General features: G+C 39.4%; 3 protein-coding genes across 5 annotated transcripts in view; 1 reads left to right on the forward strand and 2 right to left on the reverse strand.

Moving 5' to 3' along the window:
• Positions 1–11,270: 11,270 nt before the first annotated feature.
• Positions 11,271–46,362, reverse strand: dclk3 (doublecortin-like kinase 3). The gene is made up of 5 exons (XM_051935695.1): positions 46,033–46,362; positions 42,210–43,711; positions 41,047–41,179; positions 40,769–40,936; positions 11,271–11,739 (listed from the first exon to the last, which is right to left on the reverse strand). The coding sequence occupies exons 1-5, from the start codon at positions 46,088–46,090 to the stop codon at positions 11,498–11,500; spliced, it is 2,103 nt and encodes a 700-aa protein (XP_051791655.1). The 5' UTR covers positions 46,091–46,362; the 3' UTR covers positions 11,271–11,497.
• Positions 46,363–73,607: 27,245 nt separating this feature from the next.
• LOC114663651 (TPR and ankyrin repeat-containing protein 1-like) lies at positions 73,608–221,321 on the reverse strand. Of its 2 annotated transcripts, none has more exons than XM_028817542.2 (24): positions 221,075–221,321; positions 211,459–211,598; positions 209,402–209,525; positions 209,151–209,310; positions 205,562–205,665; positions 205,156–205,242; positions 204,671–204,806; positions 204,388–204,540; positions 203,736–203,900; positions 203,388–203,558; positions 193,811–194,068; positions 193,449–193,625; positions 190,366–193,179; positions 190,027–190,226; positions 172,042–172,179; positions 131,815–131,958; positions 116,363–116,519; positions 115,535–115,623; positions 115,331–115,434; positions 114,128–114,260; positions 89,225–89,370; positions 86,136–89,089; positions 85,226–85,330; positions 73,608–74,056 (listed from the first exon to the last, which is right to left on the reverse strand). In XM_028817542.2, exons 2-24 carry the CDS (start codon positions 211,590–211,592, stop codon positions 73,935–73,937), a joined length of 8,775 nt encoding a protein of 2,924 aa, XP_028673375.2. In that variant the 5' UTR covers positions 211,593–211,598; positions 221,075–221,321; the 3' UTR covers positions 73,608–73,934. The 2 variants fall into 2 exon arrangements, with proteins under 2 accessions (XP_028673375.2, XP_051792007.1); XM_051936047.1 differs by lacking the exon at positions 221,075–221,321 and adding an exon at positions 214,032–214,128.
• Positions 221,322–254,243: 32,922 nt separating this feature from the next.
• The window catches only part of mlh1 (mutL homolog 1, colon cancer, nonpolyposis type 2 (E. coli)), an 84,836-nt gene continuing 50,721 nt past the window's right edge, over positions 254,244–288,358 (forward strand). The window contains exons 1-7 of one of the 2 annotated variants that reach the window (XM_051936087.1): positions 254,244–254,489; positions 267,422–267,512; positions 267,590–267,688; positions 267,881–267,954; positions 279,819–279,891; positions 283,568–283,659; positions 284,173–284,215. In XM_051936087.1, coding sequence (XP_051792047.1) covers positions 254,383–254,489; positions 267,422–267,512; positions 267,590–267,688; positions 267,881–267,954; positions 279,819–279,891; positions 283,568–283,659; positions 284,173–284,215 — 579 coding nt within the window. In that variant the 5' untranslated portion in view covers positions 254,244–254,382. The remainder of the gene's footprint in view (positions 254,490–267,421; positions 267,513–267,589; positions 267,689–267,880; positions 267,955–279,818; positions 279,892–283,567; positions 283,660–284,172; positions 284,216–288,358) is intronic. The other variant, XM_051936088.1, reaches the window with a different exon arrangement.

Raw genomic sequence — 288,358 nt, forward strand, 5'->3', positions numbered from 1 at the left:
GGAACAGGCAGTTGCCTGATCCCGGAATAGAGATGACGTTGTACAAAAACCCGTCGACAGAGAAGATACTGTTGTTCATTTTATAACAAAGGCTTAGGAAATAACCGTCGCAGTATAACAAAAATAGCAAGGTGTATGGGAGGCTGCAGGCAACGTGGGGAAGGGTTTGGAAGAGGATGAATAGGAATCGAGAAATGACGTGTCGTCTGCATGTGGGTGGGACCGGTTTTGAAGTGGAAGCAGGATGAACCAGAAGAGAAATATATATAAGAGATAGTGGTTCCTAGGGTGCAAATTCATGTCTAAATTTTTCAATTGGGCTAAATTTAATTATGCAGGTGGTGCAGTGGTATTGCTGCTGCCTTTCAGCAAGAAAATCATGGGTTCATTACCTCTTAATTTCAACTGAAGAGGGCCTAATTTATTCTTCATTATGCTATTCCATTAAGAGTCTATGAGAATTCCTTAAATCCCCAATGTTGGAGACCTTCCTGTCATCCTGGTTCAATTTGAAGGATTTACCAACAAGGTAATGAGGGAATAGTAGTCACTCATAAATACATTAAGCAGCCCTTTGCATCATTCCCTTAAATAGACAGATAGATATTTATTGTCATTGTCACTTTTACAAAGGAACGATGAAATTGAAGGTGCAGTCGACTCAGTGTGAGGCATAAGAATTAAAAAGACAAGAAGAGAGAAAATAATAACAAACTGAATAGCAATAAAAGTACTTTACAAAATATACAAATTGCACTTGTTATATATACAAATTGCACTGGTTGACTTAAGGTCTATATTGCACATTGGGATAATGATATGGAGCAGTTTTATTCTGAGTTCTGGGCCATGATTGCTTTTGGATAAAAACAGTTTTTAAGGCGGTTTGTCCTGGTTTTCATTGCTCTGTATCTCTTGCCCGATGGCAAAAGATGGAAGAGGCAATGACCGGGATGTGATGAATCCTGTGAAATGTCTATTGCTTTTTTGAGGCATCGGGAGATGTAGATTTGTTCCAGAGTGGGGAGGGTACAACTAATTGTTCTCTCTGCTGTCCTGACGACCCTATGGAGCGCTTTCCTTTTTGAGGAAGTGCAGCTGCCGTACCACACACACAGTCTGTACGTGAGCACACTCTCGATGGAAAATAAGGGGATCAGCCACTGAATGACTTCTCCATTAGTGGAGTACTTCAGGTCATCCTGTCTCAATGGACAGATGAACATATATATTCATGTCACACCATCACAACTGCATAACTTCATTTTAATGCAAAGTCATGACTAGTATTATATATGTATAATGGAAGGTAGACAGAAAAGCTGTATTACTCTGTCAATGTTTGGAGAGAGGACCCTAGAACCAAATCTGCTGTGGTGCAATCCATCCTGTCTGTAGAAGTGGTTTCTCCCAGAAGAGGACCCAGTTTTTGATAAAGCCAATATGTACCTCACAGAAGGACCTCTGCTGGTTGTTTAGAGATAGAAGTCTGCTGTAACCCTCATTGTATCTTCTCAGCAGCAGTCCTGAGATGAATGCTTTAGTGGTTGAGGTCCTGAAAAGCTTAAACTAGTGACACAAAGTCCTTCCTCAGCACTTTTGACCAATGATACTGGAAGTAATTATTTATTATTATCTAGTTTAATGATTCTCACAAACTGATGAGGCTTTCCTTGCAATGTCCATAACATCTCTGGAAGGCAAGCAGGTTGCAATCAGGATACAAGACGATTTGCAATTTCAAGTTGAAGGCTCAAGCTTCTGACAATAGAGTTGCTATTAACATGTACATCTTGACAGCTGGCAAAAGATGATAGGAGAGCTGGGTGGATCAGACTGGAAAAATGCAGGTGAACTGCTAGTGGTTCCTTTGTGCCTGACAATGCTGCAGTTGTTCTGCTTTGTGGTTCAGAGCTGGGGTAAAACAAACAAGACCAAAATGACATGCTGCCACTGGCTCAGAAAAAGCAATAGAAACTTGTGCAATAGAAGCATATTGAACAATTTGCAAAATGCTTTCTCATCTTCAAGCTTCTTTTTGCATGCAAGGGTCTGTTGAAGCTTCTTCTCTACCGCTTGAAATTCTTTGCACTCAGACTGAAGCTTGGAATGACTTTTCTTCTGTTGTGCACTCCCTGCCATTTGAAACTAAAATCAGGAATCTGGCATCAAACCCTTAGATTTTCACTTCTGGAATCCTTTATCTCATTGTACCACCTTAAGTGGGGTCATCTGAATGATTTCATTACACCACTACATCTGCATGATGGAACAGAGGAAAGCTACAATTCATAAATTCATTTGGGGCCCCGGGGCGGCATGGTGGCGCAGTGGTAGCGCTGCTGCCTCGCAGTTAGGAGACCCGGGTTCGCTTCCCGGGTCCTCCCTGCGTGGAGTTTGCATGTTCTCCCCATGTCTGCGTGGGTTTCCTCCGGGCGCTCCGGTTTCCTCCCACAGTCCAAAGACATGCAGGTTAGGTGGATTGGCGATTCTAAATTGGCCCTAGTGTGTGCTTGGTGTGTGGGTGTGTTTGTGTGTGTCCTGCGGTGGGTTGGCACCCTGCCCAGGATTGTTTCCTGCCTTGTGCCCTGTGTTGGCTGGGATTGGCTCCAGCAGACCCCCGTGACCCTGTGTTTGGATTCAGCGGGTTAGAAAATGGATGGATGGATGGATTTGGGGCCCCTCATATCATCATCCTTTCATTTAAGGGGGATTTTCCTTATCATGGTATGTGTAGTAAGCTCCATTGAAGGCTTTATGTTCCCATTATTGGAGTTCCTTGAGTCTCAATTCAGCTCTTTGATGGAGCCGAGTTGAGCAGCTCCAGAAATATCTAGTCCTTCTGTGCCAAACAAACAGTCAACCACCTAATTGAGTCTTTGGTGGGGGGGGGGGGTGAGAAATGCATTTCCCCACATTTCCATTTCTATTTTGTCCATTTGAAATCAATCACATCATTACTTTAATGTTTGTGTGAGAATTCCCTCAACTCACCCTCTAATTCAGTGGCATCATTATGTGAACTTATGGCCCTTGATCTTTTGAAACTGAGCCCAGATTTTGTTTTGTTTCTTGTCAGCTGTAGGATTTATGTGACAGGCAGACAATTGGCAGCAAATTCTCATTTATGGTAACTGTCTCTCTGTTTACATTGTTGTAGCTTCATGTAGATTATTAAGAATAAAATATTCTATTTTTGCTTTGATTAGACTTACCTGGCTGAACTACATTTTGGCTTTTCAATGTTTTCAGGGTTCCTGGTGATTTCTGGGCTCCACAGTTCAGCCAGTTCTGGCTGAAATCTGGGAGAGGTGACTTTACTAAACATTTCCTCTTACCTTTCACTATGACTATACTCTTAACCTTCAGTGGGAAGTTGACTGATTGGTCGTAGGCTGGAGCCAATCAATTCTTCATTCATTTCTAGATGGGCTGCTGGAGAGACAACCTGAATGTTTATAGAACAGATGAAATTCATTTCACGACCAGTACATTTGTCTTTGCTGCTAAATGCAGAAATGCTTCTTGTCGGCAATCTGTACAGAAAGATTGCTCTCAGAGGGGACATTTTGAAGAATTTATTACTTTACTAATCTCATTTGCTTTTTTAATGAGCCTGTTCACAATATTCCCTGTGAAAGCACGTAGAAATCTGCTGAGCTTCTCTTCGCATATAGAGAGGCTCCCATGAAATGTAAATGAGGTGGCACCCTGTGTCAAACTAGCTAAAACTGCTACTGACCTCAGACCAGAATATGACTAACCCACCAAATTGTTCCACTTATGTAGCCACAATTCTGCAGTGCTGCCTTTCTGCCAGAACAGGGCAGGATCCAGAGACACTGAGTCCCAGCAGTCTTGGTATAAAGCAGGTTTGGTGAAGTACAAGAAGAGGTGCACTGGAAACAGCAGCTCTGTCATTTGTCAGATTCCCCAGGCCCTGCTCAGAGTGATCCTCAGCTTGGGATCAGCGGCTATTTTTATGGCCTCCTGTAAAACACACTTGGGGTGTTATAGATGTCTGGGTTATGATGAAACAACCAAGTCTCTTTATTTTTTTTGCACAGTCTTGAAAGTCTTCTTCAATGTGCGTGTTTGCCCAGACATACAGTGCTGAAGCAATGTGTGCAGAGTGTTGCCCTGATTAATGTTGGTATAAATAATTCATAACTCAGCGGCTTTATCAAGAATATGATGAACAGACTTGAGTTAACAGCCAACCCGCTGAAGGCCACACTGACGTGCAGTCTGTCATCCCATGCATTTTTTAAAATGCCTTTACCTGGTCAGGGTCACATGAAGCCACAGTTTATCCTGACAGTAATTGGTGTAAGGCAGGAACTCGTAAGGCTCGTGGTGCAAGGGGCATCACTCCATATAAGGTAGAATCATGCTGGGGTAACTTAAAGCTCCCACTTTATTGAACTACTCTGGACTGCAGGAGAACCCTACATGAACACGGAGAACACAGTGCCACTCCACATAGAAGGAATGCCAGGAGGGGGTACTGCTCACTCTAAAGCACTAGCTGACCCAGGGGTTAGTCAGTCTGCATTTTATACAGCATCCTTCTTGAACTGAAAGTGGCAACTAATAAGGCTAATTAGATTGGTCTAATTGATTCTGTGTGTAAAAATACTACTCCAGCACAGTCAAGTTGGCAGCAAGGCACCTCAGAGAGAAGTTTATGGACTCTGCACATACATGACTTCTCAACTGCTACAAGGACTTCTAAATATTTTCATGCTCAGATAGGAAAACAAAGCCATTAGTTGGTGGTGACGCAATGCTGTGTAACAAGCCGAGAAAGTTTCAGAAATACTGCAAGACAGTAGATACCAGCCTCTACTTTATAAGGCCCAGTCCCTCCAGTGCTGACATTGGGAGGGTCTCTGCTCCCTAACAGAAGTTTATTCTTTTGCAAATGTCATTAAGGCGTCAGTCTTCTTGTAGAAATTATATTGTATTAGCAGCTGGAGGACCCCAGACAATTAATAAGATTATCCAGGGACTCCTTCCCATAACATTTTCGATGGAGTGTTTCTTTCTCTTAAGAGAAGTGCATCTTAAACAAGTGTTAAGAAAATGGCATTTTCATAGAACTGCTGCTGTATGAAAAGTGGGGAGGTCTCAGGCTTTAGAAAGCTTCTTCAGGGTCTTTTATTACAGTCAGTGGCGTCAATGGGGTTGGTATCACTTAGTGCAGCAACCAAGGCCCCTGGGTGACTTGATGAATAGAGCTCCTTAACGAAAAGCTGATCATACTTTAAGCTGTGTAATGAAACTTGGTAATTCCCACTATTCATGTTGTGCCGGCATTCAATTGTTTCACCCCTTAGCAGGGGTGTCGAACTCAAGGCCTGGAGGGCCGCAGTGGCTACAGGTTTTCATTCTAACCCTTTTCCTAATCAGTGAGCAGTTTTCACTGCTAATTAACTCCTTTTCCCTTCATTTCAATAACCCGGTTTTTAAGGATTCAGTCCTCTGAATTGATTTGTTTCTTAATTAAATGGCAGCCAAACAGAAATGAGACATTAAACAAGCCAACAGATGACCAGCTAAACTAGGATTTCAAACTCCAACCAATTTCACTTCAAACAGTTTCTTAATGAGAAGCTGCTTCTTGCTGTTAATTAAGCCCGTTATTTAATTCAATGGCTTGTTGCTGCTCCCATTCTGCCACAGCAGATACTTCCAAATTTGTCGATTTTTCTGTTTTTTTCTAAGAACACCGTCAAAATGTTTTGGTGACCTGAGAGATCAACCTTACTGAGACCTTCACCTTTCTTTATTTTCAGATATTGTGTGATGGGCACAGGTGAGCTGGTCATATGGTGGCTTGTTTGATGTCTCATTATTGTTTGGCTACTAATTAAGGAAAAAAAGACAATTAAGGGGCCTGAGCCAAGTTAATTAAAACTAAAGCAAAAGAAGTTAATTAGCAGTAAAAACAGCTCACTAATGAAGAATATGGTTAGAATGAAAACATGCAGCCACTGCAGCCCTCGAGGACCGGAGTCCGACACCTGTGCCTTAGAGAATTCAGCCTGTGGTCACTGGACCATTCTCACCAAGCTGGGCTTCCTCCTTTGATTTCAGCACAAAACACTGTACAAACATTTTATAGATAGTCACCCCATCTTTTGGTGTCACCTGATGCAAGCTTGTGATGCTGCTGAATGCTCTATATATGGCAGCAAGAGAGACAATTGAAAGAATACAGAAGAATTACTGCTCAGCCACAGAGAGCCATGAATGAAAGTACCATGAACAAAGGAGGAAATATGTCATCTCATAAATGACTGTCCCAAATGGCCATCTCCTATTAAAGTAGAAAACACTGTGCCCATGAGCAATCAGAAGTAAAGGCAATTTTTGGTAGCAGCCAGTGAAGTCATTCAAGAATTGAATATTCAGGCAAATCACACCTCATTTCCACAGACAAGAAATGAAAGATGGAGCCAGTCATGACCCGTATCTCTACTAAGAACTGAAGGATTTAATTATAACACATACTGTAGCCAAGAATTGAAAGTCTGGGCCAGTAACAGCCCATAATCTCTATCAAGATTTGAATGATCAAGTCAATCACAGTGTGTATAACTGCAAATAACTGAAAGACTGGGCCAAACACATCTCGTATCTCTACCAATAACTAACTCACAAATCCCATGTTGCTGGTTGTGGTCACACATTACTTCTGTCAGTTTTAAGCTTAGTGTTGTCCTTTATGTATTTCTATATTTAGGCCTACCACTTCCATGATGTTTGTTCAATGTTGTCATACTGCTTACTCTTGTTATTTATTTGCTTGTTTGTAAACTTAAATTAAAAAAAAAAAAACTTAAAAAAAAAACTTAAAATCATTACCCCATACTGAATGCAGTTATTTTTTATAGGCTTATAAGGTCATTATTGTCATGGAGTGCAGTGAAATTCTTAGACGTTACCATGTCACCATCCCATAGTCCCACAATTAGTGACTCATCACGATTAGTGAGTTTCACTACTTTACCTCAAAACCTCTGTCTTCCTTACTTGAGAAACCTCAGAACAGCATCAGCATTACTGTACCCTGGAGAACTCTAAGACGGCTTGTGTGTGGATGCAATAACACATTGGACTGTGCTGACCAGGCCTCCCTGACCATCCACAGCTCCCTCTCGCCCACACTTTTTAAATTAAATGTTTATAATTGTATACAAAACAGAACATCCATCCATCCATTTTCTAACCCGCTGAATCCGAACACAGGGTCACGGGGGTCTGCTGGAGCCAATCCCAGCCAACACAGGGCACAAGGCAGGAAACAATCCTGGGCAGGGTGCCAACCCACCGCAGCAAAACAGAACAGCATATAAACAAATTGGGCATGATAAAGGATCACTGAAATATTAAATTTATGATTAAACATATGATTATAAACTTATTTTATACAGTGAATGTGTATATTCAGTAAATATGCTAACTATAGCATATACATTTTTAAATTTAGTTTATTTACAAATATTTATGTTCTGTATGTACAGTTTATCTTAATTTGATTTATTTTTGCAAGTAGCATTTGTTATAAATTATAACATTTTTCCTAATTTAATCCAATTATTTCACAGAATTTGTATATATTCATTTATTATTATTTTAAATTATACATATTATTATACCATATTTGTATATACTACCTATAAATATGATATGACAGTAAACATTTCTAATACATAACATAGTCACATTTATTATATACAAAGTACATAAACTCATCTATCCACCCATTTTCCAAGCCCACCTTATCTTGCATTGGGTTGCATTTTCATTGAGCTTCAAGACAACTGGAATATATAAACCTTTCCAAATGTTTATAGATATATTCTAACACTGGCTTATTCAGGACTATGTTTTCATTATTATTATTCTTTTACTCTTATTGGACCCTTCTGAATATTTATGAATTGCTCTGAAAGGTGCTTCATTATTAAAATGCATTATTATTTCTTATAATTTCTGCCTAGTCCACTGGCATGGGCCATTTGTTTAAGTGTGATGCTTAATTGTGCCTTATGCTTATTTGCTCCTTTCAAAAAAATGCAATTAAAGTTCTTTATTTAACCAAAAAATAATATGAAGAAAATGTCTTTATTCATATCCATTCAGGAAATGCACAATATGACATAACATTACTCTAACGTTTAGGATAACAAATCAGTGAAGCACGCAGTCTGCCAGTTCAGAATTGAAGAAATGGGCAGTACGACACTTTTAATTGAAATGAATATATTATATATACATATTTTTAACCCTTCCATTACTGTACATATAAACTGTTTATTACAATTAATAGCTTAGCTACATTGTCTTAAATAGACATAGACGTTTTTTTTTTATTTAACAATTTTTTGTTGAATAAGCCAGTATGGTTGAAGTGCAATTCAAACCCAGGTCCTTCATTGAATGCTGTGTTAATCTGTTTGCTATTTATCCGCTACTCTACTGCCTTTCATTGTTTCAGACTTAGATAGAGTATATATACTAGTGATATTTTCTTAAAGGCAGCAGTATGGTTGGTGGAATTTAAACTCTGGTATAACTGCTTACCAACAATCACAGCTACACAGCTAGGAATGCAGACCTCAGAGGATAGGGCAACTGGGCAGACTCACCATAGGGCTCTTTAGTTTCCCCTAGAGTATGCACTCTCAGCATTGAGAAACACTTGTTTTCATGGACATGTCAGTAAACCCAAGCTCATTGCCTTCTGCTTTGGATCTTGAGAGGGATACCATGACAGCACAATCTTGAGGTGGTTAAGAAGGGTTTCTCTCTACTTGAACCACTTGCCTGATGGACCACGTCTGTGCCTCCTGCCTGTGTTACATGTCCAAAGGTACTGAAGATGAAGAAGAAAAGGAAATGAGAAAAGGTAAGGATAGATATGTAGTCATGGAGGCCTTTAAACTGCATTTCAGCATAGTGTAGCACCACAGGATTGTCATGATACACTGTATTAAGTCAGTGCATGCTAGTAGTTCATAGCCGGATGGCACTCAAGGTGCTCCAAAACACAAATAAAGCAAAAAGTATTTTGAAATCAAAGTCACCAGTATTTATTGCAGGGAAAATCCTATTTCAGTATTTGTTGGTGAGATAAAGAAAAAAAATCCGTAAGAGAAAAAAAAGAAAAAAAGGTGTCTTGAAGAAGTGAGCAATCCATAAAAATAATACGCAACAATCAAGCAAAATAGGCAAGGGCTCATAAAATGTACACAGTCCAAAGCAATCCAAGGGCTTTGTAGTAGCCAAAATCTCTCACCCTAGTGCTGAAGCTCTCCCAAAATCTTGACGACCCCCTTGCTTAAAATGATTGAAAAAATAACTTTAAGACAGCCAACGGCATGGGTTGGGGTTTTGGGTGGCTAGGGAGAGAATCTTTGCAATACGCACAATAGCGACACCTATCCTCCTCACTGACCTTCTTGAACTAGTAGTATGGAGGCCTTTTAAACATTTTAGACCAATTACCTTAGGGCAATGGGCTCATACCATTCTGATAGAGGACAGATCCAACCCCTTATCCTCACTTTGTTCCTACATTTTAATTATCTTCCATCCATTTCACATATCCCCAAGGATTATTTCTAAACTCTTACCAAACACTAAAACATAAACTCCACAAACAAATAAGATAAAACTACTACCATCCCCGCACTGCAACTGCTTTCCCCCTTTCCTGTTTCATTACTCATGACTGTGGCGAAATCAGCTGCTTGCCAGCTTTTAGCAGCATAAAGGGAATACAACGCACGCACGTGCACGCACGTGCAGAATAACAACTGCCCATCAACTGACCACTAACGTGGCTAGTAAGGGACAGGACCTCTCAACTAGCCTCCAAACTGTCTGTTTTAGAGTGATGGACCATTACCAGCTCCTCCTCTTTCTCCTATTCAGGGATGGTTCCATATAATCACTTACAGAAAAAGTACAGATCTCCTGCCAATCATTAAAAGAGGACTCCACCAAGCCAGTAAGTGAAGGCATTACATAAAATCTAAAAATCTAATATTTACCGGAATGATGCACTAATATTAAGTGTCTTATGGGAATTCTTTTAACGTTACGAATCTTTTAGCACTGCACCTGTCAGCTCTATACTGTGTTATATGTGGCTAAATACCGGACGTTGCTGGTTCCTCAAAAGATCAGTTCTACTACCATCACAAGGATGCCCCCATCTTGAGCAAGGATCTACCAAGATTGCCTGGGATCATGGTCTGTATGTCATGTTCCTTTCTGAAAGTCGATGTTATAATATGATAGGTCACTGATAACCAGTAAGATGTGGGTTCAAATTCTACAAAAACTTTAATCAGCATAAAATGCCCCCTACCAACCCAAGCCCTTATCAGACCTACTTAATCCAGTTAAGGCTTATGGTGGCCAGAGGTTGAGCACAAGACAGAAACCTGCCCTGGACATGGTGCCAGAGCATAAGCGAGCACACTTAGTCTTGGTTGTACAGATATAATTTAGAGTCACCAGATAACTTAACAAGAAAATCTTTGGCATTTTGGTGGAAAATCAGAGTAAAACCCTGAAATACACAAGGAGAACATGAAAACTACACACAGGTCAAGACTGGAGTTTGAACCTAGAACCAAAATAATGTACAGTAAGTCAAATGAATATAAGGGAGATATAAAGAATAAAACAAGCTCCTTTAAATATTAAGCCTAACTGGATTGGCAAAGCATGCAGCACAAAAGCAAACACAATTACTGTACTAATCATTAAATAATTTTTCCAGCTGTATGACTGAAGTATGTATAAAATATAATGCTGATAAGTGACCCAGTGTTTTAATAGAGCTGGTAAGATGGCACCTATGTGCTATCTCCCCAGAGAGAATATAACAAATCCTGTACTTGTACACTCAGTCTCATTCTCAGTATTTCCCAGAATCTATTGCCAGTTCCATCTTAAGCCAGTGTCTAACACCTATACTGCTGTCTAAATGGGTTTAAAGACAAGAAGATAATATACAGCACGATTTAAACTCGTTAATATGCACAGCACTACTTAAACACACAGAAATATGACATTATTTCATAAAGAACTCCAATAGAAGGTCACTTTTCATACTACACATTTAATTCTTGCCCAAAGTTCACAGCATTCACTCACATCTGTTTCTTCTGTCAGAATTCTGTGCAGTCAGGCGAGAAGAGTTAAAGTGCAAGTGAACTGAAGGTAATGTAGACTAGAATCTGTAAGGCTCAGCAGGAAAGCATTGGCTCTTTATTCACAGAGAAGAGAGCAGCAGCCGCCACACATCCCACAACTACTGTATTTGTGTTCACCAAGAATTTTCAGAGAAAAGCGAGGGACAAAGCATTTTAATAGACATCACTGCACAATGGCTTCTGAACTCTCTGGAAGTCAAGGCAAATACATTTTTGAAACCTGCACTAGGCAGAGTATAATTTAAATCATAAAGTTGAGGTCAACTCTTGATCTCCCCTGTGCCTATCTCTTCCAACTGCTCATTAGTGTTAGCACTTAGGTCTCCAAGGCGTCTCCGCCGTGTCCCAAAATGTCTCTCAATATTTGTAGTTACTTCTCTCTGTAGGTTGCGCTCATTCACTTTGCCTATCATCTGCACCCATGGGTGCTGCAGAACTTGCTGGGCAGTGTGGCGCTCCTGTGGGTTGACCACCAGTAGTTTGCTGATCAGATTTTTGGCACCTACAGCAGAAAAGAAAGGCAAACTAATTAGTACATGCAAGATGCAACAAAACACAGACTCCACTTCTGAAAACCTTAAGGCTTTAAAAAATATTGCAGAAAAACATTAAATCTTAGCAACTGTAGACAAAATTCATTTTCAGACAGTAAAATATAAGCATTAGTAGCTGACATAAGTAAACAGCCTAGCCTGGTCATATGCAAATCTTGGTGACAAGATTATTGTATGAACCTAAGCTCACCAGACAAAAAATTAATCACTGTGTAAGAGATGAGACATACTTCAGACATCAACAGAGGACACCCCAGTATGAGAACTGTACTGCTAATAGCTGTGCTAAGAAGTTCACAGAGTAACATTGAGTAATGGTGTGCCATGTGTGTTTAGTTCAAAATGGGATGCACAATAGGCATGAATGGTTGGAACCACCACTGTGACAGCAAACTGCTATGCCACAACTCAAGAGTTGTTGCAGATAGTCAATGCGGGCAACGAGCCATTTTCAAATTAGTCCTCAGAAGGGAGTTGCTTACCATGGATATCTGGAGCAGAGTACCATGAAAGAGGCCTTTGCTAAAAGCTATTCACAAAACTGCATGGTTACAGTAGACATGGAACTACAAACACTGGACTGCTGACATCTGGAAATGTGTTATCTGGTCTGATGTGCTTGTACTCAAATGATGCGAGGTGACGGGTACATCGTAAACCTTATACAGCCTTCCATAAGGACTGTGTGCAAGGTGCTGTTCGAGTGAAGAGTGGCTCTTTGATGATCTGGGGGTATTTCAATTATGAGAAAATCAGTCTTTTGATTGAAATGACAATGCACTTGAACCAGAATGTCTATATTGGGTTTCTGGACAACTAAGTGTTCATGTGTTACCTTTTGTGTTTCATCTCCAGAGTAAACACAGAATGGCTACCCCTATCTTCCAAGATGGCAACTATCATGAAGAACATTCTGAAGCATTCCTGTATTTTAACTGGCCCACAAAATCCCCAGTTTTAAATCCAATAGAAAATCTCCTAAACTATTTGGAGCATCAAGTAAAATGCCATTGGTGCCATCTGACCAGTCTGCCCTAACTGTGGGATTTGGTGCTGAAAGAAGAGGAGAAGAAGGAGGAGAAGGTTGGGAGCATGTGCTGATACTCACATTGCTGCACCCACCACATGGCCACCCACCTCAGGATCTGCAGATCCTCAAACTTGCAGGGAAAATTTGAAGCTTGGTGTCAGGATTGGCACTCCAGCCATAATAAAAAATCTTACACTGTTCTATTCCATTCAAACTAGTGTTGTGCTGAGGTGTCACCCATTGCACAGCTGAAAGAGAGGATGAAAATTGATGCTGCTTACATACACAAACTGGTATCATCCATGCCAGACTAAATTGCAGCTGCTCTTTGTTCTCATGGAAGAGATATGCGCTACTATATAAGATTTAGCCTGGGGTGACTCATTTTTTGTTCTGTGACCCAGATCTTTGTAAGTTGATTATAGTATAACCTAACGTGAATTTACATTCTCAAACCACTTAATCCAATTCAAGTAAACACAAAAGGGGATCAGCATCACAAAAGAATAAGATCTGCCCTCTTTCCTAGTCTGGGCCTACTGAAAAGGCTTCACCACAAGACAACCTAACACCAGCTCAGATAGCAGGCTTTCTGCATGAACAGGTCCAAAAATGGAGCTAAAGCTTCTAAATATCAATAAGTAACCTTAAAAGAGGAGTGGAAGTAACCAAGAAACCACTGGTCCGAAAGGATAAAAAAGTTTCTTAGTTAAAAGAGCACACAGATATGTTTTGGCCAAAGAACAGACACCTAAATCAAATGAATCCAGTCCAAAGTCCACAAAAATAGTACCTGAAAATGAAGTAGTTATCCAAAGCCAGAAAATCCATACAGAAAGTACAAAAATGCACAGAAGCAGAAAACTAGTGAGAACAAAATTCTGAAGCTTCAGAGTGACTGGGACTCTTGTTTAAATTAAAACTTGGACTGCTACCCCAAATTGCATAATCAGTTGGCCCTACCTCCTGTGGTTCAACATAGAGGAGACAGGGAAATGACATAAAAAGCTAACATCTTGATATTTAATATAATAGAAAATGACAATTACTGTACTAAACAACATAACTGAAAATCATATTAAGCAAAATATAACATAGACAAAACAAAAACTTAATTCATAACATAATATACAGAATGGGAGGCACGGTGGTGCAGTGGGTAGCGCTGCTGCCTCGCAGTTAGGAGACCCGGGTTCACTTCCCGGGTCCTCCCTGCGTGGAGTTTGCATGTTCTCCCCTTGTCTGCGTGGGTTTCCTCCGGGTACTCCAGTTTCCTCCTACAGTCCAAAGACTAGGTGAACTGGCGATCCTAAATTGTCCCTAGTGTGTGCTTATGGTGTGTGTGTGTGTGCCCTGCGGTGGTTTGTTTCCTGCCTTGCGCCCTGTGTTGGCTGGGATTGGCAGACCCCCGTGACCCTGTAGTTAGGATATAGAAATAGATATATCCATCCATCCATTTTCCAACCCGCTGAATCCGAACACAGGGTCACGGGGGTCTGCTGGAGCCAATCCCAGCCAACACAGGGCACAAGGCAGGGAACCAATCCTGGGCAGGGTGCCAACCCACCGCAGGAAATAGATATATACAGAATTGTATTTAAAAAACAACAAAATAATAAAATTAACAAACAATAAACTTAAGCCAATGCAACAATCAAGTCAAATCAAGTTGGGGAGCATGCACTGGTACAGTGCATTGCCGCACCCACTACACAACAAAACAACTCGGGATCCTGGTTTGCAACCCCCCAGGCAGACACGTGGTCCAGTCCCACCCTCCGGAAATGACCCTCTATCTGCTGCAGCCAGGTGTTACGTAGGCGACCCCTTGGTCTGGTCCAGCCGCTCGGGTCCCCAACAATGAGGATCTTACGAGCTGGATCACCCTCTGAGAAACGCGCCACATGGTCGTAGTACCGTAATTGATGCTCCCTCACAATGCAGGTAATGTGCCTCACTCGGGACTCCATGAGCAACCGCTCATTCGACACAAAGTCAAACCAACAGTACCCAAGAATTTTCCGGAGAGACACAGTACCAAAGGAGTCCAGTCTTCATCTCAGGTCACTGGATAGCATCCATGTCTCGTAACCATATAGCAAGGCAGGAAGCACCAGGACTATAAAGACTTGGACCTTCGTTCTTTTGCATAAATATTGAGAGCACCACACACCTCTTTCCAGCGACCTCATGACCCCCCAAACTCTCCCAATCTGTCTACTGACTTCATAGGAAGAGTCACCAGAGACATGAATGCCACTGCCAAGGTAAGTAAACCTCTCAACAAGGCCAACACTCTCCGCAAACAGACACACTTCTGATAGCTGTGCCTAAGAGGTCATTAAAGGCCTGGATCTTGGTTTTTATCCAGTACACTCGCAAGCCCAGATTCCTTGCTCAGTCTCTCGAGCGCCCCAATCAGAGCCTCCATTGACTCCACGACGATCACAGCATCGTCAGCAAAATCAAGATCCGTGAACCTTTCTTCACCAACAAATGCCCCACAGCCGCTGGACCCCACGACCTTGCCCAACACCCAGTCTATACAAGCATTGAACAGAGTAGGAGCAAGAACACACCCCTAACAAACCCCAAAATTAACTGGGAAAAATGCAGAGGTCCTGCCTCCACTCTGCACAGCAGTCCCCCTCAAGGGGATTCTGCGAATCCTCAGGATGTCCCACAGGGCAGCTCGATAAACTGAGTCGAACGCTTTGCGAAAATCAACAAAGGCTGCAAAGTAACTTTGCAGATATTCGTGTTTGTGCACCATGAGAACCCTCAGTGCCAGGATGCGGTCGATGGTAGACTTCTTAGGCATAAAACTAGGGTGTTCCGGTCGCTGGTAGGTGAGCAAGTGATCACGGATCCTATTGAGGACGACTGTAGCAAGGACCTTACGCGGCACCGAGAGCAGTGTTATCTCCCTGTAGTTGCTGCAGTCCAGGCGATCATCCTTCCCTTTCCAGATAGGGACGAAAAGTTCCGTTTTCCAGTCAGTTGGGATGATGCCAGTCTCCCAAATGGAAGCAAAGAATCCTTGCAATGCCAGGAGGACAGCCTTACCACCAGCCTGGAGTTCACACCGGATACTACAGATCCCTGCAGCCTTTCCCCCCCTCAGATGGTTCACCACCTGTGCAATCTCAGTGAGATTGGGGGGTTCACAGCTGATTGGAGGATCAGCCTCAAGCACCGTGGACCCAGAGAAATCCAACATCCTAGCCGGAGGGTCAGCTTTGAACAACTGCTCAAAGTAGCCAGCTCAGCGGGTCACAACTGCAGTGTTATCCGTAAGGACCGTTCCATCAGTTGCCCTGCAGCAATCCTGGTTACAAAATGTTGGTTACATTTTATAAAGTATAGGGGCTCTCTTGTAACATATCTGAATCTAGGAGAATGCGATGAAAGTAAAAATATTAAAAGAGGTTATTTATTAAGCCCAAATAAACTCAAGGGATAGGTAAATACAGCATTCAAAAACATTAAATAAATAAATGATAACAATAGACCAGCTAGAACTTTTGGGCCAATATTTACCAGGTGGGATGGCCTCCAATTACCCACCTAAAACAAAACAACAAGGTCTCTCTATTGCTGATCTAGCCTCTCTTCTTCCCACCCACTGAGAAATTGTCCTAACTCACCTCCTGTCTTCAAACACACTAGACCCCTAGCTGTGAGGTGGCTTTATGCTCCATCAGAAACAGATTCTGGAATCCCTTTGGACTAGAACTCCATTTTGGTAACCTCAGGTAAACTAAGGCAATGTCTCAAACTGGCTCAATCTGGCATCTTTGAGCCCCTTCCCATAGTCACTTCCAACAGCTGGAAATGTTACTGGGACAGGCACTGGCCCTCTGGTTCAGAATATAGTCCAATGGATAGACACATATATAAACATCTAATAAGTCTAAATCCCTAATTGCAAGTAATATTTATATATTTATGTGGCAATGTCTAAAAGTTGTATGAAAATGAATACTGTAATAGCCATTTTTGAATCTTTTAAAAACATTGCATTTGGCCTTCATGAATTCAAAATGCAATCAAATTAAAACAGCAGGATTACAAGTGCTCATCAGGTTTATATTTTAATTTAGAAGTTTCAACCCTAACTTATAAATATTTGCTTATTCTTTAAGATGTGTCATATATTTTATATTTTTTGGAAAGTACTTTTTCCAGTGCATTGCTGTGTTCTTTCTGGCAGCAGTAGGCAGAAGAAGTTACCAGACCACTGGAAATGTGGCACACAAATGTATTCAAGTGCATTTAAATTCACCACTCTAGTTTAGTGTCGCCAATCAGACTAGGAGAAAAAAAATCAAAGTCTTCAGAGGACACTCACACAAACCTGGCATCGATCCCAGGTTCAGCGGTAGTGCTGCTGCTTTGCAGTAAGGAGACTGTGGACGATTGTGGGTTCGCTTCCCGGTTCCTCCCTGTGTGGATAGCGCTTTGAGTACTGAGAAAAGCGCTATATAAATGTAATGAATTATTAGTACTATTATTAAACATTGACATTAAATGTTTTATTTTTGCCTTTGAAGTTTGAAAGCAGAAGAGGTGATTGTCTTGTGTTACAATGTATAGTATTTTATTGTTTCCCAATTGGGAAATCACCATTTTGAGTATTTGCATAGAACAACATAGAACATGATAGAACAGCTTTGTTATAAAGCAATGAATAACTTTTTTATTTCATTTGGAAAAGTTGCTTGATGGTTTAGGGGTCTTGGCTACAGTCTATTTGCATTAGTCATTTATTCAATTATGTTTTTGCAGTGTGAAACAGAGATGTTAGTTCAAAAAAGGTGCATGTTTTTGCACAGATGACTGTTCTACCAAAGTGGAAAATTAAATGGCAGGTCACAAGAGCATATAAAGGACCAGAAGATGAAATATAAAATACTCAAAAAACAGAGGCAACTGAAAGTCATTACAAAAAGACCATTTTGCTGTTAGACAAAACCCAATATAAAATGTGCAAAAGAATCCAGTAAAGTACAAGGTACTTGCAATACACCCATTAACTCATGATAAGAATTGTTTTTACTATTCAGAAGTTGGACATGGAAAGAACCACAGTGGCATCTTAAATACAGGCACTATTAATGATGTCACTTGCCATGACCTCCGGTAACAAGACTGTTGTCAGCAACAAAACTCGACAAAATGGCTGCAACCACGAAGAACATAGAATATGAGAATAGTGACATTATAAATTATTTAAAGGAGCAGATCCAAAATAAAGGGAGGTCCAAAAGTCTGTTTAAAATGGGCTTTCATGTTGCTGGATTGTGTTCTTACTTTTGTGGCATGTACAGTACTTCAGTGGTTCAATGAGCAGTTCAAAACATTTCATCCACAGAGAAAGTCATTGTGATGAGAAAACAACATGTGAGTAGAGGTGATCCACGATCCAAAGTGAAGTTTTATGAAGAGCAAAAACGTGTCATCACGTTTGCTGTCGACGAAACAGAAATGGCCCTGTGTGGAGTTTAACAAAATGATTCCTCGTGGATTTTGAGCAGAAACATTCAGTAAAGCTCACGTCAATCATCACTGGTGACAAAGCTTGGTTTTACAAAATTTACCCTGAAACCAAGCAACAAACCATGGTTTGGTCCAGGAAAGGACAGATGCCACCGGTGAAAACACAGCATCTCAAATCTCACATCAAGGTGATGTTTGCAATTTTCTTCTCAATGAATGGAATTGTGGCAGTCATCCCACTTGAAAAAGGACAGCGATTTAGAAGAAGTGCCTAAAAGAATTTTTGAAAGTCTCAGCACAGTTCAACGCAATTGCCCACTGAAGATGCTCAGGTCATTCTTCCTCCACCAAGACAATGCACCACCATACTGGGCAATGAAGAGCATCCTTTTCATCAGCACTTCTGAAATCAGGCTCATAGCGTCCCCACCTTATTCCATGGATCTAGCCCCTTATGACTTTTGGCTTTTCTCTAAAATTAAACAGTGGAACTGAGGGTAGGAAATTTGAATGTTGGCAGTATGACTGGTAAGGGGAGAGAGTTAGCAGATATGATGGAGAGAAGGAAGACTGATACAGTATATTGTGCATGCAAGAGACTAAATGGAACGGGAGTAAGGCCAGGTGGATTGGAGGTGGATTCAAATTCTTCTATCATGGTGTGGATAGGAGGAGAAATGGGGAAGGGATTATTCTGAAGGAACAGTATGTCAAGAGTGTTTTGGAGGTGAAAAGAGTGTCAGACAGAGTAATAATTATGAAGCTGGAAATTGGAGGTGTGATGATGAATGTTGTTAGTGCATATGCCCCACAAGTTGGGTGTACAATGGATAAGAAAGAAGATTTTTGGAGTGAGTTGGATGAAGTGATGAACAGTGTACCCAAGGGACAGAAAGTGGTGATTGGAGCAGCTTTTAATGGACATGTTGGTGAAGAGAACAGAGGAGACGAGGAGGTGATGGGTAGATATGGTGTCAAGGAGAGGAATGAAAAAGGTCAGAGGATAGTGCATTTTGCCAAAAGGATGGACATGGCTGTGTTGAATACATATTTTAAGAAGAGGGAGGAACATAGGGTGACGTACAAGAGTGGAGGAAGATGGACACAGGTAGATTACATCCTATGCAGAAGAGTCAATCTGAAGGAGATTGAAGATTGCAAAGTGATGGCAGGGGAAAGTGTAGTTAAGCAGCATAGGATGGATGATGTTGGAGATCAAGAAGAGGAAAAGAGTGAGGGCAGAGCTAAGGATCAAATGGTGGAAATTGAAACAGGAAGACTGCAAGGTTGAGTTTAGGGAGAAGGTGAGACAGGCACTGGGTGGTAGTGAAGACTTACCAGACAGTTGGAAAACTACAGCAGATGTAGTAAGGGTGACAGCAAGAAGGGTGCTTGGCATGACATCTGGACAGAGGAAGGAGGAAAAGGAAACCTGGTGGTAGAATGGGGAAGTACAGGAGAGTACACAGAGGAAGAGGATGACAAAGAAGAAGTGGGATAGTCAGAGAGATGCAGAAAGTAGATAAGAGTACAAGGAGATAAGTCGCAAGGTGAAGACAGAGGTGGTGAAGGCTAAAGAAAAGGCGTATGATGAGTTGTATGAGAGGTTGGACACTAAGGAGGGAGAAAAGGACCTGTACCGATTGGCTAGACAGAGGGACCGAGCTGGGAAAGATGTGCAGCAGGTTAGGGTGATAAAGGATAAAGATGGAAGCATACTCACAAGTGAGGAGAGTTTGTTGAGCAGATGGAAAGAGTACTTTGAGAGGCTTTTGAATGAAGAAAATGAGGTAGAGAGAAGGTTGGATGATGAGGAGATAGTGAATCAGGAATTGCAACGGATTAGCAAGGAGGAAGTAAGGAAAACTATGAAGAGGATAAAGAATGGGAAGGTCCAGATGACATACTTGTGGAAGCATGTAGGTGTTTAGGAGAGATGGCAGTGGAGTTTTTAACCAGATTGTTTAATGGAATCTTGGAAAGTGAGAGGATGCCTGAGGAGTGGAGAAGAAGTGTACTGGTGCCAATATTTAAGAATAAGGGGGATGTGCAGGACTGTAGTAACTACAGGGGGATAAAATTGATGAGCCACAGCATGAAGTTATGGGAAAGAGTAGTGGAAGCTAGGTTAAGAAGTGAGGTGATGATAACTGAGCAGCAGTATGGTTTCCTGCCAAGAAAGAGCACCACCGATGCGATGTTTACTCTGTGGGTGTTGATGGAGAAGTATAGAGAAGGCCAGAAGGAGTTGCATTGTGTCTTTGTGGCCCTGGAGAAAGCATATGACAGGGTGCCTCGAGAGGAGTTGTGGTATTGTATGAGGAAGTCGGGAGTGGCAGAGAAGTATGTAAGACTTGTTCAGGATATGTACAAGGGAAGTGTGACTGGTGAGATCTGCATTAGGAGTGACAGATGCATTCAAGGTGGAGGTGCGATTACATCAGGGATCGGCTCTGAGCCCTTTCTTATTTGCAATGGTGATGGACAGGTTGACAGATGAGATTAGACAGGAGTCCCCATGAACTATGATGTTTGCTGATGACATTGTGATCTGTAGTGTGAGTAGGGAGCAGGTTGAGGAGACCCTGGAGAGGTGGAGATATGCTCTAGAGAGGAGAGGAATGAAGGTCAGTAAGAACAAAACAGAATACATGTGTGTAAATGAGGGGGAGGTCAGTGGAATGGTGGGGATGCAAGAAGTAGAGCTGGAAAAGGTGGATGAGTTTAAATACTTGGAATCAACAGTACAAAGTAATGGCGATTGTGGAAGAGAGATGAAAAAGAGAGTGCAGGCAGGGTGGAATGGGCAGAGAAGAGTGTCAGGAGTAATCTGTGACAGACGGGTATCAGCAAGAGTGAAAGGGAGGGTCTACAGGACGGTAGTGAGACCAGCTATGTTATATGGGTTGGAGACGGTGGCACTGACCAGAAAACAGGAGACAGAGCTGGAGGTAGCAGAGTTAAAGATGTTGAGATTTGCACTGGGTGTGACGAGGATGGATAGGATTAGAAATGAGTACATTAGAGGGTCAGCTCAGATTGGACGGTTGGGAGACAAAGTCAGAGAGGCAAGATTGCGTTGGTTTGGACATGTGCAGAGGAGAGATGCTGGGTATACTGGGAGAAGGATGCTAAGGATAGAGCTGCCAGGGAAGAGGAAAAGAGGAAGGCCTAAGTGAAGGTTTATGGATGTGGTGAGAGAGGACATGCAGGTGATGGGTGTAACAGAACAAGATGCAGAGATGATCCGCTGTGGCAACTCCTAACGGGAGCAGCCGAAAGAAGAAGAAGAAGTAAAGTTAACATTATAATATTGAACTGGTTTTCAAATAATTGCACAATTCTTGATTTCACCTGAATTTTTATGAAAGCATTTTATTTATATATTTGTGTTAAACTCTTGCTTTCTCCAATACAGGGATGAAAATAACTATATTGGGCAGCAAAACAGCTAGTACCTAGAACACAAATAAGTTGTTAATTTTTAATGAATATATTCAAACACATAAAGGTATTGTACTTTGAAGAAAATCTTTGTAATCAAAAGTGCTAATGGTATTTGTTATGCATAATGTGCCTGATATTCAAGACAATTATTAAGCATTAAAAAAAATGTGGCTATGATTAATTATTTATTTGATTAGGTCTTCCTATGAAAGAGTGTTTTATCAATAATACATGTGCTGGGATTACGATGGAGGAAAGGTTCTCTCACCCATTTTAACATTTCTTGCATACTGGAAACTTGTTGTCCAGAGCAGTCATCCAACTGTTCAGAGTTTACAACAATTTTATGTATGAAATGAAAATCATGAAAATACATATTCCCATAGAAATATTTGTTTGTTAATGTATTATTTATACATACATTTATGAAGCACATGAATGAAGTGAATGGATTATAACATGCAACAAAAAAAAAGACATAAGCTGGAGCATGGCCACCAAACAGACAAAGGTTACTGACAAATGGAAAAATGAAAGCAAGAAACAGCAAATTTGAAGACACTGTCATAAAACAAAGAACAGCAACAAAAAGCATGACTTGAGAAAGTCCATAACAGAGAATTGAATGAGTGCCCAAGGCTGCAGATGATAGTAAACTAACAGTAAAAAGGACACGGACAGAGTTAAGCTACAGTATATGAACAACTAAACAGCCATGTTTGGATTCTTACAAATTGTTGACACTTCAGTTAGGAATTTAATTTTTGAAATGGTTTAAAATTGGGCAGCACTTTTTTAACAGTTATTTATGTCAAAAGGGATAGAGGCTTAATACTTATTACAAATGACTGCATATCATGGAAGTTAACTTTTTTTTTAAAGACACACAGAACAATCAATTACATTTTTTTCTCTTTGCTTTTCAAGGGAAAATATAATAGGAATACATTAGTTTAGGCTTTCAAGACAAACAAAACTTGCACAAATAAGTCTGTGACTGCAGAGAATCCTGGAGACACAGCCAAATTAGCTGGGTAGTTCTTGTTAAAGTCATTGATAAAACTTTTGTAGCCTTACACTTATTTTGGAAGTACACACATACATACACATATACAGTTTATATGTGGGGATCCTGCCCAGCCGGGACACCTGGAAGGACCAGGAGAGGGACAATACCTCCCCTGGACCACGAGAGGGCAGCCACCCTGGTCTGCATTGAGACTACGGGATTGCAGCTTAAAAGCTCAACCCTGTTGGGGCCCGTGGCCACAACCTGGGGGCACCTGGAGAACTGTGGAGCCCTGGATTGCAGCACTTCCGCCACACTCAGAAGTGCTGCTGGAAGATCGTCATGAAGCACCTGGAGCACATCCGGGGCATTATCAAAGGGGCTGCCTCATTCTACTAGTCGAGCCAGAGTTGGGTGGGAGAGGGCGGAGCTTGTGTGTAGAGGAGTGAAGGTGGCAGAAGATTTGAGAGAAAAGAAGGGACTGAGTAATTGTGGCTGTTTAAGGCATTGTGTGGTGCTATAAAAGCAAGGGAACAAATAAACGTGTGTTTTTGGACATTTGGTGTCTGCCTGTCTTTATTCTCCACTACATATATATATATATATATATATATATTCTCAAGCCCAAATAATATTTAAAATTCCAGGAGTGTAGAGCCTCTCTCAGCAGCACTTAGCACAAAATGAAAACACCCTGCACAAGGCACAATACTGTAGTAACCAGTGGAGGTGAGAAATGATGGAACAGACTTTGCATTCTGTGTAACTGTGGTGTTAGCTAGCCACTATAATGATTGTTAGTGTCTCTGTGGTTAGACCTGCTACCATCTTTCCTGGCAACTCCTCAATGTTGCTAAAGTCTTCTGAAGCTCCATGTGCTTCCAGTTGCTGTCTCTGTTCCCGCAAATACACATCAGCAGCCCTTCCTAACACCGCTCAGAGACAGTGGCACCCATCTATCACCCCTACCCCCAGCTCCTTGTGCCATCTAAGGCTAGGGTCCAAATGTGAGATTTACACACACACAGAATAATGGACTTTTGCAGCATGAGACATGTCTGACGTGATTTTTAAAGTGCTGTTTTTGGGCTCCTTCTCTCCACTCTCTTGGAAGCGGCCTCACTCCTTCTGACAGTGCTCAACCAAATGAGGTGCATGCCCTTTTTAGGTTCATTCTAAGAATTCTACACTGTCCTTTCAAAACCCTCGTCCTTAAGGGTAACACAATGGCTATCCTCTAGGATAGCCATGGAATGCGAGGCAATTTGTTCTCCCCAACCTGAAGTGAGTCTTCATAAGTGTAATCAAGAGGTACACCAGCATTTGTGTTAATTCGTGTCATTAATCGGTTCTTATCATACCTTTGTCACCAATGTAATGATCTGGGTTTTGTGAGATGGAGGAATGGTCTTATCACTCTGTGCAACACTGGTTTCTTCTGCAGTTGAACTCACTAACTCCTTCATCAGCTGCTCCTCAACACTGCTCAGGTCTTCTGTGGATCCTTGTGCTACTGGCTGCTTCATCACTATATCTTTAGATACACACTTCCAGTCCCACTTCACACCACTCATCTGGGGACAGGGGCAACCCATCTGGCAAACTCAGAGCTCACTGACAACCACACATCCAGGCACATGGACAGGGAATCATGTATCAGGGAACGCTTTGAAGTGCTTCTCAGATTGCTGTATCTGTGACCCCCTCCTTCCACACTTTCAGGAGCTGCTTTTACGGCCAACTTCTCCAAGCAGTTCTACCCCTTCTGACAGTTCCTAGCCACCTGAGAACCATGTTCCTTTCAGGTCCAGACCCTGGGTGCAACACTTCTATTGCAGAATACACATCTATGCAAGGACCAGTATAGAGTCAACAATTATGCATAATGCATGTTTTTGGGGAAGTGGGAGGAAATCCTGAAAACCAGAGGAATAGCCATTCAGACATAGGAAGAATATGCAAACTCCACATAGATAACAAGTAGTATGGAGGATGGAACCCAGGATCCATGAGGCAGCAGAGTTACTTGCTGTGCCACTATGCTGCCCTTAATCTGGGAATATTTATTTGATAATGCTTTTCTCTGGGTGGCACACCAATGCAGGGCTTACAGTGGCTGCAGGTTTTTGTTTAAAGCACGTTCTTTTTTCTGTTACTACAAATGTAAAAGACATGTTTTGTCTTAATTGTAAAGAACTTGCTCTTTAATATTCACAGCCACTAATTGTTCTTTTTTTCTTAGAACACCATCAAAATGTTTTTGGACGAGAATAGATCAATACTGGTCAGTCCTTCACATTTTTTTAAACAAAAGGGATAATTCAGGGTTTTGAATCTTAAAACTCAAGTCAATTAAACTTAAGGCAAAAGAATAAGGCTGCAGTGGGCTGGCGCCTTACCCAGGGTTTGTTCCTGCCTTGCGCCCTGTGCTGGCTGGGATTGGCTCCAGAAGACCCCCATGATACTGTGTTAGGATATAGCGGGTTGGAGAATGACTGACTGATAAAAGAATAAGGTTCCATTAGCAGCCATAACTAGTTACTAATTAAGAAAGTGTCTGAAACAGAAACCTGCAGTCTGACACAACTGTCTTAAATGCAGTTTTTGTAAGGAGAGCAAGGTAGAAAGTTTGATTCAAGAGAAGAGCAGAGTGTTACGACATTTTAACTTCAGCTAGCCATTTGGAAGGCAGTGAATTTGACTTGGAGGTAACCCTGTTGTGGCAAGTGTTGTTTAAGTGTCAAATTTAGTTGAAAAAGCTGCATTATGAACCTTTGTTGCCAGTTACTTCTGGCAGGCAAACAAAAAAGGGTTTCAAAGAATCTACAGGAAAGGATCTTCTTCTCTTAAGCTGAGGTTTGTTATAATGCTGGCCATGTCATGGCAATAAAGAAAATAATTTTATAGATTATAGATTACTTGTAGTAAGACTTTTCATTTGGATTATTAAGAAAACAGGAGTTTTATAAAGCATTTATTTTAATATTTTAATTGTTTAGGTGGGTTTATTAAGGATACATATTTAAATGTTAATAGTTTACAATTGCCATTTGTTAGTGAAGTACAAAAAGGAGGGTACGCTAGAAACAAGGTACAACAGCACATGAACTCCTCCTTTACCTAACCATAGTCTTCATATTTGTGACTTTTGATTTAAAAAAAGGCTTTTTGTTAAATTTGAGAATATTAATATTATTAATAAAGGTATACAGTGGAACCTTGGTTCACGACCATAATTTGTTCCAAAACTCTGGTCGTAAACCGAGTTGGTCGTGAACCGAAGCAATTTCTCCCATAGGATTGTATGTAAATACAATTAATCCGTTCCAGACTGTACGAACTGTATGTATATATATATATATATATATATATATATATATATATATATATATATATATATATATATATATATATATATATTAGTTTTTAAGCACAAATATAGTTAATTATACCATAGAATGCACAGCGTAATGGTAAACTAAATGTAAAAACATTGAATAACACTGAGAAAACCTTGAACAACAGAGAAAACTAACACTGCAATAGTTTGCGCTATAGTGATAGGAACCGCTAGCTAAAAACACTTTTTTTAATGAGTTTTAAGCACAGGGGAAAAAATGAACATTTGAAAAATCCGTAATTTAATAAACCACCAAGAAAAGTAACATTGCATCAATGCAGGCTACGAACCGATCACTGTAAATAGAACTGAAAACAAAAACAAGCCTTCTCTACCTTATTCGTCCCTTGCTCGCTCTCGCTCTCTCTCTCTCTAGCGCCTGTGTGTGTGTCTCTCCAGCGCGCTCCTGTGTGTGTGCGTGCGCCTCTCTCTCCCGCACCCGTGTGTGCGTGCATGCATCTCTCTTTTGCGAGCCTGGAGCGCTCCTGTGTGTGTGCGCGCCTCTCTCGCGCGTGGTCCTGTGTGTGTGCGCGGCTGTCTCTGTCTGGCGCTGCCTGTGTGTGTGCCTCTGTCTCTGTGCTGCCTCTCTCTCGCGCTGCCTCTGTGTGTGCGTGTGTGTGTGTGTGTATCGTGCTCTCTCTCTTGCTCGCTGCACAGGAAATGCACAGGGAGAGACTGAACATGTACAAACCGAAAGGGAACCTGGCTTGTTCGTATACCGAGTGTGTGGTCGTGAACCGAGGCAAAAGTTTGGCGAACTTTTTGGTCATAAACCGAGTTGTACGTGTACCGAGACGTTCGTGAACTGAGGTTCCACTGTACTTTGATAATCTGTTGTCCTTGCCTCATGTGTATTCATGTTTAGAAAAATGACATATTGCTGTAGCAATACAGAACTGTATATTATGATTTTATAAGAATCAAGATTAAAATGTCTCTTTATAAGCTTGAACAACTTTAACGGCTTGTTGAGGCAATTAAAAATTTTAATTATGTAGAACAAAGTGCTCAGAAATTGAGAGAGAGAGAGAGAGGGAGAGAGAGGTTAGGAGCAGCTGCTGATACAGCGCATTACTGCACCCACCACATGACAAACTAACTCAGGATCCCAGATTAGGACCTGAGTGCAGTCATGCAATGGGTGACACCTCAGCACCACACTAAGTTCAGACAGAAATTAAGCTAACTTGAAAAGTGTGACAAAATCAGCTACTGAATGTTTTTTATTTGGGCACACTTTTTTTAAAACAGTGTGGATTATCTCCCTTATACAAAATTATTTTTCTATTAACAATAATTATTGCATCCCTGTTTTTCTTGAAAAATAAGCCTGACTTTTATTGCTTCTCTTGCATGCAAAACTTAAGCTTATAATGCATTGTACTGTAGTATAATACAATTGTGATACACTAGGGGGCAGTGTATATTAATATTTCATTTGTTGCAGGCCTGAAATTCAAGAATGAATGTACAGTATATTAACAAATGAAATCAAGTTGACCAGACAAAACATGAAATATCTTGGGTTTGTACTGCCTGCCTGTTTTTATTTTGCATTTTCCATACCATCCCAACTTTTTCTGATTTATAGTTGTAGATCTATTGCTTGACCAAACACCATTTCATTCTGGGATGGGTTCTTTGCATAAGAAGATGGTTCTTTGTGCTTTGAAAACCTTCCTAATATGGAGAAAAAAATCAAAATATTTAATGTATGGTGGGCTGAAGGACACTAACAGATAAAGAAAACCTAGACTTAGTCTATGTTATTGGACATATGCAGCAGCAGTCCTTTTAAACTCAAGACCCATTGGTATTTCACAAATCGGTTACAATCTAGTCATGAGTATTTACTGTATGCAGCCTGTTACAGATCAAAATAAATAAAGATTCTTTCTGAAACCTTCAAGTGCATGGGTCTATTGGGAACCAAAATGGTTCTCCTATGGCATCACTCTAAAGGACCACTGTGGCATCTTTATTTTTAAGAGTGGTCTGTATACTGTATAGCAGGCTATCAAAGGCAAATACACATAACAGACATTATCATGTTTAACTTATCAAAAGACATTTATCAGAAATGACCAACACCTAGAATAGGATATAAGTCATCCCCTATCACAATTATTTTTCAGACTTTTTCTCCAAACAATGAACATAAAATTAAATGTATATGAAACAAGTGGAGCTTTATGTAATCGCAACAGATTTGTGCTTGAGTAGAACTATGGAAACATGCAGGAGAATAACAGTTAATTATATTAGTGAGGAATTTATTTTAGAAAGTGCATGCTTACAAAAAACAGGCTTTCCTTGACAATGGCAGTACATTTACACTATTACAGATAACAGGGCGAACACCACTGCTGTAAGTACTTGGACCAGACTTGAGAGCTTTGATCACATTGGCTGCATTGAGCATTTCATGACATGTCTGTGCTGTTCCTATACTGCATAATACACAGTTAAAAATAAAAGTACTAGAGTGGCTCTTCAAAGCAATGCCATACAGAAGCCTATTTGATTCCTTCCATATGAAGGTTCCAAAAAGAACTTTTATTTATTTAGATCTGTAACAGGCTCTGTGAGCAGATTACAGATTTGTGCAATACCAATTAGTTCCTGATTTTAAAAGGACTCTTGCTGCATACAGACTAAGTTCAAGGTTTCTTGATTTGTTAGCATCCTGCTTAGGTAACTTACTATACATTAAATATTTCAGTTTTGTCAACATATTAGGAACATTTTCAAAGCCCAAAGAACCAATTCCATATTCTAAGAACCCTTCACAGGAATTAAATGGTTCTTTGTCAAGCAATGGATCGATGAGGAACCACACAACCGATATAAGTTCCATTACAGAAATATTATTTTTAGAGTGTACATAGATAGCAGTTCATTGCCTGATAATGATGAAATACAGTGTATGCATGTTGTGAACTTGACAAGTATTTAGATAGTGATGCACATTTTTATTTGATTTAAAACATTTTTATGTCATATTACAATTTTTAAGTGGTTCATTAGAAAACTGCTAAATTGAGGTTCTACTGTACAGTATGTGTACAGTACATGCAGTAGAGAACTCAAAACATATATGCTATTGTAGTTCTACTAATCAAAATTAATCACTGCTATCACAATGTCAATGGCAATAACTGCCAATTGTTAATTTTATGGTAATCGTACACCCATAATTCATAGTACCTACCTAACTATGCAGATGTGACCAGTAAAAATTGGTCAGCTGTGAATGGTATTATTTCTTTGATGAATTAGGAACCAACAAACTGTCATAGATTACCTGCCGCAAAATGTGAATCCTGGAAATGTGTCATTAGGCGCATTCCCACTGCAGGAACAAAGGACTTCTTAGAAACTCAGGAACTTATGTAACATTCCCACTGCAACAACTCAGACCATTTGTAGTTCCTGCTATTTTCTGATAATTTTTTATCTCCTACTCCATCATATATATTTTTCATTCAACTGGGAACTTTCGTGGGTAGGACCCAGTTTATGAATTGTGCTGATTGGTTGACCACAAGCACTGGTGTCATCTTACAAATCTTTTAGTAATTTGGACTTTGGAGAGATATCTGTGAAGATGGAGTGCTGCACCATGCGCCACATCAAAGCAATAATCTTCCCCATGAACTCCCAATTGCACTGTACTTCACACTCTTTGTATGTCACATATTTTGCATAAAGGTTGCAGTTCCTGTTGTGTCATGGCAACACAAGATGCAAAAAAAGTCCATGGACCACAAGTGGCCCAGAGCCTGCATTGCACAAGAACTCATTGGTTCCTGAAAACAAAGCTCCTGTGATGGGAAAATGTGCATGTCTATTCTATCCAACCTATCCATTTTCTAGTCTGCTTTATCCTGATCAGGGTCGTGGGAAAGCAGGAGCCTAATCCAGCAAGAATAGGGCAGAAAGTAGGTACAAACCCTGGAGAGGGTGCCAGAGACACCACACACATATACACACACATACATACTAACACACATACACTAGAGCCAATATAGCATTGCCAATTGACCTAACTTGCATGTCTTTGGACTGTGGGGGAAAGCCGGGGCACCTGGAGGAAACCTAAATGAACACGGGGAAAACATGCAAACTGGATGGAGGGAGTACCTGGGACATGAACCCTATTCTCCTTGTTATAAGGCAGCAGTGCTACCACTGTGCCACTGAACCACCCATTTAAGATAATATTTGATAATATTATTAAAACTAAATGTCAATCATGCTTTAAAAATACCCTCTGGTTGCTAGTGGTGCTTAACCTGTTAGTATGACTGAACATAGGGAGAACATGCAAAGTGCACAAAAACAGTGTTTAGGCTGCACATTTCTGGAAGTGTAAAGCAGCAACACTAAACACAGCACCACTCATATTGTAAGCAATGGCCACTTAATGGGCTTTTTATTTTTGTTGGTGTGTTTATGTATGTGTAACACATTGTATTATATATTCATACTTAGAATATTAAAATAATTTTAACAAGAATATGCCATTCTGCTCAACAAAGCTCACCAATTCTATTCACCCAAGTTCTCCAAAATATCTTCAAGTCTAGTTCTGAAAGTCATGATAGTCTAGCGCTATTTATTCCATATACCTATGGTTTTCTGTATGAAACTATAGATAGATAGATAGATAGATAGATAGATAGATAGATAGATAGATAGATAGATAGATAGATAGATAGATAGATAGATAGATAGATAGATAGATAGATAGATAGATAGATAGATAGATAGATAGATAGATAGATAGATAGATAGATAGATAGATACTTTATTAATCCCAAGGGGAAATTCACATATTCCAGCAGCAGCATACTGATACAAAAAACAATATTAAATTAAAGATTGATAACAATGCAGGTAAAAACAGGCAATAACTTTGTATAATGTTAACGTTTACCTTCCCGGGTGGAATTGAAGAGTCGCATAGTTTGGGGGAGGAACGATCTTCTCAGTCTGTCAGTGGAGCAGGACAGTGACAGCAGTCTGTCGCTGAAGCTGCTCTTCTGTAGACGACACTGTTTAGTGGATGCAGTGGATTCTCCATAACTGATAGGAGCCTCCTAAGCGTCCGTTGCTCTACCACAGATTTCAAGCTGTCCAGCTCCATGCCAACAATAGAGCCTGCCTTCCTCACCAGTTTGTCCAGGCGTGAGGCGTCCTTCTTCTTAATGCTGCCTCCCCAGCACACCACCGTGTAGAAGAGGGCGCTCGCCACAACTGTCTGATAGAACATCTGCAGCATCTTATTGCAGATGTTGAAGGACGCCAGCCTTCTAAGGAAGTATAACCGGCTCTGTCCTTTCTTGCACAGCGCATCAGTATTGGCAGTCCAGTCCAATTTATCATCCAGCTGCACTCCCAGGAATTTATAGGTCTGAACCATCTGCACACAGTCACCTCTGATGATCATGGGGTCCATGAGAGGTCTGGGCCTCCTAAAATCCACCACCAGTTCCTTGGTTTTGCTGGTGTTCAGGTGTAGGTGGTTTGAGTCGCACCATTTAACAAAGTCATTGATTAGGTCCCTATACTCCTCCTCCTGCCCACTCCTGATGCAGCCCATGATAGCAGTGTCGTCAGCGAACTTTTGCACGTGACAGGACTCTGAGTTGTATTGGAAGTCCGATGTATATAGGCTGAACAGGACCGGAGAAAGTACAGTCCCCTGTGGCGCTCCTGTGTTGCTGACCACAATGTCAGACGTGCAGTTCCCGAGACGCACATACTGCGGTCTGTCTTTAAGATAGTCCACGATCCATGCCACCAGGTATGAATCTACTCCCATCTCTGTCAGCTTGTCCCTAAGGAGCAGAGGATGGATTGTTTTGAAGGTGCTAGAGAAGTCTAGAAACATAATTCTTACTGCACCACTGCCTCTGTCCAAGTGGGAGAGGGATTGGTGTAGCATATAGATGATGGCATCCTCCGCTCCCACCTTCTCCTAATATGCAAACTGCAGAGGGTCGAGGGCGTGTTGAACCTGTGGCCTCAGGTGGTGAAGCAGCAGCCTCTCCATGGTCTTATTAAATAACTTGTGCCCACTCCATGCATGTTTCTACCTTTCACCTAATACTGCTAGTAATCTTGAACTGGATAAGTGAGTTGGAAGTTGGCTGGAATAAAAACCATCAAGTATTGTAATGAAATAGCTCCAGAAAATAAGGAATTGGGTGCTGCTGCCTACATCTCCAAGAGAACCTTGTTGTCCCACTCTAGAGTGAGTCCGCCTATGCTCCACTTTGTCCAGTTCTTACTTCTTATGTCAGTTGACTCAATCAGCTGATTGTTTTATTGTTTAATGATGTCCAGGGTTTTCATACTTCCCTCTTGTTTATTTTGCAAATTGTTATATTTATTCTTGTTATTTGCTGATGTTCCATCCATCTATCCATTTTTCAACCCGCTGAATCCGAACACAGGGTCACGGGGGTCTGCTGGAGCCAATCCCAGTCAACACAGGGCACAAGGCAGGAACCAATCCCGGGCAGGGTGCCAGCCCACCGCAGGACACACACAAACACACCCACACACCAAGCACACACTAGGGCCAATTTAGAATCACCAATCCACCTAACCTGCATGTCTTTGGACTGTGGGAGGAAACCGGAGCGCCCGGAGGAAACCCACGCATGCAAACTCCACGCAGGGAGGACCCGGGAAGTGAACCCAGGTCCCCAGGTCTCCCAACTGCAAGGCAGCAGTGCTACCCACTACGCCACCGTGCCGCCCTTGCTGATGTTCATAATGTTTTATTCTACCAATTTTCTAAAAATTGAAAGTGTATTGTTTCAGTGAGTTCTTACTTTAGGTATTTTGTTAAAATACTACAGAAGTCATTACTTAAACTAAAACAGAACTGCAGGAGATACTATTCCCAAATATTCAGTGAACGTCTACTACTACAGCAAGGCTGCTAGAATAATCACTGGCTCCTACGAATAAAAATTGGATGTTCACAGCACTTGTAGGAATAAACATATTTTGGTATATGAAAAGGGTATAACATATGTCCAGTCGTGGTCTGCTGAAGCTGGGCACGTTTTTTTCCCCATTAATGTATGTATTCTGGAGGCCATAGGACCTGCTATAGATGCAACCCTGGACAGACTGCCTGTCCATGCCAGGGCAAATTAACAGGAACACCAACATTCAATGAAATTGGGAGAACTTTATGAGTCAGACTAACCAGCATGCTAAATTAAAAAATCAAACTCCAAATAAAAGCTTCTACCCCATATAGAATCTAACAAATTCTAAAATAATTTAGCTGTCATAAATACATGACATTTGGTTGTTTCTGTTTTACAGTTTATGCACAAACATTACTGCACTTGGCAATAACATACAACAATCATGTTCCACTTTCAAATACTGAATAGGGCACTCAAGCCCAGGTTGCTTCTTTGCTTGCTGCATTAATAGGCACCACCACAGACCTTTAAAAATATGTTATGTTTTGAATCTTCCTCAGTCTTGCTTGACTATTTCTAATGTAATGTCGCTTGGTGAGATGTACCACAGAATGGATCACTGGATGCAACAGTGGCAGCAAACTGGCAAAAAAAACATAATTCCATTAAATTCCGATTTGCCTCATGTATAAACAGTGCGTAGATACAAAAATGTATTGTATGCTTGTTTCTACATTCATTTTGAGATGTATAAAAACTAAACTTGGCACAAAGCCACGCACATTTCCACAGCTGACTCATACTTTCTGCTTGGTTTTGCCAACTGATGGCACCCAGAGTCAAAGCAGTGCTACTGTTTCTGTGTCGTTGCACTTTCTTTTTCATATTTGCATCCATGACACAGGAGTTATCAAATACACCAAAATTAATTGAATATCATTTATAAATTTAATTCACTTGATTGTAATCATTCTGTAACAATATAATAGTGCCCGGAATGGCCAAATTATTCCAACTACAATGGCTGTTTTAGCATTGTTAGAAGACATTGCAAATGGAAGAATTAGAAGAAAGCGTGTATTTATAGATGATGATGACTGTCTTCTAAGTTGATTTTGATTTCTAAGAGCTATCCTCTTGGAGCTGCATGCTGAATTGATTCTAGCTTTACAAAAGTACCCTTCGAGGAATTGTGTTCTACCTGCTCCTTTGCAATTTCTGTCCACTCAAGGGTTTTTAGCCACAGAAGCTTTTCAAAGTGAACATGCTTACCAATCGGGTATTTCACAAACATCACTGAGTCACGTCATGCCAGCTGTACAAGATGGCATTATCCACTTGTCGTCCGGATAGATAGGATTTCCTTTCACTGTGGTTGAACTGAGAAATAATAAAGGGCAATTCAAAGTAACATCTGGTTTTCCAAATGTAATCGGAGCGGTCAACTGCACACACATTGCTATTGCAACGATTCTGGACAGGTTACATCAGCCAGGAATAAATCACCAAAAGAGTGAGCAGGCATTACATCATCTATAGCAGGAGAGCCTATAAAATGGCCACTCCACACAGCTACAGGTGCTTTTTCTTACTTGTGCAGCAAAAGGCAAGCAGTCCTTTTAAAGATAGTGAGTTACCTAAAGAGCTGACGCTACACTCTGAAGGCACCTTCAGAGAATAAATTTGCTTACAGTACTGAAAGTGTGTTTTATTATGCAAGCATGTAGCGTGTTGCATAATGTGGCACACAATATTGGCTTGCTTGTACCTGAAGAGCTGTGGTATGATGAACCTGCCCCTGATCCAGAAAATGATCAGCCAGATCGGACAGAGTTACAACTTCATTTGAATGTAATGAGCAGAATGTAAAAACAGGTAATCAGATATAGCATTTATTTTTTAACCACTTCATTTAATTTGTGGTCAGTGTCACATAGTACAGCTCTTATATTCCACAGTTCATTGTCTGCATCTCTTACAGCATCCACTATTACATTTTGTGACTCCAGAACAGCATCCGTCAGCATCATAGACATCACGTGTCTGGGTCCTGCTGTGCGCCACACTAGACAGGAACAACATGACCTGAATGAAAATGATACAGATTTCATATTTATGTTGGTTGGTTTTCTTAACGGTCATCTTTATTTAAGTCAGATAACTAATCTTAACCACAGTGTAGTTAGGTATTTCGCATTTGCAGTTGCTAACAACTGTCGCTACCAGCATGAAGAATGGGTTGCAAGCTGCAGCAAGAGATACTTGCATCAGCATAATCCCTTAAATACTGGCGTGATGATTAATTCATATCCATTATTTAGATAAAAAGCTCAAACTAACATAATGTGAATTTCTCAGATTTCTAGTTTTTGAACATTCTGTTTTCCCTCTGACTTTGATTTTTGATTTGCAAGTAAGCTTTGGAGTAAGAGGTTTTGTTTTCTTGGTTTCACCTTGCTTCTGGTTTTGATTATGTATGATCTGGTGCTATTCCAGCTTTCTGGCACAATAAAAATCAGCACTTCCTATATGATATTCCTGTAGGCTTTTTAGTTCAAAATCAAGTATGGTCCACATGAAGCTGGCATAAAATACACAGAATCCTGTTGATCAAAACCGGAGATGGATATACAGCAAAAACAGCTTGATGCCATTACATACAACATAGATAAATGCAATGATGGTCATTACCAAGTGGAGGGAGTGTGGCACCGGGACATTGCAAAGATCAGAATGTCCCCCCATAACTGATGACTGGCAAGGAAAAAGCACACAAGAAGTCAATATATAGGTGTGGGAAGATATTTTAAAGAGTCAGTGTTACTGACAGAAAGTAAATTTGAGACTTCATTACATGCTTTAATTATAATGAGCATTTCTGCAAAATACATTTAGGCATTGTTTAGATAAATTGTATAGGTATGGAAAACAAGATGCTGAGGGTGTTCTGGCATCCTCTACTGGAAGACACAACACCCAAAGGTTATGACTGGTAATGTTAATAACAACGAGCTAAAACAGCAGGCTCTTAATTCATGCAAAGAAGTTTGAAATACTGGACATGAACACAACGCTTATAGCTGAAAAGCTCAAAAGAAAGATGACAAAATGGATATATAACTGGTCTGCATACATGCTTTTATGTATACAAGTAAATTGTATCCTCAAAGGCTTTTTGTATTTATACTTGCACACTTATGTAACTCCTTATTGAAATAAATAACATATTGTAACAGTACTGACAACTTGCAATAGACAGGGATGACTCACCCATAGTATGAGCTGGCATTCCATCATGTAAATGAGCAGCTTCAGAGCAAGCAGCAGGGATGCCCATAAAAATGGCAAGCCTGTAATGTTGCAAACAGAATTCCATCTACTGCAGCAATGTTGACCTGCCCTTTTAAAGATAGCAAACCACCTGAAAGAGCCATGTAAAGAGGAAAGGATCCATTCTGGCACTCTACGCCAGCGGTACATTAGTGTCAGAAGAAAAGAAGACCTACCACCTGATTTTAGCAAATGTAGAGTGCCTCAGCAGCATAATGGGCCTGCTTAGCATTGTGAGGAGTTAATGGAGTTTCATAGGGCTGAGATCCAAGATGTCAGAGTGCCATTTGATTCATTAGTATGGGAGGAAGACAGCTGAGAGGCTACTATATCTGCAACTTCACCAACACTTCCCTATCTGCTAATGTACATCTAGGTGGACAAACAACAATGGAGCTTCTGGTTTATTTAGCTTTGAAAAGTAAGGTAGATCAAGTTGTTACTGAGCCCAGGTGAGCCATATGAGGCAGGGTTGGTGGTAAAACTGTGAGGGCAAAGGATGAGGCAGATCACAGAGGTATTACAGAGCAGCAATTGACAAAGAGTTTCAAAGCTGAGATCTGGACCTGTAAAAGCATTTCCAGCGTCAGTTCAGTGAAGCAAGATGCCCAAGAAGACACTTATGCATTTACAGATCCACACAAGTAGAACTGCATGCTCACTTACAATCAACAGACAACTGCACAGTGTTTAACACCTCTGCTGCACTGCATGAGAGCATAGTTCTCAGCACAGTGTAAAAATAAATATGAATAGTAACATAAATTCTTACCTAAAGTTTAAGTGCAAAAATAAAATAAAACCAAAGATAATCTACAGTCAGGTGAATCATTACAGAGGGACTTGGACAGCTTACGGTTTTAGGCAGATTTGTGGCTGATGAAATTTAATATTAATAAATGTAAAGTATTATGTGTAGGAAGTAGAAATGTTAAGTTTGAATACACAATGGGAGGTCTGAAAATTAAAAGGATTTAGGAGTATTAGGTGACTCAACACTTTTAACTGCCAGGCAGAGTTCAGAGACCATTAAAAAGGCTAACAAAATATTTTGTTATATAGCATGATGTGTGGAGAACAAGACCAAGGAGGATATGCTCAAGCTTTATAATGCACTGGTGAAGCCTCATTTAGAGTACTCTGTGCAGGTTTGGTCTCCAGGCTACAAAAAGGACACAGCAGCCCATTCCAGGGCTACAGTGAACGAATTATAAGGAAAAATTACAAGAGCTAAGCCTTTTCAGTTTAAGCAAAAGGAGATTAAGAGGTGACATAACTGAAGTGTTTAAAATTATGTAAAGAATTAGTACAGTGGATCGATATTGTGTTTATTATCACAAAGAGAACCACAGACACAAGGAATAAGTTACCAGGTAGTATGGTAGAGAGTACGACTTTTAGGGAGCTTCAAAACTGGACTCAATGTTATATTAGAAGAATTAAGTGGATAGGACTGTTGAGCTTTGTTGGGCGAAGTGGCCTGTTCTCTTCTAAATCTTTCTAATGTTCTAATGTGTTGTGCCAAAGAGGTGTGACAAAATGCAATATGTTATATTTCATTAGATTTTTACGATTTGTTATCATATGCACAGACTAAGAAAATGGTAGAAACCACAAATGAAAGTATGTCTAGACTAAAACCAGTACCTAATTTCTTAACATACTACTCCAAATTTCACATCCGGGAACATCAGGGAAGAGTCAAATATTAAGAATAGCACTGAATAGACCGTACCCAGATTTTGATGCTAATATCGATAATAAATAATCAAAATAAACTGATCAGAGAAGGTGAAATTTGTAAGATTCCATTGCAAGACCTTGTTCATATCTGTAGATTAGATATAGGTGTGGTCACCCCTTGAACCCAACAAGCTGCAGCCCACAGAGAATTAGGAGTTTATAGGGACAAAGTTCCAGCCCCAGTCAACTTCAGACTGTTGTGATGAATCGGTAAAAGATTATTTGGACAGTTTAGAGACATCTGGCAAATCTAAACCCCCTATGTGCCCACAGTGTGCTGCCCAGGGTCCAATATAAAAAAGTTTCAATGATTGTTGAACATTTCATCTATCCCGTGTATCACTGTGGATAAAGGACTATGTAGACTAGAGAGAATGTGTGTAGTATACTATACTTATACTTAATGTTTTTGTTGTTGTTGTACAAAGGGGTTTCTCTGCTCCTTACTAGAGTTAATAAAATGGAAAGTGGGAAAATTATGGAGGTTGCTACTTGTTTTACATTCTTGACAACAGTAAAGAAATCAGTTTCCTCAACATGTGGTGGTTTCTTAAGTGTATGAAGATACAGTAGATTTATACTACTGTTTTATATAGATGTATACTGATTTGCATTGCTTTTCGTGTATTCTCCTGGAATGGGGAAGAAGGTTGTGTGCTTTGTTTTCAGCCTGAAACATTTTTTTTTTGTGTGTGTGTGTGTGTTTTTTTCTTTCTTTTAGAAAACAAAGAGTATGTCTTTGACAAAGTTATGTGTTGCTGTATGTGTTTTGTTCTCTTAAATAACATATTTAAAAAGTCCTTCTGGAATCTGTCAGTGGAGCTATTATTAGCAATGAATAAAATAACGACTGGTTGATTTTTGATTTTCATTTGCTTGATCTGTCTTTGGATTTTAATAATTTATATACATTACTAGGGGGTTTGCCCCCTGCTTGCTTCACTTGCCAATGCCGCCAGCCTGCACTACGCGCCAGCCACTTTGCATCTCTGCCTTTCGCGTTGTGATGTGGTCACTCCTCCGAAACCCCCTCTTAAACGGTGATACAATGGGAAACAAATACAGTTTTTTTTTTACCTCCTCTTTGCTCGACCAGCTGCTGGCTTGTTGCTGCTGCCGTGCCGCGTGATCTGCATCTCACGCAGCACTTCGAACATTTAAAAGCCTGTTCAGCAGCTGTCCTACTCTTTGTCTTTTATTTCCGGCTCTGGGTGTGGTTAAATCTATTGGCACAAAGTCTAATCTTGTGGGATGTGAGTTCTTGATATTTTTTAGTTTATAATTTAAAAATGGAATAAGAATCTGAAAATCTAACAATATGACATTAAAGTTCAATAAATTCTGAAAAGAATGACACCAAACATATATATGTAGGGGGGCGGCACGGTGGCGCAGTGGTAGCGCTGCTGCCTCGCAGTTAGGAGACCCGAGTTTGCATGTTCTCCCTGTGTCTGCGTGGGTTTCCTCCGGGCGCTCCGGTTTCCTCCCACAGTCCAAGAACATGCAGGTTAGGTGGATTGGCGATTCTAGATTGTCCCTAGTGTGTGCTTGGTGTGTGGGTGTGTTTGTGTGTGTCCTGCGGTGGGTTGGCACCTTGCCCAGGATTGTTTCCTGCCTTGTGCCCTGTGTTGGCTGGGATTGGCTCCAGCAGACCCCGTGACCCTGTGTTCGGATTCTGCGGGTTAGAAAATGGATGGATGGATATATATGTAGGTTTTAAAATGAGCCCGATTTAAAGCGTGACAAAAAACATGACATAAAATTGTCGCACAAAATCATTACACTTTTAGGCTTAGGATTTTATATATAGAGAGTAGATTTTTTTCTCTATTTAGAAGGTAAATTAAATAATCATTATTTGATCAGGAAAGGTTCATTTCGTAATGTATTTGTTATGAGAACAGCCCTCTTTCTAGTGCAATGTTGTAAAAGTCAACTTCTTACGTTAGTCTAACAGATTGCATTGGTGATTCCAGTGGTATTTTCATTCTGGTCCTCAAGTCAGTTCACCTCACTTTAATGCATGCCATTTTACTGTTTTGTGGGTCTGATATTCACTTTTTCATTCACATTCAAACAGCTGAATTAACGAAAGATAGGTAGAAAAATTCCAGCTGCTCTTATCAGCTTGGGGTTATTTCCCATGATACCATTCTCTCTCACTAGAGAGAAGCATAAACAAGCTGCCACTAGAAATTCTTGATCCCATAATTTGCAAATGATATGCACTTCTGTTTTTCAAGAAGAGTACTATACAAGAATAAAGTTAACTGAATTTTGCTTTGTCACTAAACAACATTTGATTTCAAATACTGAGGCTGAATACACATGTTTCAGCCATGTCTGTAACTAAAGCTGAGCCAATTCTGAGTGGTGTTCATGGGTTAGATTCAGCATGAATAATATTATATTGGACTGAGTCCATACTGTCATGACACCACCTCTACATTGATAAAAATGTGACTACTTTCTGTCTGGTTCCCTAAAGTTATGCAAGTTTGCACAGAACGCATATAATGGCCCATTCCATAATGAAGTGCAAAAGCAGCAACTGAAGCTCACTTACTGTCAGAGATGTTGTCCCAGTATGGAGACAGGAACTCATACTCTCCAAGTTGAATGATCTGAAATAGCTCCTCTTGATTCCTCTGTGGGCTGCGGAAGGGTGGAAAGCCACACAGCAGAATATACAGGATGACTCCCGTAGCCCAAATGTCCACTTCTAATCCATATCCTGCAGATGCAACATAATGGCACCAAATAATAAAGTGTTCATGGAGAACACAAGTTCCAACTACACACAATGTAATAGGGAAACTTAATTAGTGTTTAGTCTAACTTTACCTCGTTCTGAGAGAATTTCAGGCGCTACATAGGTGGGGGTTCCACAGACAGTAAAGATCGGCCTTGTCACCTGCATTGCCAGACCAAAGTCTGCCAGTTTCAGAGTGGTGGTGCCATCTTTATTGGGCTGAACCTATAATTGAAAGAAAAAGGACATGTGCCATACTAGTGGCAGTCATTAACAACAAAAAGTTTGATTTATATATTGTTGAAAACACTAAACAATCTTCTTAGATGTATAATAAATTGGGGTTACAAGGCCATCTCATTTTGTATGTTTAATTTTTTAAAATAAATTAATAAGTGTGTAGAAAAATTGTCAGATATTTTATAAAATGTGGGCACTGGTAGGTGAAGTAACCTACTCAGGATCATTTAGACACTGAATTAAACAAGAAGACTTACAGGATGGAATCTTAGCCAGCTGGCCAAAATGGTCACCAGCATCAGTAAGTCAACTAGACTTTAACTGGAGCACTCTGGGCTTTTGGCGTCCAGCAGACCCAGTAAATAAGAAGTGACTGCTAGGTCCAACTGTGCAGACTATTGAAGTCTTGGCATCACATATTCAATGGGTTAGGAAAGAGGAAACAGTTGCTTGTGTGCTCACTTATGAATTTCAATGATTTCCAATGTTTTAAAAAAGGATTGGTCGCTGGACTAATAGTGCCCACAGGTTATAATGTACCAAGAAAGCCCCCAACATAAACTGCCTGAAAGTGGCACTCATTGACTCAGCCATATGACTATAAAGGGACAAATGAAATATGAAACAATGTGAGAGAAATTAAGTCAAAAAAGTAATGAGACTCAGCAGTATTTTGGGAGATAATTTTAGGGGTCTTCAAAAATCAATCAGCACACTGTGTTTGTGCTTATCCTTTGGGTTGATTTTGAATTACCTAAAGAGAAAGAAAGCAGGCCTCTGTGCTTGTTACACTGATGGTATCTGAGCCAGCACTAGCCTATTTCAGGAGATGGCTGCATTTATTTAAGTAAATTATTAGCTACATATGGTCTAAGGGATAACTGCTACCACTGTGACAGTCACTTGACAGGTATGCTTCTCCATGGAAATGACATACACAATGGCAGCGGCAGAAGCACTTCTGCTATGATACAAACCCCCCAAAGCTCTACCAACATGCAGCACTTTGACTTACCAGAAGATTCTCAGGTTTCAGGTCCCGGTGCACAATGTTTTTGCTATGGATGTAGGCCAGTGCCTGACAGAGGTCTGTAATAATCAAAGCTGCATTGTGTTCTGTAAACTTCACACTTTCTGTGATAGCGTCGAAAAGATCTCCTCCTTGAATGTACTCCATGATGAGAAAGATCTGCTGCTCTGATTCATACTCCTCCAGTAGTCGCACAATATTGGGATGTGAGAGACTCTTGATGATAGAAATCTCATTTTCAATCATGTGTTCCTTCCCCTTCAATTTAGCCTTATCGATGATTTTCATGGCATAGCTAGTGTCACCATTATGAGGCTTGCACTCCTTGACCACAGCAAAGTTGCCATCTCCAATGACACGACCGATCTCGTATAGGCTCTCTACAAAATCTTGAGTTGCCATGTGTCGGCTTCGACTCTGCTGTGTGTCTGAGCTCTCCTGCACTCTAGAAGCCGTTCTCACAGGTGTTGTACTCCGAGTTAAGTCCACCTGCACTTCCTTGTCAGAGGACGTCTTCTCCAGCAACACCTCTTGATGCAGCTCAGCACCTTTGAAAGAGTCTTTAATTTCCTGAGCAGGGACTTCAAAACATGGTCTGTTGTTCCTCCAGCAAGTGTGACATCCTCTTCGTCTGCTTTTCAGGACAACTTCAGGTTCCTCTCCATGAAAACACTTCTGCTTCCGTCTGACCTCATACAGTTGATCCTGGGGCCTACTGTTTGTCTCATCTGACATGGCCTGCGCTGCTTTCCTGCATTTGTCACAGAGGATTTCTGGCTGTAACTTATTCTCTACCATTTCAATTCTTCTGTGCTGTTTATCCAGTCGCTCCTGTTCCCACCGCCGAGCTCTCTCTCTTTCCTCCTGCTTTGCTTTGGCTCGGACTCTTTCTAGGTTAAGGGCTGCTTTGCTCGGGACATTGCTTCTCAGGGGCTGTTTGGTGACCTCTGATCCTCTGTGGGGGCTGCAATTCAGCTGGCATGAACGTTCCCAGTCTTGCTGCAATGCATTCTGGGAGTAGGGACTGTCAGGATAGATATCCTGCAAGACCTGCTGCACATCTGTCAGTGTGAGTGTCTTCCTACCTGCAGCAATAAAGATGTCATCACCACGGAAGAAATCTGAAATACTCCTGATTTCTCGACCTTTGAGGCTGAATAGCTGTTTTATTCCATTATTCTTCCAGTACTGCAAACCGAGAGCTTCTGAAATGTCAGCCACAAGCTGCTCAAAGGTTTGCACAGAATGTCGATTAAGAAGAATACTTATCTTTCTCAGCTGCTTTCGGCCACTAGGCTTCACAACAGTCACAATGCGCGGTTTAGCTGGATTGTTCTCTAAGGGGACATTCTGGAAGGGTTTGTTAAAGCTGCTGGGACCAGAAAAGGACTTCACCAAAACCTTGCTGTCCTGGCTGCTGGGCAATACTCCTAAACTCTTTCTTTGAATTATATTCTTCATGGATGAGTGAACAGGAGATGGTGGACCTGCAGAAAAGCAATGAAAAGGAAATAGTGAATTTCCCATTGGGATTAATAAAGTATCTATCTATCTATCTATCTATCTATCTATCTATCTATCTATCTATCTATCTATCTATCTATCTATCTATCTATCTATCTATCTATCTATCTATCTATCTATCTATCTATCTATCTATCTATCTAGTGCTCACTAAAGCTTTAAGGTACTATATTGAGGTTCCAGAGAAGATGGTAGTACTGAAATTCAATTTGTTTACCTTCAGAATTTCATGGGATCAAAATTCAAATATCAAAGGCAGCAATGGAGCAGCTCCCACCTACTGTATGTACACAAATTTACTTTTAGTTGTTATGTGGAACTTCAGCAAAACAAGCTTCAGCAGAAGGATATGTTTAAAAATTCAAAAGGGAGAATGAGAATTTGTGGAACCAGGAAAAGAAAGTGGATATATGCCTGTAAGGATTTCTTTGGGTACAAACAAGAGAACAAAAACTCTTTGTCAAGCATAATGCCACAAAGTCGTGAATGTAGACCTAAATGTCAAGCAGATGTTGTTGAGAACACACCCATATGAACACATGGATACCCTTCAGTTATGAAGGCTGTGTCAGCTGAGTACATACTGTATAAGATGCAATGAGTCTCTCCAGCATCTTTCATTGTCTCATACATACACAGACTAAATCAATGGTACAAAATGGGATAGCACAATTTAGTTCAGATACACATATACTCACAAAGTTAATAATACCCGGAAATATACACTTGTGGATACACAAAGACACCCAAATGATTACTCCATACTCACACACACTCAGTCTTGATCAAACTATCAGCTGCACCTTTACAAGATGATGTTAAGTGCTGTGTGAAAACAGTGCACGCCACACACTAATTGAGGGAAACAAATGTAACTGCACAGTTGTCAATGCACATACTTAAGTCACACACATGCACATGGTCACAGAGTGAAACACACTTTCACAGGCAGATGATACCTTCACAAAGAAATTAGTGACTCCAGCAACTTACAGAGGAGACTAAGAAAGCACTACATACAATGCACAGTGCTGTGACAAATCTTGCTTTGTGAGGGGGAGAAGCCGGATGTAGTGTTTGATTAAGTTGAGACACATCCGCTTACTGGGCTCTGGTTTCCACGGTAACTGCAGACACAATGGGAGGCCTTTAACTTGTGTACACAAGTTGTGAAGCTAACTTGGAGGAGGAAGCACCATCCTGGATCTCCTCTTCATTCATAAATAACCATGTTTATACTGGCAAGCAAACGATCATGAGCCACTGACAAAACTGGGAAACTCTGGAAACTCTTTGAAAATGTTGGCTTGGAAAAGTGATTAGCGGAATTTGAATGCCTGTCTGCATCTTGAGTGAGAAAAGGAAGGAAGGATACGCAAAAGTTGGAAGGAGGAGCAGGCACCACTACTGGGTATTCCAGTGGACAAGGCCACTACCCACAGGTGACAAATGGTGTTATTAAAGTGTAAGGTATGTGAGTGATAGCAATAAAATGCATTTGACAAGCATCAGAACACATTGAGCAATACAGAAGGACACAGAACCTGTAATCTACTCTATCTAATACCAACCAATGCAGAGATCAGTATTCTTTTACAGATCTGACACCCACAAAGCAAACACATATGTCAGTACCCTTTCACTCTGCCCTTGTATTCTTCTCTCCTGCTGAGCAGCTTTCGGTACCCCTTTGCCCAGCAAGGATCCTGCCAGTATCATGCCAGCTACTCAGTGAATAATTCAGCAGAGAAGGCCATGGTTGGAGGGCCACTGTATCTTAAGGTGCCACTTGAGCAGAGAGCCAGTGAAATGGAAACGGACAAATCTGATCAGCAGTGTTAGTTTACAGCTTCAAAATTTGCGATGCCCACACCAAATTAAAAAAGTTTGCCTAACAGCTTGTACCAAGGATGGCATCCAAGTGCAGCAGCTTCTGTCTCTCCTGTACCATTCTGACTGAGAGAGCTAATCAGTGACCAGGCACCCCCAGCGTTTACCGTGTTTTGCCTGCTCAATTACCCACTAATGCAAATGGGGATAGAGGAGCCCCACAAGAGTATTTAAGATCAGCATGCTGGTTTTGTTTTTTTCCCAACACCACTCCTCCCTACAATAGCCCAGAGACTGATATAGCTGTTTGCTCCTCTTCCTCTATATCCTCTGGGGCATCATTTGCCAACAAATGGGGAGCCAGCTGGCAGAAAATGTGCTGTCACCTGTAGGAGAGTCTCAGTTGCAATTTCATCCCAGCTATAAACTGCTTCCTCAAAACTTGGTTACTCACCTGTTGTCCTCCAACTAGGATCTGTGGTGGCAGGACAGCCTTCTTGCAAAGCTGGCATGGTCCTTCCTGTCCAGAACGAAGCTCAAAGTCCAATCCTTGCAAGAATCTAGCAATGAAATGAGGAGTAGAAGGAGGCATGAGGATAGAAAGATAGAGAGAGAGAGAGAGAGAGAAACAGTGAGTGAGAGGGCGGGTACGCTGTCCCCGGAGAGGGTGGCTCTCAGCTGCCTGGCAACCAGGAGAGCGGAATGAGGGCTTGCTAATCTCAAGTGACTCCCCAGGATCCTCAGTGAAAGTTCTGAGAGAAACCACGCTTCACAGAGATTGTCTCCTCGTTCCAGGATGGCTGAGCCCCTGACAAGAAAGAGTTAGATGAATCTGTTCAGCCTGCAGAGAATCATTCGGCACAGAGCAGAGGCACAACTGTCCAGAACGTGCAAGTCTGCGAAGTCTCACAGCCAGGGCATAGTAGCATGAACAAGGACTGAAGAATCCAAGCTGCAGAAAGTTGCATTTACTGGGTGGCAATCACTCAGCAGTGAACCTCCAGTGCACACTGGTGATTTTCTGCCAGCTTCATAGATAATTTTACAGGCAATCATGTAGATGCGCCACAGAGACTCAAGTTTCTTTGAATGCCCGTCAGCCAAGGAGGTAGAGAGCTGGCTAGGATTTCTCAAGTACTAAGAAGATTAATTATTCAATTATTTTTAGAAGCCGATACGGGCCATGTGGTCTGATGTAAGGAGCAGGTTTACTGAACTGCTGGATGATTTTTTTGTTTCTGTCTGTACTCCCTAAAATGGTTTGCAGCAAGAAATGTTTTATTTAAAAGCGACCTGGCAAATCTGCCTGTTTACGACTCAGAATAAGAAAAACGTAGGAACTTAAGATGCCCTGACTAGCATTTCAGGCCAACCCTCCCATTGTTATGGAGAGTAAATTGGGCCTCATGCTGAGTATTGCCCAGATCTAGTGGAACCCCTCCCAAGGAAGCGATTGGTGGGTGGACTGCAACCCCCACAACTGACTTGCAGGCTGCTACCTAGGAGATGTTCTAAGTAATATTGTTCTTTAAATACTGATCACCTCCCGAAACAAAAGGGAAGCTGCAGCAAGCATTTTATTTTCTTTAATTCTCTCTTGTTTCCAAACCATTCAAGTGACCCAGCCATATGAAAACTAGAACTTTATAACAAGCTATAAAAATAGCAGGTGCAGCATATGTCTACCATGCTGCCCTGAGCACACCTTTCAGTATTTTGAACCTCTCATTCTTTTGATCATCACCCTGTAGGGAACACAGTTTTATGAACAACAGGAAGTAAAACTGGCACTCCCATCTGCCACTAAGGTGCATCGGTTTGCTCTCATTGAACAGTTCATTTCAGCTGTACTAGTATAAGCCTCTATTTAATAATGCCCTTGGCACCACAACATGCCACCTTCAAGACAATCAGACACTGTGACTTGTTATTATGGCACTGGACTGCACACTACAAAATTTCTGATTCAATTTAATTATTAAAATATTATGTAATCCTTAACAAGTCACTTAATATGTCCTTCCTGAAACACCAAAAATGTGTAAATATTCATATGATCTGATCACTCTGTATATGTAAAATTCCTAGGGTTGGTGATCTTCATAGAAATGAATTACATAAAATAAACTGTGATCAAAATGTCAGTAGACAAACCATGACAGAAGTGGGAAATCCAAATAATTAGTTTGGTGGATCTGATGAACTAGTTAAGTTTGTACTGTGATAGAAACACAGACCAGACATCGTGAAAAGATTTGGGGCAGCCACCAGTATAATATCACTGGCTGAAAAAGGCTTTTTGAAAAGAAAAGAGTTCTTCACAAGACTGAGTCCAAAACAGAACTGATGCATTGGTTGTAAGATAGCAGCATTAATGGCCCGTATAGGAAGTGATGTCATCGAAGGCCCCGTAACCAGAAGTGAGGTCTTCAGAGGCGCCGGAACCTGGGAGGATTTCTCAGGAAAGGTCTTCAGGGAACTGAGAAAGACAGTCAGTGCACCCTACCGCCCCCTGGTTGGATGTGGTATTACCATTACTTCAGCCCTTTAGCTGCCTCCTACTCGCACGTGTGTGACAGTACATGGTGAGTGCTGTGCTGGAACCTTTCACAGCTGGGATGCCGTAATAGAAGGACAGTATGGAAGGAGGTATAACCTCACTGGGATGGAACCAAACCAACATCCCATACAAGGGGATAACTTAATGGATAATATGGGGGAGTTGGGCATTCAGGGCAGTTCCTTCTACACTATAATAAATGGCAGTGCTCAGCTGGCGTAGATCTAGTGGGGGGGGGGGTATGAAAATTAAACAAGCTGTTGGCTACACAACATGTGAAAGCTATAAAGAGATATCAAAGCACTTTGAGCTATCAAATGTCATTAAGAAATAGAAGTTAAAGAGGACCATGGAGGTCAAGAAAAAATCTGGAACACCAAGAAAATTAATGGATAGTACAACTCATATATTGTACCTGAAGGCAAAGCAAAACCCTCTTATGGTCTGCCAGAAGGTTTAGCTAAGAAAGGAATAGTGTGCACTTCTCTACTGCAAGAGTTACTTAGACAGGCATGGCCAAAATTGAAGAGCCATCAAAAGAAAACCTAACATATGGTGTCATCACAAAAAACTACCATAACCAAAAAAACACTCATTGGGAGTAAAAAGGAGGAGCATTTGAAGAAAACAACACTTTGAAAAATAAAAACGCAAAACAATTACTTTTTTCCTTTGTTCTTTCACACATCTGAAAAGAAAAATGCAAGAAACGAGAATGAGAAAACACCCTTTATCTATTTTGTCTGAACTGGAAGTTTTTGTAGGTCAAGAACCTGGTCAGGTAATGCGCCACTTGCAGCAAACACTGGTCACTGGTGTGTAGACTGGTTTGCAAAGGGTCCGTGTACTTTTTGGTATTTGAAATTTCATTTTAGATGCAAAAACGAAAATACGAAAAATGAAAGGAATTTTCAGATTTTAATTTTTGATTAAAGAATAAAATAAGGGAAAATAAGGTATTTTTGTAATTCAGTGGTAACAAATAGCAGTCATAAACTTAAAATTACACATAATTTTCTGGATTTATTTGTGATTCAAATAATGAAAGTGTTATAGCTCAAAAACAATAAAACAGACACATTTTCGTTGTCTGAAACCTGAGGTACTTCTTCTTCTGCACGATTTTTGACAACACGTGCGAACAGTCCTCCTCCTCACAACACATCAACCAACGGCCTTGAACTTACACTGCATGGCATCAGCAGAGGATGGACCGTTAAGTTGTTTTTCAGAACAGTAAAAGAGTGACACTCCGGGACGAGGACATGACTGCAGAAAAACTGAGTCGCATCTTTCAGGTAAAAATACAATCTTTGCAAACTTTGCTTCATTGATGTAGCAGTTCTTTTAAGAAAGTTATTGTTATTACTTACTGCGAAACAGCTAACATTTGGTGATTTCATTTACTAACACTAAGTCTGGCAATTTTTATAGTGCTAGCATTTTGAATGTGTGTAAATGTGTGAATGGTTGAAGGCACAAGCGTCACCGCCATATTGTGAGTGGCACTACTGCGGAGTGAAGTTAGGAATAATGTGCTGCTTGGGATTGTACAAACCGCTGAATGCTTTACACCAAATTCAAACACAATACAGCTCAACGATACAAACACGAGCCCACCTGGATAAGATCAATGTACGCAGGTGCCTACAACGCGCGTCTGAGACTGCGGAAGCAAAGCAGGCACGGGTTCAAAACGAACGCGGAAGCAAAGCAGGCACGGGTTCAAAACGAACGAGCTCGACTGATGGATATACAAACACGAGCCCGCCTGGATAAAATCAATGAACGCAGGCGCCTACAACGCGCGTCTGAAATGCTGCGGGCAAAGTGGGCATGGCTCCAAAACGAACAAGCTCGACTAATGTACTTCCGGATACCCAACGAGCGAAGCGAGCAGGGGGCGGAGCCCCCTTATGTTGATCTGTTGTGAGTAGAACTGTTTGCACGTCGTCAAAAATCGTGCAGAAGAAGAAGTACCTCCAGTTTCAGACAACGAAAATGCATCAATTTTGTTTGTTTTTTTTGACCTATAACACTTTCATTATTTGAATCACAAATAAATCCAGAAAAGTATGTGTAATTTTAAGTTTATGACTGCTATTTGTTACCACAGAATTAAAAAATACCTTATTTTCCCTTATTTTATTATATAATCAAAAATCAAAATCTGAAAATTCCTTTCATTTTCATTTTTTTGTTTTTGCTTCTAAAATGAAATTTCAAATACCAAAACGTACACGGACCACCGCTTTTACATATTCAATTTGTTTTTGCATTTTCCAATTTGTTTTTGTGTTTTCAGATTTTTTTTTTTTTGCATTATTTAATTTGCTGCGGTGGGTTGGCACCCTGCCCGGGATTGTTTCCTGCCTTGTGCCCTGTGTTGGCTGGGATTGGCTCCAGCAGACCCCCGTAACCCTGTGTTCGGATTCAGCGGGTTGGAAAATGGATGGATGGATGGATGGATTATTTAATTTGTTTTTGCGCATTGCACTTCAGGGCCACCATAGCCTACTTTCTTTCCATTGCACTGGCACCCTTGCGCTCCTCCTGTATTTCAACCTCTGCTCTTTTCTTTTTTTTCTTTCAGATCTTTTTTTCTCAGTCACTCCATTTCTCCCCCTTCTATCCCATGCAGGCTCCTTTATTCTCTGCTGCCTAATTGTGTATGAATGCAAGGAGGCGCTCCTTCTGTGGCATCATTGAGGTGCCTGACTGAGCCGCCCACATCCACACTTGTATGCGGCGGGGTCACCCAGTTCCCCAATTAGCCTGCACCTTCTCAGGGCGCGATTATTTATTTAAAATTGGCCACAAACTGGACCCACTTTTCCACGATGCCACATTTTTTAATTCATTAAATACACTCACCGGCCACTATATTAGGTACAACTGTTTTACTATTTTTAAAGCAAATATTTAATCAGCCAATCACATGGCAGCAACTCAATGCATATAGGCATGTGGACATTGTCAAGACATCATGCTGAAGTTCAAACAGAGCATCAGAATGGGGAAGAAAGGTGATTCAAGTAACTTTGAACTTGGCATGGTTATTGGTGCCAGAGAGGCTGGTCTGAGTTTTTCAGGAACTGCTGATCTACAGCCATCTATAGGGTTAACAGAGAATGGTCTAAAAAGGGAACATATCATGTGAGTTGCAGTTCTCTGGGGGAAAATGCTTTGTTGATTCCAAGAGAATGACCAGACTGGTTCAAGCTGATAGAATAGCAACAAAAACTTAAAACATAATCACTTGTTACAATTGAGGTATGCAGAAGAACATCTCTGAATGCAAAACATGTCAAACCTTGTAGCAGATGGGCTACAGCAGCAATAGACCACATCAGGTACCACTCCTGTCAGTTAAGAACAGGCAACTTAGGCTACAATTCACACAGGCTCACCAAAATTTGACAACAGAAGATTAGAAAAACGTTGCCTGGTCTGGTGAGTCTCAATTTCTGCTGCAACATTTGAATGGTAGGGTCATAATTTGGTATCCACAACATGAAAGGTAGGATCCATCCTGCCTTGTTTCAACGATTCAGGCTGATGGTGGTGGTGTAATGGTGTGGGGGATATTTTCATGGCACAATTTGGGCCCCTTAGTACCAATTTATTTAAATACCATAGCCTACCTGAGTATTGTTGCTGACTATTGTCCATCCTTTTGATCACAGTGTACCCGTCTTGTGATGGCTACTTCCAGCAGGATAACGCACTATGGCACAAAGCTCAAATCATCTTGAACAAGTTCACAAAGTTGTACAGTGCCCGAAATAAAAAAGAAGTTGTCACATATCAAAGTCGCCGTGAAAAGGTGAGTTGTAGCCCACCATCTAAGTGTCATATGAAAGCTTATTAGTGTACAGAAAAAAAAAAGGTACACAGTGGGAAAGAAGCACGAAATGTCAACTTTAATCTCGAAATTTTCACTTTAATCACGTAGTTTAATTTGTCATTAAAGTAGAACATTATAAACTTCATCTTAAAATTGTTTAATGTTTAGTTTCCCAAATCCCATTGTAACTAAAGTAGCACGTTAAATGCTTTGTTTTGTATTTGATCGTCTATGTGTTCTATGTGTGTGAATCACTATGTGCTTCCGGGCTTTCTTTTCCTCAGACGGGACACAGAATCCATTACATTCGTAATATTACAGCTCTCTGAATAATTAAAATACTGAGATGTATACGTGATATCATTTTCATGATGATAGGAGATAAAGCATGTTATTAAACATGGGAACACAGTGGTGCAGTGATTGTTCATGTCTCACGCAAGATGCTTGCTGCACCATGCGTGACCTTCGATGAAATACTTTATTGTAGCAGTACTGTCTCTTTCAAACGTACTAATCCCCAATTCCTGTCCTTACTTTTCTTTCTCCAAATACCCAATCGCCACACAATCAGCTCTGTAATACACGTTAAGCCACCTGTAAGCTTAGAACGCAGATTCTTCAAAACTTTTAGGGAACATTGAAATATCTTTGTAGTATGTGTTTAATTATTCTATCCATCTATCCTTCCAGTGTCGCACCAGCAAGAATACAGCGTGAGGCAGGAACAATCTGTAAACGGAGCGCCAGCTCTTCACTAGTGCTGCAGCACTGTGTTCTCACATGTTTAATTATTAACAATATGGATTGTTTAAATGAAGTTAAAGATTTATCTGTATAATATAATAAACATATTGGGCTGCATTTCATCTTAAAAATGATATCGTCATCATATGTAAATACACACTTTATAAAGTGGCTCAGGTTGTACAATATTATAACTATAGTGCAAGTTTACAGTGAGGTAATTGTAATTATAAGTACAAACAGTTCTACAAGGAACACTTGATGGACTGATTGAGTGCGTTTATAGTTCTTGGGATGAAACTGTTTCTGAACCACGAGGTCCATACAGGAAAGGCTTTGAAGCTTTTGCCGTGTGAGAGCAGTTCAATAGACAGCATGGCTGAAGCAGCGTGTGCTTGATATTGTATACCAATAATTCTCTTTCCGATCAGCTGCTGTAGATCTGTGATTCCCCATTCAAATATAGTGATATAAATACTCCGAATGGTGCAGTGAGAGTAATATGGAAAAAGATGATCCGCTGTGGCAACCCCTAACGGGAGCAGCTGAAAGAAGAAAAAGAAGGTGCAGTGAGAGTAACAACGTTAAAGCAGCTATGGTATTTGGAATACTTTGGCCATTCCCTGGACCATTATATTGTTACAGGTTAATTACGATCAGATGCATTAAACTAATAAACAATATGCAGTTAGTTTCAGTGTATATGATAAAGCCATGTCAGGGATGTGGATCTAAAAAAGAAAGGGTAACCACACAGGAACAGTAGCACTGCTTTGACGCTGGGTGCCGGCAGTTTACAAAACTGAGCGGAGAACTTGCATACACCAGGGTTGGAGCTACCGTGAAAATGTGCATGGCTTTACATCAAGTTTAGGTTTTATACATCACAATTTGAGTGTGGAAACGTTTGTACACAACATTTTTGTGCGTACGCACCGTTTATAAATGAGGCCCCTGGTCAGTTGTATGTGTCATTTGTTCAAGTATTTCACCTTTATCTGTAGGCACTGTTTGCATGAAGATCTAGTGTTTGCCTGTTGAAATATATTGGAAAAGTCAACATTTTCTATAATGTGTAATTAGATTTTCACATGACTGAATATATAACAGAAACAAAAACAAAACAATTAATTTGGCAAACAGTTAAAAAGGGTTAAAATGGTTATTTTGAACATTAATCAATACATAAAGATAATACTGTACTACATAAACAGAATGAGAGGTGGGGACTCCTACACAGCTAGCTAGCTCTACCCCAGCTTATCTATTGACAACAATCTTACAAAACAGACATAAAAAGAAAGAACAGAGACCCCATTAATACTTAGTGCCTTTCCAACTCCAATGGCAATATGCACAAAAGCTGAGCCACCTGTTCCTATACACCCAATTCACCACTTCCTATATGTACATCATGCACTGCATGAGGGGCCTGTGATTCAGGAGTGGGCTGACTGTTGGGGCTATACCTGTTTTTGCATGATGAGTCATACTAATGCCAGAATGTCTGTCTGGAAGCTGCATTTGGACTATTTTTGAACCATCTAGAAACTTTTGTCAAATGCAGCTACAATTTCAGTCATCATTGACAGTAACCTGTTGAGATCTTTTTACATTAACAAGCAGAGAGATGGCTTCAAATCAATACCAGTCAGGTGAAGAGAAACAAAAACATAAAGAAGCAGATTGTGTTGCATTTGCAGCTATGTTTGAGAAACATAGCTGTTTCTCATAGCATACTGAATTCAACATTCAGTATGCAAGCTAATGTTACATCAATTGCCACTACACTAAAGCTAGCACTTTATTGAAGTAACAATGGAATAATAATAGAATTATTATTACAGTTATTACAGTTTTGTCACATGGTACAAGTAGGTATTTAACAGACATTATCTGATGTTACAGTATCTTTCTGACGTATACTTGAATATTATTTATTACCGCTATATAAACCTCAGGATCTAGACACATTGTTAAAGGCTGTTAATGTTAGTCGACATATGAAGTCCTCTGAGTGTTATTGCATTGAGGACACATTACCACCTTTCACCAGCACACAGGCTATCTTGCTTACTTGTAAAAGCTCCATGAAAGAAAGATTGGTATGCAAAAAGAGTAAGAGAGATTAACTTCAATTGTTGGTTAATTTTATTGATTGATAACATTACTGATTTAGCTTGTGTTTTGTGGCTATCTGCTGTCATTGGAAAGACAAAACTAAGTTCAGATCAATTCTTAAGCATAGGTGATATATTCACATGTTTATTTTTTAAATATCTAGAGAGAGTTAGCTGATGTGATGGACAGAAGGAATGTTAATATATTGTGCATGCAAGAGACTAAATGGAAGGGGAGTAAGGCCAGGTGGATCGGAGGTGAATTCAAATTGTTCAATCATGGTGTGGATGGGAGGGAACAGAGGAGATGAGGAGGTGATGGGTAGGTATGGTGTCAAGGAGAGGAATGAAGAAGGCCAGAGGATAGTGGATTTTGCAGAAAGGGTGGGCATGGCTGTGGTGAATACATATTTTAAGAAGAGGGAGGAATATAGGGTGATGTACACAAGTGGAGGAAGATGCACACAGGTGGATTACATCCTATGCAGAAGAGTCAATCTAAAGTTTGCATGTTCTCCCCATGTCTGCGTGGGTTTCCTCCGGGCGCTCCGGTTTCCTCCCACAGTCCAAAGACATGCAGGTTAGGTGGATTGGTGATTCTAAATTGGCCTTAATGTGTGCTTGGTGTGTGGGTGTGTTTGTGTGAGTCCTGCGGTGGGTTGGCACTCTGCCCGGGACTGGTTCCTGCCTTGTGCCCTGTGTTGGCTGGGTTTGGCTCCAGCAGACCCCCGTGACTCTGTGTTCGGATTCAGCGGGTTGGATAATAGATGGATGGATGTTTCTCGCTAACCAATCTCTCTCTCTCTCTCATTCTTCCTAGGGCACTAAGCAGAAGCAGAAGCAGAAGCAGACAATGGCCGACAGTGAGATGAATCGCGTTGCCGTTGTCACAGAAGAACTCCAGGCACTCGACGAACAGATTCAGAGACTCCTGTCCAGACGAAGATACCTTAGGGATCTGAATGGCTGCTGGATAAACCGTCCTCGCCATCTGTAATCGGCGTAACAACAACCTCGCGTTGTGCCGCTCAAGTGAACTTCACCCCCGTGCCTCATAGAAGTGACACCGATGATGACCTCGGCGTATTTCAGCTATGCAGGCGGGGGTTCAAGGACAGAGCACCTCCATCGGCACAGGTGAGCATCTTGACTCAGAACCGGTTCGACCCTCTCCGCGTCCCCAGTTTGCCTTCAGCCCCTGGTGATGTAATGGTGGTAGGTGATTCTATTGTTAGAAACATCAATATCGCATGCCCTAATCGAAAATCTTTTGTTTCTTGTTTTCCCGGTGCTCGTGTCCGAGATGTGATGAGACGTGCAGCGGCAGCCTAAGAGAAGCACAAGAATAGGGCAGTTGGAGCGATTGTTTTGCATACCGGCATAAACGACATAAGGCACTGACAGTCGGAAATCCTCAAGGCTGACTTCGCAGCACTAATTAAAGACACGAAAGAGAGGACCCCATCAGCAAAGATCTTCATTTCGGGTCCACTCCCTCTCGTCAGACGATCAAACAAGTACTACAGTCGTCTGCTAGGATTAAACAACTGGCTGCAGGGCTTCTGCAAGAATCAAGACATCGGATTCATCAACAACTGGGACCTCTTTTGGGAAAGACCGCGTTTCTTCAAGCGAGATGGCCTGCATCCGAACAGTTTTGGTGCCCGGGTCCTCTCCGAAAACATATCTAAGGTAATTCGTTTATCTTGACTATATATCTCTACTCTTAACCCCTTCCGAAATGCTACTGCTGTACCAGAACATAATTGTTTAATAAAATCTTCCGTAAAAGTGCGCAACATTAATACTGTAATAACCAATCTCAATGCATGTAGAAAATCCAGGCAATACGGCATCAACACCAATAATTTAATTAAAATTACTACTTTAGATGAACAATGTATTAAAACTATAAAAACAGACTATAGATTAAACAAAAAATACACACAGAGCGGCGCTAATAAAAATAACTTAGTTCCTGTTCCAAATATCAATAACGCACATAGTATTCATCTCTGCCCCTCCAAAACATTAAATATGGCTCTATTAAATGTTAGAGCTTTAACTAACAGGACGTTTTTTATCAACGATCTTATTAGTGATAGAAAAATAGATTTTATTGCACTAAGTGAAACGTGGCTTAGCTCAGATGGTGCAGCTGTTTTAATCGAATCTGCGCCTCCGGGTTACAGTTTTACTCGTGCAGATCACCAAGGAAAGAGAGGCGGCGGACTAGCAAACATTTACTCAAGCCGGTTAAAATGTAAAGATGTCAGTTTTGGTAAATTCAAGTCCTTTGAGTATCTAGCCGTTGTTATCCATGGAGATTCTCACGTTCTAGTATTATCCGTGTATAGACCTCCTAAATTCAACGCGTCTTTCTTTGAGGAATTCTCTGACATAATGTCAATTTTAATTACGAACTATGACACACTCTTAATAGTCGGCAACTTTAATTTTCATATAGATAATCAGTGTGACCAAAAAATAAAAGAATTCATGAACCTCCTGGACTCTTTTGATTTGAGACAGCTCGTTAATCAGCCTACACATAAAGCAGGTCATACGTTAGACTTAGTGATTACTAAAGGACTAAAAGTTGATATAAAGCAGGTCATTGATACGGGTCTATCAGACCATTTTCTTCTACTTTTTAATATAGAAATAATGATAGAAAACACTCATGAGAAGCATATTGTTAAAAAACGCTTCTTTGACTCATCAGCAGCTTTAAAACTTACAAACATTCTAAGCAATCAGTCCGTTTATAGTGCCAACTATAATAGCGAGGATAATGTAAATAGTAAGGTGGAAAGATTTAATACTAAAGTGAGGGCTGCTGTTGACATAGTTGCACCTGAAAAGACAGTTAAAAAATCTTCTAGCATTGTTATACCATGGAAGACCCAAAGAGTGTCTGATTTAAAGAGAACATGCCGTAGAGCTGAGCGTAAATGGAGGAAGACTAAACTAACTATCTACTATGAAATATTAAAAGTTAAAATAACAGAATACAATAACACAGTTCATCTTGAGAGGCGCTGCTATTTCTCTAAGATTATAAATAACAATGCTAGTAATCCCAGAGTCTTATTCTCGACGATTGATCGTCTGTTAAACCCAGGTAACTCAAAGGAATGCCTCCTAAGTACTTCCAGTAAAACCTGTGAGGCTATTGCTGTATTTTTCAATCAAAAAATTAATGATATTAGAAATAACATAGTATATCTCCCCAACATTAAGGATCCTCCTAAACCCCAGCATTCCGTTATAAACAAATTAAACTCTTTCACTAGGATAGATTTACCTGATTTACATAAAATAATTTCTCAACTGAAACCCTCCACCTGCGTCCTTGACCCAATACCAACAAATTTTTTCAAAGAAGTATCGGGCGTGCTAATTGATAATGTTCTTGACATAGTAAATTTGTCATTAGATACGGGGGTCTTCCCAGACTGTCTTAAGACTGCTCTTGAAAATTTTAGACCCATCTCTAACCTGCCTTTCTTAAGTAAAATTCTGGAGAAGGTAGTCATTATGCAATTACTGTAAATGAGCATCTCAATAAACATGCTATTCTTGATAAATTTCAGTCAGGTTTTAGAACAAATCACAGCACAGAAACTGCACTCGTTAAAGCAGTAAATGACTTGAGGGTAAATGCAGACAGAGGCCATTTATCTGTTCTCATCCTCTTAGATCTTGTAGCGGGGCCACATAGTTAGTGTTGTAAATGTCAGTTCTGAGTGCGTCTCGTTTCATTGTCCCGTTTGCTGTTTGTATGGGTATCAGTTAATGCCGTCCCCGAAAAGGGGGATGGATGATGGAAGGAGACCACAGCCACAAACCTGGAAAACACCTGTTCACAATTAATCAATTACTGCCGTCACAGGACTATTTAAGCCAGCAGGCGGAGAAGGAAGGGGAGAGGAGAGAAAGGAGACCATTTTGTTTCAACCACGTTTCAACTTACTTGCTGTTTTTTCACATCACGCCTTTTCACCCGTTTGCTTTTCATTTTGCTGGACTGTCTTTCAACCTCCATCTGCTGAGACCCCGGGGTCGATTCGCCATCCACCATTCGCCGAGGAATCACGGTGAGGTTGCTTCAATCGCCGGGAAAGTCAAACAACGCATTTACCGCTAGTTCAGTCATCCGTATTCAGGACAGTTTGTATAACTGGACTCAAGTTCACAATCATTCAGTTTATCAGTCATTTTTGTTATTCGTGTTGTGTGTTTATATGTTACAGGGGCAAGGGAGGGTTTTTTGTTGTATTTATATTTGGTGGTGTCTTGTTGTTGCTGGGGTGGAGGGATATTTATATGTTTTCTATTTTTTGCATGTCTTGTTTCATTTAATACATTTAATCCGTTTAAATTTTACATCCTGTTTTTGTGTACTTATATTTTCAATTGTGGGGAAAAGTTTAATTGGTTAGAAGTACGGCTTGATAGTTAGATTATTTCTCAGTAAATCATCCAGGCCACAGGTCTTGGAGGTGTAGCTGCCGGCTGGGTAAAGGGGTCGGCCGTTACAATCTGAGTGCCACATTTGACACCATTGATCATAATATTCTTACAAATCGCCTTAGTCAATGGGTGGGCCTCTCTGGCAGTGTCTTAAATTGGTTTGAATCCTACCTGGCAGTGAGAAAATTCTTTGTTAGTTGTGGTAATTACAACTCAAAGACACATGATATCCTATATGGTGTTCCACAAGGCTCTATCCTGGGTCCGCTGCTCTTCTCAATCTACATGCTTCCGTTAGGTCAGATTATCTCAGGGCACAACGTGAGCTACCACAGCTATGCTGATGACACACAGCTGTATTTACCAATAGCATCTGATGACCCCAATTCTCTTGATTCACTAACACAATGTCTGACTTGTATTTCTGAATGGATGAATAGTAACTTTCTCAAGCTAAATAAAGAGAAAACTGAAATCTTAGTGATTGGCAATAATGGATACAATGAGGCTATTAGAAATAAACTGGATGCATTAGGATTAAAAATCAAGACGGAGGTAAAAAGCTTAGGGGTAACTGTTGACTGTAATCTGAATTTTAAATCGCATATTAATCAGATCACTAGGACAGCATTTTTTCACTTAAGAAACATAGCAAAAGTTAGACCTCTTATATCATTGAAAGATGCTGAAAAATTAGTTCACGCGTTTGTTTTCAGTCGGCTAGATTACTGTAATGCAATCCTCTCAGGAATACCCAAAAAAGACTTTTTTCATTTGCAACTAGTGCAGAATGCAGCTGCTAGAATCCTAACCAGGAAAAGAAAGTCCGAGCACATTTCTCCAGTTTTGATGTCACTATACTGGTTACCTGTGTCATTCAGGATTGACTTTAAAATTCTGCTTATGGTTTATAAAGCCTTAAATAATCTTATATATCGGAATGTCTGACATCTTATATTCCAAATCGTAACCTCAGATCCTCAAATGAGTGTCTCCTTAGAATTCCAAGAGCAAAACTTAAAAAAGAAGTGGTGAGGCGGCCTTCTGCTGTTATGCACCTAAAATCTGGAATAGCCTGCCAATAGGAATTTGCCAGGCTAATACAATACAATACAATACAGTTTATTTTTGTATAGCCCAAAATCACACAGGAAGTGCCGCAATGGGCTTTAACAAGCCCTGCCTCTTGATAGCCCCCCAGCCTTGACTCTCTAAGAAGACAAGGAAACACTCCCAAAAAAAACCTAGTAGGGAAAAATGGAAGAAACCTTGGGAAAGGCAGTTCAAAGAGAGACCCCTTTCCAGGTAGGTTGTGCGTGCAGTGGGTGTCAAAAGAAGGGGGTCAATACAATACAATACACAGAACAGAACAAATCCTCAAAAAAAAATTAAAATTTAACAGTAGATGATATCACATAATAAGATTTGGATAATTTTAGACTCCTGGAGACCACCTCCATCAAGCTGCCTCCCCCATATGGCCATTCCATGGCTGAAACAGTGTTGGGCCAGCCAATCCGATGAAAGGACCCCACTTTCTCACGATTCTTGCAATCCTCCATCAGGGATGACTTTAACTTAGGCAGGCAAAACAACTTGGCAGGTGGGCCGTGGCACCAAGTGCCACATTTGAGTACCGAGAAGAAAAACAGAATAGGTGAGGGTTAGTATCCAATTCTAACTATCATGTTAATTGTTTTAGTGCGAATGACTAACAGAGATGCAATCTGTACAGTTAATCAGCAGCTCTAGTCAGGATATGCTAAACTGAAGTAGTGAGTCTTCAGCCGGGATTTAAAAGCTGAGACTGAAGGGGCATCTCTTATAGTAGCAGGCAGACCATTCCACAGTTTAGGGGCCCTGTAACTAAAAGCTCGAACTCCCATTGTTATTTTATTAATCCTTGGAACCATAAGCAGACCAGCATCTTGAGATCTTAATGTGCGCTCAGGTTTGTAAGTCATGATAAGTTCAGACAAGTAAGCCAGACCTCGGCCATTTAATGCTTTATATGTTAAAAGAAGGATTTTGAAATCTGCCCTAAACTTAACCGGGAGCCAGTGTAAGGATTTAAGAACTGGAGTTATGTGTTCATATTTTTTTGTTCTTGTAATAATTCTTGCAGCCGCATTTTGTATTAACTGGAGGCTGTATAAAGAACAGTTTGAACACCCAGTGAACACCGCATTGCAGTAGTCAGTCCTACTAGAGATAAGTGCATGAATTAATTTCTCAGAATCCTGCTTATTTAGAAAGCGCCTTAATTTCCTAACATTTTTAAGATGGAAGAAGCATGTTTTGGACAACTTTGTAATATGTGCTTTAAATGACATGCTAGAGTCAAAGATAACTCCTAGATTGCGGGCTGATTCAATAAAATTAATTGGGATTCCAACTGAGTTAAATGATGACAAAATATTGTTGTGATCAGTGTCATTCCCTCCAACAATTAACATTTCTGTTTTATCTGTATTTAAAGACAAGTAGTTCTCATTCATCCAGTCCTTTAATTCGCTAACACAACTAATTAAAGACAACATCGGAGAAACTTCATCTGATTTAAATGAAAGGTATAACTGGGTGTCATCTGCATACGAGTGAAAATTAACATTATGTTTCCTAATGATAGATCCCAGTGGAAGCATGTAAAGTGAAAACAGTAAAGGTCCCAGTACTGAGCCCTGCGGGACACCATATTGAACTTCTGTGTATAATGATGGAGTACTGTCAGCACATTTCTGTACATATTGGAATCGATTTGATAAATAAGAACTAAACCAAGCGAGCATGGTGCCTGTAAGCCCAACATCATTTTCTAGCCTGTGCAGTAAAATAGAATGGTCGATGGTGTCAAATGCTGCACTTAAGTCCAACAACATAATTACAGTGGACTTTCCTTCATCAGAGGATATCAGAATGTCGTTTACAACCCATGTTAGTGCCGTTTCTGTACTATGACCAGTGCAAAAACCAGACTGGAATTTCTCAAATAAATTGTAAAGCGTAAGGTGTGACTGAAGCTGATTGGCGACTACTTTTTCTAGTATTTTAGAGAGAAATGGTAGATTTGAAATAGGCCTATAATTTTTTAGTATGTGTGGGTCTAGGTCTGACTTTTTAAGTAATGGTTTAATGACTGACACTTTTAGTGTATCAGGTACTGTGCCATGCAATAATGAACTACTGATAATGTTTAGAATAGGTGCTGCAAGAACATTCATTGCACTTTTTACTAGTTTTGTTGGCATTGGATCTAGGGAACAAGTAGTGGGCTTCATTTTAGAAATTAAAGTTAAGACTTCCTGCTCAGTTACAGGATTAAAATTGCTAAAGTGATGAAAGCAATGTGAGACAGGGTCTGCTCAGCTAGTATTTGGTTTGTAGTGTGATGCAGAGATCTGGGATCTTATATTTTTAATTTTCTCATTGAAGAAATTCATAAAGTCTGTACTGCTAATATCTGTTGGTATTTTGCACTGTTGATCTGAATTTCCATTTGTTAATTTAGCCACTGTTCTAAACAGTACCCGAGGGTTTTTATTATTGTTATCTATTAATGTAGAATAGTATTCTGAGCGAGCTTTAAAGAGGGCTTTTTTATATTTATTAACACTCTCTGTCCATGCAATTTGAAAGACAAGTAGCTTTGTTGTTCTCCATCTGCGCTCCAGTTTTTGACACTCTAATTTAAGAGCTCGAGTGTTTTCATTAAACCAGGGAGAGTTTCTATGTGCTTTGATCACTTTTGTTTTAAGGGGAGCCACTGTGTCCAGAGCATCTCCCAAGGTCACATTATAATGTGATGTTAGCTGATCTAAATTGTTTTCCGTGTTTACATTTGATGTTAAGTGATCTAAATGGTTTTCCACAATTACACTCGACTTACTCAAAGTATCTATAAATTTTGAAGCAGAGTTACAATCTAGATGTCGCACTGTCTTTGTTTTAATCTGGGAGTGTGTTGGCAAGGGCAGGACTAAATCAAATGTAATTAAGTAGTGATCGGAAATAACTTCATTTAATGGAGTGATATTTAAATTTTGAATTTCAACTTTGTAAGTTATAATTAAATCTAATGTGTGGTTATGATTATGAGTTGAACCTTTGACAATCTGACAAAATCCTACTGAATTTAACAAATAAGTAAAATATTTGCTAAAAGTGTCAGTTTCCACATCAATGTGTACATTAAAATCCCCCATCAGTACTACATGATCATAATTTATAGCCAAATCAGATAGAAGGTTGCTAAATTCAGTCATGAACAATGAATACGGCCCTGGTGGTCTGTAGACTAGTACTATAATTGTGTTGGAATCTGTTTTAATATTTAAAATGAATCCCTCAAAGGATGTAAAGTTGCCTAAATTTTTAGAAGTGATTTGCATTTTGTTGCAATGAATTATTCCAAGGCCTCCTCCTCGACCAAAATCTCTAGACTTATGAAGGAACGAGTAGCCATCTGGTGACACCTCAGCTAGGGGGACAGTGTCACATTTACTAAGCCAGGTTTCAGTGAGAAGACACAGATCAGATTTTGTACTTAATATAATATCATTTACCAAAACAGCTTTAGTGCCAAGAGAGCGAATGTTCAATAAGCAACATTTAAAACTGCATGCTTCTTTCTGAACTGCTGATATATTTTTTGTTTTAATTTGAAGTAAATTTCTATTACAGATGCCCCTGGTGGAGGGTCTGGTTTTATCCCTTGGTCTAGTTATACACCTTATTTTTTGGTTATCTATTAATTTAAGGTTTAAATCAAGACTAAATTTACTGGATGCCCCATGACAAGGATTATGGGTAACAGCTTCAAGAAAGTAACAGGTGGGATAAACAACAGCCTGTGATTTAAGATCACATGACTGTGGCCTGGATGGTGCTCTAATCAGTCAACCAGGCAGTTTTGCTGCCATATTTTGGGATAATACATAAGATCCCCTCCAGTTAGGATGAAGACCATCTCTTCTGAAAAATCCAGGCCTTTCCCAAAAATCATCCCAATTGTTCACAAACACTATGCTTTTGTTTGCACACCAGGTTTCTAGCCAGCAGTGAAGGGAATGCAATCTGCTATAAATCACATCCCCTCTATATAATCTTGGTAAGGGGCCAGATACAACTAAATTCCGACATTTACTTTTGGCTTTGATGCATAGAGAGATGAAGTTCCTCTTTAATACCTCAGATTGCTGTGAATAAATATCATTAGTGCCGACATGCAGCAATAAGGTAGATACTTCATCGTCGGCGACACGGTCCAATGCGGCCTCTATGCCAGAAATCTTGGCCCCTGAGAGGCACTTAACATTAACTGCTGGTTTAACATAGTTTGGAATTCTAACATTCCGCACTATGAAATCGCCAATTATGAGCACTTTCTTATTCTCAGTTTCCACAGGCGCGCTGCGGAGTGCTGAGAATCTGTTCTGGGTCTGAATTGGTGACCTGGGTGCCGGGGGACTACATTTTGGATTCTTAGACCCCCGTCTTACTGTTACCCACTCGCCTTGTGGCTGAATTGGTGCTGCTGACTTTGGCTGCGCACTGACTACAGTGGGACCAGGAGAGACTGAAGCCAAATCAGAAGTAGCCGAATTGTCTAAACAAACCGAGTCGATCCAATTTTTGGTTTGCCTAATCACTATCAGATTCCTAACGCGGTCCTCCAATTCGCGTATTTTCCCGACCAACTCTAAATTAACTAAACACTTTTGGCAGGTAAAGCTGTCTACACTGTCGGCCGTAAAACCTGAACTGTATATACTGCAGGACACACAACATATAAATGTGCCCTCAACGGGCAGAGAGCAGATAGAACTTACGTTAAGTAACTACAGAAAACGGAGAAGATGACATCAACACTAAAGTGCTTTCTGCTTCAGAGACCGTCGACTTTAGGTTTCCACCACCCGCTGAGCAATCGACTTTAGTTTCTCACTGCCGGTTATTTCTACTGGTCAGCTGCCGGCTTTACTTTAGATGAACTTGCTCAGGTGTTTGCGAAGGGCTACGTGCCTGTGGGAGACACCGCTGCTCTGTGGAGCACTTTAAAAAAACTGCTGAAAACACATTATTTTAAAATGGCCTTCTCTTAACTTCACTGTAATTTTAAATCCTGATACTCTGTATATCCAATTCATTATAATAACTATTCATGGTGGCTCTAAAATCTGTACTAACCCCTACTCTCTCTTCTGTTTCCTTTTCCGGTGTCCTTTTAGTGGTGGCGCAATCTACTCAAACCACCTTGATGTTCCAACAGTGATGGATTAAAAGCCAGAAGTCTGTATAACCATCATCATCAAGTCCTTCCGTGAGAACCCTAATTACAAAGAGGACTATTTCATTTATGTTAGGTAGAATGCCCAGAGGGGACTGGGTGGTCTCATGGCCTGGAACCCCTGCAGATTTTATTTTTTTTCTCCAGCTGTCTGGAGTTTTTTTTTTTTGTTTTTTCTGTCCACCCTGGCCATCGGACCTTACTCTTTTTTTATGTTAACTAATGTTGTCTTATTTTAATTTCTTATTTTGTCTTTTATTTTTCTTTTCTTCATGATGTAAAGCACTTTGAGCTACTTTTTGTATGAAAATGTGCTATATAAATAAATGTTCTTGTTGTTGTTGTTGTTTCAGCATTTGCCAGCGTTGGGTTGACGCAGCAAATAATCTGTATATCTGATGCAAAATCCCGAAGAGCATAATTGCGACTGTCGAGGACTTCATCATGTCGCTTAGAACGAAATTCAGGCTGTGACAGTCACATGGAACGTAAAATGCTTTGGGATTCAGCTCAAGGATGCGTTTCTGCACTCCGCTGTTACGTCCCTTCATATTAGCTCCGTTAATGTAACCCTGCCCTCTGCAGTTTTGCAATTCCAGGTGCAGTTCTTCCAGTTTCTTCAGACATGTTTCCGTGAGACCCATTCCTGTGCTACTTTCTACTGGCAAAAAGCCCACAAAGTGTTCATAAATTTCGACTGGTCTCACTTCAGTGTTAACAATTCGTATTATCATAGTCATCTGCTCCTGATGACTGGTATCAGGAGTACAATCCAGCATGATTGAATAGTATTTGGCCACCTGCGTGTCCACAATGATCTTCTTCAGAATCGCCTCGCCTATTAGATGTATCAACTCATTTTGGATATGATTGCCCAGATAGTGATCTTGTATTTCTTAATTTTTTATACGTCGTAGGTGTTCCTGTACGCATGGGTCATATTTAGCTAAAAGTTCAATGAGTCCCAAAAAATTGTCATTATTAGAGTCCCAGAGACGGCTACTGGTACTACGAAAAGCCAAGTTTCTTTGTCCAAGGAACTGCACAACGCACATTATTCTTTTTATAGACCTTGTTCCCGTGATCACATTCTCGCTGCATTAACTTCTGATATTCACTGTCAATCGTTTTCCCCTGTTTCAGCCTCACTGCCAGTTCATGCCATGCTCTAACAGCGTTCATGTGCTTTGGTAAAGACTCATGTTCTCTTAAAATCCGACTCATGTTTATCCAGTCGCTATTTCCGTCACTGGTGAGATTTATTTTCAAGTCAGAAAAAAGCTTACAGCAGAAACAGAATACTGCATTTTTGTGTTTTGAATAAATAAGCCAGGTACGATTCACTATCTCGTTTTGTAGCTTGCGTGAGAAAAAATTGACAGAAAAGCCATGTCTCCATGTTCGTCATCCTTTAGGAAACCTGACTGTTGTGACTCTGAGTGATCAGTCTGGAGTTTGGAATTCTCCTCATCGACCTCAACATCATCTTGTGCTTACAGGGTTTTTGATTGTTCTCCAAGGCGCCACCAGAATCACTTTCTATCTCTACCAAAGCTTCATTTTGGGAAACACCAGCTATGTGCAGCCACTGCCAGAGCTGATGCTAGCTGCATCGTTTGCATTTTGGGATGGCGCATTTCTACTGGCAGTTGTACTAGACCTCTCGACAAAGTTCAACAAAGCTCCTTTTTGTGAAGCAATAAAAGCTTCTTGAGCTGCTCTTTTCTTCCTTTTAGTACACCCGAAGTCATAGTTTTGTTTCATTCCTGACATTATTCCTACACAGTACCGATCGAGTAACTCAGTAAGTAAATGTACACTTTATTTCAGTTCATCCATGTGGACTACTTCAACCAGAATAGACGCATACGGAACGGATAAGTAAACTGTAAGCGGTAAACTGTTCCTGTAAACAGAAAATCAAAATAGCCTACCAGTACCAAGTATGTACAGGAATCGACGACCAAAGACCAAACCAAGTTTGGTAGGGATTAGCTAATAGCCCTGGAGGAACGAGGATTAGGATGTAGGGCCTGTGTGATATATTAGCTTTACGTTTAACTAATAATCCAAATAATAATATATGATAGTCTCAAAACGCACCATCCACCACTGATCCACGTTGTGCAATAGTTTATTCAGACTGAGCGATCGCTATTTATACATTCCCAGTCCCACGGCCACGCCCCGATTCCCTGCCTGCTGCCCCCTGCTCCTACCCTTCCCCTCTGAATTCGACTCAGAACGATAAAATTTAGGATGAGGAGGGTATCGTGACACATAACATGAAGGACTGGCACAGACGGCTGCAGTGCCAGGGGCATGACAGGGGCCCCAGGCCCACAGCCCGACAAAAAAAAAAAAAAATTGTAAGTCGGGGTCGGGTTGGGTCCCTACACGGATGCGCAGTTCGCGTATGCCAAAGAACGTCCCTGCCAGTGACATGGTCAAGATTGTCAGCTCCTGCAGCAGGAAAACATCCCCACATCATCAATGACTCACCTCTATGGTTGACTGTGGGGATGGTATTTTTTGGTCATTAGCCTGGCAGTTCTCATGCCAGACATACCATTGGTTCATGTGTCAAAACAGTTCCAACTTTTGATGTTCTTTGTGGTCAAGAATGGAATGCATCTTGGAGTGCAGCCATGAAGTCTCTGCGTATGCCCTTGATGCACTTGTCCCAGCCTTCATCAAGTCATCATGAAGGTGTTTTGTAGAAACGGGGGATTTTGTTAGTTGTCCTGACTAAGTGGTTAAGGGCCCTTGATGAAATGTTGGGTTTTCTCTTCTTGCCAGGCAGGTTTGCAGATGTGCCATAAGTTTTAAACATCCTTATAATGCTCCCAATGGTGCCTCTTGAAATGTTCTGTTTTTGGGAGATCCTCTTATACCTGAGGCTCTTCAGGTGCAATAAAATAATTTCCTCTCTCAGCTTTTGTGAAAGCTCTTTAGTTTTACCCATGATTGCAATTCACCTTCAACACCTTCATGGGTGGGGTTTATATATGCATCACAGTTGAAGCCAATTAAGGATTATTATTGAATTCCCAAAGGCTTAATCTCGTTTTTAATCAACTTTAGGCCATAAAATTTATTAGGTTTTAAAAACAGCAATATTATATAGGGGTTGAATAATTTTGACATGGCTATATTAATAAAATATCCAGTTACTCATGAATACTACATCATATACTGTATTTTCTTTGTCGATTTTATGTACAGCTCAACTGATAAAGAAGTCATCCAAAGAAAAATGTAGCTCTTTGAAAAAACTTTCATTGGTTAATCCTTACAATACTTGAGGGATTTCAATATTTCTGATTGCGACTGTAATTCTGAGATGTGTGAAATCTTTTTTGAAGCATTAAAGTTCATTGATGGTACAGTACATCCATTTCCTAAAACATTTGTGTGTCTTAAACATACAATTTTTTCTAATTACTGTGGCCAGAATAATTAAACTAATTCTTATATACTTATTCATACTTTGAAACTGTCCATAGCTTTGTTTGAAGAGAAGCAGTTAAAAGCAGGCTTCCTCTATCGTGGATGGTCAGATACGGCTAACTTGGAGGCTGGCTATGCATGTTTGATAGGTGTTTGTCTTATCTTTCTTCTCTTTGCCAAGGCAAACTACATCACTAAATAAGCCTGTAATAGACACTGCTCTCCCTTCTGCCAAGGCTTGACTGTCGGATTGCTTGGGGACAGCTTTGTCAGAACATTGGCTCCACTTTCACTCTTCTTGATAAAAGACTGCTGATGGTACGGATGCATTTCTCACTGGAGCACCAAAAGTATTCACTCTGACAAGTTGTTTTATCATGTAATGTTTCATGCAAATTAATATCTACATTTACATTTTCACTAGTCAAATTGGACTGAGATATATTTTAAAAATTACATTCTGTCTGGTCAATAGAGAGCCAGAACCCCTCCATGCAGAACACAGAATAAGGCAAGAAACACTCTGTATAGGAAGCAACTCCGATGCTGGGCATACACACACCAAACATTTGTCTAGTTAACCTACCACTGAGTTCTTTGGGGTTATAGACACAAAAATTAAGTAACAACGCATGCACAGGGAGAACTTACAAACTGCACATATACAAAATCCATTAACTGCATTAGATAGACTTGAGAATATACAAAGTATGCATTTACACATTATCATTCCATTTTGTCTAGTAAAGACTAGGAACATTTAAGAAATTCTGTTTTAACATTTAATGCCATAATTTAATATTTACATTAAAATAAGTGAAAGTTATTTTTTAGATATCTAAAATAAAATTTTAATTGGCCAGTGCAGAAAACATACAAAACGTATTACAGGCCAGTTCTGAGCTGCCAGTTCACTTACTGTGGCATGTGTGGAAGAAAAAGGAACACTCAAATTAAAATCAAAACAGATACAGAGACAAATATATTTTAATGACCAGATGTAATTAAATAGTAGTGAAAATGTGAATTCAGATAACTAATATGACTATTTCAGTTCGTTTCCAAATAATGCATGCAGCACCTATTGTGAAAGCCATGTCTGTCCTTCCGTCCACATGAAACAATTCCCCCTCCACTGTGGACCAATTTTGTTAAAATGTGGTTCACTTATTTTTGTCGAGACAGTTCAACTTTTGTTGCAATATCTCCAACAGATGCTATACAAAATTTAGAAGTTTCAAAATCTCCCATTGAAAAGCTTTGACAAAGCTGCAAACTTGTCTATCTTAAAACAGAAAAACATTCTGTGCAACTTTATCTATTAATTAGTTTACTGTTTCAATTTTACCTTGACGGCAATTATATCAACTTGTATTTTTTCCTCTTTTTCATCTTCAATAAATGCTACTGAAGACAAACAGATCCTGAATATGAATTAATACAACACCAGCAGGGAGGTAGGAAGTTGATCGCTATCATGAGCTGTTGGTGCGAGATGGCAATCTTCTATCTGCAAGTCCAGCTTGGAGTACACAGAAACATCTGTATCAGTAAATTGTTTCGGCTTTATGAAGCCTTTTCAGCTGCATGAGCGCAAAAAGAAGACAATTTCAGTCCTCCTGATGCTTTAAGGTGTAACAGATAAATTAAATGATCCTCCTTACCATAAAAGTATAAAATTCTAGCAAGCAAAACATAAGGTTATCTAGACAGGAATAAAGTAGTCTGAGACATGTAAGCTGTTATGCACAAAGTAAATAAACATTTAATCAGTGTTAACCTGACACTAAACCAATGTCACAGCTTCATTATCAACAGATTATAAAGATTCACAATTTGATTGATGCTATACTTCACTGGAGTGACCAGACGTCCCAGTGACAGGTACAGTCCTGATTTCAGGCAATGTGTCCCAATAAGTAACTGAAGAATATCAAACTACCAGTTTGAAGAGTCTAATCTTTTAATAAAAAGTTTTTCAGTGCTGCAAATATTGTATACAAAGAGCATCACAATATTTTTACAACAGCGTGCATGAAACTCCAAGAATCCCATTTGATTAAGGAAAGGAGAAGCAAGAAGTACACAAAAAATGAAGAGTATTGGCATTTATTTGTTTACATGTCAAACACTATATTGTAGCATTTGTCTTCATTTGTGAAAGTGCTTTTTTCCTTGCCCTGATCCCTCTCTGATGATGAAATAAAGCAAGCATAAAACAAATGAGGATGGGGTTTATGGGTGGGCATATATCCTACACAAGTGTCCCGATGTGGGACTTTGAAAATCTGGTCACCCTATACTTAACCAATTAAGTGCCACATTTATGTGGTATCTGTAATGGTAAGTAGCTGTAATACAGTATGCTTTTCACTTCTGTTATTCCCTAATATTTATCATAACTGAATAGCTTTGCAAATCTCATTTCATGAAAATTACATTGACTAGACATGCACAAGCCAAGAAGGAATCAATTGCAAAAGTTTTTTTTTTGTTTTTTTTTAACGGTAATTTTAATTGTAACTGTCTCTCTGTCTGCATAAGAGGCAGTCCCTGTGATAGACTTGAGTCTTGTTCAAGTATGTTTTCAGCCTTTTGCCCAATCCTGCCGAGAAAGTTTTTGTCCCCAACAACCCTGAAATAGATTGAGAAGGTTCTAGAACCAACCTACTGAACTCAGTCCATTAAGGACTACAGTACCTCCATGGCACACAAATGCACATTAATGTTATGCCATGTGTACATTTTCTAATTTGTTTAACAATTGAGCTTAGAATTACAGAGATTCTAAATGTTTGAATTAAAAATGTAACATAACATTCTCAAATTTTCCTAATCCGATTTAGGGTCAATGGGTAGTGGGCCAGTAGCATCTAGTGCACTGCAGGAAGCAACCCTAGACAGGGACTCAGTTCCATTGATGCACATACTATACTGCACCAGAGTAGGGTCACGTATTAACTGAGCATGCATGTCTTTGGTATGGGGGATGAAAAATGGGGTACATGAAGAAACTCCCATGCTGGTATGAAGCGGACATGCAGACTCTACATGGACAGTTCCTCCAGTTCATAGGGATATTGGATTAATAATATTAATCATTGCACCATCACACCACCCATTTGAATATGTTGCAAAATGCAGTTTTGGACATCTAAAATGCAATTTTAACAGGGCAAAATGTTAGGGTATACATTTCCAATTCTAAGCAGCCAAAATGTAACAAAAATAAAAGAAATTCCCAACTCCATATTCCCCCTAGGGACAACTAAAAATCAAATTGCAGATATCTGTATTTCTCATTTTGATTTGCCATATGTATTGTAGAGATCTAAAATATGAATTCTGACTAATCTAAAGTATATTTTAGAAATGTGACTGTTCCATCAAAGGCAAATTATGACTAGTTAAGCCAAGGCAGTAGATGTTAAAATGCTTTATCTTACAAAGGTCTCAACCTGCCATTGGACACAAGCAGCACATGCTCGTTTGGCACCTGAGGAATGAGGGTGGAGGTAAAGATGCCATTTTAAGACTACATTAAGACCACAGCTTCACACAATTGGTAACACAGTCTCGGATGGTTCAGGTAATTTTAAATAATGTCAATCCATCCATCCATCCATTATCCAACCCGCTATATCCTAACTACAGGGTCACGGGGGTCTGCTGGAGCCAATCCTAGCCAGCATGGGGTGCAAGGCAGGAAACAAATCCCGGGCAGGGCACCAGCCCACACCCACACACCAAGCACACACTAAGGACAATTTTGGATCGCCAATGCACCTAACCTGCATGTCTTTGGACTGTGGGAGGAAACCAGACCAACCGGAGGAAACCCACGCAGACACAGGGAGAACATGCAAACTCCACGCAGGGAGAACCCAGGAAGTGAACCCGGGTCCCCTGTGAGGCAGCAGTGCTACCACTGTGCCACCGTGCTGCCCAACTTGAAATGTGCATATAATTAATCATTTTAAATAAAAATAGCAATTCATCACACAAACAATAATGAAATCAATATAATACATTGCTGCCCTGCAGGAGACGTTAGATATAATACTGTACTCATTTAATACAATTCAAAGATGGATGCAAATGTCACCTGTAAAAAGAAAGTTTATTTTAAAGCACTCCAACTATTAGAAATTCTGGGTCTAATGACATATTATTAGAAAGATACCTGTGATATGTTACATCTTCCACAAAGCAGTTGTGTACATACTGTATATAGTAGGCCCCTTATGTGTAAGCTACTTTGTACCTTTCTAACCTCTCCTTTTTAGCAGAGGCTATTTTACCCATCTACAATCTGTCACACTGATACTACATTGACTCTATAAATGAGATATTACAAAAAGAAATTGAATAGTAGGATAATTTAAGTGTCAACAACTCAAAATGATCCTTCTATACTCTGCTTCACCTTTCTTGTTATTGCAGGTCTTGACAAACAGGTCAATGTCAATACTTTGCTTACCATTGCTGCTAATGATACCCGTAATATCCGGTCTTCTTTACAAAGATACGGCATGCTGATGAATGACTGAGTAGATTATAAAAATGTTTTATTATTGTATAATTGAGCTGTACAGAATAAAATTCACAACAACATGAACACAAACAAGGTACAGCTACAAAACATAAAAAGTGTCAAATTAGCTGGCAATGGATTTTCAGAAAAACAACTGTGCTTTGGATTTTAGGCAAAAGTCTAAATAAGGAAGCAAAATTACAATAAATGTAACAAGGAAAATGGAAAAAGCAGTACATATAGAACAATCAAAATTGTGAGACAATAGCAGTTGAAATAAACTGAGCATTTTTCTTCTTCTGACTGCGTTGTGCATGCCCACTTCACACAACACCTTTAGCGTTTCCCTTTCCTTCCCTTTTTGGTTTTCTTTCTGCTTTTCCTGGATAATTCATCGAAGTCCTCATGTTCCTGTGCTAGCTCCTCTTCTATGTCTCCACTCTGCAAGCTCTTCTTTTCTAAAATGAAAAGCAGACAATGATGATCATCATCATCAGTGCAACAAATAGCAGGTCAGGAACATCTTGTATCACGCGTAATCTCTCAAAGCAGAGAGAACTCTCACATGGCTCCCAGCTGACCTCTTTTCTCAAGCATTTTTTTACCTGCTGACAATTCATAAAGAAAAATAGTTTAAATTTACCATCAGACTTTTCCTCCTTATTATGCCTGACTCCTCATCACTGCACCAACAGCTCCCCAAAAGGAAGTCCAGTAAATATTTGGACAGCATGTGACAGCATATGACAACATACTTTTTAATCTCAGCTAGCACTGTGTTAAGTCTGTGGACCCTGCAGTGGATTTTACACTAACTGGCAATATCCCCAAAAACAGAAATGTCTGGCACAACAGTGGCTATATGTGCTATGCCTTTGATGATGATAGCATCATTACACAGTACTTCAGAATGCAGAAAATAATACAAATTAAGACAAGCAGTCCATCCACTGAAGAAACCTCCTTTTGAACATTTCCACTTGCTAAGAAATTGTGTTTCATTTTCTCTTCTGGCTATACTGCACTGTGACTGTTTGTTTTCAAAAACATTTTACTCATAGCTTTGCAGAATGTCTTGTAAGTGAGAAAGGCATCATCTGTATCAGTGGAGGGGATCTGAACCTTTATTCTTTGCAAACCACAGGAATTAAAATGTTTTAAAGTGCAATGTTTTTGGACTTAAATTTATTAACTACTGAAATCTTATTAGGTAAGACTAAAGATGACATTTCTTTAACTATATGAAAAATACCATATAATGGGGAGTAAAATGGGTGTATCTTAATTTTTCTTATATACATCTAATTTTTTTATTTCTTTTTTAAAGTGTAAACAATAGTATGGTTTAATGTGAAATAAAAGTTACAAAATCTATACTTTTAGTTTTACAAAAAATATACAGTTAAAGGATATGTTTAGTATTTTTCAAGTCAAGGTTATTGGTTCTTGATCATGGTATACATTAATATGCTATATAAAATTGGACTCTAAAGTGAAGTGTTTTTTATAAATTTTAAAAAATGTATATATGCAGTATTTAAAATTTAAAACTAAAATTTGTCTGTTCTTGTGGATTACTACGAGGCTAAAGGGTACTATAAGAGCCAATCTTAGAAAGTTAATGCTTTAAGTTAAATTCATTTTAGTGTTTGCTTAGTCATAGCCATAGACAATGGTATAGCCTTTTACCCCCTGTAATAAGAGATAAAACTTTCTTGCTATAACTAAGATACAGTGTGTTAATTGAGTCAGTTATTGTTTACAACATGTCCCAGTGCTACCAGGGACTGAAAGACCCATTTACAGCATGAAAATGGGACAGACATACAGTTTTCTGACCGTTTAGAAATGGTTTAACTGTATAAGCAACCTTAAAGAAATTAAACTAGATTTTAAGCTTTAAACAGAACTTTTCTTAAACAAGAACTTTTCTTTTCTTTGCTGTATCAATTTTTTTCTATTCTGTGTGAACTATTTTACTTTGAATTTTTACTAAAGTTTTTAAACGACACATCAAGCTATTGCTGAATCCCATTTTGCAAACTGAAGCTACTGAACTTTGGTAATTTTTGGTAAATGCAGCTAGAGGTGCATAAGTCCAAATATGAAAAAAGGCTTAAACTTACCAAATACTTATCAGAATCAGATACTAATTGTTTCTTCAGATTGCACAAATATTGCAAAACAGTATATCAACCTCACTTTGGAAAGGAATAAAAAAATAAATAAATATAACTATTTGTGAGATTTGGCCATTTAAAAAAAAAACTGACTCTTCATATCATCTCGCCAATTTTCTCTGCCTCCTCTCAACCTCCCCAAAGGATGGAGTTTTCTCTAGGTCATTTTGCGAATGCTGTACATGCCATTTTCACTTTATCGACTCCTTACAAGGATAATTTATTTCACTATTTAGATAAGCAAGTTGTAATTTTAAATCGGCAATGCCCAACTATATCTGACAGTACATGTAGCATAATTTCTATATTTATGAGTCAGAAAATACTGATGAGGAGCTCCAACAGACTGTACAGGAAAGAAAAGGGAGGAGAGAAGAATTGGAGAGACATAAAAAGCAAAATATACAAATGAAAGGTATGAAGATGCAACAAACAAGTGGAAAGTATGAAATAATAGCCACTGAGGAGGAGTGCCTCTGTTGCAGGCAGTAGGACACGCTACTTTCATTGCCAGAAAATTCAGTTGTGTCGGCAGATGAGCCCACTTTGTTATGCAGTATGTGTTACTGATGAAGATGAATTTTCAGCTATCAAAACCTGGAAGACCAAATGGGCAGCTTTCATTAGAGTAAGTTTACTTATTGATATTATTTTTTTCAATGTTAAATGCTCACTTGGCATTGATGCATTGAGAGATCCATGTGACTGCATGGAGGTTATTATTCTTTACATGAACAAAGACCAGGCACACGGTTGAAACCCCCGATGCTAGATCCATGAAGCAGCACTACTAGCGATTATTCTACCTTGCCACGTAAGAGCTATACATTTATACAGTATTCAGCCAACAACATTGCCATTGTTATTATTCAATGGCTCCACATTTCATTCCTCTGAAGTTGCAGTGAATTGATTCTCCTGAAATATGTTTGGACCTACAGATAGCTTCAATAATAAGTGATTAGGAGCACATTTTCTTTTCCTCTTCAGCTGCCCCACTGAGTCATGAATGTTACAAACTTGCAGATCCACTTTCAGTAGTTCTTTCATAGAATTCACAACCAACCTAACAGCTACAAGTCATAATTTTAAGGTATCCTCGTTATCATAAAGAGGTCAAAGGAAACTGTAAACGCTTTGTTTTTTAAGTTTATGTTTACATCATGGATATGTGCATTTTCAAACTATCTACTCAAAAGGCAAAATTGCTCTAAACAATTTCTGACAAGTTTGTTTTCATGTTGATCAACTTCCTTATTTATATCTAAACTCCACCCACAATTTTGTTTGAGCACACAAGTAAACAAGAAATGTATTCTTATCTCAAAAAATAGTTCTAAGAATCTGTGATAAAAGAATTATTTCTAATTTCCTTCCATTATCACAAAAATGCCTCATAAATGCATGTTTTCCTAAATTGAAACCTGCTGTTTCAAAGTGGACATATTAGGAAAGTTTTAACGCTTTGTCTCACCTATGGACTTGTGTAACCTTTATACCATACCATACCATTTTTATTTGTTAAGCGCTTAAAAACACAGCATTACAACTGACCGAAGCGCTGTACAGTTAAAACAAGCAAGACTAAAAGCAAAATATTAAAAACAAACATTAAGAGAGAATTAAAACAGAGACACTAAAAACAGGTCAGGGGACCCAATAAAACAGAGAAATAGCAAAAAGCAAGTGGAAATAAGACAGGTTAAGAATTAAAAGCCAATGTGAAGAAGTGCGTTTTTAGGTGTGATTTGAATGTGGCGACTGAAGTGGCTTGCCTAACCACTAAAGGTAAGGAGTTCCAGAGCCTAGGTGCACAGACGGAAAAAGCCCTTTCACCACAAACTTTAAAATGTGCCTTGGGAACGGTTAGGAGCAGCTGATCTGCTACAAGCTACAAGAACGGAGAAAGTATTTTTAAAATTGATAAAAAACACCTCTCTTTAGAGCACAATTTTATCTTGCAAATGAAGATTATGAAGAAATAACTTTGACTTGAACTTATCCAACTTATCCTTCAAGAGCTTATACTTTCATGTATGGCTTGAGGGAATGGATTTCATTCCAGGATAAATACAAATGAGATTTTATTGGCTTTGGGGAATTCAGTGTAGAGTTTATAAACAAGGATATAATCAATGTGGACTACAGAATTAATCTTAACACGTGCATTTATTAAATTTATTCACTTACACAGAAAGTCTTTTGCAATGTAGAAAGTAACAGCATATGTGATGTTTCTGTGCCTTTTAGTGTTTTTTTTTTGTTTTCTTTTTGTAGGGCATAACACTAGAAAACTGTAGAGTTTGTTGCTGGATTATTTTAGTGATTTGCTGGCTGCTAGTTCCTGTGGATGGGTTTGACATTCCCTGTATTTTTGACTGTAATCACTTGAATTCTATATGTTTTATTGGATGGCAATGTTTAAAGTGGTAAAATCCATCCATCCATCCATTTTCCGACCCGCTGAATCCAAACACAGGGTCACGGGGGTCTGCTGGAGCCAATCCCAGCCAACACAGGGCACAAGGCAGGAAACAATCCTGGGTAGGGTGCCAACCCACCGCAGAAAGTGGTAAAATAAGTTTGTAATATTTCCAGTTTTACAGACATTTTCAGCAAAGTTTACAATACACTGCACCAGTTTAGTGAGTGTCAGACTTTAAGTAGCCAAAGTACCGCCACACCACAGATGTCTTTTTACACTGTTTATCTACAATATTTTCTTTATTAAAATATTTTGTGAATGTTCAGCTGTTACTTACTTTACTGACATTCTGACATTGAAAGATTCCAGTGAATGATTCATCCCTTTCATGACTCTTGTATATCCAAAACAGTAGCATGTGGCATGATTCGCAATCTCATCCAACCTTGCAGTGAACTTTTTTTTTTTTGTGCACAGGCTGTAACTTAAAAGAGTAATATATGACTGGTTGGAACTGGTGTAGATCCTGTGGTATGATAGGTTGATGCATGTGATCAACAACAATAAACGTACATATTTATATCACCCAACCCTAGTATGTTTTATGAGCATTTAATTTCACTGTATCACTGCTTCAATATTATATATAGCCTAATAATAATGGTAACAATAAAATATAACAGAAAAAAATAACTTGAAATAGTATGGGTGAAATCGAAACAAAGTATTCTGTTGTAGCTATTAGCAACACAGGGCCATCTCATAGGTACTCAATGCTGACAAGAAGACCCAACACTTAGTTCCAACCTGGCAGATTCTGGATGTACTTGTGTCCATGAATGTTACCCTGACTTCCCTGTTTCACTTCACAGATAAAATCATAGGTAAATCAAATGTAATTGTGTCCTACCTAAAATCAGTGCTCTATTTTTTTAGAATACAGATTTTGAAAATCTCAGAGAATAGTGCAAAGGAAATCAAGGCAACAGTGATGACATATCTTGATTAAAAATATGCAGATCCTACAACTGATGGCCTTCTTGACATTGCCACATGGTCCAAGACTCAGCATATCAACACAGGAAAGACTATCAAAATGAGCGAAGCCACTGAAATGCTGGACGGAGAGCAAAGAATGTCCACTTCACAGTGTGCAGTTAAGAGGTGAAGAGAGAGAAAAGAGGGAAGTACAGACGCATCACCAGCTGCTCTATCTACACTGAAGAAGCAGCGGAAGAAATTTGAGTTTCTTTAAGAAGGCACAGCCCAGCAGCTCAGGACTCTGTGACATGGAGACAACTCAGAAAGAGCTTCATAACTATTCACTAGTGCCAGAAGTGGACAGTGAAACTGACCACCTAGAGTGATGGAAGATACAAGAGGTCAACATCCCAAGAGAAAGCCTAGTTGCAATGTGGCACTTGTGCATTCCTGCAACCAGCTCACCCTCTGAAAGAGTGTTTAGCACAGGAGGTATATTGTAACCTGTTACAGAGCAGCTTTGAAACTTGAAACAGCAGACAGCCTTGACTTTCTTGCCTTGAATTTGTGGAAAAATGCCCATTTAAATGGTGTGTACTGACATTATTAGACAAGAGCAAATTATAGTGTTTTGTTTCTGTTTAGAAATGCAAACAGATTCTGGTTATTTTTGTTTGTACTTTAAAGTATGTTTTTCTAGAACCTACTTTTATTTACTTGACTGTTCCTCAATTTGGGATGAGCAAAAATTCTTCTTTTAATTTGAATTTGCGTATCTGGGATGAATTCTGATCATATTCTAAGTTTAATTTTTAGTCATTTAGTAAACAACAGAAAAGTCACAATGTCTGTAAAGGTTTTTGTCAGTTTGTTCATTGATATTTAACTGACACATAAGTTTGAAAAAAGCTTGAAAAACCATGTGTATTGACTAAACTAAGGCTTTAGATCCAAGTATGTGTAAGTTAACATTTTGATATCCTGTAAAACTTGAACACTGTTAGTATTTATGTTAACAAGATTTAAGACAGTAATTTTTTGCATAATTTATTAAATAAAATTTGGTTCACATTTGCAGTCCCATTAATTAGTGGTAATTTTTTTTTTAAGTTCACATTCTAATCAGCAATAAGAGCTTTGAAGTGAATAAATAATGGCTTGAGTTATATCATGATAACTATCAGTATCAACTGAAATTAAAACATTCATTTTGATAACAGTTCTGCTATGTCACCCAGCCCTTTCTTTTACCATGTAATTCAATCATAATTTGCAACCCAACAGCTGCAACTTACAACCCATAATCCTCTGCTCTAATGTCATGGGTTGAACCAAGCCACTTTGCATCATCATCATGGATAATACTATAATAAGCACTGAGATGGAAAGACCAATAAACACACCAAATATGGGTTAAGCCTGATAATGACCATGTTTAGTTAACAATAAATAATTCACAGTCATACTTCAAGAAGAATTACCTTCCCACCGTTTAGGCCACAGAAAAAGCCTTGCAAAATTACAAATACATTAATACAAGTGATTGCCTGCCTATCGCGGAAGTTATGTTCCAGACCCATCAGCAACAGGAGAAAATCCACGATATAGAAAGACCATATAAATAAACATTTTTATAGTTTAAGCCTTAAAATACCCATCCCACATGCTTTAAACACATGTAAACTTATAAAACACACTTTGTTAACACATATGATATGTGGATGTCGGGCTAAGGATATGAGTAACATCTCACTATTATAAAACATTTTAACTTCACGCAAGACAAGACAGTGAGACAGGAAAATTGGTGATGTACAGGCTTTTAAATTATTGACAAGCAGCACAAAGCCAGCACAAAGTCCACTTCTCCTTAGCATTCATTCAGCTCCCCACCCCCTTGACAATGCGAAGTGGCAGGAGCGTACCGCGCCTCCGGGGAGGGGGGTTTGAGCGAACGTGCGTTTAGCCCTCACAGACCCCCACTCCTCCTCCTCCTTCTGAACGCGCAGAGCGACAAGCAGGCATTTTGGCAGAAGCAGCACAAAGTCCATTTCTGCTCAGCGTGAGTTCAGCTGCCCCCTTCACAAACCGAATACAGACACATCGACATCTGATCGCTGCGTGCAGTGTGCAGTGTTGGTCTGCGGTGTTTAAGAATGTAGAAAGTGTTTAAGAGCATAGGAAGTGTTTATAAGAGTGTGGGAAAGGTTAACAAGAGAGTGAGAAAGGTTTATAAGAGTGTGGGAAGGGTTTATAAAGCCTTAAAATATGTATAAATAATAAAATAAATATAGGTTGCTACTTCGCGGATTTTCACCTATCGCGGGGGGCTCTGAAACGTAACCTCCGCGATAGGTGAGGGATGACTGTACCGAAACTGCTATTCTTGCATAGTTTCTGAAGCTGTGTTCACTCTCTCAGTGTCCCCAATCGTCTTTCAAAGTCACATGCTGTGTCTAACTCCGTGATCCTTCCTTATCTTCTGTAAGGTTCTTCTTATCCAATGCCCCACGAATCTCCACTTGCCTTTTTGAATTTTCCCAGGCTTGTGAAGTATAGTGCAAATATTCCATGGATTCATGGAATGCAAAACTCAGCATATCTATGTGACATTTCACTGTCAATCACCCATCCAACCCCACCTATCTTCAGTAATATGATGGCTACCACAATACGGTTTGCATCCATAAGTACCTATGTGCTGATAACTGGTATTGCTCGTGATTCACATATGCGTGCTCTTCCACAGTGACCTTTATTTCAATCACACCAACAACTCCAGGAAAACAAGCAATATGCATTAATGCAGCTAGTTTTAACTATACCTCACATGGAGTGGTAGGGAAATCTACAAATCTGCATATTACCTCACACATTGTAAGGGCATTCAATGTTTGGTGGAAAATAACAGAAATTGTTGATTGTGACATACCCAAATAATTGCTATTTTCCCCCCAAGGCCAAAAAACACAATGTTACCACATTTATTTAGGCTGACAGTGCATGGCTTCTTCGCCTAAATTTAGCAACTGTATGTCATTCAAGGTTTACTTCTAAAATTATCAGAACTCCGTCAAAGTGAGATCTTATATAATTTCATTATTGTCGAGTGTTTTTTAAACATTCTGCCTTTCTCAGAATGTGAACACCATCTTCAGACAGCTCCTAGACAGTGAGAATAACTCACAAACTCTCCTAAATCCTGGAGAAGCTAGGAGTAGTTTCCTAAATTAGGAAAACTGACAAATTTCCATTACTCCAACTCCTAAAAATTGGGCCAAATTTGTACCACTCTGAGATTTTTTGGGCCAGTTAGGACCATTTTCCTACACTGAGAGGCGTGATGAATATGGCACTGGAATCTGATTTGGCCACAGCAGGACATGGACATTGTTGTTATCCATTCTTGAATAGCTTTGGTTTTACACTTTGAATAATTTATTTTGGCAGAAAACAAATCTTCTACCAATGCATAGGTTTCTTACAGACCACATCATCACATTTTCATCCATGATTTCATTGTATCTTTCTACATTAATTTTACCTTCTGCACTCAAATCCCTTCCTGGGTCTGCTGCAGAGAGGCATTCCCACAACATGATGCAGCAACCACCATGCTTCACTGTAGGAATAGTGTGTTTTTGAGAATGTGCAGTATTTCATATAATTTTGGTCTCATACAGGACAAAGAACCTTCTTCCAACCGATCTCAGAGGCTCCCGTGTGCATTTCATGTGTGTGCTTTTCAACGATGGCATTCTATTTGCTACTTTCTCATATAGCTGCAACTGGCAAACACACTATAGAAAACCGTGTTGCATTGCACATTCTCTCCAATCTCAGCCATCCTTGCTTGCAACTCCTTCAGAGTTATCATATAGGTCTCCTATTGGCCTTTCTCAATAGTCTTCTTGCATGATCACTCAGTTTTTGAGGACAGCCTGCTCTAGGTAAATTTACAGCTGTGCCATACTCTTTGCATTTCTCAATGATTCATTTAACTGTACACCAAGGATTATTCATCGATTTGAATATTTTGTTGTATCCATCTCCTGACTTGTGCTTTTCAATCATCATTTCATTGATTTGCTTGGAGTGATCTTTCTGATACATGTGCATTTATACATCAGTTAAAACCCCTTGACTACAGACATGTTATTTAACTAACTAATTAACTAATTTTATGACTTATAAAATCAATTGGCTGCACCATTTATGATTTAAATCAGTCATATTAAAAGGATTGAATACTTATGCAATTATTCTGTGTTATATATTTGACATTACTTTACACCACATGCAAAGATATGTTTTCACTTGGACATTAAAGACTTTTTCGGTTGAACACTGTCAAAAAAGCTAAATTAAATTCACTGTGATTCAATGTTGTAGAACAATAAAATGTAAAAACTTACAAGAGAGTGAATACTTTTCATAGTCACTGTATTTCAGAATTCCTGTAAAATAGCCTTTATTTTGTTGTTTTCAAGCTATCTCACATAACTAATCAGACAATTCCACTAATTATGCCTGTTTATTAATCCAGTATTTGTCAATGACTTGGAAAGCAATTACCGTATATACTTGCGGATAAGTTCTCCCACGGATAAGTCAGGACTTGATTTTACCGCATAATTTCTGGCATTTTATAATGTTGGTCGTATAAGTCGAATGCGGAAAACTCACGCTATTGGTCTAAGAGATTATGATATGCTAACGCCCACCTGAGAGAGTAACCATGGAGCACACTGCCTTTTTTTTCTATGTGTTGTGCCTATGTGACCACACGGTAATATACCCGAACTATTCAGAAGCAACATTTGCACTGATTTGTGTTTTTTGTATCTCACACCCTCATGCACCTTTCTTGTAAGAGTATCCCTTATCTACAATGGAGCGTTCGATCAGAAGAAAATATGAAGCTGGTTTTAAATTAAACGTCATTGAAGTACCAAAAGAAATTGGTAACTTCGCTGCTGCAACAAAATTTGATGCATCTGAGAATTGGAGATTGGAGGAGGCAAGAAGATGAAAAAAAAAAAAAGTGTCGCATTTTTGAATGGGCGTATAAGTCGGGGTCTGATTTTATTATCGATTTTTTGGATTTCAGGACCTGACTTATATGTGAGTATATGTACGGTACTCATACCTGAAGGTTGCATTCTATTTGCTTTTGTACCATCCAGATGTGTCTTGGTTGTGCTTTCATCACTTTTAGCACATATTAGTTGTTATATTAATGAAAATTAGCTTGATTTCAAAAGCACAACATAAAGGTTGTCTTTGATGATTCAGTCTCAGCAATAAAGTATTCTATTTTAGCAGTCCGTCTAACTGCATGTTTACAAGAATATGTTCTTCCATTAATACAGAACAGATCAATCTGAACTGGATAGGTTGGCTATGAAATTGAGATGTGGTTGGAAATACAACTGTATTCGTGCTCATTACAATTAGAGGATGAATACAAAACTTTCGTTCATTTATCTGGGTTATGTATTATGCTGTTTTAAAAGGCAATTAATCTGAACATCATTTCAACTTCCCCATTTAAATGTGACACACTACAAGTTAAAATGGCTGCAACCGTCAGCTGATTAGGCATATCATCAAGCTTTCAATTCAAACACCAACTGAGCATGTTTTTATTTTTATTTTTAAACCAATTCCGTAAATGGATAAACTTGTTAATGAAAACTTTTTCTTGCTTTGATAATGTAACAGATATTTTATGCTTCATGAAATGCAACATATATCTGGCACACTCACATCTGTCTCTCTGTATAAAATAGTAAAAAGTGGGACTGTTTAATTCACCCCATAACAGTTTTTTTCTGTTTATACAAAATTGCAAGCGGCAGATATTCTAGTCTTATATTATGCATGCAAGCGAACCAATTCTGTTCTGTCCAGGCCTGACTACTAAAGGTGCCAGAAAGGTTTTGCTCCACAGTGTACTAGTTCTTCACATTTCCTTCAGAGACCTCAGTACCCAGTTAGAAAGACATCACATACTCCATTCTACTTACAAACTAACATACCTTCACAATAGTTGTATGTTTCACCCTTTGACATGTCCAAAATCTTTTGTGCCCCATCTACACTCTTCCGCAAATCATCAGCAGCTTTCTTTACCTCAGAAATGCCTATGAGAAAAACAAATAGAAGCAAACAATGATTCTTGTATAGATGAAGCATCTCTGACACAGAAAAATTTCTGCACCTATCCAAAAGAAATCTTAAGAGCTCCAGAATCATTACAAGCATCTGCTGTGTCCAATAGCAGTAACTATATTACCTCAATCTGGTAGACCGTGTCATGGTTTTAGTCATGACCCAAGTCAATGTCAATAGACTTTTATGAGACACTGCACAGCCTAATGTTACTACAACAAAGCGATCTTCACCAAGAAGACATAGCCTTAAATAGTAGATATATCAGCACAGCACAACTGGCAACCCATTCCAATGTATGGAAAGCATTTTAACTAAGAGTTTTTTCAAGTGGTCGTTCACCACATTAAGTTATAGCCTAGAAAATATTTATTCGTTCTTATCCCTCTATTTCTAGAATATTCTCAACGTGGATGAGTCCAGGGCAAAGCCATGCCTCTTGTCGCTGGAGGCCACTACCCTCTTAGGCAGCACTTAAATATTTGCTGTTTTCATTGCTGGAAAGCATAGGACCAAACTTCAACTACTCATTCAATATGCATCAGATGTAGGGTGAAACTCCAGAGGAAGAAAACATCACAAAGAAAGTAAAAAAAGAAGACACTCAAGCAATTTTTTTTCTCATTATTATTTACATAAACACTGCATGTTAAAAAGGATCTCTCTCCCTCTCTCTGGAGCGATTAATGCCAGGCAAAGGACAGCCACCAGTACAAATTTACTAAAACAAAGCTCTGTACTTTCCACTTAAAGATAACATATAACATACTGTCTTACCTGAAGCCCAATCTTTTCTTTTGTGTATATCCTTAACAACAGATGTAATTTTTTGAATACAGTCCTCCAACTTTCCTTCAGTCTGCTCTTTGCTTGGAAGATGTAAGACCTTACAGTCCTTCAGTTCCTGGATAATCTTTTTGGAACTGGTAATCAGTGAATCAAAATGCTCTGAAAAATAGAGTTCATAATTCTCATAGTCTTGGAACTTATGTTTATGTTCTTGGCTCAACACATGGCTTCGATAATCCTTTTTGTCACAAACACCTTTTTGTCCTGCAGGCTCCCCTTCTTCCCACAAATCATCAGAATCATGCATTACTGAAGTTCCTTCATCAGGTAGTACATCCCTTAACTGTCCTTCAGATGTGTGGGTCCAGAATTTCACACCACACAGGTCACACTGGGTTCTGTCAATGTTTGCTTCAGGAAAGTTGCTAGAGACAAACCGGGCACTTTCCCTAGACTGGGGCTTAGGCTGCACTAATGCCATCCATCGAACCAACAAAATGCACTTCCAAATAGCCTTTCTCCACTTGTTCTGGATACACAGCTGATTTTTCAAAGACTGAATGTTGGGGTCAACCTCCTCTTCCAAATCCTCCTTGTCTAAAGTATCGTCATAAGCCTCCAGAGCCAAAGAGATTGACTGAATTGGCTCCAGTATATATTGGCATCTAGACAAATTGGCATTTCTGAAGAATATTTGTCTTTTAGAATCATCCCAAGTGCAGTCTAATAGATACTCTTCATCTCTTTGGATCAACAAAACTTGAAGGCTTTCAATAACATCACACATACTTTTAGCATTGTTTACCTCATCAATGGTGGCCACTAGCCTTGTAGGAACTTGGCATTTCTCTTTTTTTAGAACTTTCTTCAGTGTGTCTGCCACATTAATGAGGTTGCTTCGTATGAAGAATGCAAACCTGGGACTGGTGATCTGGATACAATTGATAAGCATCACCAAGCACAAGACCACTGTCCTTTCAGTTTCTCCTGAAATTATGAAGCTAGAATTACTGGAGGCATCAACCAAAACATTGAAGTCTGAGTTTACATGACCACACATTACTCCAATGAGGTACTCAAGGTGGCGCCTCAGTTTGTACAGCTCCTTTGGTTTGTACCAGTTAGATATGACTAAAGAACTAGATCCCTTTAACAGGAAATCCCAGAGGTTTAGTAGTGTTAGGTAGCTCTTTGGCAAGCTCATGGATAGATTCCCACATATGCGCATGAGAAGAAAGCAGGTCAAAACAAACTGAAATTCAATCAGCATGACTGTGTTGCCAATGTCTGGAATCATGTTGCGTCTGTTCTTCTTTACAATAACATTCATGAACCGATAAAAACTGTGAACACATTTCAGGGGATCTTTATTTTGATAGAGATCTCTCATGGAAACCAGGAAGAGCCTGAAGAAGCTAATGCATTCCTTGCTGCCCTTTTCAATTGGCAACATGCCATGAAAGCCTGCAACTGTTTTAGTGTTTGTACTTGCCACCTTACTTACATCATTTTGGTATTGTTGTTCTACCCTTATAAGCAAATTATCCAAATCTCTAGGATAACCTGAAGTGAGAAGGAGAACTTGAAAAATCTCCAACCAGAGATCAGTGGATTCTCTCTGAAAAACAGCCTTTTCCTCTTGAATGCGCTGGTTAACATAATCCTTAATAGTACTTGCATAGCACCTAAAGGGTATTTTTCTTACTATACAAAGGATTTCCTCTGTAGCTCTATTACTGTCTGAAAGAGTTCTGAGGTGAAAATGCTTTGGGAAGACTGTCCTGAAAAGAGACTGAACCATGGCAAATGCATCTTTGGTGACGTTGTTCTCAATGTTATCTACTTCGCTAAATATCTGTCTATCAAATAGCTCCCTGGCAGCTAATAGCATTCCATTTAAGGCTACAAGATATACCTTTGCATGAATGGAGGATTTTAGCTCATGCCTTTGGGGGGCTTTATGAAAATCAACGCATTTTTCATACTGACAATCAAAGCCACATATGTACTTGGTGCAAACTTGTGGAATGTCTTCACAAAGAGATTTGATTGTCTCTGCAAAATCAGATAGTTTCCCTAAAAGATGCCTCATGATCACTACTTTTAAGTCTCTATTCTGCACTCTATAGGCAGTATCATCAGCAATTAAATTTTTCTGAAGACCTGGGCCATAGTCAAACATGAAATTAAGGACCCTTCCAGCCTCCTTTTTGGGTATGAGACATTGAGTGTCGTCCATCTGCATAATTCCATAAAATTCATAACAAGACTTGACAATTTCTTTGTCCCCATTGGTTCGAGGGTTCTCCACAGCTTTAGCCAACTGAATCAACATCTCAAAACATTTCAGATATTCCAGTAAATTAGAGACACAGTCAAGAGGATAGCAGAGCAGCATATGAAGAGCTTCTACTGCTCCTGCATTGTGGCCTTCCTTTACAAAGTGTATGCATGCTTTTCTGATGTCATTTGCATCTTTATTTATTAACCCTCTCAGGAGCAGGACCTCAGCAGAACCAATAACCTGCTTCATTTCCTTGAAGAGCTGGTTGGCCTGTTTTAAAACCTGCATTATATGCTTCACCTCCAAGTCATTAGTATTAGTACTCTTCTGCAAAACAGAATAGCCCCTTCGAGCTTCAGCTAGCAAACATTCAGCTCTAAAGTCTTGCCTGGCAGTTAATTCAGCTGCTGTAATTAGATCACCATGTTCACGCATTAATTCTGCCGCCTCTTCCCCTCGTCCTTGGCTCTTAAGAACATTTGCAGCCTCTTTAACATAGCCATATCTTTTAAAGAATATCAGTTGTTCTTCTGAAGGGAGGTTAGACAATGACTTCTGCATTTCCACATGCCTTCTCTCCTTGTGATATTTAGCTGCAGCTTGCAGAAAGAAATTGTCTTTTTCATATGGCAGCTTAGTTTGAAGTTTCTGGTTGTATCTAGAAAGAATAAATAATCAAGAAATCCATTCACTGGTACTTTATATTGGACATTTCACATTACAGTCAACATTACAATAAACTTTACAAAAAAAACTGTACAGAAATAAATACGAGTTTAGTAAAGATACATACCTTTCCAATGCCTCTGCTGCTTCTTCAAATAGCTCAGCACTGCAATACGCCTTCAAGGCCAAGTCATATTCATTGTCTAGTTCATAACATTTCACAGCATATTTGTGCTTCCGTGCTTTTATGTAGCTAGCTGCTGCATCCTTGAACTGTAAAGAAATTCAGCCTATTCAGACACTCAAAATCAGAAGACAAGGTCAAACTTTCAGAGGGATTTATTCTAACCTGGACAGGGAGCTTTCAGTTACTCAAAGACAAGAGCATAAGGGATAACAGAAACCCAATAAGTTAAAACAGGATACAAACAAGACTAAGGGGATCAAGTGGAATGAATCAACTACAATTAAGGGAAAGAGGATGAGGGATAAAACGTAATCAATTGAAGTAATAGGGGAAGTAGGACTACAACAAGAGTAAAATCGTAAAACGGGATACACCAGGGAAATTGAAGGTGAAGAAAAATCATTAAACTTACAAGTTTTAGATTGTTTTATTCTCTGAACAGACAAAGTGACATGCCTCAATCTGCAAATATAAATTAATTTGGCTATATATTCCCTTAGTTTTTACCATGTTTGTTTTTAACATCACTTTTTGATTTAGTTTTAACTTTACTTTTTAGTCTAATATATATTTGATTATTAGTCATGCCCAGAGTTGGTTCTAGGATTTTTGCTGCCCTAGACAAAGTTGTAAATGGAGGAATCATCACTGCCAGACCTGCACATTGACACCTCTCGGAGACAGGACTGGGGACAGCGATAACTCTGGAAATCTGAATTCACAATTTAAGAATGTTGAGCTATAGCAACATCTGTTTACAAGACTGTCTCAGAAAAATATGCTCTTGAGGGGTTCCATTTCAGAAAATAAGTAGGAATTGGGCTGTATTAGTAGTCTTTTATTTATTGCTTTTAACATTTCTTAAAAGACAATTAAGAAAGAAACATTTAAGTTATTGCTAAACCTATGGTGAAGTTTCTATAGTTATCTATTTAAACCAGCAGATAAATGTGTGTCTTTTGATGATGGTGTCATTCTACATATAATTTTGTTTTTTAACGAAGACATTACTGTAACATACAAGGTGCGATCCAAAAGTTCCCGGAATGCATTTATTCTGCAGCCAGAAGGGTTTGGTTATATCAATCACCGCTAGATAGCAGTTCAAGTTGTCCTTGAGAGCTGTTATCACACGTTATAACATCAGTGCAGTTGTTTTTCAAGTCGCAGTTCTCATGTAAACTTCGGTTGTGTCTGTGAAGGGTTGTTCGTGAAAATGAGTGATTTGAAAGAGCAAAGAGTGTGTGTTAAATTCTGTTTTAAACTGGGAAAAACAGCAAAAGAAAGCCATGAAATGTTGCAACAAGCATTCCACAGGGATGTTCTAAGGCATTTGCAAAATTGAATTTGCCGAACACATCCTCAGACGTGGGCTGACAAGTCATTTCTTCTGCATCACGACAATGCACCAGCTCACACATCTCTGATTGTGCGCAAATTTTTGGCTTCTACAAAGTTTACTGCCATTCCCCACCCTCCGTGCTCCCCTGATTTAGCGCCGTCTGATTTTTTTTTTATTTCCTAAGATGAAGATGAGGCTCAAGGGACGCAGATTTGAGACGGTGGAGGAGATCCAAGCGGTAACAACTGACATCTTGAACACACTGACAAAAAACGACTTCCAGAGGTGCTTTGAAAGGTTGAAATCTCGCTGGGATTGGTGTATCAACTCAGCGGGTGACTATTTTGAAGAAACTGTTCACCATTAATAGTTATTTGGTGTGTATGCTTTTAAATAAATGCATTCCGGGAACTTTGGATCGCACCTCGTATACACGTCATTTAAATTAATAAAATAACTTGAAAACTTAGCATAATGACAACATTCATTTAAATTCAGAATATGATTATCTTTAAATAGGAATCTGTACCCACAATTCCTATTTACCCTATGCTTGTGTATGCAAATAATGCAATCTACCTATCCAAAAAAAAAACACACAACTGCTTTAACATGCCCAGAGTGAATCTCACAAATAGTGGTGAGCAACAGACGACGATATTTTCTGAGTTTTAACACAAGTTTTAATGAATGTCCATTTGGGAGACAATCATAATTTGGATTAAATCAGCTTTTAGAAATTCACTCAAGAGCTACAGTCCTGTTGCTGTTTTGATTGTTTAATGTTATTTTGCCATATCTGTCTCTTCTCTGATACAGTCTGAGGATTATTATTATTTGCATCATCGTTGTTGTTGTTCGTGTTATTGTTGGACTGTGTAGGTCGTCAGACGTTAAGACCAAACATCACTAGTATGCAAAAATAATATAAAACAATATTTGAGTCTGACTGTTTTTAGGTCTGTATTGTTTAAAAAATATTGTGTTGCCCAGAGCGGTTTCTTTGACCACTAGAGGGTGCCCTAGACTCTTGCCTAGACAACCTATTCCCAGAAACAGCCTTAGTCATACCATATGCTTCAATTTTAGTCAAAATAAATTAGCTCCAACAGGTTACATACATTGCCAATCCTAAATTGGCCCTGGTGTATGTGTGTGTATGTGTGGTTGCCCTGTGATGGACTGGCGTCCTGTCCAGGGTTTGTTCCTGCCTTTCTCCCTATTCTAGCTGAGAGAGGTTTCAGAAGACCCCACAACCCTGTTCTGGACTAAGCGGGTTAGAAAATGACTGACGGACCATCTTATACTGAATTATTATTATCTACAGTGGATTCTGTTTACTCTCTGCAAACAACATTGTGTTGTAGATTTAATTTTAAGTGGATAAATTTGCCTTTTTGCCCATCAATCTACACTCAACCATTATCACAAGTGAAAACATGTTTTCAGAAAGGTTTTCAAATTAACTAAAAAGTAAAATTAAAATCTGTTCCGTTTGCTTTAATTATCTAAGAGAAGTGTATAGAACTTGACTGGAGGCCACTTGTGGAAAATGGAATTGATTGGACGTAGTTTAGAAAGATGCACAACTGTGTATATATGGTCCCACAATTCACACTGCACGTCAGGGCAAAAAGCAAGCCATAAAGACCAAAGATCTCTTGGAAGACCTCTGAAATAAAATTGTGGTGAGGCACAGATCAGGGTAAAGTTATAAAACCATTTCTAAAGCTTTGAGTGCTCCCAGGAACGCACTGACCTCAATAATTCTGAAATGAAGTAAGTCTCTTTCTGGAGTTGACCCAAACTGAGCAAATTGCTAAGAAGGATCTTTGCCAGGGAGGTGACCAAGAAACCGACAGATACTCTAACAGAGTTTCAGAGATCCTCTGCTGAGATGGGGGAAAATGTCAGAAACACAACCATTTCAGCAGCACTCCATTCATCAGGCATTTATAGTGGAGTGGGTAGACAAAAGCTACTCTTGTGTAAAAGGCATGTCACAGCCAGCCTGGAGTTTGCCAGACATCATTTAAAGGACTCTGAAAGCATGAGAAAAAGATGAGAAAAATTATTCAAAAAGTGAACTTTTTGGTCCGAGCTCCAAGCACTATACCTGATGAAGACTGCTCATCACCTGCCTAATATTATTCCTATTCCTATGGTTAAGCATGGTGGTGCTTCTCAGAGGCAGGGACAGGGAGACTGGTTAGTTGTGAGGGAAGGTTGCATGCAGCCAAATACAGAGAGGTCCCTGAAGAAAAGCCTGAGTGCAAGCAACCTCAGACTGGGGTGACGTTTCATCTTTCCAAATGACGATGACCTGATACATACAACCAAGACAACGCTACACTGGGCTTCAAGACGAGTCTCAGACTGTTCTTGAGTGGCTCAGCCAAAGCTCAGATTACAATCCATAGGACTTCTGTGGAGAGACCTGAATATGACAGTTTACAGTAACTTCTCATCCAATTTAACAAAGCTTAAAAGCAATGTACACAAGAAGACCTGAAGCTGTATTTAATGCAGGGGCCTTTACAAAGTACTGAATTAAGGGTATGACAACTTACATGAATGTGAGACTTTAGTTTTTGATTTGTAACACATTTGCAAACCTTTCTGAAAACAGTTTTTCACTTTGTCATTATGGGTCATTGAGTGTAGACTGATACACAAAAATGGCAAATTTATCAATTTAAAATTTAATCTACAACACAATAAATCTGCAGTAATTGAATGGGTCTGAATACTTACTGAATCCACTGTATCTAAGTTTGGCAAGCACAAGATAAAACTAGGACATACTGCAGCTATGTGTAAGAATCTTTTATGTGATAAATTTTAATTAATACAATCAAGATTACATAGCCCTTAACTGTAGTAAATGACATAATAAGCATAAAACTAATATTCAGAAAGGCACACCATACCATGCATAAGTTTGGAGTCTCATGCAGTGCCAACACAAAAGATGATGCCATTAACCTGCCACACAATCTTGGGTAAAGAAAAGAAAGGTTAAAGAACAGCTAGAAATATGTGAGGGAAAATATCATCGAGGTGCTATTGTATTGGAGGTTTCCGGCAATTAAAGTTTTAACTACAACAGAAGCAAACAGTATTATTGGATTGATGCTCTAGATGCTTTAATTAATATAAGAGGCAGACTGCTGTAAATGTATCAGATTATACAATAAGGACAGAAAATTACTCACAGAGATTTAATTAGGGCTCTTCCAGTGGAAAATAAGCAAAGTTCAGTAGTTGGCCCATAAAGATGAACATTCCATAATGCACAAAGAGGGACAGAATACAGAGGTCAAGGAGAATAAGTATTTGCACTAAAGGGAGAATTGAGACAGACAGCATCACAGAAAATGGGCTGGAAACTAAAAACCAAAAAGTCAAAAGATGGAGGCAATGTATGCATGAACATACCAGGCACACCAAAACGGCACAGATGGCAAAAAGGATCAAGATGAATTGATGGTCTAGGTTCTTCAACATATTTCTTATTTTTGAAGATGGTGTCCCAGCAGGATCTGGTCACTGAAATCACTGACTAATTAGATAGAGAGGATTATAGAAAGCCTTATGCAACAAACACCACTTTAGAATAATGTTTCCTGAGAGAAGAAAAAGAGCTTGTAAGGGAGAATGAAGTGTGGATGGACTTAGAACAAGGCTATTGAGACTCTGCATGTTCTTAAAGCTGGAGGAAGTTTCAGACAGAAGAAAAGGAAGAGGATGGAAGGCCATAGCTAGGTTTAAGTTTTTGGTATACTTGAAGTCCAAAACTACCAAATACACTTTACGTCAAAAAGCTACGCAAGCTGTGTACTGTTTATACTTACACGCAAACTTTATGTAAATCTGGAGGATTCCACCAGGTGGCAGAGATATCATCACGGTCAGAAAACAATGTTTGGCTTTGCTGTGTTGTGAATTGCAGGAAACATCCATTATTTTCCCAAGATACCTTGCCACAATATCTCTGAAAAGGATGGATGTTTAATGATTATATCTATCAATCCAGGGATGTGCCCATTCCAGCTAGCGTCGGGCATGAGGCAGAAACGATCCCTTGATGGGGCAACAGCACCGCAAGGTGAATGCAAATACACACACACACGAGTGAGTGTAATTTTAGCATCACAAAATCCCTAAACCTGCATGTCTTTGGAAGGAAACCTGAGCACACTGTGGAAACCCACCAGGAAAACATACAAACTTAAGGCAGGGAAAACCATGGACATGAGTCCCTACTGCGAGGCAGCAGCTCTACTGCCTCCGCCACCATGTTGCTTCCACATGTATAATTATTAACAGTATTAACTATTTAAATGAAGTTAATTATTTACATGTAAAATGTAATATACATGCTTTAACACATTTCATCACGAGAATGATATCAAGTATAAATCTAAGAATTAATAAATGTGCATAGAGCTAGAATATTATAAATTTTAATGTGTTCTCTGTGGAAATGACTGCCTTGCCGCTGTTTTCAGTGCAGGAGGAAGCCCCAGAAGCATGTAGCAATTAACAAGTGTGTCAGTTTTAAGATGACGTTTATGATGTTCTACTTTAATGGCAAAATAAACTACAAGATTAAAGTCAATTAAGGTCACAAAATAGACCTTTTTTAATTCACTGTGTCCCAATTTTTTTTCTCTGTGGCTCAAAAATACTTAAATACGTTTTAATGCTGTTGCAAAGGTGCCAAAAAAATAAGATGGTACAGAAGATGGTATGTGAGACCTTTAAAATGTATCGAGTGATTATGATAGGGAAGATGCAATACTTGCATTGCCTATGCAAGAAATAGATGAAGAAAAGCACCATTAACACATTTGTATGTCAGCATTTAAGTTTGATGATTTGCTTCACCACATCAAATATTAAAACATGTACATTGATCCTGTAGGAAATGCAAAGTAGCTTGCTGTCACATGTTGATAGTAAACAAAGACTCACGTTCCAACCTGAACACACTATGCCCCCTGATTTTTTGCTGGTACTGCAACTTGTCGCACATGTTGCGTTCATTTCTGAGGAGGTGCTCAGAGGATGCATCAAAGGAACACAGAGAATACGTTGCAGCCATGATACGTGCGTGTATGCGTTCTGAGCGTGAAGTATAAACTGAACCTTATAGGTCAGTAAGATAAAAGGGGGCTAAAGCATTCACGGACTTTAAAACAGTTAAATTTTAAACTCAATCCTGTAATGAACAGGAAGCCAGTGAAGAGAAACTTAGACTGGTGTTATGTGATTTCTGCTTTCGTGTGTTTATTAGAAGCCTGGCAGCAGCATTCTAGACTAGCTGAAGATGAGCAAGGGATGAGTGATCCAATGTATAATGAGTTGCAATAGTCAAGCCAAGGAGACACAAACGTACGAATTAATATTTGAAAATCATGTACAGAAAGAAAGGGCTTGACCTTAGCTAATACCCTGAGTTGATAGAAACAAGCTTTCACAATGGAGTTAATTTGTTTATCAAATTTGAGGGCATTATCAAAAATCACACCAAGATTTTCTGCGCAGGGTTTACAGTAGGTTGTCAAGATTAATTGCAGGAGAACAGTACGATCAGAAGTTCTAAAACACATAATTTCTATTTTTTTGTCTTTTAGACTAAGAAAACATAGTGATATCCATATTTTAATGCCTTCCAGACATTCCAATAAAGGTTTAAAAGAATTTGTATTGATCTGTTTCAGTGGAAAATATATCTGTGCATTATCTGTGTAGCAATGGAAAGAAAGAGGAACAAGAAATATATCACCAGTTCAGAAAGAACTATGCAGTTTTAAATGCTCCTTGTTAAACATTGGCTCTCTTGGAAGAAAAGCTGTTTTGGTAAATAATATTATATTAAGCACAAAATCTGATCTGTGTTTTCTCACTGAAACCTGGCTTTGTAAATCTGACACTGTTCCCCTAGCTGAGGCGTCACCAGATGGATACACAATTCTTCATAAATCTAGAGATTCTGGTCGAGGAGGAGGCCTTGGAATAATTCATTGTGACAAAATGCAAATCACTTCTAAAAATGAGGCAACTTCACATCCTTTGAGGAATTTATTTAAAATATTAAAATAGATTCAAGCAAATTGTAGTGCTAGTCCACAGACCACCACGGTCATATTCATTGTTCATGAATGAATTTGGCAACCTTTTATCTGATCTGGCAATAAATTATGATCACATAGTGTTGATGGGAGATTTTAATGTACAGATTGATGTGGAAACTGACACTTTTAGCAAATGTTTTAGTTATTTGTTAAATTCTGTAGGATTTTGTCAGATTGCTAAAGGTTCAACTCATGATCATAAGCACACATTTGATGTAATTATAACTTAGTGAGTTGAAATTCAGAATTTAAATACTACTCTATTAAGTTATTTATGACCACTGTTAATTACATTTCCTTTGGCTCTGTCCTTACCAATGCACTCACATATTAAAACAAGGACAGTACGACATCTTGAATGTAATTCTGCTTTAAAATGTATGGATACTTTGAGTACGTCAAGTGTAATTGTGAAAAACCATTTAGATCAATTATAATCAAATGTAACCATGGAAAACAATTTAGATCAGCTAACATCAAATTATAATATGACCTTGAGAGATGCTCTGGATGCAGTGGCTCCCCTTAAAACAAAAGTGATCAAAGCACATAGAAACTCTCCCTGATTTAATGAGAACACTTGAACTCTTAAATTAGACTGTCAAAATCTGAAGCATAAATGGAGAACAACAAAGCTGCAGGTCTTTCATACTGCATGGACAGAGAGTGTTAAAAATATAAAAAGCTCTCTTTAAAGCCCGTTCGGACTATTATTCTAAACTAATAGAAAATAACAATAATAATCCTCGTGTACTGTTCAGAACAGTGGCTAATTTAACAAATGGGAGTTCAGTTCTACAGTGCAAAACACCAACAGACAATAGCAGTTCAGATTTTATGAACTTCTTTAATGAGAAAATTAAAAACATAATATTCCAGATCTCAGCATCACAGTGCAAACCACATAATAGCATGGCAAACCTTGTCACACCTTGCATTCAACACTTTAGAAATTTTAACCCTGTAACAGAACAGGAAGTCTTAACTTTAATTTCTGAAATGAAACCTACCACATTTTCCCTAGGTCCAGTGCCAACAATACTAGTAATAAACCCAATTGATGTTCTTGCAGCACATATTCTTAGCATTATCAATATTTCATTATTGCATGGCACAGTACCAGATGCACTAAAAGTGTCAGTCATCAAACAGTTACTTAAAAAGTCAGACCTAGATTCACTTATATGTAATAATTATAGACCCAAACTAAATGTACCCTTCCTCTCTAAAATACCTGAAAAAGTAGTTGCCAATCAGTTTCAGTCACACCTTACGCATCACAATTTGAGAAATCCCAGTCTGGCTTCTGTACTGGTCATAGTACAGAAACAGTTCTAGTGTGTGTTGTAAATGACATTCTGATATCCTGATTATATTGTTAGACTTGAGCGCAGCGTTTGACACCATTAACCATTCTATTATACTACACAGGCTGGAAAATGACTTTGGGCTCACATGCAATATCCTTGCATGGTTTAGTTCTTATTTATCAAATCGATTCCAAAATGTACAGAAATGTGCTGACAGTATTCCATCATTATACACATAAGTGAGATATGGTGTCCCGTAAGGCTCAGTACTTGGACCTTTACTGTTTTCACTTTACATGCTTGCACTGGGGTCAATCATTAGAAAACATAATGTTAACTTTCACTAAATTGCAGACGACACCCAGTTATACCTTTCTTTAATACCAAATTAAATTTCACCAATGTTATCTTTAGTTGGATGTGTTAATGAATTAAAGGAATGGATGTAACAGAACTACAGAGATGTTATTATTGGAGGGAACGATGCTGATTGCAACAATATTTTGTCATCAATTAACTCAGTTGGAATCACCATTAGTATTACTGAATTAGCCCACAATCTAGGAGTTATCTTTGACTCTAGCATGTCATTAAAAGTGTACATTATAAAATTGTCCAAAACATGTTTCTTCCATCTTAAAAATGCCAGGAAATTAAGCTTTTTCTAAGTATGTGGGATACTGAGAAATTAATTCATGCATTTTTTCTAGTAGGATTGACAACTGCAATGTGGTGTTCACTGGATGTTCAAATTGTACTTTATACAAGTTCCAGTTAATCAAAAATGCAGCAGCAAGAATCATTATAGGAAAAAGAAAATACGAACACATAACTCCAGTTCTTAAATCCTTACATTGGCTCCCGGTTAAGTTTATGGCATACTTCAAAATCCTAATTTTAGCACATAAGGCATTTAAGACCCAAGGTCCAGCTTACTTATCTGAACTTATCAACTTATCATTACCTACAAACCAGAGTGCACATTAAGATCTTAAGATTCTGGTCTGTTTATGATTCCAAGGATTAATAAAATAACAGTGGGAGGTTGAGCTTTTAGTTACAGGGGCCTAAAGTGTGGAATAGTCTGCCTGCTACTATAAGAGATGCCCCTTCAGTCTCAGCTTTCAAATCCCATCTGAAGACTCGCTACTTCAGTTTAGCATACCCAGACTGAAGCTGCTGATTAACTGAAATACTGCATCTCTGTTGTTAGTCATTAGCACTACAACATAATTCATTTGTTACTAACCCTCACCTATTCTGTTTCTCTTCTCGGTACTCACATGTGCCACTGCTCTAATGCCAAGTTGTTTGCCTGCCTAAGGAAAAGTCATCTCTGACAGAAGAGCACTGGAATCATCAGGTGGAAGTGCCCTTACATCAGATTGGCTGGCCAAACACTGACTCAGTTGTGGAATGACCAGTAGTGTGGAGGCACCTTGATGGCTGTGGTCTCTATGACTCTGAACAAATTGGAATCTTATTATGTGATATAATCTACTCTTGCATTTTGCTCTGTTCTTGTACTATTACTATTGTACTATTGTATTGAGAATTACTTGTGTTCTGTTCCGTGTATATTATTGTATTTATCCTGTTTTTTGACACCCACTGCACGCCCAACCTACCTGGAAAGGGGTCTCTCTCTGAATTGCCTTTCCCAAGATTTCTTACATTTTTTTTCCCTCCAAGGGTGGTTTGGGAGTTTTCTCGTTTTCTTAGAGAGTCAAGGCTGGGGGCTGTCAAAAAAGGGCTTGTTAAAGCCATATGCAGCACTCCTTGTGTGATTTTTAAATTGCAATGTACTGTAAATATTGCGTTTTTTAAAAATGGATCCTAAGGGCAACATATACAGTGAAAAAAGAGTAGGCCCCTAATTGATCTTTGTGGGAACATACAAGTGATGAACAGAGAATGAGGAGAGATCACCCAGGCAGACTGAATAGCTTCTGCCTATGGGGTATGACCTGAACCATTTCAAAGCAGTGCCTTGTATACCCATATACTGCTCAAGAAAGGCAATAAGGATGTTGTGGTCAACTGTACTAAATGCTGCAGTAGACAGCAGTATCCCCAGAATCACTTATTAATAAGAAAACATTTAGTACCCCAGAATTTGCAGACTCTGTGCTGTGGTGTATTCTTAAACTAAAATGAAATACTTCAAAAATGCCATTTTCATTTAAAAAGGTGTGCAGCTATAGAAAGACAACCTTCCTCAGAATTTTAGAAAAAAAGGGAGATGGGTCTGAATATTGAAAAGTCTATAAAATCCAGATTTGTATTTTTAATTAAAGGCTGCACCACAGCATGTTTAAAAAAGGCTGGGACAACTATATGACAACTATTTATAATGTCCAAAATACTAGTCCCAACCACTTCAAAAACATGTTTAAGAAGATGAGCAGGAACAATATCTAGCAGACAAGTTGTGGGTTTAAGGTGACTAATTACTTCTGCCATAAAAGGGAGAGATACAATCTCAAACTAATGAGAAAACAGCTGTAAACACAGAAGGGACAGATGGGTCATCAAGAAAGGGTGTAAGAAGAGATCTAATGTTAGCAATTTTAGTTTTAATTAGTAATTAAATATCTATTTGGAGAAACTACTGACAGTTGTTTAACACCTGCTATTCCCTTAATCTCCTGTAACACTCTCATCTTTTGACTGCTTGCTGTGCATCTTTGTTTGAAATTACTAAACTTTAGATTTCCTCTACTTGCTTCCTTAGTTAACTGTTATCCTAATGCTGAACCTCTCTTATTACTCTATTACTTACAAGCGCAGTGCTACTGCCTACACCATCTGTACTTACATTAACTGTGTTCCTTCCATTTAATGTACAATTATACGCTGGCTCTCCTACTAGCCATTTAATGTACAATTATACACTGGCTCTCCTACTAGCCATGATGCTCCATGATAAAAGCACTATGTACTGCTTTAATAAGTAATTCTCACTAGGGAAAAATGCTTACTTAATACTGTTCACAGCTACGACACAGGTTATATATTTAGTATTCTGTCCGCTGTTTGCCCTGATATCCACCTCCACTTTTCAGCGTCTGTGGCCTTTACTACCGGACATTTAACTAATGCTAAACCTCACCTTACTTTCAAGCCTAGCCCTTTGTCTACACTGTACTTAAAATAAATGCTTCACAATTAATATATAAACCATTTATACCCTTGCTCTCAAGTATAAGCGCTATGTACTGATTAATGTAGTTATTATACTTTTTATGATTTAACAACTCCCCACTAAGGAGCCGTGCTTACTTTCCACTATTTGCTGCTACATCTCCAGTTATTTACTTGCTGTTCTGCTGGCTTCTACCACTACCTGCACTGTTCCCTGCCCATGCTGCACAGTGCTCCAAACACCTCACAACCTACAAAATTATAAACAAAAGTCCCTTTCCAGCAATTTAAACACAGTTTCTTTTGGTTATGTGCATGCAGGTCAAAAATGCAAAAAAGAACCTTCTAAACCAAAAAATGCCTGTTGCACAGTGCTCTGCTCCTGGCACTCCCTGGAAAGTTTAAAAAGTAAAGTCCCTTTTCAGCTGTACTCAAAAATTTGGATAAAGTAAGAGTTCAGTTTTTGATTTTTTAGTACTAGGGTGTTGTACCGTGTTAGCCATTGTGAATGTAGAGAAAAGCCAAGCAAAATGACACCTTTTATTGGCTAACTAAAAAGATTACAATATGCAAGTTTCGAGGCAAATCAGGCCCCTTCTTCAGGCAAGATGTAAATTTGCAAACCTTTCTAAAAACATTTTCACTTTGTCATCATTGGTTACTGAGTATAGAATGATGTGCAAAAATGGCAAACTTTCTCATTTAAAATTAAATCTACAATATAATAAAGTCTACAGGAAGGAAAGAGGTCTGAATGCTTTTTTAAGAGCTAATGTTATATTATAATTAAAGAAGTAGCGATGCTCAGTAGCAGTCAGCAAGCACTTCATCCACTTCACCAAGCAAGAAATATATCAGCGTGTCATATTTGACTCCAGGAATGAAAAACTACTGTTAGATCCTGTCTAGTTGCAAATACAGTGCATCCGGAAAGTATTCACAGCGCATCACTTTTTCCACATTTTGTTATGTTACAGCCTTATTCCAAAATGGATTAAATTCATTTTTTTCCTCAGAATTCTACACACAACACCCCATAATGACAACGTGAAAAAACTTTACTAGAGATTTTTGCAAATTTATTAAAAATAAAAACATTTAGAAAGCACGTTTACATAAGTATTCATAGCCTTTGCCATGAAGCTCAAAATTGAGCTCAGGTGCATCCTGTTTCCCCTGATCATCCTTGAGATGTTTCTGCAGCTTAATTGGAGTCCACCTGTGGTAAATTCAGTTCACTGGACATGATTTGGAAAGGCACACACCTGTCTATATAAGGTCCCACAGTTGACAGTTCATGTCAGAGCACAAACCAAGCATGAAGTCAAAGGAATTGTCTGTAGACCTCCGAGACAGGATTGTCTCGAGGCACAAATCTGGGGAAGGTTACAGAAAAATTTCTGGTGCTTTGAAGGTCCCAATGAGCACAGTGGCCTCCATCATCCATAAGTGGAAGAAGTTCGAAACCACGAGGATTCTTCCTAAAGCTGGTCGGCCATCTAAACTGAGCGATCAGGGGAGAAGGGCCTTAGTCAGGGAGGTGACCAAGAACCCGATGGTCACTCTGTCAGAGCTCCAGAGGTCCTCTGTGGAGAGAGGAGAACCTTCCAGAAGGACAACCATCTCTGCAGCAATCCACCAATCAGGCCTGTATGGTAGAGTGGCCAGACGGAAGCCACTCCTTAGTAAAAGGCACATGGCAGCCCGCCTGGTGTTTGCCAAAAGGCACCTGAAGGACTCTCAGACCATGAGAAAGAAAATTCTCTGGTCTGATGAGACAAAGATTAAACTCTTTGGTGTGAATGCCAGGCGTCACGTTTGGAGGAAACAGGCACTGCTCATCACCAGGCCAATACCATCCCTACAGTGAAGCATGGTGGTGGCAGCATCATGCTGTGGGGATGTTTTTCAGCGGCAGGGACTGAGAGACTAGTCAGGATAAAGGGAAAGATGACTGCAGCAATGTACAGAGACATCCTGGAAGAAAACCTGCTCCAGAGCGCTCTTGACCTCAGACTGAGGCGACAGTTCATTTTTCAGCAGGACAATGACCCTAAGCACACAGCCAAGGTATCAAAGGAGTGGCTTCAGGACAACTCTGTGAATGTCCTTGAGTGTCCCAGCCAGAGCCCAGACTTGAATCCGATTGAACATCTCTGGAGAGATCTTAAAATGGCTGTGCACCGACGCTTCCCATCCCACCTGATGGAGCTTGAGAGGTGCTGCGAAGAGGAATGGGCGAAACTGGCCAAGGATAGGTGTGCCAAGCTTGTGGCATCATATTTAAAAAGACTTGAGGCTGTAATTGCTGCCAAAGGTGCATCGACAAAGTATTGAGCAAAGGCTGTGAATACTTATGTACATGTGATTTCTCAGTTTTTTTATTTTTAATAAATTTGCAAAAACTTCAAGTAAACTTTTTTCACATTGTCATTATGGGGTGTTGTGTGTAGAATTCTGAGGGAAAAAATGAATTTAATTCATTTTGGAATAATGCTGTAACATAACCAAATGTGGAAAAAGTGATGCGCTGTGAATACTTTCCAGATGCACTGTATAATGACAAATCACTTTCCTTCACAAAAGTACAAAGGTTTATGGCTTGGTCATGGTTCAACTTATCAAAACAATATTCTGTTTTCTCATGATGTTATTTATAACCTTGACCTCATTTTAAACAAACACACTCTAGCACATATCTGTATTGTCGCACATGTTAGAATTCAAAATACCATAGAACCCAATCATGAAGCTTAAGGATTATCCATTTATTTTGTAAACTCTGTTAAATTTAAATTGTTATAAGTTTTGCGTCTTGTCACACACATGCACATAGGAGACAGCTAAAGGGCTCAAAAGAAGGTTAATTCACGGACACCAGAGGGTGGCAGAGTGCATTGATCCTTTCTCTTATCTCCCTGCAGACCAAATTCCATCTGGCTCCCATGATATCACTTCCGGTCTCACTCCATGAGATGACACTTCCAGCTGGCTGTTACAGACTCAAATCAAATATATGTTTTTATTCTATAATAGTGATAATAATAGCAGATCAATACTCAAAACGGTAAATGCAGGAAGGACCCAGGATCAAACCCGCAACCTTTTGGCTATGAGACAGCAGTTCTTACCCTTGCACCAGCCAAGCTGACATGTCTACATTGTACCATAACCCAATTTCTTTTTCTTCAGTTAAAAGACGCTGATGAGGAGGTGCAAAGGAATTTAATGTGGCCAAGCATTACGACTTTTTTAGTGTTAATCGGCTGTTATTCAGAGCTGAAATCTTTATACATGTAATCTCTGTGTAATTTCTCCTCCAAATATTTTATTTATCTTTCCATAACCCAAAGACATGAATTTTAGTCTAACTGGCAACTCTCCAAACTGTATCTGTATAAGTGACTCTAAGTATAAGCCTAGATTGACTCTGTGATGGACTGGTGCCTGATCTGAGATTGGTTCCTGATTTGCACCTGATGGCTGGGCTAAACTGTTTGGTTCAGCTCATGACTGTATTTAGATGGGTTCGATAACTAATGGATGGATATATATGAATCAAAATAATAACATATGTTTCTTTATTTTTTCCAAAAGTAGAAAACTAAACATGTTAATAAAAAACATTTTTTAGATTAGATAAAATATATCTCATTGTTATGTCTTTAGGCTTCCACATCAACTCTAAAACTAACAAGATGATTCAGAATACCTAGCATCTGAAGACAAACACTGTATATTCTGTGAATAAATCATAAATAACACACATATTTGTAAATATTTAATACAGGGAAGCAAGCCTTGTTCATCCAATTAGAAAGCTGCACAATGCTCTTTGAGTAATTCAGATATCACATAAATATATAGTGTCAAACACGTGTGCATGGGAGGCAGCTAAAGGGCTTGAGTAAGGGCAATTCCAAATCAGACCAGGATGTGACAGAGTGCACTGACTCTTTTTCTCCCTTTCCTGCAGACCATTCACGAGAGATCCCACCTGGTCCTCTTGACGTCACTTCCGGGACCGAGCCTATGGAAGAAGACCTTGCCGGCTCCGGCCTCTGTGATGTCACATCCGGGCTCGAGCTTATAGTTGAAGACCTTCATGAGCTCGACCCCTTTGACCTCACTTCCTGTCTTCCCCTTTAAAAGCCTCCACCTTTTCCCTATTCCCTCAGTTCTGTTTTGGACTCAGTTTTGTGCACATCAGTGCTGTATTCATTTTTCGACTTTGAAGCCAGGATACCAATTATTGGTATCCAAAAAAACAAAAAAGTTTTGATGATTTGTTCACCTTTGGAATATGGTACAACAGGAGATTAATACCAACCAAAATTGCTTGAATTCCATGGCCTTCTTGAGTATTGTTTCTGAGCATGTTTGTCACTTCATAGCATAATATAACCATCTTCTAATGGCTACTTCCAGCATGATAATGCACCATTTCACAAAGCAAAACTCATTTTAAACCTGTCAACTCACCTGATCTGAATCCAAAAGAACACCTTTTAGATGTGGTGGAACAGGACATTCACAGCTGACAAATATGCAGAAATTACATGATCCAGTCATGTCAACATGGACCAAAATCTCAAAGGAATGTTTTCTACATCTTCTGGCATCCAAGCTAAAAAGAATTAATGTTGTTTTGAGGGCAAAAGGAGGACATACCTAGTTTTAGTGTGGTGTTCCTAATAATTTGCCCAGTGAGTGTATATTAAGCAATAATTGCCCAGTGTACCACAACTACAGAGCATCACCAAAACGGGTTGTACACATTTATCAATTGGCTCAATCAAGGTAACAGTCTTATTATTGACTATTCTAAACAAATGATTAAACTGATACTGAATTACTGTGTAATTAAATAATAAATTAATAGCTAAAAAATATAAATGGCTAAAATCAAGATTAACTGACATCACATTCTCCCTGTTCTGCTATTTGATTTTGTGATGGACTGTATAGTACAATGCATCTAATCCTGAATCCAGACTGAGAAGCATGGCAGGACATGCCACAAACTCAAATTACTAAAATTTAGAATATTTGATAAGAAAAGATATTGCCTTTGGTATGTAATGCAGAAGAATCTATGTGGCTGGAGGAAAGTGAGCATGCTAGAGGAACGTCTGGAGTACCAAATGAAAGACAGCAGGCTGAAGAAGAATGAGCATGATCATTTTTCTTGAATTTAAATGAGGCAAGCCCAAGAGTGCCATAACTTATGCTGTGTGTTTTTGTAATTTTTGAAGGAGGTAGGAGGTTCTCATGGCCCAGACCACAGTGGTGTTTGTTTAGGTGTGTTAGTGCCGAAGACTTACCTATTTTAAGTTAAAACAAAAAATACACACATGCAATAGAGCTGAACTTTAAATACTTTTATGTTTTTGTTTCTCTCATCTCATCTCTCATCTGCTTCTGTAAATGTGACAGAGAGAATAAAAGACTCATAATGCTGACATACTAACATAGAGTGGTATCCCCGTCTGTCTCAACTTTGCTGTTTGTTATTGTGGACTATGGCCGGCAGCTTATCCCGGCCAATACCCCCAGGCCGCCAGGTGGAGCACTCCCTGCAGCGTGGAGATGCCCCGGGTTCCAGCAGGGCATCATGGACCTTGGAGTTTCCCTTCACAGCCCTGCTGGATACCATGGGGACCGCCAGGGGATGCTGCAGGGAGGCCCAGGGACTTCTATTTGCCTTATAACCCAGAAGTACTTCCCAGTTGAGATGACAGAAGCAATGACATACTTCCGGGTGGAAGAAAAGGAGTTTTCACCTGACCCGGAAGTGTTAAGAGTCACATGGACTGAGGGACAGAAACACTTCCGGGTCAAGAAGTATAAAGGGACTATGGGTAACCCCAGCAGCCCGAGCCGGAGTTGGGAGGGAGTGCGACAGAGCTGCTGGGAGGAGTGGAGGATTGATTGTTTATTGAATATTGTTATTGTTTATTGGAGTAGTGTGGAGTAGTGGTGCTTTGTGCACAGTATTATTATAATAAATTCAAAATATTGAACTTGTATCAGGTGTCTGATGTGTTGTCTGAGGATTCAAGGGGACGAGAGCGCCCTTATTTGCCACAGTGGCGTAGTCGGCAGGATTCTCTGGCCATCGGTTTGGCAGAGGACATGAGTAAAGAAATAATTCTGTGTACAGAACCCAAAGACATTGTCACGACATACGGGGAAACCGTTGAAATCCACACTGACGCAAGCCCAACAGACAGCGCTGCAACACCGGAAAGCCTCACTAAACATCGGTCCGAGATGGGAAAGAAATCCAGGAAAAAGAATGGGGGTGCCCAAAGGAGCAGACTACCAATGACGGTGCACGTCTATGGACATACCTAGTGGGAAGCGAAGAAGACAGGGCAATGATCGACGCCAAGAGGAACCGAGCGTTACGGCAGCGGGATGGCTGTCGGACATCGGACACAAATGACAACCTCTTTGTACACCGGGAACACCATCGGAGTCCGGAGGTATGTGCCACAAAAACGTCCGATTTGCCGGGACCTTATTTTAGTTGTTTTGCAGGAGCCTGTCTTCTTGCATCTGATGGGGAGTCGAAAACATACTTCCCACCTGAGCAAGATGGCCGTGATGATGAAGGGTCTGGCCGATTTAGGAGTCTGAACTGTGGGATGCTATTTGACATGAATAGTCATGTGGACTATCCCGGGGCAGGCTGGGGAAACCAAAAGAACTACAAACGGTCACCTGACCAGGATGGGGTCCTTTCATTCGCCGAAAGAGGACACGTGATCGCTCCCACAGGATTGTGGGAAGGAGAAGGTCAGCGTCGGTCCATAGGTGAGGTCGTTGTTTCCCCGACGAAACCGAGCTCCTTGAAGGGGAAAGGGGAGGCAAGCGAAGCAACGCTAGCCACGAATGACGGTAAAGAGGAACAGGATATGACTGAACGGTCCGCCGCTAAATTTGAAAAGGTGGATTGCAGTCAGCCGGTGGCGGCGACCCGTACCTCTACGGTGCAAAACTCCAATTCCCAGGAGCCTGTTCGAGTCCCAACAGAGCACGTGCCAGGACCGGGCATGCTCATTGGCTCCCAGCCGGAAGGTAAGACTAGTGATTGCTTTAGCCTGCCTCTGACTGAGTTAAAAAACATTATGGATGTACGGGAGCTGGAGAAATTGCTCGAGCTCGTAAATAGCTTTTTACAGACTCTGGAAAGGATCAAGAAGGACATCGGAGAACTGGGAGCAACGACCGAAGTGCCCTTGAGAAAGGTAGAAGAATACCTACGGCGGTTTGGTCGGGAGTCTCTATTAGTTGATTTGGCGGTACAGGTGAGTATTACCGGTACCGTGCATAATACAGGGACGCAGAGCGATTCGGGCCCGTGATTAATAAGTAGCGGTTGCCAAGTAGCTGCGGGCCCTACAAAGGAGTGTTGTGTAATGACCGAGCCTTCCGTTGGAAGGATCGATTGGACCGGAGCAGCTGAATAGTGCTGTCTCCCGGAACGATGAGATCCTAAAGACAGCGGGGCCGGTTATTTACAGTTCGAAGAGGGTGCAGACAGTAAAAGGGCTCTCTCTTTCCCATAGAGAGATCCAAACTGTGGACAAATCCCAGATTAAACAGGGGATCCTAAAAGAGAAACGAGGGTCTCCTGACAAAGTTGAAAAGGGTGCGGAGAGTACAAGGGCGGCTATGGAACCCTCCTCAGCGAGAAAAGGGGCGGAACCCGAGTTTCCGGACTGTTTCCAGTTCCGCAGAAGGAAAATAGCAGGAGAACAAAGGCTGCCGGCTGGGCCATATTTGCTGAAACTGTCCTTGGAGAACGGGGGATACAGTGTCTCACTATATGATGTTCCCCCTAGGTTCTCCAGGGATTACTTTAAACGGAATGATCAAGGTCCAACCGGAATTCCCTCCTGGAGGAAGACATCCCTCGCGGGGCTGGATGCTTTGAACCATAGTTCTTCGCTGAGGGGAGAATATTGTGGACTATGGCTGGCAGCTTATCCCGGCCAATACCCCCAAGCTGCCAGGTGGAGCCCTCCCTGCAGCGTGGAGATGCCCCGGGTTCCAGCAGGGCATCATGGACCATGGAGTTTCCCTTCACAGCCCTGCTGGATACCATGGGGACCGCCAGGGGACGCTGCAGGGAGGCCCAAGGACTTCTATTTGCCTTATAACCCAGAAGTACTTTCCAGTCGAGGGGAGAGAAGCAATGACGTACTTCTGGGCTGAAGAAAAGGAGTTTTCACCTGACCCGGAAGTGTTAAGAGTCACATGGACTGAGGGACAGAAACACTTCTGGGTCAAGAAGTATAAAGGGACCATGGGTAACCCCAGCAGCCAGAGCCAGAGTTGGGAGGAAGTGCGACAGAGCTGCTGGGAGGAGTGGAGGATTGATTGTTATTGTTTATTGGAGTAGTGGTGCTATGTGCACAGTATTATTATAATAAATTCAAAATATTGGACTTGTATCAGGTGTCTGATGTGTCGTCTGAGGGTTCAAGGGGACGAGAGCGCCCTTATTTGCCACAGTTATATATAAAACTTGCTGTAAGATTAGAAGAATTAAATTTGATATTTTAACAGACTAGTTCACTATAGAAATAAGCACAGCTGTTTTGCAAAAGTTCAGGTATTAACTGAACATAAGAAAGGTGCAAGTACTTGTATAATCTAGTATTCTAGAAAATAAAGACATCAAAGTCTAACATTTCCACCAACAGCCAGATAAACAGTATTGAGAAAAAAGAACAGAAAAGCAAAATCTGGTAACTGTCTGATGGTAACAATATCAAAATCGGAGTGAGGAAGAAAATGAGAGTTAACTGCATGATTTTCCATCTTTGGTAACACAACAAATTTATGTGCAACAGAGATCTTGAGTCGACAACAGTATGCCATCTATGAGGAAGTTAAGTTTGTCTCCTCACACAGAGTAGACACACTTTGACAAATGACACTCAAACACCTTCTGCGCAGAATTTATAGTAGGCCAAAAGATATTGAAAGCACAAAGTACTGGAAACACTCCTCCCAAAACACATAATTTACCTATGAGAGAGACTATCTACTGCATAAAAATGGCAAATATTCTAGAAAACTTGATCTACAGGGAATTGCATAAACATTTCAACTAGAATATAAAAAGGGAATCTAGAAGAAAAATGCATAGAAAAGACCAAATTATTACATGGCAATTTTTGAACATAATATGTAGTACATCTTGCCTGAAGAAGGGGCCTGAGTTGCCTCGAAAGCTTGCATATTGTAATCTTTCTAGTTAGCCAATAAAAGGTGTCATTTTGCTTGGCTTTTCTCTATGAACATAATATGATAATTTTTATGCAAAAGAACTTACAAAAAATAAACTAGAAATAACGGCATTAGTCTGGAATCATGATATTATTGAAAATACAGAATGAAGTCTAATGGAACCCAGGGAAAGAAAATATACTGTAATTTAGTTTAAGAAGTGGGAAAGAATGATGTATACATATCAATAATAATAATTTAGACAAAAAAAAAAGAACTAAAGACACTACTATCAATGGAAAAAATTAGTAAAGATGATATTTACAGACTGGAGTTTATAACAGGCCTTAGAAATTTTGTAACAAACAAAAACATAATGCACAAGTCAATTAAGATATACATGAAGCACATAAGACATGGTTATCTTAAGTGATTTCAACATTTTACACATTGACCAAAAAGAACCAGTGAAAAGGGAAAACTGGAAAAATGCCTGCTTCATCTCTGTAATACTCTCAACTTCAACATAGGGTAGTGCCTGTATAGACCATGCCTTTTCTAACAACAAAAGCAAAGTATGAGAAAAAGATGTGATTTATTTTTTAAGGAAAAGCAATCAAAGCAAGATTAAATTTGAAACAGTACTTGAAAATACATCAATGCACATAAAAACAAAGACATATAATTTGTAAACATTAGAGTTTTCAAAACAAAAAAACAGCAAGAAAACACAGAAAAAAATACAAAAACCAGTATGAATACAGGAAATTACAACTAAAAACTAAAAGTATCTGAAAGATTAAGAAAAAAAACATGCAATTAAAATTTAGACAAAGTACCAAAAAAATTACTGCTCCTGCAAGCTGTATCCTTCAAGAAATCAATTTTTTTGATCACAGTCACTGGCACCAGAGCCTGTACAAGTAAAATTGATCACAAGGCAGTAAGTAAACCTGGATATAGGGAAGGGAATGCTCACACTTAAACTTAACTAGCCAATTTAGAACCAGCATTTAACCTAACATTTATCATTTTGCATGGTGTGAGGCAGCAGCGTTAACTGCCACACCATGATACAGCCCAGCAAAACGCAGAAAAAGGTACATTTCAAAGCCCGAAAAGTTAACAAGAGGAAAAATCACTGAAAATAAACAGGAAACAGCCAAGAAAATATTTACAAAGCAACAAAAAATGGAATGGCTCATGAAGACATAAAACAAGAAGTCTGATATATTTCAGCCACTAGTTACAACGGATCCCTGGATCGGTGCAAAAAACAATGAAAGGTGTTAATTATTAAACAACAAGTAAACAAATTCCAGCTATTAATTCTGATAAAACAAAACAACTGTTATCTGAGGAAACACAAGAAGTGGGATAAAATGTGTCAAAGAACATATAGATCCCAAGGTCTTACATCTATGCCATCTAAGATTAAAACTAAGAAATAAACTAAAAAACTGCTTGTATGCAAATAGGGTATTACAAATCAAATTCAGTACAGATTATGAGTGGATGATTCTGATTAAGGCAACTGGCAAAGCCTGTTTAAATTGACAACTTAGTGAGAAGATGTAGGCAGAGCAAATGTAACTATTTCGATATAGTTGCAAAAAGCATTTGATAGGTTTTTGTAACAAAGCCACTGGTGTCCACAGTCAGTTAGAAATTGGATTTCAAAACAATTAAAGGGCAAATGAGCAAGCGAGCAGAAAAGAGTAAATGTATCAAATGGTGAGGAAAGTTGAGCTTTATTTTATGTAAAGTAGCATGGATTACAACATAGTAAGAAAATGTATAAATTTGCAGTGGACACTGTGGTGGATTGCCGGCATTTTACTCCGGCCCTCGCCGCCAGGAGGAGCTCTCCCGACAGCATGATCGTGCCCCGAGTTCCAGCAGGGCCTCATGGACTATGTAGTTTTTATACACAGCCCTGCTGGATACCTTGGGGGCCACCGGGAGTCGCTGTAGGGGGGCTTGTGGACTCTTATGCGCCCTATAACCCGGGAGTACGTCACGGTCACATGACAGGAAGACACGACGTGGTCCCGGGTTGAAGAAAAGGACTGTTTACCCTGACCCGGAAGGGAAAAGGAACTATGGACTGATTGGGCAGGAACACCTCCGGGTCAGGGTGTATAAAAGGATTGTGGGAAAGCCCAGACATGGAGCTGAGCTGGGAGGTAGGGTGGCAAGTGTCTGGGCGAGGAGGAGAGAGAATTGTGTTTATTTTTGAGAGTTTGTTGTTTATGAGTGTGGAGTGGAGGGTGCTTTGTGCACGGGAGTACAAAATAAAGAAGTATTGTACTTTTATCCAGTGTCTGGAGTGGTACCTAAGGGTTCAAGAGGTGGCTCCACGCCTCAACTGCGACAACACCAAAACTGGAAAAATACTGAACCATTCTTAGGACTTGAACAGTTCTTCAAAAACATACAAATATACTCTTACATGTTAATGTAAGGTATTTACATTAGTAGAACTATCCCTATATGAAAATTGCATGTTAATGATTAAAATGTGAATGGAACTGTACAGCACTGTACAGTAAAATTAACAACGTTAACAAAAAAATTTAAAACAGACCAGACAAATCTACTTGCCTCATAGCAAAGCTTCACAGAAAGTGTCTGAAGTTTTTAAATGAAGAGACAATGCCAACAATGATAATTTTGCTTTTTGCTCCCCCTTTTCTTGCAACTGAACCACAGTACAATATACAGGACAAAAGATATCTTGGCCAAAGATATGGTTTCATGTAGACTGATGATCAAGCCAACTTGAACTGCTTTATGACTAGTCAAATTGGTCATTAACTGCAGCAATTCACCAAAGTACACCAGTAAAGCAGAGAGTTTTAAAAAAATTTCAATAATAGGTGTTGCTAACAGTAAAGATGATATTAATTTAATAAATATCAATGCAATCATTTTCATTAATTTCTGAGTAACAGTAAAGTATCAGATTCTACAGTTGTTTCATGGTGTTTTGTGATTTACATCACTTATTTTCTTAGTTTTTCCATTTGTATTGTTTGGCAAGCAATCTGACATTGTTGCAGGGATCCAAGATAGCAACAATGTCAAGATGTTAAGAGGGTTTGGTCTCATATTGATGTCTTTTAGGCAAGGTCAAACAAATTGATATTTGATATCATGTCAGTCACATTACAGCAATATAACAGTCGGCTTGGAACAAGTCTCTTCATATCCTTTTTTTCATTCCTTGTGGCAATTTTCAGTTTATTACAGTTTACTTTTTATCTTTGAACATATTTATTTTGTCCTTTTTTCTAGGGGGTTAGTTAATGGAGAAAGGGGCTAATGCTGACCGTGAGAGCCAACTTGGCTGGATAAGCTCCTCTAAGCTCATGAAACAATTACAAATTGATTATGTTTTCAGAATAATGAAAGGGCTTGTAAGTGCTTTGCAAAATCATGTGTATTAATTGTCTGTCTCACTGTTGCTGCTCAGATTTTTGGCAAATCAAAAGCATATTTTATATAAATTAATAATTTTTATTTAACATACTTGTTGGTCGTAACAGCATGAAGCTAAGAAGAAGGTGTGTTCCATGTCAGGAGGATAAATATTAGTAGGACAAGAAGCTCAGTACTGGTTTAAACAAAATATAAAAATATAAAAAGCAATAATATGTTGTACCTTTCCTAATCTCTCACACAGTTGGCCACACAGATCATACTCCTTTGCATTTTTCAGGCATTTCATTGACAACTTTGGGGCATTACACTCAAGGTATATTTTGGAAAGCTGCAGGTATTCCAGTTGCAACTCCCTGCAAAAAGGAAAAAAAATCATCCCAACAAGTAGCATAGCATGGCATTTTATTCTCAACTGGAGCTGACTCCAGACTTCCCTAACTTTTACAAAATAAAGTGTTTTGCGCTGTATATGCCAACGGACATATGTTTGTGACACAATTAACAAGACACTAAACCTTGAGAGTGGAAACTGTAAGAGCCATTTGTTAGTTATGTTAAATTGTGTCACACACATGCAATTAGGAGGCAGCTCTGATGACATCACTTCCGGTTTCGGCATAGATGACATAATTTCCTCCACCAGCCCTTAAAACCACCATCTTACCTCCACATATTCTGTTCTGTTTTGGACTCAGTCTTATAAACTACTCAATCATTTTTCAACCTTTTGCAGCCAGGATCATAATATACGGGTGGCTGTCCCAAACCTTTTTAACTGTCTGGAGTCTTTTTGTGACAATTGATAGAAGTATTTTCTTAGTTATGTTTACCTAAATATAAAACAGCATAGATAATGGGAGGTTCTAATATAACCCCCACAAGCTAAACTTTAAATGGAATATTCTAATTATTTCTTGTCCCTCTGACTACAGATTAGTACCAGTTTATGATCTGCCTTACAATTTGTAAGGCATGGAGGGCAGCAAACAGTTTCAAATCCTATTGAAAGTGCTATACATATAGAACGTCCTGAATGTATTATGTAAAGAATATGTAAGTTTGCCATAGAGAAATAACTCAAACTTTAAGGATAGAAAGTAAATGAAGCCTTACAAGAAAAAACTAACTTTGTACAACAAACTTTTTTTCCCTTTTTCCCTTTTATTCTGTGTGTGTAATAACTTTTTTTCTGAATTTTCATGATTTGTATCTTTTTAGATTTTCACTAAACCTTTTTAAAACAAAGTTTATTGGACAGAAATGTCTTTTGTCATGTGTTTGACTCATGCTGTATCGATTTAGGGAACCGGGAAGAGACACAGCTATAGAAACACTACATGCATAAGTAAAGATGTTCATGGATGAGAAGGCCATAACTCAAGGCTAATCACTAGGACAGCTAGTCATTTTTGGCAAGACTCACCTTGGAGTTACTTTTTTGGATCTCAAATTGAGAACAGAATCATTGGCCAATGCTAGCTTCTCCTTGTTCTTGTCACCTCCTTTCTGATAACATTTTGCAGCAACCTTCATTGAAAAAGAATACCACAAAAGTAATGTTTAACAAAAATAAATATGTAAAAATTTAAACTATGCTTTTATAAAATGTTTTACAAGCGACACTTACTTTCCAACAGTGGTGTTTTGCAAAATAGTCACCTCTACCAATCCACTCCTGCTGTGTGGAGGATTTAATAAACATGCTGTCATCAAGCTCTGTAGGAAGAGGCACACATTTTTGAATAAATGATAGTTATACCTTTTGAATCTGCATTGCAAATAGAAACTGTAGAGAACAGCATTCTCACATAGTTTCAATTGGTTTGATATAAACTCTGCATCCCAGAATGATGAAGAGAAATAATTGGTGGTCAAAACAATCAATACATGTTCTTTTAAAAAAACATGAATTGCAAAAACTAGGAGTGTAATTTCCACTTTGATAGCATCAGGTGGAAATCCATGCTTCTTTGTTTAGAAACCCAAAAACACCCCTCTAAACAACCTCTTTTCTTTAAGATTCAGCTTTTTTCTGCAGAATGAAATCCTAACAGACTTTATGTCAACACTTGTTTCACCCAAAATTCCACTACAGAGGAGTCTAGCCCTACCCACCACCAACAGGACTGCTGACTCTTATTTTCTCTCTCTTCCAGAAACTCCTAAAATTATGTTATACACCGTTCCAAAAAACTTTTACTGACCCAAAGTATAATGATATTTTATTACATTATATGAGAATGCAGATCATTTTTGCAGAATTAAATTTTTTTTTTTTTTTGTTCTTATATTTCGCCTTATACAATTAATTAAAGTGAGGAAGTACTATGGCATGGGTTAAAAAATTCTTGTTCTTTAGCACAACTGAGATTTCACTTAACTACTTACAACATCAGAGTTGAACAAATTGTATTCAAAACACTCAACTATACAAAAGTATGCATGGAAGTCATACCCAAGTTTTCATCTGTCGTGACAACTTGTACATATCCTTCATTAACAAAGAATTCAAATGCAGGGCCTCGTTTTTCAAGATTTTCATCAAACAACCACAAGTTCACTCGGGCTCTGGTGATAGCCGTGTAGAGTTGCTTCAACTCCCCATTCAGCATCTTTAAAAAGCAAAAATTCAAGTGAGCCAAAAAAGTGCAGGGGTATTTATATGCAAATGTCACAGCTTTTGTTCCTATCAGGTCTTGTTTCTCACTGTAAGGTGTTCTTCATATACAATCAGATTCATAAGTCATGGAAAATATTCAGCAGAGGCACCAATCCTTACTTCAGCAGTATCAATAAAACTTGCAGAAAAGTGTCAAAGACAGGCAGGTGTACAGAGAAAAATTCAAAGCAGTAGTCGGCAAACAGAAACACTAAGAAAATATTGAAATTTATAACCCTAAAAACAGAAAACATAACATCAAAAATGAATAGATGACAGCACAGCAATAAAAATAAGCAATGCTATTTAAAACCGTTTAAGAAGTATTTTCAGAACAGAAAATTATATCTCTTAGCCATGGAAAAACAACCCTTACTAAATACTGTAAAACAGAATATGAGGCAAGCAAAAGCGCTACACAATATGGGAGATTACAGACTACAAAAGAAGTATAGTGTGTACTACCAATTATAAACTAGATCAGCTGCTCAATATAAAAGTGAAATTTATAAAGTAGAAATGCTGCACACTATAAACAGGCAGGGTACATACTGTGTATATGTGTATATATATATATATATATATATATATATACAGCCTTAGCCTTATTAAATAATTCAAGAACCCTCAAATATGAAACAGAACAGCTCTCCGAGTACACAGTAGAACACTATACTGGGGACCTCTTTCAAGTAATTAACAGGATTGTTTTTTCTTGATATTAAAAGGTTGATTAGAAAGTGTTCTGTTATATGCTGATAGAATTATCTAATATAAAAAAGGAGATTAAAAATTGGAAGATCCTGCCAATACACACTAAGGAAATACAAAGTTGAACAACTACTGCAAATTAACTCTGAAAGCTGATCAATGCAAATTGGAAGAGCCTGTCAATATGAATTAGAATAGCTCATTAATATAGACTGTAAATCTTTCCCAAACAATCTGATATTATTAACTGGAAGAACCCCCAGCCTTAAAAGATAATGGTTCAGCAAAGGACACCAGTGTCCAACATAAAAGCAAAAGCCTTTAACATCCACTTTGAAGCTTCAAGGGTTTTGATTTAACAACACAAATTTTTTTTTGAATAGCCCAAAATCACACAAGGAGCACCACAATGTGACCACAATGTGACCTTTGCATTTCTGAGGCATGATTGTGACAACCAAAGTAAACCGTAAATAATACATGTTACCGTAGGTTCTTGGTACTGTTTTTTGCAGTAATGATACGTTTCTAGCTTGTTTGACTGCTTGCAGCAGGCATTACAGGCGGAGTTCTGGCTACCCACATCACACCATAATGTAACCCCAACCAACAAATTCAGAAGCTTAAGAGTGCGTATTACAGTTTTTCTCAATTGCTAAAACACATTTCTTGAAACCTCCACCCATTTTCTCAAAACCTTAAACACAAATCCGAAAATTCAAACTACATGCACAAAACCCCAGACTTTCCTATCAAAACCAAACTATCACCTCAAAACCAGTTATCCTGTGTTCAAAACCAAACAATGTGTTCAGATCATGCACACAGCAAGTATAAATATATTCACCACAGAGCATTTGTTACACACAACATAAAACAATGTAAAACACAGCATCTCGGGCATGTAGGTAACAGAGAATGTTTATTGTAAATGCATTTAGCAAAAAATGATCGTAAGCAAAGTGATATCTACATTCAGCATTTTCATAACAAAAAACAGAAAAAACAAAAACTAAATGACAAGCACATTACTGCACAATCACTGTCACTGAGATTCATTCTCCAATATCATGTCTTTGTGTGGGGTCCGGCCAGAGGACTTCATCCACATCACAGGCAATATTTTCCCTTGCCAGGCAACAAGGGAAAAACCCTTTGATGTGCTGAATCCAGTCTTGGCAAGACTCCACAGTTATATCATCACAGGCATGTTCCATTGCCTTCAATAAAGTTTCCCTGTTGTAGGGCTGTCGGTCATAGACCTTTCACCGTCACACAGAGAAGAACTCCTCTGTTGGATTCAGGAAGGGGCTATAAGGTGAAAGGAAGACCTTTATGAAGCGCTGGTTGTCGGTGAACAACTCATTTATCATGACAGCACGGTGAAAACTCATATTATCCCAGACTATGACATATACAAGATGCACTGCTTGCTGATCCAGCTGCTCACTCTCATACATAATATCCTGTAGACCACCAAGAAATGTAAGAAGATATTCAGTGTTATATGGCCCCAGGTTTGCATGTCGATGGAAAACCCCCCAGTTACTTATGGCTGCACAAAGCGTGACATTGCCACCACGCCAGCCAGGGATTTCCACAATGACACATTGGCCAATTATGTTCCTGCCTCTCTGCCTCCTTTTCACCAAATTGAACCCTGCTTCTCCTATGAAAATGTATTCATGGGGCCTTTCCATGGACTCCAGTGCAAATACTCTCTATAGAAATAGATAAGTAATTTAGTACAGTAAGTGATACAAAAAGACAGATCTCTGCAATAGTGTATTTACAGTATATGCACTCCAGCAACTCTAACTACTAGCCTACAGTAACAGTAGGCCTATGAGCAAGAATTGTAATCAATGCTGAAAGTGTGTGTAGGTTATGTGAAAGAAAAATTAACTGCATGCAAGCTACTTAAGAATTCATAGCTGACAAAGCCGTTTTGCTATAATGGCAGGTTATTTATACAGGCGTCTGTCATAAGACGCTGCAGTAAGCTGACCCAGGAAAATTTCCAATTTCTTAAGGAATGTGTCTATTTGACACAGGAAAGATAACCTTTCTTTCTTTAGGGTCTATCTGACAAGTGAAAAAAATAAGAACAGATGGCCCATTAGCATAATAAAATAAAATGCTTAAGTAAACGGTATTATGCTTTTTGATTAAGTAAGGGGAAAGGTGAGGAAGAAGAAATTATAAAAAGCCAATCAAAAAATGTAACGTTGCTCTTCTGCCTTACAATGCAGAATCCAGGTACTCATCTGTGACGGAATAAAAATCTAATTGATTGAACTTGTCCTGTCTTCCTCGGGGGGGTTTTCTTCCGCTGTTACACTTACTTGCACATACTGATATCTTAGATCTTCGACTCTTGCAGAGTTGCGCTCAAACAATACTCTGTACACCTGTTTCATGCTAAGTCTGTTGCATTGCAGGACATGGTCTATAGTTGACAGAGACACACTGTTGATTCCATCAAAGTTGACAATGCCTTCAATCACTCTCTTTTGGATTTCACAGAGTCGGATAGCATTATTTTGAAGCACCATGTCAACAATGAGTGCTTCTTGTTTTTGGGAGAAAAGAGCAGTCCTTCCACCCTCATTTGGCCGTGCTTCAATTCTACAGAGGTGACAATGCACTTACAAATGTATACAGCCAGTAAAAACGGTATCGTAATGAACATTCTAATACTTACAGTATAGTATACTGTATGTCAAATGTTCTACAGTAAGGAACAATTACCTATACTCTTCTCTAAATGTCCTGATGATGCCGGCCACAGAGAACCTGCTTAAATTGGGTTGGACTCTTTGCCCAGCTTCCCTCATTGTTATCCCATGAACAAGGACATGGTGTACAACAGTTGCCCAAATTTCATCAGTAATGATTGTTCTTGGTCTTTCTTGTCCCCTTCCTCCTCGTCCACCACCTCTCACACAAACTCCTCCTCCTCTGCCTCTCTGTATGTTTCTGTCCATTGTAGATGGATGCACATGTGCCACCAGTGCACTCTAAACTGACTTTTATCCTGCCTAATTGGTCATTAGAAACATGTGTGTTCAATTTTGAGTTATTGTGTGTAAGAGATGACAGCTGTGTTGGATTTGTGTTCACATTTTGCTGCCAGTGTTTACAATTTTGCAGCACAATTGTATCACAGTGTGGAATGTGTTTAGTGACTGGGAATGTGTTTAAGGTTTAGCAAAAAAAAAAGTGGAAGAGCAAATTGTGTCTAAGTACCTGAACAGAGTTTAAGGTTTGGCCAAAAGAGTGTTTGATTCAAAAAATTAGTTCAGGCCATGGAGAATTTGGTTCAGAGAATGGGGTTTAAGTATTTTAGCAACTGAGAAAAACTGTAATCTAATTGTGTCTCTGTAATTCTGTTTGTTCAACAGTTATATTCTGTCATGGCTCGTAACAACAAATAGATGCATGCTCAAATCATACAGTATAATGTTAAGCACAAACATCATTAAAAATAAGTGAGAAAATGAATAAGGCAGAATGTGCAATACAGTAAAACCACAATGAAACAAACTGAGGCATCACAAACCAGTTTTAAAATTGAATAGCATATGCTGCGTTGCTCTTCCTAAAGGATATGGAAATAAAAGAACTGTTTTTGAGTGTATACACTCACTGACACTCACTGATACCAATTGTAATCAGAATAATAAGTTTAATGTCACTGTGCTCTGTACAAAAATTATTTTATAAATCCATTCACATGTACAGGCCAGATTTAGCACACAGAGGGGCTCTCAGCTGTTAGAACTGCTAGGCAAGCATTTGAAGAGAGAAGGGGACAACTACGAAAATGGACATTGTACTATTTCTTTATGTTAGAGATGAAATTGAATGCTCTCCTTGCCTTGTTTGGAACCTAAGTAAGGGCCTGCACGTGGAGAAAACAGTATAAAAGACTTGGACAGCAGACATAAACCTTGAAGCCGATGGACGGATTGAAGATTACGTCATCCGTCCTGAAAATCCTTTCAACGCAGCAATGACAAACTCTACACAAAGTGTTGTCATGACTTCCTCGTCTGTTATGCCACGTAAATCGTCATTAAAGAAAGCTAAGTTATTTTCTCTTATGTGAGTTTTACCGCCGTATCACTATGGGAGGGATATCACCTTTTAATATTATATCTATATAGTTTTAGGTTACTTAAAAGGCTGCAATTTGAAAGAACTTATTCCGAGCAGGGAGTTAGCCACCAGTGGAGGAAACACCAATCAATCCATAAACACACAAGGGAGAATGTACATACTCCATGCAGATCTTGGTGCTGTGAGGCAATAATGACAACTCTTCACTATCATGTTATCTAAGCTAAACCAACTGTACTAAACATATTCAATTTCAACCTGATTACATCTCAATGCATGCCTATCAGTACTTATCACTTCATTGCATGCTATGCACTTGCTCAACCTTTCTCTCACTAGACTACCAAATCATATGCATGTATAATGGTAGTAGCAGCAGTAGGCAATCTGTGAAATAAGGCAATACAATTTTTTAATGGTGGAAAAAAACTTCAGCATTGTGAAAGACTGTGAGTAAAGGTGTCACTTTTCCCGTGCTTATTGTCTACTTCTCTACAGAACAGAGACAGCAATTCATAACCAGAAATCAAAACTTAACAATGCCGATTAGAAATTACTTTTCCAGATGAAACCAAACCCCTGCCACTAAAGATGTGCTTTGGAGTGAAAGAAGCTGCAAAGTAAAGGGCACAGCTAATCTTCTAACAATGATGGATGGATTAAAAGCCAGAAGTCTGTATGACCATCAGCATCAAGTGACTCCGTGAAAAACCCGAACTACAAAGAGGACTATTTCATTTATGTTAGGTAGAATGCCCAAAGGGGACTGGGCGATCTCGTGGCCTGGAACCCCTACAGATTTTATTTTTTTCTCCAGCCTTCTGGAGTTTTTTTTTGTTTTTTCTGTCCACCCTGGCCATCGGACCTTACTCCTTTCTATGTTAATTAATGTTGTCTTATTTTAATTTCTTATTTTGTCTTTTATTTTTCTTCTCTTCATTATGTAAAGCACTTTGAGCTACTTTTTGTATGAAAATGTGCTATATAAATAAATGTTGTTGTTGTTCTTTAAAAATGGCACTTCTTCTAAAATGGCTAAATCTTACTGTAGAGGACTGATTTGTAGAATACAAGTTGATAAATATTTTGTATGTCTTTATTTGTAAGCTATACAAAGCACATGTCATATCAGTGTTTCAGGAGGCATGTTTTACTTCATTGATGAGAACAGCACTGCTTTGATGATTGCCTAACAAACCCCCCAACCCCCCATCTTTAGGACTGAATCATGGTGAAGGAGATGAAGCTTGTATCAGACCATCAAAGGCAATTGCTGCTGTGTTTGAGCTTAGAGACTAAAAGTCATTCACCGCATGAAGGCCATAAACTGACAAAACAAAGCAACTGGGGGATGAGTTGTACCTGAGCACTTTCATTGGTAACCTGTTAGGGCAAGACTGGAAAATTTATTCTATTGGTCTAAAGTATGGCTGTTTATGATTGGTTTTGAATCAGAAGCCATTCTGTACTACAACGCCATATTGGTTTAAGAATGGTATACAGCTGGTCACCTTGCCTTACTTCTCTTTCTCATCATCTGGCCATGAAGAGAAGACCATGATGAAGACAACTCTATTACGGCAGCCATACTGAGACAGGTATGTAGCCTTTTTCAAAATTCTATTCAATGGCCATGTGGAAGCAGAGCAATCTAGACTGAAGATAAGCCGAGAGCCACCTGTGGACGCAAGACACACTACTGCTTAGGCTGTAAGGATACGGTTTGCCTATGTACATATAGTATTCTGTTTCCTTATTATTTTAGGGATTTTTTCAGTAATGCATAATTAAATGTGTAACTCCTACCAGTTTCTTTACTCTATTTAATTGCCTAAGATTACAAATGTAGAACAGAAGTGGGGGTGGGGGCGTAGGACTAAAGTACCTGATCACAGACTGATAAGTGTATTGGATTTTAGACAAAAGGTCTACACAATAAAGATCAGACCTGGGCATTTTACGGCCCGCTGACTACCTTTGACCGGCCCGCTTGAGTTTGTAGTAAAAGTGTAGCGACTTTGTGATAGGTGCACGAAATACAATTACACAGCTTTTATTTTGAAGGCCACTATTGTTTTTCTTAATTATCAGTGCGCTTATGCATGTCAGTGAATGTGATAGATAGATAGATAGATAGATAGATAGATAGATAGATAGATAGATAGATAGATAGATAGATAGATAGATAGATAGATAGATAGATAGATAGATAGATAGATAGATAGATAGATAGATAGATAGATAGATAGATAGATACTTTATTAATCCCAAGGGGAAATTCACATTCTCCAGCAGCAGCATATTGATACAAAAAACAATATTAAATTAAAGAGTAATAAAAATGCAGGTAAAAACAGACAATAACTTTGAATAATGTTAACATTTACCCCCGGGGTGGAATTGAAGAGTCGCATAGTTTGGGGGAGAAACGATCTTCTCAGTGGAGCAGGACAGTGACAGCAGTCTGTCGCTGAAGCTGCTCTACTGTCTGGAGATGACACTGTTTAGTGGATGCAGTGGATTTTCCATAATTGATAGGAGCCTGCTGAGCGCCCGTCGCTCTGCCACAGATGTCAAGCTGTCCAACTCCATGCCAACAATAGAGCCTGCCTTCCTCACCAGTTTGTCCAGGCGTGAGGCGTCCTTCTTCTTAATGCTGCCTCCCCAGCACACCACCGCGTAAAAGAGGGCGCTCGCCACAACCGTCAGATAGAACATCTGCAGCATCTTATTGCAGATGTTGAAGGATGCCAGCCTTCTAAGGAAGTATAACCGGCTCTGTCCTTTCTTACACAGAGCATCAGTATTGGCAGTCCAGTCTAATTTATCATCCAGCTGCACTCCCAGGTATTTATAGGTCTGCACCCTCTGCACACAGTCACCTCTGATGATCACGGGGTCCATGAGGGGTCTGGGCCTCCTAAAATCCACCACCAGCTCCTTAGTTTTGCTGGTGTTCAGGTGTAGGTGGTTTGAGTCGCACCATTTAACAAAGTCCTTGATTAGGTCCCTATACTCCTCCTCCTGCCCACTCCTGATGCAGCCCACAATAGCAGTGTCATCAGCGAACTTTTGCACGTGGCAGGACTCCGAGTTGTATTGGAAGTCCGATGTATATAGGCTGAACAGGACTGGAGAAAGTACAGTCCCCTGTGGTGCTCCTGTGTTGCTGACCACAATGTCAGACATGCAGTTCCCGAGATGCACATACTGAGGTCTGTCTTTAAGATAGTCCATGATCCATGCCACCAGGTATGAATCTACTCCCACCTCTGTCAGCTTGTCCCTAAGGAGCAGAGGTTGGATTGTGTTGAAGGCACTAGAGAAGTCTAGAAACATAATTCTTACAGGACCACTGCCTCTGTCCAAGTGGGAGAGGGATCGGTGTAGCATATAGATGATGGCATCCTCCGCTCCCACCTTCTCCTGATATGCAAACTGCAGAGGGTCGAGGGCTTGCTGAACCTGTGGCCTCAGGTGGTGAAGCAGCAGCCTCTCCATGGTCTTCATCACATGTGACGTCACAGCAACAGGCCGGAAGTCATTCAGCTCACTCGGACGTGATACCTTTGGGACTGGGGTGATGTAAGATGTTTTCCAAAGCCTCGGGACTCTCCCCTGTTCCAGGCTCAGGTTGAAGATGCGCTGTAGAGGACCCCCCAGCTCCGATGCACAGACCTTCAGCAGTCGTGGCGATACTCCATCTGGACCCGCTGCTTTGCTGGCACGAAGTCTCCTCAGCTCTCTGCTCACCTGCGCTGTTGCAATTGTGGGTGGGGATGTTGAACAGCTTCAAACAAATTAGCTCTTAGCCATTAAATATGTCAGCTAACGTTAAAAAAAGAAAAACTGATGCAGAATGTAGAGTTTTTAACAAGGCATGGACTTCTAAATATTTATTTGCTGAAATCAAAGGTAAAACTGTGTGCTTAGTGTGTGCAGCACATGTAGCGGTGTTTAAGGAATACAATTTGAATCACCATTATAAGAGTAAACACAGAGAAAAATACAAGAATTTCACTGATGCAGAGCGGGCACAAGCATCTGAAGATTTCCTAGCTAAACTGCAAAAGCAACAAGGATTTTTTACAAAGCTCCACTCATCCAGGAATGCAGCAGTCAGGACCAGCTTTGTTATATCCCACAAAATTGCAAGATACAGTAAGACATTCTCTAATTGGGAATTTTTCAAAGACTGTTTGGTAGAGTCTTCATCGCTAATATGCCCTGAGAAAAAAGCCATATCTGCAAATGTGTCTCTCTCAAGGAGCACCGTAACAAGGCGGGTCAAGAACATCGTGGGGAATTTGGCGCTTCAAATGCAAAAGAAAATGGACAATTTTGTCTTGTTTTCCTTGGCTCTGGATGAGAGCTGTGACGTCCGTGATACAGCCCAGTTACTTATCTTTGTACGTGGATTAATGAAAGACTCTGAGATGACTGAGGAGCTGGCAGCTAAGCGGCCAATGAAAAGGACTACAACGGGGAGTGATTTATTCACAGAGGTAAATGCATCCATGGACACGCTGGGACTGAAATGGGACAAACTGTTAGGTGTTACAACCAATGGCTGTTCAAATCTGGGGAAAAATGTTGGACTTTTGAGGCAGATGCAAGATAAAGTGACTGAAATTTACCCAGAACAGAAATTGATATTTTTGCTTTGTATCATTCATCAAGAGATGTTGTGCAAGTCAGTGCTAAAAATTAGCCTTGTCGTTGATGTTGTAACTAAAATAGTTATTTTCATCAGGGCAAGAGCACTGAATCACAGGCAGTTTGTTTCGCTGTTAGAGGAGCATGAAAGTGAACATAGTGACATAGGCTACCAGGCAGCTGTGAGATGGCTCAGCCTTGGCAAGGTGCTTAAAAGAGTATGGGACATGACAGCAGAGATTCAGGAGTTTTGTGAAAAGAAAGACAAGGACATTCCAGAGCTCTCAGATACACACTGGATTGCAGATCTGGCCTTTGCTGTTGATGTGACTGCACTAATCAATGAACTAAATACGAAGCTGCAAGGCAAGGGCCTCTTTGCACACAAAATGTACAGCTTGGTGACAGCTTTCATGAGAAAGTTGAAGTTTATTTCAAGTCAATTAGAGGGCAACATTCTCACTCACATGCCAACACTGAAAGAAGTCGCACTATCAGCTGATCACCTCCACAACTAGTTAATAAAGTAATGATGCTATTTTTTAAATGCTGCAAAAAATGCACATTTTCTAAATTGTTTTTATAAATGTTCCTTAAATAGTGCTCCACACTTGTTTAACTGACTGTTTGACATGTTTGGTTTACTGTGCTTTATCAATGTAAGTTGATGCTGTTATTTTATGTTGTTATGATGCTAGTTTTTTTAAACATTGCAAAAGTTGAAATTTTCTAAACTGTTTTTGTGATTGTTCATTAAACAGAATTATATTTATATATATATATATATATATATATATATATATATATATATATATATATATATATATATATATATATATTGTCACGCACGCGCGATTAGGGAGCCGCGGAATGATCCAAAATGTAACGCGACAACATATGCCAGACGGGAATGGCGGGGTACTAACCTCTCTCTCTTTATTTCTACAGAAAGAAAGACGCAACACTGCCATGAATCCTCCTGAACACGGTATAACAACACACCACTTCCGCCTTCCCTCTGTCTCACCTCGATGACGTCAGCAGTCCCAGCATCCATCTCGGTTCTTCCCATCAGCCCATTCATCTATTTCCGGTCCCCCTACATAAATGTTCCCCCATCCGCCATGATGGCGGAGAGTGTTATGAAACTATTGTACTTTGCAATTATTTTCTGCACTTTCTACAGTATACGGGGCCGGAAAACCCCAAACCTTTATGTGCGTTTTGTGCTTTCTTTACAATATATAAAAATATTATATATATATATATATATATATATATATATATATATATATATATATATATACATACACACAGTGAGGCAAAAAAGTATTTAGTCAGCCACCAATTGTGCAAGTTCTCCCACTTAAAAAGATGAGAGAGGCCTGTAATTTTCATCATAGGTATACCTCAACTATGAGAGACAAAATGAGAAAAAACAAATCCAGAAAATCACATTGTCTGTTTTTTGAAGAATTTATTTGCAAATTATGATGGAAAAAAAGTATTTGGTCAATAACAAAAGTTCATCTCAATACTTTGTTGGCAATGACAGAGGTCAAACGTTTTCTGTAAGTCTTCACAAGGTTTTCACACACTGTTGCTGGTATTTTGACCCATTCCTCCATGCAGATCTCCTCTAGAGCAGTGATGTTTTGGGGCTGTCGCTGGGCAATACGGACTTTCAACTCTCTCCAAAGATTTTCTTGGGGTTGAGATCTGGAGACTGGCTAGGCCACTCCAGGACCTTGAAATGCTTCTTACGAAGCCACTTCTTCGTTACCCGGGCGGTGTGTTTGGGATCATTGTCATGCTGAAAGACCCAGCCATGTTTCATCTTCAATGCCCTTGCTGATGGAAGGAGGCTTTCACTCAAAATCTGACGATACATGGCCCCATTCATTCTTTCCTTTACACGGATCAGTCGTCCTGGTCCCTTTGCAGAAAAACAGCCCCAAAGTATGATGTTTCCACCCCCATGCTTTACAGTAGGTATGGTGTTCTTTGGATGCAAGTCAGCATTCTTTCTCCTCCAAACAAGACGAGTAGAGTTTTTTTCATCTGACCATATGACATTCTCCAAATTCTCTTCTGGATCACCCAAATGCTCTCTAGCAAACTTCAGACGGGCTTGCACATGTACTGGCTTAAGCAGGGGGACACGTCTGGCACTGCAGGATTTGAGTCCCTGGCAGCATAGTGTGTCACTGATGGTAGCGTTTGTTACTTTGGTCCCAGCTCTCTGCAGGTCATTCACTAGGTCCCCCCATGTGGTTCTGGGATTTTTGCTCACCGTTCTTGTGATCATTTTGACCCCACGGGGTGAGATCTTGCGTGGAGCCCCAGATCGAGGGAGATTATCAGTGGTCTTGTATGTCTTCCATTTTCTAATAATTGCTCCCACAGTTGATTTCTTCACACCAAGCTGCTTACCTATTGCAGATTCAGTCTTCCCAGCCTGGTGCAGGTCTACAATTCTGTTTCTGGTGTAACTTTGACAGCTCTTTGGTCTTGGCCATAGTGGAGTTTGGAGTGTGACTGTTTGAGGTTGTGGACAGGTGTCTTTTATATTGATAACGAATTCAAACAGGTGCCATTAATACAGGTAATGAGTGGAGGACAGAGGAGCCTCTTACAGAAGAAGTTACAGGTCTGTGAGAGCCAGAAATCTTGCTTGTTTGTAGGTGACCAAATACTTATTTTCCACCACAATTTGCAAATAAATTCTTCAAAAATCAGACAATGTGATTTTCTAGATTTTTTTTTCTCATTTTGTCTCTGATAGTTGACGTATACCAATGATGAAAATTATAGGCCTCTCTCATCTTTTTAAGTGGGAGAACGTGCACAATTGGTGGCTGACTAAATACTTTTTTGCCCCACTGTGTGTGTGTATATATATATATATATATATATATATATATATATATATATATATATATATATATATATATAATCTTCCACATTTTCTCATTGTAATGTTTCATTTACTGTTTCTTATAGTGGGATATCATATATATTGAAAATTTATTAAGAATATTATAGGTACTGTATTAAGTATATATTAAGTATATTATATATATTCTGGCCCTCTAAAACCATTCCAATTTCTCATGTGGCCCCTTTGGAAAATTAATTGCCCACCCCTAAAAGAGGAAAATATGGTCACCATAGGACCTTACATGACAAAACACTCACAAAATTATTTTGCTGTTTTTTCATCCTAAAATGACATGATAATGCAGTTTTGAAATATTTATGTAATCTAAAGATGCAGATCAATACTGAATAACACTTTTGGCTTAAAAAGGTAAGTTTTTAAGCTTTTGTTTTCATGTTAAACTTAGTCTCCTTTACCTTCATCATAAAGCACAAGAGCAGCCTTTTTAAAATGTACAAAAAATGCTTTACTCTTGAACACAATTTCACGTGACAAAATAATATATACTATGAATGTGAAGAAGTAACTTTGACTTGAAAAATAATGAACTACTAATGAATAACTTCACTCAACAGAACAAGAGCAGCTCCCAAATCTAATCTGAAAAAGAACTCATTAAACTCACTTACACATGTTAACTGAAGAATTTTGTTAAAATGAGATTATAGCACTGTTTATTATGTTGTTACTTATGTTACTTTGTTACATATTTTAGATTAATCATATCAATGGAACTCATCAAAACATAATACATGAAGTATATATTCAAATTATGATATCAAACTAAGGATACTGGACTATGTAGTCTCATAATATTTTTATAAACAGACAAATACAGAGAAATAAATACAATATCATTTAGTGTCTTGAGAAACAGGTAATATAGTTAGATAGCATCAGACCCTTTAGGTTCTGCACCTGTTCTTACTTCAGATTCTACCTTGTGGCTTTAGTCAGATGCTGCAGAATAAAAGAAGATTGAAGCCATTCCTGCACCACAATCCACATCTAAGGAAACGCATGAAGAAACAGTAGAACATTAGAACAATCTAAACAAGAACAAGCCATTCAGCCCAACCAAGTTCACCAGTCCTATTCACTTAATTCTTCTAAAAAACATCAAGTCTAGTTTTGAAAGTCTCAAGTGTCTAGAGTTCTCTATGTAAAGAAGAACTTCCTAATGATTGTGCAAAATGTACCCTTAACAAGTTTTCAACTGTGCCCTTGTGTTCTTGATGAACTCATTTTAAAATAACAGTCTCGATCCACTGTACTAATTCCCTTCATAATTTTAAGTACTTCAATCATGTTCTCCTCTTAATCTTCTTTTGCTTAAACTGAAACGGTTCAGTTCTTTTAATCTTTCTCCATAACTCACCCCCTGTAGCCCTGGAATCAGCCTAGTCACTCTTCTCTGGACCTTTTCTAGCTCTGCTATGTCCTTTTTGTAGTCTGGAGACTAAAACTGCATGCAATACTCCAGATGCGGTCTTACCAGCATGTTATAAATCTTAAGCATAACCTCCTTGGATTTGTACTCTACACATTGTGCCATACAACTTAACATTCTGTTAGCCTTCTTAACAGCTTCAGAATACTGTCTGGAAGTTGATAGTATAGAGTCCCACTACAACCCCTAAATGGTTCTCATAAGGTGTACTTTCAATTTTCAGTCTTCCCATTGTGAATTCAAACCTAACATTTTTACTCCCTACATGTAATACATTCCATTTACTGACATTAAATTTCATCTGCCACAAATCTGTCCAAGCCTGTATGCTGTCCACATCCTTCTGTAATGATTCAACATATGACAGATTATCTGCCAATCCACCTATCTTGGTATCACCTGTAAACTTAACAAGCTTGTTACTTAAATTCCTATCAAAATCATTCATATGTATTAAAAATAACAGTGGCCCTAGCACTGACCCCTATGGAACATCAACCAATTCTGATAAGGTTCCTCACCATAACCCTCCTCTTCCTGTGTCTGAGCCAATTTTACTCCCATCTGCAAACATCATCCTGAACTCCCACTTCATTTAGTTTGATGGACAACCTCTCATGGGACATGTCAAGATAAATAATATCATATATTCTTCGATTATACTTTTGTTGCTTCCTCATAGAATTCCAGCATTTCAGTAAAATATGACCTCCCTCTTCTGAACCCATGCTGACTGTTTAGAAAATCTCCTGTTCTTATCATGTGTTGCTCAATCTTATCCTTAATAAATCCTTCCACTCTTTTTAAATATTGGGATATTTGTCATTTTCCAGTCATTCCAAATTTCCACAGTGCACAGTGACTTCCTAAAATATGTGTCAAGGGTTTATGCATGTACTACTGTGGCCACTGTAGCCCTTAAAAACTCAGTTTAAGAACTCTGTTTTATACTATAAATAACTTGACTGAGGTGTATAAGCATTATCCAATGATTAATGTTTGTTAAAGTTAATATAAAGCAGCAAAATAGAAATCTCATATGACAAAACTGTCAAAAGAAACTGGAGGTAAAAGAAAAAAGGCACAAAGGAAAAAGTAGAGGAAATAACAAAAATTAAAACATTTGAGTAATAAAATTGAGAAAAGGACTGTCTAGTTGAAAGACTTTTTAGGAGGTAAACCTCATCCGGTGGTAGAACATTTTCTGGAGTGATATGGTACTGTCTGCCAACAGCTTAGCAAGAGCATGTTATGGCACAGATGAACAGCCTAAAAAAATAACACACTTCCTGTCAAATTTAAACTTATTAATTGCAGGTGATATTTACCAGCCAGACTCAAAATAGTGTGCAGCAAACATTTACTCACCTTCTGCAGATCAGGATTGAAATCTATAGGCCTATTGTGTGAAACACTCAGTCCCTCCATGGGAAGTTCACCAAGGCAGGAAGCCTGTGTATCTGGTGGCCTTGAAGGACTGAAGGTTGAGATGACTCTCCATTCTTTTCCTGCCTAAAGAGACAGCAATAAATTAAAGGCTTTATTGTTTATTGACCAAATATTTTTCTCTGTATTTTGGTTTTGATATTTGTTAGTTTTCTCTTTTTTGGCGAAAAAACCTTTATCTATCCTTTTTGACTCTGATCATACCTACTTACATGGTTAGCTACATACATGGTTACATTTCTTTTGTTTTTTGTCTCCAGGGATTTTTCTGAAAAGGGAATGACAGAAACACAGTGAGGGATACACAAAAATCAAAACCTGAAAGATCGTCATGAACTAGCAATCAAAGCACAAAAGAAAATCATATGGGTAGAAGTGGAAACTCCATCCCAAGTGGAAATATTGAAAAGAACTAATTATATCCAGTGTACTCTGACAAATTAGACACCTTTATAATAAAGATAGAAATGATTTACAGGTTGAAACTCCTATGATACAAAACAATGTGTTACAAGGAGAGGAAAATAATGTGATACACACCTCAGTGCTACCTGATCTGATAAATGTACAATGGGTTTGCAAGTTGAAGACCTACTGGATGTTAACGGAAGTATTTATTATGTGTATCCTACTACTGAAAAGTGGAAAAATGAGGACAAGAAGACAACCACATTGCAACCAGAGCTACTCAGTTTCAGCATAATGCTAGTTAGGATCCAGGTGAGGAAACCACTGTACTGCATAGGATCCTGAAAATGAAAAACACACTGAAACAAAAAAGAAGTTGATGATGCAAACTCCACCTGACAACTAGACAAACTACCGACAGAGGCACAGCTCAAAGTAAAAACTGGAACACTAGAAGATGCTCAACAGAAGAAAAAGAATTACAACAAGATATAATACAGGACTGTTTTCAGGTTTGTCTTAATTGGACTATTAGCTGGATCATTTTGGTGTCAACAGTAATTTTAATGGTAAGTACTGAAGTTTGGGGAATGTGAAATATACAAAGAAGCATTTGGAGAAAAACTTACAACAATTATCATTACAACATTTTCAAAGTTGGAGGAGTCACGTGACGCTTCACCAGGACGGCTGCCTAGGGCTTGAGCTTCGACTACTAATGCCAACAAAACCCACTTTTCCTCCCACCTCACTCTTACTATTACATCGACAGACTGTACCATATTTCTCACTGTCACCGAGAACAGATGTCTTCTTCAGGCTGGATACCCCATTCCTCACCTCCTAACTCACCAAAGAAGCTGAAACATCCTCCAATGGAATCCAGTGCCAATATGGACACCTACAGGGACTTGATGAAAAATCTCCTCCTTGAACACACCACTACACCGAATAATGCAATGCTGACCAACTTCACTGAAGTATGTGGCAACCTGAAAGCTATTAAAGAGGAGCAGGAGAAACTGAGCAACCCTACAATCCACCGTATCCCGTCACGATATGGAATTGAAGGCACTCCATAAAGAAGTTGGTGACTTGAAAGACAAACTGATCGATCAAGAAGACAGGGCTTGAAGACATTTTAAGAATTGTTGGACTTAAAGAAGGGGCTGAGAAAGACAATTTGATTTACTTCCTCTCCCAAACCTCTCAAACTTTGACTGGAGATCATGCAGGCTCATCATGTGTACACTGGCCATGCTGATGCTGCCAACCCACGGCCTCTTATAATAAAATTTCTGTGGTTTTCCAACCACAAACACTTTCTGTCGGAGGCACACCGTGTTCAAAGCATCTATTTTGAAGGATCATGGATCCTCTTATTCGCAGATTTCAGTTCAGTCACTGCGCAGTGAAGGAAAGCCATGGCCCTATTTGCCCAGAAAGCTTGTGCTGCCGGTCCTCAACCATATTTGCTCTATCCTGCAAAGTTAAAAGTAAGTCTCAGTTCAGCACATCACCTATCACAAGCACTTGCAGTGACTGAGAACTTTGTTTCAACAGGCACTTCACGCCGTGAAGATATCTCCATTGACTTACACCATTGCATTTTACACATTGTTGATCAAGTTCAAGTTCAGGCCATGTTGCGGCCATTCAGGTTCCTGTCTTGCCTAATATTTTTTATTATTGACTGGAATCACTTTTTGAACTGTCCTTCATATTGTTCATATGATGTTGATGTTACACTTATTTTGCAACTGGGTACTTTCTGTGTAGTTATCTGCTCGATGGGTTTGCGGCGAGAGGGGTGTTCGGGCCTAATGGAATCTTCAACATCATAGTGGGCTGCCAGGTGACGCAGTTGACCCTCTCCCTCCATTATTTTGTCCTGTGTGTTCTCTTTGTTCTTTGCACCGCGCATACTATTTCAAGACATAATTCATTCCTTTTCATTAATTATGTGGCTGAGGATAAGGATCGGGTGCGTGGGTGGTTTATGGCCTCTCTTCTTGCTCTCATTTTATGGTAGTTCTTTTTTGTTACACTCCTGGGAGGCCTGAGTCCAGGGGGTGGTTTGAAAATCGGTCAGGGATGAGATATGTGGGTACTGAGTCCAGGGGGTGGTTTGAAAATCGGTCAGGGATGAGATATGTGGGTACTGGGGGTGGTTTGGGGCATCTCTGCTTGCTTCTGCTTTAATGTGTTTTCTTATTATGGGTCTCTAACACTGGGGGTAGACTGTGAGGCAGTCGGGTGGGTTTGGGAGGGAACCTGAGCTTGGGAGACTTTTGGTTTTTATGTTTGTGATATTACCAATTGCCGCAAAACAGCACACTATTACTTCCATTTCTTGTTGTTCCATTCTATCTTCTGCCAGTCTCTTTTCTCAGGCTAATTATGGCAAAGCTTAACATTATATCGTGGAACATCAGAACCCTGAATTCAGATCAGCAGCATGCTTGCCTCCTCGATCTCCTCCACTGTTGCCACATGGACATGGCTTTAATTCAGGAAACACACCTGTTGGCCACGGACGACTTCCAGTGTAATAATAAGCTCTACAGGGCTGCGGCGTCCTCCTCCGTTCGCTCTAAGAGATGTGGTGTTCTTATTCTGCTGCGCCACTCCTTACAAATTAAGGCTGTGTTATCAGGTAGCGACGACGCAAGTCGATTTTGTTACTTGAAGTCTGAGCTAGGAGGTTGTTAATTACTCTTCATTTTTGCGTATGGCTATACCCGGTATCACCCCTCCTTTTTCCCCTTCTTCTTAAGTTCTCTGACTGTGATCTTCTAGTCAGCATTGACGCAAACACTACCTTAAACCCATTGCCAGACAGATCACCACTACCGGTAGGCAAGTGTACACCTCACTCTACATATTCTTTATGTAATTTTACTACCAATCTTACTTTAATAAATTCATTTTGATTACTTAATCTTTCAGTAAGAGAATTCTCTTTTATCTCTTCCTGTCACAATTCACAATCTCGAAACTGATTACATTTTCATATCACGCAACCTGGCCTCGTTAATTTTAGATGCTTCATTGGTCTCATCTGTTATAGCTGACCACACATTTAATAATTTACAGTTGATCCTTCAGTTTTTAACATCCCGTGCCCGGAGGTGGAAATTCAGCACGTCCCTTTCATCCTTAGAAAGAGCATGCCCCCTCCTTATGGTTAATAAAGAACATGAATTACTGAGTGTTAAAACCAGATCCAAACTTAATAGCCATTTAATCCAAAGATCTAAATTCTTAATCCACCGTACTAGGGCTCGCTATTATGTCTCTGGGGTCTGGCCAAGCAGACTTCTTGTGGCTAGGATTAAGAAAAATTCCTTGTTCACCTCCATACCATCTATCCATACTAAATCTGGCTTGATTTCTAATGATCTCCAATGATTTCTCATGGCCTGAATAAATAATGAATTTGTAGATTACTACTCTAAACTATTTACTGATAACTTTGGTACCACTCCCTCAATATATCAAATCATTTGTTAACATACTTCCATTTCCCTGTCTCACTAAGGAAGAGGCTTCTCTTCTAGATGCTCCCAACTCTTTGCCTGAACTTAAAGTGGTGTTTGACTCAATGAGCACAAGCAAGGCCCCAGGGATGGACATGGCTTCCGCCTGAGAAAACCTCCGCATTTTGGAAACACTTTTCCCTTTCCCTTTTTGAGATGATCAGTGCAGCTGCCTCCTCTGGCCACTTAAACACTAGTATTAATATTGCAATTATTACATTACTTTTGAAGCAAGGTAAAGACTGTGTCAGAGTTACAGACACCTTTTTCTCATTAATAAGGATACAAATCTGCTAGCTAAAGTTTTGGCCCTCCGCTTTCAGAAAGTCATTAGCAAATTAATCCACCCTGACCAGTCTGGTTTCATACATTCACAGTTAGCCTCAAATAACATGAGACGACTTCTGCATGTCATTTATTCAGCTCCCTCCTTTCCTAGCCCAGCTGCACTCCTTTCCCTGGATGCCCAAAAGGCTTTTGATCGCATGAATTGGCAATTTTTATAGCAAGTCATGGACAGAATGAGCTTTGGTCCAATTTTTATCCATCTGGTGAAAACTCTTTACCCCTCCCCCTCTGTAGTTCTCTTGACTATTTCAAATATCTCACGTCCTTTCTCCATTAGTAGGGGAGCTAGGCAAGACTGTCCTTTGTTTCCTTTACTCTTCAACTTATCTCTCGAACTGCTTGCAAATCCCTTGCGTGCTAGAACTGTTCAAGTGTTTCAGACCCTGTCCAGTTACAAAATTAATTGGCGTAAATCGTCTCTCTTGCCCTTAATGATATGTCCTGTCAATTCTCCCTACTGTCTGTCAGCCCTGTATCTAAAAATACTGTATATACTCGCATTTAAGTTGTCCCGCGGATAAGTCGAGGACTTGATTTTACCAAATAATTTCTGATATTTTTATTATGTCAGTCATATAAGTCAAATGCAGAAAACTCACGCTATTGATCCAAGAGATTATGATATGCTAATGCCCACCTGAGAGAGTAACCATGGAGCATACTGCCTTTTTTTTTCTATGTATTGTCCCTACGTGAACACACGGTAATACCCGAACTATTCCAAAGCAACGTTTGCACTGTTTTGTGCTTTTTGTATCTCACACCTTCATACACCTTTATCATAAGAGCATCCCTTATCTACGATGGAGTGTTCAATCAGAAGAAAATATGAAGCTGGTTTTAAATTAAAAGTCGTTGAAGTGACAAATGAAATTGGTAACTGCGCTGCTGCAACAAAATTTGATGTGTCTGAGAAACTGGTGTAGGACTGGAGGAAGCAAGATGTTAAAAAAAAAAAAAATGAAGTCGCATTTTTGAGCGGTCATATTAGTCGGGATCTGATTTTATGATCGATTTTTCGGGTTTTAAGACCCAACTTATACAAGAGTATATATGTGTAATTTCCCTGACTATATATATATTTTTTTAAATAATCTCTTGGCTCAGGCTGGGTGTGAGAGGATGGGTTGGGTTACTTTGTATGTTATGTCCATTTATTCCTGTCAATTTGTTTTTGCTCAATAAAAAGTTGATCACAAAAAAAAAACATTTTCAAAGATAAATAGTTGTCACAGAATCAGCTAATAAAATACTACAATGAAAGTGAACAATACGGTTATCAAGATAACTTCAGATCACCCCAATACAACAGATGAAAGGGTAGAGGGTACTGACATTGTCAGGTACCTCAAATAATCCATCCATCCATTTTCTTAACTTGCTTTTGCAGGGCAGGGTCACAGAGATGTGAAAATAATGTCAGAGGAATATCAGACAGGATATAATGATCGACAGAACAATTTAGTTTTCTATGGCACAATGGGAAGCCAGGAAATAGTTTTAAAAGTATTTATGCTGGGAAGAAAATGTACTAAATAAAAAGGAGAAAAAAATAGTTCTCTTTAAAAATATGACCAAACTATGTTTTGGGCATATATTATTAGTGTTGAAGCAGTTGTCTTGTCAGAAGGGACTCAATTTACTCAATATGGGTTAGCATTATGGTTAAAGGCAGTAGAAGATTGTTCTCATTTCCAACATGTAAAAAGCCTAAATAAAATTGCCATTTGATAGCAATTGTTATTATAACTCAAACTCAAGAAATAGCACAGCTTAGGGAACCAAAATACAGCATGAAAATCGATTATAAGCATACAGAAATATTAGACGCAGATCATTACCATACAGATGGAATCATTTTCTGCAGGAGTCCAAGTTGGGAGCATGCCAGATGAGTACTGCCACCTGGAATATTGGGTTATATCCAGTAGTGAATGGCAGTCTCCCTATCTCTGTCTATTATTCCTATCTCGCACTTGAGGTAGGGTGAGACACCCATCCTGGCCAGGATGCCCATCCATCCCAGCTGTCCACCTATAACCATTGCCTTCCATCCCTGCGGAAGTGCCAGTCCATCTGTGTCTATCACAATGTGTTTGTTGGTTTGCTGCATGGGTGCAGCAGCCTTTGTGAGTGGAATTTTGACATTTTCCCTGGTAAATTACTAAAACTGGCATACATGCTGAATACTGTATTATTTTGCAAAGATACAACCAGCTGCTGGTATCATCGTACACACACACACTTCAGTAGTCTAATGACGGACATTGAGGGAGAGGTAAAGCATGCACAAGGTGTGCAATCAAGTGGAAACAACAGGCACTCATTTTGCCTTAATCAGGTTGACTTTAGTACAGATGTTTTTACATAACCTGAAAGGTAGCACAGACTCGTTATTTTTGCCTCACAGTGCTAAAGTCTGCATGGAGTTTGAATGTTCTCATCATTTATTTACAGACTGATCGATATCAGTCAGTGTATTTAACTACTGAAGATTTCCTGTTTTAACACTTTATAACTATAAAAGTATCAGTAATTTTTGTCAATTACCAAAAACATTTAGTCCTTCATGTGCTATAAAATAAATTACATACATTTCCTTTTTTTGGGGGTACAGAGCTTGTTATGTATAGAATCATAAAGACTATGTGTGATCATGTGATATTTTTTCAGTGATTATTATCCAATTGTCTACAGAACAGAGACAGACGTTCACATCTTGAGATCAACATTTTTGGTGGAAACTGAGGAAAACTGCTTTCCTTGGAACTGAAAGATTGCCATGGAAGTAGACGATCAGAGCATTGAAGCTCATAGCAGGTCTCCTTTTAAAATTGGTTAATCTCATAAAAATGTTTTGCGTTTTAATTTTTCTCCTCCTAAAATATGGATATGCTTTTCTGCAATATGTGTGTAATCTGAAGATACAGATCAGTACTTGACAACACTCTTGCAAAATGGGCGTAATTTTAAGACTTTGGTTTCCTTGTTTGGACCCCTGTACCCTTCACTTACAACTTAAAGTGCAAGAGCTGGTTGCATATTTTTAAAATGTTTATAAAATGCTACACTTAAAACACAATTTTATGATGGCAAATTAATGCTATACTAGGACTGTGAAGAAATAACTTTGACTTGAAAAATAACTTATAATCTTTAAGAGAAGAGAAAGCATATTATCTGATATTAAGATAACAAAAAAGTAAAGAAAAGTTGATAAACAGATCAACATATACAGTACTGTGATCTGTATTGGAGAAAATGTGTTTATGAGCATATAATTTTTTTTAAAGTTACTGATATAATATATATAAGGAAAAATGGCAATGGCTAAAATGAACATAAGGTAGGAACAGTGGTTCAGTTTTGCAGTCTTTAACATGTGACAATGTGTGGACAATATTAATTATGCATATGCTTATAAAGTTTGGAAATTATCTCTAGAATTTAGATAGGAAAAATGAACAATCAGTTTATCACAGATACTGAGAATAAATGTAAGGTATTTTAAAATTAAATGTATAATATTAACATTGATAAAAATAGGATTAGAAATTGTAAACGACAGCTAAATTATTCTGTAGGTAGGGGATGTAACGATTTTGGATGCCATAAGTTTGGAGGTACTTGTAGTAATGTTTACTTTTATGTTCTTTTTCCTTCATTGCTACTGTTACATTTATGTTTGATTAAGTTATTGAACTCTAAAGTCTGCATTTTCGCCTCCGAAGTGCACTTGCTATTTTCAGTTTGTGTACGAGTTACACAAAAGAACCCAAAATGACAAGTATCAACTGAAAGTGAGGAGATAACTGCAGGTAAACGCTGATCTATGAATCAGACAAATCATTAAAATTGTTGTACCCCTTGATAAGTGGAGCAAGATTAAAAATGCTTTATATTTTCTTTTGTTTATAGTTTTCACTGTGCTTGTGACAGTGTAACATTAATAAACAGATCTGAAGTTTGAGAAGTAAATAAAGTAAAAGCACCATTCATAGACTCTCTGCATCCTGATTTTAGAACGCCAAGAGCTGCAACAGTGAAAACTTGACTGCACATCTGAAACATCCTTCACGTTTCGTGTTGCTTTTCACCTCAAGAGCACCAGATGTCCAGCTGATAATCTGCATCCAGCCAAGTTCAGAGTCTGATGGCACATCATACATGTGGATGCTACAGATACAGTGACAAATCCTTGTCGATAAGGGACATTAAAGTTTGATCATTCTCACATATAAAGTAATACCCTACATGGACTACATTATAATGATGTTATAGTAAGAATTCTTAAACCCTTTAAGGTAAAACTGTTCAGCAAATGCATGGATACTTTTTGAAATATTTAATATGTACAATATTTAATAAGTATTACATTTATTTTAGAATAATAAGTCAAAATTTAAAAGATATTGTATTTAATAATTTAAAACTTTAGGGTAAATGACTATAAATTTTGAGGTAAAAGTTTACAATTAAAATGTTTATGGCAAAGTAGAGAGATATAATTGTACAGGTATATTAAAGTTCAACGTAACCTTATGAAGTAATAACATGTCCCACACTGAAAACACTTATTTTGTTTAAGGTTGAAAGGGTTATTTGAGTATGCATAGTGCATTTGTCTTTGACTTTCACCTTATTCTAGTTTAGTTAGAATCCTTGGGGGTCCAAAGGTTACAGGTGTCTGGTAGGAGTGGTGTCACTCAGGGCTGAGATCACTTAGTGCTGTTTCATTGCCCACTGAAGTCACAAAGAACACAACACTTATTCAAACAGCTTCTCTGACAGATACAACACCAGTTACATTCATCCATACATCCATTATCCAACCTGCTATATCCTAACTACAGGGTCACGGGTGTCTGCTGGAGCCAATCCCAGCCAACAGAGGGCGAAGGCAGGAAACAAACCCCAGGCAGGACACCACTTACATTCAGCTCCCATGAAAGAAGCTTCACAGAGAACATAATGATCAGAAAGCCAAGAAATATGAGAAGGCATTCAGTAAGGCTTATGACTCCTAGAGGCAAATCCATATTACTAACCGAGAATGGTAAACCAGATATGGACGCAGGTACATGGCATGCCCATGGACGCAGGAGACATAGTTCGCAGGCGCCGACAGCGAGCGAAGTCTGATCCACCGAGAACGAAGGAGTCACAGCTCAAAAACGAAGGAGCTCAACTAACATAAATAAGAAATGAGGCAACGCGCCCATAGGTAACGACACAGCCACACAACAAAGAGGATTCCGCGCTGCACCCCAGAGTCAAACGGAAGAGGCTACGGAGGCCCCACAGGTCCACAAAGATAGTACGGAAGGCGCGTGAAAGTACGAAAGGCGCATGCACCTACAACACGCTTCTGAACTAAACGGCCACACTACACAGCATGGCCCACGCGCTTCTAACACACCTACGGAGGCCCCACAGGTCCACAAAGATGCGAGCCCGCATGGATAAAAACAATAGACGTGGGCACCTACAACGCGCGTCTGAAACCGCGGAAGCAAAACTGTCTCGGCTCCAAAACCAAACAGCTCGACTAACGGAGCTACAATAATATACATAGACGCCTACAACGCGCGTCTGAAACTGCGGAAGCAAAGCAGGCACGGGATCAAAACGAACAACCACAACTGATGGAGATACATACAGAAGCGAGCCCGCTTGAATACAATTAATGAACGTAGGCGCCTACAACGCGCCTATCAAACAGCAGAGCGAATAGATAAACGGCAAAGAAAGTAACGTCAGACAGCCGATAAACAATTCCGCCAATTAGCTGACAACGCATTCTGTAATGAGTCCACTATTAGTGGACATTCATTAGGATTAATGAATATACTTCCTTTGTTACACTCCAATATATCTCATACATTCATCAATGTATTTCGGGTTACCCAACACCGGGGGTAGGCGAGCGAAGCGAGCAGGGGGCAGAGCCCCCTTGTAGCAAAAGAAACTAGAACAAAACTGAAAACATTCTGTTCACTAGAGTCACACAAACAAGACATGAAAGGGTGTGCCAACCTTACAAGACCATTCAACAAAAGCACATTTCTACTCTGGAAATTGTTAAGGGAATTGATGCCTGTGTCACCTTCACTGAGAAAATCTGTGAGCTTTTAAGTAAAAGAATTCATACTGTTGATGAGGCCTTTAATGACCAACTACAGAAAGAAAGAGAAGATAACACTAAATTAGAATGATTATGGATATACAAAAACAGAAACTGAAGTCAGGGTTATCACGATGATCAGACTTCTCAAAAGCCAGCTCCAAAGTCTATGGCCAACGAGCAAATACAGAAGCTGATTTTGCAACCAAATAAGAGCAGGCCAAAGCTATGCAAAACATTCATGTTCAGGAAGCAAGATTTCACAAACTAGAGAGTGAAAGGAAACTCAGTGAGATGAAAATGTTTACAGTAATAAACCAGAAAGAAACAGACATGCATCTAAAGCTGGAAGCTCAAAAAAGCTCAAGTAGCAGCACACAGAAAGGGAAGTTAGTTAGATAGATAGATAGATAGATAGATAGATAGATAGATAGATAGATAGATAGATAGATAGATAGATAGATAGATAGATAGATAGATAGATAGATAGATAGATAGATAGATAGATAGATAGATAGATAGATAGATAGATAGATAGATAGATAGATAGATAGATAGATAGATAGATAGATAGATAGATAGATAGATAGATAGATAGATACTTTATTAATCCCGATGGGAGAGTAGCAGTAGTCCAGGTAAGAGTTTATAATAATGTGAAAGGTGACCTGGAGAGTTAAGAGGAAGAAGATGAACACTGAACCTACTCTGTCTGCCAAAACACTGAATCTAGAGATCAACTAAATCCATAAGCTATGACTTTCTAGTCTCAATATTTAACTCCTGAAGTGCATCTCAAGAATCAGTTAGTCTTGCCCAAGCAATCACAAGTTCATTAACCGTAAATCGGCACTCTGTCCCTGATTCAACCACATTTACTGGCAATCCCTTAAAGTTTATTGATTGGAGGACATCCTTCATGGCACTTATTGATCGAAAGCCCATTCCAAAATGTGAGAAAATGCTATATTTGAAAAGGTATCTTACTGGAGAGGCGCACAAGGCCATGCAGGGACTTTTCTACATAAACTAAGAGGATACATACAAGAATGCCTGGACTGTCTTTAATGAGAGATGTGGAAACATGATTATTGTACAAAGGTCCTTTTGGGACAAGCTTATGAAGTGGCCTAAAATTGGTGCAAATGATCCTCTAGCACTTTGAGGGTTTGCAAACTTCCTGCAAGGCGGCGTTGAGGCTATTCCCCATGTTAAAAGACTGGGTATTCTAAATGATTCTAAATTCTAAATTCTATTTCATTGAGGAAAATCACAAGCTGCTTAAAAATAATCTGAGATGTTATAAAGTAAATGTCTCTTGATTCACTAACACAATGTCTGACTTGTATTTCAGAATGGATGAATAGTAACTTTCTCAAGTTAAATAAAGAGAAAACTGAAATCTTGGTAATTGGCAATAATGGATACAATGAGGATATTAGAAATAAACTGGAAGCATTAGGATTAAAAGTCAAAACAGAGGTAAAAAGCTTAGGGGTAACTGTTGACTGTAATCTAAATTTTAAATCGCATATTAATCAGATCACTAGGACAGCATTTTTTCACTTATTTAACATAGCAAAAGTTAGACCTCTTATATCATTGAAAGATGCTGAGAAATTAGTTCATGCATTTGTTTTCAGTCGACTAGATTACTGTAACGCACTCCTCTCAAGACTACCCAAAAAAGACATAAATTGTTTGCAACTAGTGCAGAATGCAGCTGCTAGAATCCTTACCAGGAAAAGAAAATCCGAGCACATCTCTCCAGTTTTGATGTCACTACACTGGTTACCTGTGTCATTCAGGATTGACTTTAAAATTTTGCTTATGCTTTATAAAGCCTTAAATAATCTTGCCCCATCCTATATATCAGAATGTCTATCGTCTTATATTCCAAATCGCAACCTCAGATCCTCAAATGAGTGTCTCCTTAGAATTCCAAGAGCAAAACTTAAAAGAAGTGGTGAGGCGGCCTTCTGCTATTATGCACCTAAAATCTGGAATAGATTACCAGTAGGAATTCGCCAGGCTAATACAGTGGAGCACTTTAAAAAACTGCTGAAAACACATTACTTTAACATGGCCTTCTCATAACTTCACTGAAATTTAATCCTGATACTCTTTATATACAATTCATTATAATAACCATTCATGGTGGCTCTAAAATCTGTACTAACCACTATTCTCTCTTCCGTTTCCTTTTCCGGTGTCCTTTTGGTGTTTTTTTTTAGTATTTTTTAATATTTTAATAATTTTTTTAATTTGATGTACGTGCTGCAGCAAAGAAACCAAAATGACAAGTATCGACTAACAGTGACAAGATAACAGTGGGCAAACACTGATCTGTGAAACAGACAAATCTTTAAAATTGTTGCACCCTTTGATAAGCGGAGCGAGGTAAGGAAAATAGATTATATGTGTTTAATTTATTGTGTACTCAGTGAAATGTGTGTGTAAAATGCTAATAATGTATGTTTATATTTTCTTTTGTTTATAGTTTTCATGTTGCTCGTAATGGTGTAACATTAATAAAACAGATATAAAGTTTGAGAAGTAAATAAAGTAAAAGCACCAGTTGGAGACTCTATGTGTCTTGATTTTAGAAAGCCAGGGGCTGCTACATACATATTTGAAAGTCTAATTATTTATAAAATGCTAAAGAATACAAAGAAAAGTAGGCTAATTATTAGAGTTGCTGATTAATCACTGTTAATGTGTCTGATTAACATGTTTCAGATTTCTGCAATCACATTTTTTAATGTAACAACTAAATGCATTAATTCAGTCCAATCAATTTGACTGTGCTTTACACTTAATGAAACAGCGACAAGTGAATCCTGGTCATTTAACTCATGTAATGTGGATGATGGGGTTAATATGGTATTGTTTGTCCAACTCTCTCTGGGGTGGGATTCTGGATCTACCACCTACATTATACATGGTTGTGGGAGGGGGGCACAGGGTAAACATGTTCAGCACTTGTTAATGTGTTTCTTTTACATTTCCCTTTTGCTGCTATCCTTTCCTTTTCCTCTCGATTGGCTAATCTTACTGTCTTTTCCTGGAATATATGGTCACTCTCTTCTGCTTGCAAGCATTCGAGTGCTTTTGAATTACTATCTCACAATAAGGTTGATAAAGTCTGTTTGTAAGAATCACATCTTTTGGCTGAAGATGTTCACCAAGCTGTCTCCAAGCACTACTGTGTGGCTACATCCTCTTCTACCACAAGTAAAAATACACAGTTTTAGTTCTACTTCACAGTGCTTTGCACCCAAACTTTATTGGTTCCGGAGATAATCTGAAAGGTAGGTTTTGTTATGCTTTGAAGGAGATCAGTGCTAGGAAACTCACCTGTGTTTCTGTCTACGCTACAACTCCATATAATACATTTTTCGCTAACATGACTAAACGCATCCTTTCTTTTTCTGAATTCCAAGTATTTATTGGCATGGATGCAAATGCATTTATGCTTTGATTAAAAGGTGCATTCTTCCATATTATATAAAATCCTATTAGAGTCCCTACCTTTCAAAGATCCAAGAGGACATTGGGAAGAAGATCTCTTAATCAATATATCAGAAAAGGAGTGGAAGGTAGCAAAGCAGAGAATTCACTCGAGCTCCATATGCTCAAAGCATAGAATTATTCAACTAAAAATTATATTTCGAGCTCATCTGTCTCGCTTAAAACTGTCCAAAATGTTTCCAGGGCAAGATCCAACCTGCGAACGCTGCAACCAAGCTCCTGTCTCACTGGGTCACATGTTCTGGGCCTGCACCAAATTAACATCATTTTGGACCAAAATTTTTAAGTGCCTCTCAGACAGCCTTGGTATCACAATCCCTCCTAACCCATTAACAGCTGTGTTCGGTGTTCTTCCAGACAGACTTGAAGTGGAGAAGGACAAGCAAACGGTGATTGCATTCACTACACTTTTGGCACGCAGACTTATTCTGTTAAATTGGAAGAATCCTAACTCTCCTCTGATAAGTCAGTGGGAAACTGATGTTTTATATTATTTGAAATTGGAAAAAATCTAATTCTCAGTTAGAGGATCGGTACAAAATTTTTTCAAAACCTGGCAGGATCTAATCAATATTATTTTAGAATAAGAGAAACAACTATTACCGCATTTAATTCCCTTCTCCATTTCTTATTTACCTATATATATTTCTCCCTTTCTTTTGTTTATTGTTGCCTTATTAAAAAGCCCTAAGCAATTCTCCTTTGGCTAAACTCTCCTTCTCAGGGGTGGGGTCTGATTTGTCTTCAATTTTGTTTTGTTAAAAATTGATCTCTTTGTATGGAATGATTACAATAAAAATTAATAAATAAACAAATACATTTTTTAAAAAAAGGTGCATTCTGCCCTCTTGAAGCATGCTTGCCAAATTTATTATGGATCTAAACCTTGCAGACTTATTTAGGTTATTAAATCCTTCTGCAAAAATTTTTTTTTCTCCTCATTTCAGGTCTTTTTCCACAGCAGGTTATATCCTAAATTCAAAATATCTTGCCCCCTGCACAATTAATGCATTTTATCCTCATCCTCTTTGTCTGACCACCAGTGTGTTATTCTTCAGCTTTTTCTTTCCCTTCTGTCTTCCAAATCCACTCTTTGGCATATTAACACTTCTCTTTTGCAAAATGCAGATTTTATCCCACAAATCTCTGCAAAAACTGAGGAATTTATAGCTTTGAACTAAGACTCTGCTCAGGATCCAATTTATGTTTGACTGGCTATTAAGGGGCATATTTGAGACCTAACCATTTGCATCCAGTATAGCTTGCATGGTACATAAAAATACTGACGATCTTGAGAAATGTAAGAATAATCTTGAAAATATGCGCCAGCATATTTCTAACCCAGTACACATGAAATTCTGCAAACCAGAGCCAAAATGATGCTACCCAGTTAGAGGCCACGGTTTCATCTGAAGAAATTAAATCTGCCTTAAATCAATTTTCAAAAAACACAGCTGCTGGTCCAAATGGTATTCAGCAAGAAATATATTTTGCATATCCGTCACACGTATCCAGGTTGCTATTTCAAATGATCAAGACAGTTCTCTCATCCTCTAATTTATATTCTAATATAAACCCCTCCATTATATTTCTACTTCTCAAGCAGGGTAAAGATCCCACACTTTATTCCAGTAACAGTTTGTTATCATTATTAGTAGAGATGCAATGATACCAATACTGGTATTGAGTTTTGGTCTGATACGGTGCACATGTACTTATACTTGTACTCGTAAAAATGCCCTGTTGCCTATAACTAATATTATTAACATGAACAAGTGATCATGTGAACATTAAGGAGCAAAACAAAATAAATAAATAAACTGGAGAAAGCCATAGCGGACTGTAAACTGTGTTCTACTAAAATATCAGGTGGGGGTACAAAAAAAGGCTAATCCACACAAATAACATAATTAAATATCTTAAAAGTAAATATAAGAATGAGCACAGTGAAACTGTCTCAGACAGCTGTACACAGCATCAACTAATGTTGCGGCAGACTTTAGCAAGAAAAGAAACAAATGTCAAAAGATAACCCAATTGCAGTGAAAATTATGGAAGCTCTTGCCCAGTACATTGATCTTGATGATCAACCACCATTGTTGATAACATAGGATTTCAGCACCGCCTAAATGTGTTGGAACCAAGTACAAGACTCAGTTATACCCACATCACAGAGGTTGTCTTACCAAGGATTCACAAGTTTGTAAAAAAGAATTTTGGCTGCTTACTACATGACATAACAGCTGTCAGCTTCAAAACTGCCATTTGGACCAATGGTGTTTGTCCAATGTGTGTCATCAGCTTAACTGTCCTGTGGATAGATGAGAATTTTGCACTCCAGCAGGTTTTGTTGCATGTAAACCAGTTCCAAGACTCACATACTGGCCAAGCGATAGGAAATGCATTTCAGGAAATGCTTAGCACTTGGGCTATTCCAAAAAGTTATGTGCACATTGCGGTCCGCGACAATGCCAAAAATATGGTAAAACACATTGATAACAAAGGAGTCCCAAGCTTTCCCTGTGTTGTTCGTATATTCTGGCTGCAAATGGCAGAGGGCAGTGTACTTGCATTTAAACTGAATATTTAACTATAGAAATGCTATTGCTGCATTTGTCTAGGAAAGATCATACATTTCCATCCCAAATCATTATTTTAATTTTCCATATATTTACTATTAAAAATGTGTTCAGCAGAATATATCTTATTCTCACCTGTAAATAAATAGACATATATTCTTTTGAAACTGCATGTGTAAGAAATAGATTTTCACAAATGTCTGTCCCAATTCCTTACCATGGTAATGTATAAATATATTTGAAGAATTTATTATAAATTACTTCTCTAGGGAGGCTAATTAAGAAAATCCATAATTGCCAAAATTCTTTAAAACAAATATGTAGCATTTTGGAACAATCTCTTCAATTACACAAAATGTCTTTAAGTGTCAAAAATTATCTATTGATTGAACATAAAACTGGCATGCATATCATCAGAAAAAAATATTTCCTGTTATAGATATAAAAATTGGTTCTTTTCAAACATCAATACAGCCAAGGAGGCCAAAAAGATGGTTTTGCTGGAGCTGCAGGAATCAAGTGGCCTAGAGACAGCTGGACAGGATTATATGGCTCCACCTGCCAAAAATCCCTGGAAGGACCAGCCAAGTTGTAGTTTAGAGTGTATGTTTAGTAATATTGTAGATGAACATGCAGCAGCATCAATGAGCTTTGTTCCAGTAGCTGCTGCCATACAGATAGAAACATACCTGGAAGAGACAGCAGTTTCTTATTCAGACAAACTACTTAAGTACTTATCAGTTAACAAAGTCTGGTTCCTCACTTTGTCTCAGATGTCAAGAAAATACCTTTCAGCCCCATGCAGTAGTGTAGAGAGTGAAAAATTATTTAGTGTACTGTCACATACATTAATGAAACCAGAAACAACCTTACAGCTGAACATACAGAGATGCTTCTGTTTATCAAAAGGAATCTGCCACTTTTAAAAACGGTGTTGTAATCTATTCTATGCAGTGTCACCTATTTTAAGGTATTTGTTCAATTTTTAATTATTTTATTATAAATTACAAGTTTTATATTTGCTGTTAACAGCAAAGTTGACAGCTGATGGACATAATAAACAAATACTACATTACAGCCTTCAGTTTCATTACAAAGGTATTGGTATCGGTAGTCGCAATTAGTCTAAGAAAAATGGTATTAACGCATCCCTAGTTATTTGCTAAAATTTTGGCACTCCAGCTCAAATCTGTAATTCCAAAAGTGATTCACTCTGACCAGACCAGCTCTGTGGTGTCTCGTTAAGCAGCTGATGGCGCATGCTGGCTTTGCACATTTTAAACACAGCTCCTTCGCTCTCAGCCCCGGTAGCGAACTTCTTACTTGATGAAGAAAAGGGTTTTGAAAGGATGGAATGGAAGTTTTTGTGGACAGTTATGACTGAAATTGGGTTAAATATTACATTTGTTAACATAATCAAATTGTAGCATGCTTGTTCTTCTGCTTCAGTTTTAACAAATTTAGATTTGTCACATCTCTTTCATGTGTTCAGGGGCGTGAGGCAGGGATGTCTGTTATCTCCACTACTTCTTTATTATTTCTCTCGAACCTCTAGCTGTTGCTCTACATGCATTACATACCATTATGCCTATTTGGGTTCATAATATAGCCCATAAGGCATTTTTATATGCTGATGACATTCTTCTGTTTTTAGGAAACGCTCCTTATGACATACCCCACATATTAACATTATTTTCACACATACGAATCCTTATTGGGCTATATAATTAATTGGAGCAGATCTGCACCGCTACTTAAAAAATGGGCTTGTTAACCTCTCTCTTTCCTTCCTTTATTTATGTTAATTCTCTTAACTATTTAGGAATGATCATTTCACACTCCATTACTGATACTGTGCTGCCACATTTCCACACCTTGTTTAAAGAGGTGAAACAGTCAGTGCTGTCCTGGAATAACCTCTCTCTTTATCAGACACTTTGTTTTGATTCAAGCCAGAACGGGCAGTGGCATTTCTCTTCCTAATTTTTAACTGTACCATTGGGCATACAGTGGTGTGAAAAACTATTTGCCCCCTTCCTGATTTCTTATTCTTTTGCATGTTTGTCACACAAAATGTTTCTGATCATCAAACACATTTAACCATTAGTCAAATATAACACAAGTAAACACAAAATGCAGTTTTTAAATGATGGTTTTTATTATTTAGGGAGAAAACAAAATCCAAACCTACATGGCCCTGTGTGAAAAAGTAATTGCCCCCTTGTTAAAAAATAACCTAACTGTGGTGTATCACACCTGAGTTCAATTTCCGTAGCCACCCCCAGGCCTGATTACTGCCACACCTGTTTCAATCAAGAAATCACTTAAATAGGAGCTGCCTGACACAGAGAAGTAGACCAAAAGCACCTCAAAAGCTAGACATCATGCCAAGATCCAAAGAAATTCAGGAACAAATGAGAACAGAAGTAATTGAGATCTATCAGTCTGGTAAAGGTTATAAAGCCATTTCTAAAGCTTTGGGACTCCAGCGAACCACAGTGAGAGCCATTATCCACAAATGGCAAAAACATGGAACAGTGGTGAACCTTCCCAGGAGTGGCCGGCCGACCAAAATTACCCCAAGAGCGCAGAGACGACTCATCCGAGAGGTCACAAAAGACCCCAGGACAACGTCTAAAGAACTGCAGGCCTCACTTGCCTCAATTAAGGTCAGTGTTCACGACTCCACCATAAGAAAGAGACTGGGCAAAAACGGCCTGCATGGCAGATGTCCAAGACGTAAACCACTGTTAAGCAAAAAGAACATTAGGGCTCGTCTCAATTTTGCTAAGAAACATCTCAATGATTGCCAAGACTTTTGGGAAAATACCTTGTGGACTGATGAGACAAAAGTTGAACTTTTTGGAAGGCAAGTGTCCCATTACATCTGGCGTAAAAGGAACACAGCATTTCAGAAAAAGAACATCATACCAACAGTAAAATATGGTGGTGGTAGTGTGATGGTCTGAGGTTGTTTTGCTGCTTCAGGACCTGGAAGGCTTGCTGTGATAGATGGAACCATGAATTCTACTGTCTACCAAAAAATCCTGAAGGAGAATGTCCGGCCATCTGTTCGTCAACTCAAGCTGAAGCGATCTTGGGTGCTGCAACAGGACAATGACCCAAAACACACCAGCAAATCCACCTCTGAATGGCTGAAGAAAAACAAAATGAAGACTTTGGAGTGGCCTAGTCAAAGTCCTGACCTGAATCCAATTGAGATGCTATGGCATGACCTTAAAAAGGCGGTTCATGCTAGAAAACCCTCAAATAAAGCTGAATTACAACAATTTTGCAAAGATGAGTGGGCCAAAATTCCTCCACAGCGCTGTAATAGACTCATTGCAAGTTATCGCAAACACTTGATTGCAGTTATTGCTGCTAAGGGTGGCCCAACCAGTTATTAGGTTCAGGGGGCAATTACTTTTTCACACAGGGCCATGTAGGTTTGGATTTTTTTTTCTCCCTAAATAATAAAAACCACCATTTACAAACTGCATTTTGTGTTTACTTGTGTTATATTTGACTAATGGTTAAATGTGTTTGATGATCAGAAACATTTTGTGTGACAAACATGCAAAAGAATAAGAAATCAGGAAGGGGGCAAATAGTTTTTCACACCACTGTATGTCCTATGTCCAATCTGCCTATGGTTAAGCCCTCCACTTTCTCCTCCACCCTGGCTACTTATAGAAACAAACCTTGTCTCCCTTCACATTTTGCAGCAGTTACCATTTATCAAGTTTAAAACAAAAACGGGGTAATGAATATAATCCTTGTATAAATTATTTCTGCATGCTTGGCACAAGGAGAAAAGCACCTTGGCTCCATTCCATTTTGGCACTCCCTTACACCCTTGGTTCTCAGGACATGTGGAATAAGTTTTCCTGCCGTTCTTTGCAACTATCCATTATTTGACTTTTTTTGTCACTAAAAACATTTCCTTTTTGTACACCTACCTTTGTGATTCCATAATTATCTGCCCCAGTCACTCAGAAATGGATCACTGAACTATCCCTGTCAACTCCATTGTGTTGGAACACAATTTTTAAAAATATTAGAATTTCTAGAGGAATGTTTTGTTTTATCATCAACACATTCAATATAATATTGTCCATAGAGTTTAGCATTACTCTAGAAAGAGCTTCCTGATGAGTTTAGCTCCTGATCCATTTTGTCACATGTGCTTCCTTAATGTGCAAGGCACTTTTCTCCACACATTCTGGGGCTGTCCCTCCCTTACAGTTCTTTGGGCTTCAGTTGCTTTTGCGCTCTCATCCATTTTACCTGTCTCTATTCCTTGCTCTCCTATTTTTACTTCTTTTAGATTTCTCTACTCTTTCTCTCTTTGTTCATTAATAGTACATTATTTTAATAGCTATTAATTTAATTATTCACAATTTTTTTTTTTTTAATTAACAGCAGCCCTACTATTTATGAATGCAGTAATGCTAAGTACAATATTCTTTGGCACAAAAAAATAAATTATTTTCTTATCTTCTAATAACTGATAGACCCTTATCACACAAAACTAAAATATTTACAGTCATTATATTATTAGACTATTTTCTTTTGTTGGACTTACATGAAAACAAGCCTGACATGCGTATTTAGTAATGCATTATAGGGCCATTATAATTTGGAATACAGGAAGAAATTTTTGAAAAAGATAAGTTATAAAGGTACATAAAAAGTCTATAATAGACAGTCATATGAAAAAGTTTGGGAACCCCTCTTAATTCTTTGGATTTTTGTTTATTATTGGCTGAGCTTTCAAAGTAGAAACTTTCATAGATTTTTGATGATATTCAAGTCAGGGGACTGTGATGGCCATTCCAGAACATTGTACTTCTCCCTCTGCATGAATGTCTTTGTAGATTTCAAACTGTGTTTTGTGTCATTGTCTTGTTGGAATATCCAACCCCTGTGTAACTTCAACTTTGTGACTGATGCTTGAACATTATCCTAATGAATTTGTTGATATTGGGATGAATTCATCCGACCTTCGATTTTAACAAGGGCCCCAGTCCCTGAACTAGCCACACAGCCCCACAGCATGATGGAACCTCCACCAAATTTGACAGTAGGTAGCTGGTGCTTTTCTTGGAATGCGGTGTTCTTCTTCCGCCATGCAAAGCCCTTTTTGTTATGACCAAATAACTCAATTTTTGTCTCATCAGTCCAGAACACTTTGTTCCAAAATGAATCTGGCTTGTCTAAATGAGCATTTGCATACAACAAGTGACTCTGTTTATGGTGTGAGTGCATCACCCTGCCATACAGATGTTCTTTGTGCAAATTGTGTTGAATTGTAGAACGATGTACAAATACACCATCCGCAGCAAGATGTTCTTTGGAGGTGATCTGTGGGTTGTCTGTAACCATTCTCACAATCCTGCGCATATGCAGCTCCTGTATTTTTCTTGGCCTTCCAGACCTGGGTTTAATAGCAACTGTGCCTGTGGCCTTCCATTTCCTGATTACATTCCTTACAGTTGAAACTGACAGTTTAAACCTCTGAGATAGCTTTTTGTAGCCTTCCCCTAAACCATGATACTGAACAATCTTTGTTTTCAGATCTTTTGAGAGTTGCTTTGAGGATCCCATGCTGTCACTCTTCAGAGGAGAGTCAAAGGGAAACACAACTTGCAATTGACCACCTTAAATACCTTTTCTCATGATTGGACACACCTGTCTATGAAGTTCAAGGCTTAACAAGCTAATCCAACAAATTTGGTGTTGCAAGTAATCCATATTGAGCAGTTACATGCATTCAAATCAACAAAATTACAAGGGTACCCAAGTTTTTGCACATCCAGTTTTTCACATTTGATTTAATTTCATACAACTAAATATTGCTTCACTAAAAATCTTTGTTAGGAAAACACCCCAGTACTCAGATGTTCCTAGAAAATGAAAGACATACCACTATTATCTTTTTTGATAAAAGTTGAGTAAATTATTATGAGGGCTGAGAAGGGTTCACAAACTTTTTCATATGAATGTAGATATGTGAGGGGAAATACTTAAGCCCATTGTCATTGCAACATAGTACATAAAATGAATATATAATATTTAGAATACAAACTACTAAATACATTTAAATGTCACTCCTTAAACAGTGTTTAATTTGTAAATAGCCCGCATAAGATTTTATTTAAGTGAGCGCACCAGAATTAGGATTCACCATAAGCAAATTTAAGTTTAACATAATAACACGGAAAGGGCAGAAAACATTATCTAACTGGGTGTAGGAAGAGACAGTAGTTATAGTGCGGCCAGAAATAGGAGGTGGTATTTTTTTTTTCATGAATGTTTATTTTTTCAGTGTGACCATATGGAAAAGCCATATCTTACTGTTTTATAATGGAACATATGAAAAGGTGCATGTCATACTTAAATGAAGATTGACGAATGAGAATTAAAGAACTCCATATTGGCCAAAAGGAAGTTACGTCTTGTAACATGGAAAGAAATTTTAAAACTAAATACAAAACATTTAAAAATTATATTGAAATTATCATATACACAGTAAAGTAGAAAAGTACAGAGAACTGATGTTTCTCACTTTACACTTTGGTGGAAATTCTCATGTTCAGATCTGGCCATAATAGGTATAATGTGGCAAAAAATGAACACCCTATATGAGCAGGCTGTTGGCCAAGATGTAGATGAGTGCCTGTATTTACCAAGCATCTCAGAGCAGGGAAACTGTTCTAACTGGCTCAAAAATCTCAAACAAAAATAAAAAAACAAAATTCTCAAAAAAATCTCAGAATGGGCGGCACGGTGGCACAGTGGGTAGCGCTGCTGCCTCGCAGTTTTTGAGACCCGGGTTCGCTTCCCGTATCCTCCCTGCGTGGAGTTTGCATATTCTCCCCGTGTCTGCGTGGGTTTCCTCCGGGTGCTCCGGTTTCCTCCCACAGTCCAAAAACATGCAGGTTAGGTGCATTGGCAATTCTAAATTGTCCCTAGTGTGTGTGCATGTGTGTGCATGTGTGTGCGCCCTGCGGTGGGCTGACACCCTGCCTGGGATTTGTTTCCTGCCTTGCGCTGAGATTGGCTCCAGCAGACCCCCCTTGACCCTGTAGTTAGGATATAGCGGGTTGGATAATGGATGGATGGAAATCTCAGAATGACACAAATTTGCTCCTCCTCTTCTTAGCACTCATCAGATTCTTAGAACTCCACAAGGATAACTTTCTCTGAAGTTTAAGTGACTTCCTAGGAGGAGTAAAAGCATCTTTCAATTTTCCTAATTTAGCGAACTACTCCTAATTTCACCAGGAATTAGGAGAGTTTGTGAGCTGTCCTAGCTTGCTAGGAGCTCCCAGAAGATTGTGCTTAGGCAGTGATCGCACATAGCAGAAATGGCTGACTGTTTTGGAATCACTAGACATGCAATGAACTTGTAAAAAGATATTGATTTGACAGAGAGGTATTAATATTTGTAACAAATCTTGTAGGCACGGAGCTGGACAGTTTGACATCCGTGGCAGAGCGACGGGCACTGGGCAGGCTCCTGTCAATCATGGAGAATAGACTGCATCCACTGAACAGTATCATTTCCAGACAGAGGAGCAGCTTCAGCGATAGACTGCTGTCACTGTCCTGCTCCACTGACAGACTGAGGAGATCGTTTCTCCCCCACACTATGTGACTCCTCAGTTCCACCCGGGGGGAGGGGGGGCTGGGGGGGTGGGGTAAACGTTAACGTTAATATTATACATAGTTACTGTCTGTTATACCTGCACTTTTATCACTCTTTAATTTAATATCGTTTTTATCAGCATGGTGCTGGAGTATGTGAATTTCCCCTTGGGATTAATAAAGTATCTACAGTAATCCCTCGCTATATCGCGCTTCGCCTTTCGCGGCTTCACTCCATCGCGGATTTTATATGTAAGCATATTTAAATATATATCGCTGATTTTTTGCTGGTTCGCGGATTTCTGCGGACAATGGGTCTTTTAATTTCTGGTACATGCTTCCTCAGTTGGTTTGCCCAGTTGATTTCATACAAGGGACGCTATTGGCAGATGGCTGAGAAGCTACCCAACTTACTTTTCTCTCTCTCTTGCGCTGACTTTCTCTGATCCTGACGTAGGGGGATTGAGCAGGGGGGCTGTTTGCACACCTAGACGATACGGACGCTCGTCTAAAAATGCTGAAAGATTATCTTCACGTTGCTACCTTCTGTGCAGCTGATTCCTGAAGCGACATGCTGCACGGTGCTTCACATACTTAAAAGCTCGAAGGGCACATATTGATTTTTGATTGAAAAACAAACTCTGTCTCTCTCTATCTCTCTCTCTTTCTCTGCTCCTGACGGAGGGGGTGTGAGCTGCCGCCTTCAACAGCTTTGTGCCGCGGTGCTTCGCATACTTAAAAGCCAAACAGCCCTATTGATTTGTTTGCTTTTCTCTATATCTCTGACAGTCACTGCTCCTGACGTGCACTCCTTTGAAGAGGAAGATATGTTTGCATTCTTTTAATTGTGAGACGGAACTGTCATCTCTGTCTTGTCATGGAGCACAGTTTAAACTTTTGAAAAAGAGACAAATGTTTGTTTGCAGTGTTTGAATAACGTTCCTGTCTCTCTACAACCTCCTGTGTTTCTGCGCAAATCTGTGACCCAAGCATGACAATATAAAAATAACCATATAAACATATGGTTTCTACTTCGCGGATTTTCTTATTTTGCGGGTGGCTCTGGAACGCAACCCCCGCGATGGAGGAGGGATTACTGTATCTATCTGATCGATCCATCTGTATGGAGAAGTGTTATGTGTAAAATACAGCTTTGCAATAATGATGATATGGAAATGTCACAACCAACTATTTCTCGAATTTTGCACTAAACGTTGAACACCCTTGCAAAGTGAAAGGTAATAAACAGATTAATACATTTCATAATTTCATAACTTCATTAACACATTACAGCCACACAGAGAGGGGCACAGCACACCACAGTACACTGGAGCCATGTTACTTTATGAGGTAATTCCCATGGCCATAACAGCATGAAAGTGATTCTTCAGAAAGTATGGCTGTGAATCATTCATTGTTAAAAAAACACACCCATTATTGATCTTAACTTTCATTCAGTGTGTGTGTGTGTCTTGGTCTTTCCAGCTCCGGGCTCTTTTCAATATTATTTAAGATGTTGATGTAAAATGGCAACCATATACATGCAGCTTAGCACAATATCCTACTTCATTATGTTTTCCTTCTTCTTGTAACATTACTATCCTTATCATTATTATCATCATCATCTTTGTGACTAAGTCATAGCATTAGTATCATAAAACTACAAAGCGTCATCTTGATTTCCATAGAAACTGCAAAAGGTCATTATGAACACCATTTTATGTTTCAGGCTGCTGTAGAATCATAAAGTCAAATGCAAACTCTTGCTGGGAGTAAGAGAAACGTGTTTGATAAATATTGCTCCAGGTGTGCCAAAAAATACTTTAAGTTCCCCACTACCAGAGTTGGGTAGAGTAGCCAAAAATTGTACTCAAGTAAGAGTAGCATTACTTCAAAATAATATTACTCAAGTATAAGTAAAAAGTAGTCATACAAAAAATTACTCAAGTAAGAGTAAAAAAAGTATTTGGTCTGCGGTGGGCTGGCGCCCTGCCCAGGGTTTGTTTCCTGTCTTGCGCCCTGTGTTGGCTGGGATTGGCTCCAGCAGACCTCCGTGACCCTGTAGTTAGGATATAGCGGGTTGGATAATGGATGGATGGAGATGCACAAATAACACAAAGTTTCAAATCTCAGTTTTTCACAACAAAGCTTTTGAAGCCAATACCTACAGTAGGTAACATGTACAGTGGGGCAAAAAGTATTTAGTCAGCCACCAATTGTGCAAGTTCTCCCACTTAAAAAGATGAGAGAGGCCTGTAATTTTCATCATAGGTATACCTCAACTATGAGAGACAAAATGAGAAAAAAAAATCCAGAAAATCACACTGTCTGATTTTTAAAGAATTTGTTTGCAAATTATGGTGGAAAATAAGTATTTGGTCACCTACAAACAAGCAAGATTTCTGGCTCTCACAGACCTGTAACTTCTTCTGTAAGAGGCTCCTCTGTCCTCCACTCGTTACCTGTATTAATGGCACCTGTTTGAACTCGTTATCAATATAAAAGACACCTGTCCACAACCTCAAACAGTCACACTCCAAACTCCACTATGGCCAAGACCAAAGAGCTGTCAAAGGACACCAGAAACAAAATTGTAGACCTGCACCAGGCTGGGAAGACTGAATCTGCAATAGGTAAGCAGCTTGGTGTGAAGAAATCAACTGTGGGAGCAATTATTAGAAAATGGAAGACATACAAGACCACTGATAATCTCCCTCGATCTGGAGCTCCACGGAAGATCTCACCCCGTGGGGTCAAAATGATCACAAGAACGGTGAGCAAAAATCCCAGAACCACACGGGGGTCCTAGTGAATGACCTGCAGACAGATGGGACCAAAGTAACAAAGGCTACCATCAGTAACACACTACGCCACCAGGGACTCAAATCCTGCAGTGCCAGACGTGTCCCCCTGCTTAAGCCAGTACATGTGCAGGCCCGTCTGAAGTTTGCTAGAGAGCATTTGGATGATCCAGAAGAGGAATGAAACCAAAATAGAACTTTTTGGTAAAAACTCTACTCGTTGCGTTTGGAGGAGAAAGAATGCTGAGTTGCATCCAAAGAACAGCATACCTACTGTAAAGCATGGGGGTGGAAACATCATGCTTTGGGGCTGTTTTTCTGCAAAGGGACCAGGACGACTGATCCATGTAAAGGAAAGAATGAATGGGGCCATGTATCGTCAGATTTTGAGTGAAAGCCTCCTTCCATCAGCAAGGGCATTGAAGATGAAACATGGCTGGGTCTTTCAGCATGACAATGATCCCAAACACACCGCCCAGGTAATGAAGATGTGGCTTCGTAAGAAGCATTTCAAGGTCCTGGAGTGGCCTAGCCGGTCTCCAGATCTCAACCCCATAGAAAATCTTTGGAGGGAGTTGAAAGTCCGTGTTGCCCAGCGACAGCCCCAAAACATCACTGCTCTAGAGGAGATCTGCATGGAGGAATGGGCCAAAATATCAGCAACAGTGTGTGAAAACCTTGTGAAGACTTACAGAAAACGTTTGACCTCTGTCATTGCCAACAAAGGGTACATAACAAAGTATTGAGATGAACATTTGTTATTGACCAAATACTTTTTTTCCACCATAATTTGCAAATAAATTCTTCAAAAATCAGACAATGTCATTTTCTGGATTTTTTTTCTCATTTTGTCTCTCATAGTTGAGGTATACCTATGATGAAAATTACAGGCCTCTCTCATCTTTTTAAATGGGAGAACTGGCACAATTGGTGGCTGACTAAATTCTTTTTTTCCCCACTGTATGTTTGAACAGTGCAAACTACTTACAGTGACAAGATATACTGTACACTGACAGTATAATACTGTATATTCACTATGTGGTGTAGCGGGTCCGCAGCTTCAAAAAAAAAAAAAAAAAAAGGCCAGTTTCAAATCCATAAAGCCGTGTCACTCTCTGTAGGCGCAATTGCATGACCGCGGGGAGTTAATGAGGTAGTTGGAGCGGGTGCGATCGTTCTCAATTGCTTCATTGGCTTTCTGCGGCGTGTGATTAAGGCCCATGGTGACGGGAGTGTATATATACGGGTCAGCACAAAAAAAGAAGGGGAAATCAAAGAAAAGGAAAAAAGAAAAGAGTCTGAAGGGGATTGGCATCGTCACACACTTGCCCTGCAAATAGCACAGCTGATAGAAAATAACATTAGAACAAGGCAGCTTGTGCACATACAAGAAATCTCACTTTACCATGGCTGTCTGTGTCGGTGCATGTTTGGTTAAAATGTGCTTGTTCTTCACTCAGTGAAGTGATGGTTAAGCTTCAGTAGTAGTTGGCTCTCAAGGTTCTTGCAGTGAAGCTGTGACCTTTTAGCAGTGAACAGGAGTCCTGCATGACTAAAAGTCTCTCACAGGCCTGCAGACGCAGGAAGTTTGTGTGTAGTCATGTGACTGTATGGCTACATCTGATTGGTGAAACGGAGTCATGTGATTATTGTTGCTACGTGTGATTGGTGAAATGTAGTCATGTGATTATTGTTGCTACATCTTATTGGTGAAACAGTCCTGCAGTAGATCCACTGGTGACTTCTCTCTGGCAAAAATACAGCGTATCTAGTGTGTAAATGGAAAATAGTAACAAGTCGAGTGTTGCCCAATGTAGTGGAGTAAGAGTAGCGCTTCTTCTTCACAAATGTACTCAAGCACAAGTAACGGAGTAAATGTAACTCGTTACTACCCACCTCTGCCCACTACATGGTGGGGATGCTAAGAAAACAACACTTTATGGTATTACTAAAAACCCAGCCTAAGAACCAATTTGGATCAGAAATGTTCTAGTGATACAAAATGTCTAAAAACAAAAAAATGAACATATTAATTTTTACCAAGACAATTTATAACTCAACCTGGCATGAAAAAAATGAAAAAAGTTATGGCTGGTCTGAATAAATCAATAAAGACAACTTCCTCTTTTGAGGGCTGTAGTACTAGGGTGTTGTACCATGTTAACCATTATAGATGTAGTGAAAAGTCAAGCAAAATTACACCTTTTATTGGCTAACTAAAATGATTTTGAGGGCTTAAGTTTAAGAGACCTCTTGAACTAAGATTTGACATAAATAAAGCCCTCCACTTTGAAATATTTAATAAAATAATAAATACGTGTTTTTTCAGAGCAATTAAATAGCAAGATTAAGCCTTTGTTTAATTGTAACTAAAATTGGGATTGAAAAAATGGAAATGCAATTTAAAAAGTTTTCCAGGAAATTCCTAGACAAAAGGCCATGGCTATAGTTGTACTGGTTAATTGGATGTATCAGAAGTACTATGTAACTAATTAAGTACTTTTCTGTATACAATATTTCTTCTTGTTCTTTTTTAACCCAGGGGCTAACATTATTAGTTTACTGGAACTTCTTACTGTGAAATATGCTAGATACAACTGACCATGAGTAAAACATTACTGCTGTAGATAGATAGATAGCCACAGGTAATTTGTAAAAATATTAGGAATTTTGGGTAAAATTTCAGTTTTAATTTGTAACACACATATAAAAATGGCAGCTTTTCTCTGATTTGAATGTAACAATTTAATGTACAGTTACAAAGTTTTGGAAGGTTTAGATCAAAAGCAATATACATTGAACTATAGTTTATTTTAACATGTTACATACAGCATTGACATTTATAGGCTGCACATTTACATAGCGCATGCAATGAACTGAATATTTTATGAAGTGTACATAAAAGAACAAATAATATGATGAATTAAGTATAATGCCCTCCTCCTCTATGTTCTTTGTGTGGGAGACCCCCTTTAAAAAACTGAAGGCTTTTTTCAATTTTATTTAATAATCTCTTTCAAGAAAGTAACATACTATACAATCAAGCAAATAAAATACAAAAGAACTTTTACAACAAATAACCTCAAAGCCTAACTAAGCAAGAATTCACCCCCACCTGAGACTAAGAGATGGGAGCCAAGAGCATATTAAAAAATAAATAATAAAAATTAAAAAAACAAAAAACATCCTTTCCTCTCTAAATGAATGCTATTTCTATTTTATTTTAATTAAGCCTTACCATTTGTTAAAAATAGTTATGGACAGATCCTCTAAGTTAGAATATGTCTTTTTCCAATTTCATATAATACTAGCCAGCCCCCGCGGCTCCATCCATGTAGTAGTGAAACAGGACAAACTTTAAAAATCAATTAACAAAAAGGTTTCGCTAGCTAAGCAGAGGTAAGGTACACTCCAAAACGCAGGGCTATACGAACTCCCCAATCCTTATGTCAATGCTTCCCCCTTCCCTCGGCCTGCAGCCTCTGTCTCGGATTAGCGCAAATATATCAGAGTAGAGACACTGCTCCTCCACATCGAGAGGAGTCAGATGAGGTGGCTCGGGCATCTGATCAGGATGCCTCCTGGACGCCTCCCTGGTGAGGTGTTCCGGGCACGTCCAACCAGGAGGAGGCCCCGGGGAAGACCCAGGACACGCTGGAGGGACTATGTCTCTCGACTGGCCTGGGAACGCCTTGGGATTCTCCCGGAAGAGCTAGAAGAAGTGGCCGGGGAGAGGGAAGTCTGGGCATCTCTGCTCAAGCTGCTGCCCCCGTGACCCGACCTCGGATAAGCGGGAGACAATGGATGGATGGATGGATATCACTCCTGTAAGCGAACTATGATTCTTAGTGCGATGAGAGAAATCGCAAAATCAACCAGAATGTTCAAACAAATTATAGAAAAAAACCCAATCCGCTAAGTAGTTCTCTTGTTCGTTAGCTAAGCGGAGGTAGGGTACACACCCGAGGCTTGCGCGTGAGTGAGTGCCCCATCCCCTCACCCTGCTGCATCTCTTCCGGATTTGCGCAAATAAATCAGTACCGCAAGCGAACTGTCATACTTAGAGCGATTTGAGAAGTCGCAAAATCAACCAGAATGTTCAAGCAAATTATAGAAAAAACTCAACCTAAATCCGTTAAGTAGTTCTCTCATGAAAACCGGGCGGACAGACAGACAGACATTGGATTTTTATAGAGATAGTTAGTATTCTTCCAGTTAAGCAGGATAACTCCACATGCTAGTTGTGTGGTATAGGCAATTACTATCAATTTGTTCTTGTCCACTTTAAGCCCAAATGGAAGTACAATACCAAATGCAACTATTAATGGCTTGTGAGTGATTGTGACACCAAGGCTTTCTGATGAGTATTTAAAGATTTTTGTCCAAAATTATGTTAATTTGGTGCACTCTCAAAACATGTAGCCTAGTGAAGCTGGAGCTAGATGGCAATGCTCGCAGGTTGGATCTTGCCCTGGATACATTTTGGACAATGTTAAATGAGAATAGTGTGATGAATGAAAGACTCAAGTAAGCGAAAGAGTGAAGTAAGCAAACCAGCCGCCATGGTGCAATGCCTCAGACACTGATGTCCTAGGTTTGATCCCCGTAAGGGGATGCAAAAGTGCTTATACCTGTCAAGCCCCAATTAGGGCAAAACACATGTTGTGTACCCTTTGTGTACTGTTTATGTTATTTAGCAGGTACTGTATAACTTATCTATGATCTGTTTCTCTGAGAGAATGATGTTTCCCAGGTGTGATTTTACTTGCATGTAAATGGTAGTTTGGTAATGGGATAAAAACTGTTCAATCCTTTTTAGTTCAGATTCTGACAATTTATGAAGTTCAAAATGAAAAGTTAATTTTAGGATGGCATCTGTGGAAAATCAACATTGATTTTCATGCTTTACAAATTACAATTTCCATTGTAAAATTATGGGTTTTTCTCATTCTGTAGAGTTCCTGGATGACAACACTTCAGCAAAGATAGAATATTTTACAAGTAGTTTATGAGATATGGGCCCTGGACACCAAGATCTTTGTACAATGATAACTTAAAAAAAAAAAATGTGCCCGTCTTCTTCATTCAAGTTGCATCATGTTTGCCTTGTTATAGGCTCTAGGCTTATTGTTTTTGGTTAATTTGGTCCAGCACTTATCCCCATATCCTTCAAAAAACCTCTGGCCTAAAGCCAGTGATAACTGCCATTAAACTGTTCAATTTAACCATGATTTTTGCAGTCTGATCCATTTAGTAATGGGAACAGGCCTATTGATTGGCAAAATGGTTGCAGCTTTTGAGATGCACAATTTATTTAAATATGCAAGTTGTGATGTATGGAGCGCATACACCAGTATCCTGGCAGGGATGGAGCAAAGACCTTTACCTAGCCAGGAGGCCAATATGACGTAGGGATGGGGGGAAATAACCTGTCGTGACTACATTCCATCCTGACATGCTAGATGGCAGCATCCCTGGGTTTTGGTTCTAGTAGGACACCTGCAGAATATGCTGGTAACTCTAGTCCCATTGGGCAGTCCCACTGGGTTCCGTGGGTGCCACCAGGGGGAACTGCTGGGATTCGTGATCTTTACTTCCTGGGATTTCCACTTCACTTGGACATGCTTCCTGTGGGCTATGCCCTAGCTCTGAAAATACTCCCATGTTCTGTGAAATATAGAGAAAGCTCACCTGGGAGGAGTGGAGAGAGGAAGAGAATAAACAAAATTGTTTATTCTCTTCCTCTCTCTGTTTTCCTAAATAAGGATTGGCATTGCACATGTACGTTGTCAGCATGCCGTGTCAATTAAACACTGGAAGCTCTGCAGACTACTTATGACTTTACGCTGTAGGAAGATAAGTAAATAAATCAAGATAAATAGGTAAATAACATTCAATCTGGCTTTTATATAATGTCACAAACGTGTGACTAGGTGGGAGCTCAGTGAACCAAGTGGAACTAATTACCCGCCAGGCCAGGGGGTGGCGGGGTGCACTAAACCTACCTTTGTTATCTCTACAGGCTAAATATGGGAAAACCTTCCTGATTCAATATCACTTCTGGTTCCAGTCAAAGTACATCTTTTATTAACCTCATCAGTTCTGTTCAGGACTCAATACAATGCACATGAGTGCTCTTTCAAAACCCTTTTGCAGCCAGAGAAAATATATGGGTGGCTGCCCCAAACCTTTCGCTGTGTGTCGAGGCTGTTCATTTCACAGTAAGTAACATATAATTTTTTTTTTATATAAAGACCTTTCCAAAACAAAATTACAAACAGGACTTTGCACGATACCTTGACAAGCACTGTAAGCCCTGCTGTTTCGTTGAAGGACATGCGTGTGTCAGATTCACTGGCAAAATGATGCCCTACCTGTTGCTCTATCCTAATGATGCAATCATTTGCCTTTATGCCTGGTGCAGCTGCATTGTTTTTATGTGTGACTGGACTTTTCTTGCAGGGACAGCTTCTGTTCTCTTTCTCCAATGTAGAACCCTCATCCTCATCTGAGTTCACCTCGGTTATAGCACATCTTTATTTTAAAACTAGCAGTGTCAGATCAGGGAGTGCATGAGCGTGACTGAAAGAATAAAACTGAATTAAAAAAAATAAAAACTAACTTTTAGAAGAAGTTCCATCCATGAGATTGGGTAGTTTCCTTGAAGACTGCATCTTGGACATTCCAGACGAATCTGAAGGAGATGCAGCATTTGCGTTGGTACAATTCACACTGGGGTTGGAACAGCTGCCAAAGAGATCACCCAGAAAACTACACTCTTGCCTTGTGATTGGAAAGTCTATGTCTTGTCATGTCCTGAATTCATGCAACCATAGGCAAGATGGACGCAATAAACAGACAGGCAAAATTAGATCCTATGTCAGGAACACTCCATTGTTGGAGATGAAACAAAACGAGGCACCATGGGAAACACGTAATTGGGAACCAGAAACAGAGCCACATATCCCATTGCACTGCACTGTAGGAATATACACGAGAAAGAACTGGTGAGTGAAGCATCCTCATCTTTCTTGAATAACAAATGCTGCCGGAAATCATGTCTGGAATCTGATACAACAATGATGCAGCAGACGAGACTGGTTGTTACAGAGACCATCCAAACTACATACCCCAGGAGACTCCATGAGACTCAACTGGGCATACATAAAGGAAGTTCATGCTGACCACTCCAAAGGAGTAGAGGAGTCTGAAGCCCATTGTTTCAGGAAATAAAAATTCATCAGGACTCCTGCAGCCAAAAACACTATAACCAAGAGTTCTGGGGACCAAAAACCTCAAAAAGATTTGGAAGTGATGCTACAACATATACAGATATTCTTACAGGTAACTGATATTATTAGACAATGGTGCACGTTTTAGAGGCTACTGCCAAATCACTTCTGAAAGCAGTAGAAGCTTATCTGAAACAGTTAGACAGAAGACTTCTGCCCAAAGCAGATTTGCTTGTACAGGTGAGTGCAAATGGGTCCTGGACTTATGTGAAGGGAACGGAGTAGCCACATGTCCTACTGTTAACTCATTTGTTGTGGCTAAATGTTCAGTGCTTAGACTCCAGTTGGAGAAGTGGCAATTCAGACTGAGGAGTTCAAGTCAGGTACAGGGAACAGAGATCAGAGTAAAAAGGGCCGATATACTGATACTGATGCTAGCATTCAACTCAGCCTCCTATAAAGCTAACAGGTGTCTCCTGTAAAAATAAAAAAAAGATGTACAGACAGTGAGTGGCCTCTCGTTCATTAGTAAAGAGTTCTAGACTGTTAAAGTACCACAGATTAAAAAGGAGAACCATGCTAAGAAGCCAGGTTCACCTAACAGCCAAGCGCAATAACCTCTGTGGTCACGTGTCCATGGAGCTCTTGTTATTGTGGACACAGAATTTAATGGCCAAACAACAAGAGAAAGAGAAACAAAAGAACAGAAGGCCGAGTCAATGTTTCCTTTCTGCTTTCAAACCTGTGGAGCAAAATGTTTGGTCTAGGGATTAAGATGCTTCGAGGACCAAGGACGTGGACATGGCTGTAGGCACTGCTCCTACAACTGCATCACAGAGCCCAGGGTCAAAATAAATGCAGGCAGGGTTATGCCATTTCTGACTGTCTTCTCTGTGTCAAACATGAACTATGAACACTGTGGCTTGTAAAGATACTCCACTGGGGAGTTGAGTGCATTGTGGGATGAGGGCCAAGACTGAAGCATAAAAGGGGAAAGATCAGGTGGAGGTCTAAGTAATTCATGCCATTCAAACTTGATTGCAGGACCTGATTAAACTCTGGATTCAAAAGTTTCTGGAACTCAGACCCTTTGATTCCATCCCTTAAAAAATGTTCAGTCTTTGGTCTTTTCATTTGATATGCCACAATAAATATGTATCCTCCAGACTCTGAAGGAGGGAAAAAGATACCTTTTTATACCTTTTTATATTTTTATCTACGCAAATAAAGTGTAAAATAAATTGGAAATTAAATCAAATGAACAACTTCAATAATATTTAGTTTGGACCTAAACACATTGGATCAACTGAAGCAAACGAGCTGCATAGATGGATAGTATTACAGTATTTTCAAAAATCAGTCACAAATTAAGTCTTATGCTAATTATCAGTAAAGTTCTCACACATTCTCTTATTGGGAAAACGCTTGAGTCATTCTCTTGTTTTTAACTGAGGAGACAGGGTGTTGTGAATAACATTCAGTGCAGTCAGTTATACTGACTAATGGCTCCCATGAAAGGTAACAATAACAAATTATTACAAAGAAAATAGAACAGTATTAATTATAAAAATTAACTAGAATTAATCTGGACATTCTCAAATCTATTTCTAACTAGTAACAACAAAAAATAACGTCAGTGAAAGTGGACATAGAAATAAAGCACACTAAGCTTAGGCGATTTGTCACAAACATGCCTCAAATACAGAGGGAAAAACAAGTTTGAAGAAAGCAGCTGGTCTCGATCAAGACCTAAAACCATATTTAGCAAGACCAATGGACAAAGACCACTAAGTTCAAAACAAGTCTGAGACAAAATAAAAGACTTAAGACCATATGTAAGTGCAACAACACTAGTTTTAATAAAAACTAACCATATATTTCATTTCTAAAAATAATATGCATGTTTTGCTGGAGTAACGGAAATTGCTAAGATGAAGTAGGAGGCCCTGCATTAGAGTGGTACCAGCTGACCAAAAAGAAAGAAGCTGCAGCATTGGCTCAACTAAAGGCATGTGTTTGAGACAGTCTGGTAAAACCATTGATAATGGATTTTGAATGGCTTCAAAAGTATTTCTGTCAAACCATTCAACAACTCTGGAAGGGTAGACAGGATGACACCAAAACAGTTCATAGCAAAAATGGGGAGAATGCTGACTAGTGATGAGTGAACCCTGCTGAACTCAGTGAAGTTTACTGAAGTAAATGGGAAAGGGGAATCTGAACTAGTTCTAAATGGATTATAATAGTGCAATAGTCTTTGAAGTGACCCTGATAGCAAGGGAAACGTGTGCCAACTGTACTGAACTGATTATTTTGGAAAAAAATCTGATCTGGGCTGTGAGGCAGCAGTGTTAACCACTACACCTCCACAAGATAAAATTAATAGAGTTAAATATCAGAACTGTAAAATGTCTTGCAAACTGGAAGATAAGAAACATGAATTCACTAAGCCTAGCCTCCCTACAGACTGATGGCAGGGACTTACTTCTCTTGAACTGAAAAGTACAATACAGTTTGTATTTTTTTCCCCTGATGCTTTTGCTGGTTCACTGCCACTGCTACCAAAAAAGATTAAATATGAAGCACACAGATTATTCACTCCTTCCTGTTTGCATCAACTGCACAGTACTTTGGGTAATATTATTAAAGGAGCAAGATCACATATTACATATAGGTTGCATACAGATCAGGCACCCAGGGACCCAGACAGGGTTGCACTTCCTAACTCTAACTCCCAAGCATTCTTGCAGGTATCCCAACTGGACCGCAACAAGAGGACCACTGCAACCTGCCACATGGGGAATTGAACTCCTCCAAACTTCCAGATTCCGCTGGTCCAACCATCATTTTATTCCAGCCTGGCACAAAGTTGTTTCTTCGTCCAGCCAGCTAACTCGTCTCTCCTTCGCTCTGGCCTCATGTCCAGGTAAGAAACTATCCTCCATCCTGGCCAGGATGCCTGTTCTCCTTTTTAGACATCCACTCAATATATATATATACTAGCCATTCCCCGCGGCTCCACCCAAGTAGTAGTGAAACAGGATAAACTTCAGAAATCAATAAACAAAAAGGTATCACTAGCTAAGTGGAGGCAAGTTATGCTCCAAAACACAGAGGTAGACCGACTTCCCAGTCCTGATCTCACGCTTCCCCCTCCCCTCAGCCCAATACATTTCTCTCAGTTTCGCGCAAATAAATTGGTACTGCAAGCGAACTATGATACTTAGCGCGATGAGCGAGGACGCAAAATCAACCAGAATGTTCAAGCAAATATTAGAAAAAAACAGATCTAAATCCGTTAAGTTATTCTCTCATGAAAAGCAGACAGACAGACAGACAAACAGATGTTGGATTTTTTATATATATATATATATATATATTTGCAGTTGGAGATCCACAAAGGGAGAAAAAACGAATCACGTATCATAAAATAGTTTTATTCCTGAGCTTTCAACCCCTGTCAGGGGTCTTCATCAGAGGATAATGCTTAGACTTACAAGAATCAAAGGCAATATATAGTAACACATTCAGTGGGGGGTGGGTGGAGATGACTAAGTCCGTATGATCAAGGGGGGGGGGTGTATCGTTAAATTAAAGTGCATATGTCCTTCTTAAGTTGGATACAAAACTCGTTTAGTAAACTGTTGCATGATGGTTGACATTTTCGGGGTGTTCGTTGGTGGCTTGAATCGTAGGCATCTCGGAGTTACATCGTGCCTGATGCAACTGTGGAGGAAGAAGAGTTTTTCATAGCTGTGCGCTTCACGGATTGCCGAAGTTTCCCATCGTCTAATGCATTGGAGGGCTTCATGCCCGAAGGTTGTACGAATGGAAGAGAAGGTCTGTGATACGGTTTGCATATTTGCAGTTGGAGATCCACAAAGGGAGAAAAAACGAATCACGTATCATAAAATAGTTTTATGAAGCCCTCCAATGCATTAGACGATGGGAAACTTCGGCAATCCGTGAAGCGCACAGCTGTGAAAAACTCTTCTTCCTCCACAGTTGCATCAGGCACGATGTAACTCCGAGATGCCTACGATTCAAGCCACTAATGAACACCCCGAAAATGTCAACCATCATGCAACAGTTTACTAAACGAGTTTTGTATCCAACTTAAGAAGGACATATGCACTTTAATTTAACGATACACCCCCCCCCCCCCTTTGATCATACGGACTTAGTCACCTCCACCCACCCCCCACTGAATGTGTTGCTATATATTGCCTTTGATTCTTGTAAGTCTAAGCATTATTCTCTGATGAAGACCCCTGACAGGGGTTGAAAGCTCAGGAATAAAACTATTTTATGATACGTGATTCGTTTTTTCTCCCTTTGTGGATCTCCAACTGCAAATATGCAAACCGTATCACAGACCTTCTCTTCCATTCATACAACCTTCGGGCATGAAGCCCTCCAATGCATTAGACGATGGGAAACTTCGGCAATCCGTGAAGCGCACAGCTATGAAAAACTCTTCTTCCTCCACAGTTGCATCAGGCACGATGTAACTCCGAGATGCCTACGATTCAAGCCACTAATGAACACCCCGAAAATGTCAACCATCATGCAACAGTTTACTAAACGAGTTTTGTATCCAACTTAAGAAGGACATATGCACTTTAATTTAACGATACACCCCCCCCCCCCCCACCCTTTGATCATACGGACTTAGTCACCTCCACCCACCCCCCACTGAATATGTTGCTATATATTGCCTTTGATTCTTGTAAGTCTAAGCATTATCCTCTGATGAAGACCCCTGACAGGGGTTGAAAGCTCAGGAATAAAACTATTTTATGATACGTGATTCGTTTTTTCTCCCTTTGTGGATCTCCAACTGCAAATATGCAAACCGTATCACAGACCTTCTCTTCCATATATATATATATATATATATGTGTGTGTGTGTGTGTGTGTGACACATTATCTGCCAAACAATACAAACAGTACATGACACATGTTTAGCCCTCGTCAGGTGTACTCACTTTTGCATCCCATTTATGCCCCAGATACTGCCCCACTGCAGTTAGTTCACTTATTTGGCAGGGTGAAGATCGGAGTAATAAATTCTTTTTTAAGTCTGAATAGCAATCTGATTATTAGGTGGTTATCTACCAGGTAAAAAAGTGTGTACACTTGACGAGCCCCAATTTGTATATATGTATATATGTGTGTGTTTGTGTGTATGTGGGGTGCATCCAGAAAGGTAAAAGTGTACTACTTTCTGCTGTACTTGGCCTCAGCAATATTCCTCTACAGAGTCCAGCAAGCGTTAGCAAGCATAACGGGACTCCACCTGTCTTGGTATTGCTTCTCCATTTCAGAATGTCCTGATGAAACCGTTCTCCATGCTCGTAACTGACCACTTTGACATTTTCAGGGAAAAAGTCCAGGTAATAAATCTTAGAAATTAATTTTTAAAGATCTAAACAAAAAGATGCAGTCCTTTACAATCTTGAACTGGGCAGGTGCCGTATCAGGATGTGAGCTTATTTGGGATGTACTGAACTTCTAAAATAACTAGATAGATGGATGACAGGAAAAAGGTCAACATGGTGGTAGATTAGGTAGCACTTCCTCCTCACAGCTCCAGAATTCTGAAGTCAAATCCAACACCTGATTGTTGTCTATATAAAGTCTGCATATTGTCATTAGGTCTGAGTGAAGTTCTACCAAACCTTGTGTGAGGATGACTGTGTGGGGCCTGAAAAACACACTTTCACACTGCCAAGTGTTGTAACCCCCTGCAACTGTAAATTGAAATAAGCATATCCAAGATGTTATTTTGTATTTCTGTTCTTTGGTCAGGAGAGTGTACACTATCTTTTACGCTCTATTGGGCATGTGCATGATATGTAAGGATTAAAAAAACAAAGAAAGGTTATTGCATTTTTCAATGATACTTCAAGGGAAGTAACAACCCTAGTATCTTACCTCAGAATCTGTGAAAAAGTTATAAAGCAGGACATCATCAAATTCTAGACCTTTTGCCTCATAAATTGTAAGGACAAGAGCCAAGCTGAGCTCTTCGGGGATTGCCTCTTTGGCAGCTTCATTTGCAACAAGGATCACCTGAAATTATCAGAACATCAGTTATTAGGAACAAGCCGCTTAAGAAGCTGAAAGCAACTGAAACACCATATCTTCTGGATAAAGAACTCTGTAGTTCACTCAGGTAAAGTTGGATTCCACTTCTAATTTCATGAAAATGTTGCTAAACCTCACATAGCTTGTAAAAAATCTATAATCTACTAAATATAGTTATCTGTTTCAGAACAGTTCAATTATCTGTAAGTTACAACCACAAAGAAACAAAGATCTTTTTAATAAGAATTTTGGCAGGTTGATAAAAACCACTAAACAAGATATTAATAGACAGTCAATTCTTCACAATTCTAGCTGACAGAGTTAATATAGTTAGAATGTCCTCCAAAATTTGTATTCTTGTTTCAAAGTATTCTTACATTTATTAATAATACTTTTTAAAAAAAGTTCAATGCCATTATTAGCTTGTTTATATGGAAGTCAAAAAGACTGTGTGTTAAAAAATCAAAATAACAAACATCAAAAGCAGATGGTGTCATGCTGATGTCAGACTTTCAGCTATATTACTGGGTTAGGAATGTTCATAATTTGAAACAATGGAAAGAAGAGGTCAATGAAGGATACACACCGGTTTTAATCTGGAAGAAATCTTGTAAAAGGTTTTCTGGTCATTGATAATTTATTAGTAATCAGATGTGCTTCACTCACTCAACTATAGAACCACTAGCAACATCTCTAGACTTTATTAAATAATATTACAGTGCACTTTGCTAGACCACCTTCGGCAATGCTGGGAAAGAGGCCTCTCTATCAAAATGTTATATAATTTGATAGTTCACAACATTCCTTCTCCTTCAATATGTACAAAACATGCTGTAATTAAGCTGAAAATTGCACACTGGGCACACCTCTACAAATTAAAACTATCTAAAATATATAAAGGATTGGGTCCTAATTGTGAATGATGCCAGGTAGCTCTGACCTCACTTAGGTATATGTTTTGGGACTGCCCAAAATTAAATCCTTTTTTGGAAATGATTTTTTTTATCTATCAGATACTGTAGGATTTCAATGGACATGTTGGTGAAGGGACCAGAGGGGATGTGGAGGTGATGGGCAGGTATGGTGTCAAGGAGTAGAATGAAGAAGGTCAGATGATAATGGATTTTGCAAAAAGGATGGACATGACTGTGGCTGTGGTGAATATATGTTATATATCCATCTTTAAAATGTTAGGAAATTAAGGCGCTTTCTAAATAAACAGGATTCTGAGAAATTAATTCATGCATTTATTTCTAGTAGGATTGACTACTGCAATGCGGTGATCACTGGATGTTCAAACTGTTCTTTATACAGCCTCCAGTTAATCCAAAATGCGGCTGCAAGAATTATTACAAGAACAAGAAAATACAAACACATAACTCCAGTTCTTAAATCCTTACACTGGCTCCCGGTTAAGTTTAGCACAGATTTCAAAATCCTCCTTTTAACATATAAAGCATTAAATGGTGAAGGTCCGGCTTACTTGTCTGAACTTATCATGACTTACAAACCAGAGCGCACATTAAGATCTCAAGATGCCGGTCTGCTTATGATTCCAAGGATTAATAAAATAACAGTGGGAGGTCGAGCTTTTAGTTACAGGGCCCCTACACTTTGGAATGGTCTGCCTGCTACTATAAGAGGTGCCCCTTCGGTCTCAGCTTTTAAATCCCGGCTGAAGACTCACTATTTCAGTTTAGCATATCCTGACTAGAGCTGCTGATTAACTGTATAGACTGCATCTCTGCTGTTAGTCATTAGCACTAAAACATAAGTAACATGAGTTATAATTGGATACTAACCCTCACCTATTCTGTTTCTCTTCTCGGTACTCAAATGTGGCACTTGGTGCCACAGCCCACCTGCCAAGTTGTTTTGCCTGCCTAAGGTAAAGTCATCCCTGATGGAGGATCACAGGAATCGTGGGAAAGAGGGGTCCTTTCATCGGATTGGCTGGCCCAGCGCTGTTTCAGCCATGGAATGGCCAAATCGGGGAGGCAGCTTGATGGATGAGGTCACCAAGACTCTAAACAAATCCAAATCTTATTATGTGATATCATCTACTGTTAAATTCTAATCCATACTTCTAAACAATATATTTTTTTTATACTGTATTGAGGATTTGTTCTGTTCTGTGTATTGTATTGTATTGTATTGTATTGACCCCCTTCTTTTGACACCCACTGCACACCCAACCTACCTGGAAAGGGTCTCTCTTTGAACTGCCTTTCCAAAGGTTTCTTCCATTTTTTCCATACAAGGTTTTTTTTTTGTCTTCTTAGAGAGTCAAGGCTGGGGGGCTGTCAAGAGGCAGGGCCTGTTAAAGCCCACTGAGGCACTTTTGTGTGATTTTGAGCTATACAAAAATAAATTGTATTGTATATATATATATATTGTGATGGATGGCCGGGGCCAATGCCTGGCCGGGACGCCCCTTCACCACATCTGCCAGGGGGACAAGGGTGGGAAGCCCAGTATCTCCCCCTGGACGCTAGATGGCAGCCTCCCTGGGTTGCAGTGGTGCTTTGGACTCCCCCAGGGCTTCATGGGGGCTGGAGTTCTGTGCAGCCATGTGGTGTTCCGCAGGCGCCGCCAGAGGGTGCTGCAACAGGAGCGGTTGGCCCCTTTTGGGCACTGGTTTCACCTTACCCAGAAGTGCAGCTGGATGTCGATAATCAACCACCTGGAGCACTTCCGGGTACCCAATAAAAGGGAGCCAGCGACCACTACTCAGCGGTCAGAGTCGGGTGGAGGTGGACAAAGCTTGCCGAGGAGGAGTGGTGGTGGAAGAGAGGAGAAAAAGAGTGCTTGGTGTACTGTGCTTTATTTGGGACTGTGTATTGCCTGTGGGTCACGGGGAAGACGTGCACCCACAGACGAAGAAAATAAATAGTTTGTAATACAGTGGAACCTCAGTTCACGAACGTCTCGGTACACGTACAAATCGGCTTACGACCAAAAAGTTCGCCAAACTTTTGCCTCGGTTCACGACCACACACTCGGTATACGAACAAGCCAGTTTCCCTTTCGGTTTGTACATGTTCAGTCTCTCCCTGTGCATTTCCTGTGCAGCGAGCAAAAGAGAGAGCGAGAGAGCGCGACACACACACACACACAGGCAGCGCGAGAGACAGAGGCACACACACAGACAGTGTGAGACAAAGAGAGCCGCGCACACACACACAGGAGCACGAGAGAGCATACACACAGGAACGGTCAAGAGAGAGGCACGCACACACACAGCAGCGCACTAGAGAGACACACACACAGGCGCTCCAGGCTCGCAAAAGAGAGACGCACGCACACACACACAGGAGCGAGCGAGCGAGAGAGAGAGAGAGCGAGCGAGAGAGGGAGGGACGCATAAGGTTGAGAAGGCTTGTTTTTGTTTTCAGTTTTGTTTACAGTGATCGGTTCGTAGCCTGCATTGTTGCAATGTTACTTTTCCTGGTGGTTTATTAAATTACGGATTTTTCAAATGTTCATTTTTTCCCCTGTGCTTAAAACTCATTAAAAAAAAGTGTTTTTAGCGAGCGGTTCCTAGCACTATAGCGCGAACTATTGCAGTGTTAGTTTTCTCTGTTGTTCAAGGTTTTCTCAGTGTTATTCAATGTTTTTACATTTAGTTTACTACTAGCAAAATACCCGCGCTTCGCAGCGGAGAAGTAGTGTGTTAAAGAGGTTATGAAAAAGTAAAGGAAACATTTTAAAAATAATGTAACATGATTGTCAATGTAATTGTGTTGTCATTGTTATGAGTGTTGCTGTCATATATATATACATATACATATACACATATATTATATATATATATATACATACACACAAATTATATATATATATATATATATATATATATATATATATATATATATATATACATACACACATATTATATATATATATATATATATATATATATATATATATATATATATATATATATACATACACACATATTATATACACACACACATATACACATATATTATATATATATATATATATATATATATACACACATATACAGATATATCATATATATATACATATATTATATATACATATACACATATTTTATATATATATATATATATATATATATATATATATATATATACATACATACATACATATACACACATACATGCACTTACAATAACATAGAAATCAATATAAACAACATTAACATCATTATCATATGAGAATATGAAGTAATATATAAGAAGCACGTTTCATATAGATATAAATTATTAAATAGTAAAATCTTCTTCTATAATTTGCTACCGTGGCTATTCGTTTGTCTGTCCAGGATTTTAAATCACCTGTAGCTCGCAAACCGTTTCACCTATTGACTTGAAATCTGGTACACATATAGTACGTTACGTCTGCTATCCGCTTTATGGGTGATGATTGTATTACTCTTTTTATCTTTATTTTATTTTATTGTAGAATCAACTCCTATCTGCGCACACCAGGGCGGCCGTGGGCAGATGCGTATGGTGTATTCACTCCATGTTATTGTGCATTGTGCTGTCACTGGTATTTTGATAAAAGAATTTGAACAACATATAAGAAGCGTATAAATTATTAAACAGTAAAACATTAACATTTAAGAAGTAAAGTTACATTGAGTACTACTGCAGTGCCTTCAGGTATACCTCATTTTTTCTTTGCCCATTACATGCTTAAATGTATACATTTTTTGGTGTACCTACCCGAGAACACGCGACATATAACCGACCGTGGGAGAAGCATGGATTTTAAACACGCATTGAGTTCATCTGCTGGTCTCCCTCGTGGAATAACTGGTAACGTTTGACTAAAATCTACAGCGAGTAAAACGACATTACCTCCTTTTTTTTTTTTTTACTATCTCTGAGATCTTGCTTTTTTCGGTTCAAGGCTTCATAAGCTCATTTATGTTCCATGGTGTACTTATCCCAAACCATAATCTTTGAATGTTGCAAGACTTTCGCCTTGTATGTAGATCGGGGTAATTACATTCATTGCATTCCTAGTCTGAATCACAATCTGATTGTAACATCCGCTACGTGCCCTCTTTTAATTGCGAGAAACAGATATATATAGCCAAATTCTCGCGCTTCGTTGCGGCAAAGTACTGCTTTTAATTTTTTATTAAGAAGAAAAGAAAACCTTTTTAAACGGATCAAAAATACAGTATACCAATAACAATTTGTTAAGGATCTGTTTTTTTGTGAAGCTCCCTTTTCACAGCTGTCGCGCTACGGCGTGTGTTTCGTTTATTTGACAGTTTGTAGATCGTGGTAATTACATTCATGGCATTAGTTTTCTGAATCACAATCTGATTGTATGGGTGGTTACCTGCCAGGTCACGCTTGTGGTTTGTCAGCAAGTCGCCTTACGTCCGCCACGTGCCCTCTTTCTGTTCCCAGAAGCAGATCATAGCATGGTTTTAATAGTTTACTTTCAAATAATGCAAAGAGTATGCGACATGTGTTTCTCCCTAATTCTGGGCTCATCAGGCGTACACACTCACTGCATCCCCTCTCGGGAATCGAATCTCTATCGTCAGCGCCAGAGGTGAAGCCCCTAACGTTGCGCTACGCCGTGTGGTTCGTTTATACCTCGTGTCTTCTCATTAAACTTTTATCTCGCGAATATGTTATTGCAATCCGCAGCGGGAGCGTTTCTATAAACTTAATTTAAACTTACGTTTTACACCGTGCTTTTTTCTCTTATGAAGATGCTTGTATGCTTCACTCGCTCGCTTCTTATTGTTTCGCTCCCTTCTCAATTGTTTAATGAATTTTTTGTTCTTCACGGTTTGCGGCTCTTCCTTCATTTCTCCCTACTGCGTTCTTTTATCTCGCGAATATGTTATTGCAATCCGCAGCGGGAGCGTTTCTATAAACTTAATTTAAACTTACGTTTTACACCGTGCTTTGTTTCCCTTATGAAGATGCTTGTATGGTTCACTCGCTCGCTTCTTATTGTTTCGCTCCCTTCTCAATTGTTTAATGAATTTTTTGTTCTTCGCTGTTTGCGGCGCCAGAGTTGAAGCCCCTAACGTTGCGGTCAGCAAGTTGGCTAACATCCGCCATGTGCCGTCTTTCAGTTGCGAGAAGCAGATCATAGCATGGTTTTAATAGTTTACTTTCAAATAATGCAAAGAGTATGCGACATGTGTTTCTCCCTAATTCTGGGCTCATCAGGCGTACACACTCACTGCATCCCCTCTCGGGAATCGAATCTCTATCGTCAGCGCCAGAGGTGAAGCCCCTAACGTTGCGCTACGGCGTGTGGTTCGTTTATACCTCGTGTCTTCTCATTAAACTTTTATCTCGCGAATATGTTATTGCAATCCGCAGCAGAAGTGTTTCTGTAAACTTAATTTAAACTTACGTTTTACACCGTGCTTTTTTCTCTTATGAAGATGCTTGTATGCTTCACTCGCTCGCTTCTTATTGTTTCGCTCCCTTCTCAATTGTTTAATGAATTTTTTGTTCTTCACGGTTTGCGGCTCTTCCTTCATTTCTCCCTACTGCGTTCTTTTATCTCGCGAATATGTTATTGCAATCCGCAGCGGGAGCGTTTCTATAAACTTAATTTAAACTTACGTTTTACACCGTGCTTTGTTTCCCTTATGAAGATGCTTGTATGCTTCACTCGCTCGCTTCTTATTGTTTCGCTCCCTTCTCAATTGTTTAATGAATTTTTTGTTCTTCGCTGTTTGCGACGCCAGAGTTGAAGCCCCTAACGTTGCGGTCAGCAAGTCGGCTAACATCCGCCATGTGCTGTCTTTCAGTTGCGAGAAGCAGATCATCCATCCATCCATCCATTTTCCAACCCGCTGAATCCGAACACAGGGTCACGGGGGTCTGCCGGAGCCAATCCCAGCCAACACAGGGCACAAGGCAGGGAACCAATCCCGGGCAGGGTGCCAACCCACCGCAGGACACACACAAACACACCCACACACCAGGGCCAATTTAGAATCACCAAGAAGCAGATCATAGAATGGTTTTAATAGTTTACTTTCAAATAATGCAAAGAGTATGCGACACGTGTTTCTCCCTAATTCTGGACTCATCAGGCGTACACACTCACTGCATCCGCTCTCGGGAATCGAATCTCGAACGTCAGCACCAGAGGTGAAGCCCCTAACGTTGCGCTACGGCGTGTGGTTCGTTTATACCTCGTGTCTTCTCATTAAACTTTTATCTCGCGAATATGTTATTGCAATCCGCAGCGGAAGCGTTTCTAGAAACTTAATTTAAACTTACGTTTTACACCGTGCTTTTTTCCCTTATGAAGATGCTTGTATGCTTCACTCGCTCGCTTCTTATTGTTTCGCTCCCTTCTCAATTGTTTAATGGATTTTTTGTTCTTCGCTGTTTGCGGCTCCTCCTTCATTTCTCCCTACTGCGTTCACAGTCTTTTCACGTGATTACGTGGGAGGCGTGATGACGTGACACTCAACTCCTCCTCCCACGGCCATCGAGCTGCCGTCCATTACAGTATATTGTGAAAAAAGAGGTTCCAGTTATGAACATTACGCGTTGAATTTCGAAATGAAACCTGCCTAACTTTTGTAAGTAAGCTGTAAGGAATCAGCCTGCCAAATTTCAGCCTTCCACCTACACGGGAAGTTGCAGAATTAGTGATGAGTCAGTCAGTCAGTCAGTGAGGGCTTTGCCTTTTATTAATTAGTATAGATAGTCATTTGACACTAGTGATTCAATTACCTCTACACCCTTAATTCTATCCTGATTATTAGAAAATACTAAATCCATACATGCTTCCCTCTACATTGGTGCTTTAACACAATGTGTTAAAAAAGAGTCACCAATTATTTCTAGAAACTCCTGCTCTTTTGTTTCACTATTTACAAGGTTAGCCCAGTTAATATTTGGGTAGTTAAAGTAATCCATGACTATAATATCTCCCTGTAAACTTGACTTTTTAATATTACTAAAAAGATGTCCAATGAAATTACTGCCTGCTTTGGATGGTCTATAATACACTCCTAAAATAAAGACTCTTTCCCTAATACTTTCCAGACGAAGCCAGATGCCCTCACTAAGATGAGGCTCATTGTTCAATTGAAGAAAACCTGCATTTAAATTTGAAATAAACTGCAACCCCAGCTACTTTTCTATTTTGTACATCCATCCCAAATAATGTCTCTATGTTATACTCATCCCCAAGATTTTTTAATTTGGACATATGTTTCTTTTAATTAGAATAATATCATAATTATACTCAGCTACATACAACTCCAACCCAGTTCTTTTTATTTTTAATTGGGTTAGAATTTACATTACTAGCATTTTTATTTTTATATTGTTGTTCATTTCTTTATCTACAGTTCGAAACCTGGTCTGTCATAAACGCCATGATCATATTGTTATTTAAAGTTTACAGTGTGAAATGTAACCAAACTAACTGAAGCAAAGTAATGAAACTTCCCTTGATTTGGGACAAAGCAAATGGACTATAAATGTGAAAATGATTTTCAGTTTATGTGACTTGTGACTTATTCTTCAATATTTAAAAAAATGACTCGACTTGACCCTATTATTATTTTTCAAACTGCGTTTATTTACATTCCACTAATATACTGTACAGTATTGTACCCTGAGCCGCATGAATTAAATCATGTTCATATGGCTAAGATGTTTAGATACTTAAACTAAATGATATCAGGTGATAAAATTGCTTTAACTCATTGGCTATGTGCCAGGACCCAAGTGAGGGCAGTAGTGAATTAAAGCTGTTTGAATTGTAATATAAAAAATATAAAAAGGGGAAGGAATGCAGGGAATCTAGAGCCTAACCCAGAAAGCACTGAATGCAAAGCAGGAGCAATCCCTGGACAGCACATCAGCCCATGATCAGCCACACACACACATACACACACCAGGGCCAAGTTATCAAAGCCAGTTTACTGAACCAGCATGTGTTTGGACTGTGTGTTATTAATAAAATTAAAATAAAAAACACAAGGACCAGGAAGTGGACACTGGGAAAATCTTAAAACTAAATCCATAAGGACAATAGCGGGGTGTGTAGTTAAAGTAAGGTCCCTGAAGCTGTGAGGGATCAGCACTTAAAAATTCCCATTGTCCAAAGTACGTGCAGCAGCCTTGTCATCTCAGGGAGTAGAGTTGCTGTGAGTGTGAAAGAAAAGATAAATTTTGTATGTTATAACATTTACCTGTGCAGAATGTGCTAAAAGCAGAGAGACTTAAACTTCTGAGGCACAGAGGAGGGATCTGGCCAAACAAAGCCAGACACTTCACACACAATGCTCGATAGCAAGCAGGCTACAAATCTCATACACACAGATCTCAAGTTGACAAGGAATGTGAGCAGCTGCATGTGCCCGTGTGAGGTGTTTTTTAGCCTACCAGATAAACATGCTAAGTTACACATAAGCAGGAAACTGCGAAGGTTCAAGGGAGCTGTATGGGAAAAGGATAGTAACTAATTAGAAAAAAAGGGATAAAGTGTACAGCATGTGATTTTTGTGGTTTAACAAATCTGTGAAGTCTTATACTGTGTGATCAATGCACCTTCAACAATGGGTGGACCTCTCCGGCAGCATCTTAAATTGGTTTTAGTCTTATTTAAACAGGAAGAAAATTCTTTTGTTTGTTGTGGTGATTGTATCTCATATCATATATCATGATATTGTATATGATGTACCAAAGGATCTATTCTGGGTCCACTGCTCTTTTTAATCTATATGCTTCCATTAGGTTATCTCAAAACACAAGGTGAGCTACCACAGCTATGAAGATGACACACAGCTGTATTTATATATATCACCTGATGACCCTGATGCTCTTGGCTCTCTGTTTCAATGTCTTAGGAGTATTTCTGAATGGATGAGTAGTAACTTCATCCATCCATTTTCCAACCCGCTGAATCCAAACACAGGGTCACATGGGGTCTGCTGGACCCAATCCCAGCCAACACAGGGCACAAGGCAGGAACCAATCCCGGGCAGGGTGCCAACCCATCGTAGATTAGTAGTAACTTTCTCAAACTAAATAAGGAAAAAAGAGAAATCTTAGTGATTGGAAAACATGGATATAGTGAGGATATCAGAAATAAACTTGATCCCTTAGTTTTAAAAATTAAGGTGGAGGTAAAGAATTTAGGGGTAATCATCGACTCTGACCTAAACTATAAATCGCATATTAACCAGATTACTAGGACTGCATTCTTTCACTTAAGGAATATAGCAAAAGTTAGACCACTTATAACTTTACAAGACACTGAAAAATTAATTCATGCTTTTGTATTTAGTCGCATAGATTACTGTAATGCACTACTAACAGGACTATCTAAGAAAGACATCAATCGCTTGTAGTTAAAGCAGAATGCAACAGAGAGAATCTTAACTAGAAAAAGAAAATTTGAGCACATCTTACCAGTTTTAGAATTATTACATTGGTTGCCTGTGTCACTCAGAATTGACTTTAAAATATTACTAATGGTAATAAAGCCTTAAATAATCTTGCCCATCATATTTGTTGGAGTGCCTATCCACCTACACTCCAAGTAGTAACCTTAGATCTTCAAATGGATATCTCTATATATACAGTAATCCCTCCTCCATCGCGGGGGTTGCATTCCAGAGCCACCCGCGAAATAGGAAAATCCACGAAGTAGAAACCATATGTTTATATGGTTATTTTTAGAATGTCATGCTTGGGTCACAGATTTGCGCAGAAACACAGGAGGTTGTAGAGAGACAGGAACGTTATTCAAACACTGCAAACAAACATTTGTCTCTTTTTCAAAAGTTTAAACTGTGCTCCATGACAAGACAGAGATGACAGTTCTGTCTCACAATTAAAAGAATGCAAACATATCTTCCTTTTCAAAGGAGTGCAAAGCAAGCAGTCAAAAAAAAAATCAATAGGGCTTTTTGGCTTTTAAGTATGCGAAGCACCGCCGGTACAAAGCTGTTGAAGGCGGCAGCTCACACCCCCTCCGTCAGGAGCAGAGAGAGAGAGAGAGAGAGAGCCACAGAAAAACAAAGTAAAAAATCAATACGTGCCCTTTGAGCTTTTAAGTATGCGAAGCACTGTGCAGCATGTCCTTCAGGAAACAGCTGCACACAGCCCCCCCTGCTCACACCCCCCTACGTCAGCGCAAGAGAGAGAGAGAGAGAAAGTAAGTTGGGTAGCTTCTCAGCCATCTGCCAATAGCGTCCCTTGTATGAAATCAACTGGGCAAACCAACTGAGGAAGCATGTACCAGAAATTAAAAGACCCATTGTCCGCAGAAACCCGCGAAGCAGCGAAAAATCCGCGATATATATTTAAATATGCTTACATATAAAATCCGCGATGGAGTGAAGCCGCGAAAGGCGAAGCGCGATATAGCGAGGGATCACTGTAATCTTCATTTGGATCTTGATCTTTGATTGTCCGCGAATGAGTTAGAAGAAGAAGCACTAAATGGCAGTAGAGAGACAGCTAAAACATAGGCATTGCATTAAGAATCTCCTCCAGGCTTATACTACTGAAGACTGTAGTACTCCAATCACACCTCAAAACACAGACATTCAAACTAAACAAATTGTTGTGCTTTAAATGAACTAATCTTTATATATAATCTTCATCTGGATCTTGATCTTTGTTTGTCCGCGAATTCCACGCATGCGTAGACCACATTCCAGTTTAGTACGTTGTTGTTACTCACGGATGTCAACAATGTGCCGGAATAACGAAAGGGGTGGTGGACAGTGTTACACTGGTTAGCTCCTGAGGCCTGGTTAGAGAATGAGATTGCCGAAGATAAAAGGTATGTGCCTACGTAACATATGAATGAAAGAAAGACAGTGGGTAAAATGAATGACAATGTAACAGCACGTTCCGGAAATTATTATTGTTACGTTGTAGCCGGCAAGTGCTGCGCGTCTCACAGTTGTACCCTGGCTTGCTCACATGTCAGTGAAGTGATCCCTATTTATGCTTTAAAGAGCCTGGATACCTATGTGTCCCCCTTTTATAACCATTGCTCAGTGTATATTGCCTTACTCTTTGGATTGCCACAAAGCAACCTGCGAGATTGGAGAAAGGTTGAGAAGTGATCGTTAGAGGAAACGACAGCGTCGTGAAAACAAGACGGACTGTGAACGGAGAGAAGCAGAAATGCTCCTACACCACCACATAATTACTATTCGGACAGTGATTCCGAGTAGGCCGTTCCTATCGAATCAATGTCCAAGGGTTTTGTTTTGTAATTTTGTTTCCCTTATAAAAAATCATAATGCTGTGCGACGAAGGGCCCAGTTTACGACTGGCAGCCGCGTTTAAACAGGGAGCCCTTCACAGACAACTTTAACACGTAGTTGGGCGCACATGGCTAGTCTGCTTATAATTCCAAGAGCCAAGCTTAAAATTAGTGGTGAAGCGGCCTTTTGCTGTTATGCACCTAAAATCTGGAGTACTTTACCTATATAAATTTGTCAGACTAATATTGTGGAACATTTTAAAAAACTTGCTAAAAACTCATTATTTTAATTTGGCTTTTTTGTAGCGACTTTCAGTTGTATTCTTAATAGACTATATGGGCATAGAATTATCATATTCTTCAGGGATCTGATTTTAGTACTAATCCCCACTATTCTCTGTTGTTTCTTTCTGGTTCTTCTGTGGTGGCAATCTGCACCTGCACCACCTGATCAAGGCACCATGCAGCCCCCTGAGATGTTGGAATGAAGGTGCATGTCTCAGCTGTCCATGAGACCAACTTCATCAAATCCTATCATGTGAAGTATGAAAACTAAGAGGTTTAATTTAGGAACATTTATGTTAGCTGGAATGTCTAGTGTGGCTGGATGGACTTTTGGCCATAGATTGTGTTTTTTATTTCTCCAGCCTAACTGGAGTTTTTTTTTTTTTGTTTCTTTCCTGTCCTCCCGGCCATCCGATGTTACCTTGTTTTGTTGTTATTTATTCTTTAATATACGGGTTGAACGAAAATGAAGTACTGTACCACATTTCTCAAGGTCATTGTGTGAGGTAGAGACAGCCGAGTGGGTTGGGGTGGGGGCCTTTGATAGGCGATCCCTTGTAGTTTTCAGTAGGCAACATACCTTGGTTCGGTGTGCACCGTGCTTTCACTGTCAAAGCATTCTTCAAAAACAACAAATCCATCATTACTATGCAACTCACCTTCCAAACGCACTTCAGCATTCCTCCTAATAATGATGCCCCAAATCAGAAAGCAATTCTTCAGTGGGTGGTTAAATTTAGACAGACGGGTACAACAATGAGTAGAAAATCTCCAGGCTGTCCTCAGACTGTACAAACGCCTGAAAATATCTAAGCTGTAAGGGCATCAATTTTGCAGTCTCCTAGATTTTCAGCATGCAAAAATGTTTCTGCCTTAGGCATTTCCAACATGTTTTTGAGGAGGATTTTGCATGAGGACCTTAATTTCATCATACAAAATGATGGTAGTGCAGCAACTCACTGAGAGAGACTGGGAGAGCCATACAGAGTTGTGCGCAAACATTCTGAAAACCGTTCATCGAGATGCCATCATCATATGCAGCGATGAGGCACATTTCCATTTGAATGGTTGCGTAAATAAGCAAAACTTTTGCTACTGGGCTGAAACCAACCCTTGTGAACTTCATCAGAGACCCCCTCACAGTGAGTGTGTTACAGTTTGGTGCACCGGTATAGAATTTGTTTGGCATTGTAGGCCCTTACTTTTTTAAGGAGGGGAGAGCAGCGGTCACTGTCACTTTAAAACGTTACATTGAAATGATAGAGAACTTTTTGCAGCCCCAACTGGAAGAAATGGATGTGGTGGATGCCTGTGGTGGTTTCAACAGGATGGAGCAACAGCTCATACGGCGCAGAGATCCATGCAAGTTTTGCAGGAGATGTTTCAAGGGAAGCTGATTTCCCTGCGCGGCAAAGTCAGGTGGCCTTCACGTTCGCCTGATCTCGCTCCATGCAATTTTTTCTTGTGGGGCTATCTCAAGTCGAAGGTATACACACACCGACCTTAAAACCTTGAAGCCATTAAGGACGCTATTCACCACAAAATCGCCACTATTCCTGTTGAAATGACCGAACGAGTCATGCATTCAGAAATCGTCTTGAAGAGTGGGTCACTAATGATGGCCACCACCTTAAAGACATCATTTTTAAAACACAGTGAAAAAATACTATTTTGTATACCCTTTCTTGTGTCGTAATGAACTTTATTTCATCTTGTAGCGTTTTTGTAGAATAAACATTTGAAATGCGGTACTTCTTTTTGGTTCACCCTGTATATTGTCTAATCTTAATTGTTATCTCTCCTTGTAACTGTCCTTTGTCATTTTATAACGCACTTTGAGCTACATTGTTGGATGAAAATGTGTTATATAAATAAATCTTGTTTTTGTTGTAGCCATGTATTATTTTATATTATAACTGAGATATGCAAATCTGTTATGTGAGCTGAGTGGGTATAAACCAGAGTCTTGTGTCTTTGTTCAGTGACTGTCCTTTCTGCTAATCTGTTGGCTGCAGGGATCTCCCTTTTCGTGAAAATAAATAAAGACAGATGACAGGTTTCATCCTTCCTGGTTCTTCAGGGTGATTATTTATATTGATTAAATATCTACCACACAAGGTGTAATACTACGCAACCTCTGATCAAATGCAGCATGTCACTGCTGGTCAAGAGATCAATTTTGATTAGTGGTTGGTTTTCTTGCTATAAACATTTACCTGAGCCATAATCAAAAACTATAGAATGTTTAAGCATGCAGTGCCTTGCAAACGTATTCAAAAAGTATTGTATATAAATAAAAAACAAGTTAAAGCTGAAAAGTTGTGAGTGCATATGTTCGATCCCCTCAGCTATGAAACCTCTAAATTAAGATCTGGTCACACCAATAAACTTCAGAAGTCAGAAGAATTAGTTGATTAAAAACCACCTGTGTGTAATCGAAGTGTCACATGATGTCTGTATAAACAGAACTGTTCTGAAAGGCCCCTGACCCTGCAACACCACTAAAGAAGCAATATGAAGATCAAGGAGCACTCCAAACAGGACAGATTCAAGGTTGTTGAGAAGTATAGATCAGGATTGGGTTAAAAAATGTATCCCACACCTTGAATGTCTCACAGAGCACCACTAAAACCAGTATAACAAAATGGAAATAATATGGTACCACTACAAACCTGACAAAAGAAGGGTGCCCACCAAAACTCGCAGACAGGGAGGAAAAGGTAGGCATTAATCAGAGATGCAACAATGACACCCAGGATAACACTAAAGAAGCTGCAAAGCTCCATAGAGCGGAGCTTAATGTAAGAGTGACCAGAAAAAAGCTGTTGCTTAAAGAAAAAATACGAAAACATGTTTGGAGTTTGTCCAGCAGCATTCTGTGGACTCCCTATACACATGGAAAAAATTTTTCTGGTCAGATGACTTTCTGGCCATCATGGGAAATGCCATGTGTAGCACAAACCCAACACTTGTCATCACCCTGAGAACACCATACCAACAGTGAAGCATGGTGGTGGAAGTATCATGCTGTAGGGATATTTTTCAATGACAGGGGTAGGAAAACTGGTCAGAATTGAAGAAAAGAAGGATGGTACTAAATACAGGGCTTTTCTTGAGGAAAACCTGTTTCAGTCTGCCATAGAATTGGGACTGGGATGAAGGTTCACCTTCCAACAGGACAATGACCCCTAAACATAATGCTAAACATAAATGGAAACTTTAAGTATCTTGGTATTGCCTAGTCAAAGCCTAAACCTCCATCCAATTGAGAATCTGTGGCATGACTTGAAGATTGCTGTACACCAACACAGCCCATCTAACTTGAAAGAGTTGAAGTAGTTTTGCCTGAAGGAATGGGCGAAAATCCCAGTGTGTCGATGTGCTAAATTAATACAGACATTCCCCAAGAGACTTGCAGCTATAATTGCAGCAAAAGGTAGCTTTACAAGGTATTGACTTTGGGGGTCAAAACCTATACACACTCGTGACTTCTGCTTTTTTGTCTTATTATTGTGTGTGTCACAATAAAAAAAAACTATATTGCACCTTCAAATTGTTGTGCAAGTTGTGTAAATAAAAAGGTGCTAACCCCCCAAAAATCAATTTTTACTCCAGGTTGTAATACTATAAAAACAGGACATACAATGATGGAGATGAATATTTTCATAAGATACAGTAAGTTTGACGTACTGGGCCTACCCGTGGTTCACTTTATTTGGGTACTGCGCGAGACCCTGTATTGGCTACATGGTCTTATTTTACTTTTTAAACTGTTCATGTTCTTCGTCCCCACCTAATAGATCAAACGAGCAAGCACAAGACACAAATATTCCTGGTTTCCCTTTAGATAAGACGGTGAAATGTGGAGTTTAAGTTTGAACTTTAATGTTTGAACGTTGTATGAATCCTTTGTAATAAAGAAATTTGATAATACAGGGACTGCGTTTTAACTGCTTGTGACTCCTCATAAGGAAGCCTTTTTGAAGCATGTGTGTGTTCTTACTGATGCACTGTCACAAAGTAATTAGCATGGTCTAATGCCTAAATCAAGTAATGTCCCTCCACCACCTCAGCATTATAATATGCCCAACACTGTCCTATTCTGTGGTGTGCTGACTGGTAAAACTTAAAATATAAAAATATGCAAACACAGGATATGTAAAGCACAGTTGCCTTTATCAGAACAAAGTGTGATTTGGAATCAAGCACATCTTTTTAGCTGAGAACAGGTAAAACCTGCTGTTTGCAATTCCCAGAATCTAAAGTACTAATACTCTCTCAGGAGTAGAGCTTCTGGGAGAGGAGGCACTGCTGTGATCCCTCAGGACCTTCTGGAAATGATCACAAATAAGATTAAAAAGTGCTCTCCTACTGTACACTTTACTTACAAGAAATGACTACCTACCCAGTAAGACCTCAGTTTCCAGGTTATGCAACCCACGATTCCATGTTTGTTGAAAAGTATTTCCTTCCCTGCGATGTACTGACGCCCTGTTCAAGGATTCCTGCTGTATGCCCGATGCTTGCTGAGATAGGGTCAGAGTTTCCCTCAACCATGTTTGAGATAAGTGGATTTAGAAAATGGATGGATGGATTTCTTTCCCTTAACTCACATCTGACACATGAAAGTTGTTGGGGAAAAAAATCCAGCAATCTTGAAAAAGTGAGTTAGCATAGCTAACTACATCTAAAAGTTGTGAAGGTGTTTGTGGGAAAGACTCGCACCCTAGCACTCACTCACTCACACACACACACACCCTGGCTGTATTAGCATTACTGGTGTAGTAAGACTGACAAATGCCCTAGATCATTTCCTTTATGACATGTGAAAAATAATTGCATGTGGGGAGTGTACCTGTCTCTTTTATGGTGTACAGTAATGTAAGCATCCATTGCTGAGTAATATTTCCTCCATTATTTGTAATGACCCCACTTTTTGAAAAGTTGCATGGTTCTAAACAGTTCAGTGTTTCACCCACCCATGTATTTCCTAAACCTCTTGCCACAGTGATCGAATATGACACTTGTGATTCAGTCCAACTCCGTGTTTGAAATGTGAACAGCTTTGTGTACATGCTTACAAAATAACTTATTTTGCTTAAGTGTATTCCCGTTACTGAAGACTAGGTGCCATCTGCTGTTAAAAGGGGTGCAAAAATATTGAAAGAACATAGATGCTTGCATTTTCAAGCTTGCCGGCATGGCAAGACAGACCACTCTAAAAATTACCACACAGTATCAAATATCCGGTACTGTATATAAAAGAAAATTTCCCAAAATGTCTGTTACATAGTGACAAAAATAACAGACCTGATGAGCTCCGAACTCTATAGGCTGTGACTTCCTTTTGTTCCCTCTGAGCAGAATTGCCAAGTCACTGACACTACAAGACTCCATCAAGGTAGGCTTGGGTCCATCAAAAAGACCACAGTCTCTTGGCAAGCGATCAAATGACTCAGGAAAGAAGTGCTGCAACAGATCTACCACACCTGATGCCATGTTCAGAATTCCTTTAATAAGAGTAACAAATAAAGACAGTTTTTTCAGTGATTCTCAGAAAGTAAAAAGAGCTGCCTTTAAATCTGCAGTTGTATATCATTTAAGGTAGCATGCACTATTTTTACACCCAAAGATTTGAAATTAGGTTACCTGAGTGTGATCGGTAATTCTGGTACAGTTGGTAGATCCGCTTGGGCTTTCTAACAATAAACTGCTCCTGCTTTGTGTTTCTTTGTCTCCTCCTTCTGTTCATGCCACTCTTGTTGGCATAGTAGAACAAAGAGTGAAGGTCACTGAAACGGAAAGCCACCCCCTTCATAATGCTCTGGGCTGTGTCACCTGTCAGAAACATTGCATTGGGATCATTGATAAATTTCATCAACAGCATAAGCTCGGCCTGGGTGAAATCTTGGATTTCATCCCCATAAAGTTCATGAATGGACCAAGGAATTTCATCAAGCTTGGATAGTCTTTGAGACAGATTAAAAAGAATGTCTTCTTCATCAAAGTAGCCTCGTTGCCGTTTGATCTGCTGATAGATTTGAAAAAGGCTATAAATTTCACTGCGATCCTCTTGAAAATTAGGAGCCCTCTTCCTGCCCAGCGTGTAGTACTGTTCTTTGGAAAGAAATCCATCAGGGCTACTGAAGGACTCAAAAGATCCTCTGAGGAAGGACTTGATTTCCTTCCAGACCAGGGCTGGGTTAGAAAAAGATCTACCCTTGATCATTTTTGGCCACATTTCAGAATTGAACACCTCATAAGTCACAAACACACGTGGATCAGCTTCTTTAAGCTGAATGTCGATAATGCTCTCATCTTCATCCAAGTCCTCTTCAAATTCTCCTTCTTCATCATCATCTTCAAGTTCTTGAATCATGTTCTCGTCCACAGCAGACCAACCAACAATGCTTCTCCTCATGCTGCCATCTGGATTCCTTGGAAAAAAAGGTTCAGGCATTGAGGCATCAAGAAGCAGCAGCAACTGCTGAGACGTGACGAAAAGTGGGTAATGTTCATCTTGGATATCCTGCAGCCGATGGATGTTGGGCTCCAGTGTCCTAAAATGGCTGGTGGCTTTGTTGGATTTAGTCAGCTCTACAAAGTTCCTTTGCACTTCTTTGCAAAGAACATGATTTTTGGTCACAAAAATCTGATGCAGATGCTCCAGTTGCTCCTGAACATTATTGTCTATATCAGCTTCCGCAATGCTTTTGTCTTCCTGATGGGAAGCTCCCATGCTTTGCTCACAGTGTGCACTCAATTTTGAATTATCTTCTTCATTTTCAGTCAAGTCAGAATCATCATTTGAAGAGCACTCTGAAAATAACAGATCAGCATCTTCATCATCATCTTGCTTGAAATTATCTCTCTTTCTCACAGGTTTAGTAAACCAAGGTCCATTTATTTTCTCTGCAATGAGCCAATATTTTTGAAATTGTTTCCACAGTCTGTAGAGACAACATGTGGTTTTTCCTGTTCCACTTCTACCAATTAGGATGATGGCTTCCAGAGGACTGGGGTTTAAATCAATTATAGCATATTCCAGCTCTCCAACTCGGAAAGGATATTCTACTTTGATGTCCATGTTGCTGATGATGTTGTAAGCCATGTTGGTACTAAAGCTATGGAACTTCATTATGTTGTATTCTGTTTCCACAGCACTGGCAGGAGGAAAGTACTCTGTAGCTTCTCTCTCTTCTGTATTCTGACCGTCAATATATTCAATGTAGCAAAGTGGAATTCGCTTCTCTACATTGCAGCTTGAGGAAATCTTGGCACGGTTTAGACCCTTCAGTTTCTTTCTCAGGATGCACATCATCCCACGATTAAAGGCGTGACAGATGTTTTCAATGCTATGGTCCAGCTTTCCATGGTCTAATATAATGTCCCACACTCGTATCATCTCACTGTACACCCTGCCTGTCGCTCTCTGAGTGCTCTGACTCAATAGCTGCACACTTTCAATGATCTTCTCAGGATTTTCACTACAGCGAGGAGAGAAGTCAACTGCAAGTTCCCACAACATTCGTGCACCTTTGTCCAGTTTAGCTTCATAGAGTCTGATTTTACTGCCTAGATGTTTCAACCTCTTCTGCAGGCTGTGAGTCCACTCCCCATTTCCAAGCTGCTGAATCACTTGGACTATTTTTGCTTTCATCTGCAAGGAGACATCCTTACTGGCAAGTTTTTTCAAGACTTCTGTGGTGCACTCAATTTCCCATGTCATGTTGTCAAAGTCCAGCCCCTGAAGCCAATTTTCCCTTAGCACATCTAATGAGGCTTCTGCCTCTGGAGCGTCTTCTGGAACATCCTGCTCAGCAGATTTGAGGCACTCATTTGTAGTACTCTCAGGGTCCATGACTTTGTATCGATTTGATGTATCGCTGACATTACATAATTCTTTGTGTATGTTATTTACTGAACCCGATGCTTCTGGAGTGGCTGGACTAGTCACCAACTGTGCATGTTGGCATGTTATAAGTTTTTTTATTTCAGTTACAAGACACTCAAAAAAAGGCACAGAGGAGCTGGCGTCTTTGCAGTGCACTAACTGGAGGCTTCCCATTTCCTTTGTGCAACTGTCCATTTCAGCTACACTTTTCATCTTGAGCATTTCGGTTCCTGTTACACCTCGGCTCACCTTAAGGCGCTGAATTCTTATCCTGGGCTCTTGTCGTTTTCGGTTGCTCAGAGCCTTCTTCCAATATATAAGTCTTTGATCTTTCCCACTGACTTTAAATGTAGCCTCCTTATCTTGCTTATTTTTCACTTTGGTATTTATGTCAAATTTGGCCAGCATATCCATAATTTCTTCCAAGTGTCGTGAACTTGAGGCAAATATGATGTGAAGCAGGGTGTTCCCATTCTCATCCTGTAAATTGGGATCCAAGTAGTCATATGTCTGAGGGTTTGACTCAAACAGCTGGAGGAGGTACTTCAAGATGTGTAAGCCAAACTCATCTGGAAGAAGATCAATTTTAATTTAAATATAGAGCACAACCTGTAGCATTCATAATGAGATCAACATATAACTAATTTGAGATTCACTCTTATTCTTCATTCCAGGGATTTGCTAATTCAACCTGCTAATTTAATCTTTACTATATGTGTATCTCACAATTGTACTATAATCTGTACCCTTAATTTTTGGAAAGTTAAACAAACTGTTATACTGCATTCATGCATGCCTTTTAAAGAAGAGCTGCTCCCTACACTACCCAGTTATATACCTTTTTTGCCAAGAATGATTTGAAGAGCTACATGAAGGGGTGTGTCTCCAGAGCTTACAGAGAAAGCATGGGGATCTGCTCCTTCCTTCAATAGGTGGTAAGCCAACTCATAGTCCTCGCTCTTCAGACACAAGGTCACAGGTGGTTCTGTCACAGGTCCAAGGCCATCAGGACATGCTACCCAAGAGGGAAAGAAGTAGCAAAATAAGAATAATATGTGGCACTTAACTTTGCAAAACATCTTTCCCTGTTACATGGCTCAGCTCACTAGTTAGATGTAAAATCTTTACCTTTCCTGTTAATCATACAGGTTTTTTTCACTGGACCAATATGACATGTTACCTGCTCTCAGGCAAACTTACCTCCTTTCTCAATGAGTGATGACACAAGTCTAAGCCGAAGATTATTCGTCTTAAACATATGAGGGATGAGGTCACTAAGGTTCACATCTGAAAGACAGCAGTCAGGAAAAAGTCCTCTCTTCTTGCTCTGCACTTTCTCGTTCTTGTGTCCTGTCAGAAGCAGCAGACTTTCAGCCCACTGCCCTCTTTCCAGACACCATTTGACCAGTGTGGTCTGGAAGGTGCTGTCAGCAGTGCAGAGAAGCCCAGGAGGGATTTCTATATGATCGAGGAAGAAAAAGTTAATATACACACGAGTTCATGAGAAGTACATAAACGGAATAGTACCTTAATAATAGTAAACGGGTTTTAGCATAATATAAATACGCCCTATCCTACCTTATTCTTACAATAAATAGTTTAATAGTCCTGTGTATTATGCTAATACTCTGTTAATATTTAAATGAAAACAAACAATTCATACAAGAATCTTAATTCTTAATTTACCACTTAATTCTTCATTTACCACTTAAATTCAAGAATGACTGACTCATTTATTCTCAGGTCCTGTTATGTCTGTTGCAGAGTAACTTGCCAGAGACTACAAAAATGGACCTTGCTCTGCAAAAATTTTAGATGTACAAATAAACAGGACTATCAGAGAGAAAAACCTTATACAGATACATGGAAAAAATCAAAACTCCCAACAGTGTCTAAACCAAGAGCAGAATACATAAAGGTGCCCACAATTTAGCACTGATAAAAATTAGTTGACTCAATTAAATCTCACAGGCTAATGTTTTTTTCCTTCAATTAAAATACAATAAATAGTCCAATAACTTGGTTGTGAATGCCAGATCCAAAATTTGTTCTGACAACACAGGGTTTTTTTGTGAAAAAAGTTTATTGATCAAAATGAAAAACAAATACATGAAAACTGTGGCAAATGTTATTAAATGACAGAAATATAAAAAAGCACAATACAGAAACAGAGAAGAACACCATCATCAACCCCAAACTCACCCTAGCCTACCTAAATAAAACAAGCGAATGAAATACATATACTGTAATTGAGGGCACATCTCAGGATGGGTAAGGCATTAGGAAAAGAATAGCATGTTCACCTCAGGCCAATTATTTTAAGGTAAAAATCCATTTGCACATTCTGTCCACCACTTAAAACCACTTTTTAATATCATCCCTAGAAGCACAATTGATTTTCATCATAGAAAGTTCAAGGAGCATTCAATTATAAACGAAGATTTCCAGGAAATTTGAGTGAGGGAGTTCTGAAGCTTTCAGCAAAAGAACACAGCATATTCAGCTGCAATAAAAAACATAAAATTCTCTGCTGGAAAGACGTAACAAAAAGACAGGAGAAATCAAGCAAAAGGAAAATATTTGGAAAAATAGCAATGTTAGTGGCCAGAAAGGATGAAAACAGATTTGACCATAAAGACCCAGCATCAAAACACTGAAGGACAGAGCCAGAACATATAGAGAAAAGTGACATATGTATTGAAAGTGTAAAACTGACAGAGAGGACTTGGAGAAACAAGCAATGCAGAATCTGAGACAGAGGAAGGAGAGACTGAGGAACAAAAATGAAACCTAATCTGGATTGAGAAGGGTGGCAAAGAATAACAATAAATATAAAATTGTTTTGCATAGGGATTAAGCAGCAGAAGTTGTCGATTAATTTAAATGAGATATAAATTTGCTAAGGAAGCAAGTCAAACAGGAGGCGTATTGAAAATTGGGGAGACATATTCATCTAAAACAGGATTCATATTTGCATTGGCACTGGAAATGAGGATTAGTTCATAACCTTTTAAATTCTGAATTTGGATGGGAAATAGTGGCCAGAAGTGAGCATTGAAAATACTATGCAAAGTAAAAGTCTTCTAACAGCAATCTCAACACAAAAATAATAGGACTAGCCATTTGTGTCACAACTGACAGAAGTTGTTTTAAAATTCAAGAGGCACTGAACTACTCAGCATACTGTGTTTACGAGAGCTGAATGATGAGAAAAATATCATGTGATAGAGTTTACTATTAAAATGTGGTGTTACTTGCTAAAAATTTTGATTGTTGAAAAAAATGCAATATCAGTTCTTTTGTATCATAAAAAGGTGGTTAAATTTATTTAGTCTTAGCTCCCAAAACAATCAAATTTGTGAATTTCAAATCAGGCATTAAAGGAGGAAAGAAGCGGTAGTAAAGGATAAATGAGAAAGTGACAGAAAAACATTAACTGTAATGGATAGTTGAATTAAAAAACTAACTGCTTGCCTTATTATGAGTACTAGCAAAAACTCTCAAAGGGGACCTACCCACAATTCACAAAACCAAAAATATAACAATGAAATCACACTCCAGTGTACCAGAAGTAATGACCATTAAACTTTGAAAACTTAATTGAGACAGTCTGTTACAAACTCATCCCACTCCTACTGATCTAGTATTGTTGTTGAGCAAACAACAACATTGTATTCCTAACTGTAACAGAAACAGAACTAAGGCAAACAGCACTTTCTGTGACAAAAAAAAAATTAAGAAAAGTCAGGAGCAGGGAGGCTATACAGGAATAATCATCAATCATGTCAATGTGCCAGGGAAACCACACCCCAACCTGATACATCTTGCAAACAACTAGATGGAAAAGTCTTCTTGAATAAAAAAAATATTTTAAAGACCAATTGCTGAGTTTACTGTAGGTTAAAACCAGCATATTTAAAATCTCAGAAGTTAACTGGCAATGCCAGCTAGCCTGTGGAAATACAGGTGGCTGGGACATAAATAAGCAACTGAACAAATCAGCTAAACTGGGGAATAGGCTGTGCCTCAGCTGTTAATTGGTGAATGGCCCAGAAAGTGTCCATGAGGTCTGTCAGGAGCTACAGAGTCACAATAAGTTGAGGTATCATGCTGCAGGCCATCTCTCTGACATTTTTCCATCCACAGGGGAGGAGAGGATCACCTCTCGAAGTGGCCATATTCAGACAGGATATGCTACCATACCATTTAAAATCCATGCTGTATCAAAAACAATGCCTGACCAGGCTGCACTAGATATTAATCAATTAGGCCTCAAGCTACCTGGTAGCCTACTATAAAGTTCACATTTGCACTTTGTTTATTATTCTGAGCATAATAAAGGGAACGAGGAAGTGGTAAACTACAGTACCCTGACAGCGTGGTAAGAGTATTGGATTTGAAGCATTCTTTAAAGTTCTACATACTGATGAGAGTATAAAAGGGAAATAGGATAACCCTAGGGCCTCTACTAAAAAAAAATAGAAGAAGAGAGTTTGGGATGAGGAGATTAGAGGACAAAAGGCTGCAAAGAGTATCCTGGGCCTTCCTGAATAATTGATTCTTCATTTTGCATTAGTTTGAGGAAAATGGTGAGAAGTTTTTTTCATATAAATGTATATAGCAACCTTAAAAATATAAGTTAATATGTTTTATAGCCTCCCAAACCATTTTTGTCTTTCTGCATGATTAAGAAAGCACATACGTAATTAAACATCTTGTGTGCACTAATTTGATTTTAGAGGTAGACACTCTGTGGAAGCACTAGCATTGGGAGAGAAATAGTGCTGGATTGGTACAAAACTTTGACTTTGGCATCAATACCAGCTTTCATACCACTATACCAGTATCAAGATAACTACAACAACCCCCCCTCCCCCCCAAGCAACCACCATCTTACTACACTTACAAACCCCCCCCCCCCCCCCCCCCACCGGTGCACTGCACAATGCATCACTTCCTTCTTGATTGCCATGAAACCAATAGGTTTTGTGGGGGTTTGAGGTGGTCCTGAGGTCCTGATCATGTCAAAATAATAATTGCCCCTTGAATGTCTGATCACATCAAAACATGTAGCTTAGTTTTGTGAAGTCTATGAACTAACACTGTTCCATAACTGTAGTACTGAGGGTCGGGGTGGAGGGGGGAGTTGAAAGGAAAGCTGACATTTACTTCTGCTACCACAAATCCCAAAATACTGGTACCGTACCAATTCAAATTTTTTTTACTATACTTTTCCAGTGCTGGTATATCACATAACGCTACATAGAAATCACGCAGACCCAGAAAAACTAAGGGCCACAGGGCTTTATGAAAGAGCAGAGAATCATCAAAGTCAAATGTTGTTTTCTAGTCCCATTTTCAAGGTCCGATAACTTAAAAGATAAATTTACAATCTGACATTCCAAAGTATGGATTTTAATTTTGGGCTGATTTTGTCAGCACTGAACCCAGATCTTTATCAGTAATTAGTCATTTTCTGTGCTTCATTAATTTCCATAATCCCCCAACAGACAGTCAAAATCCACCTTAACTCTTTGAGGGCTATTTATTTTTTCTCTGTTTTGGACCAAGGCTTAATATTTTCTCTAAAAACTCAGTTTACTGAAAAGTACACACATAAAAATATTTATTTATTACAAATGTCATTGTGTTTTATGTTTCATGAGCCTATACAATATGTGAATTCACAAATCTTTTACATAGCATAGTCCTGTAAAACATGATAACGTTAGAAGCAGCCAATGCTGTGCATTGCCACATTACACTTCTTGTAAAATGTGTTACACTGGTGCCAATGTTTCAGGCATCTGCTGCTGCATACTTAGAATGCTGTCACTGTGCAGCTGTATTTGCCAAGCCAGCCAGTGACTGTGGGCAGCTGTTGTTTCACGCAGCCAGCCACAGGCAACTCTCTTCACGGACCTGGATGCTGTCAGCTGTCTCCGCGGAGCCAGTTGCCATTAGTTACTTGTGGCCATCGGCAGCAGACACAGTATGCACCAACAAATGGCTGAAACCGCGGCACCAGTGTAACACATTCTACCAGCAACCTACTGCTACCAAAGAGAGCAGTGGGTTTTGTCGATGTTTACAGCTAATTACCGCTCTCTACCCCTGGATCTTGACTAATGTCAACATCCTCCTTAACATTAATGTGTCAACGTAAGTTGACACCCATCCTGAAAGAGTTAAATGATGTTCTCATTGACAAAAGTTACTCCCTTCATTCTTTATATCAGAAGACAGGCTTTTTGGAACTGCCAGTGTCCATTCTATTCATATAGAGGGCATCCTTTGTGGGACTGGACAAGTTATCCTGAGAACTTCTGTTTACTGATATTGTTATAGATATATTTGTAAGTTTAACAAGGAAAAAAACAATAAAAATTGGCAATAAGGCAAGGAATTCTCACACCCATGTGACGTAGAGTGTCCCGTGATACCAGGAGCAGATAACTTCTAAATCTTCTCTTAAAGAGACATGTTACAGTTAATGACTGGATTCTTTGAACTTGTCACCCTTCTCTACTTATGGTTCACCTATGAATGGAAGGTCAAAACCATTTCCCACTCCACCATTAAATTCTCTTTTGATGCCACCATGATATTCCTGATCACCAACAATGATTAGACATCTTACAGATGTTGGATAGACTGGTATTACCCATTTTGTTATGGTTTGTTTTGTTAAGACTTTGCTAAAATGCAAATTGCCAGCCACTCTTAATTTCAGCTCAAGTGTCAGTTCTCCTCACAGGGCCTCTTTGGAATTCAATCCCTGGGCCTTATCTAATAAAATGATCGATCATTTTATTAAAGTAACATCCCAGAGACATCATCTTGATTAATTCATTCATTTTCCACCACTTATCTGGGACTGGGTTACAAGAGCAACAGTCTTAGTGTGAAGTCTATGCACGGCGTTATGCATGAGGCCCCTGGTAAGTGCAAGCAAGGCAAGCCTAAAACAACCTGGCAGCGAACTGTCATAAATGAACTGAAGGAGATGGACCTAACATGGGGTGAAGCAGAACATGTAGCTCAAGAAGGACCAGATGGAAATGATTCATCAACGCCTTACATGTCTTTCAGATTAGAGGACTAATCTAATTTACTGTAAAGAATGAATTAACTCACAAACTGTACCATATAAAAATAAAATAATATTGTGAAGTATATGTATAGTCAGTTTAGCCACTAGCATTTTTGGTACCCTAGGCAAAGATGAAAATATTGCATCCTTATATAGGATGTTTTGATACCAATGTTCAGCAAGAGCAAGACCTGTGGGAGTGAGGTAAGCACTTACAGTTTAGGGAATAATAAATAGAAAGGGTAGGTAATTGGTCCCCATTAGTGGTAAGTGTGTGCATAGGGCACACCTATGTCGCCTACTGGGTTGACCAGTACTATTTACAGTCCCTCACATCGGTCAAGGTTTATTGTGTTGGGTGAGAGGAATCTAACACCTCCTGTATTTCTCTTTTCCTACTTGGCAGCTGGTCTTGAGATGCATTATACTTTGGCTTTAGTGAACTTTCCTTCTCCCACTTCAGAGATCATGCCACATTTATCCTGTTTTCTCTCGTTTGCTTATTCACTAGTTCATCCATGCATTGGCAAGTAGTACTGTTGTGCTGGCAGTGTTCATCTGGCAGTTTCTCTGTGCTGAGTGGAAAAAAGACTAAGTACCTTAAAACAGTCCATTCACTACAGAGTTATTATTGACAAATATCAACTAATAAAAAATAATGTGTCATCTAATTTGCTTTTTTTTATAACATCACCAAAGTTCAATCAAATCAGTCAAAGCACTGCTGAGATTTTTGGGGTATTTAGTTTTGCCATTGTGGGGAGGGTTTTCACCCCTAAATACTGATATATAAAAATGTCCCTGCTTATACCATTTTGCCAAATTTTAGCTTTGTAACTAATGGCAAATGGTGCTTTTGTTGATGAGTGAGTGACTGAGTCAGTTAACTTTGCATTATATATACTGTATATTTAGGTACTGTAGGAGGAGAATGAGCATCCCGGCTAGAAAACAGAAGAAGCCATTACCCGTACAGGAGGCCAGTGCAACGGCGCAGACAGATTGGACAGAAGAACAAATAAACAACTTTATGCCCAGCCAGTGTAAATTAATGGAAGGACCAGAGATAACTAGGAATAGGAGCAGTTCAATCCCCATTACCATAGGCGGTAGTGGTCCTCACATGGGAATCCAGTCAGGATACCCACTGGGATGCTGGGGAGTTTGGAAGTGCAGCCCTATTGGGGTCTCTGGGTATCATTAGAGACCACTGTCGGGGGAGGACCCCCTTGCTTTCTTTATGGCCCAGAAGTGTTTCCCGGAAGACACAGCATGATACTGGAATCATTCCCGGTTCTGGCTTTAAAAGACACCCACTGCCTCCTGACTCTGACTCATCCATTCATTGATTCGATGATTTATTGTGACTGTAATTGCATCTGTGGCTGATTGTTGGAAAAAGGTCTGTGGAAAAGAGCTTTGGAAGGAATAAAAGTCTTTTATTTTATTCATATATTGTGTGCTGTATTGCTGTGTCTGTGGTTTAGGACTCTCTGGTGCCCCTTGTGGTTACAATTCATATATATATATATATATATATATATATATATATATATATATATATATATATATATATATATATATATATATATATATATATACATACAGTGATCCCTCGCTATATCGCGCTTCGCCTTTCGCGGCTTCACTCCATCGCGGATTTTATATGTAAGCATATTTAAATATATATCGCTGATTTTTTGCTGGTTCGCGGATTTCTGCGGACAATGGGTCTTTTAATTTCTGGTACATGCTTCCTCAGTTGGTTTGCCCAGTTGATTTCATACAAGGGACGCTATTGGCAGATGGCTGAGAAGCTAGATTGCTTACTTTTCTCTCTCTCTTGCGCTGACTATCTGTGATCCTGACGTATGGGGATTGAGCAGGGGGGCTGTTCGCACACCTAGACGATACGGACGCTCGTCTAAAAATGCTGAAAGATTATCTTCACGTTGCTATCTTTTGTGCAGCTGCTTCCTGAAACGACATGCTGCACAGTGCTTCGCATACTTAAAAGCTCGAAGGGCACGTATTGATTTTTGACTGAAAAACAAACTCTGTCTCTCTCTCTCTCTCTCTCCCTGCTCCTGACGGAGGGGTGTGAGCTGCCGCCTTCAACAGCTTTGTGCCGCGGTGCTTCGCATACTTAAAAGCCAAACAGCCCTATTGATTTGTTTGCTAGAGATTGTTTTCTCTATCTATGTGACATTCTGTGCTCCTGACACGCACTCCTTTGAAGAGGAAGATATGTTTGCATTCTTTTAATTGTGAGACGGAACTGTCATCTCTGTCTTGTCATGGAGCACAGTTTAAACTTTTGAAAAAGAGACAAATGTTTGTTTGTAATGTTTGAATAACGTTCCTGTCTCTCTACAACCTCCTGTGTTTCTGCGCAAATCTGTGACCCAAGCATGACAATATAAAAATAACCATATAAACATATGGTTTCTACTTCGCGGATTTTCTTATTTCGCGGGTGGCTCTGGAACGCAACCCCCGCGATGGAGGAGGGATTACTGTATATATATATATACAGTGATCCCTCGCTATATCGCGCTTCGCCTTTTGCGGCTTCACTCTATCGCGGATTTTATATGTAAGCATATTTAAATATATATCGCAGATTTTTTGCTGGTTTGCGGATTTCTGAGGACAATGGGTCTTTTAATTTCTGGTACATGCTTCCTCAGTTGGTTTGCCCAGTTGATTTCATACAAGGGACGCTATTGACAGATGGCTGAGAAGCTACCCAACTTACTTTCTCTCTCTCTCTCTTGCGCTGACTTTCTCTGATCCTGACGTAGGGGGTGTGAGCAGGGGGGCTGTTTGCACACCTAGACGATACGGACGCTCGTCTAAAAATGCTGAAAGATTATCTTCACGTTGCTACCTTCTATGTGCAGCTGCTTCGTGAAGCGACATGCTGCACGGTGCTTCGCATACTTAAAAGCTCAAAGGGCACGTATTGATTTTTGACTTTGTTTTTCTCTGTCTCTCTCTCTCTCTCTCTCTCTCCTGCTCCTGACGGAGGGGGTGTGAGCTGCCGCCTTCAACAGCTTTGTACCGGCGGTGCTTCACATACTTAAAAGCCAAACAGCCCTATTGATTTGTTTGCTTTCCTCTCTGTTTCCTTTGAAGAGGAAGATATGTTTGCATTCTTTTAATTGTGAGAAAGAACTGTCATCTCTGTCTTGTCATGGAGCACAGTTTAAACTTTTGAAAAAGAGACAAATGTTTGTTTGCAGTGTTTGAATAACGTTCCTGTCTCTCTACAACCTCCTGTGTTTCTGCGCAAATCTGTGACCCAAGCATGACAATATAAAAATAACCATATAAACATATGGTTTCTACTTCGCGGATTTTCTTATTTCACGGGTGGCTCTGGAACGCAACCCCCGCGATGGAGGAGGGATTACTGTACTGTACAGTGTGTGTGTGTATATATATATATATATATATATATATATATATATATATATATATATATATCTTTTATTATCCTTATGTTATAAATAAATATTTGTATTATTTGGTTTATTGCAGCAAGCGTGTCTTGGCTATTTGTTGAAAAATAGTTTATCATCATGTTCAAACCACAACAGGGAAAGTTAAAGTTGAAACTGAATATTGTACAAGATGAGTAGTTCTTATGTAAAGAAGCTATTTTGTGCTATGTTCACGTACCTGAGCATATGGACAGGTGCTGAAGAAGTGTTAGCACTTCAGGTTGTTCAAACAGATTTGGGAGGTATCTCCAGTCGCTTTGAGAGCAGAACTGAACAAAGTTGGACACCACCTCTTCGAATGTTAAGTTCTCTGTAGTGCTAGGTGAGTCTTCATAAGCACCACAGGCCACTGCAGAAAAACAATAAAACTTCTTTATACATATATACAACATATGGCATCCACTATTTGAAAATCTACTGACCCTGGATGACAGATTAAACATTTAGGGCAGTAGTGGAAATACCTGGCTCGACCAACAATAAAATTCCATTACATAAAGTGTTTGATGCAACTGGAGAGACCTACCAGCTGAATCTTGATTAGCAGTTGTAGCAGCTCTTCTCCTTATTTCCTCTACTGCTTGAAAATTTTTGTTTTTCTTTAGATAATCAACTGCAAGTCTATTCTGATCATCTGTGATGCTTGGATCAATCCCCAGTGCAAGCAGCATTACTACATGGGCTGTTTGTTCTGCAGAGAGAAAACAAGTATAAAACATAGTGAAGACATAGATGACTCACAAAAGCCTTAATGGGCAGTGCTACAAAAAATGTAGAAACTACTCCATGAGTCTATCTCCATTATTATAATTACACCAAAAAGATCAGTTTGGTTTAAAAACAAGCCTTGAAAAGATTCCAGAAAGAAGCAGAAGGTAATTATATTTGTGGTGCAAAATATCTATGATACTTTAAGAAATTAGAGTCCATAGATTAAAGTTATGACCCTGCTGCAAAGCAGCCATCACAGGACTATACAGCAGAATGCAAAATCATACACTACTGGTTGGAGTAATTTATAGCTCAGAGTGTCTGACACATTTTGCTTTGCAATGTGGTCCATATTAACTTTATTTCTTTCCAAACAAAGTACATGTGATACATCTTACTTGTGATTTGCTCAGAAGTTGCATTATATAACTAGTTCAGCACTAAGTGATAGTGTTAATTGTACTCACGCTTGCGTGAATAGCCCTTATTACTGGTGTTGGCATTTGCCACAATGTGAAGTAATGTATATCCATCTTCATTCCTTTCATTGATTCTCTCTCTCAAAGATGTATCATTGTAGAGCAACCACATAATCAAGTCATTTTCCCTTGTATGTAGATCTGGGAAGGTAGAGACAAACAGAAAACCTGATAATGTACACAAAGAAAAGCTCACTCTACAAAGTCTAAGATGGAGCTGAAGGTACCATGTGGTCTAAGCTTTTGCCAGCAAACAAGTCAAGATACTCACTGGTTTTGGTGGACAGTGCCATAAGAGCATGAAGGGGGAAGGATCCAATGGTGTCAACTCTGGTTCCATGGTTCATGAGCCACTTAGTTAATGATGATACCCAGTCAATTTGAGAACTGCACCTGCTGACAATATCCTGCAAAAAGAAAAATATCTGGAGATTCCCTATGGTGCTCTAAAGAAAAATATTATAATGCAAATCAGAGGAATCCATGATAAGCATTCCTCATAAACAGCTGCCTCAACTGAAGTCATGTTGACCTGCTCTTTTCAGACTGCACAATACTTCTACAAATTTCACTTTATGGCCTGCTTTTCTATACTTGGCTGCAAATTTTATGGGAAATTATATCTTTGTGAAACTGGGGTTTATTCAATGACACTTCCTATGTCTTCTGGGCAGAGGTGCAAATACTAAGTGACTGACCTGATGATTTTGATAAATGCTTTCATACTAAGGTGAATATGTACCTGGAGAATCTTACCTCAAACAGTCCCTTTAAAGAAACATGAGACGTGCTGAGCTCTACTGGCAAATGCCTCTTTCCAAAAACAATCAGATAGTGCAGGATCTGTGAAAAGCAAAGATAAGGTAAATGACTAGTAGGAACTGGGAGGGATCAGGGGGACTGGCCATGTTAATGTGACATACTACTGTCTACTTTCCTTATTTTTGGAGCAGTCATTTTGCACCACTAGTGGGCAAATTACAAGTGCTAGTGACAAACAGTGTACAGAAGGACCGTAAAGACAAAGATAAAGTGGGACATCTTGAAACAAGGATGCTAAAGGAGGTGTGGATGCCAGCATCTACCTTCCAGAAACAGACTCTTCAACAAAGTCACTAATGAGTTGTGATATTCTGTAGAGCAATACAAAAATGACTCTTACCCTCCACAAATCCTTGTAGGCCAGTTTTTCAAACACCATTCTCCAGACATCAGTGCTGAATCTCTTCTTAAAAATTTCATCAAAATACACATCAGTACCAAAGACTGCAAGTGTAAAAAGTAGAAGATGTGAAGAACATGTGAAGGAACCTATGAAGGTATGGCTATCCATCTCAATGTAAAGAATTAGCTACTTACTTCAGAAGGTATTAAAAGTACAAAAACATCTTGATTGGCATGACTAGTTTTGTGTTGCTAAGTACTACTAAGACTTAAACCATTATAATTCAAAAAGTACTACAAATAAGCTGCAAAGTCATTCTTGGCAGCACAGCTGAGCATCTGAGGACATTTTCCTCTTTGGATGGTGAGGTACTCTATACCTGTCCTAAAATCTCTGGCAAACACCTAAAATACTAGTAAGCTGGCTCAGTGCTAATTATATATACAAAGAAATATTTTTTTTCTTCTTCTTCATATTTGAGGTAGGGGAGGAAGAAGGACACCCCTACCACCCCAAATATACTGAAGCAAAGATGCAATTTTTCACTCCATGCCCTTAGCTGGTACCTATTTCTTATGGCCTGGATAATGTCGATGGATCATAATATAATCACGATTTGTCTCCATTTTAATTAAGTACTATTAAAACCCTTATTCTTTTATGGGTTTGTGACTTTCATTTTTATTTTTTTAACTCAAGTTTCATAGTAATACCAACTATGTGTTTTGGGATTGAATTGGAATTCTTTCTTATTGGTGACGTGAAGTTTTTCAATGTATATTTGTCATACACTGTGAACCCCGAGGACCTCATGCATAATGCCATGCGTAGAATTCACATTAAAACATGGCGTACGGACAAAAGCGGAAATGTTCGTACGCACAAAAAAATCCAGATACATAAATCTGTGTGTACACCAACTTCCACGTTCTTCCGCTCCATAAATCCCGGTCAGCGTGAAAAGTAACACACATGCAGGCACCTGCCGCCACTCCCCAATTTCTCCCAGAATTACGACTCTTTGAATATGCAAATAAATATAAATAGCTCTTAAGCTCAGCGTTCTGTGAAATGGCAATGGCAAAAGCACGGGGGAAAATAGAAGAATTTCAGCAAATACCAAGTGGAGGCAAGGAAAAATGTACTATTTGTTGGTTTAAACAGTGGTATAAACAACAAAAGGAAGTTGATCGAGTGACATAGAATGTCAGAGAAACTCGAAAGCTCTAGTTCACAAAGTCGCACAGTGCCCGAAAGAAGTTGTCAGATATCAAAGTCAACGTGAAAAGGTGAGTCGTAGCCCACCGTCTGAGTGTCATATGAAAGCTTATTAGGGTACAGAGAAAAGAAAAAAAAAATAGGGACACAGTGGGGAAAAAAGCACAGAATTTGAATTTTGAAATGTCCACTTTAATCACATAGTTTATTTTATCATTAAAGTAGAACATCATAAACTTCATCTTAAAATCATTTAATTTACTATTTTCTCAAATCCCATTGTAACTAAAGTAGCACATTAAATGCTTTGTTTTGTATGTATTCTTCTATGGTTTCTATGTGTGTGAATCATTAAGTGCTTCTTAAACAGGCTTTCTCTTGCTCCGGCAGGACACAGAATCCATTACATTCGTGATATTACAGTTATCTGAATAATTTAAATACTGAGATGCATACTTGATATCATTTCAGTATTCATGTCATATCAATTAAAGCATGTATTAAACATGGGAACATGGTGGGGAAGTGATAGTGACGAACTGGCGCCCCATCCAGAGATTGTTCCTGCCTCACGCAAGATGCTTGCTGCGCCATGTGCAACCTTCGATGAAATAATTTATTGCAGCAGTACTGTCTCTTTCAAACGTACTAACCCCCAATTCCTGTCCATCCTTTTCTTTCTTCAAGTACCCAATCACCACACAATCAGCTCAGTAAAAGATGTTAAGCCATCTGTAAGCTTAGAACTCCAATGCTTCAAAACTTTTAAGGAACATTGAAATATCTTCGTAGTACATGTTTAATTATTCCATCCATCTATCCTTCCAGTGTCACGCCAGCCCCAGAAAGAATACAGCGTGAGGCAGGAACAATCCCTGAACCACCAGCTCCTTGCTAGCATTGCGACACCGTGTCCTCTCATGTTTAATTATTAACAATATAGATTATTTAATGATGTTAACATTTTATCTGTATAATGTAATAAACAGATTTTGCTGCATTTCATCTTAAAAATGATATCGTCATCATATGTAAATACATGCTTTATAAAGTGGCGCAGGTTGTGCAATATTATAACTGTATTGCAAGTTTACAGTGAGGTAATTGTACTTATAAGTACAAACAGTTCTACAAGGAGCACTTGATGGACTGACTGATTACGTCACCACCATCTACCCAAAGCACCATGATGTTCCAACAATGATGGATGGATTAAAAGCCAGAAGTCTGTATAACCATCAACATCAAGTGACTCCGTGAGAACCCTAACTACAAAGAGGACTATTTCATTTATGTTAGGTAAACATAAATAAACAGAGGGGACTGGGCAGTCTCGTGGCCTGGAACCCCTACAGATTTTATTTTTTTCTCCAGCTTTCTGGAGTTTTTTTTTGTTTTTTCTGTCCACCCTGGCCATCGGACCTTACTCCTTTTCTATGTTAACTAATGTTGTCTTATTTTAATTTCTTATTTTGTCGTTTATTTTTCTTTTCTTCATTATGTAAAGCACTTTGAGCTACTTTTTGTATGAAAATGTGCTATATAAATAAATATTGTTGTTGTTGTTTAAAGTTCTTGGGATGAAGCTGTTTCTGAACCGCAAGGTCAGTACAGGAAAGGCTCTGAAGCGTTTGTCGTATGAGAGCAGTTCAAATAGGCAGCATGGCTGAGGCAGCGTGTGCTAGATGCTGTATACCAATAATTGTCTTTCTGATCAGCTGCTGTAGTGCTGTGGTTCCACACTCAGATACAGTGATATAAATACTCCGAGTGGTGCAGTGTGAGTAATATGGAAAAAGATGATCCACTGTGGCAACCCCCAATGGAAGCTGTTGAAAGAAGAAGAAGAAGGTGCAGTGAGAGTAACAACGCTAAGGCAGCTATGGTATTTGGAATAGTTTGGCCAATCCGTGGACCATTATATTGTTACAGGTTAATTATAATCAGATGCCTTAAACTAATAAACAATATGTGGTTAATTTCAGGTGTATTTGATAAAGCCACGTCAGGGATGTGGATCTAAAAAAGAAATGGAAACCACATTGGAACAAAAAGCACTGCTTTGACGCTGGGTGCCGCCAGTTTGCAAAACAGAGAGGAGAACCTGCGTGGAGCCATGCATTTAGCTGGTGTGAAAATGTGCGTGGCTTTACATCAAGTTTGGGCTTTATACATCGCGATGTGAGCGTGAAAATGGGCTTACACAACATTTCTGTGCGTATGCACCATTTATACAGGCCCCAGGTCTTCTTTGCAGTAAGTGGTAAACTCCATAGGACTTTATAATTCAAGGTCTCTCAAAGATACATAACAAAAAGAATAAGTCAGTTACATGTAAGTCATGCAGTAGCCATGACTTTGTACCTACCAGGGTGCTTGTTAATTATTGTCATGATGCTAACCACAAGTTCTGCAATTAGATCTTGAGAGGCATTACTTGAGGCTAACTTCACTCCTGACAAGAACACCAACAGTGCTTGGTCGACTGCCATCATTTCAATCAAAGAACAACCTGCCCAGTAGTAAGCCTGAGAAAAAGAACATCAAAAATGAGATGCCCTGCACAAAAATTGGAAAAACTGGTAGCCACATTTAATGGCAAGCACTCAGTTGCTTTACCTTAATGAATGTGGGATCAAACCTTAGAGCCTGCTCTGCTGATGAATATGCATCAGACCATTTCTGAAGCTTAAACAGACAAAGAGCTTTGTTGCAGAACAATATGGCAACATCCTTTGGATTCCTGTAACAACAATAACACAAAATTACAATACTAAAGAGAAAAGCAGCAAACTGTACTTCAGTAGCCAAGACATATTACTGGAGGTCACTAGCACTAATTAGTCACACAAGATGGCACCTCAGACTCACAAAAATATGCTGGCTGTCTAAAGAAACCATTTGTCCATTCTTCCTCATGTAGTGAGGCAATGAAAATATGATGTGTACATTTCCTTAGCTTAAATCTCCCTGTAACTCAGGAGTTTTGCATTGGAACAGCAGGTAGAAGTAAAAATTAGCCTTTAATTTGGTCTCATACAGTCATAATATGTAACATTCCAGCTATTAGGGGATTATGAAATCTAGTCTGAGTATCTTGAGTATTAGATTTGTTTATAAAGTTTATGGAGACAAACATCTTCTAATATTGTCATAGAAGATGGTCTCAAGTCGCAGGATGGGTTTAAACCTTGTGGTGTGTTTCACATCTTCAGCTCAGTCCCCATGTAATGAAGTAGCTAAGAAAGATTAATTAATATGCAAATCTAGAATTAAATAAAACCAGCAGACAACCTGCAGCTACTGCCATATTTTCTGCCAGTAAAGAACAGCACTCAGAGACTCTGTTGTGTAGGGTTTTGGAAATAAATTCTGCTATTTCTTTTATCAAGTTCAGTTCCATTCATTCATTCAGATTCATGAGGTGTTAAATCTAAAATTTTAAATTTAATTAATGGTACAACCTGCTGTAATGATAGTATATACAGAGGATTACATTAGGGTTACACTTGATCATGAAACATGTGCATTATTGTCTCTGATTCTTTTTGCAACTAATGCAAAGGTGCTTAACTCATCAGTTGAATTATTTTCCCTTAATTAAATTAATGTAATTCAGCTTACTTTTAAAATGGAAACAGAGACAAGGGGTACATTATAAAACTTGATTTGTGTTTTCTAATAAAAAAGATTAAATGATGTACAGTATTTAAATACACTCTTCTGTACCATGAAATTGAAAATGATTCTCTCATTAATGAGACCATTCCTGCATTTATACTAATTTATTTTTAAATAACTATTTTAAACTAATTTAAATAACTGCTTGCTTCGATCGCCAACTCCCCGGCCTGTGCCAAGTACTAGCCACTTCACGTCACTGCCACACATGTATGTAGATTTCACTTTTGCCAAACAACAAATCTGTTAATTCTCGTGGATATGCCTCTTCATTGAGAAGAAACACTACTTTTCCCTGATGGCAATACGAATGAGACAATCTACAAGTCTCCGACTTAAAGTTTAAATCCAAAAAATATACTCAATCTCTTTTCGCTGTCCAATTATTTCACCAAGTAATCATTTCCATTTGTTTGTGCTAATGCGATCTTTACTATAATTTTTTGAGAGTATCGAATTTTAGTACTTTCGTTATTTCTAACCTGCTCTGCATGTGTTACGCACCAACGTTTTTGAACCTCTTTATGACGTTCTACTATGTCACCTACTCTTTGACTTTTATTTTCGGCCCCGGGCATGATTAAATCTCTAGGCACAAAGTCTCAACTCGCGGGACTTGAAAGTATCTCTCTGAAAAAGTCACATCTCGTCCAGCATTTTTTTTTATATAATAGAGAGATAAGTGAATATCATTGCTATGTTCTAATATTTATTCTGTGTAAAGTAGAAGACATGTGACCACATAATTCACACATGTACTTTTAATTTTACTTCCTCTAATATGGGTCCACTTTTTCTATAATTTCCCATACTGTTAATATTGTGATTCTGGTATAATATGCAAATTATGCCTTCCAAATAGCCTTTCACTTTTGCTTCAAAATATTTGATATATATCCTTTGATATCAATCCCTTTGTAAAGGGTGCTCAGCATGTCACAGTTAAGTCAGAAGCATTGAACCCTGAGAATGAGCAATAGCTGCATAGACCTCACCTGTAAAGATCACAGAGTTCATAGTAGATGGCTAAGGCAGCATTGTACTTTTTGATTGCAGCAATATACTGTTTTGCTTTAAATTCTTGGTTTCCTTCTTCTCGCAACTGATTGGCCAGATAAATGGGGTCCATTTCAAACTAGATCAGTAGAAAAATAAAAACACATAATACAAGTCAACATGCTTGCAGTGATAAGATTCTTCAGTATCACAAACTGATGCCTTTGCTTTTAAGTGAGAATCCCTCAAAACAAACACCAAGGTGCTTCGAATAAGGTAAAACAATACACTGGCCTCCATAAACAGCTGCTCACTCAAGCAAATGCCAGGCAGAACGGCCAGCTTTTCCGAATTATCTAGTCATGCAGGACCATTTTTGACACAGATAAAAAGATAAAAGATGGAGTCCAAGATAAATATGCTTGCAGTGTGATACAAAAAGGGATATAATTATGTATCCTGAATGACCCCATCCAAGATACTTTTATAGGCTGAATCTGTTTGCTACTTCCTTTTCTTAATAGTACTGTAGCTCTTATCAGTAACACCCTCAATTCAACTGCAGTAGTGAGCTGCTTTTGAACCCGTGGCTCTGCCACTCTTGACAATCTTTGTGTTTTAAGCTTTCTTAAAAAGACTCTGTTAGATTAACTACTTATACAAAGCCTTAGTAGACAGAGGTCAGATTTTATACACATAACATGCACCACCATGCCTCGTTTTTAGCTAAATCCAGGGCACCATATGTTCATATGGCATTCTTAGACTATGCCACATATACCTGTTGGTCTGTCTCATGTGCTCGCAGCTGTATATTAACTCCAGTTAAGGAATTGTTCTCTGATTTATTTATAAGGTTACCACTCTTCTTTACCATATAAAGATACTCATATGTTCACTGAATCACAAGTCATTTTGTCTACTGATTGCCTCCGCACTAATTAAGATTTGCTCGATACTGAGTCACACTTTTCCTTTACTTTTCCTGTAGATCCAAAAGTTATGGAAAATGGTCCATACTAAAACAGACAGGGCTCCTGCAAGTAACAGAGAAAATCATGGGGCGCTTCTAGCGCTGCCAACAGTTCTGTGGGATCATCCTGTGGCACTCCCATCAAAAAACATGACCCACACCTAGTTGGCAGAAAGCGATTGGCAACTTTTTTTGTGGTCCTAGCAGGAAGCCAGAGAGAGAAAACAAAAATAAGCTACCTTCCATTGAGAAGGAAGAGGCATTGGCAAAGCACCTAGAAAAGAATGGCAGTAATCTGCTGATGAAGATGACTGTTTATAGAGAGGTGTCATCTACTGAGGCCTTTGTAATTATTTGTACATCTTTTGTATGCAATATTTTTTATATGGGGATGGGGGTGCGGGGGGGGGGGGGGTATGTACATAAATTGAATACAACTTTCCATGAATTTGGAAAAAAACAAAGATTTGCCATGTACCATAAATGTTTTCCACTTTAACCATTCTTTACATAAAATAAAGCAACTCTAAACTAATCTGAATGTTTTACCTACCAATAATGTACTTGAAAAGGCTTACTCAATTTAAAAGGTGCTATAGGCTACTTGTAAAAAATGAAATCAACTGCCAGATGAGAACGCTTGCAAGCCAAATGCTGAAAAGGCCAACAGGGAGCATCACAACTCCTTATAAAGAAATAAGAAGCAAAAAATTAAAATTGGGTTAAGTATGTAAGGGACTTCATGGACATTATGCGGATGGCAGATCCGGTTGTATAGCACGCAATTTTAAAATTGAATGTTTTAAAACAATTCCCATTTAAAAATATTACACTTGGATTAGTGAAAATTCAAACTTGATATATTTCATTACATATCACATTGTATATAAAATTATATTTTTACTACTCAAAATTACTTAAATATTTAATATGTTGAAATATTAAGAAATATGCAACTTTCCCTATTCAAAATACAATAAAAGATACCTCTTACTCAAATTACTGATACTGCCAATCTTACTTTTGAAAAGTCACAATATAATTAGATGTATGTAAATTTAACTATTTAAAAATAAAAAGGGTTGACAGACTTAAAGAAAAATGCTGCCCAAAAAGTCAGTGAGAAAACTTTCTAAATTGATTGGATTCCTCCAATCATCACTCTTTTAACCTGCTTATCCAGGGGAACAGCATCCAAGCCAACATAATTTGGTGTGTGGTTTGGTTGACACGAGGCTCCCGTCTATAGCTGGGCCCATGTAAACCGTACACATTATTCATACGTAGAAAACGTTTTTGATATGCTTTCACATACAGACTGCCTGGTCAACAATGAATGTTTGGTAAACATCTGAAATTATGACTTCTCCTGGTCAATTTAAACGGCATGCCATGGGGTTGCCAGTTTTTCTTCGGGGGATGAAGTACAATACTTTAACCGTATGCATGTTACAAACTAAAAAAACAACATGTCGATGCGTTACTCTGCTGTTCGTTACGTTGACGTTTCTAGATCAAGACTAACATAAATTGGCATACTTTGTACAGCTGAGTGGTATGTTGTCGTCAATTTTTTTTAATGTCTTTAAGTTAACTCACATAGTTTCTGCGTTCGCTTCCCTCTACAATCAAGATGAATAGAAACTGCAGACAACTACTTTGCTGTTCCTTCAGCTTTTACCGCTGAGCGTTTCCTACACGGAAGTGACGTTCTCACTCACTCAACGACACGAAGTGGGATGAATGCGTTACATGAGTTAAACTTGGTAACGGAAAGCTGTCAGGTATTATAAAGCCTGGGGTGGCGCAGTGGTAGCGCTGCTGCTTTGCAATAAGGAGACTTGGGTCCTCCCTGCGTGGAGCTTGCATATTCTCCCCGTGTGTACGTGGGCTCCTTCCGGGTGCTCCGGTTTCCTCCCACAGTCCAAAGACATGCAGGTTAGGTGTATTGGCGTTCCTAAATTGCCCCTAGTGGGTGTTTGTGTGTGCCCTGCCCCGGGATTTGTTCCTGCCTTGCGCCCTATGCTGGCTGGGATTGGCTCAAGCAGACACCCGAGACCCTGTGTTAGGATATAGCGGGTTGGATAATGCATGGGTGGATGGATTATAAAGCCTTCCAAGTGTGAAAGATTCAATGTTTCATTCATGTTAGCTCTAAGAAATCTGTCTCTTTATTGATTCGTGTTATGAGCAATTTTGTATTCCGTCCTCTTTTGAGTTCTTTTAACTGATTAAAGTTTTACTAAGTATGTGTACTTACGTATCACACTCAAATATTCATCTAAATGTAGAATAAAAGAAACAAAGTCACCAAAGAGAAAATGAAGCATTGATTATGAAACTGGTTGTAGCAAACACTTGTAGCTAGGGGTCTCACCCAGGAATGGGACTGGAAGGGCAGCAATTTCCAAGTTCAGGTTATAGAAGTTGCATTGTGGCAGAGACAGAAGATAGAGAAAGTGAGAGGCTAGGCTAGTTCTTTAATATTATATCAATCAAAATATTCACTCATCCATCCAGTTATCTATCTTCTCCCATTGTTAGACTGATCAAAGTCACAGGTACGTGTCCACATGAAGCATGTCGTGTAAAACAGGAACCTATCCTGGACAGGATGGCAGTTCACCTCGGTGAATATGCCCACACTTGCTGGCAATTTAGAGTTGTTAATTAATCAAACATACATTTTTGAAATGTGGGAGGAAAACCTAGAGTATCTAGATAATTCTGTTAGATCAGTGATGTCCAGCTCCCATCCTACAGGACCACAGTGGCTACAGGTTCGACTTCCTTTGACTTTAATTAGTAACCAATTCCTGCTGTTAATTGATTTGTTTTCCCTTCATTCTGCTTGCCTTATTTTTTAACACTTAATCCACTGAATTGCTTCTTTTTTCCTTAAATGTCAGTGACACACAAGTGAAATGTGAAGTGAGCAAATAGGTGACTAGTTAAGTCAGGACCTCAAACTTTAACCGGTTTCACTCCAAACCAGTTTCTTAATTAGAAGGGGATTTGTCTTGTTAATTAAACCTGCAATTTAATTACATAGCTTGTTGGTGCTCTCTTTCTGCCACAACAGACATTGATTGTTAATTTCATTTTTTCTGAGAGCACCGTAAAAATATTTTGTGGACCTGAGCAGATCAACTTTATTGAGACTTTCAGCTTTCTTTTTTTCCAGTATTATATGATAGACACAGGTTAGCTGGTCGTGTTGGTTCACTTTGCATCTCATTATTGTTTGGTTGCTAATTAAGAAAAAAGAAACAATTAAAGGGTGTGGTTTTTAAATAGCAAGCCAATTATAATTAAGTCGAAAGAAATTAACTAGAAAAAAAAGGTCACTAATTAAGAAAACGGTTAGAAAGAAAACCTGAAGCTACTGTGGCCCTCCTGGATCAGAGAAGACAGTCCTATGTTAGACAAAGGGAGAAATGTACTAACTCCACACAGACAGTGTCCAGGACTGAATCTGAACCCCTGAGATGTTAGATATACTAAAACAAGAGTGAAAAAAAATCTGATACTCGTGTGTTATAACCCCGGCGCAGGCAAGAGAAAAATTTCATTTTTTTCTACATTTGTTTATTTACAAAACAAAAACAAGAATACATACATATTTGATTTTTAATTACTTTTGAAACATTACTTCTGTCACAAAGTTTCTAATGTCATTGTTAGTATTGTGTGCTTTTGTGTTTGTGGGACTGAGTTGTGCCTGTGGCAAACGGGGAAGGCGTTTCCCACGTGGTGAAGAAAAAAATAAACACATCTTTGTTTTTATCAGTGGGCCTCTAGGATCTGTCTGTTGGGTGGTCTGGCACGGCCCTAGAGTTGTTACACCGTATACATAAAACTTAGTTCCTGTATCATTGTTTTATTGATCTAACAGCTTTTCTGGACAGTCTCTACTTTAAACAATACTTTTATCACCCTGTAAATTATTAAGCATTTGAAAGTGTGCTCTCTAGTTATACAAAGAGGCAGTCTGGATTATATTTGGGACCAGAGGATGAAATGTTATCAAGTAACAAGGTAAAGTTGAAATGAGAAAGTCGAATTAAACCAAAGTCAAAATGCTAAGCCCAAAATATAGTAGATATGGTTAAAAATAATAAAGCGAAATTATCTAAACCAGGAAATATTAAGTAAAGAAACACATAAAAAGTCTTTAGTGGACTCTGCAATCTCTGATAACCAGGAATTGCATGGTAAACGCATTTATACTGATATGCTGATTACATCAAAATCCTCCAACCTCCAGTCATCCTTCAGAGACAACCACCTGAGCAACATTTAACAAAAAATTTACAAAATGGCAGCGCCCATAAAAAACAAAATGGAGATAGAAAAGCTGTGAATACTTTGTAACTAGATTAACATAACCTTAAAAACAAAAAATATATATCAGAAATGGAATTGACACCCCAAAAAACATGTAATGGTAAATTAAAAGTCTTGAAATAAGACCAGACTATGGGATAAGATTTTTCTGCCCTAGCTGGAGTTCAGTCATGTTTCTTGGCTGTTTTGTCCATTTTTGTGCCATTCACTTATGTTAATGCTTCTTTTGTTTATTATGTGCTACCTGCCATTCACCCCCAGGAAGTGCCTACTCTACTCTATAAATTCCAAGGGTCTCCTATAATTCCTGGTGGTTCATTTCAAATGCACTCTAGGAGTAGTCAGTTGATTGTGTTTTGCTGTACTTTTTGTGGATTTCTGGTATTTTTGAACCTTTGCTCTGTTTTTTGACTTTGTGTGGGATACTATATAGTGACTTGTTTGCTTTAGATTACCTAAATCTAAAAATCTAGTGGTGGGTCTGAGGCTAGGGATCTGCACTGGCAATCCGAAGGTTGCCGGTTTGAATCCCGTAAATGCCAATAGGGACTCTGCTCTGTTGTACCTTTGAGCAAGGCCCTTAATCTGCAATTGCTGAGCATTTTAAGTAGTGAGAAAAGTGCTATATAAATGCAAAGAATTATTATTATTACCTATACCTTTTAGGCAATTCCATTTTGCCTTTGTGCTCTACTGAGCTTGCTTTTGTTCACAGAACAATTTTGTCAAGAATAAACCTTTTTTATTTTATAAAGATTCTTCATGGCTCTTTTTGTTGCTAGCCGGGAGTAGTCAGGGTAATCCCCCCTAGTGGGCAATTTTGGAAATATTTATGGTTCCTATGTGCTTTTGGTACTCCCAGTTCACAACAGCTTTTTTTGAAGGCCTCGCCTATTTTGCTGTGGAGAAAATTAATTTATGACAGTCATACTTGCTTCAGTGTATCAGAGAACAGTAGATAATGAATATAATATTAAACAGCAAATATGTCATCACATAATATTGACAATAATGGAGAAAAGGGACAGTTAAATGCTTTTGTGGTTATGTTGAATTCCTGTTCAGTGGCCTTATGACCTGCAGTTAGAAATGTACTCTAATCTAATTGTGCAAATGCTAAGGGCCCTGTATTACCCGACATAATTGAGAAGGTAATAAAGTAGACATGCAGTATGGGTAAAGGTCTTTACATTTTTGATACACTGAGTGATACACATATCTTGAACAAAAGGAACCTATGTTTCAAAGATATTCTGGGCTGATTTAAATGCTTCATGGTCCTTAGTTGTGCAGGTTCACTGAGGATGGATTCTGCTGGTAGAGTATAGATAGGGACATCTAGGCTTTCCTTAAAAATATAAGGAAATGAAGGTATTGTTGTTTCTTTTTGGCAATAACAGAGATGTGTTGTGTTCTCATAAATATCATAATATAAATATCAGTGAGAATATGGTATCCCCCCTTAATGGTTTCTATGTACAGCTCCTTGGTTTTGTTTACATTAAGAGAGAGTTTGCCAATGTGGCAGCACTGTGTTAAAGGACAAATCTCTTTTCCCTAAGTTGTTTAATTATTGTTGGTGATTATTACTGTGATGATGGTGTTATTAACCTCTGTGGATCTGTTGTGGTAGTGTGCAAACCAGAGATGTTCCAAAGTATCTGAAATGATGTGCTTAATGTGCCCATAATAAATAATATACAGGCCCAATGACAGGGGTAATATTCCCTGGGAACATGATTCCTATTGGTCCAGTTAGGTGCCCCGATAGGGGTCTGTGTTGGAAATTGCCCTTACCCCCCGTCACCTCATTGCTCTAAAAACCCCAAAGGCAAAGCTCTTCTTACCTCTGAAAACTCCAAGGTGACATGGGCTCTTCATCCCCCTGAAAACTGCAGGTTGAAATCCCCTCCCACACTCTGCAATCTGTACCCCAGACCTGATGTTGGCTCTTAACGTCCCTGATAATACAGTTCACTTTTATCTTTGATTCTGAGATAATTGTGGTCATTTTCAAATGAGTTGGAACTATAGTTTCTCTAATTAAAGAATTAAAAAGTCTATGCAAATGCCAGCTAACTTTTGCTACAGTCAAAATGCAATCTGACACTCCATCCAGATCATCTCCTTTACAGAAACTGACTTGTTTAAAAGTTTGCTTAACATAGTTGTTATAAATTGTTTGTGTAGTCATTTGTTGCTGTATGTTAAGATATTTAAAAGTCATTCAATAAATGTTTTCTATTTTAAAGATTTCCTCTGTTTCTCAATAAAATGAATAACCTGCACTGTAAAAGCCAAAACTGTAATTAGTCTAGCATGTGTTTTTATTTACTAAATTCATTATCATTAAGTACACTTTCACAACAATAATACAAACACATTCTTCTGTGATCCCTTGCTTGTCATTTTAGCTTTTGATGTTTAAATTTCATTAATTACTCAACCTTGTTTTCTGTCTTCTAACTTTCAAAACTTTAGCTTTTGAGATGCCCTGCCCTGTTCTAACTGACTGAACATAAAACATTCAGACTGCCCCACATCTACAAAATTTCATTGGTTCTTTTTACTTTTTTATTTTACATAGTCATATACTTAACACTTCATTTAGCACAGCTTTTCCTTTACATATTCTTGCTATGCCAAAACCTTTTTCATTTAAAGCATCTTATAGGACTGAGAATATTTCAACAAGTCCATCCACCCATTCCTTTTCTAAAACAACCTAATTAAATTTTAGGTTAGCTATATATTTAAGTTTTCTTCACACACCCCAAAGATATGCATGTTAGGTAATGGTATTAGCAAGATATTCTAGATTATCCCAGAGTAAGTGAGTTTCAGTATGTATGCTAACACTGCATATTTTACAATGAATACATACTCAGTAATGAAAGGATAGGTCTTTGACTTATAATAAGCTAGTTTAGAAAACAAATATATGGGGAACCTGGAATTAATGCTAATAACCTTGAGTACACAGCAAGAGCTAACTCTTGACATTGTGCCAATTGTTGATAAAATATGTCTATTTCAAAGTTTTCCTTGAACTAAAATGTCAGTGCCTTAACTTGTTGCCCTAGATTTAAAACATAGCCTCAACCAAAACATTTTTCTTTGGTATTGGAATAATTATTTATTTTTTAAGTATATAGGATCTACTTTGCATTACATTAAGCAATTCTCTATCTTTTTAACTACCTCCAGCACAGTTTAAGGCAAGCTATTAATATAAGTGGGTTAATCTTACTTAATTTCCTTGTTACGTAAACTACTTTATATAAAATCACTAGAATCAGTTACACTAGAACTACATACTTCTTTACATCTTCATTTTCTCACACACATCCATCTAGTTTTTCCTAAATGAAAGCTTATTCTGTTGATTTTTGACATAAACTCTGATTGGAACTGATGAGATAAAGTTTTTTCCTTGAGGGTCTATATCATTCAAAACAATTCTTCAGTCCCGCAGCATCTTTAATTTCAACAATAATAAATTATTTCATAGTTATTAGCATGTGATTAAAGTGTGGGCAAGCACTCTTTGCTGTGTTGTTGTTACCCTTATAACTACATTGTAAGTGTGCAAGTAGTTGTTCCTTTAGGATTCCAGAGTATAGATTATTGACCTACTGTATTCAACTTTAAATTTAAAAGAATACAATTAAAATAACCCAATTTAATTTATGAAGAACTGTTTCAGCATCTGGCCAAACCCTCATTATAATGTTAACAGAAAAAAAGCACTTGACTAGAATAAAAAAAAATCATAAATATCAGTAAGACTGGTGAACTCACTTGAAATACTGTGCATAAGATTCATATCAGTGCAAATGAAAATTTAGCAATTAATGTAGAGAAAGCCTACCGCTCTCTCTCTGACATCTAAACAGACTTCTTATACTGATATTGAGGTACACTAAAGGGTAAAATGTGGGCATAAAAAAATACACTTTTCATTATTGTGTTGGAGACTTTACTGTAATAAACCTTGTCATTTGCTGCACAGTGTGTATGAGTTTGTATGCTAATACCACTATCCTAGCATCTTTAAACATTTCCATAAATGTAATTGTATTCTTGAATTGTTTCAAACTTCTTAATATCATTTAGTCATGAATACCTTCTTTAGCAAAATGAATTTCAGAAGGAACAAGAACCAGTAACCAGTGGAATAGGATTAATCACTTTCTCAGATTATAGAGGGAGACATAGATGGCATTTAAACCCATATCTTAGCTTCTGAGGAAACTACTCTCAAGTATTAGAACCCCAATTGTAAAATGTTTTACCTGAACACAGAGTGATGAGCCCTCAGCTGCCCGATGTGATGAAGATTAGACTAAAGCAAAGGAGTACGTCCTTCAAGATGTACTCGATGAAGTGTAGTCCAGGACCCCCAATTACCGCAGGTGGGACATGCAAGGCAGAATTATTGCAGAAGCTGTACAAAGAGAGACACTTATTATCAAGCTGCTGTAAACAGGCAAGCTGCTGGACTCCACACTTTCAGTTTCATTTACTCTTGCTGAGGTTCAGCTGTACTCTCCACCCCCTGAACTGTCAATTGGAGTTATGCGTAAAAGAGTGCAGGAAATCTCTCTTTATTGGTATCACAGCTCTTCTACTGGCTCCCTGCCTAAACAGAGAAAATAAAAGTAGTGAGTGAAATGACGCCCAGCAACAAAGGTCAACTTCATGTGCCAAAAAGAAATAACTAATGCTTTGAGGATCTCCCTCCATACATTAGAAGCTTTTCTGCTTGTCTGCTTCCTCCACAAGCAGGAACAGAAAATGTGTCTTTTCAGAGATACTATGCTCAGTGAGACACTGGACATCTAATGTCATTCTCACGCAAGGTGCTAGTGGAGAACGGTGGCCAGACACAGAATGTATACACCAAAAATTCAGATAAAATTTATAGATAAATAGCAACTAAAAGAATAAAACAATACTGTAGCTAGCTAAAATAATTTTTAAAATATAGAATAAAAATACTATCAATAGCTAAACAAATTTTGTCTGTGGATCTGGCTAGGCTGCTGAAGGACACTGTCAGAGTTAACATAAGCTACTCCAGTGTAGCCTTTGCTTTGTGCTAAGTTGTCTGGAGAAGGGTTTTTATTAAGGATATCTTTGTACTTTGCTCGGTTCAAATTTTCCATTGACCCTGACTAGTTTCCTGGTGCCTGCTGCTAAATATCCATCCCACAGCATGATGCTGCCACCACCTTGCGTCTCTGTTGGAATGGTATTACACAGATAATGAGCAGTGTCTGGTTTCCTCCAGACATAACACTTAGAATTGAGACCAAACAGTTCAATATTGGGTTCATTGGACTAGTGAATCTTGTGTCTCATAGCCTGAGAATCATTTAGGTGCCCTTTTGCCAATCCAAGCGGGCGTTAATATACCTTTTACTGAAAAACGTCTGTCTGGCCACTCACCCATAAAGATCAAATCACTGAAGTGTTGCAGTGATGGTTGTCCTTCTGGAATCTTCTCTCATCTACACATAGGTTCTCTGGAACTCAGCCATAGTAGCCTTCAGGTTCTTGCTCAATTCTTTTACTAAGGCCCTTCTCTCCCAATTGCTCAGTTTGACCATAAGAAGAGTCATGGTTGTTCCAAACTTCTTCCGTTTCAGAATAACAGAGGCCACTGTGCTCTTGGGAACCTTCAATGCTCCCCAATTTTTTTGTGGCCAATATCTGTATCTTGACACAATCCTGTCTTCAGGTTCTACAGGAAATTTATTTGATCACATAGCTTGGTTTTTGCTCTGATATACATTGTGATCTGTGAGGCACTCTGTACATAGGTATGCGTGTTCCTTTCCTAAACATGTCCTATTAATTGCATTTACGACAGATGGACTTTATAAACAAAGTTTAGAAAAACCTCAGTGATGATTAATACTGTAGAATGGGGTGCATCTGAGCCAGATTTCAAGTGACATAGCAAATGGTCTGAATATTTGTGTCAATGTGATATTTCAGTATGTTTTTATTTTTAATAAATTTCCAAAAATACCTAAAATTTTATTTTTGCTTTGTCATTCTGGGGTGTTGCCTAATAAGGCCAAAAAAAATAATTTAAATTATTTTATAATAATAATAATTGATTACATTTATATAGCTCTTTTCTCAGTACTCAAAGCGCTATCCACACAGGGAGGAACCGGGAAGTGAACCCACAATCTTCCACGGTCTCCTTACTGCAAAGCAGCAGCACTATCACTGCGCAAGGCTGCAACATAAGAAAATGTGAGAAAAGTTAAGGGCTCTGAATACTTTTTGAATGAAGTCTAAGAAACATGTACATGCATTTAGGCAGTATAATCCCTATGTAATGACACATACAAATTGAGCTTAGTTCCAGCCATTCTGGATCTCTATTGCTTTTATTTTATTTTTTATTCAACAATCCAATTAAGGAACTACAAGCACAAAGATCTGATGCAGGGATGTATGGATGGATGTTAACATCAGTGGAATCAAACACTATTGACAGTGCCTTAGATTTTCACTTTTTAGGACAGGTTGTCATAAAGATTGAAAGAGGTTCTCACAACTGAGCATTTCTTTTCTTAGAAAGTGGAGCAAACATGAAAAAGACATATCATTCTAGTAAGCACTACATATGCAGGTATGTGATATCTATTTAATTAACTTGCTTCCCTTTATGCTCAAAGACTTCTCAACTAAAAAATGTTTTTTTCACATGCTTTCTCCTTTTTCTATTTTGTTATAATACGTGTTCTGTATATGAGGAAACTGCAGAGATGATATAGGCAAGGCACAGACAAAGAAAGCCCAAAATCAGAATCAGAATGTGCAGATATCAAAAACCAGAAATCCCACTAAACCTGAACAATAAAACAAAATGACTACTTCAAAGTCATGGTCAAAAAGATGAAAGGATGCAGGTACAATAACAGGAACAGAATTGCTTATAAAATGCTCTTCAAATTTTGTTTTTTAGTCTCTGCAGAGTGATGTCACACATCATTGACCCAGCAATTGTGTGACCGCAATGCTACACTGTTGCCATTAACAAAACTACTGTGGCAATCAGAAGAAACACAAAATGGTGACAACCTCAAAGCAAAACAAAAATAAACTGATAACACAGAATCCTTTGAACACCCATCCATCCATCCATTATCCAACCCGCTATATCCTAACTACAGGGTCACGGGGGTCTGCTGGAGCCAATCCCAGCCAAGGCAGGAAACAAACCCTGGGGAAAGGCGCCAGCACACCACAGTCCTTTGAACATAATGAGAAAATATTTTCACAGCCAAAATAATTTCAATGGCTCCAAAATATTGAAATCATGACAAATTTCATGACCTGTCCTCTTGCAAAAAAGATGCCAATAGCAAGACACAAATTGGGGACCTTGATCTGATAATATTGAGGATGGGAATCCATGAAATTACATAACTTCCTTAATAAATATATCAGCAAGCTCTCTAGCAGAGGGAAGCATTTTCAATGGAACAAAATGCACACTCTTAGGGAAGCAATCAACTAAGACCAAAACAGAAGTATACCCTTAAAATAATATAGATCCATTACAAAAACCACAGCTTTGAGGAGGAATTGACTAATTCCTCAGGGATGAAAATCCTGAGAAGACTTTGGTCTATTACAGACTTCACAACCAAAAATTAAATCATGCACTTTCAGTAGCATCATTTCCCACCAAAAATAAATATTCAGCAAGTATTTTATTTCATTTATTTATTATTTTATTGAATTTATTAAAATCAAATAACATTCTATACAAGCAAGTCAAGTTTTACAAAACTAGGTTCGAAACTAATCAACCCCTACCCCTGAGAAAGAGAGCTAGGCCAACAGAATAAAACTTTAATAGTAGGAAAAATAAATAAATACATAAATACATATGTAAATAAATAAAAATAAATAGAATATAAAAAGGGAAGAGAAACCACTTCCTCAATTTAAATGCTTATTCTAAAATGAAATTGATTAGATCCTGCCAGTTTTTGAAGAAGTTTTGTACAGGTTTGGACAATGCCATGATGCCCTAGACATATCAGAAGAACCCATAACCATTTTAAAACTGTTGTTCTTAATTTGGGTGGAATATAATACTTTTCTCCAGGTTCTTTATTGGGATCAGGAATTTGAGACTGAGTAGCCAGGATTTCTTGTGCCAAATTTTTCTTTATTATTCTGACTTTCATCTTAATTATACATGACTGGTTATTTTAAGGGATTTTCCTCCATTGCAATTTTGTTTTACAAAGTTTATTTTTACTTTTGTTACATGTTTATGCAGCAGAGAAATTGCACCACATGATCACAGCAGTCTCGACTGTGATGTCAGTAGACATTATGCTATAAATATGGCAATGGATCTGTGTAACAACATGTCTTGGTTAGAGAAAGGAAACAAAACTTTAACATTATTTATTTTCTTCAAACAAATACTCCTAGCATTAAGTTCTGTTAGTTTCTTTGAAAACCTATTTTTGATCTTGACTTCAGCTTCTTCTTTTACCCTTTTGCCTTGGTTGCCTGGTTCTCTTGTCTTTCTGGGTATGGTTGATTTCATTTTCACTTTGATTTAGGATGGTTTTTCCATCTCCTGGTCAATTTTTTGCATTCACAATAATCCTCAGAGATGAAATCTCATTACAACATCAACTTTTGGTTTTGTGTTTTACTTTTTCTCTTACTTCTCATACTTTTGCTCTTACTTTTTCTCAATAAGTATTCTCACCCCTTCCTACTTAGTGAATTAAGTGTATTCTTCTCCTATTTTCTTCTTTTCATCTCTTTGCCATTTTTCTCTTAAACATTTCCTTTGGACATAATTTCTCTCAAGGTGCCCATAACAAGTTCAAACTAAATAGGGAATAATTAATTAAAAAGGTAAAATTGAACAGGGGCACAAAAAAAATGAAAAAGGGCACCTGAACAAAGATTTTCTTTTAATGAAGTCAGGCATCACATGTTAAATCTAGGGTTTTTTGTTATTGCAAATTTACAGCAATGTCCTGGTAATTTATTCTTAGAACTACTATCTGCCTCCTATCTGTTTGAGGAACACAGTTTTATCTCCCTATACACTTCAATATACAAAGAAATTTTCCCATAAGTTACAAGCATCAAAGGTCTACTATTTCTTATACAGCTGTAATCTCTTAGCAGTAACCCCATTATGACATTTTTGTGACAGTGGTGTAGTCAGCAGGATGGTTAACACCCAAAAGAAACCAGGACTGGACCTGAAGTATAACCAGGTGGGAGAGTACTGAGGCCGAGTTTCTGAGTGGGCGGTTTGTCCCATGGTTCGGAAAGACCCAGTGCAGGCTCCACTCCCAATACACATAACTGGGCTAGTAAAGAAACATAGGGAGAGTGTGGGAGAGACACACAGGAGTGGGCTGGTCCCTATGGGAGAAGTGAAGGGGGCTCATTATGCACTCTGTGAGGAGAGAGCTGTCCCCCCCACTAGGGTCAAGACCCTAGCTAAATGTGGGGCATCCCCAGACCAGCAGGTGGAGAGAATAAAAATTTGGATATTCGACCCAGAGAGGCCAACACAGGAGCAAGTCTTTGCTCTCTGGGAACAGGTGGTGCTATGGCTAAGGCGGTTTGAATCCACCACTTTTCAAATAGTGCAGCAGATAGTCTGTTTGCTACTAATTCAGACCCTTTCTGAACACTTCACCCAACCGGTCTGGATAAACTAATCCAGCTCGTTGAAACATCTAGAGCAGCCTCGCAATCTGAGAGAGCAGAATGGTCCTTTAGCGGACACTATGGGGATTATGTCCCAGAAAATCTGCCTCTTCCTTCCAAGCCAGAGCCTCTTCTGAAGTACCCAGACCCGTGGGCGTGCAACTTACTCAGGAATGAGGAGGAATGCAGGGGTTATGTGTACTTACAGACCTCCAAAGATATCACACATGGGAGTAGTGATTGTTAATGGATGTAAAGTTGAAGCATTCCTTGATTCCGGCAGCAGAATTTCCATTATGTACTACCGGAACAGTGGATTAAAGTCAAGACCAGTATAACATATATACATGGAGAATCCGAAAATATAAAACCACCCTATGTTTCATCAGTCATGTAGGATCGCTAAAAAATTTCCTCGTGGCAGTCCTCCCCAATCCACCTTTTTCAGTGATTCTAGGGCGGTACTAGTCTAATAATAAATGCAGTGTAGTACTGACTACTCCCGATCATAATTTAGGCCTAGTAATAGACGGGAATGACCCAACTCATGCTCTCTCCTTGCGAAATTTGCGAAAAATGCAGTGGTACTAGTCAATGGCCAATGCACTCATCAGCCCATGCCACAGGGTCCTCACTTTGTGATAGAAAATGACCTATTAAATCAAGTAGCGGGGAGGGGGACGTATGGAAGCTGTTGGTAATTCCCAGGTCTATGAATTAGCACATGCCCACCTCCTAGGAGGCCATTTGGGCACCGAAAAGACTTTAGACCGTATTAAGCTCTGATTTTATTGAATTAATAAGGAGGTTCGCTGTTTTTGCATCTATTATCCAGAGTGTCAATTACAGCAAATTCCTAGGAAGGACAGAGCTCCTCTCATTCCCTTTCCCTTGACTGATGTTCCCTTCGAGCGAATTGGGGTCGATATATTAGGACCCCCTAGAACACTCAGCCCGAGGACATAAATATATATTAGTCCTTGTGGATTATGCTACTCAGTATCTAGAGGCTGTTCCTTGAACTCAGCCACATCTAAGGCTAACGTATGGGAACTAGTAAGCGTCTTTGTGTGTGTCGGCATCCCTAAGGAAGTCCTTACAGACCAAGGGACAACTTTTACCTCGGAGACGTTCAGGGAGACTGCCAAGTTACTTAAAATAAAACACTTAAAGACCCCGGTGTATCATCCTCAAACCGATGGTCTAGTTGAGAGGTTTAATCAGACTCTCAAACAAATGCTTTGCAAGTGGTCAGGAGAGACGGGAGGAACTGGGATCAGCTCCTCTCCCTCGTGCTCTTTGCCTATCGGGAAGTCTCACAAGCCTCTACGGGGTTCTCACCTTTTGAATTATTATAACAATGGCAACCTCTGGGAATATTAGATATTTTAAAAGAAGGATGGGAAGGAGAGGCTCTTCCCTCCACAAATATATTAGAGTATATTGCGCAGTTGCGCAATCAATTTGGAAAAATTCGACCTATATTAAAAAGTCACATGGAAAAGGCACAAGCACTACAGGCCCACTATTATGACCGTGGTACGACTCTCCGAGAATTACAGCCAGGCGATTACTGTATGTCATGCTTTTGGTTCCTACCTCCCATTCTAAATTGCTAGCCCATTGGCAAGGCCCTTACAAAGTTAAGGAGAGGAAAGGGCTTGTTGGTTATTTGGTGAAACAACCCAATTGTCGGCCAAGCGAGCGGGTTTATCATGTTAAACATGCTGAAACTGTGGAAGGAAAGGGATCCTGAACCCTCCTCCACTCAGCCCCACTCATTTGTTGCTCAGGAAAATATCCTTAACTTCGGCGCAGAATTAAATTCTAGACATTGACAGGAGCTCGAAGTAGCTATCCTGTCCATCCCAGAGGTGGTGAGCGAAAAGCCTGGAAGGACCTCTCTGATTGCACACAACATAGTGACAGAGCCCGGGGTTATTGTTCGAAAGCGCCCTTATTGGCTTCCCGAGGCAAAGAAAGCAGAAGTGGAGCTTGAAATCAAGTGCATGCTAGAACTAGGAGTAATAGAGAAAAGTTATAGTCCCTGGTCCAGTCCGATAGTCTTGGATAGTAAGCCTGACGGGAGCTGAAGGATTTGCAATGACTTCCGTCAACTTAATCAAGTCTCCCTATTTGATGCTTATCTAATGCCTCGAGTGGACGACATACTCGAGAGGCTTGGACAGGCAAAATTTTTGACCACACTTGACATAACGAAGGGGTACTAGCAATTGTTTTAATGGACTCCACTAAGGTCAAGACCGTGTTTAGCACCCCTAGCGGACACTGGCAGTATTGTTTCCTTCCATTCGGGTTAAATGGGGTTCCTGCGACTTTCCAGCGTCTGGTAGATAAAGTGCTCCGCCCTCATAATGAGTATAGTGCTAACTATTTGGATGACGTTGTCATTTATTCCAGCATATGAAAGGATCACATACAGGAGGTCCGGGTGGCAAATACCTGGCTAAACCAAGAAATGCTTGTATTACCGCTGGTTTGTACCTCGGTTTTTGGAAAGAGCAACACCCTTGAGTGATTTAACAAAGAAGAGGGCACCTAACAATGTGGTATGGACTGATAAGACAGACACTGCATTTTGTTACTTAAAACAGGCCCTTACAATATTGAAAGCACCTAACATTTCGCTTCCTCTCATTCTCCAGACAGATGCTTCAGACACAGGCCTGGGTGTCGTGTTGAGCCAGAGCATCAATGGTGTTGAACACCCTGTTATGTACCTGAGCCGGAAGCTGTTGGATCAGGAGACCAGGTATGCAGTGGTGGAGAGGGAGGCCCTTGTGATTAAATGGATGATTTCAAAGTTGAGGTACTACCTCTTGGGCAGTGAATTCACTCGTTACGGATCATGCACCCCTACAGTGGATGGCCCTACACAAGGAGTTGAATCCGCAGGTCACCAGGTGGTTTCTTGACCTTCAACATTACAAGTTCTTTCTTATTCATCGTAAGGGTTCTCTCCATGCCAACGCCGATGCCCTTTCTTGAGTTCACAACCTCTCGGTCAGAGCCGCCCGACCTGATAGGTCTGGGCTGAGGGGGGGCCTTGTCACACACATGCAATTGGGAGGCAGCTAGAGGGCCTGAATAATAGTAGTACCACACCAGACCAGGGGTGGCGAGCTGCACTAACTCAATCCTCTGCAGACCATCCATGGGAAATCCCGCTAGGTTCTAGCACCACTGATGACATCACTTCCAGAACTGGGGCCATTAAGGATGTCACTTCCAGTCCCAAAGAAGTCACTTCTGGGTCTGCCGCTATTAAAGACATCACTTCCGGTTCTGATGACATCACTTTCTCTACTGGTCTTTAAAGCCGCCATGTTCTCACTATCAAATCAGTTCTGTTTTGGAAGTTGTACCATTCACAACTCATCAAAATTACCCATTTTGCAGCCAGGGATATTATATGGGTGGCTGCCCCAAACCTTTGATGTTTCCTGTGTCTTATTGTGACAACATATATATTGTAAAACAAGAGACAAGACAGGATAAACAGTTGGGGCACCTTGAAGGTGAAAAAAGTGGCAAAACAGCTGGGATAAGAAATAAGGTCTTTTCAGACAGTTGTTAAAATCACAACTGGCACAAAATGGCAGCGGCACCCCTTAAGAAGAACTCAGACTGGAAGGGGCAGAGCCAAGGGACTGTGACCTGGAAGTGACATCAATGGGATCTGTAGTAGAGAAAGGAGAAGCATTAGGCAAAAATGCCAACCCTCGACTCATGGTGTAATTATAATCATATACGCCTTTAAATTGTCTCCCAAGAGCAAGTGTGTGACAATATGTATATAGTGCCATGCACATGCACCAGAAGACCACCTTCCAGGCTCTGTGAAGGTTAGCAATACTACCATGGGTCGAGAGGGGGGTGCTAGCATTAACAACAACAACAACATTTATTTATATAGCACATTTTCATACAAAAAAGTAGCTCAAAGTGCTTTACATAATGAAGAAAAGAAAATAAAAATAAAAGACAAAATAAGAAATTAAAATAAGACAACATTAGTTAACATAGAAAAAAAGAGTAAGGTCCGATGGCTAGGAGGGATAGAAAAAACAAAAAAAAAACTCCAGACGGCTGGAGAAAAAAATAAAATCTGCAGGGGTTCCAGGCCACGAGACCGCCCAGTCCCCTCTGGGCATTCTATCTAACATAAATAAAATAGTCCTCTTTGTAATTGGGGTTCTCATGGAAGGACTTGATGATGATGGTCATGCAGACTTCTGGCTTTTAATCCATCACTGTTGGAACATCACGGTGCTTTGAGTAGATGGAAAAGACGGAAGAGAGAGTAGGGGTTAGTACAGATTTTAGAGCCACAATGAATAATTATTATGATGAATTGGATATACAGATTATCAGGATTAAATTAAAGTGAAGGCCATGTTAAAATAATGTGTTTTCAGCAGTTTTTTGAAGTGCTCCACTGTATTAGCCTGGTGAATTCCTATTGGCAGGCTATTCCAGATTTTAGGTGCATAACAGCAGAAGGCCACCTCACCACTTCTTTTAAGTTTTGCTCTTGGAATTCTAAGGAGACACTCATTTGAGGATCTGAGGTTACAATTTGGAATATAAAATGTCAGACATTCCGATATATAAAATGGGGCGAGATTATTTAAGGCTTTATAAACCATAAGCAGAATTTTAAAGTCAATCCTGAATGACACAGGTAACCAGTGTAGTGACATCAAAACTGGAGAAATGTGTATTGTAAATGTGATTGTACATCTAGGTCAGTAGGTACCTGCTAAGAAAGGATATATTGATATATCAATATTTATATATATTTAGATTTAAAAACTATTAGAAAAACTGAATATCCCTAAAGCTCAAAAACACTTTGATTTGACTGAAATCTGGTGAATTTATACAAAAAAAAAATTAGCTGACCTGTTTTTTTATCTGAAAATATTTTTTCTGTTAATATTTATTAGTACATGCTCTGTGCTGTGCTTACAGGTGGTTTTATGCAAATGAAGGAAGCAGCAGAAACAATTGAGGGGCATGAGAAGAGGAGCACAGTGTGAACAGATGACTGAAGAAGGGGTGGTATTCTGGACAGGATAAAAAAACATGTGATCATGTTTGGTGTCTACAGTCAGGTAAGAAATGGAAGGAGAAAGTTCAGTGAAGCGGAGGGAAGATGAAAAGCATCTGCTTACTTTGAACAGGAATGCAGGGCTTCTGCAAGAATCAAGACATCGGGTTCATTAACAACTGGGACCTCTTTTGGGAAAGACCGCGTTTCTTCAAGCGAGATGGCCTGCATCCGAACAGCTTCGGCGCCCGGGTCCTCTCCGAAAACATATCGAAGGTAATTCGTTTATCTTGACTATCTATCTCTGCTTTTAACCCCTTCCGAAATGCCACTCCTGTGTTTGGTCATGATAATTGTTTAAAAAAATCTTCCATAAAAGTGCGCAACATAAATACTGTAATAACCAATCTTAATGCACATAGAAAATCTAGGCAATACGGCATAAACGCCAATAATTTAATTAAAGTTACTACTTTAGATGAACAATGTATTAAAACTGTAAAAACAGATCATAGATTAAATAAAAAATACACACAGAGCGGCGCTAATAAAAATAACTTAATTCCTGTTCCCTATATCAATAACGCACATAGTATTCATCTCTGCTCCTCCGAAACATTGAATATGGCACTATTAAATATTAGAGCTTTAACTAACAAGACGTTTTTTATCAACGACATTATTAGTGAAAAAAAAATAGATTTTATTGCACTAAGTGAAACGTGGCTTAGCTCAGATGGCGCAGCTGTTTTAATCGAATCTGCGCCTCCGGATTACAGTTTTACTCGTGCTGATCGCCAAGGAAAGAGAGGTGGAGGGCTAGCAAACATTTACTCTAGCAGGTTAAAATGTAAAAATATCAGTTTTGGTAAGTTCAAGTCTTTTGAGTATCTCGCCATTGTTATTCAGGGAGATTCTCACGTTCTAGTATTATCCGTGTATAGACCTCCAAAATTCAACGCGTCTTTCTTTGAGGAATTCTCTGACTTGATGTCAATCTTAATTACGAACTATGACGCACTCTTAATAGTCGGCGACTTTAATTTTCATGTAGATAATCAATGTGACCAAAAAGTAAAAGAATTTATGAACCTCCTGGACTCTTTTGATTTGAGACAGCTCGTTAATCAGCCTACACATAAAGCAGGTCATACGTTAGACTTAGTAATTACTAAAGGACTAAAAGTTGATATAAAGCAGGTCATTGATACGGGTCTTTCAGACCATTTTCTTCTACTTTTTAATATAGAAATAATGATAGAAAACACTCATGAGAAGCATATTGTTAAAAAACGCTTCTTTGACTCATCAGCAACTTTAAAACTTACAAACATTCTAACCAATCAGTCCGTTTATAGTGCCAACTATAATAGCGAGGAGAATGTAAATAGTAAGGTGGAAAGATTTAATACTAAAGTGAGGGCTGCTGTTGACATAGTTGCACCTGAAAAGACAGTTAAAAAATCTTCTAGCATTGTTATACCTTGGAAGACCCAAAGAGTGTCTGATTTAAAGAGAACATGCCGTAGAGCTGAGCGTAAATGGAGGAAGACTAAACTAACTATTGACTATGAGATATTAAAAGTTAAAATAACAGAATACAATAACACAGTCCGTCTTGAGAGGCGCTGCTATTTCTCTAAGCTTATAAATAACAATGCTAGTAATCCCAGAGTCTTATTTTCGACAATTGATCATCTGTTAAACCCAGGTAACTCAAAGGAATGCCTACTAAGTACTTCCAGTAAAACCTGTGAGGCTATCGCTGTATTTTTCAATCAAAAAATTAATGATATTAGAAATAACATAGTATATCTCCCCAACACTAAGGATCCCCCGAAACCCCAGTACTCCATAATAAATAAATTAGAGTCTTTCACTAGGATAGATTTACCTGATTTGCATAAAATAATTTCTCAAATGAAACCATCCACCTGTGCCCTTGACCCAATACCAACAAATTTTTTCAAAGAAGTATCGGGTGTGCTTATTGATAATGTTCTTGACATAGTAAATTCATCATTAGATACGGGGGTCTTCCCAGACTGTCTTAAGACTGCGGTAGTTAAACCCCTACTTAAGAAAAATAATCTCGACCCCTCTTCTCTTGAAAATTATAGACCCATCTCTAACCTGCCTTTCTTAAGTAAAATTCTAGAGAAGGCAGTCATTATGCAGTTAAATGAGCACCTCAATAAACATGCTATTCTTGATAAATTTCAGTCAGGTTTTAGAACAAATCACAGCACAGAAACTGCACTCGTTAAAGTAGTAAATGACTTGCGGGTAAATGCAGACAGAGGCCATTTATCTGTTCTCATCCTCTTAGATTTGAGTGCCGCATTTGACACTATTGATCATAATATTCTGAAGAATCGCCTTAGTCAATGGGTGGGCCTCTCTGGCAGTGTCTTAAACTGGTTTGAATCCTACCTGGCAGGGAGAAAATTCTTTGTTAGTTGTGGTAATTATAACTCAAAGACACATGATATTCTATATGGTGTTCCACAAGGCTCTATCCTGGGTCCGCTGCTCTTCTCAATCTACATGCTTCCATTAGGTCAGATTATCTCGGGACATAACGTGAGCTACCACAGCTATGCTGATGACACACAGCTGTATTTATCAATAGCACCTGATGACCCCAAATCTCTTGATTCGCTAACACAATGTCTAACCTGTATCTCAGAATGGATGAATAGTAACTTTCTCAAATTAAATAAAGAAAAAACCGAAATCTTAGTGATTGGCAATAATGGATACAATGAGGCTATTAGAAATAAACTGGATGCATTAGGATTAAAAGTCAAATCGGAGGTAAAAAGCTTAGGGGTAACCGTTGATTGTAATCTGAATTTTAAATCGCATATTAATAAAATCACTAGGACAGCATTTTTTCACCTAAGGAACATAGCAAAAGTTAGACCTCTTATATCATCGAAAGATGCAGAGAAATTAGTTCATGCGTTTGTCTTTAGTCGGCTAGATTACTGTAATGCACTCCTCTCAGGACTACCCAAAAAAGACATCAATCGTTTGCAGTTAGTGCAGAATGCAGCTGCTAGAATCCTTACCAGGAAAAGAAAATCCGAACACATTTCTCCAGTTTTGATGTCATTACACTGGTTACCTGTGTCATTCAGAATTGACTTTAAAATTCTGCTTATGGTTTATAAAGCTTTAAATAATCTCGCCCCGTCTTATATATCGGAATGTCTGACACCTTATATTCCAAATCGCAACCTCAGATCCTCAACTGAGTGTCTCCTTAGAATTCCAAGAGCAAAACTTAAAAGAAGTGGTGAGGCGGCCTTCTGCTGTTATGCACCTAAAATCTGGAATAGCCTGCCAGTAGGAATTCGCCAGGCTAATACAGTGGAGCACTTTAAAAAACTACTGAAAACACATTACTTTAACATGGCCTTCTCATAACTTCACTGTAATTTAATCCTGACACTCTGTATATCCAATTCATTATAATAACTATTCATTCAAAATTTGTACTAACCCCTACTCTCTCTTCTGTTTCCTTTTCCGGTGTCCTATTGGTGGTGGCTTGTGCCACCACCATCTACCCAAAGCACCATGATGTTCCAACAATGATGGATGGATTAAAAGCCAGAAGTCTGTATAACCATCAGCATCAAGTGACTCCGTGAGAACCCTAACTACAAAGAGGACTATTTCATTTATGTTAGGTAGAATGCCCAAAGGGGACTGGGCGGTCTCGTGGCCTGGAACCCCTACAGATTTTATTTTTTTCTCCAGCCTTCTGGAGTTTTTTTTTGTTTTTTCTGTCCACCCTGGCCATCGGACCTTACTCCTTTTTATGTTAACTAAGGTTGTCTTATTTTAATTTCTTATTTGTCTTTTATTCTTCTTTTCTTCATTATGTAAAGCACTTTGAGCTACTTTTTGTATGAAAATGTGCTATATAAATAAATGTTGTTGTTGTTGTTGTTGTTGTTGAATACCCCCCTCCCCTTTCACTCTAAAATTCTTTACCTTATGTAACGGCCGACCCCTTACCCAGCCGGCAGCTAAACCTCCAAGACCTGTGGCCTAGATAATTTACTGAGGTTAAATCTAACTATCAAGCCGTACCTCTAACAAATTAAACTTTTCCCCCACAATCGATGGTGTAAATATAAGCACACAAAAGCAGATATGTAAAATTAAATGATTAATTATATTAAATGAAATAAGACAAATGCAAAATAGAAATACATATATAAATATAAATATCCCTCCACCACAGCAACAACGAGACACCACCATATATAAATACAACAAACCCTCCCTTGCCCCTGTAACATATAACAAACAACGAACAACAATGAATGATATACGGAATGAAAGATCATGAATTTGAGTCCGGTTATAAAAACTGTCCTGAATACAGATGACTGAACAAGAGATAAATGAGTTGTTTGATTTTCCCGGCAATTGGAGCAACCTCACCGTGATTCCTCGGCGTGTGGTGGATGATGTTCGACCCCGGGGTCTCTGCAGATGAGGAATGGAAGACAGTCCGGCAAAATGAAAAACAAACTGGTGCAAAGGCGCGATGTGAAAAAACAGCAGGTAAGTTGAATCCGTGGTTGAAAAAATGGTCTCCTTCTCTCCTCTCCTTCTCTTCTCCCCTGATTGCTTAAATAGTCCTGTGACAGCTGTAATTGATTAATAGTGAACAGGTGTTTTCCAGGTTTGGGGTTGTGGTCTCCTTCCATCATCCGTCCCCCTTTACGGGGACGGCATTCACTGACACACACATAAACAGCAAACGGGACAATGGAAACAAGACGCACTCAGTACTAACATTTGACAACACTATAAACTATGTAGCCCCGCTACAAGCACGGCTTGAGATTGGCCACATGGATAGTGTCTAGCTTGGAGTTAGTGCCGATACCCCTTTGAATCTGGAAATTGACTGGACCTGTTTGAGAAATGATTTTGGCTGGACCTATCCATTTAGACGCTAGCTTGGCGGAGAACCTTTTGCTGGCATCCGAGAGATGGTGAGCTCTAATCCAGACCAAATCACCCGGCTGAAAGTGCGCTTCCTTACGCCGGGCATTGTACAATTTGGCATGTCTGGATGTCGAACTCACCAACCTCTGTTGGATTCTCCGCCGTAATTCCTCAAGTTTAAATAAATTACTGTAACTGGTGGTTTCTGGACTAGGGGCTCTGGGAAGGAGTCGGTCAAGTGGGCCATTCAGCTGCCTGCCCAGCGCAACCAAAGCAGGTGTCTCACCTTTGGCTTCATGCACAGCGGTGTTCAGGGCAAACCGGAGCTCGGGGAGCCACTTATCCCAATCCTGATGGCATTCACCCACATAGGAGGCGATCATGTTCTTCAGGGTCCGGTTCACTCACTCTGTCATATTTGCCTGGGGATGGTAAGCTGTTGTCAGGTTTTTCTTCACTCCCCAGGCTGTATAAAGTTCATCCAATACAGAGCTTGTGAACTGCGGACCCCATTCTGAAACGATGTTCTTCGGCACCCCCCAGCGGGTGAAGATTTCGTTCTTCAGGGTGGAGCATATTTTGTGGGTATTAGTATCCGTTAATGCAAACAGCTCCACCCACTTCAAAAAATAATCGATCACCACCATCAGAACGGTTTTCCTCGAGCTGGTAACAGGAAAGGGCCCCATCAGGTCGACTCCCAAAGTCTCCCCCGGTCCATCAGCGATTGTCAAAATCCTGCCGGTTTACCAGGTGGGTTTTTGAGCTGCTGGCAGGTTAAGCACTTCTTCACGTGGTGGCAAACGTCTTTCCGGACAGACGGCCACCACGCAACCCCCAGGATCTTCAATAATGTTTTTGTCCTTCCAAGGTGACCACCTAAAGGACTGTCATGATAATGACTCAGAAAGTCAGGAATGAGCTCTTCCGGGACCACTAGTTGGTGTTGCAGAACCCCAAGGGAGGATGGAGTGGTCCTGTACAGAACCCCCTGGAGGTCCACGAAGTGTACCTGGTCAGTACGCTGCTGCTCCAGTCCCTCCCTGATGTTCTGGCAGAATGGACTGCTTGCTTGTGCTTGAGCCAGGTCTTGAAGGCTTCTTGGCAGAGGGAGGACCATCTTCTTTGCCTCTGCCAAAGACACCATCCCCGGTGGCTCTGACATTCTGAACAGAGCATCTGGCACTATATTGCCACAGCCCTTCCAATAGGTCACCTTGAAAGTAAAGTTCTGGAGGCGGAGTACCCACCTGGTTAGACAGGAGGAGGTCTTCGGGTGATTAAATACCCAGGTCAGAGCGTGATGGTCTGTGTACACTTCAAATTCAACCCCCTCCAGATAGTGTCTCCATTTTTCCACAGCCCACACAGCAGCCAAACACTCTTTTTCAGCCGTCAAATAATTCAGCTAAGCGCCGTGCAATGCTCGAGAGGCGTAAGCGATGACATGTTCGGCCTGGTGGATTTTCTGAGTGAGCACGACGCCAAGCCCCAGGTTGCTGGCATCCGTTTGAACCTGGAAAGTGAGCTGCGCATCTGGCTGGGCCAGAACGGGCGGCTTTTGAAGATGGTTCTTTAGTTGCTCGACTGCGTCCTGGCACTCCGTTGTCCACTCCCACGGGACATCTCTTTTTCTTAAATAGCTCAAGGGAGCCGCTATATCAGCCATCCTGGTAATGAACTTATGATACCACCCCACTAACCCAAGGAAACGTTGTAAAGATTTCAAATCCATGGGCGTGGGGTAGTCTCGGATGGCTAAGGTCTTCTCGGGGTCTAGAGCAACCCCCTCAGATGAAAGAATGTGCCCAAGGAAGCGGATGTGGGGTTGAATGAAGGTACATTTCTTCGTGTTCAGCGTGAGGTGCACTTGATGAAATCGTTGGAAGATGGTGTCCAAGTCCTGGAGATGTTGTTTAATAGAAGGGGAGTAAACAATGACGTTGTTGATGTAAACAAAGTAGATCTTGCCTATCAACCCCCTCAGTACTTGTTCCATGAGCCGCTGGAAGGTGGTCCCAGCATTTTAAGCCCAAAAGGCATGACTTTGAACTGGAACAAGCCTTCGGGGGTGATGACTGCCGTCTTCCTCTTACTCCCGTCATCCATCGGCACCTGCCAATAGCCACTGCGGAGGTCTAGTGTGCTGAAAACTGCAGCTCCATGCAGTGACTCCAGAATCTCATGAACCAGGGGCATGGGATATGCGTCCAGGCTCGTCTTTCTGTTAACCCCCCTGTAGTCCACACAGAAACGATAGGAGTCATCCGTCTTCTTCACGAGGACCACAGGGGATGCCCAGGAGGAGGAAGATGGTTCAATTATTTCCTCGGCGAGCATTCGATCAAGGTGTTCTTTAATTATGCCCTTCTTTAGTGGAGAAACGCGGTATGCTCGGTGCCTTACTGGAATTTCGTCCGAGGTGTGGATCACATGGGTAACCCCAATTTTTCAGTCCACACCTCAGCCCACTTTTTCAGCACCAGCCTCACCTCTTCGGGCTGTTCCTCCACAGAGGCTCCCGCCGAGGTTCTTGCGTTTCTCCTCACTGTTGCGTAGAAACCAATGAATTCTGAGCCCAGATCTTCTTTTGATTTAAGTATGAATTTGCATACCTGTTCCCCCAGCACCGTATACCCCCTGGGACTGAGATAGTGTTTCCTTAAGAGGCATTAGCTCTCTGGAAATGTGTTCTTTTCAATTGCGGCGTTTTAATTAACCTGAATTTAAATAATTATAAATTAAAAGGGTATTATCCCCACCCCTCATGCAATATGATGGTTACAAGATTACACGAGAAGCATAAAGGATAATCTAGCTCTTTACTGATGGTTTCACACGGTATTACAGACGGGAAGCTTATGACAGACATATCAAGCAATGTGGGTATCTTGACTAACGCAGTCTGCCATCTTTCGTCACCACGCTGAAAGGATTTTCACCGGACGGAAGACATAATCTTCCACCCGGCCTCGGACAGAAGACATAATCTTCCGCCCGGCAGCTTCAAAGTGTTGGCCGTAGGTCCATCCTTATATTCGGGTTGCTCCATGTGCAGGCTCCTTCTCTAGATCCAAACAAGGACAGGACAGGAAAGGACTCAAATCCCACCTTCAAAAATACAGGAATAGCACAATGCCTACATACAGTTCTCATTCCCCCAACAAGGAAAGTGTGCTGACATAAGACAGAAATATACTAGTCTGTCTTTAGGCTGACTAGTCAATTCTCCAGTTGTCTTTTGGCTCTCTAGTCCTGTGCTTGGCTCAGCAATTCTAAATGAAGATGCTGTGCCCCTGTGTACCATACTTGGTCTGCTTGTATGAATGAGTCCATAACAGTGGGCACAGAGAACAGTGACATTAAAGTTAATAACAAAACCTACTATAACAGATGGATGGTCATCCTCATGGTGGTTAAAGAATCCAGCCCAAGGAGTAACGAGACGGACAGGTGCCGGTCATCCAGGACATATGTATCCATTTCCCAGGTGGTGGAGAGTACACTGTACCTCAAGGGGACTTTACCCAGGGCCCTGTGTTCACTCCCATCTGCCAATACAAATCGGACAGACGGGGCAGATGTTAAGTTGTCTGTCAGTCGGCTAATCTTCTTCCATATGTTTGAACGGATTAAGGTGTGATGGCTCCCTGTATCCACCACCGCATCCACCTGCCACCCCCGCAGCTTTGCTGGGACGATCAGGAGGGACGTACTTGCTTGCATGATGGTGAGATCGGCATCCGACCGGCAAAGTTTGGCTCGCTGGGGTCTTAGGGGATGGGTTTCTCGTGTACTGGCTTGTACTTTGTTCCAGTACGTTTTTGAGTTTCCCCAGTCCCGTTCCACTTGCGAGCCCACCTTCACCAGGTCTTCCACCGACCCCACAACCCCCCTGAGACCCCGAGCTAACCGTGGGTTACAGGCATTAAGGATGCGGTGGACCACCTCTTCTTCAGACATAGCTGGCCGCCACTTCAAACACAAAGCCCAATATTCATAGGCGAAGTCCCGGATGGATTGCGAAGGCAGTTGCACCATGGATCACAGCTTGTCCTCCAGTTCGGATTCATAGTCTTCTGGAAGAAAAGCCACGAGGAAAGATCGACGAAAGGACCCCCAGTCTTTAATGTTCTCCTTTTCGTCAGCCACCAGCTCCGCACCGGCCCCGAGACGGAGGCCCCTATCATCCCCATAAGCTCTTCTGGGGTTAAAGGGTTAACAGCCAGATACGCCTCCCCTTCTTCCACAAAGCTGAGGACATCATCAGTGTTATATGGAGCCCCCAACTTGGGAAAGAAAAGGCGAACTGAAATTCACAAACTGTCATTCCGTATATCATTCATTGTTGTTGTTCGTTGTCTGTTATATGTTACAGGGGCAAGGGAGGGTTTGTTGTATTTATATATGGTGGTGTCTCGTTGTTGCTGTGGTGGAGGGATATTTATATTTATATATGTATATATTTCTATTTGGCATTTGTCTTGTTATTTCATTTAATATAATTAATCATTTAATTTTACATATCTGCTTTTGTGTGCTTATATTTACACCGTAGATTGTGGGGAAAAAGTTTAATTTGTTAGAGGTACGGCTTGATAGTTAGATTTAACCTCAGTAAATTATCCAGGCCACAGGTCTTGGAGGTGTAGCTGCCGGCTGGGTAAGGGGTCGGCCGTTACAATATAAATTCACATCTGATGTCTTTAAAGAGGGGACCCATGATTATTTAAGAAGGCTCCAAAAAATAATTCTGGACATTTTCTTCCACTTCAGGTACTTAAGAAAACAGCCTTAAAAGTGAAAACATTCAATTCATTGCATGGGCAACCTAAAAATGCAGCCACTAAACGTCATTGCTGTTTGAAATAGGTTAAAGTAAACATGATTCAGTGTTAGCACTTTATTGTCTGCCTACTGCTATGGCAAACAAAAATACAACCTTGAACGTACAATTGATAAAAACACAAAATGAAATACTAGAATGAATGATATAAACAAGTGAAAATTATAAATTTGACAAATGTTCGTACTGATTGCTTGTTTCAGTTCAAAAGTATGCAGTTTCCTGTAAAATTGTGTTTTACATTGACCGTCAATAAAAGACAAGTCACTAGGAAAAGCAGAATTTAACCTAATACTGGAACATTTGGTATGTTCAAGAGTAAGCAGATCTAGTGACCTTATAATATTATTTTTACTTATTATGTAACTGAGGCACTTATCCAAAGTGACTTACAACATTTGAGATACAATTGGTTACATTTCTTTTGTTTTTTTTAGTTGGAGCACATGCTGGAGAAGTGACTTGTCTATGGTCACACAGTGCAAGATTTGAACCCTTGACCTCAGGGTTTGAAGTCCTAGATCCAGAGCCTTAACTACTACACCCCACTGCCTGCCAATAATATTAGCCCATGGTAAAAAAAAAAATGTACATATATTGTATACAGAAAAGTATTTAGTTACATAGTACTTCTAATACATCTGATTAAGTGATGGCACTAAAACTGAGCCCCATTGTCTAACAAAATTTGTCGGGTGAAGCAAGTAACACAGCTACTATTATTTACAATACATAAAGTATCAGTTAAAGCATTAGACACTCCCAGAAATTTCCATATTTTAACAAGAAATTGATACCTTTTTGTCAGGTTATTATTGAATTGATTTAAAATACAGCCAAGTGATATATTATATATATACAGTATATGTTGGTGGTAGTCCTGCGGTGGGTTGGCACCCTGCCCAGGATTGGTTCCTGCCTTGTGCCCTGTGTTGGCTGGGATTGGCTCCAGCAGACCCCCGTGACCCTGTGTTCGGATTCAGCGGGTTGGAAAATGGATGGATGGATATAATATATGATTGCAAATCCCCATTTCTATGGACATGAGAGGCAAAAGAAGAACTCTTCTGGGACCTTGTGCGTACTCACAAAAAAGAGGATCAAAATGTGCATACACAACCTCCCACACAAACATTGGGATGAATAAAAGAAAACTAGACTGAGGGGTGCATATGAGGTGTATATTTACAGCAACTCTGACCATGCATATGCAACATTTCGGAGAAACTGGGAAAAGACAACACCGTTGATAAGTGTCTACAAATATCTGTTCAAACTTCTCTGGAAACTGTCCGACAGGTCAAAAATATTTCAACAAAGTTTCACTAACTGTCAGAAGAGGCACTACATCAAATTTTTGTATGATGTGGGTGTACATACATAAAACATATTTTTGCCAACATAAAAAGGCAATCTGCAGCAGAGTACGGTTCTCCTAATGTAATTGGATCACTTTACTGCACTATTTTTAACTTCAAGCTGTTACATTTCATTAACTCACAAGTCATATGTAATGCCAAGATACGACTGACAAACAATCATGTCTCCATAGCTTGAGTCAACCTGTGATTCATTTATTTTGAGGCAAAGTAGCTTTGGCAGATGTAATGGTGCTGTGATGTGGTGAATGGCTCATTGGTATGATAACTGGCTGAACTCTCAGTTTTTCCATATGTTCTATACCAGGGGTAGGTAATGTCGGTACAGGAGGGCTGCAGTGGCTGCAGATTTTTGTTCCAACCCAATTGCTTAATTAGAAACCAGTCCTCGCCAATTTTTAATTACATTTTATGGTTTGTAAGACTGCAATGTTAGGTTCTTATATCATAGATTTTTTTCTTTCCAAAGATATTGTCCACATGACTTGAAGCCTAAAATTTTCAGTCTTTCACATTTTTCTCTTAAATGTTTTATTAAACCAAATAGTGCATGATGAATCCATCCATCCATCCATCCATTGTCTCCCGCTTATCCGAGGTCGGGTCGCGGGGGCAGCAGCTTGAGCAGAGATGCCCAGACTTCCCTCTCCCCGGCCACTTCTTCTAGCTCTTCCGGGAGAATCCCAAGGCGTTCCCAGGCCAGTCGAGAGACATAGTCCCTCCAGCGTGTCCTGGGTCTTCCCCGGGGCCTCCTCCCGGTTGGACGTGCCTGGAACACCTCACCAGGGAGGCGTCCAGGAGGCATCCTGATCAGATGCCCGAGCCACCTCATCTGACTCCTCTCGATGCGGAGGAGCAGCGGCTCTACTCTGAGCCCCTCCCGGATGACTGAGCTTCTCACCCTATCTTTAAGGGAAAGCCCAGACACCCTGCGGAGGAAACTCATTTCAGCCGCTTGTATTCGCGATCTCGTTCTTTCGGTCACTACCCATAGCTCATGACCATAGGTGAGGGTAGGAACATAGATCGACTGGTAAATTGAGAGCTTCGCCTTGCGGCTCAGCTCCTTTTTCACCACGACAGACCGATGCAACGCCCGCATTACTGCGGATGCCGCACCGATCCGCCTGTCGATCTCGCGCTCCATTCTTCCCTCACTCGTGAACAAGACCCCGAGATACTTGAACTCCTCCACTTGGGGCAGGATCTCGCTACCAACCCTGAGAGGGCACTCCACCCTTTTCCGGTTGAGGACCATGGTCTCGGATTTGGAGGTGCTGATTCTCATCCCAGCCGCTTCACACTCGGCTGCGAACCGATCCAGAGAGAGCTGAAGATCACGGCCTGATGAAGCAAACAGGACTACATCATCTGCAAAAAGCAGTGACCCAATCCTGAGCCCACCAAACCGGACCCCCTCAACACCCTGGCTGCGCCTAGAAATTCTGTCCATAAAAGTTATGAACAGAATCGGTGACAAAGGGCAGCCCTGGCGGAGTCCAACTCTCACTGGAAACGGGTTCGACTTACTGCCGGCAATGCGGACCAAGCTCTGGCACTGATCGTACAGGGACTGAACAGCCCTTATCAGGGGGGCCAGTACCCCATACTCTCGGAGTACCCCCCACAGGATTCCCCGAGGGACACGGTCGAATGCCTTTTCTAAGTCCACAAAACACATGTAGACTGGTTGGGCAAACTCCCATGCACCCTCCAGGACCCTGCTAAGGGTATAGAGCTGGTCCACTGTCCACGACCAGGACGAAAACCACACTGTTCCTCCTGAATCCGAGGCTCGACTATCCGACGGACCCTCCTCTCCAGGACCCCTGAATAGACTTTTCCAGGGAGGCTGAGGAGTGTGATCCCTCTGTAGTTGGAACACACCCTCCGATCCCCCTTCTTAAAGAGGGGGACCACCACCCCGGTCTGCCAATCCAGAGGCACTGTCCCTGATGTCCATGCGATGTTGCAGAGGTGTGTCAGCCAAGACAGTCCTACAACATCCAGAGCCTTGAGGAACTCCGGGCGTATCTCATCCACCCCCGGGGCCCTGCCACCAAGGAGTTTTTTGACCACCTCGGTGACCTCAGTCCCAGAGATGGGGGAGCCCACCTTTGAGCCCCCAGGCTCTGCTTCCTCATTGGAAGGCATGTTAATGGGATTGAGGAGGTCTTCAAAGTATTCCCCCCACCGAACCACAACGTCCCGAGTCGAGGTCAGCAGCGCACCATCCCCACCATATACAGTGTTGACACTGCACTGCTTCCCCTTCCTGAGACGCCGGATGGTGGACCAGAATCTCCTCGAAGCCGTCCGAAAGTCATTCTCCATGGCCTCCCCAAACTCCTCCCACGCCCGAGTTTTTGCCTCAGCAACCACCAAAGCCGCATTCCGCTTGGCCTGCCGGTACCTATCAGCTGCCTCCGGGGTCCCACAGGACAAAAGGGTCCTGTAGGACTCCTTCTTCAGCTTGACGGCATCCTTCACCACCGGTGTCCACCAGCGGGTTCGGGGATTGCCGCCACGACAGGCACCAACCACCTTACGGCCACAGCTCCGGTCAGCTGCCTCAACAATAGAGGCATGGAACATGGCCCATTCGGACTCAATGTCCCCCACCTCCCTCGGGATGTGGTCGAAGTTCTGCCGGAGGTGGGAGTTGAAGCTACTTCTGACAGGGGGCTCTGCCAGACGTTCCCAGCAGACCCTCACAACACGTTTGGGCCTACCACGCCTGACCGGCATCCTCCCCCACCATCGAAGCCAACTCACCACCAGGTGGTGATCAGTTGACAGCTCCGCCCCTCTCTTCACCCGAGTGTCCAAGACATGTGGCCACAAGTCCGACGACACGACCACAAAGTCGATCATCGAACTGAGGCCTAGGGTGTCCTGGTGCCAAGTGCACATATGAACACCCCTATGCTTGAACATGGTGTTCGTTATGGACAATCCGTGACGAGCACAGAAGTCCAATAACAAAACACCGCTCGGGTTCAGATCAGGGGGGCCATTCCTCCCAATCACGCCCTTCCAGGTCTCACTGTCATTGCCCACGTGAGCATTGAAGTCTCCCAGCAGAACGAGGGAGTCCCCAGAAGGTATGCCCTCTAGCACCCCCCTCCAGGGACTCCAAAAAGGGTGGGTACTCCGAACTGCTGTTCGGTGCATACGCACAAACAACAGTTAGGACCCGTCCCCCCACCCGAAGGCGAAGGGAGGCTACCCTCTCGTCCACCGGGGTAAACCCCAATGTACAGGCTCCAAGTTGGGGGGCAATAAGTATACCCACACCTGCTCGGCGCCTCTCACCGGGGGCAACTCCAGAGTGGTAGAGAGTCCAGCCCCTCTCAAGGAGATTGGTTCCAGAGTCCAAGCTGTGCGTCGAGGTGAGCCCGACTATATCTAGCCGGAACCTCTCAACTTCGCGCACTAGCTCAGGCTCCTTCCCCTTCAGAGAGGTGACATTCCACGTCCCAAGAGCCAGTTTCTGTAGCCGAGGATCGGACTGCCAAGGTCCCCGCCTTCGGCCACCACCCAACTCACACTGCACCCGACCTCCTTGGCCCCTCCCATAGGTGGTGAGCCCATGGGAAGGGGGACCCACGTTGCCTCTTCGGGCTGTGCCCGGCCGAGCCCCATGGGTGCAGGCCCGGCCACCAGGCGCTCGCCATCGAGCCCCACCTCCAGGCCTGGCTCCAGAGTGGGGCCCCGGTGACCCGCGTCCGGGCAAGGGAAAACGCCGTCCAAAATGGTTTTTCTTCATAGGAGGTTTGTTTAACCGCTCTTTGTCTCATCCCTCACCTAGGACCAGTTTGCCTTGGGTGGCCCTACCAGGGGCATAAAGCCCCGGACAACAGAGCTCCTAGGATCATTGGGACACGCAAACCCCTCCACCACGATAAGGTGACGGTTAAAGGAGGGGATGATGAATCCACACAGGTATAAATAGAAACAAGTAAGATGGAGAACTGCTGGCTCCTTTGTCATTTGCATCTTATTGCTAATAAGACGCTATTAAAAACAGTGAATTCAGCTGTTGAAATGGGCAATTAAGGGGGAGACTGAAATGAGCAATTAAGGGTGGGGAACCTTAACAAGTGAGACCACTAAAACAAAGCATCAAAATGGCACTTGAGCAATAAGTTCTTCATCAGTAATAATTGGCAATGGCACATATTTCCTAGGTCCCCAGAATGCAGAGGAGAGGCTCAATAATGCCACTCATGATCTTGCACTCTCTGTCGGTTGAAGAGAATGAAGTTCATCATAATGGCATATGCCTGAGGTTGGTTGGCATCAAGGCATATTCATGAATGCACATTTACAAGGTGATTTATAAAGGTAAATTGTGTAGAAATGTTTGTAGGCCAGGTTTTATAAATGTGATATTTTTGTCATATGTATATTTTCATGCTTGACTCCACATAGTTTTATAAATGAGACCCAAGGTGACACAAGTATGTTTGGTGTAAAGCCAATACACCATTTGACCATAAGAACAGCATACAACATGAGGATGGTAGTGTAAAGGTGTTCCTTGTTTGCCATTATTGAATAAACTAAGAATTCTGCACTTTACCAGAATATTTTAAGAAGATCCAGTCATCTGTCTGTGACCTGAAGCTGAAGTATAATTGAGTTATGTATCAGAACAATGACCCAAAATACAAAAGCAAGTCTACAACTGAATGGCTGCAGAAGAAACAGGTTAATGTTAATGTTCTGGCAGGACCTGACACAAGCAGTTCACACTCCTAAACCTATCCAATATATAAATTAAAGTAGTTTTGTGAAGCAAAGTAGGCTAAATTTCCTCCACAACGATGTGAAACACTGATATCAAATTAAAGGATGAGTTTATTTTTGATTATTGCTGCTAAAGACGCTGCAACCAATTAGTAAAACTGTCAGGGTAATTACTTTTTCACAGAAGTGACAACAATATTGGAACTATGTTCCTTGTATAGGAAAAGTAAAGATTTGTGTGTTCCCTTTTTATACTACTGCGTTTTATCTTAAGTTCTGAGGACTTTCACTGTGTAAAATGTTTAAAAATAGAGGCTGTTAGGGGACGGGATACTTTTTCACAGAGCTGTATGTGTAGGGTGACCATATTTTGATTTCCAAAAAAGAGGACGATCGGCACGATCGGCACGAATTCAGACAAGCTTCTTGGTGGTTGATGAACATTATTTATTATACTTCAATGGTGCAGAATTAACCTCTGTAATAAAATAAAATGAAATCTGTAAAAACTTGTAACAAAATAATAGCTCTCTTAGACTCTTCAAATAAATAATTAAATATTGTTCTAAATATGAACTACTAGGGGGCTCCGCCCCCTGCTCGCTTCGCTCGCCAACCCCTGGTGTTGGGAATGACAAAGAGCGTGATGTATGAATGAGATATAGAATAGTGTGACGGTGTAGATGATGCAAATAGAAAGCAAACAATAAAGTGTGTGGCACAGTGTAAAGGTTTATTTGAAAATTTCTTTGTACACGCCGTTTAAGTGTAAAAGGTAATTCCAGCTCAGAACTTGTAAGGTCATTTAAGATGGTTATTGTTGTGATCAGAGTCAAGTTTGTCAGAGCTTAGAAAGAGTTGTGTCTTTCCAGGAAGTAATGGAATGACTTGGGTATTTATGTTTTCCACATTAATATTTTTTGGACATAATATAGTGCGTTGTGTTAAAAGGGGCATTTGGTCTAATGAGATTGCTGTTCCAAATCTCTCTGTAACTAAGTCGTCGCAGATAAAGGCTTGAGGAATTGTAATAATATGTGGCTGAAGTCCATCTGTATTCGTGAGTGTACCATCTCTCAGTTGTAATAAGCAATTGTTATGATCTGGTTCTGGACATCGTATCTTTTTTACTAACTGTATCTTTTGAAAGCAATGCCAATTGTCTGCGTATTTTAAGGTGCACTGAACAATAGCTGAGTGCATGGTATCTGGAAGAATAGCTAATCACTGTCTAAAATCTCCTCCTCATAAAAGTACCTTTCCTCCAAATCGAATATTATTATTCATAAACGTTTGTTCATGCCATTGAACATTCATCAATAAACATTTTTTCAAGACGGATGTCACGTGCAGTGCCACTGTTAATGTTCATAGTGGATTCCGATTTGTAGGATCTAATGTAGTTGATAAAGATTTCACTTTCAGGTACATCGTCAGTTATAAGCTTCTGTAGATATTCAGTATATGAATGTAAAGAAGGCAGTCTAATTTGACCCTTTTGACAACAACGTGTAAATGTATAACTTGTATTGCCAGTTGTTTCTTCAGGGAAGTGAACTGAATGACAATGATTGCAAATGACATTCATTAATCCGAATGAATTTTCCTGGTGTATGTTTTGCTTGTGCCGTTTGAGAGGCGCGTTGTTGCATGTGTAGTATTTGGGACGTGTTGTTTTGGAGCTGTAATCGATTTGCCTGTGCTGTGTGAGAAGCCCGTTGTAGCCTTCGCTGCCATCAACGTATGTCTGAGACGGGAGGTGTTTCGTTTTGAATCCGTGCCTGTTGCGATGTAGCACTTTGATTGATAGTTTGCGTCATGTGGATCTAGGATGTAGATTTGTGCATATTAAATGAAGTATTGTAGGATCTAATGCAGTTCATAAAGGTTTTACTTTTAGGTACATCGTTAGTTAGAAGCTTTAGTTGAGCTTTGCGTTTTTGGAGTCGAGTCATTTTTTTCTTTTAGAAATATGGATAAGTAATAAGGAGTATTGCACTCACTGTTAATATGGAGCCTTTTCTGCGGTTGAACGGTTAATAGTGCCTTATTGTAATGAGATCCACCTATGCTGCATAGCCGTCTATTTTGTTGTTTCTTTCGTGTTCGTGTGTTTGTTCCTGTTATCCTTTCCTTTTCGTTTTGTACCCGTGACCGTGTATTCATGACTTGTTTCTTTCTCAGCATGCGAAATATGGATAAGTAATAAGGAGGATCGCAGTCACTGTTAATATGTTTCCTTTTCTGCAGTTGAACGGTTAATAGTGCTTTATTGTAAGGAGATCCACCAATGCTGACACCTATGCTGTCTAGTGTGAAGGTGTTGATGTTCACTTTAGAATATGTGGCTTTGGGTGTCACTTCCTATGGATGTGTGTGTGTGTGTGTGTGTGTGTGTGTGTGGTATGGGGGGGTTGAGGATTGTTGTCGCGCGAGCGTCTTCTTTCTTTTTGTGTTCCTGTGTCTTGTTGAATCCCCCTGTTTGTGTGTGTCCCGTCCCTTGCTTGTAGGGTCTGTGGGGTGGTTTTGTGTTCTTTTTTTTGTGTTCCATGGGCTTGTTGAATCCCCCTCTTGGTGTGTGTCCCGTCCGGTGCCTGTGGGGGGGGGGGGTGCCTTGCTGTTGTGCGCGAGCCTCTTTTTTTTTTTTTTTGGGTCTAGTTTCGTGTGCAATGTGTTTCGTGCTTTGCCTGCGTTTCCTCATTTCTCCATTTTTCCTGTGCTCACTCCTTTTTTCTGTGGTCTTGTCCGCCTCTCGCGGCCCCTCATCCGCCTCTCTCGCCCTCTTTTGTCCGCCTTTCTCGGCTCCTCAGCCGACTCTCGCGGACTCTTTTTGCGCCTGCGCAGTACGTCTTTTTGCAGCTACGGCCCATTGCCGGATGTGCCTGCGTCCATCATCCGGTTTAGCATTCTCGGTTAGTAATATGGATTCTGTTCCAGCTTCAACAATATATCTCTTAAATGTAATAAAATAAATAACAGAAGAGTCTCACAAAGACAAAAAAACTTAAACAAAAAGAATCTAGACTTTTCATCTTTAGTTTTTTTCTTCATCCTGCTTCTCTTCTTCATCCTCCTTGTCAGCCCATCCATATTTTGCTGTAGAGCTGATCTTTCCTAGCAGTTTTCGATAGCTTAACAAATAAGCATGAAAGTCTTTGCAAGACATGTCTTTGAAATTGTACTGAACTAGTAGAATCCCCTTTAGTGACTCTACGGAGAGCTGGTTCCTCTCCTTGGTCCACTGGCTTTGCATTAGTGAAAAAACCCTCTCAACATTTGCATTGTGAGAGGGAAGTGCAAAGACAAACTGTGCAATTGTCAGTAGCTCTGAGTAACATGCAATGCTTTTTGCCTTTTCAAAATATTTGGTCCACTTCTGGTGTACCTGCAGGCCACTGAACTCCTCATCATGGTTGCACGTTTCTGTGAATTTCCTCAGATTGGTGACCTGGTCAAAACACTTAACATCATCAACTGCCACCCCCCTTCTCTCCAAGGTAATTGATGCATGCCTCCACATCATTCCAGTTTGGTGGCTCACTCAGATCCATCCACATGAATGTTGAGAACTCTTCCATGGGAGTCATCCACTTCTCCAGATACTCCAGACATGCACTGTACATGCCATGCACATCTGCACAGAACTGGTCACAGCCTTTGTCAAGTCCATCTTTGCGCTTCTGTGCCAGTAGTCCCTTAACTTTAAGGGACATGAAGTTGTTGCTCTTGCGTTGAAGAAGAATGGTATGTATATTGTTTAATATCTTCTTCACTTCCATAATGGACATGTTCTCCTGTTCCATTTCTTGAATGTGGGTGTGGAACACAGACATGAGTGTGTGCATGTGCCAAAGGTAGATTTCAGCAAAATCATTTTCAAAAAAACTCTTGAGTGCTATGGGTGGCTTTTGCTGAGACAGAAAATATGCCTTTAAAGCTGGAAACATCTGTAACATCCTCTCAATGCTTGGGAACAATGACAGCCACCTTGTCTTGCTGTGAGAGAGCATCCTTCTGTAATCAATCTCAACAAAATCACAATACTCCTTCAGGCTCTCAGTGCGCACAGTGTAAATGTGAAAGTACTGGTAGATTTTGAATATGATATTCTCAATGTCAATTTCTATTGTGCCTGCCCCATGGTGTGCACAATTATTCAATATGTGTGCTGGGCAACCCACACCAATCAGAGTCTTGTTTTGCAGCAAACTCTTCAAATTTGCAAACACATTCTTTCCAGCTTCATCACGTCGGATTCCTCCAAAATTTGTGTTGCAATTGTCTCCAGTAAATGCAATGCATTTTTCCGACAGATTGTTTTTTGCCAGGGTTTCTGTGAGATATTTTGCAATGGTTTCTGCTGCCTCATTGGGTGTGTCTTTAACTTCAATCAATTTTGTTTGCACGCCACCCTTCTTCCAGTCAAAATACTGGATTATGACTAGGAATATTTTCACTGCTCCGTGGTTACTCCCGTCTGTGGATACACCACAGTACTGGATTTCTTTGAGTGCTTCATGAGTGATTTCAACAGAGTGGGGGGCTATAGCACCATTGACGATGGCTTCGGTCTTGGTGCGAGCACTACTAAACTTTTTTGCAATGTCAGAGTCAGGAAATGCCTTTTTAAACAAAGTACTGGTGCAATCCATGGACCTGTAACTGTTGTGATGTTTCACTGTATGAAAAGCCATTGCACCTTCTGCTGCATTTACATCATCCTCTGTTTTTCCTGGTCTGACAAAAAACTCTGTCAAATTTGCAGATGAACTAGTCTCACCTCGCACAGCTTTTTTATGTTTCTCGGTGTCCATGTGGGCTTTCAGATCCCCAGCACCTTTATTGGATACCGAGACATATGTACCGGCTTTGCACACGGTGCACTCCGCCTCCCACTTGTCCCGACCGGGACGGTATGTGGGAAATTTTCTTTGCAGTTCATCGGTGAAGCTGCACTTACGATTTTCCCTGCTATACTGCTCCGCTCTCTGCTCTGATCCCTGTCTGCACTGCTCCCTGTCTGTGTCTGTGTGTTTGCGCGCGCGGCGCAGACCTGCCCACAAGGCAGCCTCCCAGTAATTACGTCACGCAAAAAAGTAGTACCCTAGTATTGTGTGCAAAACGCCAGTCAATTTTCGTACACGCGTAATGGTCCTATGAAAAACCGGACATTTTCGTGAATTTATAAAACCCGCCAGGACGCCCTGGACAGGGCGTAAAAAGTGGACATGTCCGGGCAAAAGAGGACGCTTGGTCACACATACAGTATGTGTGGACTTAAGTTCTTTATATAGTTTTGGCTAACATAAATCTATCAAAGTATACAAACAGGAGCGGACTGAGTCTCAAAACCGGCCCGGGAATCCTTTAACAAGTGAGGTGACGAAGTCGACCCAGTCGGCCCATTATTGATTGTAGTTTTCTTAAACTTTCTGATAAGTACGTGGCTCGCTACTTGCTATGAGCCTATGATATGAACTCTATCAAAACTGTTGCCAAACTTAATCAGTACATGGTTGTTTAGACACAACATAAAATTTGACGACAAGCTTAGAAATAAAATTTAATGAAAAATACAAATTTAGTAACACGGCTTACACGTTATTAGAGTACATGTTATAATGAAAACCTCACATGATTGAAATGTTACATTAACTTAACGATAAACTATAAATGTTCCGTCCTAATATGAAAAATTCCTATCCTGTGCTTTATAACTTTCTTTCATCATACTAATTAATCGAAGCTGAAAACCACTAATTATCGCTCACACCGACGACCAGAGAAAAATAAAATGCAGAATACATAATTTAAAGTAAATATTCGTACCGAAGAATTTAAATACTAGATATGAGATAAAATAAATTGCAATAATGTATATGCTAACCGAAATGTAGGGGTATCGAAACAGCTTTGACCAAATGTTTCACTGCAACGTTGTGTACTGACAACTAAAACAACTTGACGTAATAAGGTATATTATATAGGACTATATGAAACGCAGTACCGGACAGCTAATGTTTAGTAGTTTAGAAAATTAAATTAATGTCAAACAATAACCAGTACTAAGGTGACTATCTGTCCCCGTTTTCGGACAACTGTCCCCACTCAGAAACATGTCCCCGGTTGAAGATTTCGTACCCGATTTCAGCTGGTTCACTTTTTTCAGTGTATCTCATCACCACGATAATTTGAACTCGGAGCGCGTGCTTGGTGTTTTGACAGAGGTTATGCTTTATCGCATCCTGCAACTTTGGTGAGAAATCACGTGATAAGCATTCGCTTTGTACTCTGTAGTGTTTAGTTAATCCCTACTCGTGATCTGTAGATTCTAACCCCTCGCCCATGTCCCCGGTTTGGCCCAAAAATTCTGGTCACCTTACCAGTACATAAAATGTACTGTATTTCATGAAATGGCCAGCCCATGACCACATCAGTGTCCGCTGCCCACCGGGTATTGCCCTAATGGCCAGTCCGCCCCTGTATACGAAAAAATTGGCATTAAATGTAACAAGTTTTTGGATCGATTCTGCTTTTCTCAAACACAAACAGTAACTGACTACGCCGAAACCACTAAAGGTTATCTCGCGCAGGCGCATACGGCCTGTTTTGCTACTTCACCGGCGGAAGAGTTGAGAGAGAGCACACGCCGCCGTTTGGAAAACGAAACGCCTGACGACGTGTCTCTTTTACTGAACGTCCAATGGCCGTAGTCTTAGGGTGGAGCAATATTTTCCCGCTTATGCTCAGCATGCTGGGTTTGTATGCGCTTGAAAGGGACTACTGATGCCTGATTAATTAGGAAGAACGCCAGGAACTTGTAACTTCAATGTTTTCGGGGAAACACGCACTATGGCAGGAATTATACGCAGGTTGGACGAGACAGTGGTAAATCGCATCGCAGCCGGCGAGGTGATACAGCGCCCTGCTAACGCTATTAAAGAAATGATCGAGAACTGGTGCGTACAGATACGAGGCCTCGCGGCGTCTTTTGGCTACACAGTGAAGAAAGGCGTGTTAAAATATTTTGGAGAGAGCTTAACGTGTTTACATTTGAAAAACTGATGTAAACCAGATGCAAACTACTGAGTATGCGTAGGCACTGTGATACGTGTGGTTAGTTGCTGTGCTTTTCAATTACGGGACGTGCGTCATATTTGTTGCAAAAGAGACGTCTTCAGACTTTTGCCTCACTGCAATGTGTACTTCAGGAGCGTTTTAAGTACCGTAGCAGGAATGCCGTCTTAACAAATAAATGCCGCGGCGATCTCTTAATCAGAGAAGACGTTGCGTCATTTTATTGTTGAATCCAAATTTAATTACACTGTCAGTTTGACGAGGCAATCTCTGGATAATCGGGCGCAAGATAAAATCAAGTCCTAGACGGGCACACTCGCTTAGTCACTCACCCTCATTCCTTCGTATGCAGTCAATTTATTTTACCGAGTTAACAATCTCTTCTTATTTAGCGTATAATTCTTGTTCTGTATATGTATTAAGTGTACTTTACAAAATTACTGAAACTTCTTGTTTAATAGTGATCTGTAATTTTTTAACTAAATGGTTTTTAGAAAAAAGTGGGTGATTTGCAAAGAACAGACAGCACTGCTGTAAATCATAATCTACATCTCCCAAGCTACCAGTTCTATTAAAGGAAAACACTTAAGTTTTAATAAAATGTGTCTTTGTTAATAAATGTCCCATACTTGGGCACAGGTTATTCAAACGATGTTACAAACCTAAAAAAATCCCATGAAAACTTTGGTTCTCATTTTAAAACACGTCTCCTGATAGACAGTTATATGAAGAGAATGTTAATCAATCCAAAATCAATCACAAACATTCTTCCGTTTTCTAACCTGTTTACCCAAGTCAGGTTTGTGGGGAAGAAGTCCTTAATAGGGACCACGTTAAATATATACTTTTTATATCTGCAATATATGAATAATGATAATTTAAGTTGGAAATAGGAGTGTTTGATTGTAGCAAAAGTTTGTGCAAAGATGAGAAACCACTGGAACGGTTAATAAAGCAGCAATCACTTGCAGTACTTCACTAGCAGGTTCTTCATCACCTCTTCCCAAACATTACTGTACATGGAAGTGGGCGCAAATCACACCTTCACATTTTGAAGGTGATCTATGCAGATGCCTGACATATCAACATTTTTCCAATCTAAGAGCAACTGAAAATTACAGTTTCAGCATTATACCATATTATTAACTCCCCTTTTTACTGCATATGAGTCCCCCTGTAATATTTGTACAACCCAGATAGATGTGTCTTTTACATCTTATTGTGGATATGACATCCAAATGTCACGACTTGATTTCATTTTGGTGTGGTGTACCATAAAAGAAAATCCATTGTGCAGTTTCCCTTATACACTATCTTTTTTCTAATTATGACTGTACACAAATATGGCTCTACCCAGAAGGCTGGCAGTTTTTATACAGTAGTATGGATCATACTTATTGTTTTGTCATAATGAACACTGTGCATGTTAAGGAGTGCATCAAGATTTTTCACAAACTCATGCAGTTTGTTGTTTAGTTTGCCAGTATTTTTAACCAGAATTCATTATAATGTATATATGTGCAGAAGAGTCACTTAAATCATTTTGAAGGTATTTAGTGACTCCAGTGTCAGTCGACATATTTTTTTTAATTCAGTATTCGCACAATGCTCAACTGATGAATGCATATTAGGTGTAAACCTATTACTAATCTTTTAATAGGTGAGGGTAAGTCTTCAGAACGTTATAATTTGATTTTTCTGCTTTTGCAACATATGCCAGGTGATTCATTAGTTCAATTCAATGCATAACAATATGGGTATGCAACATTCACAGATCCCTTTAGAATTTTCCTTATTAGATTCATAATCAAGGTGTGAATTGTATAATTAATACCTGTCATTGCATTTTTTGAGGCAAGGCAAGTGCGTGCGTGCCCTGCAAGTGGGGTGGTGCCCTGCCCAGGGTTTGTTTCCTGCCTTGCGCCCTGTGTTGGCTGGGATTGGCTCCAGCAGACCTCCGTGACCCTGTGGTTAGGATATAGCGGGTTGGATAATGGATGGATGGACAACTTTGTTGGTCTCTGGATTTTTTATGCATATTTAGCTGCAGATTTTTAGATGATTTTAACTGGTATTGTCTGTATGTCTAGTATGGTGCTTACATTGTCTTGTTTTATTAGTATAGTTTTGTGATAATTCTGTCACATGAGATAAGCAAGAGAATATACTTGATTGTGATGTTTATTGTAACCAATTTTGAATTTGACCAAGATTAGTAGTAGTAATAGGTTTGTAAACATCAAAATGACCACTGCATAAAGCTCCTGTGAAGCTCAGTCTTTTAACTAGCTGTCGGTTTAATCCAGATTTAACAAATAATACACCATTTCTATGAACTTCAAATGAACATTTCTGAAATAGCTAGCAAATGGTAGCGTAGGTTCAGGGATTTTTTAATATTCATATATATTAAAACATCATTGGTAATTTTTGCCATTTGTGTTATATGTGAAAACTTTGTGTCACTGTCTCACTACAAATCTGTATCATATTCACATAGTGATAAAAAATTAAACATATTGTATGTTGTGGAATCGGTATGTTATCAATCCAAAAGGATTTCATTTTGATTGATCAAAACCAATGTAATACTTGAAGCAGGTGTTGAGCGTGGGAACTTTCTTCCTTCATTCCACTTCACAGCTCAATGCCATGTCTTTTTCCTGTCTAAGACACCTCCCGTTCTTTCCACTTTATTGATCAGTGTTGGTGTTCATCAACACCACTAAACTGTCCTTCATTAGCATACATTGGGCATGCCTCAGGCAGGCAGCTGAGTGCCTGCTACTCTTTCTTCTTGGCCTTCTGCCTGCATTAGCATAGCGTACTTGGTATTATATTATTATGGACAAATATAGACAAATGAAAAAAAAAGATTGGCTAATTTTCTTTTTTCTGTAACAATACCAAATTTCAATCAAATCCATCAAAGCTTTTTGAAAATTTGGGGTATTTAGTTTATGTATATTTATACCCCTACATGTTGATATATTAAAATGTCCTTTTTTGTGGATACCTACCAGCCTAGATGTACCATCCAGCCAAATTTCAGCTTTTTAACTAAACAGAAAATAGTGTTTGTGTTCATTAGTGAACAAGCCAGTCAGTCAACTTTGCATTATAGATGTCTTTATTGGTGCTGTACAAGTAAACAGTGAAATTGGTAATTAATACAAATCTTCAAACATATAAAGTGTGCTGAAGGAATTTATTGTTTAGAAAGATTATTTCATTTTTTTCAGCAGCCAACGACCTTGGAAGCTCTAGATCTGAAACTGGGAGTTCCTTATTCAAATATAGATTGCATATTAAGTGGTTATAGTCATTCTAGCTTTAAAGATCCATAGTCTGTTCCAACAATGGTTTTTACTTCCACTAACTTGCCTTGCTCTGGTATGAATTACTGTAGACATGAATGTGCCTTGTTGTGGATTATTGTCTCTCCTAAGGTTGGTTTCTTCCTTCCTTCTGGATACTCTCTGGCTTGCCTCAATTGGTTAAATGGAAAAAGCTCAAAAACATGACTGTTATTTAAGCTAAATGATATAGCAAGAACTGTAGTTACTGAAAACATTTAACATGTGGTTTGGTTGTGAGCAGTATTTTAGTTAAAAAAATGTATTCGCTGTACTATAATAGTGTATGGAATATTGTTGGAGTACATCTGTCTTATTGCCCTGTGGATAATCTTTTCATCAATATGGTGCCATTTTACATCTGTCAAATGAATTTATCTGTTCCTCAAAGTCTTATATCTCTTTATTAGGATATGTTATTGTGATTTTTGTTTGAATTTAAATAATTTCAGTCTGTCATAGAGAGTGCCATAGTTTAGTGGTTAACGCACACTTTGCAAGAATCTATCATTAATGCAGATTTCTCAGCAATTAAGGGTTGTACCAGTAGCTAAAAAGCATAAATCTGCTGAAGAGGTGACTTTAGGCCAACATAAAGCATACATCTTTATTCCTTATGCATGAAGGGGTTTTTGGCATTATTGCACTTAAATTACATAAATAAATGCCAGTTACTCTGCTATGTAATAAGGTAGCTGTAAATGGCTGAAGAGTAGTGAGTACAACACTTCAAATTTTAAAAAGGAAATATTTATATGATTAAAAACCTTTGTTTACACCAATATCCACTAAATTAAATACAAAAAAAATTAGTCCTTTAAGGAGTTGTCTTCAAACAACTGGATTTTAGAGTATAACTAATACATTTCATGATGCACGACCCTGAAATCAAATTCCTTTTGTGCCCCAATCAGTGTCAGCTCTAATTGTACTAAGTTTAGATGTCATATCCCATAGCATTGCAGTTATACTATTTGGCATGAGGTGTCCCTTTTTTTTTTAATATTTGGTCTCTTGCCTCTCTTTTTATTGCATTCCACATATGGAATAAACTAACTACATACATATATTTTCATATTAGCTTCTTCCAGTCCTGGGTTATGAGGGGGTGGGGACAGTGCCTGTCCTGGCAGCCATGGGCACAGGTCAGAAAATGGGCATCCCTGAGCATAGAGCTAGGCATACAGATGCACTTAAACCAGTATTTCTCAGCTACGTTTGAGTCGCAGGTGGGCAGTGATTGGGTCTTGAGCCAGTATGAGACTTGTTTATAGTATAATCCATCTCACCCCCATAGAGATAAGCAGATTTGTACAAGATTTTTTATCCTGTTTCTCATCATGCTAACTTCATGATTCCACTTGATTGAGGCCCACACTTCGTTTTTTTTCTCCATTTTTTTGTAGTCATTTCTGACTTCCTTGGGGTGATGGGGGAGCTTTTAGTGGGTCTGCACAATTGAAAACGGAATTAAAAACACGGCACAGTCAATCTCTTCGGTGTTTGGGGGATTAAGCCATTAAAAACAAGCCACAGTGTAACAGTGCTCACAGGTCTACTATAAAACACTGCCTGTAGTTTAAATTTAAATTGAAAGAGCACTGCTTAGTAAACTAACATTGGGAGAACGTGCAGCAAACAATGTCCTGGTATAGTAATTGAACCCATGAAGCTTGAACTGTAAAACTGCATGCTGTGATGCTAGTAAATGCAATACTTACAAATTAAGCATAATGTCAGGTCCTTCATCAAACTTGTCGTTCTCAATACAGTCAAAAGAATGATCAATATTTGACTCAAGCTTTGTGTGTAACAATGTATAAAGATGAGCTGTTGCAAAAGCCATTTACTTCCTATCTTTTATGCACAACTGTGTCATGTAACATAAATGATCAATCATAGACAAACATCTAGACAAGTATACATCATTAGAATGTGCTGAAACTCTGCTATCCAATGGTAATGAGACTTTCACTATATGTGGCTTGAAGTAGATAAGATCTTTGATTAAAATCAGATTCCCTCAGGTTGTGACATGCTGCTTGCCTCAGGGTATACTGTACATGTGTAAACTGCACATTTTAATAATGAAAGAGAGCAGACAACTTGGAAACTTTTGATTTATTCGAAGGAAGGCACCCTTGGATATGTACAAATATGATCGCTTTGATTGACTTGGGGGTTTACTGGAATGTATGGATGCTTTGTGCATAAATGGCTACTTCTGTCAAGTGTGAAATATAATTGTACAGAAAGACAATGACAACACCATTGAGGAGATGCCAGACCCCAAAATCATGCTGGGTTCCAGGAGCTGTAAGACAGCAGTATTGCAATAGTATATTGTGTCTTAATGTTTCCATTTCTTTCTAATTATTGTATTTTTCGAGCACCAGGAACATTGGTTGGATTTGGTCCACATCTATGTTCAAGGTTGCTGCATAAATGTTAAAAAATAATATTCTTCAGTGACTAGGCAGCAGAGAGAAGGAGAAGCTGTGCTCCAGGGTACCAAGAGATCAAACTTGTCAGCCTCCTGGGGAAGGTTTATGCCAGAATATTTGAACCTCAGATGCAACGAGTACTGGCAAGAGTGTTTGGCTCCTGTTCTTAGATTCTGACAAGGGGGTTTATTTTCTCCTATCCATTTTCTGTTTTTATGAGCTTAGTATCAGGAAGTATTTGCTGAACAATAAAAAATAATTCAAATGTGCATTCTGTTTGAAATATAGTTAACAGTTCCTGATTGTCAGGATTTAGCTGAAACAAGCTGAAAGTCAGGGTACCATCTATAAATGATACATTTCTTTATCTTTCGCTTAATGAAAAGGTGTAAAAGATTACCAGAATAACTCTTCTGACAAAAGAAATGTGTGGTAATTTTTTCAAAGGATAGTTGGTAATACAGTATATTCTTCTTTTTGTTATAGGGCAATTATAGTGATAGTTGCTGTTTTCATTTGTCCAGTTGATATTTTGCCACTCTTTACCTTTAGAGTGGCATACACAGGTGATATCTCCTTATGGCATCTTAGGCAAAACCTAAAGCAGTTTATGTGGACAGATAGGTTACTACTGTGATACTCACTGGGACAGCACAGTTGAGATGCATAGATATTGAAGCAATGAATCCTCTGGGTTTAGATCTGATATTTTCCCTGTTCTTGTTGTAGGTGCATCCTTCAACTGTGATGTAATGTGTGCTGTTTGTAATGCATTGATACGAAGCTGAACTGCTGTTCCCAGTTATAATGTCACTTATTGTAAGGAAGCACAACATTTTTTAGGTGGTTTGGTGGATGATCTTGGGAATTGCTTAGACAGTATTTTGTAAAGTTTTATGGAGATAATGAACTTTTGAAGTCGCTACATTGTTAGTATTCTGGAAGTTGAAGTGCCAATAGAGCGCATGGAGTTAACTTTTCAGAAATGCTTCAAGCATGGTGTGGCCAGTAGAGGATGCTGCAGCCGCCCAAACCCAACAAAGACGCACGCAGAGGCACAAGTACAAACACGCTTTTTTTTTCCCTCGTGGGAAAAACCTTCCCTGTTTCCCACGAACACAATACAGTCTCAAGTATAGCACTACACAAATTTCTCCTTCTTTCTCTCTCTCTCTCTCCTCCTCCACTCTTCCTGGCAAGCTCCGTCTCCCTCCTCCCAACTCTGGCTCCCCGAGTAATGTCTGCTGGCTCCTTTTATAAGGCATCCGGAAGTGCTCCAGGTGCTCGTTGATGCATTTCTGACAGCACTTCCAGATGTGGCAGAACAGCTGCACTCCAGGGCTCAGCAGTAGATGCAGCACCCCCTGGTGGCACCCATAGAACCCAACAGAGCTGCTCCAAACTCCAGTTCCCATGGAGCCCTGCAGGAGTCCAAGGCACCACTGCAACCCAGGTGGGCTGCCATCTTGTGCTCCAGGGGAGGTAATGCTCTGGATATGCTCCCTCCCCTGGTCCTTCCAGCGTGGAGATGCTTTAATGGCAATGGCATAACATTTTTAATTACAGATTACTACATAATTTAAACAAAAAGCACACAGCATTAAAGGATGTCAAGATATTACAATTTTTATATTTGATACCAAGACAAGCAAAATTATATGATACTCATGGTTAAAACAACCCTTTCAGTGGCTTTGTAATTAAAAGTAACTCTGTTGTTCAAGTGGAAAATATCATGACTTTTTTCTTTAATGGAATACAAAATATATAAATACTAATAAAGAAATATTAGCAGCAAATTTAAAATAGTTGTATATCAGTCAGGTAGTTTTCCAGCTATCATTTAGGTAAACTAATATTGGCATTCATAAATATCAAATTATATTGGAATGCTTGAATTAAAACTTTGAAAGACATGGGGTTTTTCCCAGTGTAAGAACAAGTGGAGGGGATGTTATTATCATAGGCGGATTTCAGCAAACGATTTATAAAGAATGACATCTTTATGGACAGCTTGATTTATCTTAATGTGCACAATCAGATTTTTTTCCCTAACATTTTCCCATATGTTGCAGAAAAATACTGCTTAAAATCAATATTAAAATATAAATTCATCCATTATATTTGTTAAGTTTAATTTATGAATTCCAAAATAATTTAGGATATTTTCATTTAAACAAACTCTTTAAAATCTGTTTTTGTAAAAACATGCTTTTAAAATCTGGTTTGTCAGAGAATTTCTTTGTTAGGCTTCTATCATTTGCTATTGTAAGATTTATGTTTGTATCATTAGCTGGTAAAAACCTACAGAAGAGTAATATTTAATAAGTGAGGGAAAATGATTCTGAGTTCAAATGTCACAAACTCCTGCTGCTGTAATTATCCAAACGGGGCTCCAGACTGTGACTAAAATGGTTCCAAATGCAACCAAAAATAGGGTTTGGCAATTATCATTTCCATTTAGTTTGCAAGTGGCAAATTACATTATAGAAACTTTAAACTAATTATATTGTAACAGATGCAAAAGGCCATTTTTTTTTATTATTATTGTTATTGAGCGGATATCACTTTTTGCTCTACTGTACCTTTCTTTCCTTATCCACTAGAAGAGACACTTATCGCTCCAGCTGAAGCAGAGCTGTAAAAATTCATGCCCCCTGTTGGCTGTTTACAAAATTAACACTGGACTGCTAAAATTCTTCAAAATGTATTTTAAAAGGTTGTAGAAAGTCATCTTTATCACTTTCATGTCTGCTCTGGCCTTCTGTGTCATCTACAATGGGGTCACTCTTTTCCACGGCTGGAGCAGAGCTGTAGAAATGCGTGTCCCTTGCCTTCTTTGATTTTGCCTCAGACTGCAGCAGCTATTGACAGTTGTGTTCTCACAGTCACCATTAAAGACTGGAAAGTTACAGGAGTTTCTGCAGCACACTTGGCTAAAATCACTTAGCATAAAAATGTGGTGCCTTGGGATAACACACAGATTTCAGACAAGGCTGAAAACTAAAAAGCAGGGAGAAGTCAGTAAGTAGTACTGATACAGGTATTACCTTTCAGAATATCCAAGTCAGTGGCGCAAGTCTCAAGAACTTTAAAGATAACCTTTAATTGCATTTTGAGAAACAGTGGTGGTTACAGTCAAGGAACTGGAAAGCCACTTTGAAAATATGATGGGTAATACACAGCAAGGAGGGTCACATCTGAATTTCCCATTGGGATTAATAAAGTATCTATCTATCTATCTATCTATCTATCTATCTATCTATCTATCTATCTATCTATCTATCTATCTATCTATCTATCTATCTATCTATCTACATGGGTCTGAGATCATTCATTGCTTCTCAATCTTCTATCATGATTCATGGCCAAATGATTTAACCACTGTTGGGGAAAATAAGACTAACATATTGGTATCAAGAACTCTTGTTGAAGAATGCATATGATGTCAATGCTGTACAAACTGAATGGAGATTGCTAAATATTTTGATTAAAGGACAATTCTCAGACAAGTCTTACAACAGTTTGTGGGAAGTCTTACTGACATAAGAGACTTATTACACAGATTTCCACAATATTCTACATCTTGTTGAGATCATGTTTGTTCCGATTATTTCAGCAGATCAGTGTGAACGTGGCTCTGCAGTATATAGAACAGAAGAAATAAGAGTGCAAAACACTTTAAGTGTCTCAGCCATGGAGGATTTAGTCACAATCAGCACTGAAGGCCCATTACTTGATCAGTTTCCTTAGCCCTGTCAAATGCTGGCTCACTTCAAATAAGAATACCAAATTACACTGGATAGCCCTCTGACACTGACATTCTGATGGTCAGTGACATAGACTCAGAGCCTGAGTAAAATACACAGTTCTTCATAACTGTACATAGTTTGAAAGTTATCTAAATCATCAAGACAGACTTAAAAGCACAAGGGAAAGATGCATTACACAAGAGAAGGAAACACATTAGGCATATGTACATGTAGGTTAGAAAGGTCAGTCAGTCAGTCATCGTCCAACCCGCTATATCCTAACATATAGTCTGCTGGAGCCAATCCCAGCCAGCACTGGACGCAAGGCAGGAACAAATCCCGGGCAGGGCGCCAGCCCACTGCAGGGCATACACACACCAAGCACATACTAGGGACAATTTAGGATCGACAGTGCACCTAACCTGCATGTCTTTGGACTGTGGGAGGAAACCGGAGCACCCAGAGGAAACCCGCACAGACATGGGGAGAGCATGCAAAGTCCACGCAGGGAGGACCCGGGAAGCGAACTCGGGTCTCCTTACTGCGAGGGCAGCAGCGCTAGTTTGAAAGATTAATATTTTACACATTTGATTATTTGGCACCTAAATCAAAGCTACAGGCTCCTATTTTTTTCTTTTAGGAGCCTTGAGGTGATTTTTTGTTGGGAGCACTGTCTAAATCTGTCCCTTTTTTATGTTTGTTCCTACTTCAAGGCTTCCTGTGTGAAATTATACTTGTCTATTTTACATTAATACATTGTTCAAGAATTTTTGTAAAAAGTCTATGTTGTGTTGTTTTCTAAGCATTTTATAAGTGATCAGATTTTGTTATTGCTTAGCATATGTACTAATCCAGAATTAGAACATTTGCCGAACTGGCATAATTTGTATTCAGTTAATAACTGAAGAGACTCTGTTACATTTGTCTACATTCCATTCAAGTGTTTGATAAACTGGGTGTGTTTTTACTACGGTTGTCATATGTTTGGGGTTATACTAATGAACATTAGGTTTCCTTCGTAATCCAAACAACTGATAAACTCTTACCATTTTTAGATTGGTATTTGGTATGCTTTTTTGTCTATAGCTCTATAACTGCGTATCTGTGCGATGCATTTCTGTTAATGCAGTACATGTCGTATTACTGAAGAGATGTGCCTTGTGCTTCAAAGCATCAGAACATTAAAACATTAAATACATATTATTTTAGTATGGAGCACCTCTTTTCACTACTGGTGTAACTTGTCTTGGTTTTTACTTGATACAACTGTTAACATTGCCACTGTGCAGTTTCCTCCCATATTCTACAGTCTATGTGATCCTGACACTGCTTAGAAAATAGATTAATGCTCAGATGGCTGACTGTAAATGAACAATCAGAGCAAGATTGTAAAGCCTCTGTTCCATTATTGGGATGATGTAAAATCTTACCATGAACAATTTAAATAATTACAACTCTCACCTAATCTGTGATGTCATGAGGTCTCAGAGCATGCAGAAATCTGTATCAAACTACACAGTGGGTGTTTTTCCATTTCCAGACATGATTTCCACTGGTTTTTGTTTTTGAGATGTGTTGTTTCATATAGTTTTAACTTGTGCTTTTAGCACATATTATTGTGCCTACCGCTCATCAGTGTGGTACCAACTTTCGCTTTGGTACCAATACTCTAAATATAAAAACAACTATCAGATGCAAAGACATTGTGTCGGTGTTGCCTCCTGGTATTTCTTTAGTTTCTGTACAAGTAACGTCTCCAGCCATGTCCTGGTTGATGGCATTCATAACACACAAACATTTTTCTAGGAAACCACCTTCTGCCGGAGTGAAAACAAGTGGGAGATTTCAGCCCCTGTTCATGCTCAGCCAGGTCCATCTTGGCCATCTTACTTGTCAAGGTTCTATTGTTTGAAGCACATGACCATAAAGGCTCACGTTGACGGACTACCTGGAGCGCCAAGTCCATCTTTTACATGCATCTCTTGTCGGAACTGCAGCTACTTGATTTCTGTCACATAAATCCAAAATCCTTTTGATCTGCGTTCCCTTATTATGTATGGTACACGAAACACTTCCCTGTACCTCTGAATCAATTTTAGGCAAGAGTCTCAATCCAACTCGGTTCAGATATCCCATTAACACTTCCAACAGAGGCTTAGCCGTAGTCTCAGGGTGTACTTACACTGGCAATTCGTCCCATGCCTGAGCACGTTTGTCCTCATTTAACCCCACAAAATCTAGTTTGACTAGGGCGATTGCTCCCTGCCGTGCCAACCATACCATGCCCTCGCCCACTTGGAAGAGGTGGGCCCAAGCACAATTCAGGAAAAGTGTGATTACTAAGTGTGCCCAAGCACGGAAATCAGATGTAATGTCAATGATGATAATTCTCATGCGATTCTCATTTCATTCAATACCATTTGAATTAAAAACAAGTTTTTATTCTCACCTTACACATGAACATGAATTGTAGTTGGCAAGAAAACCCGCAAATTCCTCCCTTAGCATCATTAGTCTCCGTAAAAATCTTCTTGTACGTGCAGCACAATTAACAGCAAAATGCTGCACTGCACACTCAATAAATCTGCAAGGGGCTAGAGCATTATCCTGCCCTACAAGACTTCAAAATGACCACACAACACCTGGAGGCTCCCATGGAACACGATAGCACTACTCCACAAGACTACAATGTCCAGCATTCCCTGTGGGTATCCAAGTGGGAAACCAAAGCCAGGGAGATTGCTCCCTAATGTTTTGGGAAAGAAAACCGCATAGAATATTCCATGTTAAGGGCATCACTGCCAGGTAAAGATCCAAGTTGAGTTCTGTCCGGAATGCCAGTTCCCATGTGGTATCTATCATAGTTATTTATCATTTATTTTTAAAAAAAAATCTTAGTTGTTTGAAACAGCACTGCTGCTCTTACAGCAAAGAGGTCTTTCAGTATGTTTCTCTCTAGAAAGGTAGAAGATAGCTTGTAGTCTCTGGCTTCTCCCTCTTCATTATGTTTTTCTCTCATTTGTTATGTAATATGCAGATTTACATACTTCACTGCTTTGCATTTATCTCAGTGATGCAATAGAATTTGATAAATATCTTCATACATGTCTACAAATAACTCTTGGCCTCAGCTGAGTGTTCAGATATCTATTAATAATGCGTTTCAAATGTAGGGGCTCTGGAGATGTTTGCATACACCGTCTGATTTTCAGGCAGCAATTTCTGCTTGATTCAGTCCCTTGACGATTGTCTATTCTTTCAGTTTGGATGCAAGGGCTACTAACATTCAGGTGACAGTAAAAGAAGGTGGCTTGAAACTTATCCAAATCCAGGATAATGGCACTGGCATCCGGGTAAGTGAGTTGCTATGTGAAGGTTATTGTTTCTTAATCTTCTAGAAGCTCAAAAAGCATTGTCCTTTCAATTGCAGAAGGAAGATCTAGAAATTGTGTGTGAGAGGTTTACAACAAGCAAACTGAATAAGTTTGAGGATCTTGCTGCCATTTCTACCTATGGCTTCAGAGGGGAGGTACAGTAGTATTACATGGGAAATGGGAAAACTTGTGTTGGTGTGATCATTAATCGTACCAGAAGGCAACACTTGGCCTGTACTTCTGTGGCAGAAGGATGTTGTCATTCTGTATCTGTAGTAGTCCACTATGGCAGAGTAGGCTCTCTGTCAGCCCAATACTGATAATAACCCTGTGTCTCTTTTTTCTAGGCACTTGCCAGCATCAGTCATGTGGCCCATGTCACTATCACCACAAAAACATCAGAAGGGAAATGTGCTTACAGGTAAAGTGCATGTAATCTGTAGTTTCTCTGCTGCTTTGGTAAATGTGCTAATATCCCTTTCGTGGATAATTTCTGTTTTGTGCAAGGTGTTTCTTAAGGGTAGACCTTCCATGAAGTTTTTTTTTTTTTCTCATTATAATATTTCAATTAAAGCTGGAATAGCATTGGTGGAATATAGTGATTTTTTGTCAGTTGTAGCTGTTTTTTTTTAAATACTTTTTAGTGGGCTACTTGTGTATCAATAAGCTTTATTTGGTAACTAGCCGTGTTACCTGTAAAATTTTGTAAGACAGTGAGAATCAGTTACATTGCCATCAATTAATTTGATGTATCAAAAGTACTATGTAACTAAATCCTTTTTTGTATACAATATTTGCATTTTTTTAACCCCCACAGGCAAATATTATTGGCAGACAGTGTGTGTTGTAGTGGTAAGGTTTTTGACTTCAAAACCTGAGCTTGTAGTAGGTTCAGATCTTGCTGATCATACTGTATGGCTGTGAGCAAGTTACTGCACCTACCCGTGCTCCAATTGTAAATTCAAAATAAATGCAACCAGTTGTATTTCAAATGTTGTAAGTCACCTTGAACAAAGGCATTAGTCAAATAATAAGTGTTAATAATAATATAACACAATTGTGCATAAGGAAAACATTCCTGTATTACAACCCTACTCCCAAACATATTGGGACGTAAATAAATAAAAACAGAATGCAATGATTTGCAAATCTCATAAACCCATATTTTATTCACAATAGAACAAAGAAAATATATCAAATTTTTAAACTGAGAAAATGTACCATTTTAAGGAAAGACTAAGGTCATTATGAATTTGATGGCAGCAACATGTCTCTTTTAATTACAGTTGATAAACAACTGGGAACTAAGGAGACCAGTTGCTGGACTTTTGGGAGAGGAAAGTTGTCCCATTCTTGTTTGACATAGGATTCTAGCTGCTCAACAGTCCTGAGTCGTTTTAGTTGTATTTTTCGTCTGATTTTGCGCCAAATGTTTTGAATTGGTGAAAGGTCTGGACTGCAGGCAGGCCAGTTCAGCACCCAGACTCTTCTACTACAAAGCCATGCTATTGTAATAGATACAGTGTGCAGTTTAGGACTGTCTTACTGAAATATGCAAGGCCTTCCCTGAAAAAGACATCCTCTAGTTGGGAGCATATGTTGCTCTAAAACCTGTATATACCTTTTCACATTGATGGTGCCTTTGTAGATGGACAAGCTGCCAATTCCATAGGCATTAATGCACCTCCATACCATCAGAGATTCAGGCTTTTGAACTGAGCACTGAAACAAGCTAGATGGTCTCTATCCTCTTTAGTCCGAAGGATGTGGCATCCATGTTTTCCAAAAAGAATTTCAAATTTCGATTTATCTGATAATAGAACAGTTTTGCACTTTGCTTCAGTCCATTTTAAATGAGCTTTGGCACAGAGAAAATAGTAGCGTTTCTGGATCATGTTCACATAAGGCTTCTTCTTTGCATGATGTAGCTTTAACCTGAATTTGTGGATGGCACGGAGTACTGTGTTCAGACTATGATTTCTGGAAGTGTTTCTGAGCCCATGAACTGAATTCCATGATAGAATCATGACTACTTTTTATTGCAGTGCTGCCTGAAGATCATGGGCATCCAATATTGATTTTTGGCCTTGTCTCTTGTGCACAGAGATTTCTCCAGAGTCCTCCAATCTTTTAATGATATTATGTACTGTCAATGATGGGATATTCAAAGTTTTCAGTATTCAATTTTATGTTGAGGAACATTATTCTGAAATTGTTCCACAATTTGTAGATGCAGTTTTTTGCAGGTTGGTGAACCTCTGCTCATCTTTACTTCTGAGAGACTCTGCCTATCTAAGATGCTCGTTTTATCTCCAGTTGTGTTACCAACCTGTTGCCAATTAACCTAATTAATTGCAAAGTATTCCTTGAACTGTTTCATTTTAGTACCACTTACTTTTCCTGTCCTTTGTTGCCCTGTCCCAACTTTTTTGAGACATGTTCCTGCCAATAAATTCAAAATTAGCTTATATTTTTCATGAAATAGTATAATATCTCACTTACCTCATTTGATATGTTTTCTGTGTCCTATTGTGAATAAAATAGCTTGTGAAATTTGCACATCATTGCATTCTGTTTTTATTTACATTTTTCACAGCAGCCTAACTTTTTCAGAATTGAGGTTGTAGATAAGTTCTGGATTTTTTCTGTTTTTGCTAGTTATTTGGCTGCTGTTGATGGTCATTGCAAAACATTTTACAGGAAATTATATTTTTTTGAATTGAAACAGGTGTAATCAGTAGGAATAATATGAAATTTGAGAATATGATCATTACTAGATGTTTAAGATTTGTATTTGTTTATGCCATTTACTCAAGTATGGGCAAGTGTTGAATGATGGGGTTACTCCTCTTAAGCAGCAGTGCCATAAACTTTATATTACCCTGCAGGCTGACACTTCAAAGAGCTGTGAGCATACATTTTTTATGTTGTACTTAAAAATGGACTGATTTGTGACATAGCCCATTAGATATACTTAGATGCTGCTATGGTTTGTGCTAGGGTGTTACTTTTTCTTTTTCTTTTTGTTTATTCCATGTCCAAGCCAGCACTATTGTGCAACTTTAAGTGTCTGTATGGTTTAGGATTTCTCTGTGAAGATCTGCCTGAAGACCTGGGTTCGCTTCCTGGGACCTCCCTGCGTGGCATTACATTACATTACATGCATGTTCTCCCTGTGTCTGTGTGGGTTTCCTCCAGGTGCTCCGGTTTCCTCCCACAGTCCAAAGACATGCAGGTTAGGTGCATTGGCGATCATAAATTGTCCCTAGTGTGTGTTTGGTGTGTGTTTGTGCCCTGCGGTGGGCTGGCACCCTGCCCGTGGTTTGTTTCCTGCCTTGCACCCTGTATTGCCTGGGATTGGCTCCAGCAGACCCCGTGACCCGGTAGTTAGGATGTAGCGAGTTGGATAATGGATGGATGAATCTGCCTGAATTATCTTGGTGCAAGTTACTCCTTTGCACTTATTAGATTACCTTATCCGTCTAACTAAAGGAATAGGTTCAGTTTATTGGTTGTACAAGTGTACACACTCTTTCACAAATACTTTGTGAAAGCATCATGCAATTGAGAACTAAATCTGTTTGGATAGGTCTCTGTTATCTTGGTACACCTGTAACTTTTAGATTCATGTTCCACATGAGTGGCTGTCACTGGGTAACATGCACATTAAGAAAAAAAGCAGTTTCAGCGATTGTGTTGCTAAATACTACAAACCCACCCAAAATCAGTTCCACCACGCTACTTTCATCAAATGTGCTAGTTTCATCCCCCCAACTGATTTTATTTTATTTCCCATTTTAAATCCTAATTATTTCACCAAGATGGGGCCAGTCTTCCATTTTATATTATTTTCTGATTTTAATCACTCTTTTCACCAAGCAAGTCAACAGCTATTCGATTTCTGCATGTTTGAAACTTCAGTCTGGTTATCAGTGAAGAATAAGTAAATATGAGTCACAAGGGGGTAAATGTGGAGAACCACTTTAGTTACCCATGGATTAATTTGGCTTTGTGTTTGTTTTCTTTTTATATATAGCATTTTTTTTGGATTGATGCGAAGTCCAGCTTCTCCCAGCGTCCGCAATACCGCTTTAACCTGCTGCACGTGTTCCTTCCATGTGCTGGAATAAATGACAAATCATCTAAGTAGGCAGCACTATACGTGTTATGAGGGCGGAGCACTTTATCCACCAGACGCTGGAAAGTTGCAGGGACCACATGTAACCCGAATGGAAGAACACGATACTGCCAGTGTCCACTAGGGGTGCTAAATGCGGCCTTGACCTTTGCAGAATCCGTTAAAGGAACTTGCTGGTACCCCTTTGTCATGTCAAGTGTGGTCAAAAATCTCTCCTGTCCAAGTCTCTCAAGGAGATCGTCCACATGAGACATCGGATAAGCATCAAATTGGGAGACTTGATTAAGTCGATGGAAGTCATTGCAAAACCTCCAACTTCCGTCAGGCATACTAACCAAGACAATTGGACTGGACCAGGGACTATAACTTTCCTCTGTTATTCCTAGTTCCAACATGTGCTTGATTTCAAGCTCCACCTCTGCTTTCTTTACTTCAGGAAGCCAATAAGGGCATTCTCGAACGATAACCCCAGGATCTGTCTCTATATCGTGCGCAATCAGAGAGGTCCTTCCGGGTTTTTCACTCACTACCTCCAGAATGGACAGGATAGCTGCTTCGAGCTCCTGTCTCTGTCTAGAATTTAATTCTGGGCCAAAGTTAAGGACGTTGCTCTGAGCAAAGAAGGAGCGGGGCTAAGCAGAGGAGGGATTGGGATCCCCTTCCTTTCATGGCTTCAGCAAGTTCACATGATAAACCTGCTCGCTGTGTCAACAATTGGATTGTTTCACCAAATAATCAACAAGCTCTTTCTTCCCCTTAACTTCATAATGACCTTGCCAATGGGCAAGTAATTTAGAATGGGAGGTAGGGACCAAAACCATGACATGATACCCCAGAAGGAATTCTAGGAGTGGATCATATCCATTATTCCTCGAGTTTGTCGTCCATATACCGTATTTTGCGCACCATAAGGCGCACTGGATTGAAAGGCGCACTCTCAATTGCGGGGCTTATTTCTGTACTTAAGCCATACATAAGGCGCACCGTATTATTCGGCGCATGCAAAAACAAGGTAACAGAAGCAAAACAATGAGTTTAGTTAAACCTTATTCTACTACGTATTTAAAAATACACTCACATTGTTTTTTGATCAGTCTGTTGTCACAAATCCATCGAAGTCCTCACCTTCTGTATCTGAATTGAACAGATGGGCAAGTTCGCCATCAAACATGCCGGGTTCCCTCTCGTCATTGTCGGAGTCAGTCTCGTTGCCGGGTGGCTGTTCAGCAATGATACCAGCTTTCGCGTAAGCTCGGACAACAGTCGAAGCAGACACCTTAGCCCAGGCATCCACAATTCATTCACATATGGTGGCGTAACTCACCCGGCGCTGCCTCCCAGTCTTAGTAAAGGTGTGTTCGCCGTCTCTCATCCATCGCTCTCATGACGCTCGCAACTTCACTTTGAACGCTCTGTTTGCACCGATGTCCAGCGGTTGCAGTTCTTTTGTTAATCCTCCCGGAATGATGGCAAGCTCCGTATTCATTTGCTTCACTTGTTTTTTCACAGTATCGGTGATATGGGCACGCATGGAGTCGCAGATCAACAAAGACGGTGATGCATGGAAAAACCCGCCCGGTCTCTTCACATACACCTCTCTCAGCCACTCTCTCATTTTCTCCTCGTCCATTCAGCCCTTTGGATTGGCCTTAACGATGACTCCTTCTGGAAACTTTTCTTTTGGCAGCATCTTCCTCTTAAAAATGACCATAGGTGGTAGTTTCTCTCCATTACCGTGGCAACCAAGAACAACAGTGAAAGCCGACTTCTCATGCCCCGTGGTGCATATGGATACCGTGCTGGTCCCCTTTTTCTCCACAGTATGATTCACAGGGATGTCAAAAGTGAGAGGGACATCGTCCATGTTGGTGATGTGGTTGGGCTGGATTTTTTTGTCGGTAATCTTGTTGCTGCAGTAGGTGCGGAAGATGGTCAGCTTTTCTTTGTAATCCGCTGGCAGTTGCTGCGCCACGGTAGTTCGTGCGCAGATGGCGAGATGGCGCCTTTTCATAAAACGAAAGCACCAAGACGGACCTCCTTGAAAGTGTTCAAGCTTCATGTCTTGTGCTATCGTTATTGCCTTCAGTCGAATGGTGACTGTAGAGACGCTTCTCCCGGCTGCTCTTTGTTCAAGAATCCATTGTTCAAGTTGGTCTTCCAACTCTGGCCACCTCGCCTTGTTCCCGCGGAAACTCTGTTTTGTCTTTTTAACTTGGCGCAATTCATTCTCCTGCTTCCTCCACTTCCGAACCATAGATTCATTGATTTTGAATTCTCTCGCTGCTGCTCTATTCCCATTTACAACCGCGTAACTGATAGCCTGTAGTTTGAATTGTGCATCGTAAGCATGTCTCTTCTCTGATGCCATTTTCAGGGTCCTTAGCCAAACAAATGTTGTTTCGCAGCGCACCAGTAGTACAATATACCTACCTGCCGTAGGCGTGGTGGAGGTAAGCGTACGTCTGTACGTGGCTTTACGTAATGTTCTGCAATTGGTTTATCGCTGCCAGCGTACATAGTGTACGTATTACTACGTCGCTATGTCGGCAGGAAATGGTCCGACAGTCAATCAAGCGGAGCGCTTACTAAAATGCACAACAACATTTTTACAGATTTTGGAACTCAGTGCACACATAAGGCGCACCAAATGTAAAGGCGCACCGTGGATTTTTGAGAAAATTAAAGGCTTTTAAGTGCGCCTTATAGTGCGCAAAATACGGTAATAATTCAAATGGTGAGAACCCCATAGAGGCTTGTGGGATTTCCCGATATGCAGAGAGCACAATGGGGACGTAGCAATGGGACGTAATCCCTACAAGAGTTCACAAGTGGACTGTTCTGCGATCCCAGATTGCGAGGCTGGCATACTTGTTTCTATTTGTTGTATTAGTTCTTCCATGGAGTGAAAGTCTCCCCAGACTAGCTGGGTAAAATTACTGGGAGGACCTTTTTTGAGTATATATTAGGCCACCCGCTGAACTATTTGGAAGGTGGTAAGTTCAAAAGACCGTAGCCATTGTGTCACCAGTTCCCAGAGGGCAAAAGCTTGCCCCCAGGTCGACTTCTCTGGATTGTATTCCCAAGTTTTTAATTTATCTACCTGCTGGTCTGGGGATAGCCCACATTTAGCTGGGATCTCGATCCTAGTAGGTGTCTCAGCGCTGTCCTCCGAGAGAGCATAATAAGCCATTTTCGTTTCCCCCCCAGGAACCAGCCCATGTCTTTGTGTCTCTTCCATACTCTTCCTTTGGATAACTATGAGCCCTGTTTTATGTTGTATAAGCGAAGCCTGCACTGGGTCAGTCTGGACCACTGGACAGACCCCCCCACCTGGAAACTCAGCCCTAGTACTCTCCCACCTGGTTATATTTTAGGTTCCATCCCGGTCTCTTCTGGGAAGTAATCATCCTGCCTACTATGCCACTGTCACAATAACGAGTCGCAGAAATCATAATGGTTGGGGCAGCCACTCATATATTGTTTCCTGGCTGCAAAAGTTGATTTAAATTTGAACAGAGATGTTCATAGATCAGAGTCCAAAACAGAACTGGTTTGTATTGAGGCAAGATGGCGATTTTAAAGGGCAGTACGGGAAATGACGGAACCGGAAGTAATGTCTTTGTGACCGGAAGTACCATCGGCACTGGAACCAGAAGTGACATCTTCAGTGGCGCCTGAAAACAGAAGTGACGTCTTCGGGAACCGGAATTGACATCATCTGTGGCACCCAGGAATCATGTGGGATTTCCCGTGAATGGTCTGCAAAAGACTGAGAGAAACAGTCGGCACACTCTGCCGCCCCCTGGTCTGGCGTAGAATTACTATCATTTAGGCCCTTCAGCTGTTTCCCAATTGTACATGTGTGACGATATATTATATATATATATATACATATACATATCTCTGGGAACGTTAACACGATAATTTTTTGCGGTTAATTTGGCCTGTTTAATGCGTTAAAAATACTGTCGCATCCAGGACCAGCAACAAGGCAGCTATGTCAAGCAATGCTTTGGTCAGGGAAGCATTTTTGTGTACTTTTTTTATTTGTAATTTTTTTTTTAACATCACAAAACAAAAATTCTGTAATGATCAGGCTGGACAGCTACTGAGTACTATGTAGTGCATTATATAAATGAAACATCTTAGTGAGATGAGGAAGTCCTAGGGGAAAAGGTGGAAGGAGTGCGAGAGATGGGTTTGAGTGTGGAAGGTGCTGGAACGGAAGCACTTTTGCCTTGCATTGGTGACAGAGTGCAGGAGTCTCAGGGAGCGGCTGCGACACATTTGTAGACGAGATGGGGCAGTGTGTTGTGCGATAATAGCATGGAGTGAAAGGGTGACCAGAGGAGTGTGCTTCTGGGTCACAACACTGAAGGGAAAGATAGTATAGAGGGGTTAGATGAGTCTGAGTGCAAATAAATTTTAGCTGATGACAGCAAGATTTTATTACATGTGATTATATCTTGCCTGAGGATGGAGTCTGAGTGGCCTCAAAAGCTTGCATATTGTAATCTTTTTAGTTAGCCAAATAAAGGTGTCATTTTGCTTGATTTCAGTACAAACACCCTAGTAATTCATGGTTTATGGATTAATTTTATAATTACATGTTTTAATGTTAGATGTGATTAATCGCATACATTTATGGAATTTAATTAGTTTTTTTTTTTATTTTATATATATATATTGTCACACACGTGCACATGGGAGGCAGCTAAAGGGCTTGAGTAAGGGCAATTCCGAGTCAGACTGGGATGTGGCAGAGTGCACTGATTCTTTTTCTCGCTTTCCTGCAGACCATCCACGGGAGATTCCACCTGGCCTTGTTGGCGTCACTTCCGGGTCCAAGCCTATGAAGCAAGACCTTGTCGGCTCCAGCCCCTTTGATGTCACGTCCTGGGCTTGAGCCTATGGCTGAACACCCTTATGAGCCTGACCCATCTGACTTCACTTCCTGTCTGCCTTTTTAAAAGCCTCCACCTTTTCTCTATTCCCTCAGTTCTGTTTTGGACTCGGTTTTGTGCACATCAGTGCTGTTATACATTTTGCAACTTTGCAGCCAGGATACCAATATACGGGTGGCTGCCCCAAACCTTATGTCTGGTTTTTGCGACAACATATATATAAATTTTGCTATGGAAATGTTGTATTTTACTGTGTACACCATATGTGACAATAAATCTGAAGTAAACTGATTACACTACAGTTTTTATCAGTGCATTGCCTTATAGTTTTGAAAAAGCCACCTGCAAATCATCCTTAAGTTGGCAATGCTAATTAATGATCAGCGTTAAGTGTTTTTGGAAGTAAAAAAAAAAAGGAAATGGAAAAAGATAAGAAAAGCAACAGAATAAAACATGCCCCAAATTAAGTGATGGAGCTGAGCCACAATTAAGCAAAATGAAACATGATTTTTTTCTATAGCTCATGAAGATGCTGTTTTTCAGAATGTAGATAATAAGAGAACAGGACAGTGCTTTTGAGTGAGTAAAAGTAATTATAACATTTGTGTTTTTGTTGGTAGACATTTATTCAAACCTACTATATACTGAAGCAGTAATAAATTTAAGCTTTAATGCTAATGGAGAGTTGAGATTTCTAACAGCTTTTAGCTTTGAATTGATCAAATTTAAATAACATTATCGAACACTGCTATTGGTGAGTACATTTCTACTGCAGTCTCTTTCACACCAAAACCACTAAGGACTATGCAGCAAGTTCAACAGTAAGCAGCTCAAGTGCACTAATAATATTAGGAGCTGGTTAAAAAATAGAAATATTGTATACAGAAAAGTACTTAATTAGTTACATAGTACTTGGAAAATATCCATAGCGAAGATAGGTAACACAGCCAATCTTAACATAAATTGAAATACACTCATTGTTTACAGGCCTTTTTTTAAGAATTAACAGTGTTACCCTGAGCATCTGCCTTGCAGGCAAAGTATTTTCAGACAGGACCTTGGAACTGTAGAGCCCATGAAAGCCCTGGCAAACAAGATTTTCATTGTACCCTATACACATGAAAATAAGTCTGAACTGAACTGATTTCATTTTTATCATAGCAAAAGCCCTTGATTTATGCTAAAAACCACTTTTTGCCTGTTCACAATAGGAATACACACTTGGCACTTTACTCTGTCCATGGATTATTGTGTGCATTCATGATTATTAAAAAGAAAAAAAAACCTAAGGAAATGATAAAAAGCAGGTTGTGATAGAGCTAAGCTAGGATGAAGCACCCAGAAAAAAATACTGATTTTTTTTATAGTGTATGCAAAGTTGCTGTTCTTGAATATAGCAGAAAGTGAACAGCTAAAGAAGTCATTTTAAATGAGTAAAAGTAGTTACTGTAGTAACAATTGCTGTTACTTGTAGAAGATATTCATTCATATAAAAAAAATATTTTGAATCAACTTGGAATGATTTTTAGTCATCTTTATAAAATTACCACATACCATTACTGGTGCAGTTTATTATAATAGAGAGTATTGCAACAGTCTTTGTTTATCCCTGACCCCTCTGTTGCAGATACTTGCTGCTGTTCATGCTTCCGCTGTTTTTCTTTTTGACAACTGCTACAGCATCACCAACTTTTTGGTGCTGTAGCATTGCTACTGTCATCCTTGTTCATAGATAGTTTTTCCTAACTTTTTTCACATATGGTTAATAATCCTTCTATTTGAAGTCAAACATGAGCATGGCACTGACTTTAACTCAGTACTGCTGATACTGTAAAAAAAAAAAAAAAAAAAAAAGTTAGTACCATTCCGTTTTCTGAACTTTGATATCGACTTGATACTGAAGTATCAGTTCTTGTCATGTCCTTAGATTTAACAGTCCAGCTAACTATGCATCTCTTGTGATTTTGTGTTTCTGTTTTACAAGTATGTTGTATCATTAGAAAGAAATTTCATGTGCTTCAGAGTATTGTGAGCTGAGTTACATGGATTTCTGGCCAGTGTGGAAGTTTTCTATAGGTAACTACAATTTGTTTTGAGAAATAATTTATGGAGCACCTTATATTAACACTGCTTTAGACTAAACCAAAAGCAGAAAGACTGGCATATGTTTTGAAACATGTCTCGATTTTTACCTCACGTAATTGTTACTAGCACAGTATTTTCCTGAAATCCGTGTTTTCGTTCCACATCCCGGATATTTTCAGGCTAGATTATATGTTAAGGTGGTCGTGGATGTGTGTAAGCATTGCTGATTCTTGTATCTCACCCACAGCACTGAATGAGCTTGTTAAAAATGAATGGATCATTTGACACAGAACTGTAACTATGTCCATTGTATTATAGGATGAATACAAAGGTTCCAGGTGCTGTGTACTAAAATCAGTAATCACCCTATTAATTCTAACTTCCTCACTCAAATGCATGACGACAACCTAAAATATTTGTAGCTCTCAGCTCATTGATTACCTTATTGTGCTCAGGAAGCATGCCTGAATCATGTATTTTTCCTTCTGGATCAGCAGCAGTAGGGATATGGTTACCTAGCAGGAATAGTAAACTTATTTCACTTCCTCTTTATTCTTCACTGGAAAATAAGGTTCCATATATGACAGTTTTCCAGATAGGTGAGAAGAAATCCTCCTTCATAAAACCCGCATTAAAATTCCCAAACCAGCCCACCCGTTTTTATGGGGAAGTACATCTGTCTACAGTTAAATTTAGACCCTGCTTCAAAGTAAAAGTGAGCTGTTACTCTTTTCTGAAAGTATAAAATGAAAACTTGGACAAGTCCTCATGTTAACAGAATTAGCATAAAATCAAATTAACACGGTGATCTCTCATTTAAAAATTTGTTAGGACAAAAAAGTGTTTTGTCACAGTTTTCCCTGATCTTCAGAAGAATGCTGGCATGATTCCCTGTGATCATTAGAGTTGCAGGAATATACAACTTTCATAAGTGACTGTCTGGGAACTGCCTAGCTGTGTGGCATTTTGTTTGAAGATTCTAAGATCAGCGTGAATTTTGTTATCCCTTATGTGGGTGCAAAGATGTTTTAAAACATAGTAGATATGAATAACTACCTTTGTAGTAGCTATTATTGAAAAGTATACTTTTAAAATGTCGGATGTCATATGCTAATGTAAACTTTGAATCTCAATGTACATTTTTATTTTTCAATTTAGAGCAAATTATTGTGATGGGAAGCTAAAGGCGCCCCCTAAACCCTGTGCTGGAAACCAAGGCACCCAGATATCAGTAAGTAAAATTAAAATCTTCCTCCTTAAACTGTTCTTGTTCACCTTTAATTTCAAGATTGATTAAGTGTTCATTTACCCCTTTCTGTCTAGTTTTTTGAAAAGCAGTCTTCATCTTTCATAGAATTTTATGAGGTAAAGTATAGGATATGGTACAAGTATGCATCATCTTTTACAATACAATTTATATTTCTCTGTTTAAGTTGCTGTAAACATCAACATTTTGTCTTGGACATATTGAAAGGAAGAAACTGGCAAATATCCGTAAATCATCATACTTTCTTATTTATGAGAAAATTGTGAATTTTACCCATAAATTAAGAAAAGATGTATTTAAATTGAGAAAAGTTGATACACCATTAGTCAACAAAGTTGTCATTAAATATGTGTGTAATTCATATTAACAAGGCACTACTTTATAGTAACTTGTGAGAGTTGTATCATGTTTTCCCGTAAAGAACATCTCAGTTACAAAGCTCTTCCATTGCATTTCTTTTAAATGTAAATTGTTCGCCTCGTGAGTTGAAACGAAAAAAAAGTGCATCAGAATGTTTTTTTCCCATGTTCTACCTTTCCATTCATGTTTATCAGCTACACGAGTGCTTCTGCCTCATTTGCAAAAGCTCATCTCCACTATCACACATGTACGCAGTGTCTTACACTGACTCTTTGTCATGCAGACTGCATTACTAAGCTCTGAAAGTGCACAGACACTACTGTAATGTGAACAGTTTCCAGTTCCAGTCACATTGATCATCAGATTACATTGTCAATAAGCAATACTGTAGCTTGTTTGGTACACATCTTCTGTATATTTCTTTTCAACAATGCGTACATATACACAATATACCCTAGATTCTAATTTAATCCTGTAGTTGGTGTTTTGCATGGATTTTGTTGTTGATATACTGTTAAAAAGTGCTTCTATCTTCAACAGCCACCTTGAGCATTGAGTGCTTCTGTCAAAAACTACCAGTTTACGTACACTAACAAAACATTTACTGTAAAATTAAAAAAATATGTACACTACCAGTCAAAAGTTTGGAATCATCCAGAAATATTCATATTTTTGATAGAAACTGATACCTTTTTTATTAAGATGCCACCAAATTGATTTAAAATACAGCCAAGGAATTCTTAGTGTTAGTTTTTATAGTGTTGGTGCTCAGTACGCTGTAAAAATTATTCAACCAGGGGAAATATTCGTATATCATTTTTACTGCAGTTTAGCACAAAAGGAAGCTGCCTTTATTATTTATTGCAAAAGAGATGTGTGTGGTGGGGAGTGGGCATTCAATTACCTTCTGACTCAAAGTGGCATTTTATGGTACAACTGTGGAGATGGGGAAAAAAGGTAAAGAATGAACAGTGGACCTTCCTAGTGAAAATGAATGGAAGTTGATACTTAGTCTAGAATGAGGTACCTTTTAGAAAAAAAATATGATCTGAGTACAGTTGTACATTTCTACCTAAATATTAATTGTTGACTCACTTTCCTCCAGACAACTATACAATAGTCACAGAAAAAATCACTTATAATTGCTCATATTTATCAATAAATATAATAAAAATGATAATACATTAATCTGAAAACTACAGTATCTTGTGCTAAAGATATTTCTGCTGGCTGAAAAAGTATATAAACTCACCTGCATTGAAATTTTTTTGTACTTGGCCACAAAATCATAAGATTTGAGTACAGGTATATTGAAATGCTGGAAGACGTATTGAATCTCATACATATTCTTGCACATATTGAGTCTCACACACACACACAGAAAAGATGACTCCAGGATGCTGACCACAATATGCTTTTCCAGTCATCTTCCTTCATATTTCTCTGTTATTTTGTCAATTTTAAACTTTTCAGTTTCTTTGCCAGTTTCAGATATGTTTTTTCTTTAAATCATTGCTTCAGATGACACTGGTATTTGTTGTGTATTTAAGAAAGAAACCAACTGAAGATATGATAAGGTATTTGTTTCTCAGACTACAGACTCTGAAGTCATTATGCTCTTACGCGGTAGTGCATCGGGGCCTTCACCTTCTTTTTCTATCTTAGTTATATGCAATTTGCTCTTTTCTCAAGACAGTAATAGACGCCTTTGTATGCAATATTTGATTTCTTGACAATGTGTCAATTGGAATAAGTAGCATTTTGCAAAAACAATATACAGACATTTTTCTTGAGGAAGCTGTTTCATTCTGGCCGAATTTTAACCCAAAACTGAACTTTAGGAGTGGTGGTTTTTTACAATCCAAGCAAAGACTATGTACTTTCTTTATTGAACAAAAAAACAGTTTTCAGTTGAGCTAACACAATTAGTAAGGTTTCTCTATTAAGTAGTCAGCATTTAAACCTACAGTAACTAATGAAGAATGAGTTAAGTGATCTTACCATTAGGACATTGAAGGAGTGACTGCTGAAAATGGGGCTTGCAGTTATATGTGAAAAAAATAAAAATCAATCATTTCAAGCAGTAATACATTACAGACACTAGTAATGTTCTTGGCTGTATTTTAAATCAATTTAATGGTACCTTGATAAAAAGTATCTGTTTCTATCAAAAAAAAAAAAAAAATATTTGCGGGTCTATAAATTTTTGAACTGATAGTGTATTTTAAATGATTGATATACTATTGTTAGCTACAGTGATTTAGTTAATTATTTTGCTTACCATTAGGGAGATACTTTGGCTTCCTTTTGAGAAATGATCAGTTCAAACTGGGGTGAGGCAGACTGATTCATAGAGTAGCTTTCAAATATGTTTTAGTTTCCTCCTTGTCTTTGATTATGTGACAACCACAATGAAAAGCACTAACTCACATAAATATGTAATAATAAAATGATACAGAAATTTGATTGTCCTTTTGACAGAGTGAGATATTTATTGACAGCCAGTAACCAAAATGCAAAAAAAACCAGGTTGTGTCAGTTAAGTTTAATACAGGATAAACACAAAAACGTCCTTTCTAGGGGTACTCTGGGAGGTAATCTGAAAACTTCTTTGACAGCTGAGTTAAATGCCTTCCAGAGCTTCACTTAAGAGTGGAAACATTTCCATTCATCCCTCTTTTTAATCTCCAAAGTTTTTCAAAAACAAAAATACTGTGCTGTTTCTTCTTTGCATTGACATATTCATGTTATTCAAGTGATCATGTATATTTTATAGGTAGAGTAGTTTTACACAATAGTCACTATCAAAGTAATGATCTCCCAAAGGGGTACAGCTGCTCTTTAGGAAATGCATGCACAACTATTCATTCAAACAGGGCACAGAGCACACATCCTTATTAAAGCCAGCTTTCTAGAGGTGAAAATTACCTACTTCTATTCTGTCACACAGAGAAGGAAAATTTCTTGCACTGCATATTTTTAATATAATTTACAGCTTTCATAACAATCAAGAGTTATCTTCTTTGTAGCCAGACTTTCTTAATAGTAGAAACAATGCATCTACTTTGCCTCTGGTGCCCTCTGTTGTGTTTGTTTGACAACACCCCAATGCGTTTCTATCACTGAAGTAGCAGTGTCACCCAAATATTGTTATCAATTGTTTTTTTTTTTTTGTGTAATACTCATCATGACATGACTCAACAGAACTGATGTTTCCACTCAGCAGTGGCCTGTTACAGACAGTCCACTGTCTATTGCTAAGTGTCCACTTTTAATTCAGGTTGAAGATCTTTTTTATAATGTGTCAACAAGACGAAAAGCTTTGAAAAACCCAAGTGAAGAATATGCCAGAATTGTGGAGGTGGTCAGCAGGTAAGAGCTAGTGTTTGCTACCAACCTGTTAGTCATTTAGAGCACTGAACTTTGTCTTTAGAGATTTATGTCATAATCTTGTGGGCTTAACTAATTTGGCCTATTAAGGCATATATCTGCTGTAGCAGTAATTGACCAATTTTTAGCAATATCTGTAATACAGTATGTAGTGACAGGGACCTGGTATCATATGTTATCAGGGTCTGCTTGTAACCCCAATACGTGCAGATGTTTCTGCCAATATGATGCAGATGCAGAATAGTTATTAGAATGAGAAGCATTCTGGTCTTACAATGAATGATTCATAGCTGGGGTGTCTTCTGAGTAGAGTTTGCATTTTTTACAGTGTCTTATTAAAATCTTCATTTCATAGAGAACTGTTTAAGCTTCAACATTACACTTGTACATGCAAGCTGATGGGTGACAGCTTAGCACCCTCTTTGAGTCTCCTCTGCTTTTGCTGATACTACATCTAAAAGTTAATCATCTGAGTTGGCTATTGTTGTTTTGCAGGTATGCTGTGCATAACTCTGGGAAAAGCTTCTCAGTGAAAAAGGTATTGTGGTGGAGCTCAGCCATGTAATCATTTTTGATTTTCTAGATGAAGGTGTGATTATATAAGAAAAGGTTACACACTAGCTCCATGCTGAAACTCTTTTAGAAAAGAAAAGATTTTCAGAACATTATACGACAATAAGACTTTCATCTTGTTTTTATTTTTTTTTTAGATCTTCTTACTCATTATATTTAATAATATATTTACTTACAATTATGCTATATTTGTAGGACTGTTTATTCTGATTTATATTTTTTCCTTTTGTTGTATGTTTTGTTTTTTGTTTAAATATTACTGTATTTGCTGCATACGTCGTGCATTTATTTGACTGTCATCAAATTGTTTGCCTTAGTTATGAAACATTTTTTGAATTCTGCTTAGTTTCTCCTTTTTAGTGAAAATGCTCAGTTGGCCTAGTTGTGCGTGTGTTTGTGGATGTGTGTGGTTGTTACCTAAAATAGACTGGCAACCCGTAGAGTGCTCAACATTGCAAAGAATCTTCCAGCACTTGAGATCCTGAATTGAATTAAACTGATTTAGAAATTAGTCTGAAGTAGCTTGGTGCATTTTTATTTTTATTCAATGTTTTTTATGTGCCTTTTAACAATTTACTAGCCGACGCCTGCCGTACGGCGGTGTAAGAATAGGAATGGAAAACGGTGAGAAAGGAATTCAGAAATCAAGAAGAAATAAATACTTCTTGAAAGACGCAGTTGTGAATAGGTGTTTTGGTGGAGACGACAGATAATGAGTCAAAAGATCTAACCCTGGAAAAAGTACCATTCTTCATGCACAATGCTGTTGGGTTACCTGCTGTACCGCATGGTCCATGTACCATGCATTTAGTAACAATTTCAAATAACTTCGGGTCAGTGTTAGGGAGTTCAGCAGTGACATATTTATCAATGTCATCTTTGGTTCTTATTTTAGAATTATTGTGAAGAGTAAACAGCATGTGGGCATTATTACGTAAATATAATCAATAACAACCCCAAAAAGATGTTGTAGAATGTCTCTAAGTAATTCCTGCAGCTTAATCCAAAAGACTCGTACTACAATATCAGGTCTGTGCTCTGGTCTTTGGGTATCCGACAGTGCATGTAGAATTTCCGGCCAAGCAGGATTACATGTGAAAGTGATAAATAAATCAGGCTGTCCGAATTTACGTACTATGGCCATGGCATCCTGATAGTTTTGTTGCATGTATCTTGGACTTCCTGGAAATGTCGACAGTAATATGATCATTTTGCATACACTTACGTTGTTATTTTCAGAGTTTGCTTGCAGCGCGTCTGATAGTTCCATGCGCAGATCTTGTTGATGTAATCTGAGATAGTTGAAACGCGCGTCCTCTGTTTTAACTTACGCATCTACGACGTACTGTTGGAATAGTTTGTTGCTGGAGTGCAACACACTAAATGTATTCCTCACTGCTAATCTTTACGTGTAAAATTGGCATTGAGTAAGCCTTATTCGCTTGGCGCTTCTTATATCGGGAACATGTTGTAAATCTTTGTGCCAGCTAATGTCTCCGTAAGGGAATAAAAGTGGGTAAACCATAGGATCGCAATTTATATTGAGCATGGAAATCTGTTTACAGGAGTTGCCTCTGGGATAGATGCAGATGTCCATTTCGGCAAGGGGTTCACCATCTTCTCCGATGAAAATCGCTGCGACATCGGTGTGACATGTCGGGGGCATTGTATCGTCGTAAATCCTGCCTAGGGTTTTCCTTCAAAACCATTCGTACAGATGCTGTTGGGTTGGACTGGGCGACTTCATGCATGTGTTTGTATGGTTTAGCGAAGGGGTTGATGGTTCTGTGCATGGAATCTAGCTGGAGAAGTAAAGTTTGCTTTATTTTGTAAGCGTACTTCAGTAGCTTGCGCTGTGTTAAAAACATACAACTGTCCATATCCTGGAGAGGTAGAAGTGTTAGCGTGTAGTGGAAAGATTTGGTGATAAATTTGCCCATGTATTTTAAAACAGTATGGTCCGTGGCCAGGAGGTTGAGTTATCTGTGCCAATGATAGGAACAGGCAGTTGCCGGATCCCGGAATAGAGATGACGTTGTGCAAAAACCCGTTGACAGAGAAGATACTGTCGTTCATTTTATAACAAAGGCTTAAGAAACAACCATCACAGTATAACGAAAATAGCAAGGTATACAATAGCAATATACAATAACAAGGGAGGCCGCAGGCAGCGTGGAGAAGGGTTTGGAAGAGGACAAATAGGAATCGAGAAATGCCGTGTCGGCTGCGTGTGGGCGGGACCGGTTTTGAAGTGGAAGCAGGACGAACCAGAAGAGAAATATATATAAGAGACTTACTTACGTGCATCTTCTTTAATTCTATCCTAGACAAAGCTAAAACTGTAATCTCTACCTTTGTTTACTTGTAGGAATTGAGGCTTGTGGCTTCAGGTACAGATTTTACTATTAGTACTGTTATTTCTGTGTTAACTAAAGAGATATAGCAATCTTAAAACAATAAAAATGAAAACATGTACAAGTAAAATGAGAAAGGAAAATGCATTTTCTTCATATAATTAATATTACAGGCATAGCAATCTTAAACAATAAAAAAGGAAACATATAGTAGGATGAGAAAAGAAAAGGCTTTTTTTCCTAGAATTTATATTACGTTACAGAAGTGTTGGTAGCACTACACAGTTTGCAGATACAGGTACAGACAGTTTTGCTGGTAACAGCTTTACTCTAATTTATTGCAAAGTTGGAGCAAAATGTAAAATCCACAAGCTAAAAGTCTATGCTTGGCTTGTGATCGAAAACAGTGAAATGAAACATTTGAACAGTAAGTCTTGTATTAAGTAGTGTTGTTTCAGTTGCCCTTGTGCTCAAAAGAAAAACAATTTAAGCCAATTAACATTAGGTTTGATATGGTAACTCCCTGCTTTAACACATACTCATATTAAATCAGAACACTATAAATCACACACAGTTCTTAAGCGATCTTCAAACTTTCTATATACTCTAAATTTCAAAAAACAAAAAAAAAAATTTAACCAGTGTTTGTGTGCTGAAAGCAATGTGTCATGGTGAAAAATTGTCACCACAAGGCTTTTTACCTGAAATGAAGGCTATTAGGAGACTCAGGATAGGCAAACAGAGTCTATAGTTTTATTGCAATAAAATAACAATAATAATAACACGGTCTCAACCCAATACGGCCAAATTGAGCTGAGCCCTGAACAGTTCAGAACTCAAAACTTATATAGTAATTTCTTTTCACTCCGACCTCGCTCAAATTAGCTCATTTGCTGTTTTCTCTGACTCCCCTCTGCACCTGCCCAGCCAATACCTCGAGTTCTCATGGGAACCATTATTATCTCCGGACTTTCCCTACAGCTGGCCTCCGGTATTTTACTGTCTATTGTCTATCTTTAGTTTCTGTTTTGCTCATTTCTATTGGCCTTGGCTGGGCAGAAGTTCCCTCTTCCATTTTTGGGCATTCTTTTATCATTTCCTTTCCCTTGGCCTTCAAGCTATTTTTTATTTAGTGGCTGAAGCTAAGCTTTAATTAAAAAGAAATATAGCATGCACCTTTATTTAATTCTTTGCGTGGCAAGCCTGACTTGCATTATTTTCTGTACTAAGGTTAATGCTTATATATTTTTCTATATTTATTTATACTAATACATGAATATACTAATTTTATTTTTCATGCATTACATCATCTTGACCTTAGCAAGGTCAAGTAGCAATGCCTTTTGCAGTTTCTGCTAATTCACTATTCCAGCTGGCTTCTCACGTGCCTACCAGGACCATTTTTCTATTATGTCATTGGTATCATTCCTAACTTTTGAACAACAGGTGTACATGTTCCACCTTCTTCTGTCCTTGATAGTTTCTGTGCGTCATTCCCTTTCTATTTTTTCCTTCCTTTCCCAAATTGGTACTTCTGCTTCAAGCTTAAAAATAATGCAATATGGCTGTTTTTTATTTAAATATTTGCTTGACATATCTTATTTGCTTGACATGTCTAAATTAAGCTAAATCTAATGCTTTAGAAGCTGTTAATTACTTTAATGGCTATTAATGCTAATATATGCTATTTATGCTTAATGTATACATTTTTATATTCTATAATGGGAATTCTTTCTTTTTAGATTGGTGTTATA

This window comes from Erpetoichthys calabaricus, chromosome 13 (genome assembly GCF_900747795.2).
Source record: "Erpetoichthys calabaricus chromosome 13, fErpCal1.3, whole genome shotgun sequence".
Classification (NCBI taxonomy): Eukaryota; Metazoa; Chordata; class Cladistia; order Polypteriformes; family Polypteridae; genus Erpetoichthys; species Erpetoichthys calabaricus.

Bases quoted from the DNA above. Each gene is read 5' to 3' on its own strand.
- dclk3 (XM_051935695.1), bottom strand. From the start codon at position 46,090: ATGCCAGCTTTGCAAGAAGGCTGTCCTGCCACCACAGATCCTAGTTGG. The intron at 41,180-42,209 runs GTAAGTCAAAGT...TTTCAATTATAG, and splicing joins TGAAACCTGAGAATCTTCTG to GTTCAGCCCAATAAAGATGG. The intron at 11,740-40,768 runs GTAAGTGAGCTT...TTTCTGCTGTAG, and splicing joins CTGGGACAACATCTCTGACA to GTGCCAAAAATCTGATCAGC.
- LOC114663651 (XM_028817542.2), bottom strand. From the start codon at position 211,592: ATGGACCCCATTTATCTGGCCAATCAGTTGCGAGAAGAAGGAAACCAA. The intron at 194,069-203,387 runs GTACGTGAACAT...TCGATCATATAG, and splicing joins GCACCTGTCCATATGCTCAG to AAATCCCTCCTGGGCTTCTC. The intron at 131,959-172,041 runs GTAAGATACTAG...CTGTCTCTTTAG, and splicing joins ACTTTTTCACAGATTCTGAG to GCAGGAAAAGAATGGAGAGT.